Source organism: Pristis pectinata, chromosome 2 (genome assembly GCF_009764475.1).
Source record: "Pristis pectinata isolate sPriPec2 chromosome 2, sPriPec2.1.pri, whole genome shotgun sequence".
In the NCBI taxonomy this organism is placed as follows: domain Eukaryota; kingdom Metazoa; phylum Chordata; class Chondrichthyes; order Rhinopristiformes; family Pristidae; genus Pristis; species Pristis pectinata.
Genome location: NC_067406.1, coordinates 54,389,437 through 54,677,794, shown reverse-complemented (window position 1 = coordinate 54,677,794; position 288,358 = coordinate 54,389,437). Strand labels below are relative to the sequence as shown.

Sequence of the window (288,358 nt, the reverse complement as noted above, 5' to 3'; positions counted from 1 at the left end):
TCCAGATTCCAGCATCTGCAGCCTCCTGTGGCTCCCGTTCCCCAGTCACCCCGCTTACCTCAGCGACCACATGTAGCCGTGCGGGTAGGGGAAATAGTTGCCAGCCTCATTGCAGCAATACTTGAGATCGGAGAAACCGCAGCAGTAAACCTCGTCCACGCCGTCCGTCTTCCTCGGACACTTGAACCTTGCCACCAGCTCCTCTCTCACGTTGGAGTAGCCGCTGCAAACTCGCGCTCCTCCGCTCATGTCCGGCGAGGGGTTGGCAGCCGCCCAGCCCGCTCCGCTCTCCCTTCTCACTCGCTGCCCAGCACGGCAGCTCCAAGCAGCCCAGCTGCTCCCGGGACTCCGCCCCAGCCCACTCGACCCAATCTCTACCACTGCGAATAGGTCCTTGTTGGATCTCAACGGGTTGACATTACTCCTAGTCCCTAAGTAGGAGAGCACTTGTCTCAAATTCGTTTGTTACTAATACGTGCATGTACCAGGATGCAAGGGAGCCAGTCAATTCAAGGGAATCGCTATGTTATGGGGGTTAAGGCGCTGGTATTAAAGGTAAACCTGTAAGCTAAATATAAGAATACTCTCACTGTGCGTTGTATGTTGGAAGGGGCGTTGATGATTAATGTTAAACCTGTTTTGCGAAGGGATGAATCAATATCATGTCACTAACTGATGGAGTGATTGACTGGTCTCCTAGCATCGGCTTCTTTTCACGGGCACCGTCCTTTGGCGTCATTGGCGAGCGAGTTTGCAAAGCACGTCTCGGAATATTCGTTAACTGCCTGAAGCTGTTTATCCACTGATGTTTCAACAGAAGTGTCAATTAGTAAAAAGAAAACGCAACGGCAATATTTGATCTACTCTGATATTAATTGAAAACAAAACATTAGAGGTAGCGGGTATAACATTATTAAAATGCATACAAGAGAACTTTTTAATATTGGTGCTAGCGAAGCTAACTGGAGAAAGGGTGGTTCTGGAATTAGTTCCAGTAATGAATTTGAGCAGTGGAAGAGAAAGTTTGAGATACTGGTTATGAAATGGTAACGAGGCCACTCGGCCCTTTGAGTACGAACCAGCTCTGTACGTCCCAACCTCCCTTACTTTCGTTTATTTAGGCAATGTTTTCCACCTTTCAAGCATTGATCCACTTTTCCTTTAAAACCCGTGACTAAGTTTGCCTCCATGACAGGTAAATGCAATCCAGAAGTTAACCACTTGATGTGTCATTCCTAATGTAATCTTTTCTTCTTTTGCCAATCACCTTGCCAGTGCCCTCTGATTTTTTTCCACCAATGGGAATAGTTACACCCTTCGTTAGATTCTTCATTGTTTTGACCAACTCTTTCACGCCTCCCATTAACCTTAACTCCAAGGGGGACCATCCCAGCTTTTCCCCATAATCCTGATGCAAGGCTTTGACCCAAAATGTCAACTTACACCTTTTGCCTCCACAGATACTGACGGACCTGCTGAGTTCTTCCAGCATTTTATTTTTCATTCCAGATTCCAGCATCTGCAGTCTCTTTTGTCTTCTAAGCCCATCAACCCTGGCTGTGTCACCAGTGCTTTTAAATCATTCCTAAAATACAGCAATCAGACATGAACACAATATTTCATTTGTGGCAGAACCATATTTTCTGCATGTGTGTGATAAATTGCTTGGTTTTGTATGCCTCAATTATGTAGCCCAAAGTACCAGTTAGTTTTTTGTTTCATTACTTTCTCAATCTGCCCAGTAAGCTTCATGAACATATACAGGCTTCCCTGTAATCTTTATGAACATATACAACCTGCCTTGTAATCTTCAAGGATGACTCAACATATACAGCCTGCCCTGTAACCTTCAAGGATATATACACGTCCCTCTGTTCTTAGACTTCCTTAGAATTGTACAATTTGTCTTAAACTGCCTCTCATGCTTCTTCCAAGATATATCATGTTGTACTTTCCTCCATTATATTCTGTCTGCTATATGTCCATCATGTTACCACACTGATTATGTCCCCTTGAAGTCTATGATTATCCTTCTCATTGATTAATATATTTCCACGTTTTGCATCTTCCGCAAATTTTGAAATTGTCCCCTGGAGAAGCAGAGGACTCATGGTCCCGGCACTAATCCCAGAGCACGCCATTGTCCAGACTCCTGTAATCTATAAAACAATCATTCACCACAACTCTGCTTTTTGTTACTAGGCCAGTCTCCTATCTGTACTGCCATTGCCTCTCTTATTCCATGAGCTTCAACTTTTTTAACAAAGTATGTGGCATTTTATGAAAACTAACTTCTTAGATTAAATAATTAGTCATAAACAACCAACTAAACATTGTAATTCAGTTAGATTTAGCTTGGCTAAAGATAAGGACAAAGATAATGAAAGAATCAATTGAAGTGGTAAACCTTAAGGACACTAAGGAAGATATGGGTAAGGATAATGCTTTTGATGTAGTCTAATATGATTTTATCACTGATCAGTAAAGTAAGTGTCTATGTAATCCAAGAGAAATGGCAAGTTGAATCTACAATTGACAAATAGTAGAAAGTAAAAGTTAATAGTTAACAGGTTTTAGGGACTGGAAGTCTCTTTGCACTTGGGGTCTGCAGGGTTCATTGCTGGATTTTTAGCTATTCATAATTGTTTCAATATTTTAGGCTTAAATGGTAGGGTCATTATTAAGAAGTTTGCACATACTATGAAATATTCAAAAACAATTGACAGAAAGCAAAGTTGAAGGCAAGGCTTAGTCAGCCATCAAAGCCTTAAAGGAAGTTTAAGGGACAGAAATTGTTTAGTGTGCTACTTACTTGAGTCTTGCCTTCACTCATGCCCGGCTGCTGGAGTCTGGGATATTTCAGTCCCTCCATGTTTGCACAGGTAATCTGGGGTGGTCGTGCTCCAGCAAAGTCTGGCCTATTATCAAGTTCTTGTTGAGGCGGGAAAGATGGTGCGTGTTGAGGGGGGGAATGAGCTAACAGAACAGTTCTAAAAATAAACCTCCTATCACAATAACTAGTCACTCCTTCCTGATCAATTTTTAGACCTTGAGAATGAGATTCTTCTCAATCACTCCTACTCCAGTAGAATTTTGATGAATATTAAGGCTTCACTCTAAATTAACATACGACTCAACATATTAATGATAAACTTGAAGTGCGGGAATGTTTCAACATGTTCCATTGGAAAAGTACAGCAACCAGCTTACACTAAGACAGTGGTGTGGTGGGATTGGTGAGAGGGGGAAGGAGCAATTATTGATGTGGCACAGCTAGAAGAGCTGCTGCCTCACAGCTCCAGTGACCCAGGTTCAATCCTGAGCTCAGGCACTGTGTGGAGTTTGCACTTTCTCCCCGTGATTGTGTAGATTTTCTCTGGGTGCTCTGGTTTCCTCTCACATCCAAAGACATGCAGGTTGTCTGGCTACTGTAAATTGTGTAGGTGAGTGGTAATATCTAGGGAAACTTGATGGGAATGTGGACACAATGAAAATGGGATTAGTGCAGGATTAATGTAAATGGGTGTTTGGTGGTCAATGCAGACTGAGTGAGCTGAAGGGCCTGTTTTGAGCTGTATGTTTCTATGACTCTTTGAGGAAGCAAACCCGCTCCCTGGGCTGTTTGGTGTATTCATGTGAAGATATAATTTCTCAAGGTACACTATCAGTGTGAAAGGTGACAGTTTGAAAACGTGTGTCCTTTAACTAGCAGATGTCATGACATTAATACCATGCACATGATCAAATAACCAAATTGTCTCACCATCATGAATTAGTTGAGTTGATTTTTGGATTAGCTGCAATTGCTGAGTGGTTGACAAGAGAAATTATGACCTTTGGGCAGGAAGAGATCTCCCTCTGATTCCTTAAGCCCTTGATTTCCTGAGAGAGCAAGGAAAATGGCTCAACCTAAATGATACTTGATTATGATTAATATAGCTTCCATTTGTTTTTTTTAAACCAGTTGAAGATTTTGCCAGATACATTATGCTTGTAATTCTGGATTTTGACAATCTGGTTTCTGCAGAATTTCCCAGGATGCTTTTGTTGTCACAATGTCAAGCAAAGAGCAAGCTCACGGAGAACCCAAATGCGGCACACTGGTACGAGACTGGAGTCAGGATGCTTCCTCAGAACCAAACGCAGGCGGCAACCAGAAGGAATCTTGCCTCGGAGCTCTGAGGTGGGGTCCCAACACAAACAGGATATCCTAAGAGGAACAGTGAAACTGGGACTGCTCTAGAGTTGACAGTTCTAAGCAGCAAGGAGACAAAGTATACCCAAAGGTTGACCAATACTCTGGCAACTAGTGCTAGTGAAACCAGAGCTCTTATGCTAGTCTCCTGATGGGGCTCAGGTGTGTTGTTAAGCAATTAGTAGTGTATGGACTCCATGTGCTGCACAACAAGGCACCATCAATAAAGCTGAATTGAGGGCCAGCACTCAGCACCATGACAGTACCCCCCTTAACGGGAGCCTCCAGGCGACCCTCCAGGCTTATCTGGATGGTTCTGATGGAATTCCTGAGTGAGGGAGGTCCAAAATGAAGGAGCAAGGAACCCAGGAACATTCCTCCAGACCACCAAGTACTGCAGGCCCCTACTCTGGCAGCGTACATCCAGTAAACGCCGGACAGTGTACCCTGGGTGGTTGTCAACAATCCGGGGGCGCAGAGAGGGCTTGGCTGGAGGGCACAATGGACTGCTAGCCACTGGCTTCACCTGAGTCACGTGGAAAGTGGGATGTATCCTCAGAGTTGTAGGCAATTTGAGCCGGACCATTGTGGGATTGACGATCCGCTGAATTTCAAAAGGTCCCAGGAAGAGAGGAGCTAGTTTCTTGGGCTCGTCCTTGAGGGGGGATGTCCTTAACCAAGAGCCAAACCTTCTTCCCAGGCTGGTACACTGGTGCAGGAACCCGCCGACGATCAGCAAATCTCTGGTTGCAGAGTGCGGTACGGAGCAGGGCCGAGCGTGTCCTCCCAGACCTTGTGGCAATGGCAGAGATGATCCTGAACTGAGGACACGGCGATGTCCCCCTCATGGATGGAGAGCAGAGGAGGTTGGTAACCAAATGAGCATTTGAAGGGGGATCTTCCAGTAGCAGTGCAGACCAGAGAGTTGTGGGCGTACTCAACCCAAGCGAGGCGGGTGCTCCACGTCGATGGGTCGTTTGCTGTTATGCAGCATAGTGCTGTTTCCAAATCTTGATTCACCCGTTCTGTCTGGCCGTTTGTCTGTGAATGGAAACTGGACGATAGGCTTATGGATGTTCCAAGGGCCTGACAAAAAGACCTCCATACTGCAGAGACAAACTGGGGACCCCGGTCGGAGACAATGTCTGCAGGGATTCAGTGGAGGCGGAAGACGTGTTGGACGACCAGGTCGGCTGTTCCGAGCTGTAGGGAGTTTGGAAAGGGCCACAAAATGCACTGCTTTGGAAAAGCGGTCCACTATGGTGAGGACAGCAGTGTTCCCGTGAGAAGGGGGCATCCCATGACAAAATCCAGGGCGATATGGGACCACAGACATCTAGGTACAGGTAAGGGACGAAGCAGTCCAGCAGGTGGTTGGTGGGAGGCTTTTCCCACGGGCATAGACAGTACAAGCAAAAACAAAGGAATGAGTATCAGCATCCATGGAGGTCCACCAGAAATGTTTCTTCAGGAGGAAAAGTGCCCTATCAATCCCTGGATGGCAGGCAAAATGAGAAGAATGTCCCCACTGCAGAACCTGAGACCACACGGACTCTGGTACAAAAAGGTGGTTGGGTCGTCTGTTACCTGGGTCAGGTTGGGTCTGTTGGGCTTCCTTCATTACAGCCTTGATCTCCCAGGTGAGGGCCACCACCACACAGGACTGGAGAAGGATGGTCTCAGGGTTAGGATGGTCCTCCTTGGTAGTGTTTGCCAGGAGGGCATCGGACTTCCCATTCATGGACCCAGGACAATATGTTAGCATAAACTGGAAACTACCAAAGAATAATGCCCACCAGGCTTGACGGGAATTCAGGTGTTTTACAGTTCATATATATTCCAAGTTCTTGTGGTCTGTCCAAACGATAAACTGATGTTCTGCTCCCTCTAGCCAGTGCCTCCACTCCTCTAACGCAAGCTTGACTGCCAGTAACTCCCAGTTCCCCATGTCGTAATTACGTTTGGCGGGGGACAACCAGCAATAAAAAAAGCACAGGGGTGCAGTTTCTGATCCAAACCAGAGCGTTGAGAGAGGACCGCTCCCACCCCGGAGTCAGAGACGTTGACCTCCACAACAAATTGGCTGGAGGGGTCTGGTTGGACCAGGATGGGGGAGGATGTGAAGAGTTTCTTCAGGTCCGTGAATGCTGAGTCAGCTTCAGGGTTCCACAGAAAAGGGTCTTCGGTGAAGTGAATTGCGTAAGGCGCACTGCCACCCGACTATAATCCCTAATGAAACGGCGAAAGAAATTCGCAAACGCCAGAAACTGTTGGAGTTGCTTGAGTGTCGTGGGTCAAGGCCATTCCACCACCACCTGGATCTTCTCAGGATCTGCCCTTACTCGTCTACTCTCAATGATGTAACCTAAGCTGATGAAGGGGATGTGGAATTCACATTTCTCGGCCTTGATGAAGAGCTTGTTCTCCCAGAGCTTCTGGAGAACCTGACAGACATGCTGGGTGTGTTCCTGGAGAAGATCAGGATGTCATCCAGATAGACAAACAAATTGATTTATGAAGTCCTGTAGGACATCATCAGAGCTTGGAAGATGGCAGGAGCATTGGTGAGGCTGAATGGCATTACTAGGTATTTGGAGGCCGAGAGGGGTCTTAAACGCTGTTTTCCACTCATCTCCCTCCCTTATCCTGACCAGATAGTAAGTGCTTCGTAAATCAAGATTAGAGAATATGGTGGTCTGTGAAGAAGATCAAATGCAGAATTGATGAGCAGCAGTGGGTACTTGATCTTGACGGTTATGTTATTTAGGCCCCAGTAGTCAATACACAGATGCAGTGAGTCATCCTTCTTCCCCAGAAGGACCCTGTGCCTACTAGGGAGGATGAGGGACGAATAATGCCTACTGAGAGATTCATTGATATACTCCTCCATTGCTTCCCTCTCTGGTTGGGACAAGTTACATAGTCAACTGGTAGTTTGCGGAGCTCCGGGGACAATGTTGATTGTGCAATCATATGGCCGGTGTGGGGGCAGGGAAAGAGCCCTTTGTTTGCTACATACTTGCCCCAGGTCATGATACTCCACTGGGACCCTGGACAAGTCTGGGGTTTCAACGGCCGACGAACTAGCAGTAGTCTGTACCGGAGATAGGGCCAACTGGAGACAAGTGGAATGGCAGAATGGACTCCAACTGACTATCCTACCCATGGCCCAATTGAGGTGGGGATTGTGGCAGCTCAACCAGGGGTACCCAAGGACCATTAGCATCTGCAGGGAGTTTATCAGGTGAAATTAGACCTGTTCCCAATGGCTTCTAGAGATCAGCAATGACAGCAGAGGTGTATAGTGCGTGACTTGGGTCAACAGTCTGCCATCTAGTGCCCAAACTTCTAGAGGAGTACTCAGTGGCTCCCAAGGAATCCTGGCCCGGGAGGTTATGTCTTCATCCAATGGATTTCCCTCCACCAAGGCAGAAAGGAACAGGGAATGTTGGAGGTGTCTTATGGTAGCTGGGATCTGCATCTGGTTCTGGAAGACCGTAGGGAAAGTTGCCTGGCTCACCAGGACCCCCCCTCTCTACTGGTGAGCCCTCTCCTCTTGGCCAAAGGGCACAAGTGGCAAGAAAGTGGCCAGGCTGGCTGCAATAGAGGCAACTCCCAGCTCTTAACCTGACATCATTCAGAGGGAGAAAAGCAGTTCTGTCCCAGTTGCATTGGTTGCTCCTCTGGGGTGGTGCAATCAGCTGGGTCAGGAGCACATCCAAGGGCAGAAGGAAGAGCAGAGGCTTGGGTCAGGAGTGGCTGGGAAGGTGACCTGTGGGGTGAATGGAGGTGTTGGACAAACCATCCTCTCTCTGCCATTCCTGGAGTCAGTTGTCCAGTCTGGTAGCTAGGGAGATCAACACATCCAGGCTGGTTGTCTCATCTTGTGCCACCAACTCGTCCTTTATCCTGTTGCAGAGGCCTTGCTAAAAACCCCCTGGAGAGCTTTCTCATTCCACGGAGGCAGCTGCTAACATCCGGAACTCCACGAAGTATTCCACAACACCACGGGAGCCCTGACAGAGGGTGAGTAGTCATTTGGCTGCTTCCTTACCCCTGATGGGATGGAGGAAGACCTTTCTCATTTCCTCAGTGAAGGTTTGAAATGAGGAGCAGGTCTCTAAGCTGATTGTCCCAGATGGCAGTGACCCATTCCAGCATGCTTCCTTGCAACAACCCCACAATAAATGAGATCTTGGATCTCTGTGGTGTACGTGGAGGGCTGCTGCTCAAATACTAATGAGCATTGTAGTAGGAAGGACCAGCAATTTCCCAGCTCCCTAGTGTAGGGTTCTGGGTCAGGTACATGCAGTTCCTTGGGTGGTCAGGTCATCAAACCATAGGGTGATGCTCCTACAGATTGTCCAGGCTGGTCAGACAGTTCTCAGAGTGGAGGGGGTAAGAAGAGCAGAGACCCAGCTGATCTGTTCACTGACCTGCCCAACATTCACTTCTAGGGTACAGCAGTCTGCTATAACCTCCTAAAGCTGCTGGTTGTGCCAGCCCAGAAGTGAGCCCTGGCTGGTGAAGGCTTCATACAGGGGATTTGTGTCCACTGGGTTCACGAAGGCTAGAGCATTCTGTCACAATGTCAGGCAAAGAGCAAGCTCACAGAGAACTCAAATGCAACACACTGGTACAAGACTAGAGTCAGGATGCTTCCTCAGAACCAAATGCAGGCAGCAACTAGAAGGAATCTTGCCTCAGAGCTCTGAGGTGGGGTCCCAACACAAAAACATGATATCCTAAGAGGATATATAGTGAAACCAGGACTACTCTAGAGTTGCCAGTTCTAAGCAGCCAGGAAACAAAGTATACCCAAAGGTTGACTAATACTCTGGCAACTAGTGCTAGTGAAACCAGGGGTCTTATGCTAGTCTCCCGATGGGGCTCAGGTGTGTGTTGTTAAGTGATTAGTAGTGCATGGACTCCATGTGCTGCACAACGAGGCACCATCAATGGAGCCAAATCGAGGGCCAGCACTTGGAACCATGACATTTTACAACTTAAGCCTGTGTCTCATCATTCTATTCAGGACTAAATGAAAGATAAAACTTTAAAAGCTTTTATTCTGGAGTATAATTTTGATTTGAAAGTATTGTCAATTGCTTCAAATGTATTTGCAGATATCAGGAACTTACCACTGGAGAAAGGTATGGAGAGAAGGATAATACCACACCTTTTGACATATTTTTAAATTCTTCCCATTAAGATACTTGTCAGGGTTTCCTTTTAAATAATATCAGCGTATCTCCCTTACTAGGAATTATTTGCAAAGCAACTTGTGATCTAATATTCTTTTGTACATATACATAAAAATTTTTAATTTCACACTTCACTGTTCCAATTGAAATCTTGAATTTATGCTCTTATGATGAATTCATTAACCATAGAAAGGAATCCTACACTTCCTACACTATATGCCCTCTCTAAACCTGTCATATTTCAGATAACTTCTAGATCACCAGATAACCTTTTGTACTCCAATGAGAAAATCCTCAAAAATTTAACCTTATTTTGCAGAAAATCCTCTCCTTCTTGCTATTATTTTAATGGTTGTATTCAAACAATTCAATAAATGAACATCAGAAGTTCTGGCACATTCTTTGTACCATAAAAGTTTGACATCCTCTATATTTAAAGTTGGAATTAGGAAATGAATTCATGCTATAAAAATAAAAAATGATGGAAATAATCAGCAAGTCAAGTGGCATCAGTGGAGATAGAAACAGAATTAACATGTCAGGGCAATGACTTTCTTCATGACTTTATGTTATTGTATTCATTGTCAGATCAAACCAGAACCCTGATGTAAAATAGACACAGGAAACAAGTCCAACTTTAGGCTTTCTGCCCAAAATTAAAGCATTAATTTTCATATTTTTTCACTGCCTGGCCCTCTGTGTTTTCTGAGGAAGCTTTCAAGTGCATGCTGAATTATCAGCATTTTTGCTCATAAGAAAATAACCACCATGAATTGTGTTGAAGCTGTCAGAATTATTTTATTGGGACCTATAAAGCCATCATACAGAGAAGGCATCCAGCCCATCAAACTGGAATTGCTTGGAGTTCTACTCCGAGAGGATTTACACCTAAATACTTTTACTACACAGATATAAACTATTATATAGGAATGTTTCAGGTGTGAAGAATTTCCCTGACGTTTGGTTGCTTGCCACATAATGTAAAACAAATATCTTGAGGGTATTTTTTAACCTGTACAAATGAAGAGGAAGTGAAAAATATTACGAGAAAGTAAACGTAAAGACAGTGTAACTACTTACAATAAAGGATATCAGATGGAAAACATAAATAAAAATATTAATTCAGATCACTGTTCTCCAGATGTTTTCGTGTTTTATGGCACAAAATAAAACTGGAGTAAGAGAACGTAGGAATAATTGGAGTAACAAAAACTTTGTTAAAGTTGGGAGAGAAGTGCTGATAGCTACAGATTTTGTACATAATAACTTAATCACATTATGAAGGACATAATTGATTAAGAAGTAAATTTCCAACATGAACGGATTCAGAAATTAGCATTAGAGTGAATTTTACATTTGTGGAAAACTTGGTTTTCTGAATCTGGGATGAAATCAGTGTTAGAAAACATAGAAAACATAGAAAACCTACAGCACAATTCAGGCCCTTTGGCCCACAAAGCTATGCTGAACATGTCCCTACCCTAGAAATTACTAGGCTTACCCATAGCCCTCTATTTTTCTCACCTCCATGTACCTATCCAACAGTCTCTTAAAAGACCCTATTGTATCCGCCTCCACCACCGTTGCCGGCAGCCCATTCCACACACTCACCACTCTCTGAGTAAAAAACTTACCCCTGACATCTCCTCTATACCTACTCCCCAGCACCTTAAACCTATGTCCTCTTGTGGCCACCATTTCAGCCCTGGGGAAAAGCCTCTCATCATCTTATATACCTCTGTCAGGTCCCCCCTCATCCTTCGTCGCTCCAAGGAGAAAAGGCCGAGTTCCCTCAGCCTGCTTTCACAAGGCATGCTCCGCATTCCAGGCAGCATCCTTGTAAACCTCCTCTGCACCCTTTCTATGACTTCCACATCCTTCCTCGAACCACAGAACCATAGAACAATACGGCACAATACAGGCCCTTTGGCCCACCATGTTGTGCCGCCCTTCAAACCACACCTAAGACTATCTAACCCCTTCCTCCCACATATCCCTCTAACTTGAATTTCTCCATATGCTTATCTAACAATCTCTTGAACTTGTCCAATGTATCAGCCTCCACCACCACCCCAGGCAGCACATTCCATGCCCCAACCACTCTCTGGGTGAAAAACCTCCCTCTGACATCACCCTTGAACTTCCCACCCATTACCTTAAAGCCACGTCCCCTTGTTTTGAGCATTGGTGCCCTGGGAAAGAGGCGCTGGCTGTCCACTCTATCTATTCCTCTCAATATCTTGTATACCTCTATCATGTCTCCCCTCATCCTCCTTCTCTCCAATGGGAACAGCCCCAGCTCCTTTAGTCTCTCCTCATAATCTATACTCTCTAATCCAGGCAGCATCCTGGTAAATCTCCTCTGCACCCTTTCCAACACCTCCACATCCTTCCCATACTGAAGCGACCAGAACTGGACACAGTACTCTAAGTGTGGTCTAACCAGAGTTTTGTAAAGCTGCATGATCACTTCGCGGCTCTTATACTCGATCCCCTGACTTACGAAAGCTAACATCCCATAAGCTTTCTTAACTACCCTATCCACCTGCGAGGCAACTTTCAGTGATCTGTGGATATGAACCCCCAGATCCCACTGTTCCTCCACACTACCCAGAATCCTGCCATATACCTTGTACTCCACCTTGGAGTTTATCCTTCCAAAGTGTACAACCTCACACTTCTCTGGATTGAACTCCATCTGCCACTTGTCAGCCCAGCTCTGCATCCTATCAATATCTCTCTGCAAACTTTGACAGCCCTCCACATTATCCACAACACCACAAATCTTTGTGTCATCTGCAAACTTGCTAACCCAGCCTTCCATCCCCTCATCTAAGTCGTTAATAAATATCACAAAAAGTAGAGGTCCCAGAACCAATCCCTGTGGGACACCACTAGTCACAGCCCTCCAATCCGAATGCACTCCCTCCACCACAACCCTCTGCTTTCTACAGGCAAGCAAATTTTGAATCCACACGGCCAAGCTTCCCCGGATCCCTTGGTCTCTGACCTTCTGAAGAAGCCTATCATGCGGAACCTTGTCAAACGCCTTACTAAAATCCATGTAGACCACATCCACTGCACTACCCTCATCAATCTTCCTGGTCACCTCCTCAAAGAACCTTATCAGGCTTGTGAGGCAAGATCTTCCATTCACAAAGCCATGCTGGCTGTCCCTAATCAGTCCATGTTTCTCTAAATGCTCATAGATCCTATCTCTTAGAATCATTTCCAACAGCTTACCCACCACAGACATAAGGCTCACTGGTCTGTAATTCCCTGGACTATCTCTACTACCTTTTTTGAATAAGTGGACAACATTCGCCACCCTCCAATCCTCCGGTACCACTCCCATGGACAACGAGGACTCAAAGATCCTAACCAACGGTTCAGCAATCTCCTCCCTCGCCTCACGAATCAGCCTGGGGAATATTCCGTCAGGCCCCAGGGACTTACCTGTCCTAATATTTTCTATCAGCTCCAACACATCCTCTCTCTTAATATCTATATACTCTAGAACATTACCCTCATTTACACAGTTCTCAGCATCATCAAGACCCCTCTCCTTGGTGAATACTGAAGAGAAGTATTCATTGAGAACCTCACCCACTTCCACAGCTTCCAGGCACATCCTCCCACCTTTGTCTTTAATCGGACCTACCTTTACTCTAGCCATTCTTCTGCTCTTTACGTATGAGAAAAAAGCCTTGGGATTCTCCTTAAACCTACTCGCCAAAGCCTTTTCATGTCCCCTTCTCGCTCTCCTCAGCCCTTTCTTAAGCTCCTTCCTTGCTACTCTATAGTCCTCACGAGCCCTGTCCGATCCTTGCTGTTTACACCTCATGTATGCTGCCCTCTTCTTCCTAACTAGTTGTTCCACTTCTCTCGTCACCCACGGTTCCTTCATCCTACCATTCCTTCTCTGCCTCACTGGGACAAATTTATCCCTAACATCCTGCAAAAGATCCCTGAACATCGACCACATCTCCATAGCACATTTCCCCTCAAAAATGTCACCCCAATTTACACTCCCAAGTTCTCGCCTTATAGCCTCATAATTCGCCCTTCCCCAATTAAATATCTTCCCGTCCTCTTTGCTCCTATCCCTGTCCATGACAATTCTAAAGGTTATGGAGCAATGGTCACTGTCCCCAAAATGCGCACTAACCGATAGGTCTGTCACCTGACCCAGTTCATTACCTAAAACTAGATCTAAGATGGCATTCCCTCTAGTCAGCCTGTCAACATACTGCGTCAGGAATCCGTCCTGGACACACTTAACAAACTGCGCCCCGTCTAAACCTTTGGCACTAAGTAGGTGCCAATCAATATTTCGATAGTTGAAATCTTTCATTATAATAACCCTGTTATTTTCACATCTCTCCAAAATCTGCCTCCCAATCTGCTCCTCAGTATCCCTACTGCTACCGGGGGGCCTATAGAATACTCCCAGGAGGGGAACTGCCCCTTTCTTATTCCCAACTTCCACCCATATTGACTCTAGAGAGGATCCTTCTACATTATCTACCCTTTCTGCAGCTGTAATCCCTGACCAGTATCACCACCCCTCCTCTTCTTCTCCACACACCCCATCCCTTTTAAAACACTGAAAACCAGGAATATTCAATATCCATTCCCGCCCCGATGTCAGCCATGTCTCTGTAATAGCCACAATATCATAGTTCCATGTACTTATCCAAGCTCTCAGTTCATCTCCCTTATTCCTGATGCTTCTGGCATTCAAGTAAATGCACTTTAGCCCATTCACCTCACTACTTTTGTAGCCTGTACTCTGCTTCTCCTTCCTCAAAGCCTCTCTACCTGTCAGATCTGACTTTTCCCCATCCCCTTCTTTGACTGACCTACTCCTCCGGTTCCCTTCCCCCTCGCAATCTAGTTTAAACCCTCCTGAACCACCCTAGCAAACCTGGCCGCAGGGATATTGCCCCCCCTCAGGTGCGGGTGTAACCTGTCCTCTTTGTACAGGTCCCACCTTCCCCAGAAGAGATCCCAATGATCCAAAAATCTAAAACCCTCCCTCCTGCACCAAATTCTCAGCCACGCATTTATCTGCCATCTCCTCCCATTCCTACCTTCACTATCGCGTGGCACTGGCAGCAATCCCGAGATCGCTACCCTTGAGGTCCTGTCCTTCAGCCTTCTGCCTAGCTCGCTAAACTCACTTTTCAGGACCTCATCCCTCTTCCCACCTATGTTGTTGGTACCAACATGAACCACGACTCCTGGCTGTTCTCCCTCCTGCTCTAGAATCCTGTGGACCCGATCAGTGACATCCCGGACCCTGGCACCTGGGAGGCAACAAACCATCCAGAATTCAGGCTCACTGCCACAGAACCTACTATGTGTTTCCCTGACTATCGAGTCCCCTATCATTACTGCCTTCCTCTTCTCCTCCCTTCCCTTCTGAGCAGCAGGACCCGTCCCAGTGCCACAGACCTGGCTACTGCTGCTAGGCCCCGGCAGGTCATCTCCCTCAACAGCTTCCAAAGTGGAAAACCTGTTACTGAGGGGAACAGCCTCCGGGGTTCTCTGCTCTATCTGCCTGTTTGTTTTCTTTTCCCTTCCCTCCCCTGACAGTCACCATTCTATCTACTTCCTGGACTCCAGAAGTACCTGCTCTAAGGGGGGGTGACCGTCTCCTTATGTAGAGTATCTACAAAACTCTCCCCCTCCCTGATGCTGCGCAGTGTTTGAAGCTGCAACTCCAGCTCATCGATTGTGAGCCGAAGTTCCTCCAGCCTCAAGCACTTACTGCAGATGTGGCCATTGTGGACCACAGCAAGGTTCACGAATTCCCACATCAAGCAGCTGCAGCACACCACCATGTCCTCCATCTGAACTAAATCCTTTTTTTTCCCCCTAGTTTTTCCTACTTAAATATTTATCACAGATAACTGATGAAACCTCACCTTTACCTACCTACCAGCTACTCACCTGCCTTGCCCCTTTATGCCGAAGCCCCTTAAGCCAAAGCCTGACCACTCTGCTCCCTCTCACTCAGCTGCCCACTCCGATGCTGCTCGCTGGATGTGGCGGTTTGTTTTTTAAATTGCCCGCGCAGCGCCTGCACAGTCTAGCCCCCACTCTTCGCGACTAAAACTTATGAAACACTTAAGAAAGAACCTTATAAAAATCTAACCCTAATAATCACGACCCTATTAAAAACTAACCCCTGTAGTGAGGTGACTAGAAATGAGCACAGTACTCCAAGTGGGGTCTGACCAGTGTCCTATATAGCTGCAACAATACCTCCTGGCTCCTAAATTCAATTCCACGATTGATGAAGGACAATACACCATATGCCTTCTTAACCACAGAGTCAACCTGCACAGCTGCTTTGAGCGTCCTATGGACTCGGACCCCAAGATCCCTCTGATCCTCCACACTGCCAAGAGTCCTACCATTAATACTATATTCTGCCATCATTTTTGACCTACCAAAATGAACCACTTCACACTTATCTGGGTTAAACTGCTTCTGCCACTTCTCAGCCCAACTTTGCATCCTATCTATGTCCTGCTGTAACCCCTGACAACCCTCTATACTATCCACAACATATCCGACCTTTGTGTCATCTGCAAACTTACTAACCCATCCCTCCACTTCCTCATCCAGGTCGTTTATAAAAATCACAAAGAGTAAGGGTCCCAGAACAGATCCCTGATTTACACCACTGGTCACCGACCTCCATGCAGAATACGACCCTTCAACAACCTCTCTTTGCCTTCTGTGGGCCAGCCAGTCCTGGATCCACATTGCAATGTCCCCTTGGATCACATGCCTCCTTACTTTCTCAATAAGCCTTGCATGGGGCACCTTATCAAATGCCTTGCTGAAATCCATATACACTACATCTACTGCTTTCCCTGTTGAAAATGATAGTTCTGATGAAGGGTCTCCTTCCACAAATGTCACTTGACCTGCTGAATGGTTTCAGCCTTTTCTGTTTAAGGAAACTAAAAAAACCAAATATTTCTGAAGTATCAGACAAAAGGCAGATATTACTAATAGAGAATTCCTGTTGAGATTGCCTACTGTTGAATTTTCATTTCTGTTGAAATGCGTGAATGTGAAAGCTAGACATTTGTCTGTGATAAAGTGCCTCACCTCAGTTGTACATCAATGTGACATCAGCTGTCTACTTCAATGACTTGGATCAGGGGTCCAAGTTTAATTAATTCAAGTATGTTGATGATAGAAATCCAGGTGGCATTGTGGGCTGCAGGGAGGATGCAGAAAGACTTCAGCAAAATAGAGGCAATCTGAGGGGCAAGGACATGGCAACTGGAATGTAATGTTGAAAAATGTGAAGCCACCCATTCTTGTTGAAAAAAGTAAAAAAAAGTACTTTACTTTTAAATGGCGAATGACTGAATGATGTTGGTATTAAGAGAGACTTGGTGTCCTTGTGCATGATTCATTGAAAGTTAACATTGCAGATAATCAAACAAATAAGAAGGCATGCACTATGCTGGTACTTATTACAAAGAAGATTTGAGAACAAAAGTGGAGGCCTCTTGTTCTAGTTATATCTGTCGAGACTGCATCTGGAAGATTTTGTACAGACCAAAATTTTGGCTAACCCAAGGAAGGACATACTTATGATGGAGGGAGTGCAGCAAAGGTTCAGCAGATTAATTCCAAGGCTAGTGTGTTTGTTGTATCAGGAGAGATTAACTCCCTAGAATTTAGAATATTGAGAGATATTCTAATTGAAATAGGCAAAAATTTTACAGAGCTTGAAGGGGTAGATGCAGGAATGACATTTCCTCTGACTAGAAACTCAGTTTACGATTTCAAAATAGGAGGCTGGCCATTAGGACAGAGATGAGAAATAACCTCTTCACCCAGAGGGTAGAAATTCTTTGCAGTTCTCTTCCCAAAAGAGCTGTGGATGCTCAGTCACTCTGAGATTTTTCAATATTAAGGGAATCAAAGGATAAAAGGTTACTGCAGGGAAGTGGTTTTGAGGAAAAAGATTAGCTATCAAATGGTGAAACAGGCATGAGGGGCTGAATAGCCCTCTCCTACTTCTTTCCCTTATGTTCAAATGCAAAGAAATTCATACCCAATCTAAATTGACTGGGTAGTAGCTTCACCACACTGTACATTGTTTCTAAATAGCATATTTAGGGTTACTAATTTGGATTAAATTTGAATGCACGGATGTTAGAAGTGACTGGCAAGGGATAACTGTGGATAATGTATATGTCCTTGTTTTTGGAGTTATTCATTTTAGCCTTCAATTCATGAATCCCAAGAAGGATATATACCAATGGGTCTAAAGGCTTGTGCAATAAAGGCTTCGGCCCACTATGTTTGCTGACCTTTAAACCTCACCTAAGACTATCTAACCCCTTCCTCCACATATCCCTCTATTTTAAATTCCTCTATATGCTTATCTAGTAATCTCCTGAATTTGACCAATGTACCTGCCTCCACCACTACCCCAGGCAGCGCATTCCATGCCCCAACCGCTCTCTGGGTAAAAAACCTTCCTCTGATATCTCCCTTGAACTTCCCACCCATTACATAAGAAAATCTATTCCACATATCCAAAAGCCCTGGTACACTTTTCCCTGTGATAATTAAAAGCAATGGCTCCACAGGCTGTGAACAGCAGGGATCCAGAAGAAGACGTTTGAGGGAAGATTGAAGGTAAAGTATGTCATTGAGTAGGTATTTGGAGAAATGGTCCGTTTGCCTTCAACATGCTTTCGCATTGTTTACTCAAAGTTCATTCTTTTTTTTGCTACTCATTTCTTCTCCTTTCAGTTTTGTTCAAAGTACCCATTTACTAAGCTGAGAAATCTTGAGCCTTTGCCAATACACCACAAACACTCCTGTGGCCACATTTCATATAGTGAGTAAATTTTAAAAAATTTAATCTGAAACAGAATTTTAATCTATTATTTACCTAATCAGGCAAACTTACTCATATCTACGAACAGTCATACAATCAACAGAAAATTGTATATAATTACCTCTCATAGAGTCATAAAGTCATACAGCACTGAAACAGGTTAGTTGGCCCACAACGTCCACATTAACCAATGGGCATCCTTCTGTATCAATCCCATCTTCCAACACTTGGCCTGTACCCTTCAACACCTAGGTGATTCAAGTGCTCGTCTAGACATCCCTTAAATGCTGTTAGTGACCCTGTTTCCACCACTTTTTCTGTTAGATACTCATCATTCTCTAGGTGAAAAACATCCCCCTCAGATCCCCTCTAAGTCATTTGTCCCTAACCCTAAATCTATGTCCTCTATTTTTATTCACCTCTGATAAGGGGAAAAGATTCCTACAGTCTACCCCATCTATACCCCTCATTCACTTCCATCTCTCTTCACTTTTGCCTAAATTTGCACATATTATTAATTAATTAATGTGGATGCAACATCTCCAGAAATGGAGAATGTGTGCCATTGAGACTCATTGCAAACAAAGATGTTCAACAATAAGAGGGAGGATCCTCAGATAATAATTACCACAAAAAAGTGAAATTCAGCAGAATAGCCAGAATCTCCAACAGCTGAGCAAACACATGAGCTACTGTATGTAGGAATTAAAGGGAAAGGATCAGAATTCACAAGTTGGGTGGAAATATCACAGATCATAACAAAGCAACTGCTTGAGGTCAAAGATGATCTGGTAGGGTGTATGGGCAACTAGCAGATGGAGCTCAATGTGAGAAATGTGAAGCAATAGATTATGGAAGTTAGAATAAGGGAATGAAAATATTTCTTCAACATTTAGACTTACGGAAGAGAGGGATTGATAGCCCTTTTGTACAAATATGCAGGTCACTAAGATCAATAGTACATGAGAAATGTCATAAAAAATACAACCAGAATCCTTGGTTTTGTATCTGGAAACAGAATACAAGATCCTCATTAAGCTCCTGTTGAGAATGTAAAGATTTCCACAGCTTCCTCCTTGGAAGTAGTTTGGAGTTTTATGTCTACCCACCTTTGGTTGTTGATTGTCATTCATGATATGATTGTCTTCTCCTGAAGGCATCTGCATTATTAAACAACTTAAAAACATCGAAAAAGATGCAATGTGGTTTCAATAGAATGTTATGAGAATGAAGAACTGCAATTGCTAAAAAACTTCCACAAATCTCAGTTGAGAGTCAATACCCTTTCAAAAGGAAATTACATATTTGTTTGACAGAAGAGGAATATTAAAGAATAGATGAGGTGTGCAGGATTGTAGGGTTAGAATCATGGAGCCACTTTGCTGATTTTAAAAATGGCTTGCTTCGTTGCAGGTAAAAATCTAACATTCAGACGTTCCAGGAAGTGTGAGAAATGCCAACATGCCAAGTTGTGCAGACACTGGTTTCTGCTCCCTGTGGTATATACTAAGTGTGAAGGTGCTGGGTTGCACAAAGTCCTTTTATGTAATTTTCGCACATGGTGAAAAGAGCAACATTATAAACAATTGGAGCAACAATCTGCTGGAAGAACTCAACAGGTTGAGCAGCATCTCTGGGAGGAAAGAAATTGTTGACGTTTCAGGTCGAAACCCTGCATCAGGACTGAGAGTGGAGAGACGAGACGGCCGGTATGGAGAGGAGAAGGGGAGTGGCAAGAAAGGAGTCCGAAGCGACTGGTGGACTGAGGAGGGGTGGAAGGTGACAGGCAGGTTGTGTCAGGTTAGGGAGGTGAGCGGGGGTGGAGTCGGGAGACTGTGGCAGGTGAATGATGGATGGAGGCAGACAGAGAGAGAGGAGAAAGGAAAAAACAACAGATGGGAGTCAGGTGGGGGGAGGAGAGTGTGGAGATGGGTCACAGTTGCTGGAGGGAGATAAACTGGATCACAGAGCAGTACCAAGCTGGATTCGAATAAGTAAAGGAGGTGAGAATGGGAACCATTAGAGGAGAGGGGAGAGGTGAACGACAGTTGGAACCAGATGGGGGTTGGGCGGGGGAACAAAAAAAGAGGAAGGCTGGAGGATCAGAAGGGGGGGTAAGGGGGGAGGGAGAGAAAATAAAGAAAAGGTGGGGGGAGGGGGTTACCTAAAATTGGAAAACTCAATATTCATGCCATTGAGTTTTAAATTTTAAAAAAAAATTTATTTACAGTGTGGTAACAGGCCCTTCCAGCCCAACGAGTCTGCGCTACCCATTTTTTTTAAACCCAAACTAACCTACCCGTACATCTTTGCAATGTGGGAGGAAACCGGAGCACCCGGAGGAAACCCACGCAGACACGGGAGAACATACAAACTCCTTACAAACAGCGACGGGAATCAAACCCCGATCGCTGGCGCTGTAATAGCGTCGCGCTAACCGCTACACTACCGTGCTGCCCTAAACTACCCAGGCAGAATATAAGGTGTTGCTCCCCCAGTTTGCGTTGGGCTTCATCCTGGCAGTAGAGGAGACCAAGGATGGACAGGTCAGTATGGGAATGGTATTGGTATTGGTATTGGTTTATTATTGTCACTTGTACCGAGATACAGTGAAAAACTTGTCTTGCATACTGATCGTACAGATCAATTCATTACACAGTGCAGTTACATTGAGTTAGTACAAAATGTATTGACATAGTACAGAGTGCAGTAATGTAGTACAGGTAACAACAATAACAGTACAGAGTAAAGTGTTACAGCTACAGAGAAAGTGCAGTGCAATAAGGTGCAAGGTCACAACAAATAGTTCGTGAGGTCAGAGTCCATCTTATCATATAAGGGAACCATTCAATAGTCTTATCACAGTGGGGTGGAAGCTCTCCTTAAGTCTGGTGGTATGTGCCCTCAGGCTCCTGTATCTTCTACCCGATGGAAGAGGAGAGAAGAGAGAATGACCCAGGTGGGTGGGGTCTTTGATTATGCTGGCTGCTTCACCAAGACAGCGAGAGGTAAAGACAGAGTCCAAGGAGGGGAGTCTGGTGTCCGTAATGCGCTGGGCTGTGTCCACAACTCTCTGCAGTTTCTTGCGGTCCTGGGCAGAGCAGCTGCCATACCAAGCCGTGATACGTCCAGATAGGATGCTTTCTATCGTGCACTGATAGAAGTTGGTGAGAGTCAAAGGGGACAAACCAAATTTCTTTAGCCTCCTGAGGAAGTAGAGGCACTGGTGAGCTTTCTTGGCCGTGGCATCTACGTGATTTGATCAGGACAGGCTGTTGGTGGTGTTCACTCCCAGGAATTTGAAGCTCTCAACCCTATCGACCTCAGCACCATTGATGTAGACAGGTGCATGTACACTGCCCCCTTTCCTGAAGTCGATGACCAGCTCTTTCGTTTTGCTGACATTGAGGGAAAGGTTGTTGTCATGACACCATTCCACTAAGCTCTCTATCTCCTTCCTGTACTCCGACTCATCACTGTTTGAGATATGACCTACAACGGTGGTATCATCTGCAAACTTGTAGATGGAGTTAGAGCGGAATCTGGCCACACAGTCATGAGTGTATAGGGAGTAGAGTGCTGAGGATGCAGCCTTGTGGGGCACCAGTGTTGAGAATAATCGTGTCAGAGGTATTGCTGCCTATCCTCACTGATTGCGGTCTATTGGTTAGAAAGTCAAGGATCCAGTTACAGAGGGAGGTGTTGAGTCCTAGGTCTCGGACTCTGGTGACAAGTTTGCTTGGGATTATAGTATTGAAGGCAGAGCTGTAGTCAATAACCAATAGTCTAATGTAGGTGTCTTTACTGTCCAGATGCTCCAGAGCTGAGCGTAGGGCCAGGGAGATGGCGTCCGCTGTGAACCTGTTTTGGCAATAGGCGAATTGCAGTGGGTCGAGATTGTCTGGGATGCTGGAGTTGATGCGTGCCATGACCAGCCTCTCAAAGCACTTCATGATGGTGGATGTCAGAGCCACTGATCGGTAGTCATTGAGGCATGTTATCTTGCTTTTCTTTGGTACCGGGATGATAGTGGTCTTCTTAAAACAGGTGGGAACCTGAGATTGAAGCAGGGAGAGGTTAAATATGTCCGCAAATACTTCTGCCAGCTGATCAGCACAAGATCTGAGCACACGGCCTAGGACACCAGCTGGGCCAGATGCTTTCCTTGTGTTCACTCTCCGGAAGACTGATCTTATGTCCTCAATGGTGATCACAGGTTCAGTTGCATTTGAGGCTGCCAGGGTGGGTGGTGACAATCCACTTCCCTTTTGTTCAAAACGCGCATAGAATGTGTTAAGTTCATCAGGAAGGGATGCGCTGTTGTTAACTATGCAGCCCGACTTCGTCTTGTAGCCTGTTATGGTATGTAAGCCCTGCCATAACTGATGGCTGCTATTGCCTCTTGGCATCCCTGATAGCTTTCTGAAGGTAATATCTGGATTTCTTGTACAGATCAGGATCACCAGATTTGTGTGCAGCAGTACTCGACTTCAGTAGGGAGTGGATCTCCCAGTTCATCCATGGTTTCCTGTTTGGGAACACCCGTATTGTCCTCTTTGGTACACAGTCCTCCACACACTTGCTGATAAAGTCTGTGATGATGGTAGCATACTCATCAAGGCTGGCAGCTGAGTCTTTGAACATGGACCAGTCCACTGGGAAGGGGAGTTGAAATGACCTCCAACTGGGAGTTCGGGATGGCCATTGCAGACTGAGCATAGGTGTTCTACGAAACAGTTGCTGAGTCTGTGCTTGGTCTCGCTGATGTAGAGAAGCCACTGAATGCAGTGGACAAGGAGATGAATGTGAACCTTTGCCTCACCTGGAAGGACAGTTTAATTCCTGCATGGTGGTGAGGGAGGGTGTGTAGGGACAAGTGTTACATCTACTGAGAGGGCAGGGGATAGTGCCATGGGTGAGGGAGGGAGGGGTATGGAGGGATGAGAGGATCAGGGAGTCACGAAGGGAGTGGTCCCTGTAATAGGCGGAAAGGGGTGGGGAGGAGAAGATGTGGCTAGTGGTGGGAACTCGTTGCAGCTAGTGGAAATGACAAAGGATGATATGCTTGATGTGGAGGCTCACAGGATGAAAGGAAAGGACCAGGATAACTAAATAACTAAATAAATGATTGCTAATGGAGGGAGTAATCTAAAAAATCACAACAGCTAAGGTTATCTTCAGCCTTGAGCTGATAATTGAATCATAGATACTTATAACACTGAAGGAGGCCATTTGGCCCATCATGTAATATTCACCGAAAAGGACTAATCTCACTTTTCAATTGTCTGAATGTGGCCCTGTAAAATATTGCATTATGCTCATCTTTTTATCGGCAATAAAGGCTACTGCCTTCACCAACCTTTCAGGCAGAATGTTTCAAATCTCCACCACTCTTGGAATGAAAACAACTAATTATCAAATTCATTCTAATATCCTGTCTGTACCTTAAATTAATGTCTATAATTATTGAGCTCTCTGCCAAGGGAAATAGGGCCTTGCTGTTCACCCTGTCTAGGCCTCTCAAATTCCATACACCTTGACTGAATGTCCTTTCAACTTTCCTTTTTTCCAAAGTAAAGAACTCCAGCCTATATAATTACTCATCCTAAACTAAACTTTCCATTCCTGGCAACATTTTTGCAAAGGATTAATAGCAGTTTTTTTCTAATTTCTTTTCATAACCTTCTGTGTGATTTCCAAGGCTTTGTCCTTGTAAGTGGTTTAAGGTTTTATATCTACCCACCCTTTCTTATTGACAGCCATTCATGATATGATTGTCTTATCATGCAGTTAGGGCAGAAGAAGTGAAATTTTCCTTTTGGGTTATGACCTCCAAATATTTATATCATTATGACCATGATGACATATGTATGTATTGTGGGCCTGCACTGGATGGAGGGGATCTTTTGAACTGAGTGCACAAAAGCCAATAAGAGAGTGAGCATTTTCTCAGATGAATGCTGGGGGTGAAAAGTTCACCTCACAATACAATAATGGCTGCAAATTAAAATGTGGATATATAGTTAACAATGAAGAGGATAGGAGCAGACATCATAAAGACATCAGCTGAATGATAAATTGGGCAACCTGATGTCTCATACAGTTTAACACAGAGAAGTGAACTAATTTATTGTTTGAAGAATACTCAGAGATAATGGCAACATATTGTAACAACATTAGAGGAGACACAGGAACAGAGAGTCAGGTGATAAATGCGCACAAACTCTTGAAGCTAACAGGCCAATCTGAGAAGGTTGCTAAGTGAGTAAAGGTGATCTTTAGTTTTACTAATAGATGCATGGAGTACAAACTAGGAAGTAATGCTAAACCTTTATAAGACTTTTGTTAGGTCAGAGCTTACATATTGACTTCAAATACTTTTAGGAAAAATGCCAATACTGTGGAGAAGATGAAGAAGGATTTTACAAAAGAGTCAGCACAAACAGTATGGGTTGAATATTCTCTTTTCTGTATCTTACTGCTATGTGTGACAAATTATATTTTACAATTAGAATTTTGCAAAGCTTAGCTAAGGTATAGTTTGTTCTGCACTGTTAAACATGATTGAATCTCACACTTACTCATCTTTGATGAACTGCATCTGCCAACCATCTGCCTGTTCTCTTAACATCTCCATGTTATCATGCAGTTTGTTAAATCCCCTCTTTTTGTATCATATGTAAACCTTAAACTTGTTCCCAATCCTGGGACCAGAGTTCAAATTATCCTTTTCAACAAAGAACAAAGGCAGTTCTGGGTTATAGGACCTCTATTTCATGGATGCTGTGGATGCTTAAATATTGGTTATGTTCAAAGCTGAGTTCATAGACTTTAGACAGTAAAGAAATTGAGGGTTAAGGGTATTTAATGGTAAAGTAGACTGAAGATAAAGGATCAGCTCTGGTTTTGAGTGAAAGAACAGATTTGAGAAAAAAAATGGCCTTTTCGTCTTTCTATTTTGCTTTGATGAACAATTCTGGTTTGACTTGTAATAAGGAGAGACAAGAAATTCTGCAGATGTTGGAAATCTGAAGCAACACACACAAAGTGCTATAGGAACTCAGCAGGTCAGGCAGCATCTATGGAGGAAAATAAACATTCGACGTTTCTGTATCAGCTCTGTACCAATCCTGATGAAGGGTCTCGACCCGAAATGTCTGTTTATTTCCCTCTATAGATGGTGCCTGAGCTGCTGAGTTCCTCCAGCATATTGTGTGTGCTGATTTGTAGTAATCCATTTTATATTGAAAGTATTATTGCAATTGTTTGGACATAGAACATAGAACACTACAGCACAGTACAGGCCCTTCGGCCCACAATGTTGTGCCAACATTTTATCCTGCTCTAAGATCTATCTAACCCTTCCCTCTCACATAGCCCCCTATTTTTCTATTATTCATGTGTCTATCATTTCTGATGCATAGTGGCTTTCATTTCTTTAGGCATTCTGCAAGAATTAACCCCATACCACTAGCGTAATAAATATCTATTTGTAGCGACTCACCGACCGAGCAAGTGAACTGGCTCGGCGGTCGGGTCGCGCGTCGTCGGAACAGCGAGACCCAAGATGGCGGTGGGCCTTCGTCTTCCCTGAGCGACAGGGAGAACCCGCGCACGGGAAAGGTTTGATGACGTAGCGTATACGTCATTGCCGTTTTAAGTGGGCGGGAACGGACTCTCTTAAAAGGACCGCGCAAGGCGGAAAAATAAACTAGTTCTTGTTCTGAAACCCTTCGACTAGTGTCTTGTTTTCACATTGCAGTAGCAGCCGCTACATTGGTGACCCCGAAGGTGCAAACGGATTTTGGACCCGCACAATGGACGACAACACAGCAGCCAACGTAGTGGCGCTCAAGCTGCCCCCCTTTTGGATGCTTTGTCCCAGTGTCTGGTTCGACCAGGCCGAAGCACAATTCCACCTTCGGCAGATTACCTCCAACTCCACAAAGTGCTACCATGTGGTCAGCTCTCTGGACCAGGAGACAGCCGCCCAGGTCGGAGACTTCATCCAGTCTCCTCCAGAGGAGGATAAGTACCCAGCTTTCAAAGACCTTCTGATTTGGACCTTCGGCCTCTCCCATTGCGAGTGCGCTGCCTGCCTGCTTCATCTCGATGGCCTGGGGGACAGATCCCCATCCACCCTAATGAATGAGATGCTGGCATTGGCTGAGGGACACAAGCCCTGCCTAATGTTTGAACAGGCCTTCCTCGAACAACAACCCGATGACATTCACCTGCTGTTGGCCGACGCCGATTTCAGCAACCCATGTGAGGTAGCTGCCCGGGCAGATGTCCTGTGGAAGGCCAAATGCGAGAGCGGTTCGTCCGTCGGCCAAATCGCTAGACCGCGAGCTCAACGCCTGCTTAAACCAGTCCCAGCAACCGAGCGACCACACCCCAGAAACACAGATGACGACACTGGCGACCAGCTGTGTTCCTACCATCAGAGGTGGGGCGCGGAGGCCCGTCGATGCTGCCCACCCTGCAAGTTTCAGGGAAACGTCAGGGCCAGCCGCCGCTGACGGTTACGACGGCTGGCCGCCGACAAAGCCTCCTATTCGTTCAGGACAAGCAGTCTGGGTGGCATTTCCTTGTCGATACTGGAGCAGAGGTCAGTATTTTGCCCCCGACTGGCCGCGACACTCGTAACAGGCAACAAGGTCCTGTACTCAATGCTGCAAACGGCACAACGATATGGACTTTTGGTACCCGTACACTTCAATTACAATTTGGCGGCAGCCGTTTTACCTGGACCTTTACTCTTGCCACCGTTGCCCGACCACTCCTAGGAGCCGATTTCCTTCGGGCCCACAACCTGTTAGTCGACCTGCGAGGGAAGCGGCTAGTCCGCTCCAGAACTTTCCAGACCTACCCCCTGGGAGAAACCAGCCTACCAGCCCCGCGCCTGGACTCCATTTCCCTGTCTGGCAACGAGTTCATCAAGCTCCTAGCCGAATTCCCATCAGTTTTGGCACCTCAGTTTACAAATTCTAGGCCCAAACATGGGGTGCGACACCACATCATTACCAAAGGTCTACCCCTTCATGCCCGAGCACGACGACTACCTCCAGACAAGCTCTGCCTGGCAAAGGAAGAGTTCCGTCGCATGGAGGAGCTGGGGATCGTTCGCAGGTCAGACAGCCCCTGGGCCTTCCCCCCTGCACATGGTCCCCAAAGCCACTGGCAGGTGGAGGCCCTGCGGCGACTACCGCAGGCTGAATGACGCCACCACCCCGGACCGCTACCCCATCCCTCACATCCAGGACCTTGCAGCGAACCTACATGGGGCCCGCATCTTCTCCAAGGTGGACCTCGTTCGGGGATACCACCAAATCCCAGTCCACCCGGATGATGTCCCCAAAACTGCGATTATCACCACATTCGGCCTCTTCGAGTTCCTTCGAATGCTGTTCAGCCTTAAGAATGCCACGCAGACTTTCCAGCGGCTGATGGACGCGGTAGGCCGAGGCCTGGACTTGGTGTTCATTTACTTAGATGACATACTAATCGCCAGCCGTGACCGCCAAGAACACCTTTCCCACCTCCGCCAACTGTATTCCCATCTCTGTGATTTCGGCCTCATGATCAACCTGGTCAAGTGCCAATTCGGACTTGACTCTATCGATTTCCTTGGCCACAAAATCACCAGCGACAGAGCAACACCCCTACCCGCCAAGGTAGACGCTATCCGCCATTTTGCCCGTCCCAACACGGTCAAAGGCCTACAGGAATTCCTGGGGATGGTCAACTTTTACAATCGGTTCATCCCTGCATCAGCCCGTATCATGTGCCCTTTGTTCTCGCTGATGGCTGGTAAGGGCAAGGACATCGCCTGGAACGACGAGGCTGCTGCTGCCTTCGTTAAGGCCAAGGACGCCCTGGCAGACACCACGATGCTTGTACACCCTAGGACAGATGTCCCAACCGCCCTCACGGTGGACGCATCCAACACCGCGGTTGGTGGGGTACTGGAACAACTAATCAAAGGCCATTGGCAACCCTTAGCATTTTTCAGCAGGCACCTTAGACCACCCGAGCTGAAATACAGCGCTTTTGATCGGGAACTTCTAGTGCTGTACCTGGCGGTCCGGCATTTCCAGTACTTTCTAGAAGGCAGGACTTTCACCACTTTCACTGACCATAAGCCTTTGTCCTTCACCTTCTCCAAGGTCTCCAATCCCTGGTCAGCTCGTCAACAGAGACATTTGTCCTACATTTCTGAATTCACAACGGATATCCAACATGTCTCTGTAAAGGACAATGTCATTGCTGACGCACTTTCCAGACCGACCATCCACAACCTGTCCCTGGGTGTCGACTACACGGCCCTGGCTGACGCAAAGCAAGCCGACAATGAGCTGCCCAGCTACAGAACCGCAGTCTTGGGCCTGCAGATCCAAGATTTCTTGGTTGGTCCAGGTCAGCAGACCCTCCTTTGCAACGTCGCAACAGGTCAACCCCGCCCTATAGTTCCTGCAGCCTGACGGAAATGCGTTTTCAACTCGGTACATGGGTTGGCGCACCCGTCCATCAGATCAACTGTCCGACTGGTCGCCAGCAAGTTCATCTGGCATGGCCTGTGCAGACAGGTCAGTGAGTGGGCCAGGACTTGTCCGCACTGCCAGACATTGAAAATCCAACAACACACCAAGGTCCCGCCACAGCAGTTCGAGCCTGGCCATAGAAGGTTCGACCACATCCACATTGACTTCGTTGGTCCTCTGCCAGTTTCAAGAGGAGCCCAGTACCTCCTTACCATCATGGACCGGTTCACGAGGTGGCCAGAGGCAACCCCTCTATCTGACATCACGACTGATTCCTGCGCCCGGGCGCTGCTCACAACTTGGATCTCACGTTTTGGTGTTCCGGCCCACATCACTTCAGACAGGGGCACTCCAGCCTCTGGTCTGCAATAGCGAACATGCTGGGGATGCAGCTGCACAGCACCACAGCCTACCACCCTCAATCAAACGGGTTAGTGGAACGTTTCCACCGCCATCTAAAATCAGCCTTGATGGCCCGCCTGAAGGGTCCTAACTGGGTCAACGAACTGCCTTGGGTCCTGCTTGGCATACGCACTGCCCCCAAGGAAGACCTCCACGCTTCGTCAGCTGAACTTGTGTACGGGGCGCCCCTGGTCGTCCCAGGGGATTTCATACCCGCCCTTCGGGACCGAGGGGAACAACCCAGGGCAGTCCTGCAAAGACTGCGCAAGAGGCTCGGCAACTTGGCACCGATTCCCACTTCGCGGCATGGTCAAGCCCCATCCTGTGAGCCCAAGGAACTACGAGACTGTAAGTTTGTTTTTGTTCGCAGGGGCACACCTCGGGCACCGTTGCAACAACCATATGGGGGGCCATTCCGAGTCATCAGGAATAATGGGTCCACCCTTATTGTGGACATTGGGGGCAAGGAACAGGTCTTCATGATGGACGGCCTCAAACCGGCCCATTTAGATCTACAACAACTGGTTGAGGTTCCAGCACCGCGACGCAGAGTCCGACCTCCTAAGCAACGGCTAACACAGCCCGCCGACCTTGGGGACCGTATCGCCGGTTCTGGGGGGCGGGGGGTGCAGGGGTGTTGTGTAGTGACTCACCGTCCGAGCAAGCGAACCAGCTTGGCGGTCGGGTCGTGCGTCGTCGGAGTGGCGAGGCCCAAGATGGCGGTGGGCCTTTGTCTTCCCCGAGCAACAGAGAGAACCCACGCACGGGAAAGGTTTGATGACGTAGCATATACGTCATTGCTGTTTTAAGTGGGCAGGAACAGTCTCTCTTAAAAGGCCCGCGCAAGGTGGGAAAATAAACCAGTTCTTGTTCTGAAACCCTTTGACTAGTGTCTTGTTTTCACATCGTGGTAGCAGCCGCTACATATTGTACTTTTTCTAGAGATTGCCTGTTGTTCTCCAGCTTCTGCTAAGTTGTGGTTGTGATAATTGTTATACTTGAATCTAGTATCTGTGGCACTTTTTCACTGTGCTTTGCAGCAAGGCTCTCCTTTCAACCAGCAGCTGAATGCTATGTCCTTGTTCTTCAATTCAGTCAATGTCAAATAAAAATACACAGAACTAAAGGAGTCCAAAGGAGAGAAAGCTGCTGTTGGATTTCAGGCTGGAGATACTTCCATCAATGCTGCAGCATCATGGGAGATCGATATCCTGCCATAGTCCTATTTACTCGTGCAGGTGAGTCTCTCCTGAACATCTGCTGGTTATGATTGTGGATTGAATACTTTTGATAGAACTTGTATAAATGTTTCCTCACTGATATCAATGGGCTGAATTAAACTGGATTTGACCTGTGCCCTGGACTGATCACTTGTCCCTTCTCACCTGCAGATGAAGAGGGCTATTTGAGTTGACCTTTCAAACTTGAGGGCCGCCTAGTAAGACTAGGCAAAGCCTCAGCGGGATGTCTCAGTATGCTGAAGCTGTGGCCTGCCCTTGACAGATACTGACAGAAAGCAAAAGCTGGGGGTGGAGCCTCAACTCCCATCAAGACCAGGACTGTAATTTAAATGTCTTTAAATACCTGTGATATCCAGGGAGGTTTAAAACTATTCCAATGGATGTAAATTAGTTAAAAATTAAAAGATAAATAATAATAAAAACAAATTGTGGCTGATCATTTACCTTAAGTCCACTCTGCCGTTGAATAACCCAATCTGTCCATTCCGTTAATGTCTGAAGTCTATAAAGCTCAGCTTTCAAAATAAAATAATGTCAAGCTAACAAGTTTATAACACATTTTGAAAGCAGATTATTTGGTTATTTATCTGACTGTTGTTTGTGGAGCACAGTTGTGCACATATGGGCTGATTTGTCTCCCTATGTTTCAACAATAACAACACTTCAAAATGAATTCTTTTACATTGAAGCAACTTGGGGTGTCCTGAGGTGGGGAATACCACTGTAAAAAATAATTATTTCTTTCCCTTCAATGTTAGATACATCAGTGTTTCACCCTAAAGCACGAGATGATAGTACTAGTGCTTGAATTAGTAAATAAATGAACTGACAGAGAAAGAGAGAGAGAGACAGAGAGGGACAGAGAGAGAGAGACAGAAAGTGAGTGTGAGAGAGAGAGAGAGAGAGAGAGAGAGAGAGAGAGAAAGCATGCAATTGGTCATTCAAAAGATTAGATTAAGTTAATTCATTGTCATATACACCAGGGTGCAATGAAATTCCTTGCTCGCATGGAGCTCACAGAGTAAGCAGAATACAAATATATAATAAACACAATTAGAAATACAATGATGAACACAAAACAGCAGAATGGTGCAGATATTGTAGTGCAAACTTAAGTAGTGCTAACAAAAAGTGCTGGAGTGTCAAAAACAGAATAACTGAGAGAGCTAGCATTAAGAGTATGGGAACATGGCAGCATCGGGAAGGGGATGTGAAAGAGATGCTTGGTTCAGAAGTCTGACAGTAGTGGGGAAGAACCTGTTCTTAAGTCTGGACATTTGAACTTTCAAACTCCTATATCTTCACCCAGAAGGTAGAAGAGAGAAAAGGGAATGGCCAGGGTGGAAAAAAGGTGCTGGAGAGTGGCGACATTTTGCATATAGCTTCGTATTTACATAAACCACATGTTACACCAAATGTCTTTGTTGGCATACATGGGCAATGAGTTTCCTTACATAAGCATAATGGGTTAAGTGGGCTATTTTATTGCTCAACCAACACAATCAAGACAATGATTGTGTTAGTTTGTATAAGGAAAGAGTGTTTGCAGAAGGACTATGGCTGTTTGCAATGATGAAAATTATACTTCCCAGAGGATGTTGCAGTATCCATCTCATTCACTTTCTACTTAATGTGTCTGACACTCAGAATGATATTCATTGCTGATTTGTTCTTGCTGTCTGCAAACTTTTTTTGTCATTTGTAACCAGATACAAGTGAGCTAGAGAGCTACTGACAACCTTTGATGCAATTTATATCTCTGCTTTACTGCTTCTTGCTTTCCTCTGGGTGGGGGAGGGGGTGGGAGGGTGGTTTGCTCCACCCTCCTATCATGTACTCCCCCTCCTGACGATCACCATCCCTCAGGACCCCACCCGCCTCCCACAATTACTGGCACAGTAGAAATGAGTGGACTGCTCTTGATGACATAGGTAATTTAGTGATCTAAAATTGAAATACTTTCCACAGGCAAGCTGCTTAGGAGTACTCAGCAGGTACCTGCAGTCCTCCAATTTAGTGTGAATGTGGTCTGTCGACCAATACTAGGAGTACCTTGTGAACTGAGATTGATCCCTGTACTCTGTTCATAATAGCAGGCCACCATACCAATGCCTAGGTCAGTACCTACAGAATCCATCACAGGTTTAGCTCAAGACTCTACCCATTCCTATTTTCCTAACTGGCAAGCAATCTAAAATTGATTCTTTTGAAATAATCTTTACCTGTAGATTCACTCAGAATTGAATTCCAGTTCTTTTAAATTCAAAGAACAGGATTGACCAATTGCATAGCACACTCCACTTAAAAAGTTTAATTAATAGCTATTGTATTAATCAACACAAAGACTATTTGTAGAAACATTCACACAAATAATATTAAACCACCAATTTTTCAGACAATGATATTATAACATTAGTTATTAACAAGATGTTATCAACATTCCATTCACTTCAGCTCAGATTGTCCTCAGCCTTCTCCACTGCCAGGGTGAGGCAAAACCCAAACTTGAAGAACAACACCTCATATTCCACTTGTATTGCCAACAGCCCAATGGTGTAGACGTTGAATTTTCTGATTTCTGGTGACCCGCACTCTGTTCTTTACCTATCCTATTGACTTTCACTGTACTGGATAATCAGCAAGACTATTGATAGTTGTCAAATGATCGCTATTATTTGATAGGATAGCCTTTAAAACAAGCATTTATCTATCACAGGATTCTGAATATATATAAAAAGCATATTTTAACTATATGATCAGAAAATGCTGGGAAGACTCAGCAGGTCAGGCAGCTTCGATGAAGAAAGAAACAGAGTTAATGTTTCAGGTTGAAGACCCTTCGTTAGAACTGAGAAATTAACTTGTTTTCTGATGTTCTCACTTGCTCTGTTCAACTTGAATGTTAACTCTGCTTATATTCCCATAGACATTGCGTGACGCATTGTGCTTCTAGCATTTTTCATTTTTATTTCAGATTTCCAGGATCTGCAATTTATTGATTTTAATATATTTGATGTTTGTTTGTGTTGGACCTGTATAATTCATATAAAGTTTGTGTTCTATTTCTCTGAGGAATAAGATTGCTTAGTTCTTTTAGAGAACTGCTTCTTCACAGATTCTTTATTCTGAGGATTTTACCCAAATGATTCCGCTCTGTGAATTGTTTCCAGATGAACTATGAACTTTTCCAACGTCCCAAACTGTAGTTGATAGAGCTCTCACTCGCATTTCCTCTGTTTCCTTGATAAATGACGTCACTCCCCTTCTCCTAATAGAACAGAAATAGAGAACCCTTGGTCCTCACCTTTTACCCTACCAGTGTCTGCATCCAGCATATCATCCTTCACCATTTCCACCAGCTGCAATAGGATCCCACCACCAGACACATCTTCCCCTCCCTGCCCCTTTCTAGTTTCCACAGAGACCACTCTCTCTGTGACTCCCTGATCCAGTCATCCTTCCACACCCACCCTCCCTTTCCCCATTCCCTGGTATTTTCCCCTTCAACAACAGGAGGAGCAACTCTTGCCCCTCACCACCATCCAGGGATCTAAACAGCCCTTCCAGGTGAGGCAAAGATTCACGTGCACCTCCTCCAACCCTTTCTATTACATTCAGTGGTCTCAATGTGGCCTCCTCTACGTTGGTGAGACCAAGCGTAGACTAGGCGATCATTTTGCGGAGCGCGTACAACACCTTGAGCTTCTGGTCGCATGTAATTTCAGCTCCTCTTCCCCTTCCATGACCTGTCTGTCCTCAACCTTCTCCACTGCCAGGGTGAAACAAAACTCAAACCCAAAGAACAACCCCTCACATTCCACATGTAGCCTACAACCCAATGGTATGGACATTGAATTTTCTAATTTCAGGTAACCCACACTCCTTGTGTTCTTTACCCACTCCCAACGTTCTATCTAAGATATCTTTTTGTATAGAGTGTTCTGGGGGCAGCCCGCAAGTGTCGCCACGCTTCTGGCGCCAACATAGCATGCCCATAACTTCCTAACCTGTACATCTTTGGAATGTGGGAGGAAACCGGAGCACCTGGAAGAAACCCACGCAGACACGGGGAGAACGTACAAACTCCTTACAGACAGCGGCCGGAATTGAACCTGGGTCGCTGGCACTGTAAAGCGTTACGCTAACCGTTACACTGCTCTCCCTATGTTCACCTTTCTGTTTCCCCCCACCCCCATCTCATTAACTAGGTTTGTTACCCTCCCCCATCTTCTTCCATCTGCCCATCATCCCTCCCTTATCTGGTTCCACTTATCACCTTCCAGCCTCTGTCTCTACTTGCCCTTCCCTTCTCTCCATCTGGCTCCATCTTCCCCATTTTTTTCCTTGTTTCCACCTATTACTAATCAGCCTCTGTTTTTAATCTCCCTCTCCTCCTCCCTCAGCTGGCTCCATCTGCCCATCAACCCCTACCTCACTTGGTTCCACCTATCGCCTACCAGCCCCTGCCTCACCCCACCCCCCTCTCTCTCAACTGTTTATACTGGCTATCTTCCCTTCACACTCTCCGTCCTGATGCCGAGTCATGACCTGGAAAGTTAACCATCTCTTTTGCCTCCACAGATGCTGCATAACCCACTGAGTTCCCTCAGCAGTTTGTATTTTTTCCAAAGTCTTGCTTATTCTAACTGCTTTTTGTTGTTTTATTGCTTTATATGTACAAATGACCTTATAATGCTTTAGTCTGTTTTAAAACATTTTTGACATGTTAATATCACCTGAGTTATGAAAGACAAAATGGAATCTTATGTATATCCATAGCACAGTCACAATCTAATGGAGACGACTTTGTCCAGCAGTACACTATACACCAGGTACAGATACTTAAGTTGTAGCTGGCAGGAATGGTGGTTACTTATAAAAGCAGCCTTTTATGGCAAAAGTACAGAGGAAGTTGGTGTCATTTATAATAAAAAAATCTAAATGGAAGCTAAAAAATGAAGCTTAGCTTTAATATTACTGTATGACACTGATTGTCTGTGTCAAAAGGTTGCCATAGAAACATACAATAATCTGTCAGTCCTGTTAGTGAAGTAACTGAGTACAGACTGTGAAGGTGAAACATTGGACCAAGGCTTTCTATAAGTATAAGAGAGACAATCTGTGGAGCATTCAGTAAGGAGAAGGACATGGTAGGGGCAGTGATGTTCTGGACTATGTTGCATTAAGAAAGAGGAGATGCCAGATGTTTTGCGACACATAAGGTAGATAAATTCCCAGGGCCTGTTGAGTTGTATTCCAGGCTGCTATGGGAGCTAAGGGAGGATATTTCTGGAGCTATAACAGAGACTTTTTCATTTGTGTTAGCCATGGGAGAAGTACTGAACAACTGGAGGGTAGAAAATGGTTTTCCTTTATTCAAGAAGGACAACAGCCAGATAACGACAGGCCAGTGAGTTTTACATCAGTGGTAGGGAAATGAGTGAAAAAAGTTCTAAGGCACAGGATTTATTTTCACTTGGAAAAGCAGGGATTGATAGTTGGCATGGCTTTGTTGATGGGAAATCTGTCTCATAAAGTTGATTGAAAGCACAACGGTCAGAGTGGAGACAAGGGGCAGTTCCTCACCAACCTTATGCCTTGTATCCACCTTCCTGGGTCTGCTCCATTCATGGCCAACATGTCTAATATGGCCTCGTTCATTTGAACGCGGCCCTGGCCTTTGTTTAAAGGTAAAATAAGATTTGTTTCCTGTTTCCCTTCCTTTGTTTCACTTTATATCTGAGATTTTAATTAATTTACAGCAGTTCAAAGTATTTCAACTGCTTTAATTTGTTTTATTTGAAATAATTTTTTAATTTTATGTATTTCAACTGTTTCTAAAGAACATGAGAGACGTTTGGAGACAGTTGAAATGGACTTTGAAGCACAAACTGTCAGGGGCCATCAGGTTGGTTGGGATTGGGGGGGCAAGACTCTTTTCTCAAGTTCTCCACCAGAGGCCTGGTCACAATGCACAGACTTGAAGTAACTGAAACCTCCCTGTTACTGCCAATGGAAGGTAAAATATTACATTTTCATCGAATAATTTCAAGGTCATTGAGATACGTATGGCTCCAAGAAGTAACTGCAACCACGGGTCCTGGAGTTGCTGGCGGAACTGAGCTGTGGCCCATCTCAAGTGCACTTTGGACCAATATATGCAGAAAAGAAATGGACTGCTAGTTCCCTGACAAATGTTAGTTAGAAATGATGCCAGCATTGGAGTCACACAAGCAATTTCTTTTCATTTCACAAGAGAAAAAAGCCTCAGTTCTCTAATAATGGAGTTGAACTGCGTCACAGGCAGTAGAATTCATGGCAATGGAGCAGGTCAGGATGCAAGCCAAGCAAACCTTACCACAGAATCTGTCCCTAATATGATTAGGCTGCTAGTATGCCAAATTTGGTCAGAGTGCTTGAATTTTCAGCACAAGTATATATCCAATGAGAAAATGCCTCACATAGTTTACCAAAAAGGAAATGTTATGGTAATGAGAGAGAAGTTGACTAATTGTTTGCAGTTAATGCTGCTGTGGAGACATGCTGCATTTGTTGCTGAACAGTTGGAGCTCTACTTCTGGAGGGGCACCAAGAGATAATGGCCAGAGATGCAGACTGAATTTTGGTGGGAAATGGTGGGCATTTACTGAACTAATGGACCCTCCCACTTTCCCCATTTGTATGAGGAAGGAGCTGGCTGATTGTTACAGTTGTGGAATAATAGAGCCCAGAAACAGCCCCTTTGGCCCACCTTGTCTATGTTGAGCATTGACTACCCATCTATACTAATTCCACTTTCCAGTACTCCGCCTGTAATATTTTATGCCTCAGTGATTCAAGTGCTTGTCCAGATACTTCTTAAGTGTTGTCAGACTACCTACCTCCAACACCCTGTTGTGAGAAATCCACATGGCTGTCACGTGACAGTAACGACAATGACCCCCGCTGACTGGAGGACAGCATTGCTCCTCTGATCGGAAGTGATACTACTGTCAATTAAGGTGCGGCTCCACCCACCCCTCAGGTGTGAGAGTACCTTTTGCCTCTGAATTTTCCTGACCACTCTGAACTTGCCTGACCAGTACCCTTTGTCTCTGAACCTGCCTGACCATTGGCTGTGGCAGGAAACTTTGTCTTTGACTCCCACACAATTGACTCGTTTAAATCACAACAGTGAGGCTCCACCCAGCCTCCTAGCACCATAAAAAGGGCTGCATCCCCAGCCCTTCCTCTTTGACGACCCCAGGAGTAGTGAGGCAACGCTGCAGAGATCATTGGTAAGAGTGCATCACCACATGGTCAGGGAGCATTTTACTCAGACTCAGGGAGCGTTAAGGGCCAATGCTAGTGTGGGACAGGCATTGAAGGGTCGTATCCTGAAGTTGTACATTGTTATTGTGTGCTTCTTTGTATCAGTGTGTGTGTGTGTGTGTGTGTGTGTGTGTGTGTGTGTGTGTGTGTGTGTGTATTTTACCCCAGGTGCAATTCCCCTCTCGTGTTCGTGGTATCCTGTGCGTGAGTGAGCCTGTGTCTGTTCCCATCCATTCTGTCCTGCGTCTGCCTTTGTGATTAAACTAGTTTTGGTCTACAAAGCTCGTGTCCAGGGTCCTTGATCCTTAAGACAGTAAAGGACCATTTCACACAACACACCCCCTCAGACAATGTGTTCCATTGCAATGACCTTCTGAGACTGTACTACAACCTACCTGCTCTTATATTCCATGCCCCAGCTAATGAAGGCAAATATCCCATATGCCTTATTACCTACGTTATCTACTTGTGTTGCGAACTTCAGGAATTTTTGGACGTACACCAAAGTCCCTCTGTTTCTTCTAGGGCATTGCCATTCATTGTTATGTCCTGGCCTTATTAGTCCTCCAAAGTGCTCATACTTACCATAATTAAATTCCATTTGCCATTGCTCTGTTCATCTTACCAACTCATCAGTATCAACCTGTAACCTAAGACTATCCCCCTCATTATCAACAACACCACCTATTTCCATGTAATCATATCTCCATTCACAACCTGATTGATAATGTAAATAACAGTAATTTCCCAGCACTGTTCCCTTGATAAAGCACTGGTCACATGATCCCAATCACTAAAATAATTCTCCACCATCACCCTCTGTCTCCTGTTACCAAGCCAGTTCTGGATCCAATTTACCAGCTTGCACTGAATGCCATGGGTTCATCTAATTTCTTGTTAAAGTCTCCCATGTGGGATATTGTCAAAGGCCTTACTGATGTTCATGTTGATTACATCTACCCACACTAGCTATCTCCCCTCTTTCTTTCAGTCCAGATGAAGGGTCTCGACCTGAAATGTTGGCTGCCCATTTCTCTCCACAAAAGCTGCCTGACTCGTTTGTTGCTCCAGATTCCAGCATCCGTAGACTCTTGTGTCTGACTTCATCAATATACTGTTTTATCGCTTTAAAAAATTTGATCAAGTTTGTCACACAGGATCTTCCCCTAACAAAGCCACGCCGACTATCTGCAATGAATCCCTCCCTTTCCAAGTGTAAATGAATCCTGTCTCAGTATTTTTTCCAATAACTTCGCTACCATGTTAGTGTTACAGGCTTATAATTACCTGGCCTATCCCTCTGCCCTTCTTGAATAAAGGAAGTATTGTACAAAATCTATTTTCTTCATTGCATTCTCCTCTTTTGAACAGATGTATAATGTGTACCTTTTCTCATGGTAGTTTGGAGAAAGACAGGATTCATAAAGAGAGGCTGAAGTACTCTTGCTAAAATATATCTCTTTTGTTCAAAGGCTTATTAGTCAGCAGTCGCAGTGTAGGAGATACATCTCTTGTTTTCGAGCTACACTCTCAGCATTTAATCTAGAGTGCTGTGAGTAGAGCTAGAATCAGTAATGCTGACTGTGAAGCAGCTGGATGGATGTAAAACTCCATCAGGTTCATTTAAATCATTCAGTGAAGGAAATCTGTTATATATACCGTGCCCGTCTCAAATGTGACTCCAGACCCACTTATGAGTTTGACTTCTAACCACCTTCTGAAATATCCGGGGAGCCAATCAGTTAGAGATTACCCCACAGGGCACATGCCATGGCTCCTGCATGGATAATATGCTTCTGCCCAAACAATAATTACTTTTGTTCAGGTTGACCACAAGATTGATATAGAAGTTCCTTTTGACCATAGTGTTCCATCCATAATGCCCTACTCTTTCACTGCTATTCCTTTTTCCATAGAAAAGCGGTGAAGTTTTTGCCCTCTGCAAACTCATTTTTCATTTGCTTGACACAGAAAGACACTGCAGACACTGCCTGATGTGGCAGGTATTTCTAGTGTTGAAAGTATGTGTTGTCATAAAAACACGTTGCACTAAATTCTCCTACCATGAGGAAAGCTCTTCTATGTCGGATGTTGTTTCAGGTTATTCTGCAGTATGTGTTTGAATCTTTGGGAAACAATGTGCATTTTGACTGGGAGTGTAGTGGTTCAGGTACTGGACTAGAGTATGGAGAGTCCAGATGAAGTGTCAATCACATGGTCAGCTATATATCTAACGTATATAAGTTAGATATATCGGTTGGATGTATAATGTACCAGCCCATCAATTAAAATCCATTTCAGTCAGGTCTCCATGGCAATTAACCAGGAATTGAGGCTGGAGATAACAGATGGAATGCTGAACTGTTATAAATGGGCAATACTATCATACAAAGATGCAAATTGGGCATTGTGCCAGGCCTTTGCCGAAAAATTGAAATGGAAAGGGTCCTTGATTCAAAGCAAGGAAAGACAGAAACAGTAAAGCAGCTTATGATAAAAAAAATCTCAGAATCATATTGCATTGAGTCATTGGCATCCTCACTGGTCCCAAAATCCTGCTCCCAGTTAAAACTCTTTCTCTGATCTTCTTTCTCTTGGTTATGTAAAATTTTTAAAGATTCCCTATTTGTAGGTAAATTACCACAATCCTTTTATGGCTTCAATGTGTGCTAGACACTCTCTAATACAGTTTAAGGTGGTTCATAGGACCCATATGTCTAAGGATAAGTTAGCTCGCTTTTATAACCATATAAATCCTATCTGTGATAGAAGTAATTCGGAGGTGGCTTCCCTGACACATATGTTTTGGTCCTGCCCTCTTTTGGAAAAGCATTGGAAAGACATTTTTGATATCATTTCAGTTGTATTGAATATCGATTTACAAACACATCCTATTACTGCAATTTTTGGGTTACCAATGATGGATTCTGGCCATTTATCTGCCTCAGTTTGTCGTATGATTGCATTTGTTACACTAATAGCCAGAAGATACATTCTATTTAAATGGAAAGATCCTAAACCTCCAACTACGTTACAATGTTTTTCCCAAACTATAACATGTTTAAACTTAGAAAAAATTAGAAGTGGTACTATTGATCCTTCGGTTAATTTTGAAGAAACTTTGAGCCCATTTATCCAGCATTTCCATATGATGTAAGCTGACCTTTCCAAATCCTTCTCAATAATTTTCTATTCGAATATAGAGGAGCGGAGTTAATGACATGATTTTTTTTAATCAATGAAATACGACAGCCCAGCTTTTGTTTAGTTCTTGGTTAGTTTTTGTTTATTATTACCATTCATTTTGTTTTGTTACTTTTTTTTAGTTTGGGGCTTTTTTTTCCTCATATAATCAAATTTCTTTTAAATCTTTTTCATGTTCAATTATTAAGAGATTGGGAGGTTCGGAATACGTATTTTACTCTTTATGTTTGTATATGTTAACTGTTATTATCGTAATCCTGATCTCTTTATATCATGTGTATAATTACTATTGTTATGTATATCAATTTGAAATTAATAAAAAGATTGAAAAAGAAAGAAAGAAAACTCTTTCCTTTGGTATTGTCCATTTATATTTGAAGAGAGGAGCATTTCTACTGTCTTCATCCTTTACTTTAGAAGACATATTGTGTGAAAAATAACCAGAAAATATATATTTACATAATCTTAGTTAAAGAAGAAAATGTAGCATTATTACCTTGTACCGGAATGTTTTACTCCCTTTACAGAATGAACATGCATGGAATACCAATTTGTCTCAAGGCTATCTGTTTGCATTTATTTGCAAGCAAGCAATATAATACAATTCGTGCAGTATAATACAATTCATTTTTTTAAGAATGCATGAAATAGAAATACTTTTAAGATAGCCGCGAATCCAAATTAATGTATTACCATCTTTTCCACTGCATCGATTTTGTTCTCTCCCCCTTCCTGCATCTTCTAAAAAATTTTCTTAAAATAATGTAAATGTTTTCTACAAATTATGGTTTCTTGGGCTTTGTAATGAGCAGAATTTAAGAGCATCATTACAGTTTGAAGTATGTTTTATAATTTTACATACATTGCAAATAGTTATTCCCAATGCAATGCATATACCATTTTCCAAATGTGAGTAATTTTTAGTCTGGTATCAACGCAATTAATCTTAAATTGAGGTGAAGAAATGAGATGGAATGCTGAACTGTTATAGATGAACAAAAATAATATACAGAAATAAAAACTGGGTATTGTAACAGGAATTTGTTGGAAAATAGAAATGGAAGGTTCCTTAATTTAAAGCAAGGGAAGAGAGAAATGGTAAAGCTGTTATTATGAAACAATTCTCAGAATCACATTATATAGAGTCACAGGTAAAACTGTATTATCACTGTCTGAAAAAAAAACTGATGGTATCTACTGAATAGACATGCAGAGATAGCTGCAGACACTGACTAATTTAGGAGATGTAACATAGATGCTGGAGAAAACAGAAAATATTGTATGGACCAGTCAATAACTTAGAAATTACATACATTAATCTGGAATTACTACTGGTTTATTATTTAATGGCTCACAAGTTTTTTTTTGTGGTCAACAAAGTAGATTGTTTAATATTGAGATTCCAAATTAGGTTGCAAAAATCTGATACAAAATCAAGAAAGTTGGAAACACACACTAGGCCAAACAACACCACTAGGGAAGACAAAAAGCTTTTCATATGCAGATCCTTTAAAACCAAAATTCAGATTTAGGTAGGAATGTATGTATATTCAGTTAAAGGGGAAGAAAATATGTAAAGGGCAAATGAGCAAATTAACAGCCAGCATATGATGGAATGGTGATCAATGGAATTATGACCAGAATATGTCAGTCAGAGCATAAAATATTATAACAGAAAGGAAATGAATAATTGAAGTTGTGATAGATCAGAGATAAGTGTGAGAAAATTGGGGAAATAGAAAGCATGTGAAAACTGTGAGGTCAGGTATGAAATTAAACAAATCTGAAAATGCAGAAATAGTTATAAACTTATTCAAACCACATTCATGTCACACATCTGCAGATTGCAAGGTGACAGACTAAATATCAGCATGAGATTAATCTCTAACCTCAAATAGGTGCAGACTTCCAGGATCTTTCATTCTGACCAAATCCCCTGGTGGATCTGCTCTCCCTTCCTCCCCCGCACCTGCCTATTGCCATCTCTTACCTGCATCTACCTATCACTACCTTGTGCCCATCCCGCCTCCCCTCTTTTGTCCACCTATCAATGCTCTGCTTCTCCCCCCTATATATTAGGCTTCCCCTTTTCCTCTCTTCAGTCCTGAAGAAGGGTCCTGACCCAAGATGTTGACCGACTGCTTTTCTCCATGGATGCTGCCTGACCTGCTGAGTTTCTCCAGCATCATAGTGTTGAACATTCTGAGGGGGATTGATAGAGTGAATGCAGAATGGATATTTCCCCTATTTGGAACCAGAGAGAATAGTTTTGGAATAAGGCGTCACCCATTTCAAATGGAGATGAGGAGGAAGTTTTTCACTCAAAGGGCCATGAACCTTTGGAATTCTTAACTCAAGAGTGTATGGTGCTATTGAATATCATCAAGTCAGAGACTGATAGACATTTGAATACAAGGAAATCAAAGGGTATGGAGAGATCCTGGGAAAGTGGTGTTGAGGCCATGATTGGATCAGTGGTGATCATTTTTGAATGGCAAAGCAGTCTTGAGGGTCCATCTAACCTATTCTGATTTCTTATGTTCTTATACAATAAATTCAAAAGAACACCTACTGTCAAACGCTTTCCCCGGGACAGAACAAGGATAGAGTTCCCCAGGTCCTCACCTTCCACCGCACTAGCCTCCATGTTCAATGGATCATTCCCCACAGTTTCTGATACCTTCAAGGAGATTTCAACACCAGACACATCTTCCCCTCTCCTCCCCTTTCAGCATTTTGCAGGGATCATTCCCTTTGCAACTTCCTGGTCCACTCTTCTGTTCCCACCAACCACCACCCCCTCCCCCTTACAGCAATTTACCTTGCAACCAACCAATCCAGTGTACTGCCTTCAGTGTTCACAACGTGGTCTCCTCTATACTGGAGAAACCAGTTGCAGATTGAACGATTGCTTTATAGAATGCTTATGTTCAGTCTGAAGAGGCAACCCTGAGCTTCCCGTTGCCTGGCACTTTAATTCCCCATTCCACTCCTACTCACATCTAACCGTCTGTCGCAGTGAGACCCAATGCAAACTTGAGGAACACTAACTCATCTTCTCTCTGGGTGCATTGCAGCCTTCTGGACTCAAAATTGAGTTATACAACTTCAGGTAACTATCAGTCATCAGTCATTTTGTATCAGTCATTGGCTTGTATCAGTCATCCGTTTCTGAGATTGGTTCAGCTTGCTTATTTTCCCCTTTTTTTTTGTTTTTCCTCTGAAAGTGGAAGACATGACCAGCCTGACTTGCCAGGCATGTCCTACTGCTCTAGATTTCACACTCTTTTGTCTATATTCTCACTCTCGAGTTGCTCCCGTTCACTCATTGACCAGGTAACCTGCTTACAGTTTATCTCCATGGTCACCCTGGTTTTACCCTATCTAAGATATTTCCCCACTTCCCCACCCTCCCTGCAGTTTAGCGAGCTTCATTTGTCTCCTTTTCAGTTCTGATGTAGGGTCTTAAACCTATGCTGATGACAATACTGTTGTTGGTAGAATCTCAGATGTTGGTAAGGAGGCGCACAGGAGCGAGATAGATCGGCTGGTTGAGTGGTGTCACAACAACAACCTTGGCCTCAGCATCAGCAAGACCAAGGAATTGATTGTGGACTTCAGGAAGGGGAAGTCGGGAGAACCCATAGCAGTCCTAATTGAGGGGTCAGAGGTGGAAAGGGTGAGCAAGTTCAAGTTCCTGGGCGTCAACATCTCAGAGGATCTATCCTGGACCCAACACATTGATGCAATCACGAAGAAGGCATGCCATTGGGTCTACTTTGTTCGGAGTTTGAGGAGATTTGGTATATCATCAAAGACTCTTACAAATTTCTATAGATGTATGGTGAAGAGCATTCTGACAGGTTGCATCACAGCCTGGTATGGAGCCTCCAATACACAGGATTGCAAGAGGCTACAGAAGGTTGTGTTGTCAGCCAGCTCCATCATGGGCACAACCCTCCCCACCATCAAGGATATCTTCAAGAAGTGGTGCCTCAAGAAGGCAGCGTCCATCACTAAGGACCCTCAAAATCTGCGACACACCCTCTTCTGGTTACTACTATTGGGGAGGAGGTACAGGAGCCTGAAGGCCCACACTCAATGATTTAGGAACAGCTTCTTCCCCTCCACTATCAGATTTCTAATTTCTGAACGGCCCATGAATACTCTTGTTCCATTTTTTTGCACTATTTATCTATTTCATAATTTATCGTAATTTTATGCCTTTGCACTGTACTGCCGCAAAACAAGAAATTTCACTGAGTATAAGTCATTAATAAACCTGATTCTGATTCTGAAGAGTGGGAGACAATTTGATTGAAACATATAAGATTCTGAGTGGTATTGACAGCATGGATCTGGAGAGAATGTTTCATCTTGTGGGAGAATCAAGAACAGGGGTGTCACCGTTTAAAAGCAAGAGGTCACCCAGTTAAGAGGGAGATGAGGCCAAAGAATTTCTCTGAAAGGGTCAGAAGTCTTTGGAACTCTCTTTCTCAAAGGACAATGGAAGGAATATCTTTGAATATTTTTAAAACAGAGGTAGATAGATTCTTGAAAAACAAGAGAGTGAAAGGTTACCACAGGTGGGTGAGGATGCAGAGTTGAGGTAACAATTAGTTCAACCATGACTTTACTGAATATTGTAGCAGGCTCAAGGGACTAAGCAGCCAAGTTCTGCTCCTAATGTGTAGGTTCATACATAGATATGTATTTTGTGAGCAATTTTTACCCATAGTAATATTTAGCATAGGATTGATGAAATCCATCCCATCTGTTGCTAAGACAATTCATCTGTATGGAATAGAACCCATGGTTTTATTTCTTTTACTAGTGCAATGCACTTTGAATAAACATTCAGTTAGTGCAAGCACACTACTGAAACAGTGTAGATTTCCAGCATAACCTATCATGTTGATCATGAACCTCCATTAAATGGGAATACTCTATTTCTTGTCAACTGGTGATGCATTACATTCATTATTATGATGCAATGAAGATATTAATAAGGAATAAAATTAGAAAATGCTGGAAACATTTAGCAGGTTAGACATCATTTTGTGGAGAAGTACAGTTAAAATTTCAGGTCAATAACCCTTCAACATAAAGTGTCACTGACCTGAAACATTTTTCTCTTTACAGCTGCCTGATCTGTTGTGTTCATAAAATACTTTCTGTCTTTATTTCAGATATCCAGCACTTACAGTCTTTTGTTTTTGTCTTATTGTTAACGTGAGAAATGATGAAAGTGAATGTGTTCCTTTTCTAATTGTCATTGCCAACAAAATCCTGTTGCTCTATCCATTGTAATTTCATATAGATAAATAATGTTTGCAAGAAATTATTTAATGAAGGTTTTAACAAAGGGGCTTGCGTGCAAGTAGCCTCATGGAACATTAATTGTTATTTCAGAACAATACTCCAAGAAACTGCTGTACTAACATGTGATCCATCTGAATAGCTGGCTGCAGCTTTGAGCCTCTGATTCATCACATAAGAAGCTCTCAACCTTTTTATTAAAGAGTTCTGTGGGATTTTTATTGGTGACATTCTTATTGTACTTGGATGCATAGCTGTTCCATATCTGTGTGCCTCCCTGAAGAAACGCCAGCCCCTCCATTGCCATACTTGCCACTGATCATTGTGGAAGTCCAAGTGATATCCTTCGGGGGTGGGGGTGGGGCGTTGCCATGTCACAGGATTCTGCCCTACTGGACTCTACTTCCTTGGCTGATTCCCTAGGCAAGCCACTCGTTTCAGGGAATTCACATTTTGACAGCAAGCTATAAATAAATAGAATGAAAAATATGTATTATTGGTTCTAGAAAAATGAAGGGGAAATTGGAACTTGTACTATGCAAAAGCACTTTGAATATGTGCTGTATTAGTGGGGAAAGTATTTAGGCTGAATCGTTCTTCATGTAGGAGAGGCAATGAGTTAAACATTGAAGAAGAAAGTATTAAATATGAAGGAGAACAAGCTGTGAGTGATCAGAGCTGAGGGATTAAACATTTACATACTGGGCAAATAAATTGTAATGAAGAGCATGTTCCAAGAAACTTGAACTAAAGGATTAAAGCACACTCTTCAAGCTTGGTAAATTTTAAGCATGTTTGTGAAAATAATGAAGCTTCTCCTATGAGGGGTGGGAGAGGCCAGGTGGGATAAAACATTGGACAAAACAATCCAAATCCCTGCACAAGCTCATTCTCTCCTACTTAAAATTTATCAACCATATATCTGTTTTTGTAATGGTCCTACTGAAACAAGGAGGGGTCTAATTAATGTTGAAAATTTATTGCTAGTACCATGACTTACACTTCACATAGAATGAGAGAAAAGCCTGTGCTGTAGAATTTCTGACAACACGTTTTCTCATAATGAGAACAATTATTAGGCTATAAATCTACAACATGTTGTTTTATCTGAAATATAAACAGAAAATGTTGGAAATACTCAGCGGGTCAGACAGCATCTGTGAAGAAAGGAAGAGTTAATATATCAGGTTGATGACCTATCACCAGAACTGAGAAAAATGCAAGTCAAACATGTTTTAAGTGCAGAGAAGGGGGAGTGAAGGAGAGACTAAAAGGAATTCTGTGATAGAGCAAGAAAGACTGAATTACACAAATGGAGCTGAAATCATTGCTGATCTTTTAGAGGAAATGCAAGTGGAAGGTGGTGAATGAAAACAGGAGAAGGCAGGGGAAAACATTGTTGAAGTTCTGAGATGCAAAACATTGCAGTTGTTGGGTATATGAGATCCAAAATAGAGGACAATGTTGGAGATACTCAGCAAGACAGGCAGCATCTTCTGTTTACATCTCCTCCAAACAGATCGGCTGTGATTAATAAGCCTAGACTGTCCTCTCTCAGCCTACACCAGTTTATTTTGTCTCTTTCAGTCTCTCTTGGACTTCATCCTAACCCAGACAGCCCCTTTCTTCTCTCCGTTTCTCCCCATTCCTTGCAACTTAAAACATACTTGATTTTGAACTTTTCCTAATTCCAATTAAAAGTCATTGACCTGAAATATAAGCTCTGTTTCGATCTCTTCAGGTGTTACTTAACCTGCAGATTATTTCCAATATTTTCTGTTTTCTTTCAGATTTCCAGCATCTGCAGTTTTTTGCTGTTGGATCACTTTTTATCTGATCAGTTTTCAAAAGAGTCTCTGGATGTCCTTTTTCAAAGGAGAATGGTATAGCTATAGCTTAGAGCATTTTATTCACTACAAAGCCATCAGAAGTGCACATAAAATTCCAAATGTCACTGGGCTGTGTGGCTGTGTAGGGTTACATAAATGTTCTTAATCAAATAGTTGAGATGTAACCATTATATAACAGCAGCATTTTAGACATTTTGGAAAGGAAAGAGAACAGATCAAAGAATTTAATGACTCCTGCAATATTTTCTAAGTGCTGCAGTGTGTAGCAGAAAGCTTGTATGATGAGTTACTATGGAAACCAAGTACTGGCATACACGTTCCAGGCAACTCTCTGGTTGTTAAGTGACTTTGGACAACTGAAAAACGCCCCTTATAGGTCTTGGGCAAGCATCATGGTAATTAACAAGCTATTTTAGGATACAATTGGTGTTGGTGGGAAGTTTTGGTCTTGCGTCAATTGAACATCGATCAGAATATTTCTAATGTCTTTGACTCTAATTATTCAAAATTTTTATTATCTCTTGAGTAAGGAAACTTTAACTGTTTCAGCTACAGATGGGAGAAGCTATTTGACCCATCTAACGTCATTCAAAGCATCCACTGCTTCTGGCATCGATTTTTCACTGCTCTCCAGGTGATTTCTTAGATCAATTGTTTCTGTAAAAGAGGGTTTCTTGATGTAGTGAGAGTACCCTTCAGTGATGAAGTAATATGCAGAATGTGCAGAGTAATACATGTGAACCAAAAGATTCTAAAAACTGTAACTGGTTTATTCGAAATTCTTCTCAGACTATGCACATGCACACAATAGTGCATACAGGATCAAATACATTATGTGACATTACATTTATATATACAACACCATTTTCCCCTTTAAGGCAAGAGTGGAGCTAGTTTAATAACATTTATAAATTCATGCTCAATCGATTCCAATAATTCTTGAACTCTTCTGCTTGCATAACTCTGTTGGTATTGCTTCTATGAATGCTGGAAATTGAACAAACAATATCAACGCAGCACCTGCCTCTGGATTCATGAAGTGTGAAATTTATGGGTATTCTTCACTTAAATTCTTCAGCAATCTTCTTCAACAATTTTAGGACTTACTACAGGAGTACAGGCAGTCCCCAGATCCCTGTAAGGGTTCCATTCCTGAAAAATGCCCGTATGCTGATTTCTCAGTAAGTCAGATCAGAAATGTCCATTTTCTATAGCTACCCATATTGTATTGCTCTACATACACCTGCTACAATTCTTTCTTTTCATTGTATAATCCCCATAACACTATCCATAATTGAACTAATGGAATATATACTGTATCCAGTCATTAATGAATACCATGATGCATTTTATTATTCTTATTATTATCATTATTACTATTATTATTATTACAATTACTATTATTAGCTTGAAAGATACTTGAAAAATGTATGGGAGAATTTGCGTAAAGTCAGATTCCTGTAAGTCAGGTCATTCGTAACCTGAGAAGTCCCTGTATATTCAAACTTACGTTCTTCTTCATTATTCTGTTGGGTGTCTTGCACTGAGATCAAGTGAATTATGTGAGCCTTTCTGAATCTCTCAGCAAAACTTACAAGATAGTCTTGGAACTATATATCTCTCCAAGCTGTCTGATGTCCCATTTTTTTTCATCTCTGACTTACTGGAGGTGTCAGAACATGAACCTTATCATATAATCTGAGCCTCTCCCTTTTCTATCATGTTTGTTTTGTTTTAGCTGCTTGTCATCCAGCTTCCCTTCCAGATTTGGCTAAAGCAGACTGGGATGCATCTAAGTCTTCAATTCATTACTATCTCTACTACCATGTATTCAGTAGTGGAGTGAGGCATCAATCTGGAGCGCAGAACAAAACCTAAAATTTGCTGCTTCATAATAAGGCCTGATCTGTTTTCCTTGACTTGTTTCACTAGTGCTTCTTTCATTGCACATATCTCTCAGCTTGTTTGTTTGAGGCTGGATGATAAGAAGTTTGAAGTGACATTTGATCATATTTCATTTCACAGTCAGATAGAAATAGTCAAAATTATGGGCTATTATCTGAGATAATTTCCTTAGACAAGTGGATTTGAGTTCTCCTGTACTGGTCCTTCATGAACCTGCATGTTTTACTTCAGTCCATTTGAAACCAGGAAGTTATTCACACTTTTCTTGTAATGGTGCGCTCTGTTGATGTGACTTGCAATTTTAGCAATTTGGTTAGCTCTCTTTGGTTGCTGTAGATTACAACAGGATATTGATAGAAAGCAGACCTGGCCTGAGAAGTGGCAGATGGAGTTCAACCTAGATAAGTGTGAAGTGATACACTTTGGGAGATCGAATTTGAAGGCAGAATACAAGGTTACAAGGTTAATGACAGGACTCTCAGCTGTGTGGAGGAACAGAGGGATCTTGGGGTTCATGTCCATAGATCCCTCAAGGCTACTGCGCAGATTGGTAGGGTTGTTAAGAAGGCGTAGAGTGTGTTGGCCTTCCTTAGTCGGGGTATTAAGTTCAAGAGCCGTGAGGTGATGTTGCAGCTCCATAGAACTCTGGTTAGACCACATTTGGAGTATTGTGTTCAGTTCTGGCTGCCTCATTATAGGAAGGATGTAGAAGCTTTAGAGAGGGTGCAGAGGAATTTACCAGGATGTTGCCTGGATTGGAGAGCATGTCTTATGAGGATAGGTTGAGTGAGCTAGGCTTTTCTCTTTGGCGAGAAGGAGGATGAGAGGTGACTTGAAAGAGGTGTACAAGACGGTAAGAGGCATAGATCAAGTGGACAGTCAGAGACTTTTTCCCAGGGCGACAATGGCTAACACAAGGGGACGTAATTTTAAGGTGATTGGAGGAAGGTATAAGGGGGATGTCAGGGATAAGTTTTTTACACAGAGAGTGGTGGGTTCATGCAACACACTGCTGGCAGAGGTTGTGGGGGCAGATACATTGGTGACATTTAAGACACTCTTAGATCAACACATGAATGATAGAGAAATGGGGGGCTATGTGGTAGGGAAGGGATAGATAGATCTTAGAGCAGGATAAAATGTCGGCACAACATTGTGGTCCAAAGGGCCTGTACTGTGCTGTAATATTCTATGTTCCATGTTCTATATCTTTCCCCTATTGACCTCGTAAACAAAGCTTCAAGTTATTACTTTCATAGTAATAAGGCCTGAACGCTCCAGGTACTTCCATTACATTGTTTTGTAATCTTTTGGGTATAACTACCATGTGACCACATTTGATGCATCCTGGTTTGTGGACAACAAGCAACATCTGTGATGCAAAGGCTCTATAGTCTCATCCAACAATAGTCAAGCTTTCATATGCAAAATTTCTAAGCAATGATTAATGAAAATTAAATATCTATTGTATGCAACAGAACAGTTCAGCAAGATCTTTGTAATTGTAAACCTTCATACTTATGTTATATTTTGAGGATTAGCATGTCAGGAAGATTATAAAAGTTCACATATAAAGGCTTTGGTTTTTCTGAGAAATAGTGACAGCTCTGCTATAGTCCTGAGCTTCCTCAATTTCCTGGGTTTTTGCCAACTATGCTCTAATGTTGGATTCCTGAGGAAGTTTAGGAATACAGAGTGAATCTCCAGCACTGGGGAACATGCCCATCCAGTCTCCACTGTTGGAACAGTGACCTCTTTCTTTTTTAAAAGACAGGAATGGCTAGGGTGGAATTGTATATCATTGTTTAAAAAATAATTGAGTTTACTTACATGCTTTTTATTGCTTTTACGTGTTTTCACTTTTAAAACTTCTAGTAATTTTGAAAACATTTTAATAATTTGATTAAGTTTTAAAGCTTCTTCAGTGTTCAGAACCATTTGAAATATTTGTCAGTTTTAAAATTTCTTCAGTGTTTTTGGGGTGCGAGGTTTGTTCTGTCCCACCCCATGTTGGGATGTATGCCTGCAAGGCCTTGTGCTGTGAAGGACTTCGCTGATGAAGCCTGGGACATGTTCTGCAAGGAAGCTGCCACTCAGGTTTCTGCAGACTTAGCAAACAGATAAGCTGCAAGGGTGGCTGGCTGGCTGGCTATAGACAGCCAATTCTAGTCCAATAAGTTACTTTGAAAAAAAAAACTTTTGTTGTAGTATTCAGATATGGAGGAAAAAGTTTTTGGTGATATAGAATGTTGGCCAGAACAATGTCCTTCTCTTCCAATACGGCCATGGGATTTTTAGTATTCATCTGACCTACAAGCACAGATAGTTAAAGTTGATTTTGCTTTTCATACAACACCTTCAGTAACTCATTGATCACTGATCACTGGAGTATTTAGCTGCTTCTGTCTGCTCAAACTCACAGCATCTGAATCAGAGGTAAAAGCAAACAGAGTAGACATAGACTGAGGCATGAGACAGAAAATGGTGGAAATGCTCAGCAGATCGGGCTGCACCTGCGGAGAGGCAACCTCTCACCAAATTCAATTATCAGATAAACTGTTTTACAATGTTGCAAGAAGGATAAATGTTAACCAACAATAACAACCTGCTCCGCTTTGGAAAAGTACCTTGGGATCTTCTGCAATTATCTGAGAGAACAGATGTGGCCTTGGATTAACATTTCATCTGAATAATAGGACTGCTGACAGGGTTGCCTCTCAGTACAAAGTTTCTTAGTGCAACAGCAGAGCATCAGCCAACATTTTTGTATTCAGGTTCTGTAGTGGTACTTAAATTCACAGCCTTCTAACTGTGAGAGTGTTACCAACTGAGCTACAGTTAGGACTGCCAGCATCAGTAAAATGTTATGTCTGAAGTAATGTGCACATAACGTTTAGAACATCTCAATATTTTAAATGCTTATTTACAAAAATGACCACATTTGAATTTGATCTGCCTGTGCTTCTGTACAAAAACATTTATTGAATATTTGTTCATTATCTAATCTGTGTATTCCTTATTTGATAGAATTTTCCTAAGCACATATTTTTCAGCAACAACTTACATTTATACATGAGTATTAGCAATAATTATGTCCCAAGGTGCTTCAGTGGAGAACTATTAAACCGGATTTGATATTGGGCCAGAAAAGAAGGTATTGGGAAATATGATCAAGTGCTTGGTTGGAGAGGTGTTTTAAGAAGGAGAATAAAGATAGAGAGGTGGACAGGTTGATGGAGCAGATTCTAGGGCTTAGGACTTTGCCTGTACTGGAATGATTAAATTTGTGGATGCATAAGAGACCCAATTGGAAGAGCTTAGAGATCTCAGAGGGTTGTGAGGTTGGATAGGGGAGGCTGTGAGGGAGGATTGGGCTGATTTTTATGGTTAAGTATTTGACATGTCTAGGTTGAATCATATTATCCCTTCCAAAACTGACTCTAAAATATCAATAAAATTGACTACAGATTATTTTAAGCAGTACGACCAGATTTACCAATCACAAATTTGGAAGTGTCAAACCAGCTGGTTGAATTCTTACAAGTGGATAAAATTTTATTTAAAAAAGACTAGAGACAGAATTTTTCTTTTTTTTTAATTTTAATTCAGATTGGGGTTGTTTTTAGGTTTTTCTTCGTATTCAAACAAAATTGTGTATCATCAGTTATTGAAAATCTCAAGAAATGCAGTAACAAGATCTCAAAAATTGCTTCTAAACAAATCAATAATGACATCTGCAGACTAGTTCAGCCTTTGACTTAATAAGTTCTTTGAAAATTATTGAGTTGTCTTTCATGTAATCGTAAGCATCTTTTGTCTTTCACTTCATTTCCACCCACGCCTTTATTCATCCAGCCTTATTCACTGCCATTCTACCATTGGCCAGCATCCCACAGACACATGGAATTGATTCATTGTCAAAATAAGTATTTTGAAGGCCATGTGCAGCATGTTTTATGCAAAATGTAAATATAGTTTCTGCACCGCAGATATTTGTTGCTCATCAGTGACAAAAAACAATTATCTAGGCTGAGCTTTGGGATGTTTTAGTTTTTATTTGTTAGATGTGAAAAATTCAAGGCCTAATTATATTTTCAATGAGTGATGAATGGTCTCCATATCCAGCAGAAACTTCTTTACCCAAATATTTGCTCTTGTTACCACAAGGAAAGTAGAAGCAACTAGCACTGAAAATGAAGGGAGCATGGAGAAAGGAACAGAAACAAGGAAATTTAAATGGGGTCCTTAAAGTGTGGTGGGTGTTGCTTCCAAATATTGTCATGGATAGCTGCAACTTGGACAGATGAATTGATGAGAAAACATCAAGTAGGCCTGTGCCCTCGCATGAATTCACTGAACACTGCCACAGGCCTGGTTTGGCAGCTATAGGTTGTTAACCAGTGTCATAAAGCGTGTCATCAGCAAATAGTCTTGTTTCCTAGTAGTCACCCCTTGTTTTGCTACAGTAGCTTAAATGTGGACCAACGCAGAATGAAGGGATCATCAGTACTTGCCAGGGTACTTGGTAATAACTAGATAATTTGCTATCAATAAAACTAAAGATTTGTTGCAGAGAAATTGGATTGCACCTATGATGGGTGTGATAAAACCTGGCTGCATTTAGTGCTGATGCCAAATCAGGTCCAATGCAAAAGAAATTATGAAGCTAACTGTAATCTCATGTGAAATAGTGTTAGGGAAGTTCACAGCCAGAAACAAATTTAAAAGGGAACGGGCACGACTTGTGATGAGATTCCTCAGTTTAATGCAGTTCCCAATGCTTTGCTGCACAGCAATCAGAAAAGGGAGGCAACCTTTAAATACACACTCCCTGCGGCAGCTAGATAGCAGTAATGCACACTGCAGTGGAGGAGAGGGAGACTGCAGGGGGAGAGGGAGAGAGCTCCTACATTCACTCAAATCTACTTTCACATCCCTTTCCCAGTGGTGCTGCCATGTTCTTGGACTCTTAATTCTACCTCTCTCAGTCATTCCATTGTAGTCACTTTAGCATTTCTTTTTGCACTACTGCAGATTGCACAATTATTTGTTGTTTTGCGCTTGTCACTGTACTTATTGTTGTATTTATTGTTACCATGTATGCTATTTACTTTGTGAGCAAGGAATTTCATTGCACTTTGGTATATATGACAATAAACTACTCTGGATCTGAATCTGAAAGGACATGGCAAGTCCTAGTCAATGAGACCCACCAGGCTCACCAAACAAAACCCTAGCACAGGCGGCTACAATTTTCCCTGCAGGAATGAGAACCTCACACAAAGGTGCAATTTTATAACTATGAAAGGTATACCATGGGTACAGTAGTGTAGTGGTTAAGTTACTGGACAAACTCCCAGAGTTCTGGACCATTAATCCAGGGACATGAGTTTCAATTCCCCCATGGAGGGATATGACTATGTACAGGCAGAAGGGATTTGTTTAATTAGGTGTCATCAGCTTAATTAGTTTGGCACAACATTGTGGGCCGAAGGGCCTGTTCCTGTGCTGTACTGTTCTATATTCTTTGTTCTATGTTCTAGGGAGACAGGATTTCCCTTGTGAAAAGCTATGCAGACTATCCTTGATCAGCCCCTGCTTTCCAAATGTATATAAATTCCATCTCTTAGGATTTTCTCCAATAATTTTTCTACCACTGACAAGGCTCACCAGCCTGTAGTTACCCGGCTGCCCTTCTTAAATAAAGGAACAATATTAACTATCCTCCAGTCTTCTCGCACCTCACCTGTGGCTGGTGAAGATGCACATTTCTCTGTCAATGCCCCAGCTATCTCCTCCCTTGCTTCCCATATCACATTGGGATATCTCATCCAGCCCTGAGGATTAACCAACCCTTATGCATTCCATGACATCTATCATCTCCTCCTTCTTAATACTGACCTGCTCCAGATTGTCTATGTACGTGCTATTTTCCACATCCTTCTCCTTGGCGAGTATAGATGAGAAGTATTCATTTAGGACCTCACCCACATCTCTTGGCTACCCACATAAATTACCCATTTGGGCTCTATAAGGGGACTCATTCTTTCCCTGGATACTCTCTTTCTTCTGATAAGCATAGGGTGTCTTTGTGTTCTCCCTAATCTTACTCACCAAGGATAATTCATGGCTCCCTTTTGCCCTTTTAATTCCTTTCTGAAGTTCTCTCCTACACCTTCTATATTCCTTAAGAGACTCACTCATTTCCAGTTGTCCATATGCTTCCTTTTTTTTACTGATCAAATCTTCAATATCTTTTGTCATCTAAGGTTCTCTAATCAGACCACCTTTGCCTTTCATCCTTAAATGCGGTCTAACCAATGCTTTATACAACTGCAACATGACATCTCAACTCTTATACTCACATACTATAAAGGCAAGTATACCAAGTGCTTTTTTCACTATTGTATCCACCTGTGTTGCCACTTTCAGTGAGCTATTGATTTGCACCCTGTCTCTTTAAACAATCTTCTTTGTTATCTACCACTCCATCTCTATTCATGTTCTTTTGTCACAACATCTGCAATGCTTGGAGCATGTTCGCAATATCTGAAGTGAATCGTGCATAACACTACATTGCCTGTAGAAGCAATATTAACTGTGCAATATTTGCAGGCTTTGGTGTCTTGGTGATTGCTTCTAATTTTCCCTTCACTGGTTGCAAGCCATTGTTGTGAGGTTCTTCTTGGTGCTAAAAATGTTTTCATCTGTGCGAGCTGAAGAGGATACGGTTCTGAGCAGGAATTGGCAGGGGTATGAGGTTATGATATGTCTGCCCAGTGTAATAGATGTACCAAGATGCCTTTTGTTGTGTCTTGTATTGCATGTTGACATGCATGCCATTGGTGCCCTTTTGAAGATCTAAGGGCATCCTGGACACTCTAGAAATGAATTTATCAAGGTCAATTTCTCACCCATATGCTTTTTAAAATATTTAACTTTATATAAAAAAATCTTGTGTTGCTATGCCTTTGGTGACCCCTACTGGCTCAATATGGCATCTACTTCACACAAAGCAATCTTTGTCAGTCTAAATGATTGAGTCCTGATGCAGGGTCTCATCCAAACCATCGGCTTTCTCTTTGCCTCCGCAGATGCAGCTTGACTCACTGAGTTCCTCCAGCAGTTTGCTTTTTGCTCCAGATTCCAGCATCTGGATGGCTTTTCATGAAGAGCTCAGGCAGTAGTGGGTAAGGTTTTCCCTTCACTGTTGCTATTTTGGACTGCTTAGCATGATACCAGCTGTTTATCAGCTCCTCTTGACCCTGCTGCCATTATCTTTGGAGAATCCCAGCCCAGAATAGCCCTGCCTATGGGAACACATTGCAGATTATAAAATTTGCCCATTGCAGCCATAATGCCTATTTAGTTTCTTTATTATTCATCAACCCCTTGTGCACTCAAGCACACAATGATGTCACTAACTGTATGCACCTACAATAAAGTACATAATTGGTTACATGATTTCCTAGCTTCAACATAAATCTTGAAAGAGAAATCTTCTGACTTCCCTGGGCCCCTAGGCTAGAACTCAGTCTCTCTCAGTTCATATATAACAAGCAGTGGAAATCTAAATGGAAGGATTTAGGTTTGTATCCTTGGTTTTATCCAGAGGAATTACATATTAGATGACAGCCAGCCTTGTGGGAGTATTTGTTCCCTAACGGAGACAAGCACAAATATGTCAAATTTGCTCCTGTTCATTTCATGATACATTCAGCAAAGTGATGGTGAATGTCATTGACAGTCCTAAAAGTGGAACCTCCTCAGCAATAACCTACTCACTTCTCCAGGACCCACTCAGCTCCACACCTCATTACAGCCTTGGTCCAATATGGACAAACCTATTGCCCTTGACATCAAGGAAGCATTTGACTGAGTTTGGCATCAAAAAAGATCTGGTAAAACTGAAGTTAATGAGCATCGAAAGATGTGGTTGGAGTCATACCTCACACAAAAGAAAATGGTTGTGACTATTAGAGGTCAATTATCCCAGTCTCAGCATAGGAGTTCCTCAGGGCAGTGTCATAGGCCGAAGAGTCTTTAACTGCTTCATCAATGACATTGCTTCCATCATAAAGTTATAATCAAGGATCATTGTACAATTTGCAACTCCTTATCAAAAAAATCACACCATGCCTGCATGCAGCAATGCCTGGGCAAGATTAGACGTGGGCTGCTAACTGGCAAATAACTGACAGAATCTAACAACTTATCCATGATACACAATGGCATTACTTTTAACTGCGTCCTCTACCATCAATGGGGGTCAGCATTGACTGGAAATTTACTGGACCAGCCACTTAACTATCATGGTTACAAGAGCAGGTAAGCGGTTGGGTATCCTGCAGTGAGTGACCCACCTCTTAATATCCCAAAGCCTTCCCATCATCTACAAGACATCAGCCATGCGAGTGATTGAATACTCTCAACTTTCCTGGATGAGTGCAGCTACATTTGCTCTCAGGAAGCTCAATACCATCCAGGACATAATGCCAGCTTGATTGGCATCCACCACAATCCTACATTCACTCCTACTACCACCAGCTGACAATGGCTATATTTTGTATACCATCTAGAAAATGCATAATTATTACCTACATTGCTATTCTGAGAGCATCTTCTAAATTAAGTTCTTCTACTGCCAAGAAAGACAAGGCAGCAGGTACATAAGATAAGATAAGATATCTTTATTAGTCACATGTACATTGAAACACACAGTGAAATGCGCCTTTTGCGTAGAGTGTTCTGGGGGCAGCCCGCAAGTGTCACCACGCTTCCGGCACCAACATAGCATGCCCACAACTTCCTAACCCATAAGTTTTGTTTGGGAATGTGGGAGGAAACCAAAGCACCCAGAGGAAACCCAAGCAGTCATGGGGAGAACGTAAAAACTCCTTGCAGACAGCAGCTGGAATTGAACCTGGGTTGCTGGCACTGTAAAGCATTGTGCTAACTGCTACACTGCAACAATACCCTTAGATTCCCTTGCAAGTCAGTCATCATGTTTATTTTGGAAATATATCGTTACTGGTTCATTGTCACTGGGTCTAAATCTTGGAATTTTCCCTACCCGAAGCAACATGTGTGTACCTTCATTAGAAGGACTGCAGTGATTTAGGGAGGTGGCTCACCATCACCGTCTAAAGGGCAGTTAGGGATGACTTTGCCGAATGTGCCCAGATTCTGAAAATTAATGTTGTTATTGGGTAAGTCCACCTCTGACATGTGGGACACACAAGAGACTGCAGATACTGGAATCTGAGCAACACACAATCTGCCGGAGGAACTCAACAGGTCAAACAGCATCTGTAGGGGTCAATCATCCCAGTCCTGATGCAGGCTTTCAACCTGAAACTTTGACATATTCCTTTCTCACCAGAGATGCTGCTGGACCCACTGAGTTCCTGCAGCAGATTGCATGTTGCTCTCACATGTAGGAGTTGTTTAAAAGCCATCTGGTCAGAATTCAGGACCAACATGTTCCTTTGAGGAACAAGGACAAGGATGGTAAAATTCGGGAACCTTGGATGATGAGAGATATTGTAAATTTAGTCAAAAAGAAAAAGGAAGAACATGTAAGGTTTAGGAAGCTGAAATTGGACAGGGCCCTTGAATATAAAGGAATCAGGAAAGAACTCAAACAGAGAATCAAGAGAGCTAAAAGAGGACATGAAATGTCTTTGGCAAGTAGTATTAAGGAGAATCCAAAGGCATTTTATACATATATGAAAAACAAGAGGGTAGCTTGTGAGAGGGTAAAGGAAGGAATTTATGCCTGGAGCCAGAGGAAGTGGGTGAGGAACTAGAGTACTTCATATTGATGTTCACCAAGGACATGGAGGACAGTCAGATCAGGGAGGTGTATGCTGATATTCTAAGGCATGCTGATATCAAGAAGAAAGTGAAGTTGGGTCTCTTGAATAACATTAAGGTGGATAAGATCCAAGGTCTGATGAGATCTTTCATAGGTTAATGAGGGAGGCAATTGCTGGAGCCTTGACAGAGATCTTTGTATTCTCTTTAGCCACAGGCAAGATCCCAGAGGACTGGAAAACAGCCAGTGTTGTTCCTTTGTTTAAGAGGGACAATAGGGACAAAACAGGGAATTATAGGCTAGTGAGCTTTACATCAGTGGTAGAGAAATTATTGGAGAAGATTCTTAGGGATAGGATTTACACACATCTGGAAAAGCATGGACTTATTAGGGATAGTCAGCATGGTTTTGGGCAAGGGATGTCCCATCTTACAAAATTGATTGAGATTTTTGAGGAAGTGATGAAGATGATTGATGAGGGTAGGGTAGTGGATGTTGTCCACATGGACTTTAGTAAAGCATTTGACAATGTCCCTTATGGTAGGCTGATCCAGAAGATTAAGGCACACGGGATCCATGGAGACTTGATAGACAGGCTTGGCCATAGAAGACAGAGAGGGTAGTGGTCAAGGGCTGTTATTCTGACTGGAGGTCTGTGATCAGTGGTGTTCCGCAAGGATCAGGGACCTGTGTTGGTTGTGATATATGTAAATGACTTGGATGAAAATGTAGGGGGGGGGGGCAGATTAATAAGTTTGCAAGCAATATAAAAATTGGTAGAGTTGTGGATAGTGAGGAAGGTTGTCAAAGAATTCAGCAGGATATAGATCCCTTGGAAATGTGGGTGAAGAAATGGCAGATGGAGTTTAATCTGGACCAATGTGAGGTGTTGCACTTAAATAGAGTCATAGAGTCATAGAGCAATACAGCACGGATACAGGCTCTTTGACCCAACGAGTCCATGCCATCCATGGTGCCCACTCATCCAGTCCCAATTTCCTGCATTTGGCCCATATCCCTCTAAGCCCCACCCCTGCATGTACCTATCCAAGTGCTTCTTAAATGATACTATCATACCTGTCTTAACCACTTCCTCTGGCAACTCGTTCCATATATGCACCAACCTCTGAGTGAAAAGGTTGCCCCACATCCCTTTTAAATCTTTTCCCTCTCACCCTAAACCTATGACCCCTAGTTCTGGACTCCCTTACCTTAGGGAAAAGACTACTACCATCCACCCTATCTATGCCCCTCATGATTTTATAAACTTCTGTAAGATCACCCCTCATTCTCCTATGCTCTAAGGAATGCACTAAAAGCCTACCCCAAGCATTCCTTCACAGTCTTTAAGAATAACGTTTGAAGAGATTTTGCTTCTCTCTTGGAATCAATGATAAGGTATACTACATTTGGAGGCGACTGCCAGAGCAAACACATAATTGGCTATTGCAGTGAAGGTGACTCAAAAACTGAATCCCTTTGCTTCCTCCTCCTTCTGGATAGGGGATATCCTAATAGAGGTTTGCTCAAATTGTAACTTGAGCAGCATAGGCTAAAGCCATGAGTGCAAGCACCAAGACACACATCAAATCTTGAGCGGGAAACAGGTCAAGAGTGCTGTGGATTCCCAATGAGCATATAATCCTGAAGACAAAATGGAGAGTGCCAACACAAAAGGAAGGCTCACTTAACATAAACAGCACCTGTTGGTAAAAGAAAAGCCCAGAAGTCAATGGAAACCGCAAGTAGTGGGCATGACCAATCTAAAATCAACACGGACTTCAAGAACAGAGGACTGAGGACGGGAAAGAAGTCTACATTCCAATGCTAGGTTGTGAAAGAAATTGATGATAAAAGCTGGTGCCGACAAAAGACAAATGATGAGAAAACAAAGGAGGGTTGTACAGAATATGGACTGTGATCTCCATCCCTCAGGTTTGTCTAATTTGTGGTCCCATATTTGTTTAATTAGTGGTGCTCATGGGATTTCGGATTGAGAACACTTAGCTCACAAAAAAAGTGACAAACAGAATTAAAAAAACAGCTTCATTCAGACAATAGAAGGTCAAGTCCTAGGCATCCGATGGATCATGGGTCTTCTCAGTGTGCTGTAGCCCCACTGTGTAGATGGAATGTTCTATTGGAAACAGAGCACAGGTACAAGAAATGGTAGATGGATTCATAGCAAAGTCTGAAAATGTAACAAAAAGTGGTCTGGAAGAGATGTTATATACAGCTTGGGGTTGAGAATTTTGTTGATGAGAAAACTAAGAAACAGTAAATTTGTGTTTTGTTATATTTATATTTTTATATATATTTTATACACATACACACACACACACACACACACACACACACACACACACACGTAAATAATTAATAAATGATTAACTGATGGTATAATTAATGCAGATAGTTGATAATTTCCATGCATTTGTTAGTTTTGTAAAAAAGAGAAAGCAGTGCAGTATAATTGAGTGTGAGTGTACCTCTTAGAACTGAGTGTGCCACAAAATGATCTTGATACTTTGTTGTGCCAAACTCTGCTGTTTAGATTGAAAACAGCTGCCTTTGATAAAGGAGATTTGTTGTTAGCCCTGTCTTATCTGAGTGATAGATTTCCCCTCAACTTGCTGTTTCAAGAACAACCCCAGCTTTTCTAGTCTAGCCACATAACTAAATCCCTCGACCAATAATCATCCTGGTGACTCTCTTCTGCACTTAAATTGCATTGCCCAGAATTGGACACAGAATCAGGTTTGTTATCACTGACTTATATATCGTGAAATTTGTTGTTTTGTGGCAGCAGTACAGTGCGAAGACATAAAATTACTACAAATTATGAAATAAATAAATAGTACAAAAGAGAAATGACAAAGTAGTGTTCATGGGTTCATGGACTGTTCAGTAATCTGACGGCAGGGGGGGAAGAAGCTGTTCCTAAGTTGTTGAGTGTGGTTCTTCAGGCTCATGTACCTCCTCCCCGATGGCAGTAACGAGAAGGAGGTATGTCTCAGATGATGAAGGTCCTTAATGATGGATGCCGCCTTCTTGAGGCACTGCCTCTTGAAGATGTCCTCAAAGGTGGGGAGGGTTGTGCCCATGATGGAGCTAGCTGAGTCTACAACCCTCAGCAGCCTCTTGCAATCCTGTGCATTGGAGTGATGCAACCAGTCAGAATGCTCTCCACTGTACAACTATAGAAATTTGCAAGAGTATCTGTTGACATACCAAATTTCCTCAAATTCCTAACGAAGTAGATCTGCTGGCATGCCATCTTCGGATTGCATCAATATGTTGGGCCCAGGATAGATCCTCCAAGATGTTGACGTCCAGGAACTTGAAGCTGCTCACCCTTTCCACCAATGACCCCTCGTTGAGGACAGTGTGTGTTCTCCCAACTTCCCCTTCCTGAAGTCCACAATCAATTCCTTGATCTTGCTGATGTTGAGTGTGTGGTTGTTGTTGCAACACCACTCAACCAGCTGATCTATCTCACTCCTGTATGCCCCCTCGTTTCCACCTGAGATTCTGCCAACAACAGTGGTGTCATTGGCAAATTTATAGATGGTGTTTGTGCTGTTCTTAGCCATAAAGTCATGAGTGTGGAGAGAGTAGAGCAGTGGGCTGAGCACACATCCTTGAGGTGCGCCTGTGTTGATTGTCAGTGAGGAGAAGATATTATTACCGATCTGCACTGACTATGGTCTCTCAATGAGGAAGTTGAGGATCCATTTGCAGAGGAAGGTAGAGGCCCAGGTTTTGAAGCTAGTTAATTAATACTGAGGGGATGATGGTGTTGAACGCCGAGCTGTAATCGATAAATGGCAGCCTGACGTATGTTTTGCTGTTGTCTAGTTGCTTCAAAGCAGAGTGGGGAGCCAGTGAGATTGTGTCCACAGTAGACCTGTTGTGGTGGTAGGCGCATTGCAGCGGGTCCAGATCCTTGCTCAGGCAGGAGTTAATTCTAGCCATAACCAACCTCTCAAAACACTTCATCACAGTAGTTGTGAGTGCTACCAGGCAATAGTCGTTGAGGAAGCTCACCCTGCTCTTCTTGGGCACTGGTATGATTGCTGCCTTTTTAAAGCAGGTGGGAACCTCAGACTGCAGCAGTGAGAGGTTGAAGATGTCCTGGAACACTCCAGCCAGTTGGTCATCATGAGTTTTCAGTACCCGGCCAGGTACACTGTCAGGGCCTGACACCTTGCGAGGTTTCACCCTTTTGAAGGATGTTCTGACGTCGGCCTCTGAGACAGAGATCAACAGGGTCACCAGATGCTGTGAGGATTTGCACAGGTGTAGTGTTATTCTCCCTTTCGAAGCATGCACAAAAGGCATTGAGCTCATCGGGGAGTGAAGCATCACTGCCATTTATGCTATTAGGTTTTGCATTATAGGTAGTAATGGCATGCAAACCCAGCCACAGTTGTTGTGCATTCAATAGTGCCTCTGACACAATATTCCATTTATGGTGGAAACAAATGTTTTATGAGGGTTCACCATGACTCCTTTGCTCTTGTATTTTATGTCTCTATTTATAAAATCCAAACATCCCATTCACTTCCTTTACCTCCTTTCTTAGTCTGCCCTGGCACCTTCAGTGACCTATGCACATCTCTCTGTTCCTGTACCCCTCATGTTATCTCTAATTAATATAACCTGCGTTGATATTCCTACTAAGAAGCAACACCTTGCATTTCTCTGTGTTAAATTTCATGTGTGATGTGTCTACTATTCCACCAGCCTGTCTTCTTGATATTACTATCTGTAGTCTACATGGCATTTGTATTATTGATTGTATACCACTTTAAGGATTGTACCATGAGACCAATTGCATTCTGTATGTTGCAACAATGTTTAACACAGAAACTTCCATAAGCCTTTCTTCCTCTATGAAGTAAGCACACAGTAGATATACTGTCCTGGCTCTTGTTATTAATAAAGTGCTTTCCTCCTTTAATTTTACCAGATATCCTCAGTATATTAGAGAGATCGAGAAAGATACTGAGACATTATTGCCCTCACAGTTCACTATGTTTCCAAGCTTGTATCATCTGCAGATTTATAAATTTTGGCCTGTAAACCCAAATCCAAGTCATTAATATATACTAAGGAAAGCAATAATCCTGGTACCGATCACTGGAAATCTCCACTATATATTTACTTACAGTCCAAAAAACAATGTTCAGCACGTTTCCTTTCATTTAGCCAATTTTCTGTTCATGTTGCAACTGCCTCTTATCCACAGGCTTCATTGATGACAAGCCCACCATGCTTACTTTATCAGATGTCTTTTGAAAATACATTCACATTGTATTTAGTGAAATACATCAAATTGTTTAAAAATGTCTTTGTGTTTTGGTTTTTGCTTTTGTTCAATTTTTAAAATGTTTAAATATTTTGGGCTTTAATATTTTATATGTTTCTGAGTCATAGTGAAAACTTTAGAGAGGTTTGACAGCTGGGGCTATGTTAGGGCTGGGCTCAGATTCTAAAGATTTTTTCAGCTCCTATTTAGACAGGGCTCATTTCTGACTTGCCATGTGATGGAATTACATTCTGCAAGGTATTGGTCTCTCTTCAGGGCCCACCATTGAAGGTCTGTCTGGCTTAAAATGTTGATAAGGGAGATGCACGGAAGTTCATACTTATTCTCACGGAAGTCCTGCAGGGTCCCAACCCAAAACGTCAACCATCTCTTTGCCTCCACAGATGCTGCTTGATCCACTGAGTTCCTCAAGCAGTTTGTTTTTTGCTCCATATTCCAGCTTCTGCAGTCTCTTTTGTCTCCGTCCTTATCAAGTTGATCGGTGGTAAATGATTTCTGGCCTACTAAAGATGCAATTAACTTTGATGTAATTGGTACTATCTAAGATGTTGGTGATTGTGAGAGAAATGATCTGTTGGTGCTTGTCACAGATAAAAGGATGAAAGAACACCGGGACACAGATAAATGTGATTAGAATTGTTTATTGGCAGACAAAATAAATGCTACCATGGACTGGCTGGGATAAATATGTGTTTCATGTTTTTAATGCCTCTATTTCTCTGCTCATCTTCTGTTAGAAGCAAGCTCCCTCTGGTTTGCCAATGCTGTCTTCTTTCGGAAGTATGCACATACTTTCAGCGATGCAAAAGATCCAATTTCATCAGTAACAATACTCATCAAAAGAACGTCAACACTAAGATTTAACATAATAATTATTTAATTAATGTAAAATGTGTTTGCATTAAACAGTCAGAATTATCTCTGGCATATCTAAGAACATCAAACATTACACAATTCTTAATATGTAGATATCATGCTTTTATTTTCTATTATTAACAAAATGTCATAATTGCTACAAGGTAATTGTATACATAGTTATAGATACACTTTATATTTTGATATATTGCACATTAGATTGAGTCATTCTTTTCATTTAAACAAAATTAAACAAACACACAGCATGATACTGAAGGCTGAATTTATAGTGCTGGGAGTGACGTCTATTACATTGCTGAAAATTAAGCCTTTGTTTAATATATGTACATGTGCAATAAAATTATTTGATATGAAAGGAAAATAAAATATTATCTGTAATAGGATTTGCAATATTGGCTTTGTTTCTAACTTCAAAGTTGCTGCCTGACTTGCTGAGTATTTCCTGCAGTTTTGTTGAACTATTGTCAAAAATTATAAGATTGAGCATAGGGGAATGTCAGTCTTTTGCACTCCAAATAGCAATTTTGCAGGTTAGTTGCTAGATTTCTTTGAGAAACATCTTGCACCAGATAGCACAAAGTATTTTCAAATGAGTCCCTCTTTGCTGGTAAAGATTGACTTCTTGTCTCAAGACAGATTAAGGTGATCACTTTCAGCTTCAGCCTCTGGGGAATGACCTCGTGAACCTGACTGACTTTTGTTCAAGTGACAGGGAGATCTCCATCACCAGTTCAGCACTCAGGTGGCAAAGTTGGAAACTGCCAGCTGAATTTGATTTATATTAGTATTGCTTGCTTCTTCATTCTATGCCTAAAGTATCTTCTACTATACATATTAATAACAATGCATTGAGGATACTAGTTGGGAAGTCATGTTGCAGCTGTATAAATCTTTACTTAGGCCACATTTGGAGTAGAGTGTTCTGGTTGCCATATCGCAGGAAGGATGTGGAGGCTTTGGAGAGGCTCAGAAGAGGTTGACCAGGATGTTGCCTGGATTAGAGAGTATTAACTATAAGGATATTATTGGATAAACTTGGATTGTCTTCTCTGGAGCATCGGAGGCTGAGGGGGGACCTGCAGGAAGTATATAAAGTTATGAGGGGCATAGATAGTCAGAGTCATTTTGCCCCCACAATGGATATGTCAAATACTAGAGGGAATAGGTTTAAGTTGAGGTGGGGGGGGGAGGGATTTAAAGGGGATGTGCAAGTTTTGTTTTTACACAGAGAGTGGTAGGTGCCTGGAACATGCTGCCACGACAGGTGGTGGAAAAAGATACAATAATAATGTTTAAGAGGCATTTAGAATGACATATGAACAGACAGGGAATGGAGGGAAACAAACCATGTGCTAGTGCATGGGATCAGTTAGATAGACATCATGGTTGGCACAGACACGGTGGGCCGAAGGGCCTGTTCCTTTGCTGTACTGTTCTATGTTCCAAGAATTCTGAGTTTTCAAATTGAAATACAAATAATGTCAGACAAAAACAAACAGAAGCTCTTTCAGGTTTCCTCCTACCACCTTGATAGTCACATGCTACAATGATAATGGGAGTGTTGACTAACCACAGCTATCAAGCTCTAACCATTTGTTTATAGCAGATCCAAATATAAAGTGAACAAAACCTCAGTGGTTGAAAGGTTTGGCATCATTGGTCCAAAATCACCTTTCCCTCCCAAGCATTCTGCACTTACCAAATGTTGCATCTCAGACTACTCGAATGGCATATCCCAAAGTGTTTTCAGAAAGAAATCATTCTTAATTACATTTGAATGAATTAATACCAATTGCTTCCACTGTACTTCCAGGAAGCCTGTCTCCCAGACAGACCACTCTGCTTCCAAAGATTAGTTCTGAATGCACCTCTCTTCAGTAGAGTCTCTGATTCTATATTTTAACAAAAAGGTGAAATAGTTTTGCTTTGCATAACTATAGTGGAATTACAATTGGTAATCATGTAAATTATCTCTTATCCTTCCATTTTTAAAACTGAACACGTGCAATTTGTTCATGATAATCCAAACTCTCATTCACCCAAGTTGCCAGCTTCTGTTTCTTTAAATTATGTGCAATATCTTTTTTGTACTGTAACTGCACAAATAATTTATAATATGGCAGTATTATTTCATTATATTGATTCATACGTTTTAGTACAGATCTTAAGTATTGAGCATTGTTTTACCCCCACCCCCAGCATTCTGATTTTTCATTTTTTTAAAAGAATTGGTAAAATGTTTATTCTTGAAATCTTTGTCCCTGTGTGAAATACTACACATTTTTTTCAGACTGAATTATATCTGCCATCTGAATTTCTAATGCACAGCTATGTTTAATTCATCCTGCATATTGTTCAACTTTGGGGTCCATCAAATATCTGCCAAATGTCACATCCACAGATGGGTTGCTTCCATTTCTGTGAATTATAGGGGATCTATTGCACTAATTGTCTGGAAGACTGAAGAAGTAAGGAATTAATTAGGAGATACGGCTTGGGTAAACAATCTATTTATTACTACATTTAAACACATTTTCCTTTTTTTGCAAATTTAGCCTAGGGACTCTTTATTTCAGGGCAGCGTTAAGGAAATATTTATTTAAATTAGGCTATGAGCTTTACACAATCTACTCACATATCCTCATCAAGCTACAAAAAACATGTATATTTCTTTATTATTCACAGGAAATAATCTTTTGAAAGTTCAGTTTATGAAAATCAAATTTACGATATATATCCAGGCAAACCACTGCTGGGGAATTCGTGAATATTTGTAATAATTTTCAACAAAAAAACTTCAGAGAAGAATAAAAATTCAAAAAATGACCATCCTGTACAGCAAAAATAAAGCTGATATTTACAATAAACAGTAGGAGAAAGCAAGGGGGAGATATCTTCTCAACAGAAGCATTTATTCCGAAGAATTAATACTAACATTTAATTTTTTCTTTCAGTTCCTTTCAGTATCCTAGCTTGACACAAGGCAGCAAAGTCCAAAGAATCTTCGTTTCCTCCTTCTCACTAGTGGATATGGAGTCAGATTGAGGAGACTGCTATCATCTGTACAGGAAATATGTAACTCAAGTTTAAATCCAGTTTTTAATTTTATCCTCAGACATAAATACTGATTATAACTCAATAAAAAAATAGATTCTATATCAGTAATCAGTTCAGTGTATCTAAGATTGTACATTTGTAAACAGGTTTGTATAGTTGTTGATGAATCCAACCTAACAATGGAAAATTATTTACCATCCAGATCAGAAATGCATATGTCAGCCATGCTAGATTCGAGCCACTTTGTGCTTCTTAGCTGAAGAGAAGTAAGATCAGGAGAGCATTTCACCTTTATTGAGCTTTATGTATTTATTTAGAGGTTGTTGGTTGAACCAAAGTCAATAGGATAACAATCAGGACAAACACAGTACAGTACGGACTAGGTTACTATTGGTGAATGTCTCTTTAAGATAGAGCACAGTAGTGTGTGTGTGTGTGTGTGTGTGTGTGTGTGTGTGTGTGTGTGTGTGTGTGTGTGTGTGTGTGTGTGTGTGTGTGTGTGTGTGGTGTGATGATGACAACAGAAGATAAGAACGTAATGATGTTTTTGGAGTAAACAGTCGGAATCAGTCAGGGGAGAAGAGAGAGGGAGAGAGAGACACACACCAGCCTGCTAGTCTCTATCGATGGATGAAAAACAATAACTGTGCCTGTCACTACAATCCACGTATGGATTTTTGGAACAAAGCAGTGGAGTCCACTTTGTCATTAACCTGTAGTGGGAAACAGGTATTTGTGTGGACAGCCATGATTTGAGTGACTTTTGGGGTGGCAGATGCTTCGGAACAAAGCGGTGGAGTAGTCACTGCTGAGTAGACACTGAGGTGTCGTATGGGTTCCATCGTGGAACATTTGGATTTCGTAATTACTCTCTATTTTCTCTCTACATCTTATTTTCAGTCAACAGTGGTTTTGCAGAAGCCTTTGCTCACATTTCACCTTACGACTTGCTGAACTGAACTTTGAGAACTATTCCTGGACTTGGAGTTTGGGAATTTGCCACACACACACTTCGAGTTTAGTTTTTGGGGTTAATGTTTAAGATTTAACATTTTTACTTCTAACATTCTAACATTTTTACTTTTATTTTTCTTATTATCATAAGTAGTTATTAATAAAATAGTTTTTAACACTTATACATGACTCGGTGTGTTTCTTTTGTTGCTGGCACATGACAAATAAATCAAACCATTATGCAAGTATCCAGTGGAGAGAAAGAATTAGGAACTAGTGTAGTAACAAAGAATGAGCCAATGAGAAGAAGATAATGTTTTGGAGGTGGATGAAATAATCTAGTAAAGAGACAGGCCCAAAACACCAATCGCCAGAGGGTAGTAATAAGGAGATATTACAACTAATGCTTATTAATCTAGAGCCAGTTGCCTGGAAAATCCTTTGCTTTATTTCAAAACATCTGTAATTAGAGTCATTGGAAAAATATGAATGGAATTATCCCACCATAACACAGACAAAAAAATACTGAAATATTGCAACAACTATGGCATGCATTTACAGTATATGGCATCTTAAGGGAAAGTTGCCTGCTGATGCCTCATATACGTACATGTGTACATGAAGGTGATGGTAAGACAGGGAAGTAAAAGTTAGAAGCCTAATCAAAGCTTTATCAGAGAATGAGTTCTAAGGATGTATTTAGATCCAGAGAGTTAATGTGGTAGAGAGATTTAATGAGGGTTTTCTGGAAGGCTCAGTTTCCATTGTTGCCATGATGGGAGGGAGAAGTGCACAAAATTTTGAATGTTGTGATTGAAGCACCATTGGGGATAGGGATTGATACAGCAGCAAAATGCAAAAAGGAATTTAAATACAGGTATTAAAGTTGAAGCACTGGATGATGGGGAAACATTGTTGGTAAATGGTATGGAGTTTCATGATGAAAACAGAAGCCTGGCAAACAATCAACTTGAATAATTTAGAACTGATGACAGCATGAATCAGGGTTTCAGAATAGGGACAACATGGCCAAAATGGAAATAAATAGAGGTATCTTTCTAGTGAGTGAGGTTCAAAGGCTTCTGAGGTGCTACCAAGAAAGCCTTGGCACACTACGTAACTACGACTTGTAAATGATTTTTGCTGCAGCCATGGTGAGGGAGTAAAGGTTTTAAACTGTGGAAGTGGTTTCATCCATCATTTATGAAGACATTTGAAGCATCCCAATTGATACAAAGCACAGAAACTAAGAAGCTCTTGAAAACAAAATCAATGCCAACAGCATTGATATACAGTACCTCCTTTAACACAGAAACATATTCCAAGGTGTTTCATGAGGTATTATGAAACAAATTTGATATCGAGTCATATTACAAGATATTGAGGCCGATTATTAAAAGTTTGATCAAAGAGGTAGACATTGAGGAGAATTTTAACAGAGATGATAAATAAGACAGAACCATAGAGAATTATTGGTGGTTTGGGGTGAAGTTGGGGATTTGGGAGGGAGGTCATCTGGACCTCAGAGCCTTGATAGCTGGAGGTAAAGTTGCCAGTGGTGGAGGAGTTAAAATCTGAGAAATTCCAGCATTCTGAATTGGAGTAAATACTTTTCCACTCCATTACTGTACCTCAGTATAATGCACTGACAGACCTGTCTCCAGCAATACTGTACATCAGTGTTATACAATAACAGACTTGTCCTCACCAGTACTGTACCCCAGTTTTATACAGTGACAAACCTATCTTCACTGGTAAACAATTGGAGTAATATATTTTGAAGTACTACCACTAACATATTCAGAAATGTAACATTACACTACCTCAGAAATTCAATTACGTTTAACTAACATAAAAAAACAGAAACTGCAGGAAACACTCAGGAGTCAGGCAGCATCTGTGGAAAGAGAAACTCAGCTTTCTAATGAAGGGTTTCAGACCAGAAGGATAAACACCATTTCCCTTTCCAAAGCTGCTGCTTGTCTTACTGAGTGTCTCCAGCATTCTCTGTTTTACTTTGAGATTTCCGGTATCTGTAGTTTTTCTTTTATGTTAAGTTATCCTTAACCAACTATTGGTAGCTTAAGGGTATGGGCAAACTTAAATTAAACTAACAAGTGTATTTTGATTTCATATATCTATTCAAAGTTTATACATATATTGATGGCATTTGGATCCCTGCACATCACTTCTCTGCATTTACATTGAAATTTAGCAAATTTCATACCAGTATGGTTCATCACAGGAGATTAATAAAATATGAATGGGATCAATCCACCACATAACTGTTGATTAAAGGTATTATTCCTTTAACTATCTTACGCTGTTTTTTGTTTCTTATTCACTCAGATGCTAGAGAATTCAATTTTTCTACTTTTTCAACATCCAAAGCTTGTCGGGAAATGGGCCAAATACCGAAAGTTAAAAGGGAGATTGTATTTTTTTGTTTTTAAGCAAGGGGCATTAGCTTTTACTCCAGGCAGTAATATACAAAAAACTTTCAGGAGCTCTTCAGCCAAGGCTAAAAACCGTGGAAATGCAGCAATGTACACCAGATGCAAAATTATTATATCTTTAAAGTTGCATATCTTTAAGTGAGCAGCCTTTCTTATTGTTATCAAAGTCAGTCAGCAGTAAGGGTAAACTTCTGACTCAACATTCCCAAAGTACTTCACCTGCTAGAAGCACATATGGAAAAGTCTGGTGCATGTTGAATGTATTTTCCAACATTTAATTCTTACTTTACTCAATGATTTTAACATATGCAATGATCATCCAGAGAAATATTTCAGTAATTTTTCAGATACTATGTGGCATAAAAGATAAACAAGAATAAACAGGACTCAACTGAGCAAAAATAATGTCTTCTGATCATCATGGCAATGTTACTACGATACATAAGAAAAATTACATATGGATATTTCATATTGTTATGGACTCAGTGAAAGTCCCTTTAAGATAGAGAGTGTGTGTGTATGTGTGTGTGGGGCGTGCTTACATCAATAGAAGATAAAGGACGTAATGACGTTGAAGAAGAAGAAGAAGAAGAAGGAGAGAGAGAGAAGGGAGAGAGACACCAGCCTGCTTGTTTTCTCTATCGATGGATGAGAAACAATAACTGTGTTTGCCACTGAAATCCATGTATGGAAGTTGGAAGTAATCCGGTGGAGTTCACTTTGTTGCTGACCTGTAGAAGGAAACAGGTATTTGTATGTGGACGACCACGGTTCGGATGCTTTTCGGGGTGAGGAAGTCACTACCGAGTAAACACTGAAGTGTCGTTTGGGTTCCATCGTGGAACATTTGGTTTTCGTATGTACTCTCTCTATGTTTTTCTACATCTACATCTTATCTTCAGACAACGGTGGTTGTTGAAGAAGCCCTTGTTCATGTTTCACCTTATGACTTGCGGAACTGAACTTTAAGAACCATTCAGGAACTGGGAGTTTTGGACTTTGTCACACACACACACACGAAGAGTTTAGTTTTGGGGTTAACGTTCGAGGTTTAACATTCTTGAATTCTAACATACTAACATTTTTACTTTTATTTTACGTATTATCAATAGTAGTGATTAATAAAATAGTTTTTAACACTAAATCATGCTCAGTGTGTTTCTTTTGTTGCTGGTTCGTGACAATATTCACAATTCTATTTTTGGTTCAAAGAAACAATAATAACAGTTCAAAATTGCAAAGTTTTGAGTGGAATTTAACCTTTACTTTTGTGTTCTCTCCAAATAGAATGAGAAAAAAAAGTAAGATGAAATTAAATCATTCATTTTGCTCCACTTTGGTCATTAGTCAGATTCTCCACTGTGGCTGATATTTAAAATTAGAAGGTCAAATTATTCCATTGTCTATGAAAACTGACAATCTGTCCACTTCAGCCCACAGTCTGCACTTTTGTTTCCTACCAAGTATTGCAATGGTGTGCAGTCTGCAGCCATCATCAAGTTTCTAGTTCGAAAGAAATGTTAAAAAATTATCTTAAAATATGGTGAATAAAGAGTTATACTTACCTTGGTTCTTTAATGGTAAAGGCATAGTCTCCCTGAGTTTGCTTAGAAGATTTTTCATTTCTCGTATGTCTCTGTAAAAAGAGATGATTAAATGAGAAAGTAAATAGAACACTATTTAAAATTAAAATGTTTACTAACCTTTCAGTATTTTCTATATCTGTGGAAACATGCCACGAATACGGTTGAAGGTCTTGGAGAGGAGAGGATGGTGTATCTTCTAAAATTGGAGCTTGGGAACTCTCTTCCTTTCTACTGTCTATCACTTTGGGAACCACCAAGGTGTCCTTTTCTTTAAAATTAAAAGAAAGGGAAAAGACAGCAGTGATCATAATTAATGGCCACTGTCTACCGTCTTTGAAATGTTATCAAGTTTATGAAGTTTCTAATAAATAATGACTCAATAACAACATTTACTTTCATCTAAATGTACTGAAGCAATGTCTCAGGTATTGCAGAAGAATCTAAGTTCAATAAACAGCACTATTTCTTGCCACATACTTTCCTATAAAACAGAGAAAACAAGGAAAAATACAAATCTGATAATGCACAACAGGTCAGTCAGGATCTTGTGAGAAAATTTGGGAGAGCCTCTGCATCACACTTTAGAATTATTATTTCTTTTGATAAAGAACATTTACCCACCCCTGTTAATTGTCTTCAGTGTGTTTACATAAGAAGTAGGGCATTCAAGCCCTTGGTATTATTATATATTAGATTCAAATTTAAACTTGTTATCTGAGGCAGCATGTACTGCTTTATGTGGGACAGAGTTCACTTCTACTACTACTCTTGTGAAACAGTATTTTTGAACTTCTCTCCTGAATGGTCTGGCTCTGACTTTACTGCAGTACTGAATTGGGATTGACAATAAATGCTGCCTTTGCCAATGACACCCACAACAAGCCCCCCAAAAAGGAAAAAAATAGCAAGTGTCATGCATGACTTTGATCCTTTAGCTTGCTCCCCACCAAACACTAGACTAACCCACCCCCACAACTTTTTGACCCTCAAGGTCCAGCCCTCGAGTTCCTGACCATCTTAAATCCCCAAAAATCCCACCCTAACTTTCCAATCCCTCAAGGTTGTGACTTGTCTCCAACTGTTCACCGTTCTCCATTCCCCTGGAGAATTTAATCGAGGATTATATGTCTTCTGGTTGTGGACTCTCCATCAGCAGAATCGCTTTCTCTCTATCTATCCAATCAAAGTCCTAAAACCCCAAATCAATAAAACCATTAATCTTATTTATTTCAGAGAATACAATCTTAACGTGTATCTTTCGCTCATAATGTAATCCTTGGAGACCTAGCAACATCCTGGTGCATCATAGTGCACAGAGGTGCACAGAAGATTCCAGATGATATTTATCTGTGGCTTTGGATCCCATGCAAAGTTTCCTCACTTTTATGTTCTGATCTCTAACTATAGAAACATTACCCTTTTTGATTTTTTTTTAGTCCCAAACTGGTACATTTTTGTGACCTGTGAACATGGCCCAAAACTCTCTTTGGGCCTCCATTGTCCTTACAGTTTTATCATTGAAATATTTAACGGGCATCAAGTGGATAACCTCACCCTTAATGGTGTTAGAATTCACCTGCCATTATTTTGAATACTTACTTAATTCATCAATATCCAATGTCACTTTGTAATATTATGTCCCCATCCACATTACTTACTGTACTATCAATCTTTGTGTCATTGACATATTTGGTATAGCTCTCTTGGCATACCTCTCAGTTGTATAATTTGTCAATAAAACCCTATATAGTGATTAGTTGAGGGTCCAGCACAGATCCTTGCACTATCCTTGTATTGCATTTCCTTTTAATTCAAATACACAACCATTTCCTATATTCTTTGAGTTCTAATATCTAACCAATATCCTCACCAGATAAATGATATACCTTCAATTCCAGAGCCTTTAATTTTAGTTGGAGTTTCTTGCTAAAGTTTCCAGCAAATTTGTTTTTTTAAAAACTGTAGGACTCTTACGCCCAAGCTCCAAAGTTGTAAGTCTCCACTTCTGGCACAAGGTCTTTTCATTGGGAACACATTTCAGAGGATCAAGTGCACAAAGCACTCTGCCTAATTTAAACCTCTCTTGAACTTCTGATCATTAACTTTAATGGCTGAAAAACAAGGAGAGTTTTGTAGCCATTAAAATTATGCCCACATGCCCATGATGTGCTCCTGTTGAGAAAAGTTCATGCTGGTAATCCAGAGTTTCAAGATTTCTACACAGTGCAATGTGTGACAAAATAAATGAATACATTCTAAATTGCATTGTGAAAATATTAAGGCATATACTACATTTGCTTGGAGGATCTAAGTAATCCCCGGTCTCCCAGATATTAGTGACAGATATCTTATTTCCTAGCTGCTTTGGGAAGGCCTTTACGAGAAATTTATAATGGGAATTATCCCACTGTAACTGGTAGGATTTTATCGTATGAATTTCAAAACCAATGAGGAACCAGAAAAAAAGCTGAACAATTAATGATTTCATTCTGCTCATTAACTTAATAATGCAACTATGCAGATTTCAGTGATTTTCAACAAAATTTGGTGTATATTTCCATTATCATGATTTTGATTGCTATTCAGAGACTGGATAATTTTTCTTTTTATTCACTTTGGCATTTTGATTTCATTAAATAAAATTTAACCAACTGAACCTAACAGTTTATGAGACATTGACCTAAGCCAACATCGACTCTTTGCCAAAAGTTAATTTGTAAAACAGGTCAAGACAAAAAAGGTAAACTTATTTCTAGAGATTTACCCACTACTGTTCTCATGTAAGCCTTAAACATAGAAAGATGATGGACCAGTCAGGAACCCTAATATTTAATGTATATTGAGATTCCATATGTCACTAGGCTCATTTAGAAAGGAATCTATTATTTTTATGCAGCATGCTTTGGGAAAACAGGTCAAATAGGACATGTAAATGTGGATGCTTCTGACTAAAAAATGTTAGCGCAAAAGGTAAAGCATTTTATCTTCAGCTATAGTAGCAGCTATAGCTAAAGGTAAACAATGAGGTTTAGTAAACTGTCACTGTCAAACTCTGCTCTCTCTGTTAAGTTTAATATTTTATGATTACGGACATAGAACTTCAAATATGAAAAGTATTCAGAAAAACTTTTTGTTATTCAGTATGATATTATAAAGAATGAAAGGAAGTTGCCAATAAATGCACAGGACATGAAAAAAACTATTACAAAGAAAACTAAGTACACCAATTATCACAGAGCTCTCCAAGTGATTTGTGGATGTGGTACCACTGTTAGAGGAAGACTGACAGCTCTTGGATCCTAGACACAAATGTGAAGGTTGTGCTGCTTATACCCATTAAACTATTTTAAACATTGCTTATAATTGGTAGTGACACTTATGTTTCAGTGAATTGGTTGAAGTTGGCAATAACATTTTGTCCTGAGGTCTGAACCAAATTTGGCTTTAGTACTCATTAAATGCTACTCATGAGCTGTGGGTACCAATGGGAGCCCAAATGGTTAGGGGAAATAGGAAATTTTTCATTTCTTTCCAGAGATGAATAATTTGTGGAGAAGAGAAGTACCTTTACCACAGTGCTTACAGTTAGAAAGGGCAGGAGTACTTCCTGTCCCAACCCACCCAAACACTAACCTTTTCTGGTTCTGTGGAATCAGATACAAGCCACTTAGATTCTCCAAAAATCTCCAATAGATTGAAAGTTGTCTCCTCAATGTGGCATATGCCTCAGGATTGTGGCTCTTTTGCTCATTGTTCCTTCAGAACTCATGTTAAGAGCAGAAGTTGGGGAAAATTGTTTGGCATCCTATCCTCCTGGACATACATCCAGCTGGGTAGACCCCAGATGGAAAGTAACCATGCCTTGCCAACTTGTCATTGCAAATGTTTGCTGTGCAGTTTTTGCCATGGCATTTTAATAGTAGGCCACCACTATATTTCATTTTAAAATGAGATGTGTGTCCAATTACTAGAACAGTTGATTCTTCACAGATTTCAGGCTGAAATCATTAATGCAATGGATGCTGTGTTTACAGGTTTGCACAGACTCTTAATGGCTTCAGAAATTGATGTGCCAGAAGTGAAGATTCCTGAGTTCTGCAGAGACAATGGTGCTGCCCACCAGCTCACACAGGGAGGAAAATTTGCCATTTGAAGAGATAAGAAAAGTGTATAGAATAGAAAAGTTATTTTAATGGGAGACTTCAATTAACCCAATATAAATTAGTAGGACCCGAGAGATATTGAGCCAGAGTTGTTAAAATTAATGCAAAACCACTTAACAACTCAGCTTAAGGAGAGTCACTAGAGGCCATGTTCCCCATGATGTAGTATTCATAACTAACCCAGATAATGAGCAAGAAACGGAAATCATAGCACTCCAGAGGATATTAACTATAGAACAATCAAATTTAGCATGATCAGAAGATTATTCTATTTAAGGCCTTGAGCCAGATTTGTTGCTTTAAAAAGAATAAATTCAAGGAGCTAAAGGAAGAATTTAAACAATTACAAGGATGATACTTGTCAATAGTTCAGTACAAGACAAATGTTCATTAAAAGTATAATACTGGAACATGCAGGACAAATACATGGCTAAAATTAACAAATTCAAATTAAACGGGTGCATTTCTAAATCGAGAAATGCGGTGATTTTTTTGTGATTAATTTAAAATATCTCATGGTGCAAATGATCCATTAATTTTCTGAGGTAAGCCTCAATAATCTTTTTGATAACTTCAAAGAAAGAAGTTAATTTGGTGTCATTTGAATATTCTAATATTTCGTTTGCAATCTTATACAGTATCTTATTTTGTATAAATGCAGAAGTCCCCCATCATGGACCCTTCCTGGCATTATGAATAATTTATTTCTATCCTTATCCTTTGCAACTCACAAGTAGTTCAAGAGCTAATTGTTCCAGAAATTTATTCTCAGCTGTCTTAACTAAACACACAAGAAGGCAATGGATTCATGCTGTACTCTGCTTCAATGGAACAGAATTTCATAAGCAGAAAACAACATGCAACTGATTTTATATTATGTATCTACCATAAGCAACTGAAGACATATTCTGTATATAAACATTACATAATTTCATGTTCCAACCAGCTTAAAGAGTCAGTTTGAAGTTTTTTACCCACCCACAGATTTTACAGTAATAATTTCCACACTTGTAGTCTCCCAGATTCTAAATGACAAATAGACAAAAGGTATTAGTACCTTTCCAATGAAGTTGAAGGGATCCTAGTAGACAAACTGATTTCAGCATCTCTGTTGTATACATCTCCAGACAGCACTGGAGTTGGATATAAAGCCTGCAGATTTCTGGATGGATTTCCCCATCTTCAGCCCTGCATCACATAATATTTGCAGCATACATCATGAATTATGTGGTATATAGATACATTTAAATGAGTGCTTACATAAATGTCATTTACCCAAGTTTATCTGGTTACATACTGAAAATACACAAACTGGAGAACTAATGGAGATTTTCCTTAAAAGTATTAGAGTAGATTTCAAGAGGAAATAGAGAAAAGTGTGAGAGAAAGATTACTAACTACCTTAGCATTATGCACATCCACAGATGACAAAGGCAATACCATCAGTCAGCAATCAGAAGTTTAGCTGCAAACCAACTGCAATTAGACCTGTATAATGCTCATTGCATAATATTTACTCATTCGGTGAATCTTAGTGTTTTCATTCAAAGGTAAAATAAAATAAAAATCGGCACTTGAGAATAGGTAACTCTACACTATTCAGAGAAAAAAATAATGGAGATTGTAGCGTGGGAGTATTAAGAAGACTGCAAACAAGCTGGAGGAGAAAAGATTATTTCTTTTGTTTTGAACAATTATGCCTGTGTGAAAATGAATAAAAATGGCAACATGACTATTACTTTACAAAACTATATATATATATTACTATGAAGAAACAATTTCCATAATCATACCCATGTTGTCATCATTGCCTAGAAACTGGATTTCACCCTCTTTTGGTACATTAAATGAGCTGTGAATAGAGCCATCACACAATCAGATCCTGGTGAAAAATGGGCAAACATATGGCAGACACACAGCAACAGAGGTTTTGCAGATGGAATCTATGTGCTAAAACAGGATCTGCATGGTTCATATTGAGAGCTGAGTGAAGAGCTTGCCATGCCATATCTTTACAGAACTGAACACTAGGAAGCACTTCAGATCTTAAAATAATTTCCCCATGGTAGCCACAGAACAACTGTCTAAAAACTTGCCAGGGTGGTAAGGGAACATGCAGGTCAGTAGGGCAGTGACCTCCTGTGTGTCTGCACATTTTAAGTGAAAAAGTCTGCCTCAATTAAGTCCCATGCTGCAAGTGGTTCCATACCACAGCTAGGAGTAGGTTGATGATCGCAGCATGCAGCTAAGACACGATTTCAACAAAGAGGCTGTAAATAGTTAAGGGAGCACTTCTGATGCAGTTTCTATTATCCTCAACATTCAAAACTGAGACTGACAGATACTGTGTGTGCTCATTGGTATCACAGTGCAGACCCTTTAACTGACGCCTCATTGCTGATCTCTGCATGATCCTCATTTATCTGTGTGCGCCTAGTGAAGGTGGTAAGTTGCATATAAGTTGCACTTTGAAGCTCAAATTTATGTTGGTATGGGAGTACGAAACTTGTGATGTAGTTAGGTGTATGACTGAAGACATTAGTTGCATTAAGGTGAACTGGCCTGGAAGTTTCTGAGTGAATTTTCCAGAAAGAACCATTTCATCCAGAAGTGTTTGCTGGCTCAATCTACTCTGGTGGAACCATTCTTATGTGCGATTTACACGAGAAAAATATATGAAAATGGATCTAATTTCTAGGCTTATGTGCCATTTTTTCTGTTTACAGATGTCTAAACCTTGCTGGAAATAAGTCAGTCACTTGGGAAAATATGTACTAGAATTATACCTTGTCAACTACAACTCTTAGTACAGGAATCATATCAAGACTTCAGTTAGTCCTGCTGAATTGGGAAAACAAATCCACGTGGAGAAAAAATACTGGACTAGAGAGTCACGAGAAAGACTGCAGATGCTGTAAATCTTCAGCAACACACAAAGCACTGGAGGAACTCAGTGGGTCAGGCAGCATCTATGGAGGGAAATGGACAGTCGACGTTTCAGGTCGAGACCCTTCATCAGGACTGGAAAGAAAGAGGGGAGATAGCCAGTATAAGAATGTGGAGGACAGGGGTGGAGCAAGAGTTGGCAAGTGATAGATAGATCCAGGTGAGAGGGAAATGATAGGCAGGTGGGAGGGGGGAGAGTGGGAATAATGTAAGAAGTGGGAGGTGATAGGTGGAAGTGGTAAAGGGCTGAAGAAGATAGAATCTGATAATAGAGGACAGTGGATCATGGAATAGAGGGAAGGAGGTGAGGAGGGGAACTGGAGGAAGGAATGTGTGGGTGATGGGCAGATCAAGGTGGCAGGAAAGGGGAAAGAGGGTGATCGGGCCAGTGGGATAAGGGAAAAATGGGGACAGAGGGGAGTGGTTACTGAAAGTTAGAGAAATCAATGTTCATGCCATCAGGTTGGAGACTACAAAGGCAGAAAATGAGGTGCTGTTCCTCTTATCTGTATCTAGCCTCAACTTGGCAGTAGACGAGGTCGTGGACAGACATATCAGTGTGGGAATGGGAAGTGGAATTAAAATGGCTGTCCACCAGGAGATCCTGGCTGATATGGTGGATGGAGTAAAGGTGCTTGACGAAGCGATCCCCCAATCTAGACAAGAGAATCATTACGTTCATGAGCAAGGTTGGTGGCTAAAGAAAGACTAGCTGCTACCTAGTTGCCTTTCAATATTGATTTTGCTCTTAAATATAGTCTGAACTAAAAGATTTTTTGCACTCAGAAACAATACCAGTAGTGAACTATTCACGTCTAGTGTCCTTAACTAAGCAAGAGCACTGCCAGTGATTAAGAAACATGCTACTTAATAACATTTGATACAAAACTCACAAGGAGATATCACAGAAGCGTCTTAAGGGGCATGGTAATGGAGTTAAGAAAGGTAGAGAGGTTTATGGATGGAATTTAGAGCTTAGGACCTTGGCAGCTAAAAGTATGGATACTAATGGTGGTCTGAATAAATTCATTGATAATCAATAGGCCAGAAATGGAGGAGCACAGAAATCCTGCAGGCTGTAGGGCTGGATGTAGAAGCTAGGAAAGTTAGTAGGTAAGGTGGCAACCGTAGTTCAATGTAGGTATATGGGAAAAGTAGCCAAGTATGGAATTAATAATATTCACAGCAGTGTGAAAAGATCTAAAAATCTATGCAGATTTACAAAAGCATAATGGTGATATAAAATGCCACAAAAAGGTCCTTGTAGTAAATATTATTTTTCTATGCAAAGTACAAACCTTATATGTCCATGGAGAATAAACAAAATCACGGAACAGATCTTTTTGATCTACTTATACCTCTAATCAACATGACATTGCACTTCCCAATTTCACATAACCCATACCCCTATGCTCTCCTCCCACACACACACCTACCCATCCACCTAGTTTTCTTCTCCCTTTCTTCACCTTTCTACCCCCCACCCTGCCTTGTCCCGTCTGATTTTACCTATCATCTATCAGCCTCTGTCCCACCCCCCCTCCATCTCCCTCATATTACTATATACTGGTAATCTTTCCTTTTTTCTCTCAGTCCTGATGCAAGGTCTCCACCCAAAACATCGATTTACACCTTTTGCCTTCACAGATGCTGTTATTTTGGCATAGTACCTGTGAACAGTGCCCAAATTCAAAAGCTGCGTAATCCCAGTCTGTTGGATAATGCATCTTCCAATATGAGTCATTAGGTATTTTCAAGGCTGAAATAGATGCTTTAGACCACAGGAGAACCAAAGGTTGTGGAGATCAAGAAAGAAAATTGAGTTGAGGCTAAATATAAAACTAACAATGGAATGGAATGCCAGAGCAAGTAGCTGAATGACGTCCTCCTCTTTTTATTTCTTAAGTTTTTACTGATATTGGGGAAAATATTGCACAGAATTTTCCAATGGTAGCTTTATTTATGTATTTATATTTTATATTTGTATTTTACGTTGAACATTAACAATAGGAATGTTTTAAAAGACAAGTTAGCAACTGTAAAAATGATAAGAACTAAAATATAAAGATTTAAGACTTCCTGGAAAAGACCCCTAGCTATTGGATTACATTGCTTGGTGGAAGGCCATGTCAGTAATAACCAATGAATCAACATTCGGCTTCTGGTGACTTATTATCATAATGCTCTCTTTTTCTGCAGAACAAGTTGTAACTATACCTTGTTCACAAAGAGGCTTCATTTCTTTTAATATTGTTACATTAGTCAGCATTACCTTAATTCTGCTGGTTTATCCTGACACAAGTTGTGCAATGCAAGTATATGAATCACAGTTTAATCAGGCCCAATTCCTACTTGCCTTACTGGATGTTCTAAGTTGTTTAAGGGTGCATCATAGGATCAATGAGCCGCATTTCCTGACGTCACTTATATCTTTCAGGCCCCCACTACTGCTCCTATTGACCTTTTGGAAAAAGAAAGGAGACTCAAGAATTCCTTGAGGTATGAAAATTATCTGTGCTCCTTGTGAAATATACAATTGAATGTGGAATTCTACACTGGTGATCCCACACCACTTAGATATTCTAAAAGCACTCCAATTTACCATTTTTAATTTTGGAGCAGATTGTTTTATCTATCTTTTCCTCCAGACATACCATTAACTGATAGACTGCATTCTGACAAATAAAGCCACATCTAAGTCATATAGGTAAACAGTAGAGATATTTTTCAAATGCACATTCAGATCCACTACACAATGATCCTACAAAGGTTTGCAAAATATGTGTTCATGGAGTTTTACTTACTTTACTTTGATTTGCTTTTACTCTATTACTAAAATTCTATAAGAATTGTATAACAACCTAATCCAAGTCCACATTAAAGCAGAAACAGTCACTATGCTTTTGTGGTCCTGACACTGAGCCTGAAAATCCTCAACACCATGGCATGAATACAAGGGTTTAACCACCACTGGCGTCCAGTGTTAGTCACATAATTAAAATGGGCAGGAGTCTAAGAAGGTTGTGATGTCAGTTCCAAGGAGGTGGGGATTCACTCTTACCTCTGCAAAGAAGTCATTGGCCCCTTCTATTGGGCTCTTCTTGCACTGAGCAGTATTATTTAAATCATCTGAGTGAGGTATATCAGGGTAACAGTTCCATTTATTAAAACAGCCAAGTGTGATAAACAAGATTTGGACAGCCAGATAGGCTGCCACTCACCAAGTATCAGGCTGCTGTAATGTTTGTTTATTAGTCATTCATCTTGCTCCAGGGTAGTATCTCCTTGCTTGGGAGTCCTTATCCTCAGTAATATATTAATTGATGCATTGTACCAATGAGATCTAACAGAAACTGTTAGGATAGTTCAAGGACTCCTATTGGTCTTATGATTAGAGGTCGGATTGACTCTGACAAAAGTTTCTTATCTCTTTTGCTGTGAATACTGCTGTGGAGTACCACATGCTGTTGAGTGGAGGAAAATGAGGGCACAATTTCCTCTCAGCATTTACCAAGCTCCGTTATGAGATATACAATAGTAGATCTGCACAGCTTGTTCAACAATATTCATTTTTTCTCTACAGGAAATGTCAAATCTCCTTTATTAACCTCCCTCTTCAGCTTTCTGAAAAATAATCATATAATGCCGATAGCAACCTGAAAATTATTCTGTAAGATCATAGCATATAACTGATAAACATATTCCAATCAAATTACTCTGAATGTTATTTTAAAAACACATTTACAACACATCTACATCTAATCTTCCCTGGACATGAATATAATTAGTTCCAAGAGCTTGTATTGGCTTGCAAGTCTCTGAAATCAGCATCCACTAAAATTACAGAGGAATGTAATAAGTGTCTTTATCTTATTGTATCTTACACTTGTAATGACACAGAGGAGGCCACTTGGTCTATCATGTCTATGCAAGCACCCAGGGAAGCAATCCCATTGGTCCCATTCCACCTCCTAATATCCCTGTACTTTTGCAACTTATCCGCTCTCACGCATGCCCATTAACTTCTTTTAGATTCCTTTTTGCCATTAACCTACACTAGGGGTAATTTACAGCAGCCAATTAACTTACAAGCATATATTTGGGATGTAGGAGACAACTAGAGCATCAGGAAGATATCCACATGGCTACAGAGAGAATGTACAAACTCTGCACAAACAGCACTGAAAGTCAGGATTGACCACGATCTCTGGAGCTGTAAGGCAGCAGCACTAACTGCTGTGCCACTATACTGCCCTACAGAAAGATTTCTGGAATGGCCATTTTCAGGTAAAAGGATTATGTGGTCCTGTAACATACTGATGACCATGACTGCCATTTTGAGGATAAAATATGCGAAGCTCCTATCAGTATAGTGATGCTAGTCTTTTCAGGACCTCCATCAGGAAAATATACCTTCCCATATGGTAGACAACTTCCTACCTTCTCCAATAGATACTCAGACTGGGGAATGTAATTTGCCTGATCCATGCAAATATATTCAAGGCTTCAAAATGGCTTGTGCTTCATGTCATTTACAACAGGTAGGTTGACATTTGCTTTATTCCTCAACAACCCACAGTGCCCTTAAGTGTTAAAAAAGGTCCTGCAATCTTACCATTGTGTTTGTGAAATCTTGAACAAATTTAATAAGTGCAAGATCACTAGATATAAGAAAAGTTTAGGGAGATATTAGATCAGTATATACAGTATTGAAGCCTTTTCAGTGGTGTTAAATGTGCTACATAGTAACGGCTGCAGACTCTATTCTGCTAAAAGCATTAACTGCTACTGACTAGTGATGACTGTTAGGATGTCATATTTAGAATAAAATAGAAAACAAAATTAAATGGATTAAAAATCTGTTGTGCCCAGCATAGTGCCATTGTGGAAACAGATGTTGTTCCTGAATTAATAATGATGAAGAACCTTAAAGGGGTATAATAAACTAACATTTATATTTATAATTTTAGTTTGTGATCTTGCATTACTGAAACTTCAATAAGCGGCTAATCCAAAATCCTGTTTGGGATGTATATTCCAAGCCTGATCCACTAGTAGATCTGCTGCTTCACAGCTATAGCGATCCGGGTTCAATCCTGATCTCCAGTGCTATCTGTGCGAGGTTTGCATGTTCTCCCTGTGACTGCACGGATTTCTCCAGGTACTTCAGTTTGCTCCCACATCCCAAAGATGTGGGAATTGGTAGGTTAATTAGCCACAGTAAGTTGCTCCTATGTAGGTGAGTGGTCGAATCTGGGGAGAATTGAGGGAAATGTGGGGCAATTAAATGGGTTAGGGTAGGTGCTTCATGGTCAGCATGGGCGGTGGGCTGAAGGGCTTGTTTCCATGCTGTATCTGTCTATCTCTTTATGACTCTATGATGGCCATTTTACTCCAGAATGACACGCAAAACAATTTTTGCTTCATTAAGTCAATTGAGAGATAACAATGGTTAAAGAATGGTGTCTTTTTTGTAGAGCTCCCAAATTCTTAGTATTAGAGGATAAAGAGTGGCTGTTTTGCAATTAGTCTTAATTGTAGGAGCAGGGCAAGATTTTAACCTTATGTTCACTACAGTGACCGATCAATCACTTACAAAATCATCCCAGCAGAATATGGGCTTTTTTGCAAGGCAATGATAAAGAAATTAGCCTAGAAGATAATTGGTGGATTGTTTGTGTTTGGGCTACAAGTGGAGAAGGGGGTGTGGAGCATAAAAATATTTACTTCATCCATAACAAATCTCCTTATAAATAATACATTCACCATTCCACTGTAGATTGCACATATCAGCATCTTCCCCTAGAGAACCTTTCACAGTTTATATGCATCATTCAGCAGACTGCCATGCATTCTCAAAAATGTCAAATTCTTAAATCAAGAATACATCCAACCTTTCAGTGTCAACTTACTACTCCATGTTTGTGTTTCCATGCTAATATCTCCTGTGCTTCACTAGGAGTTTGAACAAGGTTCCAACAGAGGACCTTAACAGAGGACCAGAGGTCACCCCATTATAGAAAAGATGTGGAGGCTTTGGAGAGGGTACAGAAGAGGTTTACCAGGATGTTGCCTGGATTAGAGGGCATGTGCTATAAGGAGAAGTTGGACAAGCTTGGGTTGTTTGCTCTAAAACAGCAGAGGCTGAGGGGAGACTGATAGAAGTTTAAGATTATAAGAGGCATAGATAAGGTATACACCAGGTATCTTTTTCCCAGGGTTGAAATGTCTAATAATACAGGGCATGCATTTAGGGTGAGAGGGGGTATGTTCAAAGGGGATGAGCAAGGCAAGTATTTTATACAGAGAGTGATGGGTGCCTGGAATGCACTGCCAGAGATGGTGGTGGAGGCAAATACAACAGATGTGTTTAAGAGGCTCTTAGACGGGCACATGAATGTACAGGGAATGGAGGGATTTGGACATTGTGTAGGCAGAAGGGATTAGTTTAGTTAGACATTTAATTACCAGTTTAATTAGTTCGGCACAACATCATAGGCTGAAGGGTCTATTTCTGTGCTGTACTGTTCTATGTTAAACAAAACTTTCTCAATAGCTACACCTTGTATTTAGTAATCGACCTCAACAGAGCATTAAATTTAGTTTATCTAATGGGATGAATCACCATTTACAAGCATGTCCTGTCCCACTGGTAAGATGGACCTGACACAGCTGAAAACATAACAGGTATGCAATCAGGAGGAATTGGCTGAGAGAGTCATCAATTATGACTTTGGATCCCATGAAGTTGACATTGTGTGCAAATCACTTCAGGTTCAGATGATTTAGTACTTGAATATCACTTGCATGAAGCACTGAGAGTAGCAAGTGTACAGAATGTACATCACAAATGGCTCAGTAGCACCATCACTGACTGAGCTGGCTGATTCCTTTCTTTCTTTTTCAATCTTTTTATTAATTTTCAAATTAGTACAAAATAATATATATAACATTAGTAATTATACATATGGTGCAAAGAGATCAGGATAGCAATCATAACAGTTAATATATATAATCACAAGGAGTAAAAAAAAGTAATCTAGACCTCCCGTTCTCTTATTAAGTGAACAAATACAAAAGGAAAAATTGAAAAGAAATGAAATTTAATTATATGAAAGAAGAACCCCAAAATCAAAAAAAAAATTGATAATAAACCAAAAACTTCAAAAGAAGACTGGACTGATAGTTCTTCAATTAAAAAGAAAAAAAACATTATTATGTCATCAACTCCGCTCCTCTATATTCAAGGGTTATTGAAAGGGATCTGAAAAAGGTCAAATTATATCAAATGGAAGTACTGAATAAATGGACTCCAAGCTTCCGAAAATTTAAGCGAAGGATCAACAGTACCACTCCTAATTTTTTCTAAGTTTAAACGTGCTATAGTTCGAGAAAACCACTGAAAAGTGGTGGGAGGTATTGGATCCTTCCATTTGAACAAAATGGATCGCTTGGCCACTAATATGACAAAGGTGATCATATGACGAGCAGAAGCAGATAAATGGTGAGATTCCATCACTGGTAACCCAAAAATTGCAGTAATAGGATGAGGTTGTAAATCAATGTTCAATACAGATGAAATAATGTTAAAAATGTCTTTCCAATATTTTTCCAAAAGGGGACAGGACCAAAACATATGTGTCAGGGAAGCCATCTTCGAATTACATCTGTCACATATAGGATTTATATGATGATAAAAACGGGCTAACTTGTCCTTGGACATATGGGTCCTGTGAACCACCTTAAACTGTATCAAAGAGTATCTAGCACACATTGAAGATGTATTAACTAATTGAAGAATTTTCTTCCATGTCTCTGCAGGTAAAAGTATCTGGAGTTCTCTTTCCCATTCATTCTTAATTTTATCAAGTTCCTCTGAACGTATTTTCATAATCCAATCATAAATTATTGCTATCAGGCCCTTCTGATAAGGCTGATTCCTAAAGGACACAGCTGAAAACCAGGCTCGGTACAGGTAGTAAGATAACCATGAGATTTAAACCTACTTGACTGTGTCTATGGTAGTGTAGCAGTTAGCATAACACTATTACAGCACCAGCAACCCGGGTTCAATTCCTGCCACTGTCTGTAAGGAGTTTGTACGTTCTCCCAGTGTGTCTGCATGGGTTTCCTCCGGGTGCTCTGGTTTCCTCCCACATTCCAAAGATGTACAAGTTAGGAGCTGTGGGCATGCTATGTTGGCGCTGGAAGAGTGGTGACACTTGAGGGCTGGCCCCAGCACATTCTCAGTAACGCAAAAAGATGTAGTTCATTGTATGTTTCGATGTACATGTGACTAATAAATAAATATCTTATCTTATATCTTATTTACATCAATCTATCTGTTGGACTGCTAGGAATGATCATCATCCAGTCCTTGTGAAGATAAAGCCACATCTTCACACTGAAGACATCCTCATTCGTGCTATGTGGGCATCCATGAGGTGTTGTCAGCATCAGCAGCAGAACTACATTCCACTACACTCATGGTCAGCATACCCTTCATTTTACCATAACAATCAGGACAGGTAATCAACCCTGGTTTAGTAAGGAGTACACAGCATGCCTAACAGCAGTGTACAGCAGAAATAGCTTCCAAACTTTTAAAGCTACAACATGTATGTCAACAGAGCTCAGCCATCCTAAAACTAATAGATCAAATCAAAGCTTTACAGTTCTCAGGTGAATGTGTTGAATGATTAATGGGAGCTGGAGCCTCCAAGAGTACCTAACCCCTCATACTTCAGTGCCAGAGATCAACATGGGAGGACAAAGATGAGATTGATGCATTTGTATCCCAGTTTTAACCAGAAGTTTTAGGATATGATAAAGCAGAAAAACACATATATAGTCAATTGAGAAGTCTGAATTAATACAGAAGCAGAACAGATTTGTTAAAGGCAAACTGTGTTTGATTAATGTGTTTTTTTTTCAAGAAAGTAGAAGAGAGGGTTGATGAAAGTTATACGGTAGATGTGTGAATTTTCAGAAGACTTTTGATAGAAACTCATGTAAAAGGCTGGGTAGCAAAATTGAAGTCCATAGGATAAAAAGGTCAGTGGAAACATGGATAAGAGACTGACCTAAGAATAGAAAGCAGAGAGTGGTGGTAAATGGTTGTTTTTCTCACTCAGCAGAAAGATAAGCAGTAGTGTTCCATGAGGGTGAGCACTGGGACTGCTGCTATTTTGGGTACAGTACAAACTCGATATAACATTCTTCATTATATTGCAGTTTTGGATATACTGTGAGTGTTACCTTATCCCTCATGATGGTGTTCATTTATACCAGGATCACAGGAAGGCGGGAATATTCCTGGCAGACTATTACAGACCTTAATTAAAGAAAGTCACTCCGACAATTCTGAGAAGAGAGCAGGAGTTTCTGGAAAAGGATTGGCAATCCAATGCTGGTGATCTATTCCACAAATTGTAGCCATAGGGTACAACTTTAGAAATTCACTGCAGAGAATGTGGTTGTAAGTTGCGGAAATCTGTTCAAATTGCCTGTCTATGTATTGTATTTTATTTGAAAAGGGGTTCCAAGATTAAGTAAACGTTTGTTTCAATTACAATGCAAGTAACTTATCACACAAGTGTTAAAGGTGCCCTGACACACCTGTTAAATTGAGGTTGCACTGCACATATTAATGACTTTCATATTAATTGCATAATAGGTATGCAAAGACAGTAAACTTTCTAAACCTGCAGATGATGCAACTCCTGAAAATATGGAAACAATGAACAGGACATAGGTCCAATGCTGGAATGGGCATATTAGTGGCAGACGAAATTTCATGCAAGGAGGAATACAGATGATGTCAAAATCTTAAGCTTAACAGATAGACTGGATAAATTTTTCTACACCCATCATATTAAAGAATAGATGCAGAAAGTACTCATGGTGTACACTCAACCCTTCTCATTTGTGGATTTGTTTTGTATTGTTTTCACTATCCACGACCTGCACTTATGGAACATTGGGAAAAATATATATACCTGAAGCTTCAAAATACATTGCAGTTCTTCATGAAAAGCATCTCCCCTGCCTGCTCATACTGCATAACACCATAGCGCCTACTGCTCATCCATACAGCATCAAACGATAACACCTCCCACTCACTATTACTGCTTCACACCGTGGAGCTTACTGATCACTCATACAGCATCACACCACTGTGTCTCCCGCTCAGACAACATAACACCATAACACTAACTGGTCACTCATACAGCATCACACTACGGTGTCCCCCGCAAGCCTATCACTATCTTTTTTTTGTAATCTCATCAAAACATGTTTATTATCGATGAATGTTTCTTTTCACGATGACCTTAAAGTGTCAATTAAGTGGTAATGGTATATCTGGTGCTGCAAAATTGGTTTAAAGGGAAAAAAAATATGATGACTCTAAGATATAAGATTACATCGTTAGAAAAATATAAGCGCCTTGGGTGTTAAGAGGGCTGGAGGAAGCTGTGGAGGGAAGTTGTGAATGGGTTCACCAGCTTTCTTTTGCTGAATGGTGGAGTCAAATAGATTGTGGAGTTGGCACATAGTAAGAGGGAAAGGATTTGATGAGCTAGAGAAAGAAGTGAACAAACTGCTGGCGGCAAAGAGAGAGGAACTCATCAATAAGATCTGGAAGACGCTGTGAGAGAACTGAATGTGTTCAGGATGAGGAGGATGAAATTTACAGTGAAAAAAATCATTAGGTTTCTTCAGAAAATGGCCGACATTTTAAGGCAGCAAGGATATTCACTGCTTTGCTGTTTGAATACGACCCATCTGTGGAGTGCAGCGTTAAAGTGAAATGAGAAATCAATGTTGCTCTGATATATTCAGAGATTCATGAAGAACTAAAAAGGAAAGCAAATCAGTTGCCCATAAAGTATGTTCTTTACCAAGACATCCTATGCTCACCTGCCAACTTTAACCCACTATAATCCACTTTCCCATTTCCTTCCAATTCAAACAAATTTTGATTATTAAAATTACCATAAGGAGTCGGGAGTGGTAGACAATGGCTTTGTTAAGATGATTACTGACATGCAGGTAATCAGTCTGCACCCAGCACAGCGTCTGTAAATTTCCTTTTGCTTCCCTGGTGACAGAATGTGGAGTGAGTGGAAAGAGAGCGAGAATGGTCATTGAAAAGCATAAAACACAAAAAAGTTACACCAGGGCCTGAAAATTGTTTTTGTTTCTCAACAGAGTATTTTGGTTTACTTTGAGATATTGCCTTTCTTATTTTAGTGGTTGTTTTGATTCCGGTGAGGTTATAAGGGGCAGAAGGCAAAGGTTTTGTTTTATCTTTTTCCAATAACCGTAACCCAAGCTCCACCTGCTACTATTAAAGCAGGTCCATTGACAGGGATAACAAACTCCAGATTCATGTCTAGCTGTTTCTGAACCTGCGCATATACACTACAGCAATCTTCTGAGCATGTGATGTACTATAATTATCAGTGATTTTAATTTTATGATATTGTTTAATGCTTATTCAGGTATTTATCTAAATACTTATTGGGTACATTTTGCTCTGGCCATTAAAATGGTCAGTTTATTTAGCCAAAATTATAATTCACAAAATTTGATATTTGCGTGTATCTCTGGAACATATTGCTCATGAGTAATAAGGGTTAAGTTGAATATTCATTATGTGTATTCTGAACTTTATCTACCACATAAAATAAAGTGTTGCAATGCTATTCAGTGAAATGGCTAACAATATATAAAAAAGTACTGTATTTGGCAGGGCTTGTCACATTTCAGATATCACATTTGGATGTTCTACTTTTCCAGATACAATATTTTTAACATATTTGTATACTACTAAGCACAGGAGGATAAAGCCATTATCTACAACTCCTGACACCTTCTGATAATTTTAATAATTATAAATTGTTTGAATTGGAAAACAGATGTAGACCACGTAGCCCCTCAAGGCTATTAAGCTGGCTATCAAGCCAATCAACTAGGTCACTGCTGATTTGTACCTCAAATCCATTTGACTGTCTTTGCTTCATATCCTTGATGTCTTTATCCAATAAAAAACCAATTCAGTCATGGATATTTCAACTATCTACAGCCTTTTTGACAGGAAAACAGTTTCAAATTTCCACCAACCTTTTTGTGAAAAACGTTTCCAATTTTTCAAGTCAGCAAACGAAGCAGGTCTCATTTCAACTTCCCCTGGCCAAAAAAGGAAACAATTTCTCTGTATCCAGCCTGTTAAGTTCTTTATCATTTTAAAGATTTTGAGTGAATGACCCCAGAACTGTCCAAGCTCAAGCATACAAGCCAGGAATATGCTGGCCTCATAAGTGGCCATTTAATGCTCTGTGGCATTTCAATGAACCTGCTGCAATCTCCAATATTTGTAGATCAACATATGTCAATCCTATTGTTCAGTGCCCACACATAGATGATTGTACACCAGGCGGACCCTTACCAAGGCTCTGTGTAACTGAAGCACCATTCCTTTCCAAACCTCTTGAGGTGATGCCTAAATTGAAATTAATTTTCCTACCACAGCAGCAACTGACACTGCAGATTCAGTCAAACATCAATCGAACATGAGAAAAAAGTACAATCTGAAATATTATTAAGTTATGAGAACAAGCAACCTAGAATGTGCAGTCAACTGAAGCTACCAATGAAATCGCTCGAAACCTTTTTCTAAGATCTTTCCAGTTGTCTCCTTTTGTCTCCTTGTTTCATCACTAAACTGAGGAATTACTACCAGACCTTATAACTGTATAAGAACATAGGAAATAGGAGCAGGAGTAAGCCATCTAGCCCTCCAAAAATCATAAAAAATATTAGGATGAAATTATGGATGTTCATTTTTTTCTATTCATAAATAGGACATATACATCACCTGAAGGGCTAGTACAGGCAACCCCCACATTACCTGGGGGTGGGGGTGGGGTTGAGTTCGTACAAAACAATTCGTATTGTGATTTTCCATAACACGAAGCTGTATCATCTGCATCAAGAAATCTAAGTTGATAAAAATTGTATTTATTTACTGCTTAGTCACATGAATTCTGAGAGAGTGAATTTTATTCCACATCACAAAATTTTGATTAGTGGTAAGAGCAAATTTCCCCTGAATGGCCATAATGCAGGGATCGCTTATACTTTTTGCCTATTTCTAATGGCTCTTGAGAAGATTGTTTGTAAGCTATCTTCTCCAACGTGGCAGACCATGTAGTAAGGAAAGTCATATGGTGATAAAATTTTACAGATTTTTTTATCCCAGCAATGACAAAGGAACGGCAAATTATTTCAAAGTCAAGATCACATTTGATTATGAAGGGAATTAGGAGATGATGCTTTTTTGTGTATCTGCTATCCTCTTCTTTCTAGGTAGTAGAGGTCATGAATTTTAACAGCCCTATAGAAACAAAACTTGGAATTTGAAAAACAGATTTTCAGGAACCAGACGCACCTCCTATCCAGGGCAAATGGGCCCCATCATACACTGTTCCAACATATGGGATTGTTGCAGAAATTGCCATATCTTTAATAAATGAAGAAAAATGTTTATATTTTGAACTCCAATTTGCAGGTTAATTATGTGTACTTAGGGCATGACAAATGACCTGCAGTCAGGCAAAAGTCAGGTAAAGTGAGCAAAGTATTCCCTAGCTGGGACTTTTGTAGCAGGGGTTAATCTAGTGTATTTTCCTAGAAAGTGTGGCGACTCACCGTTTAGTCGGGCGAACCGGCTCGGCAGTCGGGTCGCGCGGCGTCGGAGCGACGAGGCCCAAGATGGCGGCGGGCCTCGTCTTTCCGAGCAACGGGGAGAACCTGCGAGTGGGAAAGTCTTGATGATGTAATACTTACGTCATTGCCGGTTTCATTGGGCGGGAACAGTCTCCCTTAAAGGGCCCGCGCAAGGCGGGAAAATAAACCATTTCTTGTTCGGCAATCCTCTGACTAGCGTCTTGTTTTATTCCGCGGTAGCAACCGCTACAAAAGGAGCTTAATTAGCATAGAGATACTTGTACATCTTGCATTTGACCATTTCTTCATTATCTACATTTGTTAGTGCACATGTTACTTTGGAATCTTTCTAAATATAATTATTTCTCATTTGTTTCAAATAAAAATAAGTATTCGTAAAAAAATGTATTTGTGAACTCAATGCCTAATATAATACTGAGCTGACTTTCGGACACCACGCATTCTCCATCAACAGATCTGCCTATCTCTACTTCTGTTACTACTGTGTGTGCGTGCGTGCGTGCGTGCGTGCGTGTGTGTGTGTGCGCGCACGCGCGAGTGTGTCCAAAAAAAATGAACAAAAAACATATGCTGCTAACTATGAGAGCTGGGAAAAAATTATTCCAGGGATTGAAAAAGTTATTTTGAGTACTCCAAGGGAAATTACAGTGAATCACTTATAGACGCTAGTACTATAATTATAGACATCACTAAAGACATGATTTTAAAATATTCAAAATTTTACTGAATTTGTTATCTATTCTGCTCAAGTCAGATGAGCAATTCTCCAGGGTTATAGGGTTATATTATCTAACAGACATACTTCTGATCAGAAACTCAACTCTCTATTCTTGAAACTCCACTCACTTAGCTCAATACACAAGTAATGCTATTTACAACATTACATTTTACATTTATAAACAGCACTCGCTTTGCATATTACCCTAAAAACTGTGCAGTAATCATCCATGAAATTAAACATCCAGTTTTGAAAAAGTGCTTACCATGAAATTGGGTAATATACAACTTTGCATACAAACCAATAATGTTTTGTGTTTGGCTTCAGAAATCCTCTGTTATTCAGATTGTAATCATTGTTCTAAAATGCAATGGTGTAAATAATTAAAACTATGCATGTTATATTAGGTTTGATTATGATAATGCAATGCAAAAAAATAAGCCAGTGATATTTTTTCTTTCATGTTCTTTTTATAAAGCAGCACTTGCATAACTATCGCTTCTTGATATTATCTTGAAATTTGAGGCTGCACAGTTCTTGTTTCAAGTAGATTCCCATTCTTTTATATCAAAGGTTTCCATTATTTAGATCTTGATAAGTGTGGCAGTTCTAAGACATTTTCTAGAATACAATTAAACTTGATTCTCCTAGGCAGCTATTGCCAGGTATTACATGATATACTAATTAAATGAATATGTCAAGTGCTTGCAAAGGATGAGAGAAGATGTTGTTCAGCAGGCTAATTACATGAACAGTTCTATGGTATAGAAATGGATTTTTATGGAGTATCAATAATTCAAATAAATGGGGATGAAGCAAGCTGATTAGGCTATCACTGAAATAGGTTTATAATAAAATCTAATAAATATATCACATGTGAACAACTGACATTTCAACATCTTATTTTACCCTTTGTTACCTCTTTAGTGTTTACGTATATTTCTTACACACACAAATTTGATGTGCAAGCTGCAGTTTACAAATGTTAATCACATTTCTATGTATATTTATATAGCATAATTATGAAAATGCTGTTTCCATTACACTTATGAAATGAGTATGGTACTACCTACACTAATATGACTGAACCAAACAAAATGTGTCTATGCTTTGATTTATCTTAACTTTCACAATGTGCAAAAAAGCATGATTGCTCAACATTTACTTTTACTTGTGAGTATAGCATTGGCTCTTAGCTGAACTTTATACTCAACAGTTAGTCAGTTCCCTAAACAGTATTCAGCATTTCCCTTTTAGAACATAGAACAGCACAGCATAGATTGGCACATTATGCACAATACTGCCAACCTTTGTATTGTCTCTGAACTTACTAACCCACCCATCTGCATTTTCATCCAGGCTATTTATATATATCACAAACAGCAGAAGTCCCAGTACAGATCCCTGCAGAGCACCATCAGTCACTGACCTCCAGCCAGAATAAGTCCCATCGACTACTACCCTCTGTCTTCAATGGGCAAGCCAATTCTGAATCCAAATGGTCAAGTCACCATGGATCACATGCATCTTAATCTTCTGGATAAGCCTCCCATGAGTGACCTTGTCAAACACCTAACTAAAATCCATGTAGATGACATCCACAATCACCTTATCAATCACCTTCATCACCTCCTTGAAAAACTCAATCAAGTTCGTAAGGCACAACTTGACCCACAGAAAGTCATTCTGATGGTCCGTAATTAGGCCATGGTTTTCGAAATGCTCATAAATCCTATCCCTAAGAATCCCCTTCAAGAGCTTCCCTACCACTGATGTGAGACTCAATGGTCTATAGTTTCCAGGATTATCCCTATTTACCCTCTTGAATAACGGAATAACATTAGCCGCTTGCCAATCTTCCGGGATCTCGCCTGTGGCTAGAGATGGCACTAAGTTCATGGTCAAGGCCCCAGTAATGTCATTTCTTGCCTCTCTCAATAACCTGGGGTATATCCCATCAGGCCCTGAGGACTCATCCACCTTAATGTTTCCCTTTTACACCCACCACTTTCAAATTACTCTTCAATCACTAAACCACACTTTCATCAATGTGAGAATTCCTCAATCAAATATTTTCATAAGGAATTTTCATCACTCAAATATTTCAACTAATCAAAAATCAATAACCAAGTGTTCCTTCATGCAAAAGCTTACAATATTGGGATTCCTGTGCTTGCTAAAATCAATGGCCTCTTTATGCAGAATCAAGGTAACATATCCTTGTCTTGAGCTTCAAACCTCTGCAGCCTCTTACCTTTCTGATCTTTTACCCCACAAGTCCTAGAACTTAGTTGCTACCAATGATATGAGTCAATGAACATCAACAACATCTAAATGATAACTATTCTGTGATGGATGTATAAATTAAGGTTTTAAGCAGCAGGATCCAGCTTCTCATGCTGAAGGTGTGGCAGGTTGAGAGAGGAGTTGAGGGGTGCAGGTGTATGTGATGCTCTAAAGCATTCCTGACTTAAGCATTGCAGTGCACTGGCATGGAAATCCAGAATGGGCTACCTCGCACACTGTAGCTGACCAGATGTTCTCCATGGTACCACTGACCTCGTATTAAAGCACTCCAGCCCAATATCTTAAATGGATTAACAGCTATATCAAAATGAAAGATGGGGGGGGGAGGGATGTCACATGAATGTGTCCTATATTCATCTATTCATGTCACCAAGAGTTATATCTGGTCAATGCAATAACCACTTTAAAAAAAACAGGTTAACTTGCTGGAGACACAAGAGACTGCGGATGCTCGAGTCTGGAGCAGAAAGCAAACTGCTGAAGGAACTCAGCAGGTCAGGCAGCATCTGTGGAGGGAAATGGACAGTTGACGTTTCGGGTCAAGACCTTTCATCTGGAAGGCTCTTGATTTGAAACGTCGACTGTTCAATTCCTTCCACAGATGCTGCCTGACCCACTGAGTTCCTCTAGCAGATTAACTTGCTGCTTTGTCCCAAGCCATAAAGTTCAATACTTCAACCTTACATTTTGAAAACACTTCCTTTTCTAATGCAGTCTCTACTATCTTTTGTACCACTCTGTCATTCTGTCACGTTGTTGCTACCATAGTATGTTACATTTTAATGTTACATCAACTATTTGAAGTATAAACTATGAAGAAATATTACAGCTGTATTTTCATATTAGTTGGCCACTTTCTCATTCAATAGAATAATATTCACTGTGTAATTCATATGTGTGTAGTTGTTATAATAGAAGTTGTGTGGGAAAGCTACTGGGCCCTGAAGCCTCTTTAAAAATAAACTACTAATAAACAAGAAAGCTATTCTTTTTATTTAATAATCTCTTGACTACCATATAAAACTCTGTCTAAGCAAAATTGAAGCTTGTTATACCATTGGTGCAGTGGAGTTCAGCCAGGCCAAATTATACAGTAAAAGGGTTACTTAAATAGACCACAGGTACAGAAGCAGCTCAAGAAATATAGAATTTACAATGGTGAAGGAGGCAGAAAAGTGGATTAATTTGTTCACAATAGTACAGCAGAGGTACGTCTGCAATACTAAAGCTGAAAGAGTTGGAGGTGCTACACGAGATGCACCTACAATTTTGGCCACATTTACATTTATAATTCCATCTTATTTTATTAATACAAACCTGTCATTTCTGTTACGAAGCGGGTTCAGTTTTCCAAGTGAACAGAAAACTTCGTTTATTTCAGGAAATCGCTTATTAAGAATCTAGCTTTTCATAGTCAGCATTCATCAGTAAATTGCACAATAATTTAACCATGAGTTGTTTAGAAAAAAACTTTAAAGTACAACAAAGCAATTTTCAAAAAGCTACAGTAACTTCTAAGATCAATAGAGAATTAGGAAGGAAGTTGAGAAGCAGGACCTCAAAGGTAGTCATTTCCGGATTACTGCCTGTGCTAAGCGACAGTGGGTACAGGAACAGAATGAGGAGGAGGTTAAATGTGTGGCTGAGGGATTGGAGTAAGGAGCAGGGATTCAGTTTTCTGGATCATTGGGGCCTCTTTTGGGGCAGGTATGACCTGCTCAAAGAAGACGGGCTGCACTTGAATCCCAGGGGGACCAACATACTGGTGGGGAGGTTTGCTAAGTCTACTGGGGAGAGTTTAAACTAGAATTGTTGGGGGGTGGGATCCGTACTGGAGAGACTGGGGAAGAGGTGTTTGGCTCTCAAATAGAGGAAGCTAGGAGTGGGTGCCATGGGCAGGTGATAGAGAAGGGATGTGTTCAGACAGGCTTGAGATGTGTCTATTTTAATGCAAGGAGTGTTGTGAACAAGGCAGATGAGCTTAGAGCTTGGATCAATACTTGGAGCTATGATGTGGTGGCCATTACGGAAACCTGGATGGCTCCGGGGCTGGAATGGTTGATTCAAGTGCCGGGTTTTAGGTGTTTCAGGAAGAACAGGGTGTGAGGCAAGAGAGGTGGGGGAGTGGGACTGTTGATCAGAGATAGTGTCACTGCTGCGGAAAAGGTGGACGTTGTGGAGGGATTGTCTACAGAATCTCTGTGGGTGGAGGTTAGGAACAAGAAGGGGTCGATAATGGTGCTGGGTGTTTTTTATAGGCCGCCCAATAGTGACAGGGTTATTGAGGAGTAGATAGGGAAGCAGATCCTAGAAAGGTGTGAGAATAACAGAGTTGTTATGATGGGGGATTTTAATTTCCCAAACATCGACTGGCATCTCCAGACAGTGAGGGGTTTAGATGGGGTGGAGTTTGTTAGGTGTGTTCAGGAAGGGTTCATGACACAGTATGTAGATAGACCTACAAGAGGAGAGGCTGTGCTTGATTTGATATTGGGTAATGAACCTGGTTAGGTGTCAGGTCTCTCAGTGGGTGAACATTTTGGTGATAGTGATCATAATTCTATCTCCTTTACATTAGCACTAGAGAGGGATAGGAACAGATAGGCTAGAAAGGTGTTTACTTGGAGTAAAGGGAATTATGAGGCTCTCAGGCAGGAAAGTGGAAGATTAAATTGGGAACAGATGTTCTCTGGGAAAAGTACGGAAGATATGTAGCAAATATTCAGGGGATATTTGTGTGGAGCTCTGAACAGACATGTTCCGATGAGACGGGGGAGTCATAATAGGATACAGGAAACGTGGTATACGAAGGCTATAATAAGTCTAGTCAAAAGGAAAAGAAAAGCATACAAAAGGTACAGAGAGCTAGGTAATGTTAGAGATCTGGAGGAGTACAAGGCTAAAAGGAAGGAACTTAAGAAAGAGATTAGGAGAGCCAGAAGGGGACATGAGAAGGCCTTGGCGGGCAGGATCAAGGAAAACCCCAAGGCGTTCTACAAGTATGTGAAGAGTAAGAGGATGAAATGCGAAAGGATAGGGCCTATCAAGTGCAGCAGTGGGAAAGTGTGTACGGATCTGGAAGAAATAGCGGAGGTACTTAATGAATACTTTATGTCAGTATTCACCACGGAAAAAGATCTGGGGGATTGTAGTGGGGACTTGCAGTGGCCTGAAAAGCTTGAGCATGTAGATATCAGAAAAGAGGTGGTGCTGAAACTTTTGGAAAGCATCAAGTTAGATAAGTCGCCGGGACCGGATGAGATGTACCCCAGGTTGCTGTGGGAGGTGAGGGAGGAGATTGCGGAACCTCTGACGATGATCTTTGTGTCATCCATGGAGACGGGAGAGGTTCCGGAAGATTGAAGGGTTGTGGATGTTGTTCCTTTATTCAAGAAGGGGAGTAGGGATAGCCCAGGAAATTATAGACTGGTGAGTCTTACTTCAGTGGTTGGTAAGCTGATGGAGAAGATCCTGAGAGGCAGGATTTATGAACATTTGGAGAGGTATAATAAGATTAGGAATAGTCAGCATGGCTTTGTCAAGGGCAGGTCCTGCCTTACGAGCCTGATTGAATTTCTTGAGGATGTGACTAAGCACATCGATGAAGGGAGAGCAGTAGATATAGTGTATATGGATTTCAGCAAGGCATTTGATAAGGTACCCCATGCGAGGCTTATGGAGAAGGTGAGGAGACATGGGATCCAAGGGGACATTGCAGTGTGGATCTAAAACTGGCTGGCCCACAGAAGGCAAAGAGTGGTTGTTGAAGGGTTGTATTCTGAGTGGAGGTCAGTGACCAGTGGTGTACCTCAGGGATCTATACTGGGACCCTTACTCTTTGTGATTTTTATAAATGACCTGGATGAGGAAGTGGAGGGGTGGGTTAGTAAGTTTGCGGATGACATGAAGGTTGGGGGTGTTGTGGATAGTTTGGAGGGCTGTCAGAGGTTACAGAGGGATATAGATAGGATGCAGAGTTGGGCTGAGAAGTGGCAGATGCAGTTCAACCCAGATAAGTGTGAAGTGGTTCATTTTGGTAGGTCAAATATGTTGGTGGAATATAGTATTAATGGTAGGACTCTTGGCAGTGTGGAGGATCAGTGAGATCTTGGGGTCTGAGTCCATAGGACGCTCAAAGTGGCGGTGCAGGTTGACTCTGTGGTTACTCTGTGGTATTGTCCTTCATCAATAGGGGAATTGAATTTAGGAGCTGTGAGGTATTGTTGCAGCTATATAGGTCCCTGGTCAGACCCCACTTGGAGTACTGTGCTCAGTTCTGGTTGCCTCACTACAGGAAAGATGTGGAAGCCATAGAGAGGGTGCAGAGGAGATTTACAAGGATGCTGCCTGGAATGCGGAGCATGCCTTATGAAAGCAGGTTGAAGGAACTCGGCCTTTTCTCCTTGGAGAGACAGAGAATGAGGGGGGGACCTGATTGAGGTGTTTAAGATGATGAGAGGTATTGATAGGGTAGATAGTCAGAGGCTTTTCCCCAGGGCTGAATTGGTGGCCACAAGAGGACATAGGTTTAAGGTGCTGGGGAGTAGATATAGAGGAGATGTCAGGGGTAAGTTTTTTACTCAGAGAGTGGTAAGTGCGTGGAATGGGCTGCCGGCAATGGTGGTGGAGGCGGATACGATAGGGTCTTTCAAGAGACTGTTATATAGGTACATGGAGCTGAGTAAAATAGAGGGCTATGGATAAGCCTAGTAATTTCTAAGGTAGGGACATGTTCGGCACAGCTTTGTGGGCCGAAGGGTCTGAATTGTGCTGTAATTGTTCTATGTTCTATGTTCTATCAGTCAGAAATTAGAGTTTTCACAATACGAAGCAAATCTACTTGCATATTAAATTAACTTACTCCTAAATGGAACATGTATATGTTCAGATTGTTAATTAAGGTTAAATTACTGTTACTTCAGAAATTTCAGTAGCACATTTTTCATTTCTGTTGTCAAAGTTGAGTTTCTCCCTATAGATGGAGCTCTTACACTTGCAAATAACATCCTGGATATAGCAAAATGGGAGTCAGACTTTGCATAGAGTTTTACAAAATCTTTTGTTTCCCTTTGACATAGCAGATCAGCATTTCTCTTTTTTTAAGAAAAACCTCTCATTTGTACATTTAGATAAGAAATGGTTTGACTAGTTTTGTCTTTTTTTAAAAATACGTGTTGGCTTCATGCAGAAATAGTTTTGTATGTTCTATGACTTATATTGATTTTGCAATATATTTTTGTAAATGCCTCTTTATTGATACCCAATACTAAAAGAGTACAGGAACTTTTCCTTAAGCAGTAACATATAGGTTAGCTCAAACAATATCTGAACCCAAAGAGGACAGCAAAACATATATGGATAAAATGAATTAAGCAGAAAGTGTGTAAAACAAAACCTGACATGTAGAGAAGGAACCATACAAGGAAAACCACAGAACCAAGCAGAGTTGATGGCTAGAACAAAATCAGTTCAAAAATCTGAAAAGGGAAACTAAATGGAATGCAGATACAATCATAAAATGGTATTAAAAAAGAGGGTTCGTTAAATACACAAGCAAGAGAAGAACATTGAATCATTTGCAAAGAGCAAAATGTGCCTATGTTAATAAAAGAGTGTGTAATAAAATTGGACATCCTTACTATTACAATCTGGGATTTAGGAAGATGTTTTGGGCTGCAACGGTCCCACTTCATCACCAGTGATGACTGAACCAGGAGTGAGGTCCATGAATTTCTGTAGATTGGGCATTGAAATATCCAATGAAAATGTAAAAATTGCATATGTATTTGGGAGGCAACTTCTGGAATATATCTTTAGTTTTATTCTTTGTATTCTACAAAAGGTGCAATATTATTGGATAATGAGAGGCAATGAGATTAATTCCTGCTACTTGAACTTAAATAGTCATTTATGAGGGAAGTCTGTTTATCTTGGCAATTCACTTTCTGAAGAAGCTACACAGGAAACAGAGCTTAAGCAAGTCTTTAAAATTTGCACAAGTGTGGTGGATTTAGTATTGTGCATTTGGGAGTGAGTTGGTGGTCACAGAAGAAAATTTAAAGTTGACAGCAGAAATTTAAACAATTTACTTGTAATAAGGAAACAATATAATTGTGGACAGATTTCCAGCCCCGATGAGCAAGATTTTTAAAAATAACTCAAAAATCAATTCTATGACATTGAATTCCTGTCAGAGAAGGGAACACTAGATTATTAGTTTCAGAATCACCATAAATGGATCACATCAATCAGGTCAGAGCCAGCTTCATTCAGGAAGTTCTTGCTAATAGGTATATTAGCAATGAATGCAGGTAACTTGCTGCTCCCAATATTTTCTGGGCTATTATCTCCAAATTACATCTCCTCGGGTATAAAATATACCAATGGAAAATGGTAACATTAAACTTCTCATGAAAAATTAGGATGTGGAATTTGATCCCATGAACATAAGTAAAATAATCCTATAATTCTAAGGGTTAAAAACTGAAATTGACAGTTTTAGAAAGCATTCCACATGACAACATCTTGCTCATGTTGGCTCTTAGAAAAAACATCCAATTAATTGCAATACTATCTTTCTCCATATTCCCATAAATTCTTTCACCAAGTAATTTACCCAACATCCTTTTGAAATATATTACTGAGTCTACTTCACCACATTTCTGGCAGTGCATGCTAGCTCAAAAAACTCACTGCATAAATAAAAAGTTTCTCATGCTTTCTCCGATTCTGCTGCCAATTATCTTAAATCCATGTCCTCTTGTTACCAACCAACCTGCTGTCAGAAACAGTTTTAGCTAATTTAAAAACACTTCAAGATTTTGAACATATCCATCAGCTCCCCTATTAATACTTCCTGCTCTTAGAACAACCTGAGAATCTGTTGTCTTGATGTACAATTAACATATTTTATCCTGATTTTTTTCTAGAAAGTCTCTTGTTCACACTCTCTGAGCTCAAAGAGAAGCCCAACTTCTTTTACTTAAGAGTAAAGATACACAAAATTGGCTATAATATTCCAGATGGGTCCTAACTAGTATTTTATAAAATTCATTTTAACTTTCTTGATTTTGTACTCCAAATAAGGGCATAGCTCCTGCATATTTTTACAACAACTTGCTTAACCTAGCCCTTGCCTATAAACACTTGGGTGCATGTACCTTAGGTTGTTCTGTTGCTGTGCCCTCTTTAAAATTGGACTAAGTAGTTTATGTTTTTATTTATTCATATTTCAGCATTTGGGCACTCTATTGCCCATCTCTAAATGCCCATGAGAAGGTGGTGGTGGGCCACTTTCTTGAACTGCTCCAGACCTTTTAATGAAGGTACTCCCACAATGCTGTAGGAGGTAGTTCCAGGAGTTAGACCTAGTAGAGATGAAAAAATGGTGAATATACAGTATATCCCAAGCCAGGACAGTGTGTGACTTGGAATGGAACTTGCAGGCAGGACACTCCCATGCTGCTCCCGTCTATCCTTTCATCAGTTTTATGTTTATTGCACCAATCCATTCATATTGCTGAAGTCTGTTATTATTCTCCTCATTGTTTATTATATTCTAATTTATATGTCATATTAAAACTTTGAAATTATCTTCTGCATACCCAAACCCAAGTCATTAATGCATTTCAAAAAAAGAGAAGGGCCCAACAATGACCCCGGGGGACACTACAATATTCTGCCCTGCGATCTGAAAAACAATTATGCAGCATCTCAAATCATAAAGTAGCTTTGACTGATTTCCAGTGGTAATAGTAAATACAAAAATATTAAATATAATTCATTGTCTCAGGTAAAAAATAGCATGCATCATAGTCCATGGTGTATTAAGCTGTTATTTCCAGCAAACACTTTTCTCTTTCCTTTGTGGACAAACATATTAAAGTATCAGTAGTCTAGATGTGGGTGTGTGCAACTTCGTGAATGAGTTTGATTTTGTGCATGCTTGAATACATGGAAGAAGGAATTAGTGAAAACATATTCAAATCATTAATGTTCTTGGTTCTGCTTTTCCTATTTTCCCATTTTATTTTCTGTTCTTTATGGTGGTGCAGTACAAATGCACAATTCCACTTTTAAGTACTTTGCCAAATGGTTATTCTTCATGCATTAGCCCAGATAATATCAACAGGCTGATCAAGTGTGGAAATATGTCACTTGCTGACCATCATGGATGAACTAAAAAAAAGAAATTACTGAAATACTGATAAAATGATTCCATTTTATTGTTCTTCTGCAATTTGGAGAATATTGATTTCTTCATTAAACATGTAAAGGAAATACAAATTGTAATATTTCCCCAACATATTACTAAACTAATTATGATTTTTGCAGAAACATTCCAGCCTTTAAAGAAAATCCTTTGAATCTAAAATTAATCTATATAAGGGAATAACTTGCACAATGGATTAAACATACACAGGGCTTTGAATTCAGCCTCTGAAAATGTGCATGGGGATCTTGAAGCAGGATTATCATATATCTGTTGCTTCTAATGCCAGTAATACGCCAAATTTTTTCCACATGTTAATTAACAAAACTGGAGCACACAGCCACGCTAACCATGCTGTTCAGTGACCACACACCTCAGCAGTAGATCTAAGCTGTGAAAGTCATAGAATTATACAACATAGAAACAGGTCCTTAGGCCCACTGAGTGTCTGTCTATACCAATCCCATTTACCAGCAATTGGTCCGTAACCCACTATGCCCTGGTGATTCAAATGCTCCTCCAGATGCTTCTTAAATACTATGGGAGCACCTGCCTATAACCATTTTCTCTGGCAGTGACTTCCAGATTGCAACGACCCACCAGGTAAAAAAAAATTCTTCTTCAAATCCCCTTTAAACTTCTTACTCCTCACCTTAGGTTTATGTTCTCTGGTCTTAGACACCTCTGCTGTGTGCAAATGTTTCTTACTATCTATGCCTCTCATAATTTTGTACAGCTCTATCGGGTTTCCCCTCAGCTTCCTTTACTGCAATGAAACCAAACCCAGCATATCCAGTCTGTTCTTATAACTGAAACATTCCACCCTAGCGACATCCTGGCAAATCTCCTCTGCATCCTCTCTAGTGCAATCACATCCTTCCTACAGTCTGACAACCAGAACTGTGCACAATATTGACTAACATCAGACAAAGGTAGTCTGCAAAATGTAAAACCAGCTGCACCATTTAAACATGTGCCCAAGGAAGATGATGCAAGTTGTTGTGGAATTCTGTCAGATACGGAATACTACATTATAATGACACAATATGGAAAAGTGTAGTCTCCAATATTTTCCAGCACAGAACTGGAGACTTTGTTGAGGAATGAAGAGAAGGAGGGATGTGATCTTCTCAGAAGGTAGCGGGGCCAGATAGTGATGTAGGTCAACATGAAATATCAAGCCCCAAGGACCTGGATCCACACTACAAAAACTTCAAAGTCCTCACATCTGTGACTTTCAAGTTCCACATTCTATCAAACATATTGCTGAACTCTGGAACTGCTCAGAACAATATGTTCTCATTGTTCACTAAAAAAACTGAAGTATTAAAAAAATAAGAAAAATTTAAAAATGAATTAATACATATTTTAATTTAAGCAAATTAATCTCTTGCCAATTAATTAAAAGCATAAACATACAGTGAAATGAATAAAAATAAATTAAAAAAATAAAAAGCTTACCTCTTAAATAAAAGTTGATGATCCCATTCAGAAGAATGGGGTAATACCAGATGTGACAGCTCTGGCAGGTGTTAAGCTGAATGTATCCAACCCCTAGATCAGAAACTTACAGAATGCCCTGATAAAACCAGGGACAACCAAGAAGTCTAATTCACACACACAATGTATTCTCGACCTTCATGCTGCAGAAGTACTGCCTAGTTAGCAGCACATTTTGGCCCCATTATGAACATAACATTCATAAGTTCATTTCACTTAGCACACATAACTTTGACAACATATATCCATGGCCACCTATTCAAAACTGACAGTTTTGCACGATTCATAATGTTCATGCTTTTAGATATCACTCGTGTCCCTCTCTAGCAGGATAAGCTGGCACACAAAAGGAACCAAAGCTAATCAGTGAGGGGCAGACATGGCTGCAAGTCCTTATCCCCAAAGAGAGAAGACTCATGGCCATTAATGGAAAGGCCATGCCTGAAGCCCTAGTCAGCAGCAGAACTGAAATAACAGAAGTTGGAATTTTCATATCTGATCCGCTTTCTCACATCCCATTCCTCCTTATTCCATAATCTTTTTTAACTTAAAAGCTGCAGAGCATTACAATTATATCCTCTTGCCTTTCCCTTTACAAATAAATGATAATTTCAACCTGGCAAGGTAGAGTTGGAAAAGCAAGAAGACACACCACCACTTGATCTGATGTACAGAGCCGTCAGTTCAGCTACGGACACTGTGTAAATTAGAGGATAGGTTAGAGGCACAATTTGTATTTGGCACTTGTAATCAGGGCAGGAACACAGACAGCATGGGCACTCAGAAGACAAAGTCATGTGCATGTTCTGCTGCAGGGAAGTCAGATGGAAATCTGCAGGACAAGTTCCATACGAAGGGTGATGAGTAGACAATGAAATGGTGGATTGGCAGCCTGCAAAATTCCTGCATGCAATGTCAAGTGCAGAGAGGAGAATGTCCACCAGTTTGCACTGTGTTTAGAGTCCCTTATGTTCACTACAGAAAAGGAGGGAAATTCTGACTATATTTGTGAATCCAATCCTGATCCCGCGTATGATGGCCAAGGTCTAAACTTCCATTGCAGCACAAGCAGGGTGTTTATAAAACATATGTACAAAGATCTGTGAGTTGCACAATACTGAAAATTAAATCTTCATATCACAACGCCAACAATAAAATTATATTTTCAATGTCATGTTTTTTTTGAATAAAAAGATCATTTAACAACTTCAACTTCTGTTTCAATACACATTTTTAAAAATTAAAACTACTCCTTGTTCGTGGTTTTGGTAAGAAATAAGTCTCATGGTCACCTAATGAGTTTCACAATCTCAGAGTTTCCAGACATTCAGTGTTATCACTGTTGCAATATGGAAACTCAATGGCCAATTTACACACAATAAGTTCACACAAATAGCAATGTGATAATCTGCTTTAGAGATGTTGGTTGAGGGAAAAATGGACTGAATACCAAGGATAGCTCTCTTATTCTTCAGAGTAGTGCCATGGGATCCTACATGTTCACTTGAGGGAGGAGATACAGTTAAACTTTATGCCTAGTGCAAAGAACAGCTCTTCTGTCAGTTCAACCTACCCCCTGAACTGCCCTGGTCTAGACTTTTGTGCACAGGGCTTTTAAGTGAAGTAGAAGTACTTCCAGACATTACACAGTAAATTCTTTTCCAAAATGGTTACATAGATAAATGCACTAGTTTCCACACCAGTGAGAATCCACAATAATTTTATGATTGTGGCAACTGAGACAAGAATGTTGGCTGAGGACCTAGGATAATTCTTCCACAGAAAGTGGCTTTGGTTTTAAAGTGTCTACTGGAACCACTGGAACGGGCAAATGGGATCTTGGCTTGACAACACAAATGAAGGCTCAATAAGAAATGACAATCCATTGCAGCCACCTAGCAACTCCCTGATGAAGCATTTCTACTTTATTGTTCTGGATAACAATAGTTTGAATCCTAAACTGCAGATTAACATTCGAACAGAGGATAAATTTGTGCCAGACCAATGCTAAATTGGCAGTATGACTAATAAGTAGTCTCTTTCCAAACATATTCCAGGAAAATTAGTTTTTAATTGTCAGAAGTTCATTGTCTAATTAGAAATTAAGTTACTAACTGGGAACTTACCCATTAGTGTCAATTCTTCATTTCAAACCCTCACTCTTTGTATATCTTCTTGGGATCACCTCAACGTATTCATGTCCAGATTCAAGTTCAGCCTTTCTATTCTTCTATTTTTACTTTCCTTGGATTTTCCTTAAATGCCGAAACCCATTTTACAGGCCTCTACACTGCTTGTTTCTTAAACCTCCATTACCCGGTTAGATTACCCTTTATTGTTTGCACTGGGTATTTTTGAAACTTTGCTTGCATTAAGACAAACTATTAGTTTCATATCATGGATGCTCAGAGGTTTTTATTTTCTGAAAATGTAATTTTTCATAGTAGTTCAATTAGATGGGATGAAATTAATAATGGCAGTGGTACAAAATGAGCTGAGAGCAAATGGGCACTTAATGTGCGCACTCCAAAATTTTCTCTTCCATTGTAAATCAACAGAAAGAAAATGGGAGGGCCCATAAAACAGTCAGTAGTCACTCTTGCTGTCTCTGTGCTGCTGACAAGATGAATACAACTGCACCCATCCTCCAGTATCTCATTTGGGCCTAAACCATAATGTCTTTACATGAATGATCAGATTTGTATACAAATTAAACAGACAATCAATTACATTTCACTGTTACTCACTTTTTTAAAAATGTGCTAACCTTTTCTCTATTTCCTGGAAGTTAACAACTCCTTACTATGTTACACATTCCCTTCGTATTGGAAAATTGGCTATTCATCAAGTGAGAACCAAAATGTGACGTCAAGATATTTGACCGAGGCAAGGAGGGTCAGCGCTGCTGAACTGGATCCTGTCAATTCAGTGTTTCTTTATGTGTCCTTTCAAGAGCAGTCATGCCAACCAGTGGGACTGGGACGCTTACAATTTTCCTTTTTCCTCAGACATTGGTGTTCTTAGTATCTATTAAGGTAAGTAGCAAAAGCAAATGGGATCCTAGTCGAACATTTACAAATGAAGGCTTTCTTAGTATAGGCAGTCCAGTTAATCAACTGAAACATCTCTGCGGCTCGCTTGCTGAGATCGCACAGTATGGGAATGGAATTCAAAAAGAATTATACAATAAGCGTTACAATTTGACGCTGGCAAACCTGGGGTTCGGCCAGTCATTTTTACGAGCACAACAATGATAATAACCACCGGAAAATAAATGTGTCTTCGCCACCATTTAGTTTTATCATCTTCGCCAGTAGACACGCTGTGTAAGTTACATACTTCGTGGGACCCCGGCGTTCCGTTTGAGAGCAAAGCTCGTCGCAAACGTGAGACCAACCATGGAGGAATCAATTTCTCCAAGGGAGAAGCTGACATTGGAAAGCGGGACAGACACGGAATTTGCTGGGTGAAACAATGGTGACTAATGGGAACACTCCAAGGATTTAAGTGTAATGACCTGATAGCATTTTGTAATAAAACCATTAAAAAATCTTAAAGCTCTCGATCCGCTTATGGGTGAATGAGTATCGCGCAGTCACCGTTTGAAATAACCTCATCCTCTGTCGGCAAATTTGTTCATAAAGTTCAGAGTTGATTTCTGAGAAGGCGACTTTGGTTCAAATTCAAAGCCCGTATCTATCGTGTTTAAAGAGCTCACTCACCCCGAGATTGCGGAGAGTTTTTGATGTGCGCTTTGTGCCATCTCACAACCCTTGGTCCGCGTCTTCTGCATTTCAGATCGCAGGGAGGGACAATCCACGGAGGCATCTCCGATGGAAATGACCAGTTCACGGTAAAGGGCTACTTGGGTGTTGAAGTCTTGCACCATCTGAAAAAAAAACTCTGGTCATCTCCTTGAAGAGTTTACCGTAGTTTCTTACAAAAAAAAGGAGCGGCGAAATGGGGTTAGAAAAATAAAAGATCAGCACTTGCTACCACTTAAGCAGGAAAGAAAAGAAATTCGAAGGTCAGTGGTGTGACAGCCATACACCTCGGCTGCGATAATACACTATTCTGTATGCATACCACCCCCACCCCCATAATACAGCGAATAAATAGCGATGTTACCATTGCGCCATTAACAATCGCGACCCCTTAAAATGCTTTAAAAATGCAACTCCACTAGTTGTACCTGTCCAGCTTCCATCTGAGCCGCAAATCAATGCAACCACTGCAAATAAGTCTTACTAGTTTCTGATGTAAGATCAGTAAATCAGCACAGTGTTGGTAAAGGAAAACATGTTCGGTCTTTCTAGGAATGATGCACTTATCGTCCACCCATACCAAACAGTTCTGTTTACACGGATACTTAATTAAAACGCCAAGGTTGATATTAGTTACGCAGAGAGAAGGGACTTGAGTCCTTTAGGCACGGGAACTCCACTTAGTATTCAATAAAGCACTTCAATATGCAACGAACTCACATGCAATAGAATAGATAAGACCGTGCCATAAATAGACGCCTCAGAATAACACTGACATTCAGTCATCATTCAGGCCATTGCTCCACATTAACAAATATGGTTGTGCATTTGCACGTGATCGAAATTGGAAGTAGTTTTGATGGGGGAAGGGGAGTGTCAATGTGGATTTTAAAATGTGCTGTTTTTAGTAGTTTGTACTTACCATCCTACACTCGTCCAGGGCTCGGAAGGACTTGGCGCCGCTCTCGGAGCTGCCTCTCCGCTCCGCTTCTCTGTACTGCGCCTTCCCGACGTGGAGGATGGAGCCGGGCGACTTGGGGCGGATTTTGCGCCCATTCAGTACAGAACTCATGCATACACATCCAAGATGAACTGGTCCTCGCTAGGGGTGAGGCGGGTTGCGACGGATCGCGCTCTCCGGGAAAGAAGTAGGCGCTCAAAACACAAGAAAAGAGATGCTTTCTCTTTATTTTTCCCTCTCTTTCCTCCCCTACATAACCTTGAGCCTGCAAAGCGGGCGCTGGCTTTCGTCTTTCAACATGCTTCAGAGTCACCACTATCTAGGATCAGACGAAATATCCTAATGTTAGCATGCTCCGTACTGTTTGGGATGGTGATTTCATCGGGCAGAAATTCACATCTCGAAGATTTAGGAGTTTCCATTAAGAATTTGACGGCTGCAGGAATCTTACGTGAGAACGATCTCGCTTTTAATTCTCCCGGGGTAGGGCAGTCACAGCGGCTTTTTATTTCACCTTAGCAATAAAAAAAATCGAAGGATCCAGGTGGGTTGGAAGTGGCTGTAGTCGTTTTCTCTAATCTTAGGTATTTCCGAATGGCCTTTGTGCCGTTCTAACCTTGGTGGAAATGCGAAGCGCAGGAATCAGCCAGGCTGACGTGGATAGCGACACAACAATTGATAGGACAGGAATATTAATACAACGCCAGGAGCTGGATCTTGCTATTTCGACACTGAGCCAAGGAAATGTGAAACAGCGTCGGCAGTGCCTCAACACGGCGTCTTAACACTGACACGTTCAGATGTTAGGAAGGCAAGTGACATGGTAATAAAATAGAACAATTTCCTTGAAGCTAGGCATTTACCGTTATGCGTGAGATGTGACTCCGGTTTACTTCAGCAAAACAATCATTGCCCTTACCTTAGAAACGTGCATCGATCGAAGCTTCAGTGGTACATTATCTGTACCACGTCATTAAACCAAACGGCAAAAAATATACGCGATATCACACCTCAGATCTACATAGCATAATTTTGTGAAGCGTGGTTACATGAGAACCCCCGACAAATGCATATTTCCGAAAAGGCTTATATATAGACAAATGCTTAAGAAACAGAAACGATGCGAGAAAAAATATTGTTGTTGATACTACCGTACAAATGCTCATTGCACTCGTTTAAAAAACAAATCTCTCGGAGGCGTTAATCCATTAGCAGGAATCCGGTAGACACCTGTTAAGTATCTGTACAAAAAGATCAGAGGCAGTCATTTCTACCCAGACATCTCAGGGGAAGGTTTGCTTTAACTGATAGCCATTAAAATGTTGCTCCATTCTGCAGCACGAACCACGAGGATAACAGAATGCATAGCAACAATCTCAGAATGAATAAACTACATCCCGGTGAAAATCTATTTTCTCTCTTTTCCAATTCTGAGGAAGCGTCTTCGACCTGAAACACTGTTTTTCTTTCCATACCATCCCCCCCCCCCCCCCCCCCCATAGATGCTGCCTGACCTGCGGAGTTCCTCCAGCATTTTGTGTGTGTTGCTCTTTCCACAAATGCTGCCTGACCTGCTGAGTGTTTCCAGCATTTTCTGTTTTTAGAACTATATATCGATGGTAGCTGGACCCCAAGAAGAGCAATAAAATGATAAATGGAGATCAAATATTGGTATTGGTTTATTATTGTCACTTGTACCGAGGTACGGCGAGGTACAATAAAAGACACGCCTAAATAGATTTTTTAAAATTTCCACGTACAGATTGGTAACATTTTCGATGGTATTGTCCGTCTCCATTAGTATTGCAAGGGTTGGAAGAAGGAAGCTATTTAACCAGATTAACATTAGGGCGGGTGGAAGGGGAGCTGGAGAAGAAAGGCCGTGCAGAGAAGAAGGGAGTGAGTTCTCGTAGTCTGAAACGAAAGTTAGTCAGTTCTCATGACCTTACTTCTCCCCCCCAGAGAGCCGAAATAGACTATTCTGCCCACTGTATCCGTTCTTGGAAATACTTATTCAATTAGCCCCATTATTTCCCCAAAGCCACGCACAATGAAGTTCACGGAGAATCTAGGATTTCTGCAATACTGCTCAGTAAAATCGTGAATTCGACGTTCACTCTTGTTTGCACGTGACACGCTTGGATGTCGAAACTTCGGCGAGTCAACATTGGGAGCGCGGCAGAAGTTAATGTGCACGCCAGCTATCGGGAACGGAAGGAGCAACACATTTGAGATAGTGAAACAAAACCAGAAAATGCTGGGCGAGTTTAGCGGGTCAGGCAGCATCTGCGGAAAGAGAAACAGTCCAACCTTTCGCGACTGCGACACTTCGTCAAAACTGGGAACGAGAGATGCAATTTAATTTTCAGTAGGAAAGTGGGGGAGGGAAGGGGGGCATTTCAGATTGTCCCTTGTAAGCAACGGCTCAATTGTTTAAAATACAAATCAGTTTTGCCAACATTGCTTGGTCGGTTATTCGAAGTCAGCATCCACTGGCATTATAACATAGCAGTCAACATCAGAAAGTGCAATGGGATGAGAAACTCTAGCTTAACTGCGATATGATTTGATCAGTGGATCGAATAAAAAGCAGAATTAAAGGAAGTAAAAAAATTATAACCGGAATTTTCTAAACCGTCGTAAAGGGTCTCCATTGACCACCGAGCTAACGAAAACAGCCTGCAAAGCTTTACGGTGACCATAGGAGGATTTCCTCCATTTCTATCATCAACAGGCTGAGCATTTGGTCAGGCTGAAGTATCCTCACAGACAGCGATCCAGAAATTTAAATTTAATTTCAATAACGTTTGAAACATTTTTAAAGCAAAATATTGGAGCTCACGCAAGGGATACAGGTAGACGAACATAAAACAGTACAGAACAGGAACGGGCCCTTCGGCCCACGATGTTGTGCTGAACTAATGAAGCTAATGACATCCATTTCCTCCTGCCTGCACATGGTCCATATCCTTCTATTCTCTGCATATTCATGTACCTGTCTAAGAGCCTCTTAAACCCCCGTATGGTATCTGTCTCCACCGCCACCCCTGGCAGCACATTCCAGACACCCACCACTCTTGGTGTAAAAACTTGTCCTGCATATCTCCTTTGAACTTACCCCGCCCACCTTCAATGCATGGCCTCTAGTATCAGACATTTTGACCCTGGGTAAAAGATACCAGCTGTCTATCTATGCCTCTCATAATCTTATAAACTTCTATCAGGTCTGTCCTCAACCTCTGCTGCTCCAAAGCAAACCCAAGTTTGTTCAACCTCTCCTTATGGCACATCCAATCCAGGCAGAATCCTGGTAAACCTCGTCTGCACCCTCTCCATAGCCTCCATATCCTTCCTATAATGAGGTGACCAGAACTGAATACAAGAATCTAGATGTGGCCTAACCAGAGTTTTATAAAGCTGCAACATAACTTTCTGACTCTTAAACTCAATGCCTCGACTAATAAAGGTAAGCATGCCATACACATTCTTTACCACCCTATCGACTTGTGCAGTCACTTTCAGGAAGCTATGGACTTGGATCCCAAGATCCCTCTGTACATCATCACTATTAAGGGTCCTGCCATTAAGTAAAAATTTGTTATTTTACAAATCATGGAATTTTCAAAGGTTATTATACTGTGCAGATATAGAGATAGGTTTTTGGGGATGAGGAGATCCTTACAGCAAGTATGACATGGGATGTGGTTATAGCTCCATTTAATTACATTCCAATAGGCTTAATAGTTTCAATTTACAGCAAGAATAGTGGGTAAAAAGTGGAAATTCACAGGAAGTCACTAATTCTGGATTAACTGTATCTGCTGGTACCGAAGTGACGTAACTGGCACTGAAGCAGGGTAGTTCTGATAGGAACTTTTGATTTTACTGTTTAACTGTTTGAAATTACTGCCAATGTTACAGTGATGACAGCTACCACAGAGAGTCAAGTGCTTGATCTCCCTTCCCATATTTCATAATAACTTGAACCATGCACCTCATTGAGTCTCTGCCAGCTCTCAGATTATTCCATCAATCCCATTCCACAACAACTTATTCTCTCACATGCCCATCAACTCTCCCCAACTCTCTTGCTACCCACCTACACTGGGGGGTAAACTATAATAGCCAATTAACCTATGAAAACATCTTTGGGATGTTGGAGGAAACCACAGCATCCTGTGGAAACACACACAGTCACATGTAGAATGTGCAAATTCAAAACACACTGTTGGAGGTCAGTATCAAACTGGGGCTGCTAGAGCTGTGTGGCAGCAATTCTAATCGCTGCACCACTATGCCACCACTGCTGCACTACTCTCTTGAGATAGAGGGACAAATTAACTGGAGCAAACCATGATCACTTGAAAACAGTGGATGTCTCAATAAAATACTGCAAAAATATCTACGCATGTTCAAGCTGTAAATGCCGTAATAAAGCAAACAAAAGTTAGGAATACTAGGTGTTACTAGGAATACTAGGAATGTTAGGTGTGAAGGAGAATTATTGTTTCAGACTGATGAGCTTTCAGATTTATGAAAGGTCATTGAACCTGAAACATTAACTTTGTCCTTCTCTCCAATGAATGCTGGAAAATGTATTTCCAGCACTTCCTGTTTTATTCCCCATCTATTTTTCCATTCTATGCCATTGATTTCAGTGTCCATTCATTGTGAACCCCCATCATTGTGGTCAATTCAGCTATGTAAAACTGACATCTGCTCTCATTTCTCCATTTCTTCGATGTGCTTCCCATTCTGTTCTGCAGTGTGTGCAAACTGTTGTCTCTCTTCTTTCAATGCATATCATTTCTCTTCCTCATTCAGTTTCATCACCTCCATAAGATTTTTGCCATCTGCTAAAATGCTTTGTTGTTCTATTGCCATTGAAATATGTTTTGTGCAATGCCCTGCAATACATTCTAATGTTTCTTCTAAGGCTTGCTATACATTTTAGCTTTACTGCATCATCATGTTCTACTCCCACTCACTTTGTAAATTTTGACTCTAACCCATAGAAGTTTTTTCCTTTCTCTATTGTTTGAATTTTCTCGTCCTTAGAATTATTTTGAAGCTTGCAGAGTTTGCCAGAATTATTGGGTCTATAAGAGCAAAGAACATATAGGAGATCTTCTACCCTCACACAACCTCACACTATCAATTAAAGCCCAAATATGTAACAAAATACACAAAGGTATAGATCAATAGAATCTTAATGTTTCATTAATAATTGAGCATAGTACAATGTACTGTACTTAAGTGGAACTAATGCAGTTATGCTCTGCTTTGGACCCCATTGCATGCGCATTCACCTCTTTTGCAATTTGTCTCTCTGTGCATTCTCTTCATACCTCTGTATTTTAGCAGCCTGCTTCCCATTTTCTCTACTCCTTATATTGTTTAGCCTGCTCCTTGCATTCTTTTTTATTCCCTTGTTTTCTTTCCCTATACCATGCATTTATTTTTCTCCCTGCTCTAACAATCTCTGGTGGCTCATTGAACAGGCCTAATCTCAGTAGTCTCGATTACCATCTCTGTACTGAAGAACAAAAACGTACTGGAAACCCAGAGGAAGTAAACTTAGACTGTGTGATGCATTATTAGTAGAAGTAGAACCAGGATGTAGTTCAGAGGTCCAGACTATGGTGATTGATGTCGGTAAATGTTGGTATGCTGACCCCACCACATTGTGTGAGAATAGTTATGTATTACAATATAGAAGTGATTTCATTTCTTTTTACAACAGTATGATACTGTGACTATTGATAGCGTTGTGACTACAGGCATTATTTGAACTGATTGAAATTTTTAGTGATCTTATTTTCATATATAAAAAGACTCCTGCTTTTCACAAGCTTCATTGCACCCGCCTCCAATTTCTGCTGCATTGAACTGTGGGTTTGCACCTTTACTTTCTTATGCTGAGCAGCAAGCATTCAGAACTTGTAGCCAGTACAGGTTTAAAGAAGGTTTGAGAAGACGGGTGTGTTTCAAAGAGAGAAATGAGAAGCAGAAACATGATACAACATAAATACAACTAATAACTTTTCACTGTGTCCAAACATAACGAGTTTTTAAAATAATAAAACAATTTCGCAGAAAACTTCATTGAAAATCTTACACTTGTGGAATCTTGAAAGTTTTGATAATGTTATGACTACTGGGGGAATATTGGCTGTTCACTGTACCAGTTTCCATAAATGAATCCAAAAACGTTTCCTAATTCATAGAGGGCCACAGTACAGCTTACGGCATACAACTTACTTCTTATACGTTAACTTTGACAACATGCTTTAATTTAGGGGTTCACACTGCTACGTCTCTTTGGGCCAAGATGCCTTTCCACCCCGCACCGAGGGCAGCACCATTTGCAGGACACATATTCCTCCCCGCCGGGGCGCTCGGTGCGTCACAATGAGGTTGCCGCCTGGCACGTGGCGCTGTGGGGCGGCCTGGGTTCGACGTTACTATAACGACGGCTGGGCGGTTGCAGGTGGCTCTCCAGCCCGTTGTTGTGGCGGACATCAGAAGATGGCGGCGACGACTGCAAGTGCGCTGGAGCCGTCGTACGAAGCACCTGCTGCCGTGGCTCCGATTTTAACAATCCTCCACTTCAATGATGTTTACGAGATCCAGCCGCGTGCAGAGGAGCCTGTGGGGGGCGCGTCCAGGTTACGATCATTCTTTTTAGACATTTACATGGTGCAAGGTGTGAGTTACTAAACCACGAGGACCTGTCGCCGTGTGAATTTCTCGTGGCTGTGAGTGAACTGAGAAAACCACAGTTTATTCTGTGCAGTTAATCGTGCTATAAACATAAAATGTTTGCATGATTTGTAGAAAAGGTGACAAGATTGCCAAGAAATTTTCTACAGCTTCCTGATCAAAGGTTACAGATTTTTTAAAAATGACAAAAACATCTGGGTGATGCAGTTGGGATGGAGAAATTGCTTTGAGAATTGAGATCTTAAGAATACAGTGGCAGAGTTATTAAAATATTGGACTACTATCTAGAGACATGGACTGTTGATCCAGCGATGTGTTCAATTCACCATCACCGGTGAAACAAAATAAATATTAAACAAAATAAATAAATGCGATACACTATTATCAATAAAGTTACTTGGATTGACATAAACCCATCAGGTTTACTACAAAGTTTGGTGATGTTTTACTGGTCTCTTAATTGTCCTAAATTACATTAGAGGGGACAGTTGGGAATGAATGATGAATATATGAGCTTTTCAGCAATGTTTGCATCTGACAAATGAATGCTGCAAAGGATGCTGTGAACATTCAAACCTCACATCAAAGGAGAATTGAAAATACGATTTGAAAAAGGAAATATTTCAGGCTTATTAGTGAAGAACACATGGGGAAATATGAATCCTCGGATATTTCTATCAACATTTTAGTTCCCAGCATCCCTTCTCCTAGCAGTTCCACTCCAGGAAAGTCTTCTATAATTACATATCATAGTGTTTATCAGTTTCTGTGTAGTCTCAACATTTTTCTCCCAATTGCCCCCAAATCTCCATGCTTGGACATCACTTTCCACTAATCCCACATCACAATCATTTGTTCTACAGTAATTGCTCCCACACTTCGTGAACCTCTTTCCCATTATTCATAGAATCCTGTGGTGCACAGCTCAAGGACCTCAAATAAATAGCATCAACAATAAAATTACTTGGATTGACATAAAACCCATCAGGTTCACTACAAAGTTTTGTCATGTTTTTCTGGTTTCTTAATTACTGGTCTCTTACTAATATTGGCAGAAAACATGAGCCTCCTGGAGTATGATATGGCCTCTTATTGCTAGCATACAGTAAGGCCATTAACATTGGACCCTGATTTTGTGCCACCAGTCCTGGTCTTGCCATTCCATGCCACAGTTCCCAATATCACAAATTTAGAAACCTGTTCCCATTGATATAATCTATCAGGAATAGCCCCAAGTTTTGACACACTCAGCACTCTTTGGTGTTGCATATGCTAGTACTTTCGGCAATGTTTTAATTTATGATAAAAGAACACAAGCAAGAGAAGTCATTAACCCCTTGAGCGTGGAGATTGATCCTCTGCCACACCCACTTTTCTTCTTGATTCCACTCCCCTACCTATGATTTCCTAAATGCCCCCCAAAAATCTATTGATCTACAACAGCAGAGGTAGAGGATTCCAAACAGTTCCAACCTTCTGCATAAGGGAATCTCAATTTTAAATGGATGTTCAAGCTGGAGAAAACGGTCTTTTGACATCAACCATTCAAGCCCTCGTTTCCCTTGTTTAAATTGCATCTTTTAGCAGCTACGATCTGAACAACATCAGCTTGTTCATTTGCCCACAGAAGTGCTTTCACAACAGCTAAGCCAAGCCTCCAGGCAAACTGATTGTCAAACGTATTAATAAGTTTTGAATGTTTGTGAATTTCAAAGAAGTACACCATAGAAATTAAAACTTTTAACTTTAAAATAATTTAAACATTTAAAATACCAGAGAACATTTAAACCAGTTAAATAATTTCTTTGATTGAGTTAATTAAAACATGGTATTTAATGCCTTTTAAATCTACCATCCAAATGCTTAGTATGTCAAATGAGTAATTGGTTAGGAAAGTAGCACAAGAGAATTATCATTTTCAAGCTTATCTTAGCATAACAAAATCCATGCAATTTGAAATTGAAAATATATTTAGAGTGAATTATTGCTCTGAATTTAGTGGATTTTAAAAGTGTGTTTGTTTCAATTATGTTTTTAAATATAATACTTTTGATTTCATTGAAGTTCTGCTTACCAATTTAGAGATAATTGTTCAACCTGTCCAAACTTTACATACTTTAAAAATTTATGATATATTGAACTATCTTCTAACATTGAACAATACACAATTTAATTTGTTATGGTCATCAGTATTTGTTCTTTATTCATTCACAGCATCTCTGGCAAGGGCAGCATGTATTGCCCATTTCTGCTTGCCATTGAGAAAGTGGTGGTGAGCTGCCTTCTTAAACCAGTTCTTTTGGTGAAGCTATTCTCACAATAGTTTTAGGTAGGAGGTTCTAGGACTTTGACCCAGTAACAATGAAGGATAAACATTATATTTTGAAGGAGATGATTTGAAGGAGAGCTTTCAGGAGGTGGCTTTCTCATTCATTTGTTCTACTGGGTATTAGAAACCATGGGTTTGGTAACTGCCAAAGAAATTTTAGTAGATGGTACAGACTACAGGCATCACATGCCATTGGTGGAGAAAGTGATTTTCAGGGTGGTAGTTGTAGTGATATCAAGTGGAATTAATTTGTCCCGAACGATGTTAAGTTTCTTGAGTACTCATCTAGGCAAGTGGAGAATATTCTGTCAATAGCTTTGGGGAGTCAGGAGGTTAATTCAGCATTAGATATCCAGCCTCTTACCTATTCTTGTAGACACAGTATTTATGCTTCTGGTCCAATTATGTCTCTGATCAATGATAATTTCCAAGATGTTGATGATAGGGGATCTGGTAACAAAAATGTTGTGGAGAGAAGGTTAAATTCTTGGAGATAAGCCCACATTGGCTTATATTTTGCAGTATAATCACAAATAATATTTGAAATAAAAGCAGAAAACGCTCTAAACATGCAACAGGTCAGGCAGCATCAGTGGAAAGAGACCCTTTGTCAGCACTTGGAAAGACAGAAAATGCTCATTTTAAATTATGGAGAGGTAGGGGGGTGAATGGGTAGGACAAAGGGAATATCGCTGATATAGTGAGGCCAGGATTGAAATGAATAAGCTATAAATGGGGTGATCCTGTTAATTACTTAATGGGATCAGTTAGAGAGATAGAATATGAATAAAGGAACATAAAAGCTATTAAATTAAGGCAGGTAGAGAGTGGGAAAGTGTCACAAGAAGGAAAGTGTTTGGTGGAGACTGAAGACCAGGCCAGGGAGTTGTGAATGGAATGGTCCCTTCGGAATGCTGTAAGGCAAGGGAAGGTGAAGATGTTTCTGGTGGTGGAATCTTGCTTATGCCGGTGGAAATTGAAATGGCTGATCCATTAATGCAAAGTTTTGTGAGGTGGAAGGTGAGGACCAGGAGAACTCTATCTGCGCTCTTTCCAGGAAGACGGTGTGCGAGCAGAAGTTCAGGAAATAAATGAGATGCAATCAAATGCTTGTTAACAATGGTAGAGGGAAAGCTGCAGTTCAAGAAGAAGAAAAGCATCTCCAAGGCAATTTTGTGTGCAAAGTCTCATTATTCGGAGTGGATATGACAGAAATGGAGAAACTAGGAGAATGGAATGGAGCCCTTTGCAGGAGGCAATTTGAGGGGAAGTAGAGTTGAGATAGCCGTGGGAGTCTATAGGTTTGTAATGCACGTTTGTCACTAGCCTATCCCCTGGATGGAGACAGAAGTATCCAGAAAGGGAACGATCCAAGGGAAAGGTCCAAGGGAAAAATCCAAGATATGTCTTTGTCTGTAACTATTCCCATTGGCAAGATGACCTCATTTACAGTTTTTCCCCCAAAGCAATCCTGGTCTCACCTATCAGAGATATTTCCCCCACTCTCTCTGTAAGTTAAAACCAACTTGTTTTCTTTCTTTCCCAGGTCTGACAAAGGATCATTGACATAAACCACTCACTCTTTTTCTCTTTTCTTAGATGCTGCATGACCTGCTTAGTGCTTGCAGCTTTTTCTGTTTTTATTTCACATTACCAGCATTTGTATTTTTTTTGATTTTCACAAATAATATTTGTCTGGCTTTCTTGGCTCTTATTTATTCCACCAACTCATCAATTTTTTACAGGTTTGCTACAGCATTAAAACAGTTTAAAGCACTAAATCCCCTGATCCTTTTTAGTGGTGACTGTTTAAATCCTTCCCTCCTAAGTTCAACTACAAAAGGACGACACATGATACCAATTCTTAATGCTTTTGGAGTACAATGTGCAGTATTTGGTAAGTAATTTTAAGTATCATAAGTTGACATGTGTTATCTTACTTGATCTTTGTATTTCATTCCTATGTTGTTTTTTTCTGATTGAAATTAGCTTCAGCAAAATAGATAAATCTAATGGCTAGTCACAAATTTTTGTTTGCTTTAGATAGAGTTTCTTACATTGATATTAACATTTCAGACTTTACTTTTTTAATATTTTTATTGCTAAAACTTTTGTGCCATCTGAGTATGGCTACAATCAGAAATGGATCAGTACATTTTGTTTACTGGACATTTTCTTTACAGGAAATCATGAATTTGACTTTGGAGTTGACCTGTTGGAAGAAATAATATCAGAGATGAATTTCCCTTGGTTGCTCAGCAATGTGTATGACTTATTTACTTCTGAACCACTAGGACACGGTATAGGAAGCAGGATATTGGAATGGAATGGTGTAAAAATTGGTTTGATGGGATTGGTGGAGGAAGAATGGATTGATACTTTACCAACTATTGATAGGACAAATGTGAACTTTATTGATTATGTCATTGTTGCTAACCAACTTTCTCAAGATCTTCGAACCAAAGGTGCAGAACTTCTGATTGCCTTGACACACATGAAATGGAGTAATGATATTAGACTTGCAAGGAACGTTGATGGGTTGGACCTGATTCTGGGAGGCCATGATCATGACTATGGCACCAAAGCGATTAATGGAACTCTAATCATTAAAAGTGGATCAGATTTTAGAAACCTAACCAAAATTGACATTGCAAGAACTCTTGAGAATAACTACAAGTACACCACACAAAAGATAGACATTACAAAAGATTTGGAGGAAGACATTCACGTTAGCAATATTGTCCAAGAATTTACTTCTAATTTGGAGGTATGTTGGCCACAGTTTAATGAGTTTATCGATGCATTTTCATTCTATCAATTTGGCTCAACAGTGGGTTTGGTGGAACATACTTCTGTTTAATGGCATGTATAACTTAATGTTTGTTGATGTTCAATTAACAGATATATGTTAATTGGTAATGCAAAATATCCTTGTTCAAAACACATGTATTCTGAACTATATTTACCATGCAAAGTTGAGAACAGTATCTCTGAAAGAAAAATACTTATTTTATAATGATGTCAATATAAATTACAATGCCAAGAAATATTCTATACATCAGTCCTTATTATCTGATAGGGCCACAAACTTTATGCAAATAACAAAAAAATGGATGCCAATAATGCCCTTTTCTCTATATCCAGTGCATCCCTCAAGTAATGATAAATATGCCCTATCATCCTAAAAGCATTAATATGCATAAATAAACACATTAAAAATATTAAAATACTGATGTGGTTGAAGAGCCTCTGTGCTACATTATCTCTATAAGTATGGTGATCAGTTTCAGACTTGTATTAAGTGGCTTCCTACTGCGCAACATTGCAGCTGCTATTTTAATAAAGCAGAATTTTGCACAGCTGTGCCTTGTGATTTCAAACTCAATCGCTGCTTGTAAATATCCAAACATTTGGAAGTGATGTGAAGGCTAGTTCTCGTTTACGTCCATGTGTACGCGTTTCCTGGTTTCAATTGTTTTGACATGACTCAAAGCTTTTGGAAATAATCAGGTTCTGGGGCTCACATCGCCAGTATGTAGATCGATGAATGGCAAGTCATCAGGTAACAAGGAATGGGGCACAGAGATATATGGCACAAGATGGATTGCAAGTGGTGAAATGCAACAGGTTCATATTAATTGTTTGCTTAGATTGGAAAGGCATGTACCCCAGGGTCCGTACTTAATCCTATTGTCCTTAATTTATATGTGTATACTACTTAGAATTTCCTCATTTATGTTCTTCCTAACCATAGATCTTGTTCTCTGTTATGGAGTTTTTGATGAATAACTGACGTTTTACATGAGTTTGTGCAAATTATTTTTATATGCAAGCCTGATCACAAGATTTTCCTGATATGAACTGGATATAACGCGATTGGTAGATTTGGGAACACGATTTGCACTATGAAGGCTGCCATTTGTTATAACGTGATTATGAACTAGCATGGCACATGCAGGAGAACAGCTGTTTGCACGCAGTGCAAACCTGCTATGTTTATCATACCAATGGGTGACAAAGGTGATAAGAATGTGTATAAGAAGCAATGTGCTAATGATCAATCTGCTGGAGGAACTCAGTGGGTCGAGCAGCATCTGTGGGAGGAAGGGAATTGTTGATGTTTCAGGTAGAATTCATGCATCAGAGTCCTGATGCAAGGTTTCGACCTGAAACGTCAACAATTCCTTTCCTCCTGTGGATGTTGCTTGACCCGCTGAGTTCCTCCAGCAGATTGTTTGTTGCTCCAGATTCCAGCATCTGCTGTCTCTTGTGGCTTCAAAGTGCTAATGATGATCGGAAAAAAGGTCATTACTCTTGAGCAAAAACTAGAGGTAATCAAACACTTTGAAAGAAACGAAGGACTTGCATTGTTGTTCTAACAACTAGGTTTATGGAGTCTACACTTTGTACTATAAGAGACAATGCTAGTAAGATAAAAGAAAGTTATTTTTCTGGGATAAATATAAGTGCAAGCAAAACTGCAAGGTCAAGGCCAAAGATGATAGAGGAAACAGTCTCCTGAGTATGTGGATTAAAGGACAAACGAGGAAATGTTTTGGGATATGTTTTTTGATGATAAAAGAAAAAACATTGGCAATCTACAAAGACTTGAAAAGAAAATCTGAAAACCCTGGTGATGTGACTCCTTTCAATTCCAGTAGTGGTTGGTTCACAGGATTTAAGAACTGCTGCCGCCTGCATAGTGTGAAACTATGCAGATGAGAATGCTGCAAAAAATGCAGTTTTGATCAAAAATCTAGTATTTTCAGTTTGCAATAATTAAATACACTTATAGCTATAAAAATGCCTTTATTATTGAAAATCCTGCAGGAAAAATAGCTTCATTATTATGTCCGAAATTCTTGAGTCCCTAACCCCCCTTTTTTCCATTGAAACAATTGTTTTTATAACACGATTTTCGATAATGTGAGGTTTGTTAGGAATGCAATTATTGCGTTATAGCAGAACAGTCTGTATTAACTTCATAATCTTTTGTTGTGTTGCTTCAGGTTCTATTCTTGATTTAAGTGTTTTACATAACTCGATACCGAAATACTCTCCTCTTTTCCTCTCCTGAATGCACTGGCCCCTGCTTTGACATAGGTTGCCTAAAAGTTGGTTGATTTACATATTCCTGAAATGTTGATGGTAATTATAAATCTTGTAGTGCAATCCTGGCTGTGATCAGATATCTCAAAACAGAACATAAATCACCTTGGACCTTTTGTTGGGTCAATTGATCTGTTTGTCCACAGAATGATGGCATTCATAAAGCTTTTAGCATCAGTTAGAGCACGTGTTTCTGCTACTATGTATTAAAAATAAATCAATATGTAGTTAATTAAGCTTACCTGATGAGTTGGATTGCTTTAGAGTAACTAATGAAATATTGCACCAGACTTTGTTCAATTCAGTGGGCCAATATTAAAACAATCTTGCAATAACTGTTAATTCTTTTTAAATGAAATATTGTTACCTGAGGATGATTTTTGGTTCTAGAAGCTTTGTGGACCAGTAGAATCTTACACGAGAGTGCTACCCTAAAGTAGAATGTTTCATTATCTAACCGATAAGGTTGTTTTTGAGTTAAACATCTCCTGAAAGGCATTATGAAATTCAAAATACTTAAATTAAAATTTATATTGTTTACATCCTGTTTCGGTTCAGTATTTAGACCCCCCCCCCCCCCATAGGTCTTGGTAAGTTTTTCTTTATATTGGATATTGTGGATTGGCTTGAGGAGTGTTTTGTTCCTTATGATAATTTACTGATAGAAATCTTCTGTTTCTCTTTCTGACCACTTAGCTTGGACAGTGTATCTTAAGTGCATGTGAAATAATTATTTTGGTTAATTTTCAGTTATTAGAATAAATGATATAATCACAATGAACTGAAATCTAGTTTGATGCAAGTGCCAGTTAATAATTTACTGGAGTATTAACCATAAACACAATAAAATAATTAGTTAAAAATTCTCATTTTTATCTATGCAGCATCTGCTGGGAGAAGTACTTTGTCAGATAGAGGTAGAACTGGATGGCCGCTTCACCACAGTAAGAAAGTCAGAGAGCAGTCTAGGGAATCTTGTTACCAATGCCATGCTTGAAGCCACACATGCTGATGTTGCACTGCTTAATTCAGGTATATTTTCTTCAATAAATCCTTGTTTTCATTAACTTAGTAGAAACTACATGACCAGTTGCAATAAGGACTTTAGGTTGGATTAAAATGTTGAGATTAATTGGCAGTTCTGATCCTTGCAACCTGGCAACTCTGCAGAATGTAGAACAGTTTGATCTTTGATGAGGTGTATGGGCAGGGATTGCTGCCTTTTGAAATTTTAAAGAGAAACAAAGACACCCTATATTTTATGGTTTTCCAGGGACTAGAAGAAAAGATGGTCATAAAGAACCTTTGCACTGTTCTGAATTAACAATGTACATCCACCTTTTGCTTATCATTAGATATCTTGGATTAATGATTTCAAATATTCAGCTGCCAGCTATCATAGATCATCACAATTCCTGGCAATAGGGAACTTATGCAGAGTTATGTTTTATGTAGTCTTAGTAAGAATCAACAATGCAATCAGGCTCAGTGGTACTTGAACAAGTCCTAATGATGAAAAAATGTTTGTAATCTACCCTGAAATGAAATGATAGTGGTGCTATATTGTAAGGCTTCCCTCAATAGCACAATGAGTAACTACACTGTATAATTAAATATTGATCTGTAAAAAATGGTAGGGTTGTTTCCTGCTTTGAGATAGGCAAGTAATTAGGTGTTGTTTTTGGCTCTGGTATATTATCCACTCCTAATTATGAACCAGTGAGTTTTACTGAAAGCTTAATTACTGTAGTTAAATAAGTGCAGCATTATTTTCAAATTATTCTGCTTGCGTGGTTACATATCATGCTTGTCTAGGAACAAATCTGAAGAATTGGCACTTTATGGAAGTTTACAAGTGTCTTTGGATATGCATACCAAAATGTCAATGTCTTCATGGGTAGAAGAGGCAAGGAGAACATTCTAGAAAAGAAATCTTAATGTGTAGGATGCCTGCAGAGTCTGTTATTGACAAAATCTACATCTGATTTAGCACATCCTGTTCATTTTGAACTCAGTAATTTATGGAGCAAGAGGCTTGGTGATCTCTGCTAGTTTAGTGGGAAGTGAGTCGTAGTCTTATTAATAGTACAGATTGTTGCAAAATTAGAATAATAATGATTCTTGTTCTTGTGTATTAGCATAGATGACACCCCACTTTTGTTATCATGTGTAGCATTTTCAGTTTTTGTATGTAGTGTGTAGAAACTATCACCATGTTGATATGATAATTGCAAATTCAAAATTTATCTTTATTCAATGTAGATTTTTTTTCACAAGACAAATCTGAGTTCACACTTAATTGATCTGAGCTTCTGGATCATTGATCCAGAGACACGAGATAATCTCTGAACATAACATCTGTGATATTTAAATTCAGGTGATTCAATAATTCTGGATTTTTAAAAAAAATTGTTAGCAATGATATGCACGAAGCTACTGGATTGTCAGAAGGACCCATTTGGGTTCACTAATGTCTTTCAGGTCACAAAGTCCTTAAATGTTCTGGCCTACATATGACTCCAGGTGCACCAAAGTGGATCACGCTTAGCACCCTCCCTAGTTCAGGGACAGTTATGGATAGAAAATAAACATTGTCTTTGTCGGGGATGTCCATATCACATGATTGAATCATTGAAAATTTGTATGAAAATATCCATCCCAGTCAAAAAATAGCAACTCAGACTAATGCCACCATCCAGCACCTGGTATGTAGCTCTGCAGGTCATGGCTCTTCAAGTACACACCAGGTACTTTTTAAATATCATAAGTGTTTTTGCCTCTACCATCATTTCTGGCAGAGAGTTCCAAATCCTTATCACCCTTTGAGTAACATTTTTTTCTCACCTCTCTAATCCTTCTACCAATTACTTTAAATATATCTCCCTGCCTCTGGGTTTTTGACTCCTCTGCTAGATGAAATAGGCCCCTCGTAATTTTAGGCAGGTCAATTATCCTTCCTCTATGTTTAGTCTTTTCTGTTCCAAAGAAACCCACCTGAGCCTATCCAATCTTTCCTCATTGCTAAAATTTTCTAGTTTATGGCAACACCCTCTTGAATCTCCTCTGTACCATCACTAGTGCAATCATGTTTCCCTTTAATGTGACCAGAACTTTATGTACATTATCTAACTAGTATTGTACACCATTCGAGCATAACCTTCCTATTTTTATATTTTCTTGGCTAATAAAGGAAAGCACATGAAATGCCTTTTGAACTATTATGTTGATGTGCCCTGCAACTTATAAGGAGCTATGAACATGCATTTCTAGTCCCTTTCCTAGACCATGATTTTGATTCCCGTTGTGAAATTGGATATTGCAGTAGCCTTCTCCCAGTCCTAAAATTTGTACTGCTCCAGCTAATGCCAAGTGTAATGCCAGACTTCTCAGTAATAAAAGAAGACTGAATTCACTCCTGATTATCAGTAATGGATTCCAAATGATCAAGGAAATAGATGTCTAACAAGAAAAGAATCCCTTGGACTCAGTATGATAATATGGATCAAGTCTATAAAAATAATCAATATTTTTGAATTCCTAGGTACTTTGCGCTCAGATCGCTTACACCCACCAGGTGATTTCACCATGCATGATCTTTTGTTGGTTTTGCCTATCGTGGATCCACTCTTGGTTGTCCAGGTGACAGCAGAACAATTATTGGAAGCGTTAGAAAATGGAGTGAGCATGTATCCAGAACTTGATGGAAGGTAATTACTTCTGGACCTTTTGTTATCTTGAGGTGGCTTACTGGATTATGACATAATGATGCTATTTAGCAAGAATGAAGCAGAGCATTTATTTATGAAGAAATAAAATTATAAGTGATTAATATTATAAAATAAAAATTCCCCTTAAATACAATTCTGTCAGATACCTTCTCTTGGAAGTATTATTTGGGAAATCAATGAAATGCTACATTAATTTTTATTCTTTAGAAAAATGTGTACAGTATACCAATGATTTTTTTGATTTATGCTCTTTGTAATTGAGACTTCATAGTATGAATGGTAAAACTGATCAAATTATATATATATAAAATTCAGGAACAGTATTTGCTAAACTGTAAAACATTAATACATGTTTTCTAGTAGCGCTTAAAACATCAAATAGAAAGTTCTGAAGAAGGAAGTTGAATATTTATTAAAAATACAGTTTGTATTTGACAAATATTAAATTTAAAAAAAACAGCTTTCTTTCCCATAAGTGTTTCTTTCCTTTTTATATATCTGAGGTTGACTTTAATAATCTCAACTAACAAGGGCCAGGCAGAGAGCCTGATAAAATTGCTTTCATGATTTACAGCCATGTCTGTATCTTGCCATTTTCAATTTCAACTACTCTTCTGACCAGGTAACTAAGGCACCTGGTTAGACTTTGTTATAATATGCACATCAGAATTTGATGTCATCAAGCCCTGACCATGATTTTGATGCCTGCTGTGAAATTGGATATTGCTGTAGCTTTCTCCCAGCTCTAAAATTTGTACTGCTCCAGCTAATGCGAAGTGTGAAGAAATTTGGAAGCAGAAGAGGCCATTCAAAGTTTTTTTTACAATTATGATGCCAAGAGATATGGCAAACTCTTATGTGTATTACCAGGAATATTTAGATTATCCAGGAAAACATTTTCCACTGGCCAGAATATTGGTTCACAAATTTACCCGAGTGCAGGTGGATGGCAAATTTCTATAAGCTATCAGTGACTTTCTGTCCACTTTTACAGCACTATTAAAAAAATAGGGAAGTTCTGACAATTCTTGCCATTTGTACATTTGTCAAATAATGGCCAAACAGTCACCATTATGGCCAAACAATGACCAACAGTCACCATTATCACATTGCTGCTTATGAGAGTTTGATGTGTATAATTTATCTGCTATTTTTACTATGTTACCATATTGACTACAATTCAGAAATACTTACATTGATTGAAAATTGTTTTGGTAAGTAGAATGACAAACATATGATGACAGGTTTCCTTAGAGCTGCTCCCACTTTGACAATGTAACATCCCCAGAAATATTCATGTAAATTAAGTGAGACCATAAGAAATAGAAGCAGGAACAGGCTATTCAGTCCCTCGTGCCTCTCTGCCACTGAGTGAGATTGCAATTGATCTGATGCATCAGTACCACTTTCCTTCAGTAACTCCATGTCTGATATTAATGTCTGTCTTGCTTTCTTGAATATACTCAGCGATTTAGCCAACATTGCAATTAGTGGAGAATTCCAAAAGTTCATTATCCTCTGGGTGAAGAAATTCCTCTTCATTTTAGTCCTGGATGGCAGTCTCCTCATTTTGAGACTGATTCCTGGTTTAAGACAGCCCAGCCATGAGAAAATGTATCCCTACAAATACCTTGTCATTCCCTGTAAGAATTATGTCCACTTCAATGAGATCACTTTTCATTCTTCATAACTTTGCAGAGTAAAGGTCCAGTCTGCTTAATCTGAAATATGATGCAAGTAGAATTTTAATGACTAACCTACTTTTAGAAAAGTTTTGTTATATTAGAACTTGGATCTACCATGTGGTTCTTATTTCTCTTTGTCATTGTTTCTGCTATTTTTTGCAACCTTCTGCCTTCTGCACCTCCACAAATTTTGGTCATCCGTAAATACTGCTTTCTTGCTGGTAACTCCATTCCTTGAACACTATCTTAGACCAGATTATTAGAAACTAAGGCTACAGGTGACCCCTGCATTACAGCAGTTAGGGTAACAGAAATTCACCCTTATGGAATTCATAAATCACTACCAAAAATCCAGGATATGAATTAAAATTCACACTTATGAAATTTATGTTACAAAAGTAAATAAATAAACACAAGATTTATTATTTTTCAACTTGCATTTCTTGACACATGTGCAGATAACATGGCTTTGCTTTATGGAAAATCACGATGCAGACAGTTTTTTAGGAATGGAACCTCCCCCATCCACCCCTTTTCAACCCCAATAACACCAGGGTCACCTGTACTGGACTTTATATATACAATGACGGAGTAGTCTAGTGTTCATGGAACAGAATCAGCAACCCAGAGAGTGAGATTTTAAATTGTGGAAATTGAATTTGTAAACTTGATGGTATGAGACAATTTTCTGATTTTTGTTTAAAAAAAATTAACTTACTTCAGAGAAGGGGGCCTACCACCTTTTCTTGTCTTACTAAGGGGTGACATTAATCTACAATTTTAATTGTCTTTTGATAGCTTTTGAAGTGGTTTAGTGAGTTGTACAGTTGAAAAAAAAGGATGCATCAGGATTGACCAGACATTGTATTAGGATAAGGATGTCAGGATCAACACTAAGCAAAGATCTTCTAATTAAGAATATGTAGCAATGACAATATACAATAGGCATTTAGCTCAACAAATCGATGTCAGTTCATATGCCCTATTTGGATTCCTCCTCCTTACTACTGTACATCTTAGCCATCCAGCTGTTAAATATATCTTTGTTTTTCAAACACTCCTTGTGGTGGAAATGTCTGTGTTCCCACCGTTGTTTAAATAAAGTGTCTTTTTCCAATTCCTTATGTATTTTTTACCTCTAGAGTTCTTGTTTTTGGATTCCCTATAAGTGGAAAATTTGTTTCTGTATTTTTCAGAAGGACTCTATCAAATCATCTTTCAGTTTTCATTTTTCGAGAAAGGAACTCCAGCTGTTCAGGACTTTCTTATAGTTTTATCCTCTCAGTTCTGATATCATCCCTATAATTTTTTTTGTGAATTTTCTTTAACTTTGTAAATTGCATCTATATTTTTGTAATACGGAGATCAGAACTCTACATAAGAAGATCTAAGGCTCTATAAATTTTACATAACTTTTCTGCTTTTGAGAAATGGACTGCATTATTTACATTTTATGGCTTTATTAACCTTTGGTACTTTTAATGATCTGTGAATCTTGTAAGTTACATTAGATTGGTAAGATATTAACTTGAGCTATGACAGCTACATCTTAATTGGATCCACACCTTATGTAGTAAGAGTGGCATGTTTTATTTTTCATGTGAAGATCAATATACCTCTGTGCAGGAATATTACTCATTAAGTGCTAGGCAAGGAACATGTATTCCAACAAATGTTAGTCAATGAGATGAATAATTTAAGCTTCTACCTGTTTTGAACAGATGTCTTTGTTCTATTCTACATCAGTCTAGGTGTTCTCATTTTAGCAAAGAATTTCTTTTGTTTTCATCAATTTTTATTCTTTCCTACCTTTGATTTCATTTTATTCTTTTGCAATTAGTTTCCTCTGGATGTATGTACATTTTCTTGTCTGTTTATTTTTATAGAGGCATTTGCCATGCAACCTCATCTTGTTCCTCTTGCTAGTTTGCTTTTGCTAAGGGACAAAGATCATATCTGATGTGTTTCACTATCGCTTATTGTATTGGTATTGGTATTGGTTTATTATTGTCATTTGTACTGAGGTACAGTGAAAAACTTGTCTTGCATACCGATTGTACAGAGCAATTCATCACACAGTGCAGTTACATTGGGTTAATACAGAGTGCATTGATGTAGTACAAGTAAAAACAATAGCAGTACAGAGTAAAGTGTCGCAGCTACAGAGAAAGTGCAGTGCAATAAGGTGCAAGGTCACAACAAGGTAGATCCTGAGGTCAGAGTCCATCTCATTGTATAAGGCAACCGTTCAATAGTCTTATCACAGTGGGGTAGAAGCTGTCCTTAGGTCTGGTGGTATGTGCCTTCAGGCTCCGGTATCTTCTACCTGATGGAAGAGGAGAGAAGAGAGAATGTCCCGGGTGGGTGGGGTCTTTGATTATGCTGGTTGCTTCACCAAGACATCGAGAGGTAAAGACAGAGTCCAAGGAGGGGAGGCTACACTATTGTCCTTGCCCCAGGACTGTAGTTGTGACTTACATAGTCTCTTACTAATAGTTTATAAACCTGAGTGCTTGTGCTTTAATAATCCCTTTATATTAGCAGGTATACTTTTTCCCATCATAGCTTTTACGTTTTGTGGTCTAAGCACACTATTACCATAATTAGTGGCCTAAACTCATGTTTTTAAAATTGGCACTCAGATCCATTTGTGCATTTCTTCACATGACAACATTGAAATTCATTTTCCACTTATACATTGTTCTTTGAGTTTGTGAAGATCTTACATGTCACAGAATGACTTAGAATTAATTGTAAACTGTAGTTTATTTTCTGCAAATCTTGATACAGTATTTCTGATTCCCTAGACTAAATTATTCATGTAAATAATGAACAGTAATTATCTCAGAGTTAATGTTTCAGGTGAAAGAATCTTCATGAGAGCTGTGAAAGAGATTAAAAAAGTTAAGTTTTAAATTACAGTTTAGGTGACTGGGGGGTGGGGGAGGGGATGGCAGATGGATAGGACAGAGGGTATATCTATGTTAGTGTGATGGCAGAGTTGCTGTGGGGATGATTCATCCAATCTAATGGATTAATGGGGGCAGTTAGAAGGTGATTACACTTCTTTATCTGTGTTATGTGTTGCTACTAACAGGGTTGTGGGACATGACCAGTTGGTCAGGCTGTGCTAATGGAGAGAGAAAATTTGAGTCACTATCACAGATGGATGACTTAAAGACGAAATGAAGTTTTGATACAGAGAAAGCAAATTACCTAAAGTTGGAGAATTCAGTATTGTATCTAGAAGGCCGGAATGTGCCCAGCTGGAAGCTGAGGTGTTGTTCCTCAAGTTTGCATTGGGCCTCGTACAGTGCAAGAGGCCGTAGAGAGCTAGGTCACAGTGGCAGTGAGATTGAGAATTAAAATGGTAAGCAACAGGGAGCATAGGGTCACTACTGCGGACTGAGCACAGGTGCACCACAAAGCAATCATTGTACAATACACTAGATTGGAAGAAGTGCAACTGAATTGCTGCTTCATCTGGAACAACTGTTTGGATCCCTGGATGATGAAAAGCGAAAAGCTGAAAGGACAGGTGATGCATCTTCTGGGGTTGTATAGCAAAATGTTGCAATAGCTATGGCTGGTGGAGAGAGAAGAATAAATTAGGAATCACCAAGTAAATGATCCTTTTGATGTAAAACATTTACTCTGTTTTTCTTTCCACAGATGCTGCCTGGCCTGCTGAATTTTTGCAGCATTTTCTGTTTTTATTTCAGATTTTGAATATCTGCATTTTTTAAAAATCTTCAACAATTATCCCAGCATTGTTCCATGTACAGCACCATTTTTCACTTCTGGGACCTGAGACCAGGTTGGGAGATCTGTCTCGCAAACAACAGCATGGCCTAGCTACTCTCAAAATTAAATCTGTGACATGAATGACAATGAATTTAGACCTTGGGACAAACAAGGTTAAGGTAACCTTTTGCTGATTATCACATCCTCTTATCCTGCTCCTTAGTTCCACTGTTCCAACCATAAAGTTCTCATAAAGAAACAAAAGCACATAATCCACACGGCTTCAGTGCCTTATTACTAAGAATTGCTTAATAGTATCATAATGAACTGAAGTGGTCGCTCTCTGAAGAACAAAGATCTGTATGTGGTCATGGGTCATGCAGCACAGAAACATCCATGCTGACCTTTTACCCATCTGTTCTAATCCCATTTGCTCACATTGGACCATATCCTTCTATGCCATGTTTATATGTCTGTCCAAATACCTCATAAATGCAGTAATTTGATTCCATCATCTCCTCTGCCATCATGTTCCAGATATCAACCAATTTCTGTGTAAAAAAAATTACCCCCAGATCCCCTTTAAAACTCCTTCCTCTCACTGTAAATCTGTGCCCCCTTATCACCCACTCCACCCTTCCCTTCCCCTACTTGGCTCCATTTGCCCATTGTCCCCTCCTCACTTGGTTCCACCTATTGCCTACCAGCCCCTGTCTCACTCCTCCCTCTCACCTCTTAATAGTGGCTATTTCCCCTCTACACTCTTAATCCTGATTTCAGGGTCTCAGCCCAAAATGTCAGTTATCCTTTTGCCTCCACAAACATTGCTCAACCTGCTGAATTCTTCGAGCAGTTTGTTTTTTGCTCCAGTTGGGAATAGTATTGGACATTGAAAGGAGGCTACGTAAGTCATTCTTCATACACTCGTTGAGGATACTATGTATGATTCCAGCTATATGAAGTCCTCTTCAATTGCATTCACTTATTGAAACATCGAAAATACTTCCACCTATTACAGTACGTGATGCTCTAACTGTGATTCTTTGTATATAACACATCTGAAGAGCCACTCCATTTTTTGCCCTGAATTGTCATCACTACATATTGCAACTATTTGACATTCTTGCACTTCTTTTGGTGACACTTTTTAAATTAATATGAACTGCAATCAAGTCCAGTAATTTTGTATATTCCCCCAATAATGAGAATGTGTGTGAGGTAGCCTTTGACTTTGTGAGGAGAAGCATGAGATGGGCCAACGAGAGGTTGAACTGCTTTGGAGTCATCTGGCTCTACCCACATTCTCATCTGGATCAAGTGTGCGGCATCTAAAAGACAGCAATATCATATGTGCCAATTCACCTGAGATGAAGATTTCTGTCAAATGACAGAATGAATTATGCTCACCATATGGCTAAGCTTAATGAGTGAATAGATAGGACAGAGAAAAATAAAGAGAATGGAGTGTGAGATGGGACAGATATTTTGCTTTTCCATCTCTACCTTGCTGAATAATCACTCATCCTGTATCTCTTTGTTTCCTCCTCAAACAGGATAAAGGAATGGAGGTAAAAGGTGAGGGTGGGGCGGTGATGGGGTGGAAGTAGTGCAGTGCTCCTCTTCTTCATGCACTTTTGGTTCCTTTTGTTTCTACAGTTTTGTGATTCTAGCAAATAATAACGCTTGCAACTTCATCACCAAGTAAGAAGTGCTAATGGATTTTTGTTTTTACAGTTGAGACTAGCTATAAGCCTATCTTCACTGCAAATTGGAGATTTGTGGTGCTTGATTTTCGATCCAATTAAGTTAATAGTGAGAAAAGCAAGCACTGGGCTGCAGTTTCCCAATTGGATCTCCCAGTGTGCGTCATTTTTTGCCGGAAACATTAGAAATCAGTCTACAGAGGGAGATCATAGAGGATTTGGTACATTAACACATCATGTTTTATTGTAAATGGAAGGATTTGTGGGAACAAAGCAAAGCATATACTGTAAGTTAGAGAAGAATTGATGGAGTTGCTGCACAGTCTTCCTTACACAGCTGTGACACTTACTTTCCCTCTCCTCATCAGGATGACACTGGTGCACAGGTGCAATTCATGGCTGATTGATTTCTTGAACAAGTTTGCTCTGGATCCATCACTCTCCTCTGTAAGACCAGGAATGAACTTAAATTTTAAAATTAAGACCATTTCATGCAACTGCTTCTGTCCCCGCCATTACTGAATTGAATCTGTCATCAGCCTTCAGTTCTTCACACCTCTCTTGAATCTGTCAGGATTCCTAACCAATCTATTTTTGAATATATTTTGTCATCACATTTTGTTCTTGCCTCAATTGTCAAAGATTGTTTTCAATTTATAAAATTATTTTGAAGATATTTAAAATTAGTCTGTTGTTCTTAATCAATTTTTTTTTATTAGATGCTCAAACTGAAATCACTTTAGGGATATCGGAGGAGTTTTTTCTTCTTAATTAATTTGGCCCCTCTATTCCCCATGATCCTCGAATCAGAATTGCAGCCCATCTTTAGTGGCTTTTGCCATAAACATGATCCACTTCTGAAATTTGATTTGTTGACTTCAATGGAACCTGTTTTCAGAAGCAGATTATAATATGCAGTCACTAACGTGTGTTTAGGGCTAGTGACTGCAGATAAATTTCTGGTCTTTTAGAATCATAGAAATTTATAGCACAGAAGATTGTGATTTCATTGATCGAGTCCATATCATCCAAAAAGCTACCTACCCTATTACCACTTTTCAGCTTGTGGTCTGAAGCCTTATGGATTAAGGCAGTTAAGGTTTTTATCCAATAATTCTTTAAATGCGATGAGAGTTTCTGCCTCTACTATCCTTTCAGCAGGTGAGTTCAGCCAGCTCCATTATGGGCACAACCCTCCCCACCATCAAGGACATCTTCAAGAGCCAGTGGCTCAAGAAGGCATTAAGCACCCTCACTATCTGGGACATGCCCTTTTCTTGTTACTAACATCAGGAAGGAGGTACAGGAGCCTGAAGATCCACACTCAATGATTTAGGAACAGCTTCTTCCCCTCCTCCATCAGATTTCTGAATGGGCCATGAACCCATGAATATTACCTCATTATTCCTTTTTTTGCACTATTTATTTACTTTTGTAATTTATAGATTTTTATGTCTTTGCACTGTACTTCTGCACAAAACAACAAATTTCACGTTGTATATCAGTGATAATAAATCTGATTCTGATTCCAGATTTCCACTGTCCTCAACTTCCCCCCCCCCCACCCACCTTCCAATTAATTTAAATCACTAGAGCATGGCTGGTAGAGCTGCTGCCTCTAGTAACTTGCATTCAATACTGACCTACATTCTCTCTGTGTGGAATTTGCACATTCTCCCTGTAACTGTGTGGGTTTCCCCAGCCTCTCTGGTTTTCTGTCACACCCAAAGGTGACAGATTAATAGGCCACTGTGAATTGCCTGTAGTGTGCAGTGTGCATGTGAGTGGTAGAACATGTGGTGAGTAGATGGGAATGTGGGGAGAATTTAATTGGATGAGTGTAAATGAGCGTCTGATGGCATGGGCAGTGATCTGAGATGCTTGCTTCCTTGCGCCCTGATTCAATGACTAGTACTTGACCTGATTGTTAAGAGTAATAGACCTTTCCTATTCTGTCTTACTGAACCTCTCATAATTTTATACTTGGCAATTAAATCTCCATATCAAAGAAAACCATTACAATTTAGTTCAAACTTTTCAATACAGCAGCATTCTTTCAATCTCTTCAGTGCCCTCTCCAATGTCCTCACACACTACCTATATTGTGGTGACCAGCAGTTGTCAACTGCAGCAAATTCTTGTGTAATCTCCCAGTTATTACGTTCTAATAAGGGAAAGTATCTGTGTTTTCCTAACCTGTTATCTCCAGGAATCTATGAACGTACATTCCCTTTCTTCTACACTCGTCAACATTCACCCACTGCCTTGTTTACCCTCTCCATATGCATTATCTTACACTTGCTTGATAGTCACTTGCCATTTTTCTGCTGACCTGACTAATACATAGATAATTTTCCACCACCAACAACTTTTTCCCTCACAATCAATGACACAGTCAACTGCACAATAACAATCATCTGTATTCTTCTCAATCATAATTTTTGTATTTGTCTAAATCATTGACATTTACCATAAAATAAGGGTACTAAACTTTGAGGATTTTCATTGAGAAGAGCCATAAACTTTTCAACTTAAACTGACCATAATTTTGGTCAACTTTTGATTCCTGCTACCAGCCAAATTTTGACTCAATTTGGCATTTTCCCTTAGATTCCATGTGCTTTTATGTGAACTACATTCTCTGTTTCTCCTAACAAACTTCAGTAGAATCATAACATTATATTTTTCTTATAACTAATTCATTAATTTACAGCCCATCACTGCTGCTTTGTTTTATAATTGATAAAAGAGCTGAGATGAGAATTTTTTTTCCACAGCGGGTTGTTTTCATCTGGAAGGCATTGCTTTTAGTAGCAACTTTCTAAAGGGAATTGAATATATATTTGACAAGAAAACATTTACAAGTCTATGCAAACATCAAAGGAGAGTGACCAATGGATTGTTGTTTCAAAGAGCTTCGCTGTTACCATGGGTTGATTGTAGGCCTCCTGTGCTATGTGAGTCTAGGGGCTAGGAATTCACCTTGGGAGTGGCATAAGATGTTGGTATTAGATTGGGAGCCCATCATACAAAACAGTGGATATTTAACAATTACAATCAATGGAGTTTAAGGCCCTGCAATATAATTGACAACCTACCAGAAAGCCTTTATTTACGCCACGCAAGAAAAAATCTTTTCTCCTGTGATTCTGAACAACTGCCTTTTTTATTTGATTAATCTTTGTAGGAATTCTGTAAGCATAAATAATTTTAATGCCATTTATGCAAAATAGTTTTTAGATGGTAGAATTTTAAGTGATAGTTATGTCAAAGATAGAGGATAGAAGGCCAGGAGAGAAATTGAATTATCAGGTCCGTAAGTGACAAGCCATAGATATTGGACATTACTTGAATAAGAACTCTAATTGGAGAGAATATCCATTTGATTCCTAACTTTGGTTTGACTTGGATTCCAAGTTTTTTGAAAATTCTACTTCCGGGAAGGAGGATCGAAGGCTAGACTACAAAATTTGTGATGTTTCCCTGACTTTTAGTTGCTGAAAATTGCATTTCATCCAAAACTAGATGTTGAAGTAATGGTTGGATCGTACGCAAGTGTTGCAGGATCAAGATAGATAGTGGAGCGGTTACACTGAGAGATAACCATACAAATAACCTTTGACCCTAGATTAATAATGTTATCAAGAGGCAGTAAACACAGAAGAAAGAAGAGTGAACAGTGGAGGAATATAGAAGACAATCAAAGTGGTAATGGAAGGGCGAGAATAGAGGCTATTCATAGTAATTTATTCCAATGTGCCCAGAGAGACTAATGAGAAACTAGGCAATGGGGGGTGGTATATTCATTCATATTATAAACTGAGCAAGGGTGAAGTTACAGAAATTGTAGCTTTTGACTTTGGTGACTTTGTGGAATGATGCACAACAGACTGGAACTCAAACAGTATTGCTACAGAAATTGCCACATATCAGACCAAAGTAAATGGAATGTGTAGGATTGTCTTCAACTTCCCATCAGATTTTCGTATTACACAGGCCCCTAATGGAACAATGCACCTTGACTTACCATTTCACTGTCACTGGCTAGAGTATGGGATTTCTTGGGGACAGTCCTCATTTATCAGTACTCTTAGTCCTAATAAATGGATGCATGCTTGCAACTGTGCTCAGATGAGTACCAGTTTTACAGGTCCATGAACCAACGTGGCAGATGAATTGTTTCTGGAGTACCCAAGGTGGTAATGTTTCAGAATGGAAACTGCAGGGTTTTTAACCTGGTTAGGTTCAGTGTGCATCAAGTACCTTTTTTACTGGCAGGGCATTAAATGAGAATTGGGTCATTTTAACATTCAAATAATGCATACAATGTCAATAAAATTGAAACATGCTAGAAATGCTCAATGGCTCATGTAGCACCTGTGGAGAGAGAATCAGTGGACATTTAGATTGGTGATCCTAAAGTTAGAAAACAAGCATGTTTTAAGTTGTAGAGAAGGAGAATGGATGGAGAGAGCAAAGAGAATGTCTGTGATGGGTGGAGACTAAAAGGAACTGAATAACGCTAATGATATTGATGCTGATTGAGAGAGAGAGTGTCATGTTAATTGTCTCGAGGAAATGAAAATAGAGGGGAGTGAATGAGAACACAGGAGACTCAGGGAAAATGCTGGAAATGTGAAATACAGATACAACAGTTGCTGGAAAAATCTGGGAAATTTGAAGTAGAAAAGAATGCTGGAAATATCCAACAAAGTCAGGCAGTTGGAGGGAGAGGAAACGGAATTAGTGTTACGATTCGATGACCATGTAAGAGAAACTCTCAGTGCTGACACAAATTAGAAAGGTTTGTTATTTGAAATTGTTGAATTTATTATCGAGTCCCAAAGGCTGTAACATGCCTATATAGAAAATCAGATGCTATTCTCTGAGCAGTTTGGGCATTTTTGGAACAGTGTAAGGAGCCAAAGATAGATCAGTGGGAATGGGATGGAGATTTAAAGTGACAGGTAAATGGAAGCTCAAGGCTTTTGTAGACTGAGTGCACAAAGCATGTGACTAGAATGTATGAATCAATATACCAATTGTAACTTTGCTTGCATTACAATATTTAATTTTCAAACATACACCTTAATAATGGAACTACAAAGAATCTGCATTGATGTACATATTTCTTTTTAATAACTTCTAACTGAATGTATATAGAGTCCTTTGTTTTAGTCCATCAAGAATAGCTTGATGTAAGTGTTGACATTGAATGTATGCATTGAATAATATTAAATTTGCCTGAAACAATTAAACTTTACATTCTAAAGTTGGCTAAATATCTTAATAAAATCTACTTCAATATTTGAAACGTCATTTAGGTTTCGTATTTTAAAGGTTCCCTCAAGTGGCAGGATTAGAATTTGGATTTGATCCAAGTGCAGACCCCGGGCACAGGATTGTTGTGGATTCGGTGAAGGTCCAGGGACAGTACTTGGACAGAAACAGAACATACTTGCTTGCAATCAAGGAATACCTAGCAAAAGTAAGTTGTGATGTTGTGTGGTTTACATTTATGATTATCTAGTGTATTCATTTAAAAAAAAGCACAGTAAACTATGTCTAAAAGCTAATAGGTGCTTCAATTTGTTGATAAAACCATTAGCATAGAAATGGAGACACAAGAGGCTGCAGATGCTGGTATCTGGAGCAAAAAACAAACTGCTGGAGAAACTCAGCATGTCAGGCAGAATCTGTAGAGGGAAATGGACAGTTGACATTCAGCCCAAAACGTCAGCTGTCGATTTCTCTCAACAGATGCTGCCTGACCCGCTGAGTTCCTCCAGCAGTTTTCTGATTAACATAGAAATGATTAGTTGTGATAGTAGCTTATAAATGCACAACATCTGCATATTGTTCTTAATAAAGGCAGTGACCTAACAATTTTTAAAGTAGAAGAACACTATTCAGTTCCTCATGGCTGCCCTGGCTTTTTTCCCCTAATACATTATAAAACATCCATATGTACCTTTTAATAAATGCACGGGGCCAAAATTCCTAATCGGGTCATGAGCTGATGTTGGCTAGTGGACTCATTCTATAATTCTGGCAGAGCTAATGGAATTTCCTGAAAATGGTGGAAACCTGTATCTGGCAATATGCAAAACCATTGGCATGTAAGGGACCTGACCTCAAATCAAAGGATGATATTTGATGTAGTAGAGGATCCTTGCCATCCATCCTGAATTTTATAGTTCTGTCCCTTAAGCATATGAACTTTGGTGCTGGGAAAACAAAATGGCTAAGTTGCTTTATATTTTGAGCAGATTAATAAAATAATTATTTAGTACAGCTTAATTTTAAAATCACATCATTGGGGCTTCCCAAGCCACATCTGACCTTTTGAAATTTATAGCCAAAAATGCCTGAGATGCTCCTTGTCCAGTTTGCTAATTAGAATTTTGGGAGACTTGACTTTTCTCTCTACTGGCTTCCTAGTTTCAAGCAGGTGAGATCATAATAATGTTTGGCAGGACTTCCTAGTCTTTGCATTGCTCTGCCCCTGTATGAACTTTAGCCATTGAAATTAGCTGCAGTAGAGTATTTTGGAGCTCATGACAAGCATAGCAGGTTGCAGTGAGTGGTTCTCTTTACATTATAAGTATGAGAAAATTCAGTACATTGGCTATACCAACCTTTTAGGACCTGCTTGACTGGTGCCTCTGCCACTGAACTCAATAACTATCCAATTCTTCACTTCATTATGACCATTGATAATGAATAGTCATATCTATTTCAGATCAAGGTACCTCCTAGCCTGTCATTTCTAGCAGCGGTAAGCAGGGATTTAAATGGGTATAAATAATGTTAGATCTACGCTATTCTAAGCAGTCTAATTTTTCAATTGCATCTTGAAAACCATCGTATTTTTTAAAGTAGAAGAATGCTATTCAGTTCCTCATGGCTGCCCTGGCTTTTGGCTCAAATGATCTAAAACTAATAATTATCTCTCCATAACCTTGAATCTTTCTCTCCTTCAAATATTAACCTATTTTGCTTAAAAGGTGCAATCTTTCTGGATCAGTTGCTCTCTGCAACAAGCGTGGCTTGTTCTTAATGATCCAATGTATATAGAAATTTCTACAAACATGTCTCCTTACTCCACTATTGTTGATTTAAGTTGAAAATCCTTAATTACTTGTCAAAAAGTAATCACTTCATGTAGCTTCTGTTTTACGGAACTAGCGTGATGAGCTTAAATCTGTTCTCATAACTTTAGTTGCTCACACTTGGAATTGTTCCAATGAACTAACAATTCCTTCTGTATAATGAGGTGGTCAAAACCACTGGTGCTTTGTACAAATTTATCAGAACTACTTTGTTAAATCCAAAGTACTATTTTCATTCCTTTTGTGGTTGCTATTTCTGTGAACAATATATTTCACCCCCAATTCTCTTCTTCTACCTTATAGTTTTATTTTGGAAAGCTGAACAAGGTAGAAATTCATCTGTGTTTTCCTATTGTGCATATGTACATAAATTACTAGATTTATTTTCTACTGCCAAAATGTATTACATCCCAATTCTGCACATTAAGTAACTCATAGCACCAATCTTTGTCTTCATTAAATCTAATACCTTTCACTTCCATGTTTGCCAATCTTCCTAATTCATCAGCACATTTCAATGTTGTGCCTGCTATGCCCTGGTACAAATTATTTATTTATACCAAGATAAAAGCTTCCCTCCCTTTTCTAATTCAACAGACATTGCCTGTCTTATTTTTTTGGTCTCTGTTAACTATTTTTGCATTAATGTCTTGTTTTTGCAGGAATATATTTAACTGTCATTCTCTAGAATATTGTTTGTTCTGGGAAACATCCCACACTGCTCCTCAATTAGATGTGGTGGACTCTACCTACTATTTCATGATCAATCATGTGCCATGTACATAACTCCAGGGCACAAACATGAGATTAGTGCTTCTACGTCATTGTTTTATTTTGGAAAACCGAACAAGGTAGAAATTCATCTGTGGTCATCAGTGCTAAACATGAACATAACATCCCACTTCCAAAATCTTATTATTTTGTAGTTAGTGGAACTGAATTTCAGGAGCAGAGTACAGTGCATAGCTGTTATTAAATAGTGCATATAGCATGTTGACAGAAGAGGAATTACATGCCATTGTCCTTGGGATATGAGCTACTATCCTGCAAAAGAATGTCACATCAAGTTTTCTGTCTCCCACTGACAGCAAGATAATGAACGATATATGCTCACTGATTAAAAATATGGTCACAGTCAAAAAGCTTGTGATTCATCAAAAACTTCCTCCTAAATGGCGTTTTTGAGCTGGTTATAGAGAAGGTGAAGTGGTATTCAGGGTGTGGTGAATATGTGGCAGAAGTTGCAGATCTGGAGAATACAGATGGTCAAGGGATTGTCTGGACTCATCTCTTTCTATATGAAAACGATTTTGTTTGGTAGGGCTTACACTCACAATTTCCCTTTAAAAAATAGAGCCAGACCATAAGAATGTTTGAAAATATTGCAAATCTGGCAATATACAGAATGATACTTATTCAGGCTTTGTCAAAATTTCCTTATTAAGTTCTCAGGTAGCATTGATATAGCGTCTTTCACATTGTCAGGCAATGGTAAACAGTCTGCTTTCTGCTGGCAGTTGCAGTTCAGATAGCTAGAATTAATTACCAGATAATTACAATTAGCATGGGCTGACTGGACCTTTAGAATTTTAGCAAGTGTAAATCCAGCAAGGTTTTGCAAATGGACACAGTCAGTGGCATGGAGTCCAGTCCATGGGTTACTGCTTCTACAGAATATGTAACCTTGGATTTTGTAGGTGGGGTATTTGGTGTGGGGCGAATAGGAGGGAAGAGTTCTTGGAAGTAGAGGAATTGGAATTGGCTGGAGGAGCCTGACTCTGTGTTTTAGTGCTTGATCAACAAAAGACATCACTGCACTGTACCTATGTGCTTGAGATTTTGTTTGAGATGTGCTTCAGGATGTGGTGGCCCTGCAGCTCAAGAGAGTGCAGGCAGAGAGGGAGTAGTTGACTGCCTGGCAAGCAAAAGAGAAGGCAAGTTGTTCAAGAGACCCTCGAGGGCATCCTGCTCTCTAACCAGTATTCAGTGCTGAGGGTTCTCCAGGGGATTGTAGTCATAGCTAAGACCAAAGCATGATGGATGACTCCATTGTACAGCAAGGGAGGAGAAAGGTCAAGGGAATGATAGTTATTTGAGATTATGTGGTCAAGGATGTGATTTTGGGATTTATGTTGCCTTCCTGCCACCCAGTCACTGTGTGACTACAGAGCACTTTGGAGGGAAAACGTGAATATTGGATAGTCATGGTACGTTTTAGAAGCAATGATACAGAAGCAATAAAAAGCAATGGTATCTGGGAAAATTTTAAAGAATTAGGAAAGGATTTAAACAGGACCTTAAAAGTGGTAATCTCCAGATTACTTCTGATGGCATGTGCCACAGAGAGCGTTAGAAATCAGGAGAATAATGCTGGTAAATGTGTGGCTGAAGAGATGGTGAGGAAGGACAGGTTTAGAATCTTGGTGCATTGGGAACAGTTCAGGGAAAGGTGTGACCTATACAGATGAAACAGGCAGGTTTGCTGGTGTTGTTGGGGAGGGTTTAAACTAACTTGGTTGGATAATGGGTAGCTGAGCATAGATGCAGAGAGTGATAAAAGATATCTTTATTACTCACATGTACATTGAAACACACAGTGAAATGCTTCTTTTGTGTAGAGTGTTCTGGGGGTAGCCCGCAAGTGTTGCCATACTTCTGGCGCCAACATAGCATGCCCGCAACTTCCTAACCCATGTCTTTGGAATGTGGGAGGAAACCGGAGCACCCAGAGGAAACCCACGCAGACATGGGGAGAATGTACAAACTCCTTACAGACAGCGGCCGGAATTGAACCCGGGTTGCTGGCGCTGTAATAGCACTACGCTAACCACAACACTACCATGCCTGCCCAAGCAGAGTATATAAGAAATCAAAGGCAGAAAATTAATTAGATTGTTAAGTAGGCAGAACAAATAAAGGCTAGAAAATGGATAAAAGAAGTATCTGGCTGTGCTTTTAATGGTACATATCTATATGCCACGGGTTTAGTGAACAAGGCACCTGCGCTGAAGGCACTTGAAAGTATGATATTTTAACTATTACTGAAACATGGCTCAAAGCAGATTGCAGCTTAAATGTTCTTTGCAACAGCATTTTAAGATAAGATAAAACTAGGGATATAAATGGAAGTCAAATAGCAATAGTGGTGAAATCAGCTTTGAGAAGGAATAATTTGTTAGAAGAGAAGATGCAACTAATGGAGGGATAATGGGTGATGTACAGAATCAAAGGGACCTTGGATTGTCCATCCATAGATCCTTAAAAATAGCAGTTGGCTAAGATGGTTAAAAAGGCATATATGATGTTTTTCTTTATGAGCCAAGAAATGTAGTATATAAAAGCAGGAAGGTTGTCCTAGAACTATGTACAGTGCTATTTAAATATGAGTTCAACTACTGTGCATGGTTATCATCACCATATTACAAGAAAGATATGATTGCACTGAAGAGCTGCAGGTGAAATTTGAAGACATTAGCAGAACTGGAAATACTTAGCTGTTGGTTTGGAATGGAGGAGGCCAGGGGGAAATTTACTTGGGGTGTATAAAATTATGAGGGGTCAAGTGCAGTAAGTAGGAAGAAATATTCCCCCTTAGCAAAGGGGCCAGAAATCAGGTGGCATAGATTTAAACTAAATGGTAGAGGAACAGAAGGACCTTGGTGTACAAGTCCAAAGATCCAGTACAGGGAGATAACGTGGTTAAAAAGGCGTATGGGATACTGGCCTTCATTGAATACAAGAGCAAGGAGGTTAAGCTCGAACTTTATAAAACATTGGTCAGACCTCAGTTGGAGAACTGCATGCATTTCTGGTCACCAGACTATAAGAAGGATATGATAATGCTGGAGAGGGTGCAGAGGAGATTCACCAGGATGTTGTTTGGGATGGAGTGTTTCAGTTATCAAAAGAGACTGGAGGGGCTAGGCCTATTCACCCTAGAATGGAGGAGGTTAAGAGGTGAGATGTTTGAGTTATATGAAATTATGAGGGACATAGATGGAGAAAACTTTAGGAAACTTTTCTTCATATCAAAGGTAGATAAAATCAGATGACATTGATTTAGGGTAAGGGGTAAGAGATTTAGAGGGAATCTGAGGGAGACCTTTTTCACCCAGAGAGTGGTGAGTAGGTAGAATACACTGCCTGAGAGAGAGGTGGGAGCAGCATTTAAGGAGTGTCTAGACAAGTACTCGAATGGCCTAGGCATAGAAGGCTTAGGGCCAAGTGCTGGAAGATGGGATTAATACAGATGGGTGCCCCCTGCTTGGCATGGATACGGCAGGCAGAATGACATATTTCCATGCTGTATAGGGTGAGAATTTCTTTTTTCACTTATAGAGTGGTTGGGGGTCTGGAACTCACTGCCTGAAAAAGGGGCTGGAGATGGAAACCCACATCACAATTAAAAAATACTTAGATATGTACTTGAAGAGCTGTAGCCTGCAGGGTTACAGATCTAATGATGGAAGGTGGGATTAGCATAGGCTGACTGTCCTCCTGTATTCTAAGTTTTCTCTGCTCTATTCTATCATATCATCTCCCATACTCTCTCCTGTCTGTTTGCCTGTTAACTACAGAATTATCTCATTGTGTGGATTTGGAGGTTTTCTGTATTACTTCTGTGGTTTCAGTTCTGTATAATTGTGATACTTGAGTGTTCTTTGGTAAAGAATATAATACCAAAGGTTTCTGAGTGACTTGAAGGTTTCTGTTCAGCCTCCTCCTCCGGATATCTCATCCATTTCTACCCTACCCATTTACTGGCCTATCATAACAGCCCTGATCTAGACATGGTGTAAGCAGTGAGCTGTGAACATCTATTGGACATTCTCAAGATATTTTTCTGCTAAAGAAGTTTTGAATTCTTGGCAGTGTGCTGCTGGTAGCGAAACTTGAGTTAAAATATTGGGTTTCAAAAGTGATCTGTAATACTGGGAAAAGGACTTTGACATGTACAGGCCTCATATTAAGTAAATGCTTTAAATTGTCATTTTGGTGGCAGTCCAGTGAGGTACTTTTGATGACTGATGGTTAGATCACAAGTAGATCCAGTTATTCTGAGCACATCCAGCCCGGCACCAGTTTAATTTAGAGCAACAAATTATAGAGACATTAGGTGTCTTATTTAAGATTTAAAATACTAGTGTTCATTCCATGCATGGACCTTGAATGCCATGTTTTGGCTGTTCCAACATCATTCTTCCAGTTTACTATGAATAAGCCCCACCTGCCTATGAGATGATTTGACCCCTGTTTTGTGGCTGAAAATTGGCACAGCACCACTGAATTCATAGCCACTGTTTCTACACCAAAACATAACAAAAGAATATCTGCTAACATTTGAGGAATGCAGAAGTCTGTGTACCCTAATAATAGCTTTGATATATTAAAAGCCCTCTGTATTGAGCAATCTAAATTATTGTGGGGGAGGGATTTGGCAGGAAGAGTGACAATATTCTTCATTAGATAATCTTCAAAGGATACTGCAGCAACTCCCAATTCTAATATTAGCTGGTGAAGGGAGTACTCACAAGAGCATGATCAGCTTTCCAGTTTAAGCAAAGAAGTGAGCTTATTGAGAGTGAACATTTTTTGTTTGAAGCGACAGGGGATCGAGCAACATAAACAGTTTGGTGTGCCACGGATTTCAAGCCTTCTGCTGTCAGTAGCATGCAGATGCAGTTGTTGCTCAGATATTTTTAACTACTGTGGGAACACTGAAACAGTTCATTAGAAAAAGGAAGAAGATTGCTGTCTGGCCTTATTTTTCTTTGAAATTCTACTCTGTTGATATTTTCAAAGATAGTTTGGTTCTTGCATGGCTAACGCTTTATTAATTCACAGTCTTCTTTCCTTGGCTTCAAGAATTTTGCCTATTATAGCACTGGCACAGATGCATTATAAAGGTTTGTACTTTATTTATGGAAATCATACTTCAAGTATTTCACATTTTTTAAGTAAATGGATATCAAAATCAGAACATGCTGATAACAATATTCTTTGCTCAATTCAGTAGCTTTTGGGAAATTGTAATTGCTTTTATTCTAAAAAAAAGACAAATAAAATTAAGGTGTTTCAATTAGCACTATCATTTAACGTTACATTGTATGACACTTCCAGTTTTCAAATAGTGATCTTCCATGAGCAGAATTTTACATAATGATCAGAATCATGGGTTGCTAGAAAACAAACGAATTACTGGCAGAATGTCTTGGAAATTCATCTCTGTAGATTTTGCACAGGTATGCTGGCAATAATTTTACCATGGAGATAATACATTGTGTTTCTGCAGGGCAAGGATGGATATATAATGTTCCGTAATTGTCAGTGGATGGTTGACACAGAAACAGCTCCCAGTCTCTCCACTGTTGTCATTAACCATTTTGAATCAGTAAAAATTGTTCAAGGGCTTAAGAAATGTAAATCCGGACATCGGATGGGTTTAATCAAAGTCTCACACTCTGCATCCATAACAGGTATCTTATTTTCTTCTGTTAAAAGAATTTGTCTAGAAAATAGAACATAGAATATAGAACAATACAGCACAGAAACAGGCCCTTCGGCCCACAGTGTTGTGCTGAACAAATTAAATTAATAATCAAATGCCCAACTAAACTAATCCCTTCTGCCTACACAATGTCCATATCCCTCCATTTCCTGCACATTCATGTGCCTACCTAAGAGCCTTTTGAACGCCTCTATTGCATTTGCCTCCACTACCATCCCTAGCAGCGCATTCCAGGCACCCACCACTCTCTGTTAAAAAACTTGCCCCACACATCTTTGAACTTACCCTCTCTCACCTTAAATGCATGCCCTCTGGTATTAGACATAGAGTATCAACCCTGGGAAAAAGATACAGGCTGTCTACTCTATCTATGCCTCTCATAATCTTATAAACCTCTATCAGATTTCAAATTGTTTCATGCCTGTGTGTTTTGGTTTGTGGCAGATCAACAATTATTCTGTTTGAACTCCCACTGCTGGGGAATTCAGCTGTGGATGAAGCCCAAGGCATTGTGTGCGACTGAACAGGACTTGCATGAAGAGAATTCTTTTCTTTGAGTATTCCACCACTGTGGAGCATGCAAATGACATCATTTAAATCAGTCACTGGGGACCAGGAATTAGAAAAGTAGGGGTTGATGGTAATTGGGATGAGAGCTGGTGGGGAGGAGGCTGGTCTGGGTAAGAATTGACCACCAGCAATATTGGGAGGCATGGATGGGGCAGTAAGTCAGGGGGTTGTATTTGTGAATTGCAATTGGTAGTTAGAAATATTGGTTAGTAATTCATGGTCCCATCATTATTTCAATTTGGTTGTTAGTGTAGAATGTGGTGCATAGTCAGGGGCACAATTGGTGTGGCAGGTATGGCTGGCAGATGGTTAGACAGGGTAATTGGGTGAAGGTTGTGACCTTGCTTGGGATTGCAGCAGGCTGGAGACTGAATGAGACTTGAGCAAACAAATAAATTAAAAGGAACCACTCTGAGGACAATTCCTTGCACTGGATTGAGTAACAATGAAACAAGTTTCACAAGTGCTTGAAGGCCTTCTTTTGTGTGAGTAGCTCACAAGTGACAGGAGCCATAAATGTCTTAATAACAGTTACAGAAGTGGCACCCAGTCACATGTTATATATTATCGGATGCCACTGCACATGTCCAGGTTCCTCTGTGCATTAGCATGTCAGACACATCACAGATCTGGTCTGTGCAATCTATGTGGTCGGTCCTCGATTTTCAGTCACACTTAATTGAAATTACATGGTACCTAAAAATACGATGCTACTCAATCCAATTTCTGGGCAGCTGTTCTTCCACTATGTGTACTAATATGTTGTAAAAATACCTATAATCAACAATCTGATTTTCGTCTCTTTACAGTATATTCAAATATTTATCTCCATCCCTATTAAAAACCATGTTGACTTTGCTCCTACTAAAATGGTTTATTTAAAAGAAATTAAGTACACCTTTTGATAATAATTTTAAATATATGCCCTTTAGTTTTCAAGTCACTAACTATTGAAAATAGTTCATTTCTAATTACTTGATAAATACATAAATAAAGACTTTAAATACATTCAAACGTTTCTGTCATCTCTTAGCCTTTACTAATGAAATGAACCTTTCTAAAGATTTTCAGTAACTTTTAGTAAATATCTATATTAAGAATTTTAGCAAGGCTTGATCTACACTTACTTATACTATTGACTATAATCCTTCTGTGTTATTTCTTACGTCATTTGAAATTAAGTGGTTTATTTTGATGGTGAGGAGATGTTTGATGCATCTGCAGTTCATTATCCCTTTAGTATAATGTACAGAATTGAAAAAAATATCATATCTAACCACTTCATTCAGAATTATAAAATATATAGTTTAGGATTAATGAATGTTAAAATTGAACAGGCCAGCTGCAGATGATTTTTCTCATTTATACATTCTATGCTTATACATTCTATGCCCTTGGGCCCATTGAGTCCATGCTGACTATCAAACACCCATTTGCACTAATCCCATTTTATTCTCCCCACATTCCCATTAATTTCCCCCCATCTTCTACCACTCATCTACATGTTAGGGGCAATTTATAGTGACCAATTAACCTACCAACCCGCACATATTTGGGATATGAGAGCAAACCGGAACACCCAGAGGAAACCCATGAGGTCACAGGGAGAACATGCAAACTCTGTACAGACAGCACTTAAGGTCAGGATTGAGCCCAGGTTGCTGGAACTGTGAGGCAGCAGCTCCATGAGCTCTGCCACTGCTAAACCGAATATATATATATATGTAACCTGGATGCAGACATTATATGGCATAATAGAATATCTGGGATACAATTCTGCTTAGCAAAAAGGGGGAGAATGCCAATTTTTCTCAGAAGAAATTGTGATTTTGTTAATGGGTTTATTACAAGAAAAATGGTAAATTTGTGTTGTTCATTAACCAGTTAACTGGTGGCGGCACAGTAGCATAGCGGTTAGTGTAACACTATTACAGCGCCAGTGACTGGGGTTCAATTCCTGCCACTGTTTGTAAGTAGTTTGTACGTTCTCCCCATGACTGTGTATGTTCCTTCCAGGTGCTTCAGTTTCTTCCCACATTTCAAAGATGTACAGTATAAGTTAGTAGGTTAACATGGGTGTAATTGGGCGGCGTGGGCTCGTTAGGCCGATAGGGCCTGTTACCCTGCTGTATAAATAAAATTTTATAAAGTTTAAAACCTAATCTTTCATTCTCAAAAATATTGTTTTTGTTATTTCTCAGATTTTGAAAAGAAAGCTGATGACAAAATTGTAGTTGCCCCTGTCCCTGATGTGGAAGGAAGGATATATCATGTAACTGAGGAAATGAAACAACACCTCAGGCAACTACGTTCTGAACGAGAAATAGGCCAAAGGACATTTCCCTTAGATCTTCATAGTGCAAATAACTCCCTTGGTTGTGAGTTAAAGTAGTAACTTAATCTTTGTATTCTCAGGATTAATTTTACATGTTATTCTGATGTAAGATCTTTTTTTTAACAAAGAAAAACCTTTTTCTCTATGGATTTGAGTAAATGTCATATCCCAGCTCTGATTTAGAAATCAACAAAAATCCACAGAACATTGTTTATTAAAAAATCAGCTGAAGAATTTCTTCATAAAATAAAAGCGGATGCTTGATCTATAGTTCTCATCTGTCTTGTCAAATTGAATCTAAAAATCACTCATTTCCTCATTTAAGACAGACGTCCCTAAAAATATTAACATTTAGTACCTTTATTTCTGAGCTTGTATCTTTATATCTTTGTACCTTTCTATTTTGCTATGTTTTTGAATTGGTGGTCATGTTTAACAATACAAGGAGACAACACAAAAATTGATTGCAGGGTTATTTATTAAGAGGAGTGCATAGCTTTTCAGTAAATCTGGTAACATTATATTCTGTATGTCTTGAACATACTTGCACATATTTGGCCTGATTTACAGCTGAAATGCCAGATGGCATTAATCTGGCATTCAGATTAATTGGCAAAAATATGGAGCTGGCACAACTTACTTAATACTGATTCAACAAAATAAAGGGCTCAGTCAGTACAGAAAGCAAATGGGGGATAATATCCACATGTGTCACTATTCAGTGCAGAACTATAGAATTAAATAAAGTTTCATTGTAAAAAAAAATAGGAAAAGCCAAACAATAAGCAAACTGAATAGACTGGGACATTAGACAAAAAGATCAAGAAAGTAAAACTTATAAATCTTTAGAGAACAAAAAATTAGGAAATGCTTGCTACTATGTTCATTATAAATTCCACTTAAAATAAATTGAGAAGTTACGTATGGGTATATCCTGCTCAATCAGAGTTCATTTCATGAACAGAAATAGCAAAATACAGATATTCTTCTGATGAAAGGCTAGGCACTGACATGCAAAGTGAACTTTATTAAATGGGTTGATGGTGGATAGCCAATAGATAATATTTAATGAATGTGTATATGAATTACAACTATAATTCATTCCTACCTTGCACAACAATAACATAGGAGAGGGCTTAATCATGGCTTATTAAGGAAAAAAAAGGGATTGTTTTAGATCCAAAAAGGGGGCTAGATACAGAGAGTTCTAGATACAGGCTAGATCCTGATGCTGGAGAGTTCAGAACCGAGAGCCACAGCCTCAGGATACAAAGTGCGCCATTTGGAAATGTATTCAGGAGAAAGTTCTTCACCCAGAGGGCAGTGAACCTGTGCAATTTTCTACCGCAGAAGGCAGTGGAGGTAAGTCATTAAATATATTAAAGGAGGTGATTCATATTTTTCGTAATGCCAGAGAAGGCAGGAACAGGTCCTGAAGTGGATGATCAACCATGATATTGTTGAATGGTGCAGCAGGTCCAAGGGGCCGAATGGCCTACACTCCTACTTTCTCTGTTTCTAACACACTATGTAATTTTCTAATGCTTAGAAAGTATTGCTGAATAGAAAGGACTAACACTTTGTCTATTTTATCTTTCATGTCAATGTAACAAATTATTATTTTCTTCACAAATTCTTACACTTTGACAGCTATTTAAATATATGAATAAATCTATTGCAATAATTTAGGTAAAGGAACTGACAGATACCACATCAATATCCATCCTTAGAATATACTTGGATTAGACTTCTTGAAGACACAAGCATGTTTAAAATTTGGGAATATTGGGAACATTAACTGGAAACAAATGCACATAGGATACCTCCATGCTGGAAATGCAAGTTTAATTACTGGAAGGAAGATGTTTACAAGTCCATTAGGAAATAACAGTTCAATAGAACAATTCTGATTACTCTTTCAGATAGCATGATTGTTAGATGGGTTTTCACTCTGGCATACAATTCAATATTTGAATGAGATAATGCTAAATTCAGGATCACAAAGTGGTGGTCTTTTGCAAAAAAGTATAATAATATTAAAATGATAAATTTAATTCAAGAAATTTTAATTGAGCTATTTTCAGTTTCTAAGCAGTGCATTTCTATCTAGTGCAGACTCCAATTAAGGTCAACAGTTTTCAATGAATGAAACAATTTCTCATAACTCTGATAAAAGATTCTTAGATCAATAAAGTTAACCAAACTTTGAAAAGACATATGACAGGGAGATTTCCATATTGTTTTATGGACTTTAATGTCATGTTTTTGAACCAAAATTAACTTAGAATCACAATGAACATGAAGCACAGAGAGAGCCATGTGGCCTAATGGGTCTACACCATTGCTCAGGCCTTAAAAATTAAATTTATATACACCATAGAATCATAGAAATGAGAGAACACTCAGATCCTTGTGTCTGTGCTGGCTGCTCATCTTATTCTCTTGTTCTCAGTATATATCCCTCTAGTTTACAGTGCTTCAAATAGTCATTCAGCATTTCTTCAATACATTGAGGATTTATGTCTCTATACGCCTTACAGGCAGCGAATTTCAGATCCCCATCCCCGCTGGGTGAAAGTACTTTTCTTCGAGTACCTTTTACAGACTCCCTCACATTAAATCTACACCTCCCTGCTGAGGGAACAGACTTTCACAATTTTAAGCACTTCAATATAATTTTTCTTCAATGTCCTCTGATCTAAAAAGAAAACCTTCCAACCAAGCCAATCTTTCCTCATAACCAGGGCTTGAAATTTTTTGTCTTCCATCAATAATAACTGAAAAGCACCCAAGAAGGCTTATTTATATTGGCTTTTTATTTGTTACACCATTGAAGTTTGTGTATTGGAAAAAAATATAATGTCTAAACCATGTACTTTGCTTTAAGCATCCAGCTTTTAAAATGCACAGACTATCAACCAATTACATTTGTGGACCTGTGTTAGAAAATGATAGTGATGTGACTGGGTAACCTAAGGTAGGCAAAACAAGAAGACATAGATTTAGGTTAAGGGAGAAGAGATTCAGAGGGGATATGAGAAGACATTTTTCACCCAGAGAGTGGTGAGTACCAGGAACGCAGTGGTTGAAGTGTGGTCGCTGAAAGCATTTAACAACTCACTAGATGAGCACTTGAATCTCATAAGCACAGAGGGGTATGGCCTAAGAGCTGGGAAATGGGATTAGTGCAGACAGGTGCCCACTGGTCAGGGTGTATGTGGGGTGCTGAATGACTTGTTTCCATGCAGGAGGTCTCTGTCTAAGGTGGGTTGAGGAAATACATGAGTTAAAATATGGGCAGCAATAGCTAACTGAATTTGTGGATGTTACTTCATATCATTGCCAGTTTAGTTGCAAATTATTATAGAAAACAAAATTTCAAATGTTTGCCTAAAGTTTTTTCAGTTACTAAAATATTCAGTTTTGCCAAATAATGATAACTGAAGAAATATTGTCGAACTGAAAAAAAAACTTAAAAATCAAAAAATTCAAACTGCCCTCACAACTAAAACTCTCCAGTAGTAGCAACATTCTCTCTACCCATTCTGGTGCTTTAACGTCATTCATGCAAATGACATGAACAGAATTTAATGCTGTCACTTTAACTTTGGCTTTTAGTGTTTTATACAGTTCTAGCATAACTTTCCTGCTCTTACATGTTTTGGGCAGTAAAGGAAATTATTCCACATCTTGATCACCTGTCTTGCTGCATTTAGGGATATGTGGATATGCACACCAGTGTCCCTCTGTTACTTGGTATTCTACCTTTTATTGCATATTCTTTTGCCTTGTTTTCCCAGCCTAAAATACTTTATTTCCCAGTTTTCCATTTGAATTCTTTTCGTTGCTTTTCTATCCAACTGACCAATCCAGTCAGTTTCTTGGAGCCTTTAGCTTTGTTACTCACTATCATCAACACGGCCTATTTTTGTATCAAGGTCAAGGCTGCTGAGAATGTGTGTGTGTGAGGGGATGAATGGGCAAGATGAACTGCTGGGTGTAAATCAAGTGAAAGGAAACCCAATGTGGAGGCAGAAGAGAATACGTTTTGTGGGTAACTGATTGAATAGTCATCATCCAATGCCATGTCTGAGGAATGTCCAAATGGGCGAACTGCTGCCTGAAATGGGTGTGACAAGAGTTACTACATTTGGCAATGCAAGGCATTGTACACCATCCCCACATCATCACAGTAAACTAACAACACTGCCCACTCTTAATGGGAAATGGTAGTCCAACTCAGTGCAGTGTGATTTACCTTGAGAGTCTGGGAAACATAAAAAGAAAACATTTAAAGGAACCTGGTAAGAAAACTACTGCCTAACAGTACTGTGTATCAGATAAGTAGGCCAAGATTGCATGTCATATGTTACTTGTCAATATGTTCTAGAGTTAATTCTCACCTACAATAAACCTTCATATAAATTTATGTTTCCTCCATTGCATCTCATATGTAACCCACAACTTAGTAAGACTCATCTTTAAGATGTAATGGACACTTAAAATTCTTGCCATACTCTCAGTCTTCCAAGGCAATAACATCATCAGCACATGTAAATAATCCCAATGTCTGTGCACTGCACCAATGCTGACCTTTAGGCAATGAATGTCTGTAACTGTATCGATTCTAAAGGACACAATATTTTTGAAATGCCATTTGTAGCTCTGGTAGGATCTCAGAACCCAGCTACAAGGGTAACTGGAATAAACACCTCAAGGGAGCTTTCTCTAATCATCACTTGGGACAGTTCCTCCTTCCTTAGCTTACTGACAACGACTGAATTTTCAAAAGGTATGTCTGTCCAAAAAGTGGATCAGTATTGCAAATACATAAAGCTCCATATGTGATTAAAAGAGAAAAGTAAAGAAAGTTAAATAAAAAGTAAAATATTAAATGGAGTAAGAGGAAACCAAAAAAAACTTCACAATGTCTCCATATAAGAAACCCAGGAATTCATTGGAGTGACAGTGTGGCACAAATGAAGCAAGTGACCAGACAATGCTGCACAGGAAGGGTCTACCTATGACAACATATATTTGAAGCTCCAGCGCTTTTCAGTTTTTCTCTGGACAGTGCACCTCTGACACACAGCTATGGTGCCAGATTTCCCCACTTGTCAAGCAAGCATAGTAATTTTGGTAGTGCCACTAGCAGACAGTCATGTTGTAAGGTAATTTTAGATCCGTGCCCAAATTCATCCCAGTTTTTGTACTTTTCTCAATAATAGTTGTCACAGGGATCCACGAGGGAACATTTACCCATCCTGAAGGAGAGGGATACATCCTGTATGAAAACTGGCTTCATAGATTCTATTGTTACCAAAATGGCACAATGGAATGCAATGCTTATTACAAGGTCATCAAGGATCCTTCTTCAAGCTTTTAGTAATTACAATTAGTGGAAAAATCAAAATAGAGAAAGGAAACAATTGTCAAAGACACTGATAAGGATAAATTCAAATCGCGAGCATTCTTATTATGAAAAAAGTTGTGATTTGGATATATCTATCAACAAACATAACTAAAATACAATTATTGACTATAACTGCTCTGACATCTATTCAATCAAGCATTACAATTTAATTACAACTATATATTAAAATAAGTAATACACTACGACTTAAATAAAAATGTGATTTTAAATTGGCCACAATATTCTTCCATTTTTGTTCAGGGTATTTGAAAATTATCAATATCCTGCTCAAGGTTTAAGGCTAACTTTGAAGAGTGTGCTTGAACCAATGAAAGCAAAAGTTTAATATAATTGTCTGAAATCACATGCAATTCTTGCTTTATATAGAATGTATTCTGGACTATCCCCAGTTACTTCCAGTATTAATCTTTACACAATATCTTCTTGGCAGTGGAAATAAAATACCATTGAATGGAATAAGTAAATCATGTTTTGAGTTGGTTACATTTAAGTTTTTGAACAACGTCCAAATAGTGTTCAATTTCATGGAAACAGAATACTGAATAAATTGCATTGGCTACGCTCTGTAGACTCCACTAATGGCAGCTTGGCTTTCAAGGCTCTTGGTTAAGACTACATAAGGTAACCACAGCTGGAAAGAATATTGCTAACTCATTCCTTCAGACATACCTTCATCGTATTCCTGGACAACCTTTAATATGCAATATCTCAGGAAATTTCTTCTAAACTTACCAATCAGCATTATGTGCTTGAATTATTATCATGTTACCAATGTCCTAATAAACCCATTTAAAAGGATGGAAAGAAAAAGTAGCAAAGAAAGCAAAAAATAATGAACCCAATGACCCAGTTAACAGAATAGATATAAATGATAACCATGTCCATATCAAATCTCCAGCCACGATTGTCATCTTCAAAATCCAGCCTGTAGGCACCATGAGGGAATTGTCTTCTTGCAACAGGATCTGGACGCCTTCCAAAACCTGTGAGGAAGACAATGTTAATGATATATGGCTCAGTACTTTGCAACAAATGAGAAGCAGTAAATCTCATACATTAAAGAATAGAGCTGTGTAAGCCTTAAGATAACAGACATTTATAAAGCTACAAGAAAAAAAGAGATTCCTCTTAACAAATAATCAGAGTGGACTCAGTGGACCACATGGCCAATTTCTGTGTGTTAACTTTCAATTGTTGTTCCCTTTCAATCTGTAACTGAAGTAATTAAAGAAAAGCATGAATATGGTTAGACAGTTAAATAATAACAGAAAATGCAGGAAACACTCAGTAGGTCAGGCAGCACCTGTGGAAAGAGAAGCAGATAATGTTTCAATATGAAACATTAACTGTTTTTCTTTCCACAGCAGCTGCCTGACCTGCTGAGTATTTCCAGCATTTTATGTTTTAGTTTCAGATTTACAGCATTTGCATATTTTTTAATATTTTAATTTGCTGTCTTAATTTCTGTGAACTGAATTCAGCTTACATTAACAGGTTAAAATATTATCTTATATATCCTAGAGGCCCCTGCCTCCTTAAATTTATTTCCCCTCAGGTGCAGCTGCACCATTGGGTTCTTCTTGCTGTTAGTTAAGGCACAATAGGATGACTGCTAAGACCCCAAGGTATACATACAATGAGTTTTGATTCTGAATATGGGATAATGGTTGGGATGGCTAGTGGAACTCCTCCCAGTCCACCTCCCATAACAATTTCACCCCAGAAGGAGATCAAGTCCTTGGATTACAGTTTCTAAGGAAATAACAAAACCCAACTTCACTGATTCAAATCCATAAAGACACTGAAGTTCTCAATACATTAATAATATAACAGATTGTCCTGGTCCAACCACGTAGACACCATGGCCAAGGAAGCGCACCAGCACCTCTTCTTCCTCAGGAGGCTAAAGAAATTTGGCATGTCTGCATTGACCCTCAGCAATTTTTACAGATGCACCATAGAAAGCATTCTATCTGTTCGCATTACAGCTTAGTATTGCAACTGCTCCACCCAAGACTGCAAGAAATTGCAGAGAGTTGTGGACACAGCTCAGCACATCACAGAAACCAGTCTCCTCTCTATGGACTCTGTCTACACTTCTCGCTGCTTCGGTAAGGCAGCCAACATAATCAAAGACCCCTCCCATCATGGACATTCTCTCTTCTCCCCCCTCCTATCGGGCAGAAGATACAAAAGCCTGAAAGCACATACCACCAGGCTCAAGGACAGCTTCTATCCTGCTGTTATAAGACTATTGAACGGACCTCTTTTATGGCAAGATGGACTCTTGACTTCATAATCTACCTAGTCATGGTCTTGCACCTTATTATCTGCCTGCACTGCACTTTCTCTGTAACTGTAACACTATATTCTGCACTCTGTTGTTGCTTTTCCCTTGTACTATCTCGATTACCGATGTTCTGAAATTATCTGTATGGATGGAATGCAAAACAAAGCTTTTCACCTTGGTACATTTGACAATAATAAACCGATTACCAATTACCATTTTCATATCAGAACTGCTTCAGTCACTCCAAGGTACAAATTATTTGATCCTATGGTGCACTTCATAATATTTATTTTCAAAATATGCTGCAATGCAGAATGCTATGCAAAATATTTAAGTACATTTAAAATACGCAGAAAGCATTTGTACATAGTTTATAAACTCTTATGAAGCAAATTAGTGGCCATCAAACCCCTGGGGTCTTATGTTCTTAGTATAACTTAAGAATTACATTAATATGTAGGATAAAAGCATCTTCCAGCTATACGCTGAAGAAGAGGCCAGAGATTCCTATGTGCATTAATGAACTTGTATTCTTGCACCAAAATATAAACCTCCTGGAGATTACAGCATGCTGTAACTTCTAGTTGATGAAAACAGCTTTGAATTGTGATGCATGAAATTTATTTATTGCCAACTTCAACACCACGTTTGACTTAAACTCATGTGATAAATGGTCTGTAAAAGCTGATAGTTAGCACAGAAACTGACAATCAACAGTGGCTGTACAATCTATAGACTGCTGCAACTTGCTGAGGCATTTTTAATAGCACTTCCCAAACCCACCTTCTCTAACAAAAAAGACAAATGGAAGAAGTGCATGGCAACCCTTATCATGTAATCCTTACCTGGAAATCTGTCTCCTTTTTTCTATTTCTGTTGGATACATATCCTGGAAAACCTGACCAAATAGTACCATCTACTACCCTAAACACTCATTCCTTTCCTCACCATACTGTGGCTACAATGTGTACCATCTAAAAAATACGCCCCAGTTATCTGCTCAGGCTACTCTGCAACACCTCCCAAACCTGTGATGTCTACCACCACGGGCATGAAGTGCATGGAACACCATCAGGTTTCCATCCTGACTTGGAAGTAATTCATCTTTCATTGTCATCTGGTCTAAATCCTAAAACTTCCTTCCAAACAGCACTGTGGGAATGCCTTCATTATAAGGACTGCAGCACTTCAAGAAGGCAGTTCACCATGGCTATCAGAGCTACTGAGAATAGTACAGTATTTTCACTTCTGACACCACTTTCCAATTTAGTTAAAGTCAAAGGAAAATTGCATAAATTGCAATTGAGACGCTTTAATTCAAAAGAGTAGAATTTAGTAAGTTCCAGACATATATCATGTAATGCCGTCTTAATGAAACCAATCATTTACAAACTATTTTCAATACTCTTATCTTCATGGAACTCTGGATTCTCCTATAAATTTGTCTGTATTTTTTCTGTAATTTTTTATGACAATAATAATGATATAAAATATCTGTAAGGAGCTTGTACATTCTCTCTTTGTCTGCGTGGGTTTCCTCCGGGTGCTCCAGTTTCCTCCCACATTCCAAAGACGTATGGGTTAGGAAGTTGTGGGCATGCTATGTTGGCACTGGAAGCGTGGCGACACTTGCGAGCTGCCCACAGAACACTCTACTCAAAAAGATGCATTTCACTGAGTGTTTTGATGTCCATGTGACTAATAAAGATATCGAAGTATACTTTACAGTGTACTCAACTATCTCCACTGAGATGCCACTGATCTTTCTTCTTCTATTGACATTCCTCTTTTTGTTATCTCAGGTATGGGAAAGGTAAAAGTGTCTAATCAGCCCTAATTATTAAGGTGAAATTGGTTAAGTTCTGAATGTTAGTGGCTTTAATAATGTTTAATTTTTCTTGACGCATCAAGAAAGTAAAGCTCAGATTAGCCTCTTCTATGACAGCAGGTCTTCAGCATGGCAGTAGGTTTAAAGGCATTGTCATCATGTCTGACAGGGAGTTGCCCATGAATAAAATACCATGAAGAAGAGTTTCTGCTTCGTATGTAAACTGAATTGATATCCTGATTGATTAAATGTTTCAAATTTCTGCCCAAATTGATTTGTGTAATCATCATTGTCAAATCTGCAAAGCTGCACAGACAGCATTTTACAATGTACATGTTTTTGCATTAAAATATTGCTTGAAATGTTTAATAGTCACACTGTGCAGTTTTATGACAGCAGTTGGAAATGGGTTTACCACAAAAAGTAAACAATTTTAACAACTATCCAATTCACTATCAGTGAATTACACTATTTTGTTTGACTGAAAATGACTTTGAAACATCTTTTAGTACCAAATTTGTTTCATTAGTGTATTGAGTTTCTTAGTAAATTAAATATTCCTAATTCGTTAAAAGGCTTCAGAAATGTGCTTCTTGTTGGCCTTGCACCTAAAAACATTTATAAAAGTCTGCATTTAAGAGAATGTGTTGGGTAAAAACAGATATAGCCAACCTGAAACTTAAGTAAAAACGATCATTAAGGATACGCAAAAAATTGGATGCCTCAAAAGTAACCGAAGAAAATAGAAATGCTAATGTATTATAATGGAAAGAGGTCCCTTCTTTGCTCAGCCAACAAAATTAGAGGTGACCCGCTGCTATTCCAGTATTAAAATACGAGATCCCTTAAGTGAGAAAAATATCAGTGGAAAAATCATCTCAGTGCATATCATATCCAGGGAAAAGCTCTTATGAATATATAATTGAGGAACCTTGATGTAACAAAAAGTAGAGGTATCTTACATAACTTAAAAATTGGAGAGCGGCAGCTGCTCTTTACACATCTGTGACCTGAAGAATTAGAAATAGCTCAAAGGAACTATAAGGCAGCTATGTTGTCAAGTGTGAGATTGCCACACATGTTGAAAACTCAGGCTTTGTCACTGGATGCTGAAATAAAAATTCAGAGAAGCATGTACCTTGTGGCAGGATGCGGACCTCATTTTTATGGAAAGTGGGAAACAAGAAACTGTGCACACAAGCAGCACAAGTTTAGAATTCTGGGTTAACCTATGGACATGATTATTTAAAGGCAAGTTAACAAAGTCAAGGTATATTTACAACCTTAGAAGCTGTGAAATGCACGGCTGTAGGAAATGTCCAACAGATAAGGCCATACTAGTGCAGAAAGAAAAATTGAACCAATATTAAAGATGGGTGACCTAGAGCAGAACTGACAGGTGCTGATACTTGAGAAAGTAAGTGATCTGAAGCTGTTGAATTTGATATTGAGTCCATAAGGTTGTGACATGCCCTGATAGAAGATGAGGTGCTGTTCCTCAAGCTTACATCTTCTTTACAACCCCATCTACTTGTGCTGCTGCTTTTGGGGAGCTATGGACTTACATAGAACAGTAAGGTCCTTCGGCCCACAATGTTGTGCTGAACTAATTAAGCTAGTGATACCTAATTAAACTAATCACTTCTCCCTGTACATGGTCCATATCCCTCCATTCTCTGCATATTCATTTGCCTATCTTAGAGCCGCTTAAATGCCTCTATCATATCTGCCTCCATCACCACATTCCAGGCAACCACCACTCTCTGTGTAAATAACTTGCCCCGCAGTTCTCCTTTGAACTTTCCTCCTTTCACCTTAAATGCATACCCTCTAGTATTAGACATTTTGACCCTTGGAAAAAGATACCCACTATCTACTCTGTCTATGCAATCTATGCCCGCATAAACCTCAAGATTCCTCCACACATTATTGCTGTTAAGGGTCTTGCCATTTACTATATACTTTCCTCTTACATTTGACCTCCCAAATTGCAACACCTCGCATTTACCCAGATCAAACTTCATCTTGCCACTTTTCCACCTAACTGATCTATATCTTGCTGAATCCTTTGAGAACCTTCCTCACTATCCACAACTCTGCCAACTTTTGTCTCATCTGCAAACTTACTAATCAGCCCACCTATATTTTTGTCCAAATCATTTACATATATCACAAATAACAGAGGTGGTGGGGTGAAAATGCCAATATGCCCTTCCTAAGGTGTGATGCCTTATCTGCTAATTACCATTTTAGTTCTATTCCATTGGTGGAGGTTGAGTGATCATTTACTATATCACTCGCTACATCTTGAAACATTTTCTCTCTGTCTTGATTCCTTTTATAACTTCCTAAAAGCTCTCTGACTGTGCCCTAATTTCTGCTAACTCTTCATTATTTGTTCCATATTGTTCAGCATCAATTCTGTTTGTAGCATCCTATGGAAAGTATTTCACATTACAGCTGATACATGATTTCATGTTGTCCTATAGATGTTTACAAGTTAATCTAGTCGTCTTGAGGTCACACAATAAAGTAACAAATAACAGCAGGAGCAGGACAAGATGTTCATAGAGGCTATATTAAAGATAATCTTTGGCATCAAATATTTTGTCACCATATCCCTTGATTTTCTTTGTGCCTCCCTTCCATTACCCAAAAACCAATTGGCTCAAGTCCAAAATTACAGGTTTCAAAGAGTCATTTAACCCTTCTCGTTGAGTTCAATGCTACTCACTGTTTCCTAGGTCAATAACATTGTACAGGTTACTTTAGATGATAGCTAGAATTACCTACAGGGAGTTTTTACACAGCTCAGTCAATTTATCCAACCAGATTGGGACCATTTCCTGGGTACAGAGGACCACCAGATAAGCTACTATAAGAGCGTTTTAGGTCTACTCTTCCTTCAAACCTGGGAAATTTTATTCAATTTGACCCTTTTTTATGTATAAAAGAAATAGCAGTCTTTACCAATGGTAAACACTTTAGGCTACTGCATTCATGTAACAATGTTGTCCTTGTTGAAGGATCACCAATTGTGACAAAATTCTTGCCCTTATATTAAGTGACTATCTGCAATCAATTCACAGGGAGAAAATGAAGTCACTGAGCCCATGTTTTTTGCTCTCACACTCCCTTACTTCCTCTCTAAGGATTTCTCCTTCCAACCATCAACTGTCAGACACAAACACAGCATGACACAAATTACCATGCTTATACTGAGTAACTGCCTCTAATTAGCTCTTTATAGAAGGTTACCTTGGAGCTCACTGTTATAAGATGAATGAAATTTGTCCTATCTTAGTTAAACTGTGAGGCAAAATTATCACTAAGTTAGTAATGTAAGGTTAGTGATTAAATCATCCAACTAAAAAAAAAGCTTTTATCGGTGACTCCTTTGTTTCAGGTAAAATTATAAGCTTGTAGGAAATATCACAGAGTTTTCTTTATTGGGGTGTACACCAACCCTGCTTGGTTTCTGATATGCATTCAGTTGATCTATTATGCTAGTATCCAACAATAACAATTCGCATTTATACTGTCTTTTCAACAGACTAAAATGACCCAAGGCATTTCAGAGCATTACAAAAAAGAATTTGACACCGAGGCACATAAGGCAATAATAGGGCAGATGACTGAAAGGTTGATCGAAATGGCAGGCACTGAAGGAGGAAAGGACAGAAAATCAAAACAAAATGCAGATGCTGGAAATCTGAAACAAAAAAGGTTTGGAAACATTCAGCAAGGCAGGCAGTACCCATGGAAAGAAAAACAAGAGTTAATGTTTCTGGTCAAAGACTGTTCGTCACATCTGTGACCCAGAGAAAAAAGTTAATTTTCAGATGCAGTGAAGGTTGGGGATGGGACAAAGGGAATACCAGTGATAAGTTGAGGGCAGGGTGACTGTGGGGACGGGTTGTCAGTGGTGCATTTAGAGTGTGACAACAAAGTGTGATGCATTGCAAATAACAGGTCAGTGTGTGATAATGGAGAGAGTGGAGTGGGGGGGGGGGTGCTGGGGGAGGGGAGGGCAAAGTTCTGAGCAACTATCACAGACGGATGACTGCTGCAGAGAGTTGTGGACACAGCCCAGCGTGTCACAGAAACCAGCCTCCCCTCCATGGACTGTCTTCACCTCTCGCTGCCTTGGCAAAGCAGCCAGAATAATCAAAGACCCCACCCACCCGGGTCATTCTCTCTTCTCTCCTCTTCCATCAGATAGAAGATACAGGAGCCTGAGGACACATACCACCAGGCTTCAATCCCACTGTGATAAGACTGTTGAAAGGTTCCCTTATACAATGAGATGGACTCTTGACCTCACGACCTACCTTGTTGTGACCTTGCACCTTATTGCACTGTATTTTCTCTGCAGCTGTGACACTTTATTCTGTACTGTTATTGTTTTTACCTGCACTACCTCAATGCACTCTGTACTAACTCAATGTAATTGCACTGTGGAATGAATTGACCTGTATGACCGGTATGCAAGACAAGTTTTTCACTGTACCTCGGTATAAGTGACAATAATAAACCAATTCCAATACCAATACTAATACTTGCAGCAAAAATGGCTGGTTCAGATATACACAGAGAAAGCAAGTTAATGGAAGTTGAAGAATTTGATATTGAGTCGGGAATGCTGTATTGTGCCCAGATGGAAGATGAGGTATTCTTCTCAGGCGTGCATTAGCTCTTGTTATAATAGTGCAGGAGGCCACGGACAGATAGGTCAGAGTAGGAGTGGGATAGTGAGTTATAGTGGCAGGCAACAGAAAGGTCAGTGTTGCCCCTGTGGAATAGAATGTGACTCTTCTGCAAAGCAGTCACCCAATTTGTGCTCGGTTTCTCCAGTGCAGTGCATTACATTGGCAGAAGTGCAAGTGAATCGCTGCTTCACCTGGAAAGACAGTTTAGGTCTTTAGGACAGATGGTGGGAAGAGAAGAGGTGAAAGGACAGATATTGCATTTCTTTCAGTTAGATGGAAAAGTGCCATTAGGACAGGAAGTTGGTGGAGTGGAAGCTGAGAATCAGGGAAATTCTGTCCTTGATCTGTATGAGAAGAAGGAGGAAGTAGATGAGATGTGGTCAAGGGTTCTGTCTACAATGGTGGGAGGAAACCTTGATTCAGGAAGAAGGAAAACATTTCGGAATTACCTTGTGGAAAGTCTCACCATCAAAGCAAATACAATGGAGAAAGACAAAGTGGGAGGAAGTATAGTCAAGGTAGTTCTGGGATTCTGGATGTTTCAAGGCTTGTGATAGGTGTTTTTTTTTCCTAGCCTATCTCCTGAGATGGAGACAGAAATATATTAAAAAGGTAGGGACAAACCACATTAAGATGAGAGCAGGATGAAAATTAGCATCAAAAGTAAAGAAATGTACAAGTTCTATTTAGGTGTAGGAGGCAGTAACAATTCAGTCGCCAATGTATTGGAAAAACAGTAATAGGAGGGGGCCCAAATGGGACTGAAATGAAAATTATTCCATGTATCCTATACAAAGGCTAGCATAGCTTGGGCCCATGTGAGCTCCCAGAGCTGCACCTCTGGGTTGGAGTCAGTGAGTGGAGTTGAAGGGAAAATGGTTCAATATGAGGACAAGTTCGGCCAAGTGAATGAGTGTGTTTGTGGAGGGGAACTGATAGGGCTTCCATTCAAGAAGAAGTGAAAAGCCTTCAGACTGTCCTGATGTGGGAGAGAGGTGTTGATGGATTGTTTATCCACAGCTGGGACCAGGAAATTGGAAACTGCCAGAGTAGTGGAGAGTATTAGAAGTGTCACAGATGTAAATGGGAAGGATGGACAAGGGGCGAAAGGATGGAGTCAAGGTATGAAGAAGTAATTTTAGTGGAGCAAGAAGTACAGAGGGTCAGAGGCTTCAGAAGGCCATTCAAGGGAAAACAATAACAGAATGCAGAGTGTTACAGATTACAGAGAAAGTGCAGTGCAGGCAGACAATAAGGCCATAATGAGGTAGATTGTGAGGTCAAGAGTCCATTTTATTGTCTTGATCTCACAATCTACCTCGTTATGGTCCTGCACTTTATTGTCTGTATTGGGACCTCATTTTCCGTCTTGGGACCTCATTTACTGTACTGGGACCTTACAGCCTAACAGGGTGAACATCAAATTCTTCCACTTTAAGTAAACCAACCCCCCCCCCCCCCCCCACAACCCTTCCTCTTTTCTTCCCTTTTCTAGCCTATCTCTCTTTTTTCTCCTCACCATTTTTTTCCTCTCTCCTTTTCCTCTCCTCCCCTCCCCCCATGCTGCCAGCCTCCATACCTTTGACCCTGGTGGATCTGCTCTCCCCTCCTACCCTGCATCTGCCTATCACTATCTCTTACCTGCAGCTACCTATCACCACCTTGTACCCACCCTGCCTCCCCTCTTTTGTCCACCTATCACTGCTCTGTTTCTTCCCCCTATATATTGGGCTGCCGCTTTTCCTATCTTCAGCCCTGAAGAAGGGTCCTGACCCGAAACGTTGACTGTCTGCTTTTCCCCACGGATGCTGCCTGACCTGCTGAGTTCCTCCAGCATCCTGTTGTTTTTTCATCTAGATTCCAGCATCTGCAGTCCTTTGTTTCTCTAGTAATTCTGCATTCTGTTATTATTTTCCCTTGTATTACCTTAATGCACTGTTGTAACAAAGTGATCTGTATGGATGGCATGCAAAACAAAGTTCTTCACTGTACCTCAGTATATGTGACAATAATAAACCAATTTACCATTCTAGTGCTTAGAGGTTTGGCATCTGAAATTTTGCTTTACTTGATTTATCAGAAGTGGACATCATTAGAAGTAGGCATCAGAAGTGCTTCGAGAGGCTGGTCATTACACATATCAACTCCAGCCTCACAGACAATCTCGACCCACTGCAATTCGCCTATCTCTGAAACAGGTCCATGGAGGACACCATCTCCCTGGCCCTACACTCATCCCTGGAGCATCTGGACAGTAAAGGCACCTATGTTAGACTATTGTTTATTGACTACAGCTCCACTTTCAATGCTATAATTCCAAGCAAACTCATCTCCAAACTCCTAGACCTGGAACTCAACACCTCCCTTTGCAACCGGATCCTTGACTTTCTGACCAATAGACCACAGTCAGTAAGGATAGGCAGCAACACCTCCGCCCCAATTATCCTCAACACTGGTGCCCTATAGGGCTACATCCTCAGCCTCCTATTTTATTCCCTATGCACTCACAACTGCATGGCCAGATTCTGCTTGAACTACAAGTTTGCAGATGACATCACCATAATGGGCTGAATCTCAAATAATGATGTTGGAGTATAGGAAGGAGAGAGAGAACTTAGTGGTATGGTGTCATGACAACAACCTTTCCCTCAATGTCAGCTAAACAAAAGAGCTGGTCACTGACTTCAGGAAGGGAGGCAGTGCACACGCTCCTATTTACATCAACGGTGCTGAGGTTGAGAGGATTGAGACCTTCAGGTTCCCAGAAGTGAACATCACCAATAGCCTGTCCTGGTGCAACCATGTAGACGCCATGGCCAAGAAAGTGCATCAGTGCCTCTACTTCCTCAGGAGGCTAAAGAAATTTGGCATGTTCCCTTTGACGGCTTGGTATGGCAACTGCTCTGCCCAGGACCACAAGAAACTGCAGAGAGTTGTGGACACAGTCCAGTGCGTCACGGAAACCAGCCTCCCCTCCATGGACTCTGTCTATACCTCTCGCTGCCTTGGTGAAGCAGCCAGCATAGTCAAAGACCCCCAACCACCCCAGACATTCTCTCTTCTCTCCTCTCCCATCAGGCAGAAGATACAGGAGCCTGAGGGCACATACCACCAAGCTCAAGGACAGCATCTATCCCACTGTGGTAAGACTATTGAATGTTTCCCTTATACGATGAGATCGACTCTTGACCTCATAATCTACCTTGTTATGGCCTTGCACCTTATTGTCTACCTGCAATGCATTTCCCTGTAGCTGTGACACTTTACTCTGTACTCTGTTATTGTTTTTACTTGTACTATCTCAATGCACTCTGTACCAACCCAATGTATCTGCACTGTGTAATTAATTGATCTGTACAAACAGTATGCAAGACAAGTTTTTCACTGTACCTCGGTACACGTGACAATAATAAACCAATACCAATACCCTTGCCAACCTTTATCGATGCACCATTGAAAGCATCCTATCCGGATGCATCATGGCTTGGTATGGTAACTTCTCTGTCCATGACTGCAAGAAAATGCAGAGAGTTGTGGACACAGCTCAGCCCATCACGGAAACCTGCCTGGTAAGGAGTGGCTTCTTGAATTGCATGTCCTTCCGGTGAAAGTACTACCCAATGGGGAAAGGTATATAGTTCCAAGTTAGGGTGGTTTGTGATTTGGAGATAATCCCTCAGATGTTGGTATTCTCATGCACCTGCCTTTTTGGTGGTAAAGGTTGCAGGTTTAGGAGGTGCTATTGGCTTAGGTGAGTAATGACAGTTCATTTTGTACATGGCACACATTGAAGCCACTATGTGCCAGTGGAGGAGGGAGTAAATGTGAATGGGTGAGGTGCCATTAAAGCAGCTTTCCTTGCTCTTGATGATGTTGAACATCCTGAGTATTTTTGGAACTGCAGTCATCCAGGAAATTGGGGAGTTTTTTTCCCATCAACTCCTGACTTGTGCCTTGTAGATGGTGGAATAGCTTTGAAGATTCTGGAATTGATTTACTAGGATACCCCAGCCTCTGATCCTCTCACGTAGACACAGTAGCCCAATCCTGTGGGTCTCTGATCAATGGTGACCTCAGGGTGTTGATGGTGGGGCACTAAGGTGGTAATGCTGTGAAATGTTGGGGATAGTAATTACAATATGTTTCTGCTTATGTCTTCATTTTCTGAAAAGTTGGATGCTGTGCAATGGTGGAATAATTAAAGTTGGGATTGGTTTCAGAGCCAGATTTTAAGGATCACAAATGCCTTATAGGGTTACAGGGCTGGAGGAGATTACAGAGTTAGAGGGACAAGGCAAAGGGAGGATTTTCTAGAGCTTGAGAATTTAAAAATATTGCTTAACTGGGAGCACGTGTGGTGCATATTAGGACAAGGGCTGCAGAGTTTTGGATGATCTCAGGCTTATGGAGCATAGGACAAGGGAGGACAGTTAGGAGTGGGTGGGAATAATTAAATCTACTTGTAAAAGACACAGATGAAGTTTTCAGTTGATGCAGGGGCAAAATCTGCAGATGTTATAGATGTTAAACTAGTGATGGAGTGATTATGGTCTGAAGCAACACCATTCATGTAAATAGAATGGTCCGCATTCAGACAGGTCAGGAAAAGGAATGGAGAAGTTGACTGGAGAATAGAGTCTACAGCAGATAAGAGGATTTGTGAAAGAGTTTTATCTGAATCAAATCTGAGTGCTTTCATGTTTTTTTTGAAAAGTATATATTATACCGTATTTTTACTAAATAAAACAGAACATTTCCTGTTTTATTACATTAAAAGTGGTCATATGAATGGTGTTGCATAATATGTCTGTAGTCAACAGCTTGTTCATTCGATCTCACAATCATAAGGCAAAAAAAATTTTAAAAACTTTTCATTAATAAGGACATGCATTGTTTCTTTTCACTCCTTAACTTTTCAAAATAAACCTTCAGAAACTGGATCTAAACGGTGGTTATAGACCCAGTTGTTGTGTGGAAAAATCTGAAACACTGAAGTATTTCCTTACCTCCCAAGACTTTGATCAGTCTCCTGCAGCTCGGCAATGGCCACTTTGCACAGCTTGCTTTTTGAAAGCTTTGTCTTCTGGCTAAATACTCCTCAGAGAATAAACTTTTCATGGTGTTATTCAACTCTGTAAAGCAGAAAAAAATAAAGGATGTTAAAAATTTCTGTTAATTAAAAGTTAACTATGTTTACATGTCAACTTCTGAAATAAAATGAGTGTTAATTAAAATGTCACTGAGTCCTCAGCTCAGTTTTGCTGTGGGTACCTGGATAATGAAGGGAAGCCACATCCCAAATGATAGGAAGGGAAAAGTCAAAGGGAGTTTCATCCAAGCTGTTGTTTAGCTTTGCACCAATGTTGTGAGGGAATGGGGGAGGTTGGTGAAATAGCTTCAGTTTCTTTTGTAGCATTCTCATTGTCTTGGATGGTTAAGGCAGTAAGCAGCTGAGACTGTATCTCAAGTTCAATCTGCAGTTTGTCCTAATTAGCAGATAACAGCTGTGGTTGTGGTAGGATATAATAGTAGAAGTCAGCACCCTGAGTAACTGAAATCTGGCCATGGTTCACACTTCCAATATCAACTACTGACTTTTGCTGAAGTTGAATGTGTCAGTGACATTGTGGGAAGACAAGGTGGACAACAATATCTTCATGGCTAAATAACCCACTGACCCTCACGCAAGGTTATACGTGAAGAATGAACAGTTTGGATCGGTGAGTAGGCAACCATACAAAACCAGTATTCAGGGCTTTCAGCTTAGCACATCACAGAAACCAGCCTCCCCTCTATGGTCTCTGTCTATACTTCTCACTGCCTCAGTAAATCAGCCAGCATAATCAAAGACCCCACCCACCCAGGCCATTCTCTCTTCTCCCCTCTCCCATCAGGCAGAAGATACAAAAGCCTGAAAGCATGTACCTCCAGGCTCAAGGACAGCTTCTATCCTGCTGTCATAAGGCTATTGAATGGTTCCCTAGTACGATAAAATGGACTCTTGACCTCACAATCTACCTCGTTATGACCTTACACCTTATTGTCTACCTGCACTGCACTTTCTCTGTAGCTGTGACACCTTACTCTGCATTCTGTATTATTTTACCTTGTACTATCTCAATGCACTATGTAATGAATTGATTTGTATGAATGGTATGCAAGACAAGTTTTTCACTGTACCTCGGTACGAATGACAAAAATAAACCAATTCCAATTTCACGTGGGGAAGAAGAAGTCAATTTAATCGAAAAAAAGAAAAAAGTTCCTGCTACTTTGGTTACCCAAGGTTCTCACTGGCATTCCACAAAAATTATTGGAATCACAGTTGGATAAATCTGTCTTTCGATGCAAAGGCTAAATATTTTCAAGATATTGGCGGCCTATTGTACATATCCATATATTTAGTTCCAACCCTTTTGACTGTCAATCCATTCACTATCTTGGATATTCCATCCAGGTAACTTGTTATAGTGTGGAGGGCATATCCAAGATAATACAACAGCATCTGGTTGAGTCTGTAACCTCTTAAATATAGTAAAGCAGGAAAGCACTTGGGAATATCACCACTTGAAAGATCGCTTCCAAGTCACACATTATCCAGACCTGGAGATATATCTGGATCCCTCCACTGGTGCTGAATAAAAATTCTGCATCTTCCCACCCAACAGCACTGTGGGAGGAGCTTTCCTAAAAGAAACGCAAGGAGTCAAGAAAGCTGTTCCCATCACTTCCTCAAAGATCATTAGAGATATCCATTAAATGAGGGTCACACCAGTAAGATCCATATCCCAACTGCAAATATATATTTGATAAAAATCTACATTCCTTCAGTTCTTATAGTATTTTCCTCCTCTTGCTGATCATTTGAGGATTCACTTGACCACAACTGATGAATATAAAAGAAAATCAAATTAACATTCTAAATCACATTGATGCATCCTAATGGCATGTACATGAGAGTATGATATAGCACATGAACATTAGGAGGGTGTGATAAATGGTAATGTTGGGGCTGGGTATCATGGATTGATGAATAAGGTTACTGGAACAATTGTTGTGAGATGGGATTTGATGATGTCTTCTATAACCTTGACCACACTTATAAGATCATTAATTTTCTGCAGCACCACATCTCTGGTCTTGCAGCTTCATTCCCTGCACAGGTCTATTCCCATGATCACTTGACTATCAGCATGGATACCTACCTTACCTCTTGCGGAAAGAGGACTTCCCTGCTCCTCTCCACTCTGTTGACTAAAGCTTCAGAGCCAGTTCTGAAAATCAAGCTGCTTGCTTTTGGCCTCACCCAGTTATAGCTCCCGGTAACCTCTCAAAACAAGTGCAATTTACTAATAGCTCCTACAAAGAGCCTATTTTAAAAGGTGCAGGCATCCCTTCAGTCAGCACTTTATGAAATAAAGCCCTGTGGTTGTGCAGTAAGCTGAATAGTTAATACCTACTGGGCACTGAAATCACTGTAATGAGGTTGAAGCAAAAATCTTATGCGAGTCATTCACCTGCCCAAAGGGACAAGCTCATCACACAAATGATCCCAGCACTATTTCCAGATACTATCCGATTCAGTCCCCCTTATATTTCTATCTTTTACCTGTTCTGATGTAAGGCTTCAACCTGGAATGTTTATTCTGTTTTCTCTCCACAGATACTAACTAACCCAATGAGTGTTCTCAGGATTTTCGGTTTTCAAATTAAGTAGTTACCTGCCAGTAGAAACAGTTTCTCTTTGTTCTATCAACCCCGTAATAATTTTGAATACCTATATTAAATATCCCCTTAACCCTGTGCTTTAAGGAGAACAATGCTAGTTACTCCTCGTCCCTCCACAGTACCTCTAGTGTCTTCACATTACTGACTTGCCTCATTCTTTAGGTAATTCTGTACATTCTCTGCACCCTTTTAAAATGCTTGATATCCACCCTAAGTGTTGTGCCCAGAACAGGACATAACATATGTGCATGTAAACCCATTGATTTCTCTGTTCATAGACCATCTTTAAAGATTCAATCATATTCCCTTTCCTCATTTTTCTTCCCAAATTCATTCAATTTCATATTACTTTTGATTCTGCCTTATATGTATTAATAAGATGATGGAAAAAACACAACTTACTGCACTTACTTATACCTCCAATTAAACTGATTGTTCCATTCAACTTGAATTTATATACAGTATATTTATAATTTATACATCCTTAAGGCACAAACACTTCTGGGATGAATGTGTTAAAAGTTGTAAGTTGCGAAGTCAAAGACAGATTTAATGTAGGAACTAATAATGTGATTTGTTAGCTCTTTGATGCCTACAGATTGACTCAACATCAAGAACAGCTTTCAAAGTCAGTTGGGTATTTGCATTATGATGGAAATTAAAAGTGCATTGCTGATATTTACAAGTATTTCATCACTTCAAGTAACCCCTGCCAATCACTATATTTCAATCGTTGCAAATCCTCAAGTAGAAATTTTGTGAATGGTTGTTCAGCAAGGAAATAAAATCCAAATGAAAATGCTAAATTCAAATCAGAACCTATGGCAGATATACAATAAGGTACTGTATTAATTCAAAAGTTTAAATACATGTGGCTTTGGATTAAATTACATATTACCTGTCTTTTTAATCTTACATAAACTGACAAAAATTACTCAGTAATAGAGATAATGCTAAAATGTTTTTTCAGACTAAAGAAATCTCCCTCACAAACCACAATGAGATTGAAAATCTTTGACCCCCAACACTGTCATGGGAGGCTAAGTGAAGTGAGAATTCTGGTGGGCCTGAAGGATTAGAGAATATTTTATGCTACTTGGGATGTTGATGCAGCTGGTATAAAACATGTTGTAGCAGAACAAATATCCCTGCTCTATTAAACAGGTCAGACCTGGGGAAGTATAAATAATAGCACACAAACAGCTCACAGGAACGTTCTCTAATGAAGTCAGAGGTTTGTGCAGCCCTTGAAGTAACATCCATGACAATACAGATATATATAAATAGGAAAGACAATTGCTCTGTCGGCTCCAGATAGGCAGGCTATGGAATAGCTGCAGGATGTAAAAGATATGAAAGGAGCCACAAGCTTGTTCCTAAAACAAGAAACCTTTGCAGGAATGCAGGGAAGGGTGATAGTTCTGTGAACACGGCTGGCCACCAGAGGAAATGTGGCTACTAAAGACAGCCCTGTTGATTACAACCTTTGGAAGGATGTAATATTGATTGATTGAATCAAAGGGATGTTTTGACTAGAGGCAGCGTTTCATCTTAGGTTGGTCAAGATGTGATAACTGTATGTCTTGTACATTAGTCAAGCAAATGCTCTTCTATGATGTGAAACCCTAGACCTGGATGATATAGGCCACATGTAACAACTCTCAGGGTATAATAATCACTGCAGGATCGTGATCTTTAAGTCAACTCAGAGCTCTGTATATGTGTGCCTTTCTGGCACGTGCTCAAGCAAATCCGTGAACAAGTGAACTTGTGTTTTGGCTTATTACTGTGGGTATGGAGGATGACTAAACTCTCACAACAGGTCTACAAACTCTGCTTGTTAATCCAACAGCTTTCAATCTGTACAAGGACATTAGCCAAGTAGTACTTTTTCAACCTGAACAGGATGCTTGGCTTTTGAGATCATTGTATACCCATAACAGAAATTTCCTCTGCCCTTGCTTCTCTCTGTCCAGCAACTATTGGGCCTGAATTAACCCAATTTACAGCCAGGGGTGGAGTTAACTGGCCACATGTTGGAGGAAGTACAATCTGCCTTCCACTGCTGGATTTCTAAAAGATGCTGGTGTCATTATTCCTTTCAGTTTCCTTACACAGAGGACCAATTGTTTTGAAAATCTGCTAAAATATTATCCTTATTGGTGGTGATGGATCAGATCAAGTTGCTTGTCAACTAGTTTTATTATCTCCATCCAATATGCTCAAGACGAACCTGATAGTTGCAGAGGTGGCATTTGAATTCTTTAACCTCATTGTGATCCTGAATATTCTGGCAAATTTGGAACGATGATTACATGTATTCATGCATTGCATTTCTGCTGATGGATCAGACCTGAAGTTTCTCAATTTAATTTTTATCATTTTCCAATTTCCATTTCAAATTTCAATTTCATGGAAACACAGAGGAAAAAAAAAGATTCTTTTGAAAACAGTACAAAAGAAATAGGGAGAAAATTTCTGTGGGGTGCTCCTTCCACTTACTTTGACAGGAAGGGTATAAACCACCATTTCAGCCTTTTCCATGGTTTCACTGACCTATAATAGGAGATTGTGATATTGGCATGAAAATATTTATCAAAGTCTTTTCATCACGGAAGATCTATCTCTAAAGTACCATTTCTATTTTGTTTTGTACCTGTTTGAAAAAAGACTCTTGTGATGATGGTACGGCACAAAGGGCATGGCGTACTTGTAGGGTTGTCTTTTGCAAGGGTCCGAAGACAAGGTTCACAAAAGATGTGATGGCATGGGTAGCACATGTAAGGACTGAAGAAAATATCCAGACAAACGGCACAAATGTAGCCTTCCTTCTCCCACTTAATTTCATCATCATCTGAAGTGGTCAGATTTGAACTGGAGGCCTGAAAATAAAACATTTTCTTTTAAACTCAATATCTACATTTTCTGTGCAGATATAGAAACAGAAAGAAGAAAGGTAAATAACACTGTATCAAGAGTGCAAATATCTGGCGCAGTACAGTAGCCCTATCTTATATAAAGAAGCATTCAGCTAAACCAGTGCTCCAGGCTAAATTATTTTGCTTTCTTAATTGATTGAAAAACAAAAATGGCAGCCTCCTAATGAAGAGACCAAACTCCCAGGAACCAAGTCATTGTTGAAACCATGTGCACAACACAGAAAATGAGGGGCAATTCTGGAATCAAACTAGAAAATGTTGGTCTTTGATACACCCTTTTTATTGACAGAAGTCATTCTTATCAGATTCTGCGAAATTGTTCAATGAAGAAAATTTAAGCAATTTAAACAATTCCTCTGTGCCTTGTGCATAGGAAATCTTTGACATTTGAAGTGGCTGAGTGGTGCTGCACAGAATGATAGAAAAATAGAGATTTCAAGCACAGAAGGCAGTCATATCATTCATTGTCTCTATGCTGGCCAAAGATGAGCTATCTGACCTAATCTACTTTCCAATTTTTGGTCCATTGGAACATCTCATCCCAATCTTTCTCAAACATCCTAGAACTTTTAAACGCAAAGGTTCCCATCTTTACCTTTCTTTTAGGGAGCAAGTTCCAAACACCCACTAGCCTCTGAGTGATGGAAAATATCCCTCATCTTTTCTCTAATTCTTCTGCGATCACTTTACATCTCTGCCATCTGAATAATGACCTTGCTGCTAAGGTAAATAGTCCTTTTTTATCCACTCTGTCCATGTCCATTATAATTTTATACATTTCAATTAAATCACCTCTCAGCTTTCTTTGTTCCAAAGAAAAGCCAGTCTTTCAATATTTCCTCACAGCTAAAATTCTGTGAGCAATGTTCTTGTAAATCTCCTCTGTGCACTCTCGCCCGCTAGCAGTTCTTCTGATGTGATGACAGTTTATAAGCAGTATAGTAGTTGTGATCTATTCTTGCTGCTATTTTCTAAGGCTCAGCTAATAAAGGGGATTATCCAAAAGCCTTGCCTAAGGGCAAATGAACTCCTACGGCAGGCATCAATATTTTTGGAGATTGATTTGGTGAACAACATGACTGGAAATGCACTCATGTTGTTCACCAAGTCAATCTCCAAAAAATATTGGAAGTATTGGAATTGCACTCTTCAATAGAAGAGCCTGGACCTCCTAGATGGTTTCAACTCACAGGGCAGAAGGCATTGATCCCATTCCACATTATTAGAGCAGCAATGAGATCTTATCTTGCCAGGATTGAATATATCACAGGACATGAAATAAAAACTGCTGCAAAGAACGATTATGATGAGATGTGTAAATGTATAAATGCCCTCTAATGCATTGCTCATGGGCAGAAATGGGAAATTCTACTGACTGAAGAACAGTGTTGAGATATGACAACAAAAGGTTGTCTGATGCATGTACCAAACGCTCAGAGCCATGGTATTCTATCATAACTACGATGCATTTTGTTTTAATTGCTCTAGCTACCTTCATATTTGTGCTTTAATGTATTTACTTACAGAAAAATAGTAACAAAATAAGGTAATCAAATCCATTCCCTTCCCCAGTTGCTACATTATCCAGTAAAAAACTACTGATGCTGCAAATCTAACAGAAAATCAAAAAATACTGGCAACACTCAGCAGGTGAGGCAGCATCTGCAGAGAGAAAGAAATTTAATGTTTCAGGTTGATGACTTTTCATCATAACTGTTTTTATTTCAGCATGGAAAGTTATTGTGCTAAAGATTAAAACCATGTTTCAGATAAGCTATTATTCCTACTAATTCATAAGTAGAAGGACAGTTAATTGCCACTTCTAAGCCACAGCTATTAAATAATGAATCTTACAGGAAGATAAGGAACCTCAGACTTAGCACTAAAACAGTTTACAACCTGTCTTTTCTGGTTCAAATTTGGTCAGGCAAAAAGACTCTTTTCCTAAATGAAATTAGATTGGGTGATCAGAAGTCAGTTCCCAGAAGGCACAAACCTCCAGCTAAGAACACTTTTAAGGCCCCAATTAACAGAAGGAAGGCTACATGGTGCCATGTAGTAATTGTAAATGTTCTTTCAGTAGTTCATACCCTCAAAATGCGGTAGAGATTCATGCACAAAGCAGAGATAAGAATCATTAGCAACAAATGTGTATGTATTAGGAAGATGAAAACCCAGAAATTTATGTTTGATGGTTTACATGATTGACAACAGAGCAACAGTACATAATGCAATTTTGATCCCGTGAACAAAACGGGCTAATGCAGAAAGCACATAATGCATGCAGGGGTGAAATTAATCCTTGTGCAATGCCCACTTGAGGTTTCCCTTGTGAAATTGATTCATGTTGATGAAATTAGCACTCAGTGAGAGCCACAAACAGAAAAGCAGGTCTGAACAACTGATGCAATCATTGCACTGGAGCTATTTAAAGGGATCAATTACTTGCAGTTACCAGGGGAGTCATTTGGAGCTGAGCTCACTGCCAAATACTGTTGGAGTGACATTTGTCGAATCTTTCGGTGAAAGTTGCTTTTTTAAAAAAATTGGAATAGTTTATTGGAGTAAGTATTCCACTCTTAAACATTTTGAGGATAAGTGCATCCGACTTCTTAAGGTAGTGAAGGCGGAGATCTGTCACTCTCTGTAATTTACCATCACCTGGTCACTGTTGACTGGAAAGTCATCTGGACCTTCTCAATAGCAATTGGGGATGGGCAATAAATGCTATTCTTGCTCGCAATGTCTAGATCCCAAAAGAATAAAGAAAAGTGACCTCTCACTACCCTTAATGCCAATTAAAGGATGAGCAACAAATTCTGCCCAAGTCATAGCATCCAATCACTTCATAACAATGAATAAAGAGATATCTGTCTTCCCATGAAGGACACATATTGCAAACCCTCTTTAATGACCAAACAAATGCTCACTTTTGCGCAAATCATGAAAGTCAAAATTAAGGAAATCAACATGCCAAATATTTTGTATCTTTAATGAAGAGAAATATGCAATCCTTCCATAGTATCACCAACCAGCTGATGGTGATTATTGCCATGAATGAAGAGATTGAGGACAGCTTTTAAAGGTGAACTGGATGGCCTGGCTTCACTATGAGTGGTAGCAATCTGTGCTGATCACTGACAAGTGCTTGTCAGAGCAGTGTTGGAATGGCAGTGCTGAGAACATGAACACTATCAACCTGCGAAAGGGTGGCTAACTCATTCTCCATGGAACCTATCAGCACCACTTTGGTGCAGGGAATCTGGCAAACAGATTGCTGGAGTGCTATGATACACTCAAAGTATCAGCTAACAGCCAAAATCCAAGCATTCAGTGTGACACTCATGCACTTTGCCTTTGGGGTAATGAGTACCATCAGATTGTAAATCACGGTAAGGCTTGTAAGCGTTGACATGTAACTGGCCAATCATTTTGATGGTGAAAAGAATTCCATACAGCCCCGTGCAAGTTGGGAGCTACAATCCACCATTCCCTAATGTAACTCAAACAGAATTTCTGGTAAGCCAGACAATGCCACGGACTTCTCATGTACATGCTCATCAGCCTTCATATTCCTACTATGAACAGAGCTGTTGCTCAGAGGAGCGAGCTCATTGGGTCCCCTCTCTCCTGGCCTGCCAGATCACAACTACTGGTCTCAAATCTGAACTTCTGTCAGCAAAGTGCCAGGATATGACCTCTGAAGTATCAGTTGGGGCTTCTACTCAAGCTTTGTGGGTTCTGAGGTGACAGATGAGGCCAACTTCGGAACCACGGACCCTTCCAAGGATGAGACAGGAGGTGCTAGTGTAATGGATAGGTGAAGAGAATGGGAGATGGTGTGCTCCTTTCACCAGTTCTACTGAGTGCCCATGTGCTACAGAAGAAACTTGAGATTTCTAATGCCACATCAATGCTCCTTTCCCATGTTGATTGATTAATGGCCAGGGATTCTCATGAATCGTGAGCATTTTACATTTTTTTTAAGAAGGCTTTCAGAAAATCCTTGAAACATCTGTCCTGCTGGCAATCTCTTGCCACGACAAAGCCTAAAGTATGATTTGGCCTGCCCATCAGAGCTGACAGAATGCAGTTCAGGTCTTAATGCTGGGGAAACTGGCTTGGCAGAGGACCGCTGATGATGTTCCCTCACCCTGCCAGTGGATTTGGAGGATTCTGCAGAGACAATATTGGTGGTATTGCTACAGGTAGTCCATGTTTCAGAAGTGTACAGAAAGGGAGGAATCACTGTTGCCCAGTACACAATGATCTTTGCGCCAGACTTGTATTGATCTTTACTCTTTTGTTTTGATAGTCAAAGGCAGTGCTGGTGAACTGGAAGCAGTGGTGGATTTCAACACTGTTATCTGCTTTTGCTATGACATGACTGCTGAGATATGGAAAGCAATGCATTCTTTCCAGTGTCTTGTCATGGACCTTTATTGTTGTGAAGCAAGGTGCTGTGTGGGGGGAGGGCTGGGGTGATCAGTAGAGGACTTTTGTTTTTACATCCTTGGTAAAAGTTCCATTTTCTCATATGATTCGGGAACAAATCAACAACAGCTTGCAGACATAAGCAAGGTTATCTGCAAACTGCAATCCAATGACTGAGGTTGGAGTGACCTTGCTTCTGGAGTTGAAGCGTCATAGGCTGAACAGTTTCTCATTCATGCTGTCAATTAGCTCCACTCCAGCAGAGGTGAGCTGAAGTGAGAAAGATACAAAGATATGATGAGGAAAGAGGGCAAGTCAGAAAGGATTTAATGATGAAGTTGGATGTGAACAGAATTGACTGTGCAAGTACAATCATCCTTACCGATCTCTGAACCAGTGATGGCCACTGGCTCTAAGGTAGGTAAGACCATGATGACCAGCACTGAAATCTCCAAATGACTAGGTTGTGGCCCTACCAGGGCTCCCTTCAGTACTCTGCTGCAGCCTGTGATTCCATGCAAGCTTCTTTTGCAAGAGAAAAAAATGCATTCATGAGCATATTGCAAAGTGTGTACACTTGATATGCCTATTGTGGTTGAATAGCTGTTTGTATACGTAAACTGTGAGAGATTGTTGGCTAGGGGTGAGTGTGTGGCTGTGGTAGTGTAGATGTTGGTAGAGGGATTTGTTGCTGTTGCACTTAACCTTGACCAGACATGTGAGTTCATTCAACTTCTTGCAACACAAGAACCCAGTTGGTCGGGGTGTCATCACGAGTGTTGATCTCTCAGGCTATCTCCTCCTACAGGTAGTTTATTGGGTCTTCTAGGAAGACCTCTCTCTGGGTATTCATCCCTTCCACATCAGTGCAGTAGGGTGCCTGCTCCATTGAGTGACCGCAATGATTTCCAGGAATTGTGGGTTTCAGTGGGCATTTCCCCTTGAAGAGGTGCAGGTATGAAGCGAATTGTCACAGTTCCAGGTGGTGCCCAGGAATCCTGAAATAATTCATATTTAACATATATCATTGGCAAAACCTTTTCTCAAGACCTTGCACAAGGTGCATGCATGAAAATCATGTACCAATAACACTGGATCCCCATGCAATAACACTTAGGTACATTTTTCATTCAAAATGGATTTCTGGACCGAGTCATAAGTTGGTTTTATTAACTGCCCTATATACTGGTTACCACCACCAGTTAGTTCTAGTTCTCAAGTTTGTTAATTTATAATTAATGTTTATTGGTTGTGCCATTTCATATGTTCAAATATTTGAATGAAATCATTCTGTCTGTAAATTTACAAATGGCCTTGATCTACTCAGTTAACGCTAAAATAGAAGAAGAATTTCTGTACAATAATACATTTGGTACAAATACTGCACATATTAGTTTTATCCCATAACCATGTATTAGTTAAAGTTCAAGTGGCATCAAGGGAAAACAAATACTCTTCAACACTCTGTGTGGAGGGAGTTCTCTGCTGCATTTAATCCACATTATATTACAGCTTCATGCTGGCATAAGAAGTGAAGTGAAAACATATTTTGCTGTTGACTTCCTACATAAATGAGATAAAATAATCCAGAGCCTTGAAGGTAGAATTCCTTTCTACAATTTTATCATCTACTTGGTTTGATCAATGATTACACATATTAAATTTAAATAAAGTATACATACATTTCAATATAAAAATGTTCCCCTCAAAAGTTTCACCAAGATTAAGCAATTATGCTGATGTTTCGTGTCCAAATCTGGTAAAAGGACTTTTGTTTACACCATCCCAGGGGTTCCCAATATAGAAACCTTCTAATGAGATATCATTAACACTGTGAGATGTCTATACTGTTATGTTTCTACCCCATAGATAAAACTGCATTGTGCTATTCTAGGAATTCATCACAGTATGGATGTTATTTCCACATGCACAGATCAGCTCGGGACTGCCAAGCTGTTAGATATATTTTACATTTCTCTGAACTATCTTATCCCAGGCAACAGTTTATTTTTAAAATTAATAAGTAAAAATAATCTTAACTAGGATTTAATGTCATTTACCCAAAGTGGGGATCAGTCTTCAAAAAAGTGCCTAGTGTTCCCATGCAAACTTTAATTTTTTTTTAGAAATTATTTTATTAGCATTCAATGCTCAATAGAATTCCTTTCTTGTTATAACAGTAGAAACTCAAGTTGAAGCAGCAAACAAAGAAATACTAAATAAAATTCTTAAGCATTTGAACCTAGAAATTGGAGCCTTGAATACATAAAAGCAGTTTATTTGGGTGAGACTATGCTGTCAATCATTTCTTGGTGAAATTGTGCCCATCAGGAAATTGCCTGTAAATGTCTGTGTGCAATTCATCTTAGTGCAACTGGCATTTTCTTGGCTTTACTTACATATCTAATGACATCACAAGTCATACACTGCATGTTTCCTCCACTGCTGGCATAAATTGGGTGCAACCAATGTCCTTCATTGAATGCTCACAAAAAACTCAGGAACGCATTGCATTGAGATTGCAAAAGGGTCCACAAATCTCTGCTCTGACTGATAAATTGCACGCAGTATCTATCAGCCTCAGTTTTCAAAGCCCAGGATATTTGAAAACTCATTACTCGCTCTTTTATCACTGATTACAGTCTTTATATACAATTCACATTAGAGCCACGTGCTGCAATCTCTGCTTCATTGATAAGCCCACACCTCACAATGGGATGGGACCACTTGCGACATGGGACTTGATCAGGGAAGATGATTGCATGGGGTCGGCATGCTCGTACAAAGAAGGTCACTGTGTCCCCTTCTCCCCCACGTCTACCCTTATTTCCAGGGCAGCCTTTTATGTAGCTTTTTGGCGATCAGCATAGCAAAGACATGACTTTTGGGAGCTTCCTATTCAGATTCAAATAGGAACTGGACAAGTCCTATATTAATGCATGATTCTGGGTGCAGACTGCAATGTTAATGTTCTAAACATTTTTGGCTGATTTCACAAGTTGTTTTGCAGGGAATCTGAGTAAGAGTCATACAGCTCAGAAACAGTCCCTGTGGCCTATCATGTCAATGCTGACCATCAAGTATCTTCATATACTAATCCTGTTTACCACTCCTTGGTCCGTAGTCTACCATGCCTTGGTGGTTTAAGTGCTCATCCAGATGTTTCTTAAATGTTCTGGGAGTGCCTACCTGCATCATCCACTCAAGTGATGTGTTCCATATTACAACTACCCTCGGGGTGAAGAAAATTCTTCCTCAGATCCCCTCTAAACCTCTTACTCCTCAACTTAAACTCTGGCCTTAGACACCACTGCCATTGAGAAAAGTTTCTTACCAGCTACCCTATCTATGCCTGTCATAAGTTTATATACCTTATCAGGCCCCTCTCAGCCTCTTCTGCTCCAGGGGAAACAAACCCAGCCTATCCAGTCTCCTCTCATAACTGAAATGTTCCAACCCAGGCAACATCCAAGTAAATCTCTTCTGCACCCTCTCCAGTGCAATCACACCCTTCCTATATTGTGGCGACCAGAAGTGCATACCATATTCCAACAGTGGTCTAACCAATATTTTATAAAGTTATACCAAGACATCCCTGTTCTTCTATTCCATGCTCCAGCTAAAGAAGGCAAGCTACATATAGACCTTCTTCACCATTCTATCGAACTGCGCTGGCTCCTCCAGGGATCTTTGGATTTGTACACCAAGGTTTCTCTGTTCCTCAATACTCCCCAGGGACCTGCTGTACCCTGTGTATGTCCTACCCTAATTAGATCCCCTCCCCCCCACAAAATACACCAAGAATAAATTCCATTTGCCATTGCTGTGCCCGACTTACCAGCTTTTCAATATCATTCTGTAGCCTATGATTATTCTACTCACTATCAACAGCACCTACAATTTTCATGTTATCTGCAACCCTACTAATCAAACCTCCTACATTTATGTCTAAGCTGTTAATGTATCATGTGGTACACTGCTGGTCACAGGCTTCCAATCACAAAAGTAACTGCCATCATCCCTTGGCTCCTGTTACCAAGCCAATTTTGGATCTAATTAGTCTATCTGCCTTGGGGATCTAACCTTTTGCACTAGCCTTCCATGTGGGACCTTGTCAAGTGCCTTACTGAAGTCTATGTAAAGCAAGTTTGATCAATATATTTATTTACCTTTTCAAAAACCTCAATTAAATTAGACAAACAGGATCTCCCACTCACCAACCAACCAATCCCTGATCAACTCCTGCCTTTCCAAATTTTTTTCAGAATTATTTCCAATAATTTCCCTCCATTTGATGTTAGACTAATTGGTGTATAATCACTTGACTTATCCTGTTGGCCTTCTTGAATAAAGGTTCATTGTTTGCTGTCCTCCAGTTATCTGGCACCCCACCTGCAGCCAGTGGAGATTTAAATATCTCCATCAGAGCCCCAGCAATCTCCTTTCTTGCCACCCATAGCAGCTTGGGATATTTGTCACCGGGCCCTGGAGTGTTATTCACCTTTATGCCCACTAAGACATCTAATAACTCTATCCTATTTAATCTTAACATGTTCTAGAATTTCATCATCCAAAATGAAATCGCCAAGTACGACGTCTTTCTCCTTCATGAATACAGGTGAAAAATATTGATTTAGACACAGATTGCTCCCTTGGACCCTAATGGGCCCCACTCTTTCCCTGGTTAGCTCTTGCTCTTAATATAAGATGCTTTGGCAATTAATCTTATCTCATTTTAACTAATCCTTAACTTCATCTGCCAGTGATATTCCATGGCCTCTTTATGCCCTCCTTTCTTTTTTAAGCACATCTTTAACTCTCTGTACTTCTGAAGGGCCTTCCCCATTTTCAGTGCTCTGCGCCCACCATATGCTTCCATTTTTTCTTAATCAAACTCCCGATAACACTTGACATCCAGAGTTCCCTAGACCTGCCGTCCTTACCTTTCATTCTTATGGGAACCCGTTGGCCCTGAACTCTCACTATTTCACTTTTTAAAAAATTCCCACTTCCCAAATGTAGATTTACCTTCAAGTAGTTGTTCTCAGTCTACTTTTACCAGATCCCGTCTAATGATGTTGAAATTGACCTTCCCTAAATTCAGACATTTAATTTCCAGATTAACCTTATCCCTTTCTATAACTGCTTTGAAACTTACAGTGTTATGTTTACTATCGCTAAAATGCTTACCCGATAACATTCTGTCCAATTAACTGGCTTCATTTCCTATGATTAGATCTAGCATTGCCCTATCCCTATTAGGACTAACTAAGTACTGGCACAGAAAGTAAGATGATCCCAGGTAATATTTGGGAAGTTGTAAACCTCTACTACCATAACCTCTTTTCACTTAAACCTCTCTGATTTGTCTGCATATGTGTTCCTCTATCTCTGGCTGACTGTTGTGAGGCCTTTATTATAATCCCAGCAAAATGGTTGTCCCTTTTTTATTTCTGTATTCTACCCACGAGGCCTCATTTGAAGAACCTTCCCAGACATCCTCCCTCGTTACTGCGGTAATGGTGTGCACACAAAGGGAAGTCAGACTGTGGATCCGGGGCGTCAGCGTAACACAGAATTTTGGGGCTTGAAATGGGGCAATTTGGGGGAAATCAGGGAATCAGAAAGCCAGGTTGATGGATGATGAAGGTGGTAGGGGTGAAATTGGTAAGACTGGTGGGCATGATGATGGATAGAGAATGGTATTATGTCTCAGATCATCCTCAAGGAGAGAAGGTAAATAAAAAAATCTAATCTCAGCCTAGGTTGGAACTGCTCAAGGGGTGTTGTTATTAAAATACAGTTGCTCTGAGAGAGCCCAATGGCAGGGGCATCTCAGAACAATGTGGCCTAATGTCCCAGGCAATGCTCTAACTGAATATTGCATGGCAAATTACATTACTCCGTGCATGCCTGACTCATAAATTCCACTATTTGTGCAAGTACAGTCCATGATCAAAACTGCCCAGTCAAATTTTACTTCAACCCAGAAATCAGATTCCATTCTAGAAAGAATTGATTTTCATACAAATCGTGCTAGAAGGTGTGGCATTATGTGACAGTTTCTTAGCCTGCATCTAATAAGATGAATTACAATCATTGCTACGGCAATGGCTGTAGACTTCATTCCCCTGCCTTTGCTGTGAAGTGACCTCTCTCACTAAATTCCTCTTTCATTGCAATGGTTGGCAACTAAGGCAATTTATTTACTTATTTGCTGATTAGTTATTTTATATTATGAGTTAACTCAGATGGTGTAAGTCAGTGTACATAACATCCATTTCTTTTACAATGCAGTGGCTGATTTTTTACAAATTAGTTTCTTCTATGATCTGTAATAGGATAGAGCAAATTTTGTTTCTTTATGTCTGTTGCAAGTCTAAACAGCAATTATTCTGTATTAAATATTTCCCTTTCCTTCAACATCTTTTGATTCCCTAGAAAGCACATGAATACTGCTTCCATGTCACATCTCTCACATGCTCTTAGGATTAATTTTCACTTAATTAATACTGGCTGACATCTTTTCTTTCACACTTCTCTATTTTCAGTACAGTTCTGTACCATGACTCTTCTTTTACCTGCATTTCTCTAATTAAAAATGGGCAGCAATTATTTAGTTTATATGCAGTCTTATTCACTCTTTAAATAAATGTGTTTTGATTCATTACAGTGTTAACAATCTTCCAGCTATGACAGAAGCTCCACTGAACTTTACACTATTGTCTCATGCATGATATTACATTTGAAATAATATTTCAGTAGCCAAGCTTTAGATAGGAATGGGAGTCAAAGCATATGAGGTTAGTGCAATTAAATGCTGCTGAGGTAAAAGATCATCCATGATCTGAACGGTGGAACAGACACACTTCTGCATCAGTTTTTTTATATCTTTATGTTCATGCTTAATATTGTTGCATTAATTATAAACTTCACAAAATGCTACTCACATATATATTAAAAAAAATCCAAAAAGATTCTACAGAAATTCAGAAGATACAGAATGGGAAGGAAGTTACAGAAGCTCTGAAGGCCTGGGCAATGAGGCTTTTTGAGATATTTTGGAAAGGGTGGCAGGTAGAAGGATTTAGAAAGTTTCAAAACACAATTCCATTGTGCCTACCAGTATTCCAGAGTTGGAAGAGCAGATGGTACATAGTGGAGAGAAGACATTTTAGGTACTGACATAAACCATGAAGGCCTGCAGCAAATTAATTGAAATTTTGTATTTTGTTAAGCTAATTGCAGAAAAAATAGCTACGCTACTGATGTTCTGTTTGGCAGAAGAATGTGAAAAGCAAGGCACGCTTCTTGCTGTAGTCTGAGCAGTTGAGGAGCATCTTACATAATGTCAATGACCAGTAATAAAATAGTGAAAGGAGCTTGTTATTAGCAGGTGCCATCGACATCAAGAAGTGCAGTACAGAGGTTGTGTTTTCAGTACAGGCGACCCCCACATTGCGGCCCTTTGAGTAACGGAAATTTGCCCTTATGGAATTCACAAACCACTACTCAAAAATTTGAGGTACAGGATAGAACTCACTTTTACAGAATTTAACGTGGAAAAAAATAAATAAACAAACTTAAAATACAAAAGAAACAAATTTTTCAATTCTTATTTTTGGTCACTCAATACCGTGGGGCAAAAAGATTTGGACATGATGTCATGGTTTTAATTGGGTTGGCAGTCACAGCCGAGTCCCTTCTGTGCCATGGTCTCTTGAGTCCAAGGACAGGTGATCAAATGGATCAGAGTGCAGTGCTGCCACATTCTTCGCAAGGCATCTGCTCTGATATGCTGCATTGTGGGGAGGCACAGTAGCCATGGTTCCTTTAAGTAATCTCTTGGCCTTTACTCCACTTCCACTAAGTCATGGTACTTTAATGCATTACCCCCCTGAACTCCTTTTACACCACATTTCTTCCATGTATCTCAATCCTTGAATTCCATCCCTTTCCCTGATATCCCCACTTCCTAAACCCTTTCCAAATCCACAAACCTTGTCCAATCCCCCCCCCCCCCCAAGTAGAATGTTGGCCTCAGCTGTTAAGTGATGGCGGTGGGTCACTTTGTCATCGCTGAAAAAATTGCTTACTATGAGGGAAAAACGTTCCATAGGAATGCATCTCCACTTACAGCATGGGATTCAAAGGAAAAAGGGAGGATTGCATTATGGAAAATCGTGATACTGACTATTTTCTAGGAATGCAGCCCTTCTGTAACATGGGGATACTTGTAAGGTAAACAAAATCTGTCATCTCACCAGAAAGGTTCTGAGAGGGGGCTGCAGATTTATTTCACATTTAAGTACAATTCCAATAATGATCAACACTACCTTTCAACTACAAACCCTTGATGTGGATATCAATTGCCCTGCACTTTAGATTGTCCATCATATGAGGCAATCCCTCAGGGTGAAGGATGACTAGTTTGCACCTCGGTTGTGTGAATTATTTTAATGGGGGATGGCCAGCTACCATTCAGACATGACAAAGTGAGGGCTTAGCTCAATGCCAATGAGGTCCAAGATGATTAAAGATTGTGCTCTGCTGCACAGAGACACACATGGGCACACAGACATTTGTCCACCTTCTTCCCTCAATCTCCCTCTAACGCTCTCACTTCACTCACTCTCAGCTTCCCCCCACCGCTCTCTCACACCTCCCACCCACACTTGCCCATTTCAGCACTTTTCCCTTAATCCATTCCCCCCTCTCTCAGGGCTCTCTTCACTCACCTGGAGAAGCACCATGGGGTCTGTGGCTGAAGACCCAACGTTACACCCCCAGTGTTCAGGCCTGGGCTTGAGCACCAAGAACCAAGCACCAGGCTGGACCTAAACAAATCTTTCCTGACAATAATCAAGAAGTTTTTTTAAATAGTTGTTGCCTGCCTGATGAACTCCTAGGATTTTTTGAATTACCATCCATACGCTAGCCTTCCTCCAAGATTTTATCCTTATTGGAGATAGGAACATGTACATGAACTTGATGGATTCCCAGAGGTGAGCCACTCCCTTCTGAATATATCTCACCTCTCTGCAGCTGGTGTGACATTTGGTATCCAAGGACTGTGATAGAGGAGTATGAGATATTGGCCGTAAGGGAACCATGATCAGCTGACATCAAGCAACAATATTTGAACAGTCTCCTGAAACTGTCCAGGCGAGGTTCAGTGGCGGGGTCTGGGCGAGGTCACAGATCCCAGGCAGTGTGGCTGCTGGGATCCAGGGTTGGGCATATGGGTAGTTATTCAGAAAATGGGGAGTGGTCCAGGGAAAGACCAGGGCGGCACTAGGGGGATGGCCTCATCCAAGTGACTGTATGAGAGTTGTGTCTGTCAATAGACCGTTCAAATTAGTGGCCCTGTACATTGAACGGAATTGCTTCCCTCAATATACAAGGGGTTAGCTGTCCAGTGGGGTGTTGATATCTGCTCCATTAATAAACTAGACGAATCACCAGATTTTTTTTTGGCTGGGATCACTTTCCAGAAGTAATTGGCAAAAATAGCCTCAACTAAGGTGGCATAATTCACTGTTTGAAGGTGCAGGAACCCTTGTTACATTGAAAGGTACTCGAATAGGCACTTAAAGTGCCATCACTTACAAGGCTACAAACTCCTATGTGGGAGTAGGCCGGATAATGATTACCAAATGACCCATACTGTACCATAAGTTTCTACTTTGGATACTGTTGGGGGAGGTGGCTCATCAGGGGAAGGCAGCAGTAGCCAGGATCATGGCACTGTGAGTGGCTCTGCTGCACAGGAGGGCAGGAAAATGAGTGGAAGAGCTATAGTGGCCGGATGGACGGTCTACACCTGGGCAAGACTGGGATCAATGTCCCAGGGGGATTGTTTGCTAGTGTTGTTGGGGAGGGTTTACACTAATATGGCAGGGGGATGGGAATTCATGCTGTTCACCGTCCCCTTCCAGAATGTCCTGCAGCTGCTCTGAGATATTCCTGACCCTTGCACCTGGGAACTGGGAGGCAACACACCAACTGGGAGTCCCGTTTGTGGCCACAGAAGCGCCTGTCTATTCCCCTTACCATGGAGTCCCCTAACACTATAGCTTTGCCACTCTTTATCCTGCCCTCCTGTGCAGCAGAGCTACTCATGGTGCCATGACCCTGGCTACTGCTGCCTTCCCCTGATGAGCCATCTCCTCCAACAGTATCCAAAGCGGAAACTTATGGCACAGAGGGAAGCAAAGCAGAGACCAGAGCAAAAGTTAGAAAAGAGAGAAGTGAGAGTGGAGTACAGAAATGTCAAATGCAAAGGACACAAAGGTTAGATTCTGAAAGGACAATAAGAGCACTTTATCTGAATGCCTGTAGTACTCAAAACAAGGTCAGTGAACTTGTGGCACAAAACAGTACAAAGGGGTATGATTTAGTGGCCATTACAGAAACGTGGTTGCAGGGTGGAGATGATTGGGAATTAAATATACAAGGGTAGCAGGTAATACAGAAGGATAGGCAGGAATGTAAGGGAGGTGGGGTAGTGCTCTTAGTTAAGGATGAGATCAGGACGATAGTGAGGGACGATATAAGATCTAAGGAGCAGAATGTTGAGGCCATCTGGGTAGAGATTAGGAACAGTAAAGGGAAAAAAAATCACTGGTGGGAGTTGTCTATAGGCCACCGAATAATAACATTACAGAGGTACAGGCAATAATCCAAGAAATATTTGATGCATGTAAGAATGGAACAGCAGTTGTCATGGGGGACTTTAACTTCCTTATAGATTGGGCATATCAAGTTGGTCGTGGCAGTCTTGAGGAGGACTTCATAGAATGCATCCATGATAGCTTCCTTGAACGGCACATTAGTGAACCTACTCAGGAATATGCTATCTTAGATCTGGTCCTGTGCAAATGGACAGGTAAAATTAATGATCTTTTAGTTAGTGATCCTCTTGGAAAGCATGACCATAGTATGAACATAGAACATATAGAACATAGAACAGTACAGCACAGAACAGGCCCTTCGGCCCACAATGTTGTGCTGACATAGCTAATCCATCTTACCTACTGAATACCAATATCCCTCTATTTTCCTCTCATTCATGTGCCTATCCAAGCCCCTCTTAAAAGCTCCCAATGAATTTGCCTCCACCACCCTATCAGGCAACACATTCCAGGCATCCACCACTCTCTCAGTAAAAAGCGTATCCCTCATGTCAGTTCTGAACCTACCCCCTCTCACCTTAAATGCATGCCCTCTGGTATTGGATCACTCAGTAATGGGAATGAGGGGTATAGATAGGGTGGATATTGCTTATCCACCCTATCTATACCCCTCATAATTTTATACACTTCCAACAACCTCTGCCGCTCCAGGGAAAAGAGCCCAAGTTTGTCCAGCTTCTCCTGATAGCACATGCCCTCTAATCCAGGCAGCATCCTAGTAAACCTCCTCTGCACCCTCTCTAAAGCCTCAATATCCTTCTTATAGTAAGGTTACCAGAATTGCACACATTACTCTAAATGCGGCCTAACCAGAGTTCTATAGCGATGCATCATAACTTCTTGACTCCTATACTCAATACCTCGATTAATAAGTGCAAGCATTCCATGAGCCTTCTTAACCACCCTGTCTACCTGTGTAGCCACTTTCAATGAGTCATGGACTGGCACCCCAAGGTCCCTCTGCTCCTCAACACTGTTAAGGGTCTTGCCCTTAAGAGAGTACTGCCTCTTGACTTTAGCCCTACCAAGGTGCAACACCTCACATTTATCCGGGTTGAACTCCATCTGCCATTTCTCTGCCCACATTTGCAGCTGATCTATATCACGCTGTATCCATCGCCAGTCTTCTACACTATTCACAACTCCACCAATCTTGGTATGATTGAATTTCTCATTCAAATGGAGGTTGCAACAGTGCAATCTAAAACCAGTGTATTATGCCTAAACAAGGGAGACTGAAATGGGGTGAGGGAGGAGTTGGCTAGCATAGACTGGAAACACAGTCTAAATGGTGGGACAGTTGACAAACAGTGGAAGACTTCCAAGGAAATTTTTCACGGTGCTCAACAAAAGTATATTCCAGTTAAAAGCAAGGACAGTAAGGGTGGGGAGAGCCAGTCTTGGATAACTAAGGAAATAAAAGAAGGCATCAAACTAAAAGCTCATGCATACAAAGTCACCAAGAGTAGTGGGAAACTGGAAGATTGGGAAAACTTAAAGAGCAACAAAGAACCACTAAGCAACAAAAAGGAAAGGGAAGATAGATTATGAAAGTAAACTAGCACAAAATATAAGAACAGATAGTAAAAGATTTTATAATTATATAAAGCAGAAAAGGGTGGCTAAAGTGAACGTAGGTCCCTTGGAAGATGAGAAGGGGGAATTAATATTGGGTAATGTGAAAATGGCTGAAGCCTTGAACGACTATTTTGTGTCAGTCTTCACGGTGGAGGACATGTCTAACATGCCAAATAGAGGTGTTATGGATGCGATGGGAGGTGAGGACTTTGATACAATCGCTGTCACTAAAGAGGTACTGATGAGCAAACTAGTGGGCCTAAAGGTAGACAAGTCCCCTGGTCTTGATGGGATGCATCCCAGCGTACTGAAGGAAATGGCGGAAGTTATAGTAGATGCACGTGATAATTTACCAAAATTCTCGGGACTCTGGACAGGTCTCAGCGGATGGCAAGACAGCGAATGTCATGTCACTGTTTCAAAAAGGATGTAGGCAAAAGGCAGGTAACTATAGGCCAGTTAGCTTGATGTCTATAGTTGGGAAAATGCTTGAAGTTATTATTAAGGATGAAATAGTGAGACATCTGGATAGAAATGGTTCCATCAGGCAGACACGGCATGGATTCAGGAAGGGAAGGTCCTGTTTGACAAACTTATTGGAGTTCTTTGAGGATATAATGAGCGCAGTAGATAGAGGAGAACAGGTGGATGTTGTGTACTTGGATTTCCAGAAGGTGTTCGATAAGGTGCCACATAAAAGGCTTATCTATTAGGTAAGGATGCATGGAGTTGGGGGTAATGTACTAGCATGGATAGAGGATTGGTTAACCAATAGAAGGCAGAGAGTTGGGATAAATGGGTGTTTCTCTGGTTGGCAATCAGTGGTGAGCAGGGTGCCGCAGGGGTCGGTGCTGGGCCTGCAACTGTTCACGATATATATTAACGATTTGGAAGAGAGGACTGAGTGTAGCATATCTAAGTTTGCTGATTACACTGAGTGGAAAAGCAAATTGTGCAGAGGATGTGGAGAGTCTGCAGAGAGATATAGATAGGTTAAGTGAGTGGTCAAGGGTCTGGCAGATAGAGTACAATATTGGTAAAGGTTGGTTTGCAGGTGCAACAGATTATCAAGAAGGAAAACGGAATGTTGGCCTTCATTGCCAGAGGGATTGAATTTCAGAGCAGGGAGGTTATGCTGTAACAGTACAGGGTACTGGTGAGACCGCACCTGGAGTACTGCATGCAGTTCTGTTCTCCTTACTTGAGGAAAGATATACTGGCTTTAAAGGCAGTGCAGAGAAAGTTCACCAGATTGATTCCGGAGATGAGGGGTTTAGCCTATGAGGAGAGATTGAGTCGCCTGGGACTATACTCACTGGAATTCAGAAGAACGAGAGGGTATCTTATAGAAACATATAAAATTATGAAAGGGATAAGATAGAGGCATGAAGGTTGTTTCCATGGTAGGTGAGACTAGATCAGGAGACATAGCCTCAAGGTTTGGGGGAATAGATTTAGGACAGAGATGAGGAGAAACTACTTTTCCCCAGAGAGTAGTGAATCTGTGGAATTCTCTGCCTAGGGAGGCAGTGGAGGCTACCTCATTAAATATATTTAAGACACAGTTAGATATATTTTTGCATTGTAGCAGAATTAAGGGTTACGGGGAAAAGGCAGGTAGGTGGATCTGAGTCCACGGCCAGATCAGCCATGATCTTATTGAATGGCGGAGCAGGCCCGATGGGCCAGATGGCCTCCTCCTGCTCTTATTTCTTATGTTCTTATGATTCTATGAAATAACATCAGCCCTGCTAATTGATGGCAAGGTTGGCAGCATTCAAAATGCAGAATCGAATTGGAAGTGCAATGTCAGCTTTCCCCCTCTCCCTCATATTATTTTCCTGTCCCACATTCCCGAATTCAGTGGGAAGATGCACAGAACAACCCTTTGGCAGTTTTCTTCACAGGTAGCAGTGACATGCTGCATGTTTCTACCTTAACACCATCAATGGACAACACCTGGGAGCATGGGTGTAGTGAGATTCTATACAACTGATATTAGCCTTCCGCTGTTGTTGAACAATATAACTGATAATAAGAGGAAGACATGAGGTAACCTTAACCACACTGCATTCTCTGACCCTTCTGAGAAATAGGCCTCCAGACCCAGGTAAAGGATTTGAATGAAGCAACAAGTTATGAAGGAGAAGAGGCCTACCCTTAGCTGAAGGTCTGTCCAACTGTCTTTCATCTAAATCTCTGTTCTCTTTGTAGTCACTTAAAAGGTTTGTATAGACCAGCAACTTCATGGCAACACTAATAAAGAATTAACTGGAAGTTGAAAAGAGGACTTACTATTGATGTTATTTCTTTAAAACTTTCTGCAGGTTTTCTTCTTTTAGTGCCCATCTTCCCAAGTCCCACACATCCAATTAGCTGTTCTGAGGCTGTCATGGAGAGAGTTCCTTCAAGGTCTGACAGCTGCCCAGTCATCAGCATAGCAAAGATGCAGCAGCTAACAGCTTTTCATTTAGCTCCCATCAGGATTTGTACATGACTCCATTTAGCACATGAAGTGAGAATTTCTCAACTTAGTGATTTTTTGATGACATTCAATTTAGTGTTGGAGCAAAACATGGCATTCGGTTAACAGTCTAAAAGTGGATGAAATCCAATCGCTTGGCTAAGTACTGTTCATAGCTACTTCACAATTAGGATTAACATAAATCTAAGTTATAAAGGTTAGCAATCAAATTTCAACAAAATTTGTATTTGCTTAATAACTCTGAAACAAGAACCCATATTTGTGCAGTCATGCTCACAGAGAATGCATAGGGAGAAATTGCAGGCACAAGGCTTCCATTTGTTGATATACTGCAAAACTGAAACTTCCTTTAACAATTTCTTTATAAAAATCAAAATGAAATTATTCTACTTTTCGCCATAACAGACATTCCTACTAGTAGAAGCATATTTAGGGAATTTACTGTGTTAGTGAAGCCAAGCAGTTGCTCTTTGTAAGGGCACTGGTGTAAACCTTCATTCCACAAAGGCAGAAGGACACCACTTCTGCTGTTTGGTGATCAAGAACACCTACAGTATCCTACTCCCACCAACTTCGATATTAGTGATGTAAGAACTTGGATGCCTCAGAGCTCCATATTTTCTTTCCTTGATGCTTTAGTCTGTTGGCCCTTGTAAGGCCTTCTGAATTCTGGCCCTAGAATTCCTTGCTGGGATCACCACTGACCTTGCATGTCTCCATCCTTTATGTTGACTTTCACATGAAAGCTCAAATCAAATTCGTAGGAAACTGATGGAAACTCAGACAAATAGTGTAACTAGCTGAAAACCTATTAGGGGTGGAGAGTGGGGTCCATGTGAACTTCTTTGGGAGTTTTGTCTACATGGCGAGACCTCTTTTTTTTATCATGCATGCTATTCCTGTTGCTAGGCAAGTTTTGTGAGTTTCTGGTAATATATTAAAATAAAAATCAATGTGTGCAAAGCTCATAAGTTTCCATGAATGTATGTCCTAAATAACAATTCCCATAGCTTCTAATTCTAAAACATTAAATGCTCACCCTTTCAATTAATGGTCCTATTATAAGACAGCTATCCCAGGTGAGTAAATGTGCTACTTTTGATCAGATCATCTTGGTTATGGAGGGAGAATAACAACTCTTCAAACCTATTTCTGCACAATTCATGTGTGCCTCTACCACTTAGGTAGGTTCTTGTACAATCCACATTGCTTTCATCCCATTATTGGCAGTGTTCCTTTAGCTACCTTGGCCCTAAGCTCTGGAATGCCATTCCTAAACCTTTGCCCACACTGGAAATACTCAGCAGGTCAGGTCTAATATTTCACATTGATCATTCTCCATAGATGGTTATAAATTTTAATAGTTGATGGGCTGATTACAATTTTTAGATCTAATGACCATCAAAATAGATTACCAGATCCTTGTTGTTGCAACTCTATTCAATATAAAAATGTATCTATAGGTGATGACTATAGTGAAAATGGAGCAATTCAAAAAAATTAGATTTCAATTGGAAAAAAATGCGAAAGCAAAACACTGTAAACCCAAAATAAAAGCAGAAACTGCTGAAATTTATAATTAGGTCAGACAGCAGATGTAGATCAAAGAAGAAAGGTAGCATTTCAGGTCATTGATCTTCAAAACCAGTTCTGATGGAAGGTTGTTAACTCTGTTTTGTGAGCACCATTGATTCCATACCACAGCAACCTATCTGGGCCGGCTTTGGTGCTATTTCTGACCAATAAGACATCAGGAAGGCCATATCCCAACTAAAACATAACAAGGCCTCAGGAGCAGAAACTATCCCTGCTGAAATCCTAAGCTTTAGACACTATCTCCACACCTGGGAAGGGGAGGATAAGCCAAGGGAGCTCAGAGATGCTGTAATCATGACCATTTTCAAGAAAGGAGACAAGACTGACTGTGGTGACTACAGATGGGTGTACCTGTAGTCATGGGGAAAATCATCACTTGGGTCCATCTGAACGGCCTCCTCCCAGTGACTGAAGAGGTGGTCCCCAAATCACACTGTGTATTGCATCTATCTAGAGACACAGTGGATATGGTCTTCACCATGCAACAATTCAACGATAAATGCAGGATGCAACATGCATGGCTATTTTCAAACTCACTAAAGCTTCTGGTTATATTAATTTGGAGGGAATCTGTAATGTCCTTCTGAAATTCAACTACCTACAGAAATTTGTCTCCATCTTACATTTTGCTCCATGCATTTAACAAACTGGTCTAGAGCAGAACTAATCTCAGTAAAGCTCAGTGTCAAACAAGGTTGCATTCTTGCCCCAACACTTTTCTCAGTGTTGCACAACACATCCAATAAACGTCCCATGGAACTAATCATCTGAACTAATGGGGTACTTTTCAACATACATGACCACACTCCAGAAGCATGGGCACCCAAACCTCAGTAGTCAAGCTGCAGTCTTGTGTTCACACTGCTCAGAGACGGAGCTCCAAGCCATTGTCACCTTGTTCAATGACGTACATGAGAGGATGGGCCTTACATCTACGTCTGCAAGACAAAGGTCCTCTATCAACTTGCACCTGCTACAACACACTATCCTATTGTGCATAGTAAAGCCCCAGAAAAAGTGAACCATTTCCAATATACTGGGAACTTCCTCCTGACAAATGTAGACATGGATGATGAAATTCACCACTTCCTCAATGTGCCAGGACAGTCCTTGGTTGACTGAGGAAAAGAATACCTGAAAATCAAGAGATTTCTGCCCTTCCACATGCTCTGAAACCTGGACTATTTACAACAGGCACTTCTTTAGCCAGAGAGTGGTGAATCTGCAGAATTTGTTGCCATGGGCGGCTGTGAAGGCAAAGTCATTGGGTGTATTTAAGGCAGAGATTGATAGGTATCTGAGTAGCCAGGGCATCAAAGGTTATGGTGAGAAGGCGAGGGAGTGAGGCTAAATGGGAGAATGGATCAGCGCATGATAGAATGGCGGAGCAGACTCGACGGGCCGAATAGCTGACTTCTGCTTCTTTGTCTTATGGTCTTCTTTCCCCTAACAATGGTAACAACATGTAACTTGCTGCCACAAGTAGTTGAGGTGAATGGAAGTTAGGTAAGCACTTAAGGAGGGGAAAGACATGCAGACAGGGTTAAATTAGAGTTAGTTTTTTAAGTGAAGTGAGGAAACATTTCTGCTTTTGAAGCATTGTAGAACATTGGAATGGTTTTCCACAGACACCATTTGATGCTTTCTCAATTTTAAATCTGAGGTTGATAGATTTTTGTTAGCCAAGGGGATCAAGTGATTATGGGGCAAAGAAATTCAGTATTAGGGGGTTTAGGTCACAGATCAGCCACTGAACGCCAGAACATGTTTCAGGAGTTAAATGGCCCACTCCTGCTCTTATATTACTCTGAAGAGGGGTAAGAGGAGGCCATAACCATAAATGTTAAGATGGAGCAGTTGAGCTAAATGATCTGTTTTAGTGTTCTGTATTTTAAGAGCCACCAGGCTGAGCATGGAGTTTAATGCCTCATGTGAAAGATGACACCTATGATGGTGCAGCGCTCCCTCAGTACCACGCTGAATTATCAGCTTGGATCACGTGCCTAAGTCTTTGGCTTGGAGCTGTTCCTACCAGCAAAAATACTGCCACTGAGTCTTGGCTGATGCATTAAATTTTTAAGGAAAAGCTTGATTCAGCAATGCCCCTCCTGAATAAAAAGTTTACATCCATTTCATAAATGTAGATAACAATAATCATTGCAGATGATATTATGAAAATCCTGAACAAAAGATTTAAGCCATTTTTTAAAGTTATCATGAGAAATTTTGCAAGGATTCCACTCGTCTTCCACCAAAAATCTTAGAGGATTCTTTGCAATGTATTGAAAAATGCAGAATCATAATAAAAAAAATCACGACAGAGAAGGAGGCCACTGGTCCATCTTGGCCCTTCCAAACTCAAAACATCTATCCAATCTAAACCACATTCCAGCACTAGGGTTGTAGTCTTGAAAGTCATCATGTTTCCCACACACACCCAAGTACTATTTAATGCAATGATGGTGTCTGCCTCCACCACCCTTTCATGCAGTGCATTCCAGACTCTTACCAATCTCTGGGTGTAAATATTTCTTCTCTATCTCTTTTCTAATCCTCCTACTAATTACTTTAAATCTAGGATCCTGCTTTTTGACTCTTATGTGAAGTAGATCTTTCAAATTTACTCTTTCTAGGCCCCTCATAATCAGATACATTTCAAACAGGTCTTTTTTCAGGCTACCCTGTTCCAAAGAAAACATTTCTTGCTTATCCAATCTTTCCTCCTAGTTACAATTTTCCAGTCCTGGCAAGATCCTGCAAATTCCCACTGCATCCTCTCCAGTGCAATCATATCTTGCCTGTAATGTGATGATGTATGTAATGTGATCATGTAATGTGTATGTAGAAATCAAGCTAGTGGTCCAACTAGTGTTTTCTTACAGTTCTGGCAGAATCTCCCTAACCTTTTGTGCCTTGGTAATGAAGAAAAACAACCTAGATTCCTTTCTAACTGCCTTAGTGACATGTACTGCTCTTTTTAAGGACCTGTTAACATATGTTCTGTTTCCTTTATTCCTCTACACCATTTAACATCCTTCCCCTTGCCTTGCTTTACCCCACTAGTGCATTAAATTTCATGTGTCACCCCCACTAGTGCATTAAATTTCATCTGTCACTTCTTTGACCAACTGACCAGACCATCTATTCTTCTTGCAGTCTCAAACTTTCATCCTCCCTGTTAGGCCCACATTCAATTATTGTATCACATGCAAATTTATTTATCCTGTCCCCTACATATAGCTCTGTCATTAATATATATAACAAAAAACAAGGGGTGAAGGACTGTGCCCTTATGGAAGTCCACTGGTAACAGTCTTCCAGTCATCACTCCATATTATCTGCTTCCTGCCACTGAGCCAATTTTGCTATGCTCCCTTGGATTCCATAGGCTTTTACTTTAGTCACTTACCTACTTAAATGGCTTGTCAAAAGCCTTGCAGACTTGATGAAATGCACTGCAAACATCAACCTTGTTTGTTAGCCTCTCAAAAATTCACTCAAGTTAGTCAGACACTCTTAATGAATCCATGCTGACTGGCCTTGATTAATCTATGGCTTTCTAAATAAAGGGTTATATTTTCCCTCAGAATTGATTCTAATTATTTACCCACTGCAGAAGTTAACCTGACTGTCCTGTAATCACTTAATTTATCACTTCCTTTTTAAACATTGGTATTTAGGCATGTGGGTTGGTAAATTAAATGCCACTGTAAATTGCCCTTAGTGCAGAGGCTTTCAACCTGTGGTCCCTGGGGGTCTGCGGCGGGTTGCCAGGGGGTCCGCGAGCAAGCCAAGAAAAAAATGGAAAAACGACCTGTTAGAAAGACGTAGCTTACTTGCTTGCTCCAGTTTTCCACCATTCAGAAAATTGGCCATATCTATTCTATCTGTTATAGGCGACAATCTTAGAGACTTAGACGGTGTTCCCTTCTGGTAAGCTGCTGCTTAATATTCGATTTGTGTAGTCAGAGTAGTCAGTAGTGTTCACTACTCACTACTATTCTGTTGTGCACTGTAGTGCTAATGAGACTGAGTGATGTTGTTGGTGTGCCTTAATAATATTGCTTACTTACAATGCATTTATGCCACAGTGACGTCACTGTTAAACAAAAAGTGTGCAAGTGTGTAAATTTTAGATTAGTTTTGATAATTTTGTTTATCAGTAATAGTAATTTAACTGTCCAGCGGGTATTGCTGAGTATGGAGAAATTTCTGAAGAGAAAAGCTGACCAGAAACCGGAAGATTCTGAGCAGCAAAAGGAGCTGTACCTCAAGCAGAAAGGCAAAATGACAGCCTGCGCCACTGTAACTGAGAAGGCTCTTCGCGCATCATATTTGGTAGCATTACGAATAGCACATTCCAGAAAGCCTCACACAATTGGAGAAGAGCTTATACTGCCTGCAGCAGTAGATATGTGCAAAGTTGTACTGGGAAAAGAATCCAGTCAAAAACTGAAAGCCATTCCACTGTCTGATAACACAGTAAGCAGAAGAATTGGCGATATGGTGGCAGATATATAGAGCCAGCTGATAGCACGTCGTCAAGTCAGATTTGCGATTCAGCTCGATGAAAGTACTGATGTTGCCAGTGCTGCACAGTTGTTGGCTTATGTTCGATATTGCTGGGAAGGAGAGGCTTTGGAAGACTTTTTTGTTTTGCAAGGCACTCCCAGGGCATACAACCAGTGAAGAACTTTTCCGTGTGCTTGACACTTTTTTTGTACAATCGGCATTGGCGTGGACACAGTGTATTGGAGTATGCACGGATGGTGCTGCCGCCATGACGGGATGGAAGTCGGGTCTAGTCGCACGAGTGAAAGAAGTAGTTCCACATGTAGCAGCAACCCACTGCATGATTCACCGTGAGGCTTTGGCTGCAAAGGATATGGATGAAAATCTTGCGGATGTGTTTTCTACATGCATTAAAATCGTTAACTTTATCAAAGCCAGGTCGCTCAATCATCGTTTATTTGAAAACGTATGCCATGAAATGGAAGCTGAGCATAAGCATTTGTTGCTACATACAGAAGTCAGATGGCTGTCACGAGGCCACGTTGTGCAGCGTGTATATGAATTGCGAGATGAACTGCTCATTTTTCTAAATGAGCATAACAGATCATTGGCACAGTTCTTGACAGATGAGACGTGGGTTGCCAGATTAGCTTATCTTGCAGATATTTTCAACATTTTGAACAACTTAAATCTATCATTGCAAGGACCTGGCTCAAATGTTCTGAAAACGCATGACAAAATCAATGCCTTCCAGAAAAACTCCATATCTGGAAGGGAAGATGTGAGCAAGGTGTCTATGATATGTTTCCGTTGCTGGCTGACTTTCTGACGGTGAACGAGACTAAGACAGAGGCCATTGCGAGCACCGTTTTCAACCATATTCAACAGCTGTCACATTATTTCCTTGAGTATTTCGGTGACGATGACACGAGCATGTTTGATTGGATTCGAAATCCTTTTGAATGCATGCTTACTGATTTAACTGGACGTGAACAAGAAGAATTGGCTGAACTGTCATTTGACAGGACTTTGCGCTTGCAGTTCAACCGAATGTCACTGTTGTCGTTCTGGATAGCATGTTCCCAGGAGTATCCACTGCTGTCCGGCAAAGCCGTCAATGTTCTGTTACCATTTGCAACCACTTATTGTGAAATAGCATTTTCTACAGTCACTGCCATGAAAACCAAATACAGATTAAGACTGAATATTGAGGATGACATACACGTATGTTTGTCGCACATACCACCACATTTGGACAAACTCTGCAGTGCAAAACAGGCACAACCTTCACATTGAACTGAACACTGAAAGACACTGCTGGTAATTATCAGTGATTGAAATAGTCACTGTTTCAATAGGGCCTATGTGCAGTAATTTAAGTGTTGTATGCATGAATTATCGATTGTTTTATTTTGTGGGCTTTGGAGGTCCGCCATCTAACAAGGACGTGTTCTGGGGGGGGCCGCAGCATGAAAAAAGGTTGAAAACCACTGCCCTAGTGTATGGGTGAATGGTAGAATTTTTCAGGGTGGGGGGGGGTGGGGGAGTTGATGAGAACACGGGTGAGTTCAAAATTTGAACTAATCAGGATTAGTGTAAATGGGTGGTTTGAAGGTCAAACCAGACTCAGTGGGCCGAAGGGTCTGTCTCTGGCTGTATCTCCCCATGACTCTGGGACCATAATTCAAAGATACTAACCTCTTAATACTTGCTCCATTACTATATTTATCCCAACCAATATTTCAGTCATTTATCATAACAACAACATTGGTATCATCCCTTGCTTTTGTGCAGAATATTCATTAAGAACCTGACCCACATCTTCTGCTTTCACTAGTAGGTTTCTTTTTTGGTCCATAATAGGCTCTACTCTTTTCTTGGTTATTCTCTTGTTTCATATATTTACCTTTTGCACACTCTTCATGCTTTTCTCATTCAGCTTTTCTCCATCCACTTGAAGCCTCTTTGCATCCTCATCACTTCTCAAATTCCCAAGAAGTTTCATGCTATCAACAATCTAGGAAATCTTATATTTGGTCCTTTTGACCAAATCTTTAACATCGATTGTGAATAGTTGGGATCCTCGTGGCACTCAACTCGTCACTGCCTGCCAACTTCAGAAGGGCTCATCTGTTCCTATTTGTTTTCTACCTGTTAACCTTGTCTCAATTCACACTAGTATACGACATGCATCTGAACAAAGTGCCCTAATTTTGTTTAGCAACTTCCTGTGCAGACCTTACCAAAAGCCTTCTGAGAACCTAAAAGCACACTGTTCCCCCTTGTCTACTCTTCTTGATATATCCTCAAAGAACTCTAATAGAATACATATCTAGCTTCTCTGCCCAAAAATAAATGCAAAACTGCTCCTGCTCTTTCTTGTCTTGATACATACTACTGCATTTCCATGAATGTAAGTTAGGAATTCTCGGCCTTCTATACTTTTTACAATGAATGTAACCCAGTTAATAATGAGAGAGTTAATATCACCCACTATTACCAACCTGTTGATTTTGCACAGGTCAGAAATTTACCTACAACTTTGTTCTTCTATCTCCCTTGGACTTTTTGGAGATCAAATGTGCACCCTCAACAGTTTTATTGTTCCTTTTTTGCTCTTCCGTGCAGCCCATTTAGTCTCATTTGATGTTCCTTCTAATATATCGCCCAGTCTCACAGCTGTATCTACTGAATCCTGTGATTCTACTGGTCTTTAGATAGAATTATGGCAAAAACTAATGGAGTCCCCAGAGATTGTTAAAAATTCTCATTCTACATTGATGGTGTAAAGGCTTCTGTTAGATTATGATCGATGCTATGTGGTGACACCATTCCCAAGCATACAAAAATGCATTGTTGAATTAGGGCATCGAGAGGCAGCAAATAGCACAGATTTCAGGCAACACAACAAGTTTGAGCAGAACCAACACTAAATGTGAAATTTAGGGGTTTTTATACCATTAATACTGTTGACACAATTCTGCGATTGATTAAAGAAAAATCAGTGCTTTCTTCATTGCGTCAAATTGCTGTTGTGACAAGATAGGAATGGAATTCTGTGTTCAGTGAAGAACAACAGACAGGAGTATTCCACTTGGCAGAAGCATGCATCCTGCTGGTCACTGCACAGTGATGACAGCCACTGTGGAGAATTCTTGGTTCAAACACTCCGGCCGTAAAAGTGAATGCAGTAACAACTGCAGAATGTAATGAGAAGGTGAAAGTGAATTACTAATCCTACTTTGCAGTGGAGTTTTGCAAAATTTACCCACACTGTATGCTACATACTTTCTGAACTTTAAAAAAACTCCACAACTTGAAATATTTTTACAGTTTCTCCAGTCTTAGGTTTTTCAAACATTTAGACTGTTGGAGGAAATTGGTTTAACTAACCACTTTATTTGCAAGATTAGCATCAAATATGTGGCATGTTCAGCATAAACATGGAACATTTTGTAACATCATACTGATATTACTTTTATTGTTTTAAATAATGGTTTGAAATGAAACAATTTTTCAGTTTAAAGTTATGATATTATAATTTACATGGCTGAGATTACTTCAGTTTCACTTTATCAACCTAAAATTAGCAACACTGTTCTAGCAGCAATTTTTAAAGTCTTTTTTCCTTCATTGTGATGTGACTTGATTAATGCCAAATGCTAACATTAAGCTAAATGATAAACAGTTCAATGTGGAATGGTCAATTTCTAAGACAAGCAGGCAAACTTGTAAAATATATTTTTAAGAATATTATCCTTTTAAATTCAAACCTTAGTCTCATGACCTTCAAGCCAGCTCAGCTTATTTAAGACAGTAGAATTTAGGCAGATTTTAAAATAACACAACAGCCCATCTATCAATGTGAATAAACAATAACTTGATATTTTCCTTGATTCAAAAATGAAGTCGCTGAAGCACAGCTACACCCTTCACCATATAACAACCATTGTGCTTAATCTGCCAGTAACATTCCAGTGCAGCTAACTTAACTGATATGGAAAGACAGAGACTGCATTTCAAAAATAGTGTAAAGATTTTTGAACTGTCAGTTCTGACACCTCAACCACATTTGGTGAAAAGACCCTTAGAATATAAAACACAACAGCTTACAAGTGTGCCTTTTCCCATCAATACTAATTAGCTCTATGCAAATCCCAAGTCTGAATAAGACTTCAACATTTTGAAGCAAGATTTCTCACACCTTTCTTTCTATCCTGTACAAAATTCAGTGCAAAGCTTGACAACTCTTACCTGCTTTTACCTTTGAACTTCCAATCTTCTTCAGCTTCTCTTTGCTACATTTCTTATTTTTTACTTTTGCTTTGTTCTTGAAATCATAAAATGGTATAAAATAGATGGAATCTATTTGCGCTGTTAGGCCTGTTAAATTTTTGTATTCATTTTCCTTCCATTGCATTTGCCTGTTTTACTAGTCTATCTATTACAGTCCTCTTCGCTGTTTACTATGTCTGAGTTCTGTGTCATCTACAGCTTTGAAGAAAGCAATATAGTTTCCTTCAATGTTTGACAGAGTTAGCCAAATCATCCGAATCTATTGCTTTTTCTTCATCAACCTCCAAATTGCTTTCCTTTCAAGCTTTTATGCAATTACCTTTCAAATATTATTTTTGAATCTGCTTCCTACCACCATTTCAAGGCTGTGTGTTCCAGATCACAGCAATTAACTACATAAAATTATTTCTCCATACTTTAGCAAAACCATTCATGATTTGGAATAACTCTGTCAAATCTCCCTTCAACCTTATCTGCTCCATGGAGAATCCAGCTCCTTTAGTTTCATCACATAACTGAAGTTTCCTATGCTTGGTGATATTCTAGTAAATTTCTTCTACATTCTTCTCAAAAACCTTTACATCTTACCTAAAGTGTGGTGCCCAGAATTAAAAAGGGGCCCAGCCACTGTTTTATAAAGGCTAATCATAACTTCCTTGCTCTTGTACTCTATTCTTCTATCATAAATCTAAAGATCACATATAATTTTTAAAAATGTCCCTCGACTTGTCCAACCACCTTTAGAGTTTTGTCTGCACATGTCCTTCGATCTATTTGTTTCTACAACCCATTTAAAATTGTACCATTAAGTTCATACTGCCTCTCCTTATTTTTCTTAACCGAGTCCATTACCTCACACTTCTCTTCAGTAAAATTCATCTTCCACACATCTATCCATGTGTGTTATAGAGTCATACAGCACGAAAATAGGCCCTTCAGCCCAACTGGTCCATGCCAACCAAGATTCCCATCTAAGCTAGTCCCATTTGCCTGCGTTTGGCCCACATCCCTCTAAACCTTTCCTATCCATGTACCTGTCCAAGTACCTTTTAAATGTTGTTAATGTACCTGTGTCTACCACTTCCCCTGGCAGCTCGTTCTATATACTGACCACGCTCTGGGTGAAAAGGTTGCCCCTCAGGTTCCTATTAAATCACTCTCAAAACCCTATGCCCTCTAGTTCTTGATTCCCCAACCCTGGGAAAAAATCTGTGCACATTCACCCTATCTATGCCCCTCATAAGTGGCATAGGTGACACTGATAGGTAGCATAAGTGACAATGACCCATCACTCCCAGATGAGCTCAATGCACACCTTGATATGGAGAATTATGACACACCCACACAAGCCCCTATATCTCCGGATGACTCTGTAATTTCAGCCTCTGAGGCCGATGTCCAGGGATCCTTCAAGAGGGTGAATCCACAAAAAGTGTCTGGTCCAGACGGCATATCTAGCTGAGTACTAAAGATCTGTGTGGACCAACTGGCTAGAGTATTTATGGACATATTCAACTTCTCACTTCTGCGGTCTGAGGTTCCCACCTGCTTCAAAAAGGCATCTATTGTACCGGTGCCCAAGAAGAGTGTGGTGACCTGCCTCAATGACTACCATCTGGTGGCACTTACATCAACCGTAATGAAGTGCTTCAAGAGGTTGGTTATGGCGCAAATCAACTCCTGCCTCAGTGATGACCTGGATCCACTCCAATTTGCCTACCGCCACAACAGGTCAACAGCAGATGCGATTTCTCTGGCTCTTCAATCTGCTCTGGACCACCTGGACAACAGGAACTCATAAGTCAGGCTGCTGTTCATCGACTACAACTCGGCATTCAGCACAATCATTTCATCCAAACTCATCATCAAGCTTCAAGACCTGGGCATCTGTACCTCCCTCTGCAACTGGATATTAGGGCTCCTCATCAGCAGACCTCAATTAGTGAGGATTGGTAACAACATCTCCTCCTCGCTGATCAACACAGGTGCACCTCAAGGCTCTACCCTCTATTTTTATTGCACCTGTGCATACATGTACCTGTGCATATGACAGTAAACTTGACTTTGACTTTCATAATTTAATACAGCTCTATAAGATCAGCCCTCATTCTCCTATGCTCAATTGTGTTGCTAGAGTTGAGTTTAATATAATGGAATAAAAACACAAAATGCTGGACGTACTTAGCATATCAATCCACATCTGTGAAGAGGGAAGCAGAGTTAACACTTTGATCTCAGGTCTCAATGCTGTTTCTCTCTACACAAATGTGGTCTGACTTGCTGAGTATTTCCAGCACTTTTTGTTTTTATTTCAGATGTTCAGTATCTGCAATATTTTTTTCATGTCATGTGTTATGATAACAGTGGTCACGTTACTGGATTAGTTATCAAGAGTCACAGACTAACAAACCAGAGGCATATTTAAATCCCATATGGGCAGCTGGGAATTTAAATACAATTTATTAAATCAGTCTGGAATTTACAATAATAATCTAGACTTGGTTATTGTTTAACAATCCATCTGGTTAATATTCTTCAGAGAAGGAAATCTGCTGTACCTGGTCTAGCTATATGTGACTTCAGACCGCAATAATGGGTTGGACTCATAACCTTGGAAACAACACAATTATACCAGACCATTATGTGACTTGCCAACAATGACTACACGAATAAAAATCATCATCTGCAAAATTTTAAGACAGCAGTATGCTTGTTCAGTCTGAAAAACAATCATTTACTACCACTCTGCTTTCTGTCAAATATTTGTATCCTTGCTAGTGTCATCCCTTTAATTCCATAGACTTCAACTTTGCTGATGTCCAACAATACTAGTCCAATCAATGATTTCCTCTCTGGTCTCTTATCAGCTCCAAATTATTGACTATGGATATTTCTTCTTACTTGTCTTCCAATTGTGCTGAAGCTGTCTCATTGTGCTGTTTCCTTGTATAATTTATTTTTTCACAACTCACTACAATTGATTAAAACCTTAACCTTTTCCATCATCACCTTCTCCAGCTATCAAAATGTTTTAAAAACCATCTAATCATCTAACCAATACTTCTTCATTTAATGTATCTGATATCAGGGAACTGTAAATTAAGAAGCAACAATCTGACGTCCAAACACTTTTCTTGCTCTACCTTGGGTTGTTGAGTAGTAAGCGGTATAAACTAATAAAACAAGAACAAGAATTGATTGTAAGGTTCCTCAAGCTAACTCTGCATTCAATAAAATCTCAGCAAACTTCCATATTAACTCTATTTTTACTCCTTGTCACAATTTCTTTTAAGAGCCCAAAAATGTATTGATCTTAATTGTAAATACGCTACGCAACCTTGTATCCTCATGCCTCTCAGACAGAGAACTTCAAAGGTTCACAACCCTATAAATAAAGAAATTTACCCTCACCTCAGCCCTAATTGGCCAACCTTTTATGTTTCTTTGTTTGATCTCAACCTCATGTTAAGATCAAGGATGTTCAAGTTTGAGGAAACAATCTCTCAGCACTTACCCTGTCAAGCAATCTCAAAGTATTAAAATTAAGGTAGTAAGGGGAGGACGATCTGTGAGGGAGCAGAAGGCTGCCAAGGTGAAAGGCAGCGGACAACGGCAGCAAGGCCCACAGTCAGTAGCAGCAATGAGGGGAGAAGGACCAGGGAGGGAGCCAACTCACCTCAGAGACAGCAACAGAACTGGAACTGTCCTCACCATTCAGAAAGTATGGTAGGAGAAGAAACTGGTTGGTAAGTAGAAACAGATAAGCATTTTCACTGCTTTTATAGTTTACTGGTTAAGTTAAAGACAAGGTTCTTTGATTGTGTGGGGGAGTGTTGAGAGTAAAATAAGGTCTAGTGTGATTCCTAGGCTTTAAATTTAATTTAAAGTAATTAAAGGCCAAGTCATGGCAGGAGTTGTGGCATAGTCCTTCTGGGCTGTATGGGAAATCAGCGATGCTTCCACTGTTCCTCGTGATGGCAGGCATGGTAGTGTAGCAGTTAGCGTAACGCTATTACATCGCCAGCGAACGGGTTCAATTCCAGCCGCTGTCTGTAAGGAGTTTGTATGTTCTCTCCGTGACTGCATGGGTTTCTTCTGGGTGCTCTGGTTTCCTCCCACATTCCAAAGACATATGGGTTAGGAAGCTGTGGGCAAGCTATGTTAGCGCTGGAAGTATGGCGACACTTGCGGACTGCCCCCAAAACACTCTACGCAAAAGATGCATTTCACTGTGTGTTTCAATGTACATGTGACTAATAAAGATATCTTATCTTATCTTATTTGTGCAGGAAGTGTATCCAGCAGCAGTTACTGGTTAACCACATTACAGAGCTGGATCCTCAATATGGAGATCGTACATGGAAAGCATGTTTAGGGACATGGTCACACTGCAGGTAAAGAGTGAACAGGCAAGCAGAGAATGGGTGACAGTCAGGCACAGTTGAAAGCAACAGGTAGCACAGGAATCCTCTGTGCCCATACCCCTGTCAAACAGATAATCTGCTTTGGATATTGTGAGTGGAGATGACTATTCAGGGGAAGGCAGCAGCTGCCAAGTTTGTGGCGCCATGGGTGGCTCTGCTGCTCCGAGGGGAAGCAAAAGGGGATGGCTATTGTGATAGGGAGTTCACCTTTCAGGGGAGCAGAAAGGTGTTTCTGTGGCCAGAGACCAGAGGATGGTATATTGCCTACCTCATGTTAAGACCAAGGATGTTTCAGAGTGGCTGCAGGTGATTCTGGAAATTGAGGGTGAACAACCAGTTGTTGTGGTGCACATAGGTACAAACAATGTGGATCAATAAATGGATGAGATCTTACAAGATGAATGTAGGGAGTTGGAAGTACATTAAAAAAAATAGGGCCTCAAAGGTAGTAATCACTGGACGTAAGCCATTTAGGACTGAGATGAGGAGAAATTTCTTCACCCAAAGAGTGGTGAACTTGTGGAATTCTCTTCCACAGAAAGCTGCTGAGACCAAATCATTAAATATATTCAAGGAGGGGTTAGGTATAGTTCTTATGGCTATAAAGATCAAGGGATCTTGGGGTCCATAGCTCCCTGAAAGTGGCCATGCATGTAGATAGGGTGGTAAAGAAGACGTTTGGCATGCTTGCCTTTATTGGAATGGGCACTAAGTATAAGAGAAAAGAAGTCATGTTGCAGCTCTATAAAACCTTGGTTCAGCCGCCCTTGCAGTATTCTGTGCAATTCTGGTTGCCCCATTATAGGAAAAATGTGGAGGCTTTGGAAAGGGTACAGAAGAGGATTACCAGGATGCTGCCTGGATTAGAAGGTATGAATTATAAGGAGAGTTTGGACAAATTTGGGTGGTTTTCTCTGGAGCATCAGAAGCTGAGGGGAGACCTGACAGAAGTTTATAGAATCACAAGAGGCATAGATAGGGTAGACAGTCAGAATCTTTTACCCAGGGTAGAAATATCAAATACCAGAGGACGTGCATTTAAGGTGAGAGGAGGAAAGTTTAAAGGAGATGTGCAAGGCAAGTTTTGTTTTACACACAGAGAGCGGTAGGCACCTGGAACGTGCTGCCAGGGGAGGTGGTGGAAGCAGTTACAATAATGGTATTTAAGAGGGTTTTAGATAGACACATGAATATGCCGGGAAAGGAGGGATAGGGATCATGTGCAGGCAGAAGAAATTTGGCATCATGTTTGACACAGACATTGTGGGCTGAAGGGCCTGTTCCTGTGTTGTACTCTTCTATGTTCTATGGATATGGGGAGAAAGTATGAAACGCATATTGAATTTGGATGATCACCCATGATCAAATTGAACAGCAGGGCATGATGGAAGGGCCAAATTATCTGCTCCTACCTTCTACATTTCTATGATTAGTTTCAATGGGGATATCTTTCATTATTCAAAATTCCAGAGCACCATGGCCTGGTCTGGTGAATCTCTTCTCACTGGACTGTCCTCTTATCCCAGGAATCAATCTGGTGTATTTTTGATGCTTTCATACATCCTTTACTAAGATAAGGAGACCAATTTTTTTTTCCTCGTGTGGTCCCATTAAAGCCCATTTGTGGCAAGACTTCCTTATTCTTATACTCCAAATCACCTGCACTATAGGCTAATGTTCCATTTATCTTCCTAATTGCTAATTAATTCTTAATGAACATGCTGTACCTGCATGCAGCTCATGTACAAGGACAGCCAAATCCCTTTGAGCACCAGCATTTATTAGTGTCTCATCTTTTAAAAGCTACTCTACTTTTCTATTCATCCTACCAAAGTGGTTTAGTCCATCTACCACCTTGCCTTAAATCCATGGATCTATTTCTCTTTCTTATTTTCACCGCAACTTTATAACATGAGCAGACTTGGATATATTAAAGTGGCCCTCTCATCCTAATCACTGATACTGATTGTGACTAGTTGAAGCCCAAATATTGACTCTCGCAGAACTCCATTAATTGCACCCTCCCATCTATAAATGACCCATTTATTTATACTTTGTTTTCTGTCCATTATCAATCCATAGTTCATTACTTCAACCCCAATCCCATGAATCCAACCTAATGAAACAATCTCTTAAGTATATTCGTTGGTTCCCCTTGTATAGTCTGCTAGTAATATTCTCTAAAGTATGTAGACTTATCAAACATACCGCATTTTTCAATGGCTTTTAGATATTACTGAGCACTTGTATACAAATAGTGACTGCTTTTTGTTTCTAAATCAGCTTATAGCATTTCCTTTGTTTAACAAATACATATGTGGAAATAAGTGATAGAATATTTGGTCTGTTTGGTGGGAAGGCATTTTACTACTGTAGTTGTGCAAATATTAATTAAGATGCACAGTAATGATGTTTAATTTTATCCAAACTATTATATAATTATATATTAATTATTCTCCTGTGCCACATGGTATCAAATTATTTATTATTTCTTTGCAATACAATTTTAAAACTTCTTTTGTAATATCATACTTCAGTACAATTTTGAATAAGGAGATGTAGGTTTAGGAATTCAGGGCACAGTAGTGTAATGGTTAAATTAGTGGATAGTATCCAGACGCTTGCATCAGTGATCCAGAGAAACAAGTTCAGATCTCACCAAGAGAGCTAAAGAGTTTGAATTCAAGTAATTAAATATATCTGAAGTAAAAAGCTGCTAGCAGTAATGATGACATTGATATTCCTGAACTGTCATTTTAAAAACAACTTGCTTTACAAAATCCACCAGGGAAGGAAGTCAGCCATCCTTTCCTGGCCTACGTGTGACTCCAGAACACCAACATGGTTGACTCTTAACTGACTCCTCAAATGAGGGGCAACTAGGGATAGGCAAAAATGCTGGGCATTGTCAGCATTGTCTCTATCCCATGAAAAAATGAATGAAAGAAAAACAGTTACTGGAATTTTCTCAAATTATCTAGTCATATGGGAGATACAAATACTAGAAAAAACAATGTAAAATAGAGCTCTAGCTGAAATTCATACTCTTCAATGCAGTTCATCGGTTTATTCAAGATTGTAAAATTGCAATGGCACAATTTCTTCCAGCCTTTGTTAGGCTTTATTAAACTTTTAGGGAGACTATTATAGGGTTCATTGGGATATCAGTTTTTTTTTTCATTTGTTTCTATTTAAACACTGAGGCATTCCAATATGTAATAAAGTACTTCCAGATATACAGCACACAAAAAAATCAGATTGATTTATTCTCCCATAAGTATCACTACAGCATATTTCCTATATCTGTTCCTATCATGTGATTGGAATCATTAGAAGGAGTCCATTACTGGACAAGTGATTAATTGCAGTCCTTTGAACTAAAACAATGAAATACTTGCCTATTTTTGGTGATGCAAGTTGGTTCAACCAACTGATTACTGAATTAAGAGAACTTCCATTCGAGTGCAAAGGAAAATGTCCCAAGCTTTATCCTTTTCTTAAAGAAATAAACTATATATTTTTTTTCCTAACAGCATTCTCTTTTGTGCTGCATTAGTGAATACACTTAAATCGTGTTTCAACTTTCCAGGAAGCACTATTGAAGGTAATGTACTGTGAAGATAATGTTCATGACAAGCAACACACACCAGCCTGCAATAATCTCAAAATACACTGAATGTTTTATTTATTTGCAATAAACACTGCACATTCTTAAAGTGATTCATGCTGTGCAGCTGAAATCCATCGATTGGACTTGCTTTCAGTTGCAAAGCGACATTCATGCGCTCATACAGATGATATCCATACATCAGTAAACTTAATTCAAATTATGGTACTCATGGCTATACTCATTTCTAGCAAAAGTGAATATCACTGTGATTTTGTAACCAGTTGTAAGCAAACCATGCTGAAAGATATGCTTCATACAATCAAAAATGGCATGTGTTTGACTTCTAAAGAATATGTAACAATTAAGAACCCATGAACAGTCCAATTGGCTGCTTAAGCTGTTAACCATTCATTGATCAGTTTCTTAAATCCATCTTTGTTCTGTAACCTTTAATAGTCTTGCCAAGTGAAAATTTTTCAACCATGAGATTGCTGCATTATCAGAGATGACATGTTTCTTGCTCAACTGGCTGTGCCATGGCCACATTGACGAGTTACTGGCAAAGCTCAGAGGAGGGTGGTGTGTTTGGAGCAGATGGCATCCTTCTATTTCACGGAGAAGCCTCTTACTGAAGTGTGGATGCTTCACACTTTTAATACAAGAATATTCAGGGTAAGAGGGAAAAAGTATGTCCTATTAGAGAACAAAGAGATGATCTGTGCACAGAGCCAGAGGTCTTCACTGTGAAGGACACTGTAGTTCAAGAATTCAGAAAGGGGGACTGAGATTCTCGAACAAATTACAACAGAAAAGGAGGAGGTATTAGCTGAGTTGGTGAACTTAAAAGTGGTTAAGTCCCTCAGACTTGATGAGATGCCTCTTGGGTTGCTATGGGAGGCAAGGGTGGAGATTTCTGGGGTTCTGAGAGAAATTTTCAAAACTTCTTTGGTCACAGCAGAGATGCTAGGTAATTGGAGAACAGTGTATGTGGTAACAGGGCAGCGGGGAAAAGTCAGGTAGTCAGTGAGTCTAACATTAGTGGTAGGGAAATTATTGAAACAATTTCTGAGGAACAGGATTAAGCTGCATTTGAGGTGGTGGGGATTGATCTGGGATAGTCAGCATGGCTTTGTTAAAGGGAGATTCTGTCTCACTAATTTCATTGAATTTTTCAAGAGGGTGACCAGGTGTGTTGATGACGATAGTGCAATTAATGAGGTCTAAGTGAACTTCATTAAGGCCTCTGATAAGCTTCCACATGGGAGAGTGGTGCAAAAGGTAAGAATCTATGGGATCCAGGGCAACTTGACAAACTGGATCTGAAAGTGGCTTGGTGATAGGAAGCAACTGGTGTTTGGATTTGTTTTTGTGATTGGAAGTCTAGGATCAGTGGTTTACCACTGAGACCCTGGCTGTTTCTCATATTTTTCAACAACACAGAAGGCCAATGGGTCCACTGAGTCTATTCCAATTCTCCCATCGCTCCCATTCCCCCACTCACTTCCCTCATAACCTATTTTCTCTCCCATGCCCAACTCCCTCCTCAATTGTCTTGCCACAAATCTACTTACACTAGAGGAGACTTACAGCAGTCAATTAATATATCAGCATGCCTTTGGGAGGTGGGAGGAAATCAGAGCATCCAGTGGAAATCCATGTAGTCACAGGGAAGATGTGCAAACCCACACAGACAGCACCAGAGATCAGGATTGTGCCAAAGTAATAATTAATAAGTTTGCAGTTTACAGGAAAATTGGTGGTGTCATTGTTAGTGAGGAGGGTAGTCTTTGACTATAGGATGATATTGATCAGTTGGTAAGATGAACAACGTCAGGTGATGCATTTTGGGTGGATTAATAAGCCTAGGATGTATACAAGCAATGATAGGACCTGAGGAAGTAATGAGAAACAGAGGGTCCTTGGTGGTTTAGAAAGGATATTTCCCTTTATTAGCTTGGTATAGAATATAAGAGCAGGGAGATTATGGTATAACTCTATAAAGATATTAGTTAGGCCACAGATGAAGTATTATGTGCAGTTCTAGTCACCAATCTATAGGAAGGATGTGATTGCATTGAATGTCTACAGAGGAGACTTGGCAGGATGGAATGAAATGTTTCAGGTATGAGGAGAGATTCAATAGGCTGTGATTGTTTTCTCTAGAGTGTTGCAGGCTGAGGGGGACCTGTTTGAGAAATACAAAATTACAAGGGGCATAGATAGCATAGATGGTGAGAAACGTTTTCCTTAGCAGATCAGTCTATGACCAGAAGGATGGAAAATTTAGAGGGGATTGAGGTGGAGCTTTTTCACCTTAGATAAGATAAGATATTTATTTATTAGTCACATGTACATCGAAACACACAGTGAAATGCGTCTTTTTGCGTTACTGAGAATGTGCTGGGGGCAGCCCGCAAGCGTCGCCACTCTTCTGGCGCCAATGTAACATGCCCACAGCTCCTAACCCGTATGTCTTTGGAATGTGAGAGGAAACTGGAGCACCCAGAGGAAACCCATGCAGACATGGGGAGAACATACAAACTCCTTACAGACAAGCGCAGGAATTGAACCCAGGTCTCTGGTGCTGTGATAGCGTTACACTAACCGCTATCTGGAACATACTGCCCAAGAAAGTAGTGAAGGCAGCTACTCTCAACACTTCTTAAGAAGTTACATGAACACTTGAAACAGCATGGCAGAAAAGGCTATGGACCAAGTGCTGGAAAATGGAATTAGGTTAGAAGGGAACTGGATACCTAACACGGAAGTAGTGACTGAAGGGCCCATTTTCCGCACTGTATAACTCAATGACATTATTCCCACAAAGGCATACATTAGTGAATTGCTCTTTGAACATCCTGGGCAGATATGCTGTCCTGCTAGGAAGCCTCTGCCTCCCTCTTCCTTCAAGACACTGTTCTGCTTGCCCACTGCTCATTCTCCCACTAATGTTGCATGCGCCAAGGGGAATTCCTACTACTGCACCCATGGCCTGGAGCCTTGAAGTTCTTCAGCACCTGTCACACCAGCCCTCTGAAGTTTAGCAACTTTAAAGCATTTAAATAGTAGACGATTCCTTTACACATTGCTGGTGGGCAGAAGTGGGCAGGTGGGAGAAGTGGGTCTTTCCTGTTGCTGAAATCTTCATCAATTATGTGAATATATGAAAGGGTGTAGCAGTAACACTGACCTCTAATTTCGCAGTACTGAACATTGACTGACAACCTGAGCTACCTACCCTTCAAAATTTGGCATCTAATATGGCAAATATTGCAGCAAAATAATGGGTGCAACAGAACTTGTATTGATATGTAAAGACTCAAAATCGACTTTAGGAATCTTTCTACTTTGATTCCCAAAGAAAGAAAACCTGTTCTGATTTTATATCTACTCAGTTAAGTTTGAAGGATATTGAGCGTTACTTTGTTTGAATATTAGCATGCAAGAATATGAAATATTTATTTAATTGATCGTACTTTACACCAAATGGATTGTCTCTACTCCTGACACTTGTTTTCCACAGTTCCTGTAAATCTGAGGCAGAGCACAAGGTGAGAACATAAAGTGGAGTTTATTGCTTACTTCCAGCATCTCTTGTTGCCCTTCAGATGGAAACACAATGCTGATCTGTAGTAGCAGATATTCCTAAATACTTCTTGCATAAACAAGGCTTGGCTCAAGCCCTAGAAATTCCTACTGTGCTGTTCTAAACAGAGTCCTGCAGAAGTGACAGCCTCTTGAATTATGGCAGAGGATATCCATCCTTATCTGCTCATAAGGATCAGAACTGAACTGTATATAATGGACCTGATTGTATTTAGCAAAAGGGATTTAGATAAAGTTAATTTGCTTGGTGCATAAAAATACTGCATTAGGCAAAAGAACTGTCCCATAAGCATCTATACAAAAACAGGGAATAGCATACAAATAACAACCATATTAATGCTTAAGATTACTCATCCATGCACTTTGCAACATCACTCCATCAGGCTACTGACTGCAAATTATTTCTTTTACAGACAGGGACAAATAAATAATTTAGATGGTACCAGTGCAGTATAATCAATACAATTAGTTCTAACTGTCTAATAGCTAAGACAGATTTTCCATTGCAGCAACCTTCAGAATTGTAATATTGAACCAATGCTTCATTGCACACATATATTCAATGTGTAATAAACAATCAGACTGGTTAAGCAATAAAATGTAAATGTTACCATAAATTTAACAAAATCATCAAAATGTTTCCTATCTAAACCTTCACTTCATTTCAGCCAATGAAAAGCAACTAACATAAGTTGGCAGATAATATACAAAAGGATACTAAGAGTTTTTTTTTAATATACGAAGAGTAAAAGAGAGACACGGGTAGATATAGGACCAATTGAAAATGGTGCGGGAGAGATTATAATGGATAACAAAGAGATGGCAGAGGAACTAAATGAGTATTTTGCATCAGTTTTCACTGTGGAAGACATCAGCAATATACCTGATAGTCAGGGGTCTCGGAGGATAGAACTGAGTTTAGTCAAGATTACTAGAGAGAAGGTGCTCGGGAAGCTAAATGGACTAAGGACAGATAAAATAAGTCTCCCAGACTGGATGAAGTGCACCCTCGGGTTCTAAAGGAGATGGTTTTAGAGATTTTGGAGGCATTGGTGATAATTTTCCAGGCATCAATAGACTCTGGCATGGTTCTGGAGGACTGGAAGGTCGCAAATGTAGTTCCGCTGTATAAGAAAGGTGGGAGGCAGCATAAGGGTAATTACAGACCTATTAGTCTCTGACATCGGTGGTCGGAAAGTTATTGGAGTCGATCCTCAAGGATGAGGTTATGGAATACCTAGAGATGCATGACAAGATCGGTCCAAGCCAGCATGGTTTCATGAAGGGAAGATCCTGCCTGACCAACCTATTGGAGTTTTTTGAGGAAATCTCAAGTAGGATGGATAAGGGAGAGGCTGTGGATGTGGTGTATTTGGATTTTCAAAAGGCCTTCGACAAGGTGTCGCACAAGAGGCTGCTAAATAAGATGAGAGCCCATGGAATTACAGGAAGGATATTAGTATGGGTGGTGGATTGGCTGGTAGGCAGAAAGCAAAGGGTGGGAATTAAGGGATCCTGTTCTTGTTGGCTGTCAGTTACCAGTGGTGTTCCGTAAGGGTCGGTGTTGGGACCGCTTCTTTTTACACTGTATATTGATGATTTAGATTATGGAGTAAATGGTTTTATGGCTAAGTTTGCGGATGACACCAAGATAGGTGGAGGAATAGGGAGTATTGAAGAAACAGGAAGGTTGCAGAGAGACTTACACAGTTTAGGAGAGTAGGCAAAGAAATGGCAGATGAGATTCAATGTTGAGAAATGTGTGGTTGTACACTTTGGAAGAAGGAATAGACAGGCAGATTATTATCTAGATGGGGAGAAAATTAGAAGTACAGAAGTGCAAATGGACTTGGGGGTCCTCATGCAGGATACCCTAAAGGTTAACCACCAGGTTGGATCGACGGTAAGAATAGCGAATGCTATGTTGGCATTCATTTTGAGAGGCACAACATATAAAAGTGAGGATGTGTTGATGAGGCTCTATGGGGCACTGGTGAGACCTCATTTGGAATACTGTGTGCAGTTTTGGGCCTCTTATCTTAGGAAGGATGTAATGGTGTTGGAGGGGGTTCAGAGAAGATTTATGAGGATGATTCCCAGAATGAAAGAGCTTACATATGATGAGCAATTGTCGGCTCTTGGACTGTACTCACTGGAGTACAGAAGAATGAGAGGGGACCTCATAGAAACATTTCGAATGTTGAAAGGACTGGACAGAGTAGATGTGGCAAAGTTGTTTCCCTTGGTGGGTGAGTCCAGGACTAGAGGGCACAGTCTTAGAATTAGAGGGTACACATTTAGAACAGAAATGAGAAAAAATTTCTTTAGCCAGAGGGTCCTGGATATATGGAATTCGTTGCCCCATACAGCTGTGGAGGCCCAATCATTGGGGGTGTTTAAGGAGGAGATTGATAGGTATCTAATTAGTCAAGGTATCAAGGGATATGGGGAAAAGGCCGGAAATTGGGGCTAGATAGGAATAGTTTAGCTCATGGTGAGGTAGCAGAGCAGACTCGATGGGCCGAATGGCCCACTTCTGCTCCTTTGTCTTGTGATCTTGTGATAACATTTCACACATTATCAAGCCTAGTTAAAATGGCTTAATGGATAAATGAGGAGATGTAGAAATTGTAAAACACCTTCAAAGTAATTTTGGCAGTCTGGTGGATCCCTTGGAATCTTTTTTTTAAAAAGACCAAGAATCATATCAAAGCCTGGACGTCCTTCCTATGTCTCACCTTTGCCCTCGCCCTCCCCCAGTGGAATTTCCAACAGCATGAAGTGTACCCATTTGGACACCACATGGCTGGGACGGGTGGTGCTGGAGGATAGCTGGAAAGGATTCTGTGCATGTTTAGCCTTGTTGTTCTGTTCTTCCCTGGATCTGGAAGTTAACAAAGCATCTGCAAATCAACCACAAGAACTATTTAAACTACTCCCTACAATGATGAGCACCATAACCATGCTCCAGCTTCTGAATACTCATGATGATCATTATGTAGTTTGACCAATCAGTTGTAAATCAACATGTCAGAAACTAGCTCGTCACAAGTTTCTCAAAACTTTTACTTTGCCTTGCTTTTGTCTGTACTATAAATCAAAGACAAGATAAGCTGCTTTATATCAGAATATTCTGTTCAATATAACATGTGCATTAGAAGGCAGCAGGTAAGAGCTAAATGGAACCTGATGTGCGAATGACTGATCAGAAAAGTTACACTTTCACATAAAGCCTACAGACAACATGCAATCAGCACAAGCAATAATGTTTACTAAACCTTTGTAAAATAGCAGTTAGTTCTTAGATGGAGTGTTGTGATCATTTCTGGGCACTATACTACAGGAAAGATTAAATACCTCAGAAAGAGTGTGATAGAAACTTAAAAGAATGATAACAGGACAAAACAAAACTTCAGTTAATTGTTACCACTTGAGAACTAGGGTTCTCAGAGCACAGATGGTTAAGGAGAGATTTGATATCATTATTCAAAGTCTTGAAACGTCTTATTCAATAAATAAGGAGAAACCTTTTCTAGCGGTAGACATGTTAGTAACTACAAGAAACTGATTTAGGCTGACTGGCAAAAGAATGACAAACAACAAAATGCATAGAACTTTGTACATAGTGTGAAAGACTGGTGGGTGCAGATTCAATAACAACTCTTCAAAAGGGAAATAGATAGATATGCCAAATGATAGAGATTCTGTGGGAAGACAGCAGGGGAGTAGAACTTATTGTATGGTTCATTCAAAGAAACGAAACAAACACACTGGACCAAATGGCTGGCGTCTGTGTTGGACTTTCTATGATTCTGATACTGCATGTGCCACTATTATACATCTATCGACACATTAATCATATATTTTTAATAGTCTACACATGTTCTGTTCACAAAACGTACTCCTGTGTTAACACTTACCATAGACATAGAGTCATAGACAGATACAGCACAGAAGCAGGCCCTTTGGCTCACTGAGTCAGCACAGACCATCAACCACCCATTTTACACTAATCCTACATTAAATCTATCTTTTATTTTCCCCACATTCTCTTCAACTCCACCCCAAATTCTCCACTCACCCATATACTGGGGTAATTTACAGTGGCCAATTCTCCTACCAACCTGGAGACAAAAGAAACTACAGAACTGGTAATCTGGAGCAATAAAACAAACTGCTGGAGGAACTCAGTGGGTCAGCCCTTCCAACATGCACGTCTTTGGCATGTGGGAGGAAACTGGAGCACCCAGGGAAACCCACATGGTCACAGGGAGAATGTGCAAACCCTGCACAGTCACCACCTGAAGTCAAGATTGAACCCAGGTCTCTGGTGCTGTGAGGCAGCGGCTTTACTGTGCCACCAAACATTTCTCATTCAGTTTTGCTTTGCTAGTTGTTAAACTGCAGTTGCAGATTTGTGGATAGGTAGTGCAAGCAACATGTAAGACTTTCTATAATATATAATTTAAGAATAATGACCTTCGAAAATTATAAATGACATTCATGTTTAAAATATTTACAAGCGATGTCAATTTCAAGGCAGTCCTTTCAAAGTTCTGATGAAGTAACCTAAGATTTTAAGTTTGAAAATTTCAGATTGGTAATATTAATAGACCTAGTACAGAACAAGTTACCACACTAGTCATCCAGATGCCTAGACTAACAATCCTGTTAAACAAACCTGTGTTTAAAACCCAGCATGGCATCTGTGGATTTTGAATTCCGTTCAATAATCTGGAATTTGGGAACAAAAAAATCTAGTCAGTAACAATGACCATGAAAGTACTAGATTGTCATAAAAACTGGTTCACAAATGGCCTTGGAGGGGAGGAAATCAGCCTTCCTGAAGTCGCATCTCCATATAGTTGATTATACCTACCTGGTTATTTCTTGAACTCCTTCTTAAGTGGCTTAGTGAGCTAATCAATTGTACCATTACGGTTAACATAGAACATTACAGCACAGTACAGGCCTTTCGGCCCACAATGTTATGCCAACATTTTATCCTGCTCTAAGATCTATCTAACCCTTCCCTCCCATTATAGCACTCCATTTTTCTATAATTCATGTGACTATCTAAGAGTTTCTTATATGTCCCTAATGAATCTGCCCCCACAACCTTGGCCGGCAATGCATTCCATGCACCCACTACTCTCTGTGTAAAAAAAACATGTCTGACATCCCTCTTATACCTTCCTCTAATCACCTGAAAATTATGCCCCCTCTTGTTAGCCATTTTCACCCTGTGGAAAAAGTCTCTGACTGTCCACTCGATCTATGCCTCTTATCATCTTTTACACCTCTATCAAGTCACTTCTCACATTCCTCCTCTCCAAAGAGAAAATCCCTAGCTCACTCAAGCTATCCTCATAAGACATGCTCTCCAATCCAAGGAGCATCCTGGTAAATCTCCTCTACACCCTCTCTAAAGCTTCCACATCCTTCCTATAATGAGGTGACCAGAACTGAACACAATACTCCAAGTGTGGTCTAACCAGAGTTCTATAGAGCTGCAACATCACCTCGCAGCTCTTGAACTCAATACTCCGACTAATGAAAGCCAACATACAATTTGCCTTTTTAACAACCCTATCGACCTGCGCGGCAACCTTGAGGTGGACCCCAAGATCCCTCTGTTCCTCCACACTGCTAAGAGTCCTGCCATTAACCTTGTATTCTGCCTTCAAATTCAATCTTCCAAAGGGCATCACTTCACACTTTTCCAGGTTGAACTCCATCTGCCATTTCTCAGCCCAGCTCTGCATCCTATCAATGTCCTGTTGTAATCTATAGCTACCCTCTACACTATTCACAACACCACCAACTTTCGTGTCATCGGCAAACTTACTAACCCACCCTTCCACATCCTCATTCAAGTCATTTATAAAAATCCCAAAGAGCAGGGGTCCCAGAACAGATCCCTGTGGAACCCCACTGGTCACTGACCTCCAGGCAGAATATGCTCCATCTGCCACCACCCTCTGTCTTCTACGGGTGAGCCAATTCTGAATCCACGTAGCCAAGTTTCCCTGAATCCCATGCCTCCTGACTTATCAAATGCCTTACTGAAATCCATGTACACCACATCCACTGCTCTACCTTCATCAATGTGCTTTGTCACATCCTCAAATAATTCAATCAGGCTCATGAGGCACGACCTGCCCCACACAAAGCTATACTGACTCTCCCTATTCATCCTATGTTTCTCCAAATGCCCATAAATCCTGTCTCTAAGAATCTTCTCCAGTAATTTGCCCACCACTGAAGTAAGACTCAATGGCCTGTAATTCCCAGGGTTATCCCTATTCCCTTTCTTAAACAAAGGAACAACATTTGCCACCCTCTAATCATCTGGCACTACTCCTGTCCCCAGTGAGGAAGCAAAGATCATCACCAAAGGCGCAGCGATCTTTTTCCTCGCTTCCCGCAATAACCTTGGATATATCCCATGTGGCCCCAGTGACTTATCTATCCTAATGTTTTTCAAAAGTTCCAGCACATCCTCTTTCCTCACGTCGATATGCCCTAGCGTATCAGCCTGTCATATGCCATCCTCACAAATGTCAAGGTCTCTCTCTCTGGTGAATACTGAAGCAAAGTATTCATTAAGGACCTCCCCTATCTCTTCCAACTCCGGGCACGTTTCCTCTTTTATCCCTGATCGGTCCTACCCTCACTCTAGTCATCCTCCTATTCTTCACATATGTGTAGAACACCTTGGGATTTTCCTTAATCCTACTCACCAAGGTCTTCTCATGCCCCCTTCTTGCTCTCCTAAGTCCATTCTTAAGCTCCCTCCTGGCTACCTTGTAACTCTCCAGAGCCCTGTCTGATCTAAGCTTTCTAAACCTTAGGTAAGCCTCCTTCTTCCTCTTGATAAGATATTCTATGTCTCTTGTCAACTACGGTTCCTTCACTCTACCATCCTTATCCTGCCTCAATGGGACAAACCTATCCAGAACCCCATGCAAATACTCCCTAAACAACCTCCACATTTCTGCTGTGCACTTCCCTCCGCCAATTAAATACTTCCCCATATCGTCTGCTCCTATCCCTCTCCAAGGCTATGGTAAAGGTCAAGGTGTTATGGTCACTGTCCCAAAGTTGAAAGAATAAATCCAGACTGACTACCTGGTATCAACCGAGGCATCAAATTCAGATAAAGCAAAGTTGTTCCCAGCCCAGTTAATCCTGCATAGTCTTCCTCACAAAGATCTGGAAACTGGCATCTAAACTGGAAGAAATGCCCCACCAACTGGTCAAAAGAAAGCCTAACATAGTAAAACTCACACAATCACACTTTAGCAAGTGCCAGATCACCCCATTGCAATCACTGTGTACATTTGTTCCCACCGGCAGGACAAACCCACCGGAGGGGTGGCACCGAGGTATACAGGCATGAAAGAGTGTCGCTGGAATCTCCAGACCCCTGACCTGTGGCACGATGTCAAATGTCCTGCTGATAACCTCCTATGTCCTTCCTCAGCTTAGTGTTCCTACATATTGAGCAGGACTTTTGGAAGAAACGCTGAAGGTAGCAAGGCCAAAGAAACTGGATGGGAGATTTCAATGTCCACCACTAAGTGTGGCATAGTAGCACCACCAATGACTGAGCTGGCTGGTCCTGCTGGACTGGCTCTGCAGTAGGTAGTGAGTGAAGTAACACAAGGGATACACCTGGGATACATCATCCTCACCAATCTACTTGTGCCAGATGCATCTGTCCAAGACTACTACACAGTCCTTGTGGAGACAAAGGCTGATGTTTATATGTTGTGTGGCACTACAATCTAGCTAAATGAGATAGAACAGATCTGGCAGCTCATGAGGCATTGTGGACCATCTGCAACAGCAGAAATGTACACCACAACAATCTGTAACTGCATGGACTGCTGTATCTCTCCCTCTCCCATTATGATCAAGCCAAGGAATAACCCCTTGTTCAGTGAGGAGAGCAGAAAGGGGTGCTGGGAGCAGCACCAAGTACACCTAAAACTGTGATCCCAACTTCACGAAGCTGCATCACAGTATGCTAACCAGCACAAGCAGCAGGCAAAAGACAGAATGGTGCAAAAGCCTCCAGAAGCTGGAGGCTGGTGTCCGTGATGCGCTGGGTTGTATCCACAACTCTCTGCAGTTTCTTGCAGTCCTGGGCAGAGCAGTTGCCCTACCAAGCCATGATACATCCAGATAGGATGCTTTCTATGGTGCATCGGTAAAAGTTGGTGAGAGTCAAAGTGGACAAACCAAATTTCTTTAGCCTCCTGAGGAAGTAGAGGCGCTGGTGAGCTTTCTTGGCTGTGGCATCTACGTGATTTGACCAGGACAGGCTGTTGGTGATGTTCACTCCTAGGAACTTGAAGCTCTCAACCCTCTCGACCTCAGCACCATTGATGTAGACAGGCACAAGTACACCGCCCCCTTTCCTGAAGTCAATGACCAGCTCTTTTGTTTTGTTGACATTGAGGGAAAGGTTGTTGTCATGACACCATTCCACTAAGCTCTCTATCTCCTTCCTGTACTCCGACTCATCACTGTTTGAGATATGGCCTACAACTGTGGTATCATCTGCAAACTTGTAGATGGAGTTAGAGCAGAATCTGGCCACACAGTCATGAGTGTATAGGGAGTAGAGTAGTGCAGTTTGAACATGAGGTTATGTGCATGATTTTTTTGGTTGATGACCATCACTGATGGATCTTTGCAAAATTGTTGTGAACTTTACTATGCAGTATTTAGCCACACTACAGATGCTTAGAAATATCAACTTTACTTCTATTTATCTATTTTTGGATTCAGGATTTGGGCATCTGGCAGGGCATTTGTTGCTTATCCCAAATTGCCCTGGTGAAGGTGGTAGTGAGCTGCAGTTTTTCTGGTGTAGTTACTCCCATGATGTGACTTGGGTAGGGAGTTCCACAATTTAGATCCAGTAAAGAAGGAGGAATGGCAATATGTTTCCAATTCACACATCATCCTGACACTATGCTCAAAACCCCACAATGGACTTCTGCTCCTCTTGTGGTCGACAGCATATATCTCATCTGCCAAGCCATGTCATGTTAAAACAGATATACATAATATCACTGTAAAGGCTAACAATGACTGATGAATATATTATTGGATAACTACTCAATGTGTTCATATTCCTCTGTCTACTACTTTTATTCTGATTTTTTATTCCCACTAATGCGACGATTAAAATAGCAGGTAGATGAATGTCATATGATACACTTCCAGTTAATATCATTATCAATAGTTTCTAGCCTTGCAATTCCTGTTTGGTTGGAAGAAAGATTACTTGGAAGTGAATGCTCACTTGTGAGTACTCTGGGATTTCTGCATCAATGACGATCCATTACTGCTAAGTAATTGAACAGTGGAGCTTGTCATCTTTTATAAAACTAAATTCTTCAAAGTTGGAGTTTAAGCATCAGTCACATCCTTTCAAAAATCAGTTGTAAAGAATAATGATTGGTTTCAATTGCCTCTAAATGTATTCAAGCTTGTTTAAAGGAACAGATTATTTGTTTTCTTAAAGTAACAGACACAGAAATTTCAGACAAATGTATTAATTGAGTGATGTGTTCACATTACCAGCATGTTTTTGTTAAAACATTTCATTATGTTTAAACAAGTGTCTTCAAGGTAACTTCCAGGCAAAACTGACTTAACACACCACATCCAAAGTTATTTCTAATTGAGATCACAATGAGTATAGCTTAGCTATAAACCAGTAACTTTGATAACACAATGAGCACAAGATCACATTATACCTCTGTTGTAAAACTCACTGTGTGCAATGTCACTCATTATTATAAATATGGTACTTTTGTATACCCTTCTCATTAGTTACATTTTAAAGATTTATAACATGTTTTTGGCAGATTTGCTAAAATTTCATAAAACAAATCAAAATTCTGCAGTAAACAAAGAAAAAAAACTAATAAAAAATTAAACTGAACCAATCAAATTGCCACGTTTTGTCTAATCATTTTAAAATAATTTTTCCCTATCAGTTAGCTGATTACATGCAGGCAAATATTACAATTTACAACATAACAAGCAAGTAAAAATGTAAGCGAAAGTGGAATAAAACTGCCCAGTTCCAGTGAAATCTTTTCCCCAAAAGCTGCAAGACTGAGAACATAAGAGCATAAGAAATAGGAGCAGGTGGAGGCCATTCTGCCCCTCAAGCCTGCTCTACCACTCAGTGGGATCACAGCTGATGTTCTGCATATCACTGATTCCTTTGGCATCCAGAAATCTTTAGAATGCAAGCAACAGTCATTTGGGGTAGAGAATACCAAAGATGCACTAACCTCTGAGTGAACAAATTTCTCCTCATTTCAGTTGCAACCCTTATTCTGAGAGTGTGACTCTTAAGTTCTAGATTCCTTCACAAGGCAAAACATCCTCCCTGTCAATACCTCTATGTTTTCATTTTTTTTAGGAGAGGTGATCTCATTTAAATATATGAAAGGTATATATTTGATCCTGAAATTACCACCTTTACATCTGCTGGAGCCAATTCCTAAGCCTCAGGTCATTCTGACTGGAGCTCAACCTATTGCTGCACCACCTACCTGAAAACACACTGTTTCAACTAAACTTTCTTGTTAATTTTGACTCCGACATTTTGGTAGCTAGTTTGGAACAGCACAGGCACACACTCAGTCCAACCCAATCCTGGCCTCACAATGACATTGCTTAAAACTGTCATTAAATGAAGAGATTTTAAACAAACGTGCACTCAGAAATTCAGACAGGGTAATCCCACTGAATTTACTATGCATTAATTGTAAAGGCTGTTCGAATCAAATCCAGCCCTATCTACCTGGTCTGGCCTATATGTGACTTCAGACCTATGATAATGAGACTAACTCATTTTAATGGTACACATTAATAACATTAATAACTCTGCTGACATCAATACCAGCACCGCAGATGCCATATTTATAGAAAACTATATATAACTTTAAAGCTTATGGTGCTGCCTCTATGTGTACCTGGTGCTCACCAGATCTCTTTGTTTTAATCTCTGAAATTCAAGATGTAAGATAGAATAAGACAGAAACAAAATAAGTAATAGGTCAATAAAACCAAAAGGAGAGACAGAAATTCATCAAGAGCAGGCAAAATGCACAAATAAGATTTTCCAATAAATTTATTTTTTTTAACATCTACCTAATGAAAATATATCTTAAGGTCAGCTATTAATACTGCACAAATCCAAATAAGATACAGTGCTCTCTGCTGGCAGATATACCCATCTGCTTGCTTCACAAAGTACTATTATTTAACTGATCTTATGTGGTCTGCAAATTAACTACAATTCATCTATATGCACCCTGTTATTTTGCACAGAACCATTCTCTCAGATGTGGTTTACTTTTGAATGTATACCATTTATCATGGAAGTTGCAGCAAATGTCATTAGAAGGGAGATTCCTGACAGCTTCACCAGGAAGAACATACCATAAACAATATGACTAAGAAACAGATGAATCACTACTATAGTGTCCCATTAACATTATTTATCACCATATTGATGGGTACAACAATAAAAAGTACATTTTTTTTCAGATCCTTGCCACCTAACTATTCTTCACAGGAAGAAATATGCTATCCTTACCTAGTCTGGCCTATGAGGGACTCTTGACCCACAGCAATGAGCCCTTTGAAACAGCCAGCAGGCTACTGAAGAGGCAGGGTTGGGCAGTAAATGTTGGTCTTGCTAGTTATGCTCTCATCCCATAAATTAATTAACAAATATTAACTATAAAGAAATTTCATGGGGCCGAAGGAACACAAAATGCATTGACTTCACCTTTGCAATATTACCCTTCATTGAAATTATTCTTCTCAACCATTTTATAACTAGATATACAAAGCTCTAGATGGAGCTTAAACTCTAATGGACAGTCCACTTACTGCAGTGCCAGAGTCCTGGACTGTGCTGTTCTATTCACAGAAGGCAGTTTTTATTTTCTGTTTTGCTCATTTAATACAATTTCAAGAGATATAAAAATGACTTGCAGCAACATAAAAAAGTGAAATCTAATGAAGGGGACTAAGAAAGAGTGCTTCCTATGGAGGTTTAGTTTGCTAGACAGCAGGCAGGACCGAACACAATGTTATTCTGATACTTCAAAAGATTGTGATGCATGGATGAACTTAACCAAAATAATAGAAAATAGCAATGGAAGAATGCCAGACATTTTTTTAAACCAGTAAATTTCCTGACTAATTTATATTCTACGGTTCCGCTCTAAGAAAAAAAACACATTATCAGGTATAGCAACCAACTGTCTACCTAAATGTTCAGCTCATAAAAATAAAACTTCCAATCATTTTTATTTCAGTGGAGTATCACTGAAAGTTGACTGAACCAAAGCTTTCCAGTGGCAAAAAGGATAAAAGTTTGTGCTCATTTTTAAAAATTATTGCCATACTGAGCCCTGTAACTGTCCCTCTGATCTGAGGTTTGTTCATTTTGTCCACTTTTGATATTGGGTCTCCATTTAATGCAAGCTGATAAAAAGCACCTAAAGATGAGGAAAAGTGCTGCTCATATGCTATTCAAAGTGTCACAAGTATTTGAAAAGAAAAACAAAATTGTTTCAATTTTGGATTTCAAAAAACAATGAGCAAATAAACCTTTTTTCCCATCACACAGAATACTCAAAACTCTGTAAAACTGAAGTTTGTGCTGATCTTACATGGGATATAATATAAAAATGTCAAATTTAGTTTTTTGAACAATCATAACATTTGAAATATGACTTTGAACATTGTTTTTCTGTTGTCATAGAAAATCAAGGCATAAATTGCATCATTAATTATTTTATCAGTGAAATATTTAATAAAAATTCTTAAATTATTAAGAGCTTCAAATACTGAATCACAATTAATTTAGAGCTGCTAGTAAATGAAATTCAAGCTGTTCTTGGTTGATATGCACACTGACTTGATTTCCCACCCCACACAATTTACAAGATCTTCAAGGTTAAATAGACTATTAAAAGGGACAAAGAATACTGCAGATCGGAGTAGGAAGTTACAAAGGGGGAATGGAGTCATTACCTGAGAGCAGCAGGCTGAAGTAGGCAGAGTTCAAAATCCACAAGTTGAGATCGTTTGATTTGAAATTAAAGAAAGAAACACTAGATATTTTATAAACGGTGGGAAATCAGAACCATAAATGCAAAGATTTGGGAATGCAGGAATGTAAATAATTAAAATTTTAAAGCAGCTACAGTAAGGTCTCTGGCTTACAAGAGTAGAAGTTATGCTAGAGTGGTAAAAAGTATTATCAGACTCCATCTGAAACACTGTGTTTAAAAGAAACAATAACATGTGAGAAACAGGAGCAGAAATGGGCCATCTTGCCCTTTGAGCCTCGTCTGCCATTCATCAAGACCATGACAGATCTACCTCTGTGCCCTCTTCCAGCACTAACTAGGCCCATATTGCTTGATTTCCTTGATGTCCAGAAATCCAGTTACCTGTGTTTTGAATGAGCACAATGACTGAGACTGCACAACACTCTCGGGTATAGAATCTCAAATGTTCACCAACCTTTGAGTAAGAATGTTTTCCTCAGCTCAGTGCTAAAAAAACCTTCTCCTTATTGTGAATCTATGTCCCCTGATCCTAGGTTCCTCAGTTAGGGGAAACAACAACAAACCCTCCACTGTACATCCAGCCTCGATAAGCCCTTTAAGAATTATACAAATTTTGATGAGATCTCATTTAATTCTTCTAAACTCTAGAGAAAACAGACATGTTTACTCAATCTCTCCAGACTCAGCATTCATCCCTGGAACCAGTCGAGTGAATCTTTGTTGCACTCCCTCTTAGGTAAGGAGACGAACACTGCACACAAAACTCCAGGCGAGGTATGACCAAGGCCCTGTACAAATGCAGTAAGATTTCCTTACTCTTGTTCTTCAAATCCTCTCGTAATAAAGGCCAGCATACTATTTGCCCTAGTCACATAGTTGCAGTAATCACATACACCAAAGACTATATGCAAATTTCAAAGCATAAACAAAAATGCTTTAAAATATTTATTTTATTCTGGATCAAAAATTTTAGGTATTAAGATTACAAGTGAAACGCTAACTTGTATTTTTCTTCTCTTTCATTTGCCACTTGCTAGTGTTTTCTATCAGTGGCTTTTTATTCCAGATGTCCAGTATTTATCTGTTCTCTTTAATCTTTTCTTACTATCACATATTAGTTTTATTGCTATCATTATACTTACATTATTACAAGTTTGACGATAACTAATCAAACGATGTGCGTGGGCAGGCTCGCAGCATGTTGCTTCTAAACAGAAATTTGTATTTCTGCAGTTTGAAGCACGGTACAAAAATGGTATACAGCACTGCAGGGATCAACACACAATTAAAGCTTGGCTTTCTTAAACTAACCACATATTTAGACAATGTACTTCATGGTGGGATGGTTCACATTGTGCTGCAGTATACATAAGAAGTTTAGCAACTTCCACTAATATACAGTAATATGTAATAGTTCATGTGCCACCAATAGAAAGCAAATGCATTATTGTACAGATTCATACAAATCCAACTAAAACTGGTTAAATTAACCAGAATTAACATTTTACATTATTTTTGATCTCCTCTATCTGCTAATTTTCTTCCCTTTTCCTTGTGAGGGTACAGCTCCATTTATAGAGAAGGAAAGTTTATCTCCCACTAAAAGAGATTATTTGGTCATTCACAATTCAATGTTTCTGGGAGATTTTAGTGCCCAAACCAACTGCTGTTTTCTACATTACAACAGTAATTACATTGAGTACACTATTGGCGGTAAAGTGCCAAGGTTGGGAAAGCAAATAATGCTTTGCTTTCTGGTGTTGCCCCATTTCTTATTAAACTGGACGTACATGATGTACGATTACAGAAGTCATGGAATTACAGTATACAACACTTCTGGAGTCATTCTGCCATTGATGTGTGTATTGGTCAAATAAAGTTACCTAGTCTAATACCATCGTCCAAAACTAAGTCTGTAGCCCTGCAGATCACAGCTCTTAAGTATGCATTTTAACTATTTTTTAAATGCAGTGAGCATTTTTGTCTCTAGCACCCTTCCATGCAGTAAGTTCCAGACCTTATGACCTTACTTACTAATGTATTCTGACACAGAAAGAAGCCATTCAGCCTACTGGTTCATGCTGTCTCCCAGTGGAGCAATCCCATTATTCTGGATAGACATAAGAAATAAGAAAGGTGCAACCACTGTCATGGGGTTCTGACTGGAGGTCTGTGGCCTGTGGTGTTCTGCAGGGATCAGTGCTGGGATCTTTGTTGTTTGTGATACATACAAATGATTTGGATGAAAATGCAGGTGAGCTGGTTGGTAAGTTTGCAGGCGATGCATAGATGGAAGAGTTGTGGATGGTGAAAAAGATTGTCGAACGATACAGAAGGATATAAATTAGTTGGAAATATGGGCAGAGAAAAGGCAGATGGAGCTTAAGCAGGACAACTGTGAGGTGTTGCATTTTGGGAGGTTAAATGTAAGAGGAAAGTATGCAGTACCTCGGTACAAATGACAATAATAAACTAATACCAATACCAATAAATGGCAGGACCCCAAGGAGCATAGATGTACAGAGGAATCTTGAGATGCAAGTCCAAAGCTCCCTGAAAGCGGCAATACAAGTGGATAAGAAGGCATATGGCAAGCTTGTCTTCATCAGTCGGGACACTGAGTATAAAAGTTGGTAAGTCCTGTTGCAGCTGTTTAAAACTTTGGTTAGGCTACAGTTGAAGTACTATGTACAGTTCTGATCACTGCTTTACATGAAGGATGTGGAGCCTTTGGAGAAGATGCAAAGAGATTCACCAGGATGTTGCTTGAATTAGAGAGTATTAGCTATAAGTAGAGATTGGACAAACTTGGATTGTTTTCTCAGGAGTGCCAGAGGCTGAGGGGCCACCTGATAAAATTATATAAAATTATGAGAGGCATAGATAGTCAGGTTTTTTTTTACATACACAGAAAGTGGTAGGTGCCTGGAAAACACTGCCAGGGTATGTTGTCAAAGCAGATATATCAGCAATGTTTAAGAGGCATTTAGACAGGCACATGACCAGGTGGGGAATGGGGGTATATAAACCATGTGCAGGCAGATGGGATTAATTTAATATGGCATCATGGTCAGCACAGACAATGTGGGTTGAAGGACCTGTTCCTGCGCTGTGCTGTACTATTCTACGTTCTATGTTCAGTCCCATTACCCCTCTGCATTTCACTGTACCCCTGCGAATTATTCTCTTCCACTTACGGTGAAAGGTAGTTTCGCAGACTGGAGGCCCGTGACTAGTGGTGTGCCTCAGGCTTCAGTGCTGGGCCCATTGTATCAACAATTTGGATAAGAACGTACAGGGCATGGTCAGTAAGTTGGCAGATGACACGAAAACAGGTGGTATAGTGGACAATGAAGGTTATCAAAAATTACAGGATGATCTTGATCAGCTGAATAAGTGAGCCAAGGAATGGCAAATGGTGTTTAATTCGGAGTAAGTGCAAGGTATTGCATTTTGGAAAGTCAAATCCAGGTGGGACTTTTAGAACAGAGGGACCTTGGAGTACAAGTACATGGTTCACTGAAAGTGGAGACGCAGGTAGACAGGGCAGTGAAGGAGGCTTTTGGCATGCTGACCTTCGTAAGTCAGGGCATCAAGTATAAAAGTTGCAAGGTCATGGTACGGTTGTACAGAACGCTGATGAGGCTGCACTTGGAGTATTGTGTTCAGTCCTGGTTGCCCTGCTGTCAGAAAAACGTTATTAAACTGGAAAGAGTGCAGAAAAAATTGACAAGGATGTTGCCAGGACTTGAGGGAATGAGTTATAGGAAGTGGTTGGACAGGCTAGGACTTTATTCTTTAGACCATAGGAGTATGAAAGGTGATCTTACAGAGGTGTATAAAATCATGAGGGGCATAGATAGGGTGAACACACTCAGTCTTTTCTCCCAGGGTTGGGGAATCGAGAACTAGAGGGCATAGATTTAAGGTGAGAGGGGAAAGATTTAATAGGATCTTGAGGGGCAACTTTTTTTTACACCAAGGGTGGTATGTATGTGGAATGAGCTACCAGAGGAAGTCATTGAGGCAGGTACAATAACAACTTTTAAAAGACTTTTGAACAGGTACATGGATTAGAAAGGTTTAGAAGGTTATGGGCCAAACGCTAGCAAATGAGACTAGCTAGGATGGGGCATCTTGGTTGGCATGGATCAGTAGCGCCAAAGTGCCTGTTTCCGTGCTTCATAACTCTATGCTTGTCAATTCTTCTTTGATTTTTTACTACTTACCTACACAAATCAGTAATTTACAATGCACATTTAACCTACCAGCAAATTCCTTGGAATAAGAGAAAAACGAGTGCACTGGGTGGAAAACCCCAGGGTCACAGGAAGACAGTGCAAACTCCAAACAGACTGCAACCAAAGTCAGGATCGAACCCAAGCCCCTGGAGCTATAAGGAGGCAGCATTAACCTCTGCGTCACCATATAATTTTCATAAATATTCCTCATCTCCCCTTTAATCCTTCTTCTAATTACTTTAAAATTCTGTCCTCTGCTTTTTAATTCATATATAAAGGAAATAGTTCCTTACTATTCTATCCAGTCCCCTCACAACTTTATACACTTCAATTTCATCATTTCTAAAAACAAAGGGTCTTCAGTCTGTAATGATAATTCTGCTACTCTGTCTACAGATGTTCCCTGATCTGCTGACTATTTTCAGCATCTTCTGCTTTTAGTTCAGATTTCCTACATCTGCGGTTGTTAGGCTTCTTCTAATTTTATTCACCACAATTAAATTTTCCCTCTTTTGCTCTGAAGAAAACAACCCTAGACTTGCTTTGGCAAGCACCTGAGTTTAATCCACTGGAGTGACCTTGAGCTTCCAATTGCCTGCCTCTAAGTCTCCTTCCCACTCCAGTGGCCTCCTGTACTGTTACAACAAGGTCAAACACAAGCTTGAGGAACAACTGTTCATATTCCACTTGGGCAAGTTGCAGTCTTCCATTCTCAATATTGAATTCTCCTACTTTCAGTAACTCACTATTTCTTTCTGTCTATATCAGAAGTGACATTTCTGGCAATCATCCATTGAAAATTTTGGCTCAGTTTTTCCTCTCTCCTTTAGTATATGTGGCCTGCTGGAAATGTCCCACATCCTTCCTATTAGCTACACATAACACAGATAAAGAAGCATAATCTTTATGTCACATTATCCCACTTTATCTCACCCTAACACAGATATTCCCTTTGTTCTACTCATCCCTCCCCATCTTCTATGAATTTGTTTTTTTTTTCTAGTTCTGACATTCTACCTGTGGCCTAGTTAGTGTCTCATACAGTTGTGGCACAACTTCCCTGCACTCATATTCTTTGCATCGGCTAATAGAGACAATTATGCTGTATGTCTAACCATCTATCTAGCTGCTTCCAGGAATCTATGAACATGTACTCCAAGATTCCCCTGTTCCTTCATCGTGCTTAAAATCCTACATTCCACTGTCTTGTTTACCCTCCCAAATATATTACCTCACATTCCCCTGGTTTGTATACATTTGCCACTCTTGTGTCCAACTAACCAGTCCATTGATATCTTTCCACACCCTACAACTTTCTGGTTCCAATGGTCTCTTTCTATTTCCATCGATGATGCCTGACCTGCTGAATGCTTCCAACATTTTCTGTTATTATTTCAGATTTTCAGAATCTGGAGATTTTTTTGGATTTTCTTCTATAACTTTCTTCCTCACTATCAACAGCATTACCCATTTTGAGATCACATGCAAAATCTTGGCCCCGGCATTTAACTCTAACTCTTCATTAAACACCATAAAAAGTGAGGGGACAGGTACTGATTGCTGCAAAATCCCAATAAACACAACCCTCCACTGCTGTAACCCTGGTCACCTTAACCATCTGCTTTTTCTTACTCAGTAAACTTTCAATCAATCTTGTAACTCTCCCTTGGTTCCTGTGGGTTTTTACTGACTGTTTTATTTCTACTGTACTTTATTGTATAATTACAATAATACAGCCATATCAGTTTTCTAACTGTTTTATGGAAGCATGAGCTAAAGTGCTTTAAGGAAAATTGTCATACCATGCAGCTGGTGGGGAACAACCACCTGCCACCACGGAAACTCCTTCACTAGCCCTGATCTTCAGTAACGTCACCATCACCAAGGTCTTTACACCACCAAGAAGCTTAATTGACCAGTTACATTATTAGTCTGGTAACAATAGCAGCACCTAGGATCTTTGTTTTAAGTGGGTGGCATGGTGACACAGCAGTTGATGCTGCTGCCTCATGGCTCCAGGGACATGGATTCAATCCTGAAATCAGATTTGCACATTCTCCCCAAGACCATGCGAGTTTCTGCTGGGTGCTCCAGCTTCCTTCCATACTCCAAAGACACGCTAGGGGTGTTATTTGGTTACTATAGACTACCCTTAGACTTAGTACAGCAGCAACAGCACTGCCCAGGTCAATGCAGTTCACCTGCTTAGCACCCCTGCCACTGAGCTCAGTCTTCATCACCAGAACACTGCGGTGCAGTTTCCTTCCGTTCTACTTGGGTTCTAACTTGAATACACCTTACTGCTCATTTCTCACTGCTCACACAACAATTGCCTACCCAACTGCATCTTCTGAAACATATTCTAGCACTTAAAGACCATGTCACTGCATTTCTAACTTTCAAAGAAAACAATGGTTAATCCACTGTAAAGACGTGCTTCACCTTGATTTCTTTTATTCATTTACATGTAAAAATGTCACTTGCCAAAACTGGTGTTAACTCCTCACTCCTAGCTGCCCTTGAAAAACTGATGGTGAGTCACCTTGAAAAGCTGCATTCCTTCTAATAAAAGTACCCCCTGTGTTGTTAAGTAGAGTGTTTCAGGATATAAACCTAGTCAATGAAGGGATGCTTATATACAGTATTTCTAAGTAAGGACAATGTGCGACTTGGAGCAGAACCTGGAGGTGATTCAAGATTCCATTTTTCTGTTTTCTTAGCATAACATTAAGGTTTACGATGGGACTCATATCTGTTTCAGCAGATCCATCTTCAACTAGATCTACCAGAGATGAGCCATCTGAATTCCTGGAGAAGTTTGGGAATGCAGCTGGGCACACTCGTAAAGTGCTTTCTCCACTACTCCAACCTGCCAGAAAGACACTGAAGAACTTGCTATCATCCCGTTTTCCACCATAGGAATTTTTATCATTATATACTTCACAGTCTTTCATTTATCTACCTGACATTCAACATTACAGAGCTTTTTTACATTTATTTTGCAAGACCAGAAATAACTTTCAAAAATTGTTAAAATACTAAATCCACCCCTAATTGTTGTCTAATAACTGCAAATTAAGTATAATGTTAATTTTTTAACACCATCAAAATACAGCTTTTATGTTTTAGAAATACTTTCATCTTGCTTTCATAATTTTTGGAATCACAGAAGCAGTAAAGCACATTAGTCTATTCAGCCCATCAAGTTCATGCTGGCTTATAGCAGAACAATCCAGTCAGTTCCACTTTCCCACTCTTTCTCAATAGCCCTTCAACCTTCAAATATTTGTCCTGGAATCTGCATCCACTACACTTATGGATTATAATTTCTCAATGTTTAATTTTTTGCCTCCCTCATGATATCCTGGATCTTTTGATGATCACTTTAATGCTATGTCTTCTGCAGACCTCTGGAACAGGTTCTCCATAATTACCCTATCAAGAACCTGCACATCTCTATCAAATCTCCTTCTCTGAAAAAAATAATGCCAACTACTCCTTATACCCAAAATTCCTAAACCTGGAAATATTCCAGCAAATCCCTTCTGGGGGCCTTCACATCCTTCCTAAAATCCAGTGACCAGAATTGGACAGAATAGTTTAGTTGTGGCCTTCCTAGGTGTTTTATAAAGATTCTGCATAACATCTTTGGTTTTGCACTTTGTGCTTTATTTACTTAACCTGACCTACCATCCTCAAATATTTGTACACATTTGCACCCAAGCCTCTTGGTTTCTCCACCCTTGGCCTTTTGGTCTGGCTGGTTTCCCCTCCTTCCTTACTTCACACTTGTCTGCATTAACTTGCATCGACCACGTGGATGCACACTTCTCCAGTCCATCTGTAGTCTTCAGGTCTACTTAGTATCCTCATCATTACCATGTTTTCAAGTTTTGTGTCAAATGCCAATTTTATATAACAGCCATGTCCATCATTAATATATATCAAAAATAACAGCCGTCCCAATACTAAACCCTAAGGAACACACTGTTAATCTTCCTCTGGTCTGAAAACAACCATTTTCATAACTTACTACTTATGGTTCCGAAGCTAATTTCTTATTTAAGCCGTCACCCTTTGATTCTAATTTAAATGCGGATTATGCTGTAACTGGTATTCTTTTTTTTAAACTTAGTAATTATTAGTAGTTCCTAATTTTCAGCCTGACATTATGATATTAACATTACTGAATGTAGGATAGCTCAGGCTTTCAAGCACTGACCTGTTTTTGTTCCTTCAGTTTGCACTGATGCCATCGCTGCCATTTTCGTTGTTTCCTCTTCAAACTCTTAAGTTTATTTCTCTGTCTTTTACTCAAGGGTCTATCACCTACAGTGGACAATAAGGGAATGCATGGTGCAGAATCATCACGAGGATTGCTTGTACCTGCTTCATGTCCTTCCTCCCACTCTTCTGCATCACTTGTTTCAGTACTTGAGTCAGGGGACCAACCTCTAACAATGGGGGAAACATGAGCAGCTTTGCTCCTACAGTGTCTTGGCACAGATGGACCAGGTTCGATGCGTTCTTCTTCAACTGGATGATTATGGTACGATTGAGGGCTCAACGCAAAATCAGACTCTTTAATGCACTGATTATGAAAGAGAGATCCATTTAATTCTTCCCTTGCAGGTAGTTGCAGATTAGTATCTTCTGCTAGTGGAATCTGCTGTATTGGACCAGAAGCCTCATCTATGTGATTCATTATAAGTCCACAAGAAGAAGATCGTGGACACAATCCATGAATAGTAGAAAAACTAACAGATGCATCCTTTGAGCTTGTGCTGTTAAAATCCAGACTGAAAGACTTTTTATGAAAACCTTTCACTGCACATCTGGCTCTCACTGGCTGTGAAGCAGAAGAGCATGGCTGTGGATAAGCTGCTTTGAAGTTAAATTCATTGCTGTCAACTTCTACAATTCCTCTGCTGTGTGATCTTGCCTCCAGGCAAAGTGCATCAGTCATTCGTTCACGATCCATCTTTTTCGAATGGTGTAAAAATTCTTTATGCCTGTAGCAGAACAAGCTGTTTTCTATCCCATGCTCCATCTTCTTTACAGTTTCTACCATGTGCATATATTGTAGTTTCCGCAAGGATTTCACCTCTGCAGACTCACTGATTCTGATTAAATGTGGCGGCTCATAGTCAGTCCGACTCTTGCAGATATGCACAGTCACTGTCTGCCCACAAGGGCATTTGGCAGGGCAAACAAAATTAAAATCCCCTAGACGGGCCCCACAGTGCTGGCAGTTCAGCTTCCCAATTGTCCACCATGACTATGGAAAAGAAATAAACAACAATCTGGTCATTGTAATAAAAAAAAGTGGGAAAGTGACCACATCAACTATTTCATACAACCCATAAGGTCAGCTTTTATTTTCTGTGTGTCATGTGGAATCTAGTACTGCACAGAAAAGCCCACACAACTGCATGCCGAGGCACCTGATCTGGCAGATTGTGTGGGTTTCCAGTGCATCAGAATAGCAGACTTTAGAAAATACATATTATTCAGTTGTGCCTGAAAATTCCACACTATTTCATGCCAAATGTAAAAAGTATAACATACAATAGAGCCTTTAACAGCTAAGAATATAAGTGGCTTCATGAACACAGACCAATATGCATATGCATGCTACTAATAAAAGTATGGTTGAACTATCAAAAAGATCTCAAAACCACAACCTACAAGTACTAAAAACTAATTTGTTTTCCAGCTCAAAATACTTACTAATTAAAATGCTGAATAGATGCTCCATCGCTATTTCAGAATACAGCAGAAAAAAATGTTGAACACTTTGAAAATTATTGTTAATTAGTCAAAGCAAACAATTTATGTTCCATTCATTTCATGACTGGAAAAAAGTCCTTATTTGTTTAAAAATGGCACCAATTATATTTTGATCGTAGTGGGTGTAGATTTGCCACATAGCTTATTTTGAAGTATTCTAAATTGGATCCTGCTCCAACCTAAATAGTGATTTTGCTGTACAGCTTTGTTTTCCTAAAATGCACATTGCAGGTTTAATAAAGATTTGCCCAGGCAAGACAATTTATGGAGTGAATAATCCTCTGGAAGTGATGAATAGTAACACCGTTTAATGAACAGTGGGTACAAGTTGTTGTTATGGATGATGCAAAAAACTTCAAAAATCTACAATGATTATATTTTGATTACAAAAGCAAATTCAGTCAATTGTTATTAAAAAGATATTGGCACTGAGCCACAGAAGGAGAATGAATACAAAAACAGAGGAAAATCTACTTCCAGTTACATCATGTACCATGAGCATAATCAGCATTTCTCAATGTGTAAAAGATTCATGAAGACAATACAACCAGAAGGCTTAGTCTCAGCCATTCAATACTAAGATGAGGAGCAATTTCCTCACTCAAAGATTTGTGACTCTTTGAAAATTTCCGTCCCCAAGTTGTCAAGGCTGAGATTGATAGACTTTTTGAATCAAGGCTTAATCTCAGTCACGGGGATCAGGGGAAGAACATAGAACATAGAACACTACAGCACAGTACAGGCCCTTCGGCCCACAATGTTGTGCCGACATTTTATACTGCTCTAAGATCTATCTAACCCTTACCTCCCACATAGCCCCCTATTTTTCTATCATTCATGTGTCTATCTAAGAGTCTCTTAAATGTCCCTAATGTATCTGCCCCCACAACCTCTGCCGGCAGTGCGTTCCACACACCCACTACTCTCTGTGGAAAAAACTTATTCCTGACATCCCCCTTATACCTTCCTCCAATCACCTTAAAATTATGTCCTCTCGTGTTAGCCATTGTCGCCCTGGGAAAAAGTCTCTGACTGTCCGCTCGATCTATGCCTCTTATCATCTTGTACACCTCTATCAAGTCACTTCTCATCCGCCTTCTCTCCAAAGAGAAAATCCCTAGCTCACTCAACCTATCCTCATAAGACATGCTCTCCAATCCAGGCAACATCCTGGTAAATCTCCTCAGCACCCTCTCTAAAGCTTCCACATCCTTTCTATAATGAGGCGACCAGAACTGAACACAATACTCCAAGTGTGGTCTGACCAGAGTTCTATAGAGCTGCAACATCACCTCGCAGCTCTTGAACTCAATACCCCGACTAATGAAGGCCAACACTCCATACGCCTTCTTAACAACCTTATTGACCTGTGTGGCAACCTTGAGGGATCTATGGACGTGGACCCCAAGTTCCCTCTGTTCCTCCACACTGCTAAGAGTCCTGCCATTAACCTTGTATGCAAGGCCAACACTCCATACGCCTTCTTAACAACCCTATTGACCTGTGTGGCAACCTTGAGGGATCTATGGACGTGGACCCCAAGTTCCCTCTGTTCCTCCACACTGCTAAGAGTCCTGCCATTAACCTTGTATGCTGCCTTCGAATTTGATCTCCCGAAGTGTATCACTTCACACTTATCCGGGTTGAACTCTACCTGCCACTTCTCAGCCCAGCTCTGCAATCTATCAATATCCTGTTGTAATCTACAGCAACCTTCTACACTATCCACAGCACCACCAACCTTTGTATCATCAGCAAACTTACTAACCCACCCTTCCACATCCTCATTCAAGAAATATGGTTGAAGATTGGTCATCATCATATTTAATGGAATATGTTCAAGAAGCCTCTTGATCCATTCTGGTTCTACTTCTAATGTTTTTATAATAAAACAGTTTGAACTGTATTTTTTTCATCAGATGAGTATCAAGGGAAGATTTTTGTGCTAAACCCACAGTGATCCCAATACAGGTGATTATACTTAAGCAGTGCAAACTCCTGTCAGGAATTGCACCTGGAAGGTGGAGGCCTCTGATCCAGGAAAAGGTAGTTCAATACCAGAGAGTGAGGATCACTTAAGGAAGACCAAGTTCAAAGAAGAGCCTCAGAAACAGTTTTTTTTACTTCAGAAGTTTACATGAGCCACAAGACTTGGTTGATAAGGTACATGAGTCTGGTAAGAGAGAGATGAGAATTATTGAACCATCTTCCTCTAACATGGTGCTTAGCAGTTTCCAATCATCTGCCTGCCTCATCTCAGTAGCACAAGCTGGAAAACAATTAATCAGCTGCTTTGATTAGCCCTCTAGGCTGCGATCATTCATGTGTGGTCTGGCAGTGAAAGGAGAACTGATAACCTACCACGTTGGAGGGAGGGAAATGGAAATTTAAATTGTGTTTGGGAGAAGATAGTGAGTGCCTTGACTTTGTAATTCCTTACAAGAATATAATATGTTCTTTACATCATTTCCTTTGAAGTGTCCCAGAGTTTGGGGATGGGATGGTGGTAGGGGCACCTCACTGAACTTGATTAATCCCTCTACAATTCATGAGCTTTCTCTTTTAGTTGGTATAGTGCGGTGGGTTTGTGGGCTTTTCACGGGCCAGAATGGAGCTGGCATCTGCTTTCATAATCACACTGAGCAATTCAATGTTGGTCTTAGGGCAGAGTCCCAAATTAGCTATGCAATGTTTGGCAGGAGTTCAAGTAAACTTGGCAAATTGAGGTTCAATCCAAACTAATCCTTTCCTGTCACAAACATGCTACAGTTCACCTTCCTCCATTCAATGTCATAGAATGTTTAATATTAAGGGAAAAAATTGTTGCCTCATTCCACAAAAAAAGTAGGCAACCCTTTTCACTGGACTCTTTCCCAAAAGGTAGTTCCAGTATCAGAAAGGATTGGTAAATCATTGATAATTTTAAAAAAAATTCAGTGTACATGGCCCACTTTGCCATAGCATAGCACAGGACAGAGTTTACACATTTCACGTAATTATCTTTATGATTACACTGTCAAGATAGGATTCTAAAATGCTAATTCACTAATGTGCTGGTAGACTAAGATGCTACATTCAAGAAAGAACAAATCAAACAAGGGTATCTGTAATTAGCAACAGCAGAATCTTAACTGGTTTGCATGGGGCTGGCACTAAATAAGGTCAGGTGACTATCTTCTCGGTAATGAATTTAAATAGAGAGCAAATCTCAATCAAAAACAAAAGACTGTCATTTAGCATATCATGACAATAAAAAAAAGGACGATCAAATGATTTTTTTAATTGTTAATAAATTTATGGTGAAGTAAAATCCTAATCTGTGGCTAAAGATACTGAAACCTTTTCAATCACAGAAGAATACAACTGGTATGTTCAAACTCTTATATAAGTGATGTCCTGAACAATAACACAGCAAAAGTTTGGTAGTTAAGAAAAATAATTATCAACTGCTGCAGAAACCAGTACTCAGTGAAAAGTTAATGAAAGAACCTATACTGTTAAAAGTTACAACTGAAGTACAGGCTAGGAGTCCTCTAGTTATTAAAATAAACACAACAAAGAAAGACAAATCTAAGAATAGCAAAATTAGTACTTACTACTTAAATTAAAATATGCAATTTAATCACTTTAGTGGTATCCTGCTGATACATTAATGTCTTTTTCTGGTCCATTTTCATTGCTAAACATTGCAAATTATTTTTTAAATTTAGATATTTAAACAGCATTATGCAGACAAGATTTCATCTACTGCTCTGCTTATTTACTGTATGCTAATTAAGTGCTGAAAACTAAGTTTAAAACACTGTCCAAATACCTTTTCCCTGCTAGTGGGGAAGATCCTCACTACTCTCCTTTCCAATGGTGTGCCTCAAAGTGTTGATATTGGGAAACAAGTAAGGAGATCTTTTATTCCAGCCCCATATGCTGTGCTACAGCAATGATACACGGTGGGCCAACTCCACTGATGATACCCCTGAAAAGTGGTGTGGTAATTTAGGCTCTAAGGAACTGACAGTCTACAGTATGTGACTGAACCACTGAATTTAGTTTCATAAATTAACATGGCAAAATATGAATTGTAACCTTAAAATTGCAAGTCCAGTACCATGAACCACTAGGATTTCATACGTCATTCCTTTAATGCTGATTGATTGAGTAAACATTTCTCTGTTTTCTTTGTTTCCTTTCCAGCTCCAAAGCAAAACAATCACAATGTTCTTTTTGGATAGAAAGAGGGGATATTCTAACCTGAAAGCACTCAGTGGCGATTTAGTTATCATATGAGTATGAAGCATTATTTAGCATTATAACAAGAAATTCTTCTCCATTATAGCAAATTTCTCTCATCAAAGCAACATACCATGGATGTCATTGTATTGTAGGAACCAATATCACTTTGTAGTTGCCTTATCAGTTCTCAGTAGCAGAGCCTTATTTATACCACCAAATTGCAATAATCAATCCAGCATAAAGCTCCGTGGTTGTAAACATAAGCAAAGCTGTACTTATGGTATTTAACTTTTAATGCTTCTAAGTTCCATCCGTTGGTGTACTTTAGTTTGAAAAGTTTTCTGGTTTTCATCTTGTTGTGGTGATGGCACAGTAGCACAGCCAGTAGACCTGCTCCGGTAACCCAGGTTCAATCCTGATCCCCTGATGCTTTATAGAGTGCACACATTCTGCTTGTGTTCCAATTTCCTCCCACCTCCAAAACACATATGGGTTGGTAGGCTAATTGGCGACTGTAAATTGTCCCTAGTGTGTAGGTGAGTGGTAACATCTGGGCAGCGTTGAGGGGAATAAAATGGGATTAGTGTAGGATTAATGTAAATAGGTGCTTGATAGTTGGACTTGGTGGACTAAAGGGCCCGTTTCTGTGCTGTTTAACTCTATGGATTTACTTCTTCAATACACATAAGCAAAACATTAAGTCTGAGATCTGTTTTCTGGAAAGTTAAGTGAGGGTCATTGAAGAAGGATTTTAGCTGCAGAAGAAAATGTGAGACCACTATTAAAGATTTAGAAAAAGATACATAACGGAGCTCAACTGCAACATGAAGTCTCAGGCAGTCTTCACATTTCTTGTGTGGATGGTTCTTGCAATAATAGTAAGGATTCTGAACATAGAACTTCAATTTCTTGCATTAAGACAACAGCATTTAAATTTGTCTTTCAAGAACATAGAACATTTCAGAACAGTACAGGCCCTTTGGCCCACAATCTTGTGCCGACCTTTTTGCCTACTCTGAGATCAATCTAACCATTCCCTCCCACATACCCCTCCATTTTTCTATCATCCATGTGGCTACCAGGAGTATCTTAAATGTCCCGAATGTATCTGCCTCTACCAGCACCCCTGGCAGTGCGTTCACATACCCACCACTCTGTAAAAAACTTACCTCTGATATCCCCCCCCCCCGTACTTTCCTCCAATCACCTTAAAATGACGCCCCCTCGCGTTAGCCATTTCCGCCCTAGGAAAAAGCCTTTGGCTGTCCAGTCGATCTATGCCTCTTATCATCTTGAACACCTTTATCAGATCACCTCTCATCCTCCTTCACTCCAAAGGGAAAAGCCCTAGCTCGCTCAACCTATCCTCATAAGACATGCTCTCCAATCCAGGTAGCATCCTGGTAAATCTCCTCTGCACCCTTTCTAAAGCTTCTACATCCTTCCTATAGTGAGGTGATCAGAACTGAACACAATATTCTATGTGTGGTCTAACCAGAGTTTTATAGAGCTGCAACATTACCTTGCGGCTCTTGAACTCAATACCCCGACTAATGAAGGCCATTATGCCATACGCCTTCTTATCAACCCTACCAACTTGCGCAGCAACTTTGAGGGATCTATGGACTTGGACCCCAAGATCCCTCTGTTCCTTCACACTGCTAAGAATCCTGCCATTAACCCTGTATTCTTAAATTTGACCTTCCAAAGTGTATCACTTCACACTTTTCTGGGTTGAACTCCATCTGCCACTTCTCAGCCCAGTTCTGCATCCTATTAATGTCCTGTTGTAACCCTCGACAACCTCCTACACTATCCACAACACCACCAACCTTTGGGTCATCTGCAAACTTAATAACTCACCCATCCACTTTCTCATCCAAGTTATTTATAAAAATCACAAAGAGCAGGGGTCCCAGAACAGTTCCCTGCGGAACACCACTAGTCACTGACCTGCAGGCAGAATACGATCTATCCACAACCACCTCCTGCCTTCTATGGGCAAGGCAATTCCGAATCCACACAGCCAAGTTTCCCTTGATTATTTTATGTAATAGTCTAGGTGTTCTTAAACAAGGCGAGAGCACCTCCTGAAGTGAACAATTACTCCCTGTTTGGCCTGCTGCAACTACAGGACAACTTCAGGTGTTTTAGAATCATGAACATTTACAGCACTTATGCCTGTTGTGGTTGGCTGGCAAAAAAAAATCAAACTATTCAGGTTTTTTTAATTCATTTTCCACGATTTGGGTATCATTAGCAAAGGCAGCATTTATTGCTCATCCCTAACTGCTCTCAAGGAGGTGGTGTTGAGTCAACTTTTGCAGTGCTTCTGGTGAGCAGCATTATTGGCTGATTTTCTGGTCAAAGGGTCTCAGGGATGGTAACGCCAATGAATGTCATGGGTAGATGGTCAGGCTCTCTCTATTGAAGATGGTCATTGCCTGGCACTTGTTGGCATTTATGTTGCTTGCCACCTATCACCTCATAACTGAATGTCATCTAGATCTTGCTGCACAAAAGTAGAGATAGCTTGATTTTTGAGGAATTGTGAATGGAACTGAACAATGTCCAATCATCAGTGGACAGACCACTTCTAACCTTTTAATGGACAGTCACTGTTGAAGCACCTGAATATGTTGGATATAGGAGACTTCCCCAAGGAACCCCTGAAAAGATGTCCTGGGGCTTGATGATTGATCTCCAACAAATGGAAACATCTTCCATTGTGAGATATGATCAGAGAGTTCTCTTTGGAGAGAGAAACAAAATTAACTTCTCAGGTTGATGACCTTTCATCAGAACTCATCAACCTGAATGGGTATCTCTGTTTCTCATTCCACAGAGGCTGCTTGACCTCCTATTCCAGCATTTGTTGTTTTTATTTCAAATTTACAATATTTGCAGTAATTTGTTTTTGGTCTGGGATTTTTTCTCCTTGATGCCCATTGATTTCAATTTTACCAGGATGCCGTGATGCCACACTTTGTCAAACATTACCTTGATGTCATGGACAGCCATTCTCACCTCACCTCTGAAATTCATCACGTTAGCACGTTTGGACTAAAGCTGCAACAAGGTTAGTTACTGAATGATCCTGGGCAAACTTGTATTGAGTATTGGTGAACAAGTTATTAACAAGCAAGTGTCAGCAGATAGCACTGTCAACAGCACCTATCATCACTTTGTTGATGATTAAGAATAGACTAATGGTTGGTAATTAGTTGCACTGGGTTTGCCCTATTTTTGTGGCTTAGAAGTAGCTTGGCAATTTTCCATGTTGTCAGGTAGACATTACTGTATTAGAAAAGTATGGCTAGAAGCACAGCTAGTTTTGAAGTACAAGTCTTTAGTAGTATAGTTGGATTGCTTTCTGGTCTCACATCCCACCTCTCAGTCTGAAGCCAGACTTTCACTGCTCTTTGGTTGAAGGAAAAATTCCTCATCCCCTCCAACCTTTCTACTAGTTAACAAATTAATGTTCTCTAGTGGGCCAAAGAGCCTGTTCTGTGCTGTACTGTTCTATTGACTTCACTGCCAAGTGAAACAAGTCTCATCACCTTCTCCCTTTTTAAACAATATTCTTTTAGGCCTTGAGCACCAAGCCTGTAGTCAAAGAGGATTGGAAAAGCCTACACATAGTCTCCCCAAATTTTTCCACTTCTTCTAAGAGCTTGAAATATGGTATATCCTGGCCCGGCAATTTATCCACTCTTAAAAATGTTGGATAATGCTGGATCCCTTAATAAGTCATCATTCCATATGTTTATTACTTAAAATATTTTACTTTAAAATGAATGTCATTTTACTTTCTTTCTCATTAAAATGAATGTCATCATCATCTTTCTTTTTTTGAAGACAGATGCAAAGCATTTATTTTTTTTAAAAATACATCTCTTCTGGAGCCACACACTGTCTCCTATTTTGATCTCCAATAGAACCTACTTCTTTTGTGAACTTTCTTTTAAAACCTGTGAATATTTCTTAATACAATCGCTTTGCCTTCCTATTTCCCTTTTTAATTTCTCCTCAGCATTTTCAATACTCCATGTTTTCCACAGTGTTGAACTCTTTGTATTGTTCATTATCCTCTGTTTTTTGCCTTAACCTAACCTTGTATGTTCCTCAACATACATGGGGTCTAAATTTGGGATTCCCTTTTCTTGAGGACATATTTGACTGAATCCTCTTACAAGACATAAATGCCTCTTACTTTCAAGTAGCTGTTTTCAATCCACTTTTGCTAAATCAAATCTGATTCTGGTAAATTTGACTTATTCTAATTTAAAGCTGAAAAGCATTCTAAAAAATTAATTCACAGTTTGTGTATTATTGTGGTTGAAAGTGTAATACAACCCAAATATAGCAATATATACCATTGCTTAAGGACCAATACTGTAGAAAAATATATATCTTCCACTTTACAACAGAGCAGTAAATAAAATTGACTAGAAAATTCAGAAATGTTACTTGCTGTATTCAATTTCTTGTTTCTTCATTCTCATAAAAGTGGCACTGAACTTGAATTGCTATATTTAACTCAATAAATGCTTTAAAAAAACTATAAACCTGATGATTGTTCCAACAATAAAAAGTAACCACTTCTCCCAAAGGTGAGTGTTCTGCTACATGTTTCCAGCACTCTCCGTTTTTATTTCAGAATTATTTACCTTTTCTATTTCTTTTCTTATCCACTCTGGGACAGCCTCTAACTTCACATGCCAAACTGTACAGTTGATTTGCCCAGCTGGTTCCTCAGCAGAATCCTAAAATAAATAACAATTAGATACATAAAATAATAAAGCCCATTCAAGCCACTTCACAATAAAGAAGGGGACAAAATGTATACCAAATAGCAGTTAGAAAAATCTATGAAATATTCTGTCTGTCATGTATGTCGTATAATTAGGATTGGAACCGATAATATTTTCTCTCCTAACCTCTCCATCTATGGTTTTGAAAACTAAAGTGGCAGCTGCAAACCCATAGAAGTGAAAAGAGACAACCTGAAGAGAAAGAGAGGGAAGTTCCTACATGGTGAATGGGGTGAGGGAGGCAAGGAAAGAAATGAAATGAAATTAGGAAGTGCTCACCTGCTGTGGAAATGGACAGCAGTTCTGGCACTTCTGTAAGCAGGAGAGGAGAATCAGATACTCCAGGAGCTCAGCAAGACGAGTAACAAAGTAACCATAGAATCTTAGAAACTTCACAACATGGGAGGCTGCTACTCAGCCCATCATATCCATGTCTGTTGTAAAACAGCTCTCCAGCCAAATCCACATCCAAGCACTTGGTTCATTGACCTGGAGGTCATGGATCTTCATCTACACATCCTAGTACTATTTAAATGTGATGAGGACCTTTTTTCTACCAGTTTTTCAGACAGCGGTTCCAGAGCTCTCTTGGTTTCTTTTACTCCCCCTCAGTTGATCTCTAGTCCCGCTACTAATTATTTTAACTCTATACCCTCTTTTTTTTTAACCCCTCTGTAAAGGGAAATACTATTTAGTCTATCCAGGCCCCTCATTATTTTTATATATCTCAATTAGGTATCCCCTTAGTTAGTTACAATTATCCAGCCCAGCAACCTCATCTTAAATCTTAATAATAAAAGCATTCCATATGCTTTTTCAACCAACTAATGGATGTGTCCTCCTATCTTTAAGGACATATGTACACACTCTCCAAGGATCCTCTTTCCCTCTGCACCACTCAGTTTCCTGCCACTTATGGATATCCAATTGTTTTGTTGCACCTTGCCAAATGCACTTATGGATTAAATTCCATTTGCCACTTTCCTGCCCAACTATAATTACTTCGTTTATCCCTTCCTCCCATTTTGAACAACGGTACAACAATATCATTCTCCAGCATGATACCAGGTCTGAAAAGTTGTAGTCAGAGTCTTGCACTTCCCTCCCCTGCTTCTTTTAAACAACCTGGGCTATATTTTATCAAGGGCAAGTAACATCCATTTTCAAAAATGGTAAACCCTTTAATACTTCCCCTTTTATCATATTTATCCTACCTAATATTTTACACACATTCCTTGGCATCATCTCCTTTTTTCTGTCAGAAAAGTTCATTAAGAAGCTTGCCCACATACTCCATCTCTTTAGGTTATCTTTTAGGTCCCTAACAAGGCCTACTCATTCTCAGTTATCCTCTTGCTTTTTAAGCACTTACAAAAGATCTTTGGACTTGCTTTGATTTATTGCCAATATATTCCCTTATTTTTCTCTTGCTTTTCTAACTTCTCTCCTATGGTTTTAATACTCTTCCAGGCTTTCTGATGTATAAAGCTCTCAACATCTGACATATGCCTTCCTTTTTTTGATCTTATCTTACCCTGTATGTACTTTGTCATCCAGGGTGCTCTTGACTTGGCAGTCCCAAGCTTTTACTCTGTGGGAATGATTCAGCTAAAATCCTTGAATTGTCATCTTAAATACATCCTATTGCTTCAAGAATAATTTGTCTTTAAGTGTTTGTTTTCAGTCCACTTTTGGTAGATCAGTTCTTAGCGGAATTAAATTGGCCTTACCCCAATTCAGAACCTTTACCCTTATCCCATACTGTCCACTTCCATAACTATATTAAATCTAACTCAATTGTGATAACAAACTCAAAAGTGCTCTCCCACTGTTAATCCTTCCATCTAAACAGCTTTATAAGAAATGGGAGCAGGAGGAGGCCATATGGCTCTTTAAGCTGGCTCCAGTATTCAATAAGGTCATGGCTGATTTCCCACCTCAACAGCATTTACTTGTTCTTTTTCCATTAGCCTTGATTCCTGTAGTATCCAAAACCCTACTGATTTCAAGTTTGAAAGAAGCGAATGGCTGAGCATTCACAGCCGTCTACGGTAGAGAGAAAAAACCACATAACACCCAAACCTGAATTTCTAGAACCACGTTTATTCCACAAAATTAAGAAAGTAGCATCTATGTGAGCAAATGATGAAAGATAAATGGTACCTGTATCTTGGATGGCTCTGTCCTCTGTGAAAGGGACAAACTGCCAACATCCAATACAAATCTTCGACATTTCCAGCATCGTAGTATACCTTCCATTTGTGAATTCTCAGTGGATCCTCATAAGCCTATAAGAGAATGTGCATGAAATAATTACAAGTAACAGGCATTAAAAATAATTAAATGGCAAAGCTTAAGTTGAACTTTTTGCAAATATGAAAAGCCCTAAGCAGCGTTAAACCAAATCAGAACATGATGAAAACACATATTTGGAATGCCTGAAAATTTCTAATATATGTAGTTGAAATTTGTGAGACGTTCCCAGTACCATTACAAACAGTTAAAAAGACAAAATAGTTGCAAACTACAGATTATGGTAACTTGGAATTCATATCTTGCAGAACATTTATGATTAACAATAAAACTAGCCATTCATGAAGCATATTGGGACTTGCTACATTTAAGAGGCTTGCTTCTGCTACAATCTTCCCTATTCATCAAATGTTGTTGCAGTCAAAAACCACTGGGGAAGCCATTATTTAAAGCAATGTTACCTTTTTTTAATGTAATGTCAAGAATAAGCTCAAGTATAATCAATCTTCAAATAACTTTGATGACAAAAATGGAAATATATAACACTCTGATGCACCCTACAGCCCTCACTATAACCCTCTAATATACCCCCCAATGCATCATCGCATCATAAATTTCAGAACTTTATTCCCAATATGTATCTGTCCATTGAAAAAGCAATTTTCATACATGAATTTATTCTTACTATGAACGAATTTTTGTGTTAAGAATGTGGACCTAGATGTTTAGCTACAGCATTTTTCCATTGTTAATAACGGCTTTAGCAATCTCCCAGAAACAGTTTCAAAAAACTTTAAAAAACATAAAATTCATTAGTGGCGGTTCCAACTCAGCACTAGTGGGCTCCCTCATGTCAAGTTGCTCTGTTTCAGAAACAGCAGGTGCTAGTAGTCCAATTTCCCACATTAGTAATGCCTTTCTTCACAGCTCTTATCTTGGCAAATGGCCCTTAATATGTCACACTACAATACAATCTCCATTCTTTCAGCTACTTGGGGGTTAGCAAGAATTGGCAGAGACCTCCCAGAGACAGAGGAACCTGCAAAGGCATCTGAAGAACAATGTGTGAAGGAGGCATCCTCCTTCTGCAATGGGAGCTCACAACAGGATGATGCTAAGGAGATGACTGTAAAGCCATGAATGCCCTTTATGAATGCCTGCACTTTTGGGAGCCCTGCAATGGTCAAATGCCCCTACTTACCTTGCCAGTAAAACTTTGCTGCTCACTGTACAGAAGTACAGAAGTCAAGAAAAGTGTCACACATAGTATATCTCAGCAGAAACGGGTTTCTGAGAATGAGGGTGATTTTAACTTTGAGTGCAGCACAGGCAAAGTTTGTCAAGTCAAGTTTATTGTCATGTGCCCAAATATGGCGAGTACAATAAAAACTTGCTTGTAGCAACATCACAGGCATGTAGGTTCAAACAACAACACAAAACATAAATTACATATAAATTATACAAGCCAGTGAAAAGAAAAAAAAGATTGTGCAAAACAAGACATCAGTGCAAAAAAAAAAACAGAGAAAAGTCCATGGTAGTGCAAGAGATAGTCTGTAGTGTCCCATTGCTGAGGCAGAGTTAGGGTTGTGCAGGTTGTTTCAAGAACTTGATGTGTTGTAGCAAAGTAGCTGTTTGTGAACTTGGTAGTGTGGGACTTCAGGCTTCTGTACCTCCTGTCTGATGGTAGCAGCAAGAAGATGGCATAACCTGGATAAATGGGATCCTTGATGATAGATGCCATCTTCTCGAGGCAGCACCTCCTGTAGATGCTGTCAACAGTGGGAAGGGCTGTGCCCATGATGGACCGGACTGTATCCAGTACTCTTTGCAGCCCCTTGTGTTCCTGTTGAAATTGCCGTACCAGGCCATGATGCAACCAGTCAGAATACCTTCAACAGTGCAAGTCTGTTGGAGTATTTGGTGACATGCCAAATCTCCTTAAGCTTCTAAGAAAGTGGAGGCACGGGCACGCCTTCTTCATGATTGCATCTATGTGCTGGGTCCAGGATAGCGTATCCAAGATGTTAGTGACCAGGAATTTGAATTTGAAGCTGCTTACTCTCTCCACTTCTACGCTACCAAAGAGAACTGGCATGTGGTCTCCTAACTTCTCCTTTCTGAAGTCAACCATTAAGCTCCTTGGTTTTGTTGACATTAAGTGTGAGGTTGTTATTGCAGCACCACTCAACAAGATGTTTGTTTGCTAGCAAATGTGTGTGCAGAAAAGGTGATTTTTTTTCCAAGTAATGATGATATGCGACTTGGAAGAGAACCTCCATATAGAATTCCTAGGCACCAGCTAGCATTATCTTGATGTTGATCACCTGGCTTGATTGTCATGGTAGGCTGAGGTATATGCTATGCCCTGAAGCTACATATTACTTTGGTGCTCATAATGGCACACAGCACCTCATAGCTCTCCAGTTTTGAGCAGTCAGATCTGTTCATATTAGTTTGCCCACTTCCTGCCAAAATCTGGTCTAACAGTTATGTCCTTCAAAACTCAGTCAGTAGTGGTACTAGTAATGGTGGACAGGGAAGTCCTCTGCTCTCTGCTCCTGCTACTTTCAGTGCTTCTTACAAGAGTTGCTCAACATGGACAGGAATTAAGGCTGAGGGAGGATAGTTTATGATAATCAGGAGGAGGGTCAATGTTGAGGAATCCCATAGCTAGCTCCTCCCACTAGTATACCACTGAAGTGGTCCCTCTGATGGTTCTGTTCTGTCAGCAAGACAACGTCTGGAGGAATTGTGACAGAGGAAACTGGAACATTTTGTCAGACATTTTTCTCCTGTATTTTAGTCTTTTCTTATCTGATAGATATAGAACTTCATTTTTTCTGGCAGGATATCTTCAGGCATTTCTGATCACTTAATTTTCTAAGGGCACCTGCTGAAACCACCTGCGGGTGTGGTGGCTAGAATCCCAGTTTGAGTCACTCCAATTAACCTTTGGCGAAGTCTTGAGCAGCACCCGTCAGTGACTACAGGAGAGATGTGCCTGACCATTTAACTAATATTCAGTCTGAGCCTTCAGTCATGTTAGAAGCTTTTTTTCCCTCTGCAAGTGAATAGCAAGTTGAAAATCTTGCTAGAAACAAATCTTGGCTGTTGTACATGTTAACTTCATGCAGCAGAAGTCAAATTTTGTTAGCGTAAAGAAAAATATGTGCAAAATTGGTCAATGGTATTGGTATATTATTGTCACTTGTACCAAGGTACAGTGATAAACTTGTCTTGCATACCGATCGTACAGGTCAATTCATTACACAGTGAAGTTACATTGAGTTAGTACAGAGTGCATTGATGTAGTACAGGTAAAAACAGTAACAGTACAGAGTAAAATGTCAATGTCATGTTAATGCGATCTTTTGAGGCATTGCACAGACACACTTCCAGGTCAAGGTGTTCAGATATGCTTCTCATAGGGATAACAATGTATTCTTATACTCCTAGTTCACATATACAAATCATACAGGATACACTATTTAAACTCCTGAGGACAGAAATTCACCCTTGGTTGCACATGCTAAATGCCCACAGTACTCTGTCCTAAAACTTGGCTGTGTTAACTAACTTCAAGAGCAGAAATGAATCTGCATATTTTACTATATCCGAAGTACACCCCATGTGACCAAGGAAAAATTTCTACCCACTGATCTGTGATAGGTGGCAGAAACATACTGGATCAAAATTTTCAGTTGCACTTATAATCAGCTTTCATCATAATTGTGAAACTGAAAGTAACTTTAGGTCACTGTACATGCACTTATAAAAACAGAAGTCCAAAAGTTGCTTTCCATGATACTCTGCTCTTCCATAAGGTGTGCTGCTATAGCTTTTGTAGTTTGAATCTACATAGAATCAGTAATTCAGTATGAATTTTAACTCTTTACATACTATTCTTACTGTAAAAACACCTGAAATTTTCTTGTTGACTGTTAAAACTCAGTCACACTTCAATGTACTAAGTTCTAATTATTTCTGAACAATCTCCCTGGCCTGGAAAAGCTAAGTTTGTGCATAATGTTTTGTTTCTTCCATTCAGTGATTAAAAAATCCTATGATTTATAAAATAATAAAATCAATTTTTGATTTTACCTCAACTACTTTATTTCAATGTCTGTAGATGGAACTGCACTGACCTGCTTCTATCCTGACCACCAGATGAGCTGCAATATCTTTTCTTCTCAATCCTGCATGTTTACTTTTACATTACAAATGTCTATCCTTGCTCCCTTCTTCTTCCTCCTGTTGATATCAACCAAAGAATGCCAGGTTACACATCCGCTCCAACCACACTCAGTCCTGCCTTCCCACCACTCCTCCTGACAACTCCGTTACCTCTGATTTGTGGCACTTCTTGACTGACATTCAGTAAAAATTCCCTTCAACTAAATATCACAGTGACTGAACCCATTACTAATTGCCCTGACTACATTTGTTCATAATCCAGTGTTAGCTCAATTCCACCAAAGTCATCTTTTTTCGCTTCTTCCTTTTTGTATCACCTCCCCTGAAGCAGCCCCATAACTCCTGGAAAAATTCAGACTCCCCAATTCTGGCCCATGGCACCTCCCCATCGGTAGCCATGCTTACGGCTGGTTGGGCCACAAGCTCTAGAATTCCTTCACTTCACAATGCTCTGAGAGAAAAAAAATCCCTCATCTTAGGGCGGCACTGTAGCATAGCGGTTAGCGCGACGCTATTACAATGCCAGCGATCAGGGTTCGATTCCCGTCGCTGTCTGTAAGGAGTTTGTACGTCCTCCCGTGTCTGCGTGGGTTTCCTCCGGGTGCTCTGGTTTCCTCCCACATTCCAAAGACGTATGGGTAGGTTAATTTGGGTTTGAAATGGGCGGCGTGGACTTGTTGGACCAGAAGGGCCTGTTACCACACTGTAAATAAAATTTAAGATTTAATTAAATTTAAATTTAATTTAAACAGGTGCTTCCTTATTCTGAAACAACACCTCCTATTTAAAGATTTCCCCATAAAGGGAAACATCCTCTCAGGATCTATCCCATCAAGACATCTCAGATAAGTATTGGCTGAACCTTTCCTCAAAAATCAAGCCCTTTATCCCAGGAATCAACCTAATGAATCTTCTCTCAACTGCCTCAAATGCAAGTATATTTCTCCTCAAGTTGGGAGACTGAAATTGCACACAGAATTCCAGGTGTGGTCTCACCAGTTTGAACCTGCATGCTAACTTGTTGTCTTTTATATATGAGAACACGCAGATTTCTCTGTACACAGCATTATGTATCCTCTCTCTACTTAGACACTTCTATTCTTCCCATCAAAGCTGACGTCCTCACATTTCACCTCATTATATTCCAGCTGTCAGATTTTTGATCACTCACTTAACCTATCTATATCCTCATGCAAACTCTGCATTCTCCTCACAATTTAATTCCTGCCTTTGTATTTCAGCAAACACAATTCACATGGTGCCTTCATCAAAATTCATTAATATAGATTGTAAGTAGGTGAGGCCCCAGCACTGATCCCTGTAGCCCGATAATACCTAGATATTGCCAACTTGAAATGATTCATTTATCCTGACTCATTGTTTTCTGTTAATTGGCTAATCATCTTTCCATGCTAATACATCATAACCAATGCCCTAATCTCTTATCTTGCATAGTAACCTTTTATTTGGCATCTTAGTGAAGACCTCCTGGAAAATGAAATACACGACGTCTCCTGGTTCACCTTTATCCACACTGTTAATTACATCCTCTAATAACTCTAATAAATTCAGCACAGCTTTGTGGGCTGAAGGGCCTGAATTGTGCTGTAGTTTTTCTATGTTCTATGTTCTAATTTGCCAAACACAGTTTCCCTATTGTAAAATCATGTTGACACTGCTTGATTATATTATGATATTCTAAATATTCTGCTGGTACCTCCTTAATAATGGATTTGTTCCATTATGCTTGCGAGAAATAAATTTATACAAAAACAAAATAACCATAATGTACTTAGCAGAGAGTGATAAATTAAATCATTTATGAATACAAGGCAATTGTATTCTTAAGAGTCTGTGAGTATTTCAACAATTACTTTTATGGAACATGCCACATTCTTCAAGTTATTCCATTTGCCCAATGCATTCAAAACACAGTTGAAACCACAGACTGAGAAATATGTCCAACAGCCTGCAGGGTCACCAGGTTTCTGGATAGATAAATAGATATATAACATCAATCAAACCTAACTGATAAGGCAATGTTAAGGATCATATAATCTTGTTAATCAATCATTACAGTTCATTACAATTCATAAATGTCCAACCTTACCTGAGCTGGGGTAAATGGTACAAATCATTTGCTAGTACCCCAGGAGTCAATTATAAAAGCATGAATTATAACATATTAAGAGCACAGACTATTATGGACAGATTAGTAAATAACTTGTATTTAGCAATTATAAAAAAATTAAATTCAGATAATAAAGGAATTCTAGCAGCTGCATTCAATGGTTCTGTGCCTTGTTAATCCATTGTAAAATTAATACTGATTTTAGGGGTTAAAATCTGCTGATTTCGGAGAAAGTTAAAAAAAGGTTGCTTTTCTTTTGCACTTAATGCTGGGAACACACTTTAACAGCATATCGGGGAAATGCTAAAAACTATTAACAAATGGATCAGATATTGTGGTCTAATGCAATTACATTTCACCATAATTTATCAATGGGATTATGTGCCAATTATTCTGCAGATTCAAAAACCATAAAGCACAATGCCTTCAGCAGAGCATTTGGGTCTTGTATGAAGAGAGAAAGAAACTGTATCTCCTTAACCAATCATGGCAACAGATCATTAATGCACAGCAGAGTGAATGAAGGAACATATTAAGAATGCTTAGGAGGTCAGGCAGGACCTGTGGAGAGAGAAACAGAATTAAGGTTTCTCATTATTTTTTTAAAATCACAGCTGGAAGAAAGATTAGAGAAAAACAAACTTTGAGATACAGAAAATGTGGAAAGAGGAGAAAAGAACAACAGTGAAGTTTGGTGTAAAGCAGTTCGTAGGATAGATTAAATTTTAAATGGGACGATGATGCAAGGTGAAAGGATGCCAAAAGGCCAGAAAGATCAATGCAGAGGGGTGTGTTTAGGAGCAGCGGAATTACTTTCTGAAATTGATAAATTCACTGGTGGTCCAGAAGCCTATAATTTGCCTAGACAAAGGATGAAATACTGCTTGTCAAGATTATGTTGAAATTCACTGGAACAGTGTAGGATTCCAAGAGCAAAGAATTAAAGTGACAGGCAACTAGTAGCTTCAGATTATGCTATGATTTGAACAGAGATCTTTTGCAATTAAGCAATCTGCAGTTGGTCTCCCCATTGTAGAAGAGACAATATCATGAGTAGCAAATAAAGTATACTAAATTAAATCAAATAGTAAATTAAATTGTAATTAAATTAAATAGTAAAGTAAATCACCAGTTTACCGGGCAATTTAATTTGGGGATCTGGATGGTGAGAAGTGAGCAGGTATTGCTTTTCCTGTCATTGCATTGGACGGTATCAGGAGAAGGGGAAGTCTGATTGGTGGTATTAGAACAGTCCCTTCAAAAGCTGGTAGCTGAGGGAAGGGGAAGAGGTGGTGGCATTATTGAAAGTATTGGAAATTGCAAAGTCCTATGCTTAATTGCACATGTACAATTGAAAGAAGGTGTCACCTGATGTCCATGTAAATAAAAGCAAGCATTGTTTTTTTCATCATTAGGCATAATCATTCTGAACAGGTCCTGCTGACTGGAATCAGCACCCTGATCTGGAACCAGAGGGTCAATTTTACTAACCAAAAGCTACCTGGAATTCTGCCCAGGCATTGGTAGGGCATTGAATGCCACAATGAAGAAGGCTTCACCCTAAAAAGTCCCTGAAAACTTTGTCAGCTAGCAAAGTCCAACCTCCAGCTTTATCGACTGTCAAAGCTACAGGATTTTTTTTAAGTATTCAGAGACATTTCAAAACTATTAAAAATGAAGTAAGTAATTTAAAGTTATCAATAATGTGTAATAATAATAAAAAAATTACAACACAAATAATTTAAGAAGTTGTCTTCCCCCTTTATTATCCACAGCTTATTTTCAAAGTCTCAGATAACAAACTCATCATTAGGGATAATGAATATGTTTGCCAGATGGCATTCATCCAACATTTCATTGGTGGGAAAAGAGTGAATACTACAACTAACTAGTGTGTATGGTTCTGCCATTCCCACACCAAGTAGGCAGCCAATAGTATCTAATGCAGATTCTTATTTTAAGTTTCCAAGGCTGCTTCGCCCAATTTAAATAAAAATGTGTGAGAACACATGATCTATGAACAATTGGTGATATGAGACAAGAAGAGGACTCCTGTTTATGAAACTTAGTGGAAAAGAAGTAGTGAGTGGGAAATGCAGCTGAGCCCAATTCAAAATCTGATTTTGCATTTTGTAAAATATGCTAAATGGTTACAACAGCTGCATTTCTCTACCATGTTCATCTAAGAATACAAAAACAATTAATAATGATTCATAAGAAATACAACAAGTTCTGAAGAAAAGGCCTGATTTAAACATCTATAATTCAATGGGACATTTTCTAATGTTAAATAATGTTGCAAAGGAATGATGGCAGCTAAATATTATATGTTCTATACATTTTTAACAATTGCTAGAAAAATTTGCAACCTGGACTGACATACTGCATACCCACACAATCGTGGCTGGCTTTTCATGCGCAGAAGGATTGCTTCCAATGACATCCTACTGTCTTGTTCAGGTGGACACAAAAGATCCTTCAACATTTCTCAATGTATGGAGCAAATGATAACTGTGCCCTGGCCAACATTTATCCTTCAACCATCACAACTAAAATAGATTATTTTGTCACTCATCTCATTGTTTTTATTTCTACCCACTGCATAAAATGCTTTAACTGTAAATGGAGTCAGGGAAACTGTCCCCCCCACACCCCAACAGCAACTTACAGGGATCCCGCTTCCTGAGCACTCAAACAACTGGATGTAATAACCAAAAAAAACGATGGACTGCAGCTGAAACTTAATCTTTATTTGGATGCCCTCAAGGCAACTTGTCCCTGTAGCAGATTACAAAGATAACAATCTTTAAACCAATTCATCTCCTGACACCCAGCAGGCCCTCAACCATATCTTTGTCTCACCCCCACCAAGGTTTCTAAATTATGTGCCTATCAATGTGGGTGACCACCTTAGACCCATCCCGATCCTAGTGTCCTGTAACAGTGACTCACACAGGGTCAAGGATTTCAGCACCTATATTTTGTCACAGTGACTGCTGTCATATTATTGTGGAATGTCATTTCAACATTTATAAACCTCATTTTCAAAAAATTAAAGTAGCTTTTGGCTCATGAAGCATTGCCTACAGTTTACCTTTGCACATATTGCTTGTTCAAAGGTTTGCTTCAATACTTGTGAGCATCACTGTAACACTCCCATCACTTATCTCCTCGATTGAACTAGGGAAGTTTTGTTTTCCCCAATATTGAGTACTTTTCGCTACACTTCTCTCACCTTCTTAAATAATGGCAAAATTACTCCTGCAATTATTTCAGTTCAAAATGACACTAGAAGAAAGGCATATTATACATAAATATGATACAAATTATTTTGTGGTAAGTTTTCCATCTTCTCCACACAAGCAATATACTGTCAGAGCAGAATACCCAACTGTTGTGGAATGAAGAATTGGCAAGTTCTAATGCCCTGGGTGAGTGGCTCACTCAGATTTACATGATATTCCTGGTGAAGCATAATTATTTTAGCATAAAAGTAATAATCTAAATGTTAGTTAGGAATGAAAATATAATGTTACCAAGCCCAGTCAGGTGCATATACTGACCAGCTAGAAAAGAAATAATCATTGACCCACATTTTCTGGTTCTAGAGATGATTGGTGTTCATTGTCATTCCGCCTTAAAACTGACAGTAACTTCTGAGAATGTGTAGTTTAATGCAAAAAAAATGTTTCTGTCACCGAGTCAGACTTCCTACAACAGTGCACTGTTTTAAAGCTTTTACCACTGCAATCAAGGAAGTCAGATGAATTGATGAGGTTTGGGAACTAATAATGTTGACTTGCTGTGAAATATTAAGATTGTTGCACAAGGCCTAACCTTGAAACTCATGTATTAAACCATAATTACTGCTAGTAATTAGCCCTAACAAAACTAATTATAAGCATATGAATTGTCAATCCCTCATATCAACATTTCAAAAATGTTGTGTTTATAATATTATGAGCTCCTACCTCAATCATGTATGTATCTTCCAACCATATTTTGCATTCTGTAAAAACATTAAAAATATTAGCCAAAAATGTGTCGATTCCCATCTTGCTTCTGTTTTTGACAGATCAAACAGCGTGATGAAATCACAGGTCCTGAATGCAAATAAACCTATGAAATTGGAAAATTACAGTAACTGATACTGCAAAATGGGAGTTCAGTGCTACAACAATGCTAGATGTTAGTGGGCAGCTATCCTCAATGCCAGAGGCAAATGCCATCACTTCACCACTGACTGCAAAATCCAGGCAATTCTGAACTCTCAGGTAGTGTTATGACTTCATATTCAAAACATTCCTTGCCTGTTTTTGGATGCAGATAGACCTGCTGCTCACTCCTAAAATTATACACTTGTGTTTTGTTTTATCTGCTATTTGTTTCTACATGAATTCATTTAATCCATTTTGAATTAAATGAATGTCAAATTAAAAATGAAAATAGACACATAGGCTTTGCATAAAAATAGCATAAATTGTTTTTCTGTGCTTGAACTCCACCTTCTGAAATAAGCTTTGATATTTACTGCACTTAGTGTGCTTTATCAAAAGAATATCTAAATTATGAACACAAGTCAAAGTTATTTTGTATATGTTGCTCAAGACATTGCTCTTCCTTGTGTACTGGATTCTTTATTCCTGTATTAGACTCCTGTCCTTTGTCTCCCTCTCTCTTGGTTCTGTGCCAAAAATCAGCATGCTTAGAACACTTTATCAATAGGCCAATATTCTGCCAAATACATGGCCTTTTCAAATTCCTGGCTTAAAAGAGATCTCCTCATCCTATCAAGTCCTTTCCATGCACATATCTCCATCTTTTCTTGATGTACTGGCTTATTTCTTACAATACTGGACACCATAACCCTTTAATTCAGATGCATTCTCAATTTTCTTTATGAAGATGAGAACAATTAATCCAGTAACTGCCACTCTATTAACAATTATTTCAAAAACGTATTGTCTCGGTTTCTTAAGGCATTAACCTTCTGCTAATGGCAAACTAGGTTAATCACAAGGCACAGCAAAGTTAGGTCTTGTGTATTTAATTAACTCATACAATACTAGGATTTTCAGATCATTCAAATGACGATGCATTAGAAGTGAAGTTAAAGTACTGGAATTTCATTGCATCCTGGTGTATACAACAAGAAACTAATCTGAATCTAAAAGCATGATTCCTAATAGTCATAATCTGTCAGCATATAGATTTTGTAGGATGATCCAATTTCAATATCTAGGAAGAAGAACTTATCCTGTTTAACCAACGTTACCAGGAAACCATCCAAATTTCAAGTCTGCCAATTTTTCAGACAGCCAACAAGCTTCCAGCAGAACAGGTGTTCATCTAAAGTCACATTGGTTCTGCCTTTCTAATGGAGAGGTATGAATGTACATTTGAATGATCCAGCCAAGCAAAGAAAATTCCACTGTTAATAAATATCTTAAAGTGTCATAAAATGGATCATCTATCTTCTGCCATTTCCGTGATATCATTATTTGTCTGTTTCTCCCTCTGGCCATCTCTGAAGTTTGAAATTCTATTTCACATCATTTAGCCAGTTTACACTACCATCAAATTAGTGATCATATGGCTCTTCTGCCCATGTTAAGTAATATATTATTACCTTCACATATTTAAAATTATTCGTAATCTTTAGGTACGGCAGGAGAGCAACAGGCAATTAAGCTTACTCAGTTATGTTGCTTGTGCTCAGTGGCACAAACTGCTCGCATAACCACGCCATCACTCCTTATGCATAATATCTCGTAAATGTTTTAATGTTTTGAGTCTGGTCAAAGTTAATTTATATAATTTCCTGGATACATCAAACTCTCTTATGATCTTCTAAATCTCAGGTAGCCTCAGAATGTTTTTAATTGACCCTGATTTTCAATACTTTAGATGCACAGAGCTGGTGGCTGAGGTGGGGGGGGAGGTGCGGAGGGTGGGTTGGTGGGTGGGGGGGTGGGGGTGAGGTGGGAAGGGGGAATTTGGGAGGCAGGACCCCAACAGAACCAGGAACAGAGACAGTCCAATATGTTGGCTTTCTGTCCATTGCTAGTGCTTCCACACAAAGAGGCATAAGGCAACTCTGCAATGTGCCTCTTTGCATGATGAAGACTGATGAATGAAGTTATCAATTAGATAGACGTTATCAATATGGACTTTAGTAAGGCATTTGACAAGATCCTGCATGCTAGGCTGGTCCAGAAGGTTAAGGCACGTGGGATCCAAGGACAGCTGGCTAATTAGATGAAAAATTTGCTTGGTGATTGGAGGCAGACAGTGTTGGTAGAAGGATGCTTTTCTGATTGGAAGTCTGTGATCAGAGATGTACCGCAGGGATTGGTGTTGAGACCCTTGTTATTTGTAATATATAAATGACTTGGAAGAGAATGTAGAAGGTATAATTAGCAAGTTTGCAGCTAACGTGAAAGTTGGCAATGTTGTGGATAGCAAGGAAGGCTGTCCAAGGCTACCTATAGGATATAGATCTAATGGAAAGATGGGCACAGTGTTGGCAGATAGAATTTAATCCTGAGAAGTGCAAGGTGATGTATTTCATACACAGTAAATGGTAGGGCACTAAGGAATGTTAATAAATAGAGGGACCGTGGGGTTCAAGTCCATAGTTCCTGGAAAATGGCAACACAGATAGGTAGGGTGGTGAAGAAGGCATATGGCATGTTTGCCTTCACAGATCAGGGCATTAAACATAAAAGTTGGGACATCATGTTGTAACTTTAGGAAACACTGATTAGACCGCACTTGGAGTAATGTGTGCAGTAATGGTTGCCACACTGTGGGAAGGATGGGGTCTCGCTGGAGAGAGTGCAGAGGAGGTTCACCACGATGTTGCCTGGATTAGAGGACTTTAATTATGGGGTAGGCTGTGTTTGTTTTCCCCTAAGTTCAGGAGGCTAAAGGGTGACCTGACAGAGGTATGTAAAATTTTAAGAGGCATAGATAGTCAGAATTTTTCCCTCCATGATAAGGGAATAAAAAAAATGCATAGGTTTAAGGGGAAAGGAAGGATTTTTAGAGGGGATTTTAGAGGAGTTTTTTTCTTTACACACAGAGAACAGTTGATATCTGGAACTCGCTGCTAGAGGAGGTGGTGGAATCAGAAACCATCACTACATTTACACAGGCACTTGAACAGACAAGGCATTGAAGGAAATGGAAGTATTGTGGGCAAATGGGATTACTGTATATGGACATGGTAGGCCAAAGGGCCCTTTTCTTTGCTCTACAACTCTACGGCTCTACGCACTGGTCATTTCATAGAAAAAGGTGGAATTTAAAATATGATGCAAGTAAGCAAATATCTGTAATTTCCATTTCTCTTAAAAACTAATAAGTAGCATTTACCAGAAGGTAAGAGTGAGGCCTACATTATTTGGAGGTGCCAAGTTTAAAAAAAAAACAGGCTGCAAAGTGACTGACTACATGAAGAAAAGTTGGTAGAGTGAAAAAAATCTCTCATCCCCCTACCTGGATGGCATCTGTAGAATTGTTGCTATATTCAATGTATCTGGTAACTTCTGTGGTGATCAATTGGGAACTAGGAAAAATAAATACAATTACGTCAGGATACCAAACATGCACAATGTCTCTAAGATATAAGATATTTATTTATTAGTCACATGTACATTGAAACACACAGTGAAATACGTCAGCAAAGTAGAGGTAAGATATGACAACATGAAAATTTCAAAAATGCAATCAAATAATTAAATGAAATAAAGACATACTGCTGGAACTGCGTTCAAGATCATTCTTACCATCTTATTTCTAAAACACAAATTAAAGAAGGCTGAAGTTTAATTTTGCCAATTTTACATAATTGTCATCAAATCATTTTCAGCCTCCTGACTTTATTCATGTCTTCCTAATTATTAACATCTATATCCTTGTTTTATTCACAATCTTAAAGTTCTATGCACTGAGGATCCATGCCACAGCAATATTTCAGCTTCTTGGAGACAAATTGCCCATTTAGATTTTCTTATGCAAATTTCCACTACTTCAGCAGTAGATTCCACCACTACTGTGGCAAAAAAAAAATCGCCTTTAACGGAGTTTAGGCTTTAAGGTATACCTCAAGGAGAGATTAAACTAAAAACATAAGAAACAAAGCCAGAGGGCCCCTTGTTGTTTTTCTGCCATTAAGTATGATCATGGCTGATCTCCTGCCTCACTGCCACTTTCCTGCACTAACACCATCTCAACTGATTCAATTATTGATCTCTGTCTTAATGAGCTCCAGCAACCTATTGGGTTTTTCCTCAGATAAACTGCTTACTTGTTACCCTAAATCTATGCCCTCTAATTTTAGATACCTCTGCTATCGGGGAAATGTTCTAGCCCAATCAGATCCCCCACCCCCCTACCCCCTCAGCTTCATCCACTCCAGAAAACAAACCCAGACAATCCAGTCTCTCCATATAACTGAAATGCTCTATTCAAGCAACATCCTGGTGAATCTCCTCTGCACCCTCTCCAGTGCAATCCCCTCCTTCTTGTAGCTTGGCAAGGAGAATTGGACACAGTAGTCCAGCATGGCCGAACCAATGTTTTTATAGAATGAGACCAGATCCCTGCTCTTATATTCTATGCCCCAGCTAATGAAGGCATATGACCCATATGTATTTTTCACAGCCGTATTCACCTGTGCAGGTTCATTTAGGGATCCTTGGAATAGAGGCCCCTCTATTCCTCATTACTCCCTAGGGCCCCACCATTCATTGTTTATGTCCTGCCTTTATTAGTCCTCCAAAAGTACATCACCTCACACTTATCAGGATTAAATGCTTTGGGATTTTCCTTAGTCTTGTCTGTCATTGATTTTTTGTGCCCCCTCTATGCCCTCTAATTTCTTTTTGTTTGTATTCCTCTACACTTTCTGTCCTCCTGAAGTATCTCCCCCTTTCAGTTTTCTATACTTGCCATTTGCTTCCCTTTTTATCTTTATCCAATTCTTGATATCTCTTGACATCCAGGGTTCCTGGGACTTGTTATCTGTAACTTTCACCCTTATGAGAACATGTTAGCCCTAAATTCTCATTATTTCACCTTTGAGTGACTCCCACTTGTCAGATGCAGACCTACCTGCAAGTTGCTGCTCCCAGTCTACTTTTCGGATCCTGCCTTATAATGTTGAAATCAACCTTCCCCCAATTCAGGACCTTAACTTCCAGACCATCCTTATCCCATTCCATAACTACCTTGAAAACTACACAGCTATGGCCACCATCTTCAAAATGCTCTCCCACTTTAACCACTTGCCCTGCCACATTCCCTAAGATTAAGTCCGGTATCCACCTGACACTTCTCTAGTTGGACTATCTATGTAGTGACTCAAAAAACTCTCCCTGATGCCCTTTAAAAATTCCACCCCCTTGACACCTTTCAGACTAAAATGATGCCAGGTAATATTGGGAAGTTGAAATCCCCTACTTCTATAATGCCATTGCTCCAACATCTCTCTGTGATTTACCTTTACGTCTGTTGCTCTATCTCCTGCTGACTGTTAGGAGGCCTGTACTGCACCCTCAGCAAACTGAATGCCCTGCTTTTGTTCATAAGCTCCTCTCATATGGCTTCATTTGAAGAGCCTCCCACATTACCTCAGTAATGGACAGCTTAACAAATATTGCAATGCCACCTCCTCTTTTACATCTCCTTGTCACGTCTGAAGATTCTATACCCTGGAATGTTGAGTTGCCAGTCCTGCCCTTCTTTCAGCCATGTCTCAGTGATAACAACAATATCGTATTTCCATGTGCTGATCAATGCTCTCAGTACATTTGCCTTCTTTGTCAGACTCCTTGCATCAAAATAGATGCAATTTAGCCTTGCAATCCTTCCATGTGCCTTATGATACCCATGCTTGCTTTGTCTACTGGACTGACTCAATTTTCCTTCTATGTTTTATTACACATCCACCCTCCAACTGTACATCTTCTCTGTGTCCCACCCCTCTGCCAAAGCAACTTAAGGCCTTCCCAAGCATTAGCAAATCTCCCTGCAACGATGTTGGACCAATTCTAGTTAACATGGATCCTGTCCAGTTTGCTCAGGGCGTCACACCTTCTCCAGAAATGGTCCCAGTGATCCAGAAATCTAAAGCTCTCCCTCCTACACCATTCTTTAGATGATGTAGACTCTTAGGCATGTAGTTACCAAACTTATCCCTGCTGTCCTTCTTTAAAAATGACACCATATTTGTTCCTCTACAGTGATCTGGAACCTCATTTGTGGTCAGCAAAGATTTAAACATCTCTGTCAAGGCCCCAGCAATCTTCTCCCTTGTCTCTACCAGCAGCCAGGGAACATCTCATCAGCCCTTGGGTACTTACCCACTTCGAAGCCACTAGTACCTCCCTTTCAACTTTCATCATCCCCCCTTCCAGTATTTTCCAACTGCAATTCTCCTGAGTAAATACAGATGAGAAGTATTCATTTAAAATTTCTCCTACATATTCTGACTCCATGCATAGACTGCCCTTTTCATCCCTAATGGGCCCTGCTCCTTTTCTGGCCACCCTTTGCCCTTATAAAGCACTTCAGGATTTTTCTTAATCTTGTCCACCAATGATATTTTATGCCCCTTTTTTCCTCTTAATTTCATTTTAAGTACACCCTACAATGTTTATACTTCTGTTTACACTTCTGTTGGGCCTCCCACATTTTCAGTTCTCTATATGTACGATATGCTTCCTTTTTATCTTTATCTTACTCAAAATCTCTCAACATTCAAGGTTCCTTGGACTTATTGTCCTTACTCTTCATCTTTCAGGAACATATTGGCTCAGAGCTTTCATTATTTCACTTTAGAATGACTCTCATTGTTTTTGCCCATTCATTTAACCAGTTTATATTCCCTTATGTTGAAACAGGTCTACAGCGGACACCATCTCTCTGGCCCTATACTCATCTCTGGAGCATCTAGACAGTGAAGACACCTACGTTAGACTATTATTTATTGACTACAGCTCTGCCTTCAATACTATAATTCCAAGCAAACTCATCACCAAACTCTGTGACCTGGGACTCAACACCTCCCTCTGCAACTGGATCCTTTACTTCCTGACAGACTCAATCAGTAAGGATAGACAGCAACACCTGCACCACTATTATTCTCAACACTGGTGCCCCACAAGACTGTGTCCTCAGCCCTCTACTCTACTCCCTATACACTCATGACTGCGTGGCCAGATTCTGCTCTAACGCCATCTACAAGTTTGCAGATGATACCACTGTAGTGAGCCGTATCTCAAATAACGATGAGTCGGAGTACATGAAGGAGGTAGAGAGCTTAGTAACATGGTGTCATGACAACAACCTTTCCCTCAATGTCAGCAAAACAAAAGAACTGGTCATTGACTTCAGGAAGGTGGTGGGGGAGGGGGGTGGTGCACATGCACCTGTCTACATCAATGGTGCTGAGGTTGAGAGGTTTGAGAGCTTCAAGTTCCTCGAAGTGAACATCACCAATAGCCTGTCCTGGTCCAACCACATAGATGCCATGGCCAAGAAAGCTCACCAGCGCCTCTACTTCCTCAGGAGGCTAAAGAAATCTGGCATGTCCCCCATGACACTCACCAATTTTTATTGATGCACCACAGAAAGCATCCTATCTGATGCATCAGGGCTTGGTATGACAACTGTTCTGCCCGTAACCTCAAGAAACCATAGAGAGTTGTGGACACAGCTCAGCACATCACAGAAACAAACCTCCCCTCCATGGATTCTATCTATACTTCTCTCTGCCTTGGTGAAGCAACCAGCATAATCAAAGACCCTACCCACCCAGTCCATTCTCTCTTCTTCCCTCTCCCGTCAGACAGAAGATACAAAAGCCTGAAAGCATGTACCTCCAGGCTCAAGGACAGCTTCTATCCTGCTGTTATAAGACTATTGAATGGTTCCCTAGTACGATAAGATGGACTCTTGACCTCACAATCTACCTTGTTATGACTTTTCACCTTATTGTCTACCTGCACTGCACTCTCTGTAGCTGTGACACTTTACTCTGCATTCTGTATTGTTTTACCTGTACTACCTCAATACACTGTGTAATGAATTGATCTGTATGAACGGTATGCAAGACAAGTTTTTCACTGTACCACTAAACCAATTCCAATTGAAGAACCCATGCATCCTCCTCACAGTCCACACAGCCACCTACTTTTGTATCATCAGCAAACATGGATATATTATATTTCATTCTCTCATCCAAATCATTGACACAAATGTGAAAATCCGGGGCCTCGGCACCAATCCCTGCAATCACAGGTGCCCAACCTGAAAGTGACCAGTTTATTCCTGCTCTGTTTTACATCTGTTAACCAAACCTCAGTTTATCCACAACATGACACACTCTAATTTTATTTAAAAACCTCTTTATGTACCTTATCAAAGACCATCTGAAAGTTCAAATACACTACATTAATTGGTTCACCCTTTTCTATTTACTAGCTATAATCTGAAAAAATTCCAACAGGTTTGCCGAACAGGAATCCTTATTCAAATATCCATGTTGACTTTGCCCAGTCCTATTATTATTTGCCAAGTGTCCTGTAATCATTTCCATCATAATAGATTCCAGTAGTTTCTCTACTACAATTCCATGTTAGTCAAAGAAACAGTCAGGGAACACCTGTTTAAATGGGATAGGATTGGGAATAAGCTACCTAGTTCTTGACACATTTAGCCAGATTATGGAATCAAGCATAGCTGGCACAGCGGAGGTATCCCACAGGTAGAGTTGCCTTTATGTAGAGCATTTCAACAAGACTGAACAGTCCAATCCACAAGGGTGAAACTGAGCTTCCAGTTACCTGTCATTTTAGTTCTCTCTCCCACACCCATTCAGAGCTCTTACACTATTCTAATGAAATGTAACACAACATCTTCCATCGAGGCACTCTACCATTCTCAGGGCTCAACCACGAGTGCAACATTCTCAGATAGTCTAGAGAAACAAACGACTGCAGATGCTGAAATCTAGATGAAAAACACGATGATGCAGGAGGAACTCAGCAGGCCAGGCAGCATCCATGGAGAAAAGCAGGCGGTCAACATTTCAGGTCAGGACCCTTCCTCAGGACTGAAGATAGGAAAAAGGTAAGCCCAACATGTAGGAGGGAAAAGCAGAGCAGTGATAGCTGGACAAAAGATGGAAGGCGGGGTGGGCACAAGGTGGTGATAGGTAGATGCAGGCAAGAGATAGTGATAGGCAGGTGTGGGGGAGGAGAAGAGAGTAGACCCACCAGGGGATGGGTCAAAGGTAAGGAGGAAATTTGGGGGTAGAAAAAAAGAGATAGGCTAGGAGATGGAAGAAGAGGCATGGTTGGAGGTGGGGATGGGGGTGGGGATTACTTAAAGTGAGAGCATTCAATGTTCATGCCATTAGGCTGCAAAGTTCCAAGACAGAAGATGAGGTGCTGTTCCTCCAGTTTGCGCTTGGAATTCTCCTGGCAGTGGAAGAGGGCGAGGACTGACATATCAGTGATGGAGTGGGAGGGGGAGTTGAAGTGACTGACAACAGGGAGATGAAGATCCTGGTTACGGACGGAGCGCAGGTATTCTGCGAAACGGTCACCTAGTCTGCATTTGGTCTTACCAATGTAAAGGAGGCCCCACTCGGCGCACTGAATGCAGTAGATGATATTAAGGGAGGTGCAGATGAATCTCTATCTCACCTGAAAGGACTGCTTGGGTCCCTGGATGGAGGTGGTGGAGGGGCAGGTGTTGCACCTATGGTGGGGGCAGTGGAAAGTTCCTGGTGTGGGATCAAGATGGGTGGGGGGGGTGGGGGAAAGGAGTAAACTAGGGAGTCGCAGAGAGCACGGTCCCTGCGAAAGGCAGAAAGGGGTGGGGAGGGGAAGATATGCTTGGTGGTGGGGTCCTGTTGGAGATGGCGGAAGTGGCAGAGAATGATTTGATGGATACGTAGGCTGGTAGGACGAAATGTGAGGACAAGGGGGACCCTATCCCTGTTGGGTCTGCGAGGGGTAGGGGGTGAGAGCAGAGGTGCGGGAAAATCCCCTCCCCACCCCTTTCTCCAGGACGTCCGAGATGTCCAACTTCTTTACTAACCGTGTAATGCTCTCCAATTCACTTAGACTATCTCTGACTCCTCTCCCTCCTTCCTCGATCTTTCCATCTCCATCTCAGGAGATCCCTTATCCACCAACATCTTCTAAACACCCAATGATGCCCACAGCTACCTCGATTACAGCTCCTCCCACCCTGTCTCTTACAAAGACATTATCCCTTTTTCTCAAATTCTCCACCTCCACTGCATCTGCTCCCATGATGAGGCTTTCCACTCCAGGACATCCGAGATGTCCAACTTCTTTACTAACCATGGGTTCCCCCGACTGTGATCGAGAGAACTCGCACCCACACCTCTGCCATTTCCTGCACCTCTGCTCTTGCCCCCACCCCTCGCAGACCCAACGGGGATAGGGTCCCCCTTGTCCTCACATTTCATCCTACCAGCCTACGTATCAAACACATCATTCACAGCCACTTCCGTCATCTCCAATGGGACTCCACCACCAAGCATATCTTCCCCTCCCCACCCCTTTCTGCCTTTCACAGGGACCTCTCTCTCTGCGACTCTGTAGATTACTCCTCCCCCCTCCGCCACCCCACCATCCCACTCCCACCCTGGGAACTTTCCACTGTCCCCGCCATAGGTGCAACACCTGCCCCTACACCGCCTCCATCCAGGGACCCAAACAGTCCTTTCAGGTGAGACAGAGATTCACCCGCACCTCACTTAATATCATCTACTGCATTCGATGCTCCAAGTGTGGCCTCCTCTACATTGGCAAGACCAAAAGCAGACTAGGTGACCATTTTGCAGAACACCTGCACTCTGTCCGTAACCACAATCTGCATCTCCCTGTTGCCAGTCACGTCAACTCCCCCTCCCACTCCATCACTGATATGTCAGTCCTCGCCCTCCTCCACTGCCAGGAGAATTCCAAGCGCAAACTGGAGGAACAGCACCTCATTTTCCGTCTTGGAACCTTGCAGCCTAATGAACATTGAATTTTAAACACTGAACCCCCCCCCCTTTTTTCCTCCTTCCCTTTGACCCATCACCCAGTGGCTCTGCTTTCCCCTCCTCCCCAGCACCTGCCTATCACTATCCCTTACTTGCATCTACCTATCACCACCTTGTGCCCACCCCGCCTCCCCTCTTTTGTCCACCTATCACTGCTCTGCTTTTCCCTCCTATGTATTGGGCTTCCCCTTTTCCTATTTTCAGTCCCAAGGAAGGTTCCTGACCCAAAACGTTCACTGCCTGCTTTCCTCCATGGATGCTGCCTAGCCTACTGAGTTCCTCCAGCATCATAGTGTTTTTCATTCTCAGGTAGTCTTTCCAGTTTGCTTAGAAGTAGTTAGTTCATGAAAATGGGGATGCTTGGCAGATTGGAAGCACCTCTGGTGAGGCAGTGGGTAGGTGTTTTGGGTCACTGACTTATCACATTGGGAAGGTTGTCTACCTGAGAAACCAGCTCTGTAGTCTCTCTCCACAGGTGCTGCCTGGCCTGCTGAACATTTCCAGCACTTTATGTTTTTGTTTCAACTTTCCAGCATCTACTGTTCTTCTCAAATAAAAACAGAAATTCTGGAAACACTCAGCAGGTTAGGCAGAGGTGGCCAGTTCGGATACAGAATGAAAGTGCGAGTTACTTGACATCGAGTCTGGAAGATTGCAACATGCCCATCAGAAGATGAAGGGTTGTTCCTCAAGCTTGCATTGGCCCTCATCATAACAGTGCAGGAGGCCGCAGATAGAAACTGGGATACAGGCTGTCCCTGAATTAAGAATGCCCAACTTATGGACACCCCTACATATGAACATGCTCACATAATATTATTAAATTCAAAGGTCTGATGTATATACAAACATTCATTCCTACAAATGGCAGAACTAGTTTCCTCTCTCTCTCCACTTTCAGCAATGTTCTTTCTTATCAGTCTTGGGTGCTTTTGATGCCATTGATTACAAAGAAGTATGTTTACCATATCGAGTGATTTTTGTGCATTTTCCAACTTATGGACAAAATCGACTTATTGTCTGTGGAAACAGAACTTATCTATTACCCAGGGACAGCTTGTAGAGAATTAAAGTGATAGGTAATCAGAAGCACGTGGTCACTCCTGGGGACTGAATGCAGGTGCTCTGCAAAATGATCACCCAATTGACCACCCCACCCCCAAGTTATACCTCTTGCAGACAGATTAGTGGTCATTAACAAGACCTGGACACCCTCTCTCAGTGGATACCAATCTGTATCATCCATTGTCTCTTGTATCCATCCTTTGCAAGACAGTCCTACGCTCTCCTCCTCCCCACTTCTCTGCACATTAAAACATTCTTATTTTCTAAAGTTCCTCCAGTTCTGACAAATGGTCATTAACCTGAAATGATAAATTGGTTTCTCCTCCCACAGGCTTAGAGGGACACTGGACAAACACAGACAATGGAAGATAAATGGCAGACAACATGGTCGGCATGGACGAATAGGGCCAAAGGGCCTGTTTCCGTGCTGAATAACTCTACAACTCAGAGATGGTGCCTGACCTGCTGCGTATTTCCAGCAGTTTCTATTTTAACTCAGACTTACAGCTTCTACATTTTTTATTTCTGATATATTAAATAGGACCAACTTAATACGGATTAATCCATGCACATATGTGTCAGTGGGGAACCGTAACACACTATCAGCATCGTAAGACACGTAAAATTACTTCACAGCACCGCTTTCAGGCAAAATGTAAATCATGTCACGAGTTATTAGGATAGCTGACCAAAAGTAGGTCAAGGAAATGTTATTATGTCCCTCTCGTGGTAGGGGCAGTAAAGGACAACAGGTGCACACCGTTCACCTTCCATTAGGTGCCTGGTAGAGAGCAGACACATACACACAGGGCGGCACAGGGGTAGTGCCGCTCCCACACCCTCACTCACTGGCAGCCTGGCCGCGCACCGGGCCCCGTCCTCTAATCAGCCGTCCGCGGCCCCGAGCCCAGGCTCCACTCGCCGCCCGGCTCCGGCTCCTGTTCCCGAGCTGCGGGCACGTCTCGCCTCCCGGCTCCGGCTCCCCGAGCCCGGGCTCCTCTCGCCTCCCGGCTCCGGCTCCCCGAGCCCGGGCACGTCTCGCCTCCCGGCTCCGGCTCCCCGAGCCCGGGCACGTCTCGCCTCCCGGCTCCGGCTCCCCGAGCCCGGGCACGTCTCGCCTCCCGGCTCCGGCTCCCCGAGCCCGGGCACGTCTCGCCTCCCGGCTCGACTCCCTTCCGTGTTTTCACTTCCCTTCCCTTCCCTCTCAGCTTTTTTTCACCTCTGGTTCCTTCTCCTTCTTTCCAGAGCAAAGTCTCCCCGAGTCTGAGCTCCCATCTCTCATTCTTACCACATTTTTGACATTTCCATCCACTAAAATAATGTGAATATAATTTTAAAAAATCTTCAAATGGGAGGCAATGAGAACACAGGAGCAGATTTTTTTTTATTTGCATGAAATCACTTCATTATTGCTCTTTGGAGAACGGCGTTTTAACACAAAGTTTTGCTAACACAAAAGTTTTCGGTATGGATGGCCACATGTGTCTATTGCATCTCTGCTCAGGCATTTCCTAACCTCACCACTCTTCCTCACAAACATATAATAATTTTTTGCTTTAAATAATTCCCAACATGTTTTTTTAAAGTTCATTTAAGACTTAAATATAACAGTTGGTTTAAGACTCTTTTAGTAATGGTTCAGAGCAGAATATATGTGAAACATTGACTGCATATAAAAATATTGGGCTAAATCATGCTAACTTTTTTTTCTCTTGTAACCTCTAGCATTCACTTTATTTACTGCTTACAATCCAGAAGGAGGCCATTCAGCCCATTCATGTTTATGCTGAGCAAGTCCATCAGGCCCATTTTCCTGTACCCCTCCAACTTATTACTTCTCATGCACCCATCAACTCCCTTTGATACATTTATCACTTACCCACAAAGGGGTAATGTGGTATCTAATTAACATAACAGCATATCATTGCAGAAATATAAATGTTCATGTGGAGAACATGCAATCACCACATAGATAGCAACTGAGGTCAGAATTGAACCCTGAACCCATGAGCTGGCAGCACTAACTACCCCACCTCCCCAGGTATGTAAGTCCTGGATTTAAGTAGTGCTGATGCAAGTCTGGGGTGTGTTGAGTGACCAATGCCTGCAAGTATGTCATTCTATTCCAACACTGGACTCTACATGGAATTCATCAGCAGAGCTTGTGGTGTGAAGATTACCTAGCATTCATGTGGGGAATACATCTCTTCAATCCATACCAGCCCAAATGAGATTCCCCATTCATTTTTATGGGAATTCTTGTGATGGGGATTGGCCAAAAAAATTGTAGGTTATTTATTTAATTTTTATCCAGTTTAAATTTAAATTTAAATTTTATTTACAGCGTGGTAACTGGCCCTTCTGGCCCAACGAGTCTGCGCCGCCCATTTTAAGCCCATATTAACCTACCTGTATGTCTTTGGAATGTGGGAGGAAACTGGAGCACCCGGAGGAAACCCACGCAGACATGGGAGAACATACAAACTCCTTACAGACAGCGACGGGAATCAAACCCCGATCGCTGGCGCTGTAATAGCGTCGCGCTAACCGCTACGCTACCATGCCGCCTGTTTATTTTAACATATTTAGGCTATTTTGTTTAAATTTATTATGGTTTAATTAATTTTGTGTATTTTTATTTTTTATCATTTTTATTGACACAGGGGTGTAGCAGTTGATGCTGCCGCCTCACTGATCCAGATACCTGGGTCTTATCCTGTCCTCAGGTGCTGTCTGCGAGGAATTTGTACGTTCTCTCTGTGACTGTGTAGGTTTACTTCAGGTGCTTGGGTTTACTTCGGGTGCTCGGGTTTACTTCGGGTGCTCAGGTTTCCTCCTGCATCCCAAAGACTTGTTGGCAGATTAGTTGATTATTGTAAATTACCTCTTAGTGTTAATTAATGGCAGAAAGGGTGGAACAGTGGGTAGTGTTGCTGCTTCACAGCTCTGGCATCCTAAATTCAATCCTGACCTTCAGTGCGGTCTGTGTGGAGTTTACACATTCTCCCTATGGCCTCTTAGGTTTTCTGATTTCCTCCCAAATTCCAAAGATGTAGTGGTCAGTAGCTGAATTGGCCATTGTAAATGAACCCCAATGTGTAAGAGAATTAGGGTGTAGTTGATGGGCACATGAGAGAGAATGCAGTCTAGGGAAATAAGTGGACAAATGGGATTGATGGGAATTCTCTGAGAGCTGGCATAGACTCAATGGGCCAAATGATCTCTTTCTATATCATAAGGAAATCTGAAAAAGAACCAAAGGGAATTTAATGGGCATGTGTGTGAAAGAAGAGGTTTCAGGGGTGCAGGAAATAGGAGATGAAGAGAATAGGGTTATTGGGATTGCTTCCCTGGGATTCGTCATGCTGTGGCATGATAAGTGTAAGGTCTTAAATATTTAAAACCACTTTACTTTTTAAAATATCTCTGCACATTCAGAGACACTTAAAAGCTGTTAAAACAAAACCTGATAGGTGGTTAAGCACTGGGGCCATTTTTCCTTATTGTCAAAAGGTTTCAGGACTTCAAAGCCTCAGCAGTATGACACTGAGGCCTGATGACACCTTCTGGGCCCTGAAGATATTTTCATATTTGTGTGTTCTTTGCCCAGTTGGCTTTCAATTGAGAAAACATTTTATTATTATCTTCACAGGCTTTAATCCCTTTTGCAGCATAGTAGCACAGTTAGTAGAGCTATTGCAAACTTGGATTGTTTTCACTGGAGTGAAGGAGGCTAAGGGGCAACCTGATAAAAGTATATAAAATTATGAGAGGCATAGATAAAGTAGATGGTCAGAATCTTTTTCGCAGGATGGATATATCAAATACCAGTGGGCATAGCTTTAAGATGAGAGGGGAAAAGTTTAAAGGGGATTTACAAGGCAAGTTTTTTATGCAGAGGATGGTAGGTGCCTGGAACGCACCGCCAGGGGAAGCAGTAAGATAAGATATCTTTATTAGTCACATGTATATCGAAACACACAGTGAAATGCATCTTTTGCATAGGGTGTTCTGAGGGCAGCCCGCAAGTGTCGCCACGCTTCTGGTGCCAACATAGCACGCCCACAACTTCCTAACCCGTACGTCTTTGGAATGTGGGAGGAAACCCACGCAGACATGGGGAGAACATACAAACTCCTTACAGACAGTGGCCGGATTTGAACCCGGGTTGCTGGTGCTGTAAAGCGTTACGCTAACTGCTACACTACCGTGCCTGCCAGAAGAAGCAGATACGATAGCAACCTTTAAACAGCATTTAGACAGGCACCTGAACAGGCAGGGAATGGAGGGATATGGACCATGTGCAGGTAGATGGATTACTTTAGATTGGCATTGTGGTTGGCACAGACATGGTGGGAGAAGAGCCTGTTCCTGTGCTTTGCTTTTCTATGTTCTTTGTCTAGCAACCCAGGTTCAGTCCTGACCTCCTGTGCTGTCTGTGTGGAGTTTGAAAATTCGCCCTGTGACTGCATGAGTTTCTTCTGGGTGCTCTGCTTCCACCAATATCATGAAGATGTGTGGGTTAGAAGGTTAACTGGCCACTGTAAAGTGCCCCTAGTATGTAAGTGAGTGGTAGATTCTGGGGGGTAGTTGATGGGAATGTGGGGAGAGTGAAATGAGATTGGTGAAAATGGATGTTTAAAGCTGGCACAGACTCAGAGGGCCTGTTTCTGTGCAGTACGATCCTACAATTTTATCAAAACTCACAATGAAGTCTTGAACACAATTGGCCTCCTTTTAGTGTTTCTTTGTTTAAGATTCCAATCTGATAAAATAGAATGTATTCAATTGCAAGCAGGGAGGTGATTATTCTAATCTCATCAGGTCACCTGAATATGAAGAAAATCACATCAACAGATGTTGGATTAAAGCTAAATCACGTTTCAAATCATAAATTACATGATCTTGCAAAATCAGAATGATAGAACAGAAGTCAATAAACAAAGTTTTTCAATATTTGCAGAGATAATTAATAGTTTGTAAACTATTGTGCATGTGCTCTGGATTTTACTTTAATTAAAGTGCCTCCGACTTTTTAAAGATGATACATTACTTTGAAATGTTTTATGCACGTTAGAATCTTGTATTATCCATATCTCAAGCAGGTTTGAGAAAAGCTATCTCAAGTGGAGTTTGGGTTACTAATACCAGGAATGATTTGTGCTCTTTTTAAACGTGCTGAAAGCAAACCAATCAATGATTAAGTGTAAAAAGCAAAAAGCATTGACCACTTTTTTTTCACTGTGTTCTACCAAACTCTCGTCAAAGGGACGATCCCCCATGGAAAATGATGGCACAGTAAGTATCAATCGTTTGTCTAAGTCATGCCATTTCAGGTTACTTTGCACTTGACTTTACAGGGAGTCAGTCTTGTAGACAAAATTAGAAAGAGCATCCAGAAATGCATGAAGTATAATTGTTACCAAGACGCTGATATCTTCTATTTATTGCAGATCAGGTTTAGAAAGTTTTTTTTATACCTGTTGTCTTAATGACACCATCTGCAGTTCCAATATAAACTGAAATAGTCAAATAAGCAACTAAAAATACAGGAAAAGAAACAAAAGGATAATTATTTGCAATTGTTCTTTATTTACAATAATTTTAATGGTGAGAGGATGCCGTGTAATAACTTCATTTCAAATAAATTGCAAGGTACCTATTATTTTACAAATTAGTATAACACAGCTATTTAAAGAATACCAGTCATCAGATATATTTTATTTATTTTATTCCCGCATTAGCTTGGATTTTTAATTGAAAATCTTACTGGTGTGGGCTTTCAACTTGGTTATGGCTCTGCTTGAAGTATCCCAGAAAGATAGTTAATCCCAAAATAGCTATCCCTGTTGATGAAGGACTGGTCCTGGAGTTCCTGTCTTATTAGTGAGAGGCTACTCAACATACCTTTTTAAAAGTCAATGTTCAATATGCCATTGGTGAAAGAGGCCATTGGGCACCGCCTGTGCAAAATCAATTTCTCACATTTTAAATGTTAGATGTTTTTTGGGTGGGTTTGTGTCTGATGTTAATCTGAGTGCACTATCATAAGGTCTTCCAGTTCTGATCTGAGCCCTTTTTTAATTAAAAGTGGAATACCCAGGTCTAATGGGAGGCCACTGAATCCAGTCATCTTTCATCATCAACAACAAATTCAGTTTAGGGTGGCAAAATGCCCTAATACATTTGACAAGAGTGTTGATGAAGCAGAAACTTTCAATTAGCTATATAAGGAGATATTAGCACACAAGACCAAGTAAAGAGGTAACAAATTCATGGATTGTTGCTTCAGCAGTAGATGAGCTGAAGCAAAAACAGAATTGTATGATGTAAAGGAGGTAGAAATGGGTGGTCTTAGTGATGGCAGGATACGTGACCTAAAGTTTAGATTAGGTTCAAACATGACACCATGGTTGTGAAGTGTCCGCTTCATTTCAAGGAATTTGTGAAGGAGAGGGATGGAGTTGGTAACTGGAGAATGGATTTCTTGATGGAGATCAAAGACGGGTCTTCCCAATAACTCGCTGGAGAAGGTTTCTGCTCAGCTAGTAGTGGATGTTGAACAAATGTTCTCACAGCTTAAAGATAGGAGAGAGTTCAAGGATATTGGGGTGAGGTAGAGTTGGACATCAACAGTGTAATTATGGAAATTGATGCCAAAAGAGAACACTTCAGGGGGCTGCTAGATGCACATTGAAACCATAACCTAACAAGGCCTGCTCCGTGACCACCTGTTGCCTTCTTCATTCTCTGCTTCCTCCTCTGTTTCCTTTTCATTTTCTTCCTGCTTCTAGTCCTCTTCCTCCTTCTGCTGTCCAGTGAACAAGGGACATTACCCTGAAAATGATGAGAGTAACTAACATAGAGCAGACCATAAAGCGTGTCTGGAGAGTACTGCAGGACAGTGACAGTCCAGTCAGCATATTTACATCTTGAGAATCTTAATAGGAATATTGCCAAGCTCCATGTGGTCCTGAGCTGGTGGTTGTCTCCAGCACAATTGGGAGCCTGGACTGGAATGAGGAGCTGATGAAAATGAGATTAGTTTTGTTAGTTTTGAAATTGTTTGGGCGTAGTGCATTGCCTCAGCATTATGCAACTTCCAGGCTTCATAGTAATGACCATGAGATTTTTCCCTAGTGGTCACACACACTTTGGATGCTGGTGGAGTGATAGACTTGGTGATTGATGAATAGCTCTGGGTTGAGCTATGGAGCCTAGAGCACTGCATGGGTGAAGCCCACAGTCTGTGCAAACCCACACACCTTTAATATTTGTTGCTCTGTATGGAGAGACAGGGGCAAATTTACTTTTCTATGAACAGAGAGCTTCAGTGGCATCCTGTATGCACCGGTCTGAAGCAAATTAGAAGACATGTCATGTAGCCCCTGCCGATGCCTGGAAAATTATTGGACTAGTTTAGGGTGGCAAAAACCTTCATGTCTAAGGTTTATATACTGTTAAGGTACATACTTCCTAAGGTATATTTTTTCCTCAGGGTTGAAATGTCTCATACCAGAGGGCATGCATTTAAGGTGAGAGGGGAAAAGTTCAAAGGAGATGTGCGGGGCAAGTTTTTTACACAGAGAGTGATGGTTGCCTGGAATGCGTTGCCTGGGGTGGTGGTCGAGGCAAATATGATAGGGGCATTCAAGATGCTCTTAGAGAAGCACATGAAAGTGAGGGAAATGGTAGGATATGGACATTGTGTAGGCAGAAGGGATTAGTTTAATTGGGCACTTTATTACTAATATAATTGGTTCAGCACAACATTGTGGGCCAAAGGGCCTGTTCCTGTGCTGTACTGTTCTATGTTCTAAAGGCAGAGCAGTCCATACATGGATATGCAGATGGATCTTTGTCTACAGAAGATCTCCAACATCATTGCATTTGAAAATATTTTCTTCCCAATACATTGCTCCTCAGAGAGGGGGAAGTGAGAGCATTGATCAAAGAAGACTCTTACATTTAGACCCTCCTGACCACAGCCTTTATCCCCTCCCTCCTCCCTCTTGTACCCTACCTTGTAGGAGAGGCTGTGGCCCCTCTTTTCCTGCTCTTGATGGTAATTGTTTATAATCTGAAATTGTTATAATCTAAAATATAATCTTATAATGTCTGAAAGCCTATTGACACTATAACTGAAGCATCCATTTTGGGGCTATAAGTGGGTAGCTTCACCTTTGCAATGTTCAGAACACTCCCAAATCATTCCAGCACCAAAGTTCTGTGTGCCTAGCCTCCAACGAAAGATAATGCTGGTAATTGATTCTCTCTTTAAATAGCAGAGAAGAACTTGACCCTATTGTTTGATCCTGCTTTCCTGTACATGACCCAGAGTGTATGGTGAATAAATTTCACTGGGAAGAGTGAATTTGCATTGTACAATGACTGCACATTACCCCTACACCCTCTGAGTTCCTTGCACGTGTACTTGTCCTGTACACAGAACCATGTGATTGAAAGTTGCATTGCACATTACACAAAACAATAAGGCCCTAAATCCTTAATCGATATTTACACTACAATCCTGAAGTATGAAATATATGTGTTATTCTATTGAATTTCTGGGCCATTGAGTTGATTACTGAAGTCCATGTTATGTGTAATTAAGATAACTGAAATTATACATCTTTATTTATTAATTATCCCCTTGAATTTTCTATATTGTGTATTCTTTTCCATTTATTTCAAGGACCTTGCCAACAACCTGACCCCTGTCCATTATAAATATACAACATTGATTAAATTGTTTCCTGCTCCCTTTTTATTTTCATTATTGTTCATTCTGTGCTTCTGATATCTCATTCCCAGATATCAGGGAACTGCTGAGATTAGGTCATTCCAGTCCAACAGTTACTTGCCAGACTCTGGGTCTATCAATAGGACGGTGCTTGGGTGCCCCCTGGAGGTATTAATATGAAGCATTATGAAACCATTAATTCGAGGAGCAGTTTTTTATCCTGAAAGATCAAAGTTACCATAATAATATTGAACTCTGATTTTAGGATCTATGAGATAATTTTATCATGTGCACAGTGCAGCCACAATGCAGTAGTGAAGAAGAGCTGAGTTTTGTTGCAGCGTTTCCCTGAATAATGTTGAACTTATTGAGTGTCACTACAGCTACATTTGTCTAAGTGAGTGTTGAATATTCTAACGTGCTCCTACTTTGAAACCTGCAGGTAGTGGACTGGCTTGGTGTGAATTAGGGTCAAGAGATGAGCTGATTCCAGTAAAGCTCTTGTCAATGCTAAACTCAGGATATTTTTGGAAAAGAACTTTGGAATGGGATACCTTTGAAGGTTAGAAGGAGATGGTTGTTACTTCCCTTGTTAACCTGCCAGTCAAAGGACACAAGTATTATAAAAATAGAAAATGTTGCAAATACTCAGCAGGTTAGGCCACATATGTGGGATGAGAAACAGAGCTAACTTTTCAGGTTAACTCAGTTTCTCTTCCCTCAGATGCAGCCTGATCTGCCGAGTATTTCCAGCATTTTTTGGATTTATTTTAGATTTCCAGTATCTGCAGTTTTTTTGATGGGCACAACTATTATTACCTTGCCCAATTTTGCATATTATCCAGGTTCTACTGTAGGCCAGCATGGACTTGCCCCATTAGGAGAAAGGTGGTAAATGTCGCTGAAATTGTTAGCACTTAATTCATTCCTATTCTTTGATGAAGAGGAGTTCATTGATGAAGAAGCTAGGAATGGTTAAGTCAAGGACTGTGAAGAATGCCTCATAACTCTGAAGGCTGTCCTCCACAACAAACATATGGAGAGTTTTGCCATTGATATCAGTTTATTTTTTGATGTCATTCATTTTGTGAGGATATAAATAATTTGGCTTCTTATTTAGAGAAATATCCTAGAATTTTCCTTAGCTTCCTGACAGAATAAATTATGACTAAGTAGGAAATAAAGGACTAACAAAAATTTACCATAAAAGCTTATGTTGGCAGAACATTATTTTCCAGAGACAGAAGACATCTTCAAGGCGTGGTATGGTAGCATAGTGGTTAGCATGATGCTATTACAGCGCCAGCAATCGGGGTTCAATTCCTGTCACTGTCTGTAAGGAATTTGTACGTTCTCCCCATGTCTGCGTGGGTTTCCTCCAGGTACTCCAGTTTCCTCCCACATTCCAAAGATGCATGGGCAGTTTAACATGGGTTTAAGTGGGCAGCGTGGACTTGTTGAGCCGGAAGGGCCTGTTACTGTGCTGTAAATAAAGTTAGTTAAAGATTTTTCTTAAGAAAGACCCATTAACAAAACTATTACAAAACGCTGCCATTACCTAGTTTTTTCTTTCTTCACACCCACATTTTGAGATGTGGGTGTCACAGGCAAAGCCAGCATATATTACCCCTCTATAATTACAGTTGAGGAAGCACTGGTGAGCCACATTCTTTAACTGCTGGGGTCTTTCTGGTGAAAGTACTCTCTCAATACTGTCGGGTACGACGTTTCAGAATTTAGACTCGGCAAAGATGAAGAAACAATGACATATTTCCAAGTCAGGATAGTGTGTGACTTGGAGGAGAACCTGCAGGTGGTAGTGTTCTCATGCAAGTTCTGTCCTTGTCCCTGATAGAGGTTGCAGATTTGGGAGGAGTTTTCAGATTAACCCAAATGAATAACTGCAATGCATGCTGCAGATGGCACACAGTGCAGTCATGGCGAGCTGGTGGTGGAAAGAATGAATATTTAAGAAGTCAGATGTGCTGCCAATCAAGTGGACTGGAAGATGTGAAGTTTCTGGAGTGTAATTGAAACTGCACTCAATAAGCGGAGTGTGTTCCTTCATGCTCTCTACTTGTGAGATAGTAAGATATCTAACCTCTGACCTGCTGTTGAGGCGACAGTTTGAAAAAAAGTAAAATAGAAAGAAGTACTGAACATACTCAGCTGGTTGTTCAGCATCAAAAGAGAGAGAAAATGGGGCTAATGTTTCAGGTTGATGAGTTTCTGATTAAAGAAATGCTATCTTTAGTTTCCTTTCCTCAGATGCTACCTGACCTGTTGAGTATTTCCAGCAATTTCTGTTTCTGTTTTAAGTAAGTACGTGACAATGCTCATCTAAGTAGGCAACTGTTCTGGGAATATTCAAGAACCTGTCATCAATGGGACTGAACTCTTTCAAGACATGCCAGTCAGACTGGACAATAAAATTTGTTTGACCTCTTTGCAAAATAATTAAGTTCCAAGTATTGTTGTCAATAATCAAGTCCAGTCTCCACCTTCAT

The 288,358-nt window shown here is 40.2% G+C and overlaps 4 protein-coding genes across 14 annotated transcripts in view; 1 reads left to right on the top strand and 3 right to left on the bottom strand.

The window, feature by feature from the left end:
- LOC127580963 (protein shisa-like-2B) overlaps window positions 1–249 on the bottom strand; it is a 6,791-nt gene extending 6,542 nt beyond the window's left edge. The window contains exon 1 of the mRNA XM_052034972.1: window positions 59–249. Coding sequence (XP_051890932.1) covers window positions 59–249 — 191 coding nt within the window. The remainder of the gene's footprint in view (window positions 1–58) is intronic.
- A 65,647-nt stretch (window positions 250–65,896) lies between these two features.
- Window positions 65,897–114,176, bottom strand: rgs7bpa (regulator of G protein signaling 7 binding protein a). 3 transcript variants are annotated; one of them, XM_052043413.1, is made up of 7 exons: window positions 112,422–114,176; window positions 111,458–111,624; window positions 79,358–79,488; window positions 74,255–74,405; window positions 74,117–74,187; window positions 69,020–69,144; window positions 65,897–67,976 (listed from the first exon to the last, which is right to left on the bottom strand). In XM_052043413.1, the coding sequence occupies exons 1-6, from the start codon at window positions 112,569–112,571 to the stop codon at window positions 69,053–69,055; spliced, it is 762 nt and encodes a 253-aa protein (XP_051899373.1). In that variant the 5' UTR covers window positions 112,572–114,176; the 3' UTR covers window positions 65,897–67,976; window positions 69,020–69,052. The 3 variants fall into 3 exon arrangements, with proteins under 3 accessions (XP_051899373.1, XP_051899383.1, XP_051899391.1); XM_052043423.1 differs by lacking the exon at window positions 112,422–114,176 and adding an exon at window positions 111,928–112,155; XM_052043431.1 differs by lacking the exons at window positions 65,897–67,976; window positions 69,020–69,144 and having other exon boundaries at window positions 74,113–74,185.
- Window positions 114,177–118,871: 4,695 nt separating this feature from the next.
- LOC127580958 (trifunctional nucleotide phosphoesterase protein YfkN-like) lies at window positions 118,872–154,063 on the top strand. The gene is made up of 9 exons (XM_052034965.1): window positions 118,872–119,128; window positions 123,258–123,409; window positions 123,696–124,279; window positions 126,050–126,076; window positions 127,533–127,653; window positions 130,163–130,328; window positions 142,822–142,969; window positions 150,886–151,069; window positions 153,873–154,063. The coding sequence occupies exons 1-9, from the start codon at window positions 118,872–118,874 to the stop codon at window positions 154,061–154,063; spliced, it is 1,830 nt and encodes a 609-aa protein (XP_051890925.1).
- Window positions 154,064–154,489: 426 nt separating this feature from the next.
- On the bottom strand, window positions 154,490–278,269 carry rnf180a (ring finger protein 180a). Of its 9 annotated transcripts, none has more exons than XM_052010081.1 (13): window positions 278,144–278,269; window positions 277,958–278,105; window positions 268,453–268,522; window positions 264,924–264,961; window positions 262,090–262,223; window positions 258,773–259,524; window positions 254,535–254,659; window positions 252,651–252,683; window positions 252,228–252,323; window positions 241,760–242,815; window positions 178,652–178,877; window positions 173,274–173,399; window positions 154,490–160,423 (listed from the first exon to the last, which is right to left on the bottom strand). In XM_052010081.1, exons 7-13 carry the CDS (start codon window positions 254,628–254,630, stop codon window positions 160,230–160,232), a joined length of 1,827 nt encoding a protein of 608 aa, XP_051866041.1. In that variant the 5' UTR covers window positions 254,631–254,659; window positions 258,773–259,524; window positions 262,090–262,223; window positions 264,924–264,961; window positions 268,453–268,522; window positions 277,958–278,105; window positions 278,144–278,269; the 3' UTR covers window positions 154,490–160,229. The 9 variants fall into 9 exon arrangements, with proteins under 9 accessions (XP_051866041.1, XP_051866043.1, XP_051866039.1 ...); XM_052010083.1 differs by having other exon boundaries at window positions 278,182–278,240; XM_052010079.1 differs by having other exon boundaries at window positions 277,958–278,269.
- Between the last annotated feature and the right edge of the window lie 10,089 nt (window positions 278,270–288,358).

Excerpts from the sequence above, each read along its gene's own strand:
- rgs7bpa (XM_052043413.1), bottom strand. The coding sequence starts at position 112,571 with ATGAGTTCTGTACTGAATGGGCGCAAAATCCGCCCCAAGTCGCCCGGC. Across the intron at positions 111,625-112,421 it reads CCCTGGACGAGTGTAGGATG|ATGGTGCAAGACTTCAACAC; the intron begins GTAAGTACAAAC and ends TTTTTTTTTCAG. Across the intron at positions 69,145-74,116 it reads TTTACCATTAAAGAACCAAG|ATGATAGCAGTCTCCTCAAT; the intron begins GTAAGTATAACT and ends TTTCCTGTACAG.
- LOC127580958 (XM_052034965.1), top strand. The coding sequence starts at position 118,872 with ATGAGGTTGCCGCCTGGCACGTGGCGCTGTGGGGCGGCCTGGGTTCGA. Across the intron at positions 123,410-123,695 it reads AGTACAATGTGCAGTATTTG|GAAATCATGAATTTGACTTT; the intron begins GTAAGTAATTTT and ends TTTTCTTTACAG. Across the intron at positions 127,654-130,162 it reads TGTTGCACTGCTTAATTCAG|GTACTTTGCGCTCAGATCGC; the intron begins GTATATTTTCTT and ends TTGAATTCCTAG.
- rnf180a (XM_052010079.1), bottom strand. The coding sequence starts at position 254,630 with ATGGAAGGTATACTACGATGCTGGAAATGTCGAAGATTTGTATTGGAT. Across the intron at positions 252,684-254,534 it reads CAGAGCCATCCAAGATACAG|AAGTGCCAGAACTGCTGTCC; the intron begins GTACCATTTATC and ends TCCTGCTTACAG. Across the intron at positions 242,816-252,227 it reads TAAGAAAAGAAATAGAAAAG|TCATGGTGGACAATTGGGAA; the intron begins GTAAATAATTCT and ends TCTTTTCCATAG.